We start from the raw sequence: 288,358 nt of genomic DNA, 5'->3' as shown, positions 1-288,358 counted from the left end.
TAGTTGAAAATGTAGAATATATACAAACCCATTTAGGGTTAGGGTTAGGGCATCTAACCCTTTTCTTTATAGCACTCTATAAGTGTTAGTGCTATGCATATATGATAACATGATGTTGAGGGTGATCTCTAAACACCTTCCCTTAAGATCAACATCATAAAGTAGGCCTTCCCTCAAGATGATGATTCTGGGGAATCGAAGAAGGAGAACATTACATTCTATCACACCCCTTTAATGGGAATGTCCTTCCCCTGTGTCAAACTAGGAGCTTGTTAAGGTTTCTCGAAAAGCACTTTACCGAGTGGTTTGGTAAAGATGTCTACAACATTCTCTTTGCTATCACAATGTTAGAGTGTGATGTCACCAAGTAACACTCTTTCTCTGATGAAGTGCTCTCTAACATCAATGTGCTTTGTACTGGAGTGATAGAATGGATTCTTGGCCAATGCTTGAGCTGATTGATTATCACATTATATTGATGTTGGCTTTGACTCAAGCCTGACATGCACTTGAAGTGAGTGTCCTATATTCTACTTCAGTCGTGAAGACAAAGAAATAGTTGGTTGTTTGTTTGACAACCATGATATTGCACCTTGATCAAGGAAAAATGCATATCCCTGTGTGGATCTCAATCTGCGGCATAGTCACTATCACAGTATCCATGCAACCGTGGATGACTTCCTCTGTATTCTATCCCAAACTGTCTTGTACCTCTGATGTATCTCAAGACTCTTTTGGTTGCATTCCAGTGAGACTGTTTTGGATTTGCCATAAACTATGCAAGTGAGCTTACTGCATAACAAATATCTGGCTGTGTGATAGTCAGATATATAAGAGATCCAATGAGCTGCATGTAGTACCTGTCATTGACTGTAGACTTTTCTGAATCTTGAGTAAGTTTCAAACTCTGTTCCATGGGAGTGGCTGCAACATATTTGAGCTAACTCATAAAGGTGCTGTGTGAATCTCTCCATAACTCAATTCCAAGACAATAGTGCATAAGTCCAAGATCTTTCATGTCGAACTCTGCAGATAAGTCTTGTTTTAGCTTTCTGATGAAGCTATCCTTGCTTCCGGTCACAATCAGATCATCTACGTACAAAAGTGCAATAGTAATGTCTTTCCCTTGAACTTTGTAGTAGAGAGTATGATCTACATTGGACTTCATGTATCCCAGATCAGCAAAGTACTTGTCGATTCTATTGTACCAACTTTTGGGTGCTTGCTTTAAGCCGTAGAGACTCTCGGGGGGTTCACCCTATAAAATTTTAGTGTACCACGTGCATTCAAAAGGAGGGGTATTTTAATTCAACTTTTTGGAAAAATTTAACAAGATTACAATAACAGGAGGGGTTTTTTAATTTAATTTTAGAAAAAAATCACTTAGTCCATAAGTAAAGAGGGGTGTCTTTATTGGGGGATTTTTTTAATACCCTTTGAACACACATGATACATAGGGTTTCTTATTAGTGCACCCCTCAAGATTGAGATGGTAAACCTGATTCTCCTTTCTTGGTTCAACATAACCTGCTAGTTGTTGCATGTAGACTTCCTTGTCTAGATAACCATTGAGGAGTGCATTCTTGACATCAAGCTGGTACACATTCGATTTGCTGAGTGTAGCTAGTGATATCAAGAATTGTATGGAATCCATCTTTGCTACTAGAGCATAAGTCTCATCATAGTCCTAACCATATTGTTGTGCAAATCCTTTTGCAACTAGTTTGGCTTTGTATCTTTGAATACTTCCATCTGGATTGTACTTCACTTTGTATACCCATTTGTTTGCAATGGCCTAAGGTCAGTTACGGAAGCAACTGATAGCAAATTTCTCTTGATTTGTGGAACATACAACACATTAGATAGTTTCTTAACATCTCCATTTATAGAAACAAATGAAATTGTACCTGTACCCTCAATAGGGCATCTTGCATTATTACCAACCATCACAGTGATGGGTTCCTGTAGAGGCTGCATGGAGCAATACAGACCCTTCTTGGAGGTCATGTGACAAGAGACATCACTATCCAACACCCATGAATTAGTGGTTGAAGCTTCTTGAACTAAGGAACACTCTTCCTCAATGGCCAGAAATAGATCCAACTCTACTTCCGCAGTATTAGTTGTCTTTTCCCCTTATTTGTCTTCTTTAGGGTACCATTCTTTTCATCTACTTTCTTGACCCGGCAATCTACAATCACATGGCCCTTCTTCTTGCAGTAGAAGCATTCTCCCTGAAACTTCTTCATGCTGCCCTTCTTCTTTTTATCACCACTAGTAGAGGACTCACCTTTGGTGGAGGAACCACCTTTGCCTTCCGTGGTGGCAGAGAACACAGCATCCCCATTGCCATCTCCATCTCGAGCTTTAAGCCTCAATTCCTCCTTCATAAGTAAAGCACAAAACTCCTCAAATGACAATGGTCGGGGTCTCACCTGAGTGTTAAGTGCTGTTACCGGTTCATCAAACCTTGGTGGACATATCCAGAGACACTGCCGAGCTAGCTCTTCGCTAGTGTTTTGTATCCCAACACCAGCCATCTGGTCATGCAGATTTTTGATTCGCATTATGAACGCCTCCGCTGCCTCTCCTTCATTAAACTTCTCACCTCTGCGAGCTGATTCTCTAGGTTCTAGATCCTTGTCTGATTCCGTGTCTCATACTGACTCTTCAATATGTTCCAGGCCACAATTGCCTTAGATGTATGTTGAATCAAGGTCAAAACACTATGAGTAGTACTTGTAACCAGGGCACACAGAGCATCTGCATTCCTACGTTTCCAAGCTCATAGAAGGTCAGCATTAGGAGGTATCCTACTCCCCGGATTCGCTGGGTCGGGGGTTCCTTGTGGTTTTGGGTTAGTCCCCAATATTGTCTCCAGAAGCTCATATGAATCCAGAATAGTAGTAATTTTAAACTTCCATGGAGTGTAGTTCATACCATCTAGCTTGCCTTCGGTGAAGGATAGTGGGCAAATGCTCAATGCCTAGATTTTTTTTGGTGTAGCAGCTGCTGAACTCGAGCCGCTTCAGGTTGCCATCACTCCGTATGTTGTTGAATCCCTCACCTCACTTCTATTCTTCAATCCTTAGAGCTGCTTGGCTCTGATACCATGTTAAATTACACGGCGTAGCGGAACAGAAACTAAACAAAGAATAGAGAGTACACAGCAAACTAGAGACGAACAAAATTTTCCTTCAATACTGATGTAGTACAGATAATGGCTCCATCCACCTGTGCACTCCCACAATGGAGCTTAGATGGCGATCTAGGTAGATACTAGGTGAAGAGCTACTAGTTGGAAGATCTGATCTGATATAATGGACTGGGGAGGTTGCCTCTTTATAGCTATGAGAGCAGTAGTCGGATCAACATAGTCGGTGGAGCCGACCAATCAACCTAGTCGGTGGAGCCGACCAGTCAACCTAGTCGATGGAACCGACTAGTCATCCATGGAATATTCAAGAAATATTTCCTATACTGTTGCTTTGGGGGCTCTCGCATGTGAACCCCCATCAAAGGGGCCGCTAGCCTCCCTGGGACCCCTCAGGCCCTAGCAAGAATAAGGGGCTCCCACACAATCACCTTTCTACTATCATCAACGGTCTCATTGTTAGACCTCATCTGATGTGCAAGTCAGGATGTCCCGGGCTCACACATGGCTTCTCCTTATATGGGGGCCTTACAACTTGAGCACCTTGGACCATTGGTGGTTACCAAGAGGGTGGGGCATTGAGCATATCTAACACAACCTAGCGTAGGCAGTCATATACATCATCGTCTTGCCATAACGTGTAATTAGATGGTTGCGATGGGAGAATTTCTTGGTCATTCGAGCTAAGATCATAATAATTCAATGGGGTGAGGGGGAGGAGCGGTGGCACATGCACCCAGCTTGCTAGTAGCCCAGCCTAGCATAGGCAGTCATATACATCATCGTCTAGCCATGACGTGTGATTAGATGGTTGCCATGGGAGAATTTCTTGGTCATCGAAAAATTCTAACTATCTGATATGTTCTTACAGTCTAACTCTAGCTTAATGCTAATTTGAGCATGCAAATTAGATGGTCCCTCATGCAAAGTTATTGTTATTACGGTATGATTCCAACTCAATGCTAATTTGAACCTATGAACTAGATGGCCCCTCATGAAAAGTCTTTGTTATTACAATCAACTCCCTTGAAGAAAGACAAGATCAAAACAGGACATCAGATTAGCATTGAGTCGATTCATTAGACCGTAATAAAAATAGCTCTCGGTCATAAGAATGAGAACTATTGTTATTACAGACTGCTGAACTGAGTTAATGCTAATCTGATCTTGTGAACTAGATGGTTCCCCATGCTAAGTCATTGTTATTATAGTCTGATTCTGACTCAATGCTAATTTGAGAATGTGAATTAGATGATCCCTCATGCACAATCATTGTTATTATAGTATGATTTTGACTCAATGCTAATCTAAAACTATGAATTAGATGGTCCCTCGTGCACAGTTATTGTCACTAAAACAAGCACGGTGGTTGTTTTGAATTAGTATACTATTTGGGATTTACATTTTCCCTTGTTTTGTATTACTTTGGGATTTATTGATTGGGTTAATGAAACAAGTGTGGTGGTTGTTTGGGAATTGCTAAAGGTTATATTTTGTGGGGGTTCTAGCTAATCCTAAACCAAGAAAAATGCATTTCCTTGCTAGTGCCTACCTCGTCTAGCCTTAACTATCATACAACTAACCTGTCATATACATCAAACACTTATTTCATTCATTTTGGCCTCATATGTCTACTCTTGGACTAATCCCAAAAATCCTTCCCAATTTAAAAGTTTATTTTATGAAAATATCTTTCGAGAATGAAAAGTTCACTTTTTGGCACTATCATTTCCACATGATAAATTTCATAATCTATCTCTATAATGGTGCACTACTAATGCAAAAACTTTGATTAAATCCTACTTTTGTACTTCTTGTTTTTAACAATCCTTTTCATGTTTTAAAAAATTCATGAGTTATTAATTTAAATCCGTGAAAAATCACTTTCAAAATAAATACTTATTAATATAATTTAATCCAAAAGAATGCACTTGAAATTTGATGTAGAAAACTATAGCACTCTTGAAGTCCCAAAAAATTTGAAGGTTAAAATATATAAGAGGCATGGAAGACTCTTTAAATGTGCTCCAAAAAAGTAATAGCTATGCTTGCAATTTTACAATGTCATATGTTTATGAGAAATATTGCTTTCCTTGAGTCTTTGTACAAAGAAGTCTGACATGCAGTCTTTTCAATAACTCAATTCTACCTCGACAAATGTGTTAAGTACAAATAGGTAACTAGTTTGTTTGAATGTCCAATTCATCATCACTTGTTGCTTGGATGCTTGAATGGTATTTTCATTAGCATTCTTCATTTGCGCTATCTCCTTCTACTTCCTCCTTAGAGAGCATCTTCAAAAACTCTGTAATGTGCAAAATAATGGGTAGCGATTTTTTCTTCTACATCATATCCCATGTGCTTCCTTGTTTTCTTTGTCCTTAATTTCCAAGATACGATGACTATCTCTGTGGAAAGCTCTGAAACTGCTTCATGGTTTGGAACCCATTCCTTTGTCAAACAACCAATATACAGTGTATTGTTATCATGGTTCTCCTTCCTACCCCTTGGCTCATACCATAGTGCTATAAATGTTGCAACTTTTCCCTTGTCATCCATGCTCACGTCCACCACTTTTGCAATCTAGAACTTAACATTCTCATGCTCATCATCTGATGGTCGAACTGTAACAAAACAGTGGATGTCTATGTCTACTTCTAGCATAAACTCTCTTCCTTGAACCACAATATGGACATGGGAGTAGCAAATCAAACTCATTTTTAAATACATCAAACCGATGGGTGCAAGTCATTACCAACATTTGGCCAAAATAAAGGCCGTTTTGCCTTGGCATCATCTGCTTGCATTTTCTCAAGGTCCTTTATCAATTAATAGGTGTTCTAAATTACAAAAGTAGTGTGTTCCTTCAAAAAGAGCTTCTAATCAAGAAATCTATGAAGCATTTCCTCTTTGTATGCAATAAAAGATTTTAAGCCTACTATTTTACCTTTAGATTTATTGCTGAATTCTTTTATAGGAGCCGATACTAGATGCATTTCTTTGCTCAGGATTGAAGTTAAGAGACAGTAGGTTCTTTGGGTTCCCATGCTATATCATGATGAGAATAGTGTTGCCACTGCATCATTAGTTTTACATCCTTTAAGGAAAAGTGAAAGTAGTGTGGAGCACTCTAACTAATCAGGGCATCACCACCTTTTTATATCAAAGGTAGAATAAAGCTCTTCCAATCATACATCCTTTCAACCATGGAGCATACTGTACCTCCCTTGTGGCCACCAACTTGCCTCCCACATTTTCTTATCAAGTCATCCATCATCTCCATGTCCTTGTATTTTAGCTCTCTTGAGAGTGTGCTAAAAACCTGATCGATATCCTCATATGTGTGTCCAACCAACAAAAACCCAATTTCAATCTCATTGAAGATTCGATGAGCGATTAGCATTGAGAAAAATGCAAAAAAGAATACATTCTTATTCTCTCATCCGCAATTGTCTACCTGTATTCTCAAATTTGCTGGTAGGTGACCTTTTTCTGCATGTAGAATGTGACTTGCCTTCATAACTAACATTACAACTTGATTGCTATCATGTAGATGCAAGGAATCAATTCATATGTCTGCAAAAAACTTAAATCCATGCATAGATGTGTCTTCAAAAAGTATTTTCCTTGTAGCTTAGGTGGAGTATTTATGAATCGAGGTAATGTTGTTGTGTTCTGATCCATACCATCTACAATAATGCACATGTACTCATTTGGATGAGAAATAGCTTGCTCCTTCCAAAATGCATATTTTAGTCTAAAATGCCGAACCAATCCATGATGAAATTCTCTTTTTTTTTTTGTATGATTCTCTTTGTTTTGGAGATGTTGCACTCTCAAGTGCTCACTTTAGATCATCACAATCACTAGAATTTGACATTTTTTTCCTTTTTGGGATTTTAACATGTACAAAGCTCTTCTTCCAAAGAGTACAAGTTGTGAAAAGATGTCAGAGCATGCCCTTTTTGCCTTTGTGTTTCTCCAATAGACTTAAACACTTCTTTTTTTGTCAAACCTATCAGAAGATGCATTTCAGATAGATGGGGTTGAGGTAAAGCATTTTCATGAATGTAGTCTTTTAAAATTGCTATTGCCGAGACTGTTGAGGCTCTTGTTTTGGGCCTTCCAATGTTTCCATGAATGTTAAACTTTACTCCATACTTTGCTTTGTTTGCGAAATCCCAGTATGTGCCATATGATAATCCTATGGTAATGTGATATGCATTATTACAAATACTTTTTCCATTTATACAAGACTTTATCTGTTGTTCAAAATTTGGCCTTTTCGTGTCATTTACCAAAAAGCAAGAGAGCCTCATGAGTAGGTATTCATTTATTTTGCTCCCCCTTCTTTGCCATACATGTTCTCTACATCCCTTGATGTCAAGTAAGTTAATGGAATGCATACAACTTCACTTGCAACATGTACATCACATTGCTTTAGCATAACATCTTTATTCAATACTCTTATTCTCTTTGGTTTCTTTTCTACATCTACCTGGACTCACTTTCTTTTCATGCATATGTATGTCTGTTTCTTCTGTACGTTTGTACACTTCTCCTTATCAAATTTATTTGTCACTTTATTTTCATCGAATGTTGCATCCTTCATCTTATTACAATCAAAGTCAAATACCAAATAGTCTTTGGTTGGTTTCTTCTGTACATCCAAGTTTTTGGAAATTGTACACTTCTCCTTGTTGAATTTATTTATCACCATGTTTTCATGGGATGTTGCATCGTTTATCGTATCACTGTCAAAGTCAAATACTGAATAGTCCTTTGTTGATTTCATTCTTGTCCTTGAAGTAATCTTCGGACCATTTGAGTCAATATCCATGTCGTCCATGGCTTGAACACTTTCGAACTCTTTGCACTCCTTGACAATGTGTATGAATTCATCCACTCCAGATGAGACATCACTTATGAAACCTTTTGCTTTATTGGTACCAATGAACTCATCCACTCCCGATAAGACATCACTTCTATAGTTAAGTGCATTGAAATCATCCAAGTTTGAGGAGACAACATAAATGATATATTTATATTTCTCGACGTGCGTGCATTCATCGACTCCAGATAAGACATCGCTTCTGTAGTCTTTTGCCTTCATAGTACCATAGAACTCACCGATGATATCTTTATCTTTCTCAATGTGCGTGACTTCATCAACTCCTGATAGGACATCGCTTTTGAAGTCTTTTTCCTTCAGAGTACCACTAAACTCATCCATGCCTGATAAGATGTCACTTCTATAGAGGATTGCATTGAAATCATATAATTTTGAAGAGACGACACTTTTCATGCCTTTGCCTTTCTCAATATGCAAGACCTCATACACTTCAGAGCAGGATTCGCTTCTGAATTCTTTATCTTTCTTGATATAAGATGTCACTTCTATACTTGAGTTCATTGAAATCATCCATGTCTGAAGGGACAAAGCTTAGCTTGTAGGCATATTCTTTAAGTCCTTTGAAATTGTAGTATACTCTATCTTTGTCATTGAAAACCACATGTCCCTTTTTAATCTTCAAAAATTGCATGCTCCATCTCAAATCTTTTCCTTCCTCATCATAATAGGGACCATCCAATGACGTTTTATTATCATCCATACCATCATTAGTAACTTTCACAATCCTCATCTTCACAAATGACCAATGATCCCAATGTTCAAACCCCAAAACTTGACCTTCTGCTATGTTCTTATTTGCAAATATTATCATTTGCATAATATCTTCCACACTAAAATCCAAAGAATTGCACTTTATATTCCCGATGATATGTGTTGGATAAGTCTCATCTCTATCCCATGAAATAAATGATTTATTGAAAACATTATAAGGCATAACATCTCCAAGTACTTCCATATCTCCACACTTATGCTTTAGCTCAACATGTGCACACTGAGTCTTTTATACAATAACTACAACCTTATCTTCGCCAAGTCTTCGAAAGTGAAAAAGAGAAATTGGATCACTATCATGGATTGTAGCAAATGCAATTACTTCTCTTTGGCAACATAATATCACCTCCATCCCCATAATGAAATCTATTGCCATCTCCCTGTGGAACAATTATAGAAAATATTAGTCTCTTTCAAACATTTTTCCTATTAGTTGTACTTTTTTTTTATTAACCTGTTTTATCTTACTTTTACTTTATATTATTAAATTTTGATGGTGATACAAGGATACAAGCATTTAGCTAATAGAATCTCAAATTTAAATTTGTGATTTAACGGTTTAGAATTATAAAAGATAGTATAAATAATTTAGTATTGAGTTGCATGCAATGTGGTGTGCCCATTCGATAAGTACTTGTTCAAATAACATACCTAGGAGCGTGTTTTTTGACAGATGTACATCACACTGAGGCAAAAACAATGTTTAATGTGAGAATCGACCATGCAAAGCATATTGAATGGACACAATACTTTGCACGTGCCTCAACCTAGGTGGTATATACTCGCATGCAAAGTGGTGCATCCATCCCATAAGTACTTGTTCAAATAACACACTTGGGAGTGTGTTTTTTAACAGTTGTGCATAAAACTAAGGGGAAAATGGTGTATAATGCATGATCGACCATGCATAGCATATCTGATGGCCACAACACTCTACACGAATAACACACCTAGGACTATGTCCCATACGATAAGTTCTTGTTCGAATAACACACTTAGGACTATGTTTTTTTATGGTGGTGCACAACAATAGGGAAAAAATGGTGTATAATGTGTGATTGACCATGCAAACCATATCCGATGGACACAATACTTTGCACGTGGCCACCAAGGAATAATGAGAGAGGGCTTACAAACCCCCTTACAAACCCCTTCTCTTATTCCCCGGCGACGTAGCCACCAGGGAATAAGGAGAGGGGATAACCTCCCCTTTACCGAGTGGGCAGGCGATAGCACAGGCAAGTAATAGCACAGGCATGGGTGGCGATTACACTGACAGGCGAGCGATGGCACCGATGCACGATGGCACGCGAGCGATGGCGATGGTGGGTGAATAGTGGCAATGGCAATGGTGGATAATGGGCATTGACGATGATGTTGGGCAGTGGTAGCGATGGCGATGGCAAGGGTGTTGGTTTGATTTTTGGTAATATGGCTTGATTTTTGGCAATATGGCGAATGACAAAATTTTCGAACATAAATTTTTGAGAGGAAAGCAATGTGGTGGGCGACATGAAAAATCGATACTGTAATGTCGATGAAAATTTTGATTGGCGGACATTTGGAAGGGGGATGGAGGGAGAGAAAGAGGTTGGAAAAAATTGGGATGGGAAACCAAGTAGAAGTACAATAGTTACATAGGGTTAAAGTAGGGATAAAATGGGGCCCTTTTTTGTTTGGGAGGGGGGGTTCCTTTGGCCAAAAATGTGGTGTGATTGGCCCTAGGATTTGAGGGAACTAGACTAGGGTTGGTTAGTCTAACTGGCCAATTACCCTAACTATCCAATTACTCTAACTATTAGTTAGAGTAACTAGGTCAGTTACGTTGATTGGCAGTTACCCTAACCTAACAGTAGTTAATCAACCTAACCTGGTGACAGTTATACTAACCTAATTCTCGTTAAACTAACCTAATGCTAGTTAGACCCAACTAACTCTAGTTAGTGTAACTTAGCATAACTAACTCAAGTTAGTTAAAACTAACCTAACCTAAGTCGAGCATAACTAAACTATAGTAAAGTTAACCTAACCTAGGTTAAGACTAACCTAACTAGGGTTAGTTTAGGACTTTTTGCTTTTCTTTTCTTTTTTTCTTTTTTTGAAGAGGGGGCAGTCGTCGGGAGGGTGGGGTAGAGGAGGGGCAAAGGGGATTTGAGGACTGCATAGGGGGGGAGGTTTGATAGAGGAGGAGAAGGGGGGCTACAGTGGAGGAGGAGAAGGGGAGGTAGAGGAGGCACTGGAACGAGGTTGGAGTGGTGCATGTAACTAGGCGCCAAGCGAGGTCCACCGTTGTGGGTGATTCATGCCACCGCTGCGGGCAGGCTGTGCCACTGCGGGTGATGACCATCCTATAAGCAAGTAGGGCATAAGCCTAGCCCTTAGAGTCCTTAGAGGAACTAGGCAAGGGTGGAAGGGGGAGGTGGCCGGGGTGAGAGGGGGGGAGGTGGTTGGGGTGAGAGGAGGCGGGGGGAAGGGGGGGTGGGCGGGGTTAGGGGGGTGGAGGTGGAAGGGGGGGGTGTTGGAAAGGTCACCTTCCTATATGTAAGCCCCCATATGAGGAGAACATGGGGGAGGGAGACCTAGGGCATGTGCCCAAAAGACTCATGGTGGAGAGTGGGCTACCACATGAGCAGCACCTCACAGGGAAAGGGCTAAAGGGTTTGCCACATGGGCAGCACATGGGCTACCATGTGGGCAGCCGAATAGCCTGGCAAAGGCACCTCAAGGACTATGCATACGGGCTAGAACATGCCCCTTACAGAGGTGCACAGGAGTGCAGAATGAGGTGACATGCGATGCAGCCAAGGCGTACACATGTGGGCAATACAGGGTGCCAAAAAGGGGCACAACAGAGGTGGGTATACCAGCAACAAAGTCGACCATCCTAATTGAGCTAGTTGTGGTGGTTGAATCCAGCAGGCTGGGACCCTGCATTAGAAGAAGGGCTAAAGCCCTTGGAGTGTGGGCCAAAGGCCCTAGAAAAGAGGGCCCTAAAAGGGGCTGCCTATAGCAAGTATTCCTACAGACTAGGGTCGGGCCCAAACAGACCCTAAAGTCGACCAATTTGGGTCCGCTATTTTGAGTAGGGCTTTGCCCTATAAAAGGGACCCCTAGGGGGCCTCCATAATCATCACTTGGAGCAGCAGTTGGGGAGTAGACAGCAGTAGTAGAAAGCCTACCCATGGAGCTACACATAGGAGGAGAAGGAGGCTGACATACAGACTGAGCTCAAGTTGCTACCCACCTAGGTTGGCTTCCGGACATCAAGGTGGAAGGGATCTAGATAGAGAGTCTACATATGCTAGAGGTAGCATGCAGGCTCAAAGATCTAGAAGTGTCAGGCTTGTAGTAGAAGGACCTTTTGGTATTGTATCCTGTCCTAGTTTCTGGATGGACAAAAATATAAAGTGTTGCTTCTATATTTGTCTCTGAGCATTGTCTCTTTATTGGCTTGCACATTGTGTGAGATCCTGGGCATTACTATCAGTCTTCCACTGTGTGTACCCTCTATTGTGTCATTTCTAATAGGGGGGGGGTTGGGAGGGAGGGTTGGAGAGAGAGGGAAGGGGGGGGTTGGGAGGGAGGGTTGGAGAGAGAGGGGAGGGGGGGGTTGGGAGGGAGGGTTGGAGAGAGAGGGGGGGTGGAGTGGGATTGCGGGGGGTGGTGGAGGAGGGAGGAAGGGGTGTGGGTGTGGGTGTGGGTGTGGGTGTGGATGTGGAAGGGGGTGTGTGGAGGGGGGTGGGGTGGAGGAGGGGGAGGAGAGGGGGGGAGGTGGAGGTGGAGGAGGGGGGGTTTGAAAACTTGACGAATCAAAAATTTTGATAAAAATTCACCTACAACGCTCTCCTATGTCCTTCTCAATGTAATAGAATTGTTGAGGGCAAATGGACGATGGATGGATGGCTAGGTTCTCGCTACGAATGGACGATGGGTGGATGGCTACATTCTCACTGTGAGAAGGGCTCAAAATAATTCACCGATGAGGATAGGAGTAGGGTGATGGTCGATGGAGAGGGAGGAGGGTCTTGCGTACGGCTCGGAATGGGGAAGAGGATGGATGCTAGATGTGGAAGAAGAAGAATGAGGGGGTGGAGTTAGTTTTTATAGGAATGGGTTTAGGGTTAGGGTTAAACCCTAAACTGTTCTTGGGCCATAACTTTTCATGGTTAACTCGAATCACTCTTCTATAAAAAGGTGAAATGTTCAAAATTTTGAGCTCTACGTATTGGTATCCATAGTGGCTTCTTTTTAAGAAATAAAGAAAAATTTTCTTGAGGCAATAACAAAAGGTTGATGCTTGGGGTTGATATGTTTGGCTAGAGTTGGGAAAAAATTTTACTCCCCTTGCCCTTGAGTGCTATGCTCATGAAAGTTCATGGTAGTTTGTTTTTTACACATACTTGTGTATGTTTACTCTTTACTTGAGATGCTAGTCTCCCCAGTAGTGGTGCCAAATGTTGACTCTTTCCCACTGCTTCCACAGGAAGAGTAGGGTATTCTTAGTATGCAGGGTTCCGAGGCTTTTTGTCACTTACAGATATATCAGTGTCATCGTTTATAGTATAAGTGTAGCTTAGGACCTCGGGTCATATTCTAGTGAGAGATGTAGGCTTATTTGTGGTAAGCAAACATAGTGCATGCATGTGTCAAAGGAACATGCATCCTCATGATTGGGGTAATGAAGGCTTTCTCTTTCATTAGGGGTTGAGGGTTTAGGAGGAGTTTAAGGGTAAGTTGGAGGTTTAGGGTTCAGAAGGAGGTTCCAAGGTTTAGAAGAGGCTTAGGGTTCCAGAGGAAGGATCCAAGGTTCAAGGGAGAGGACATGGCATAGAACTCGTCTCCCTCATAGATCATGGAGGTCAAGTGTTGAGGGAGCATACGAGTGGGAGATGAAGAAGGTGTAAGATCATGGGGGGGCAAGGAGAGTGAGGAGAAGGGAGGAGGAGGAGGAGGGAGGAGGAGAGGGAGGAGAAGGGAGGAGAAGGGACAAGGAGGAGGGAGGAGGAGGGAGGAGGAGAGAGGAAGTCAAGGGAGGAGAAGGAGGGAGGAGGAGAGGGAGGAGAAGGGAGGAGGAGGTAGTAGGAGGGAAGAGGAGAAGGGAGGAGGAGGGAGGAGGGAGGAGGAGAGGAAGGATTTGGGAGGAGGAGAGGGAGAGGAGGGGTTGCAAGGTTGGAGGAGAGGGGACAAGGAGTTTCAAGGTTAGGACATGCTTTTGGACATGGAGTGCAAGGAAGCATGGACACTTGGAGAAAATTGCTTGGAATACCAAAGTAGAACTCAACACAATGCCCTAAAGAGTATGGGCTTCATTCCATTATGGGATATTTATACAACTTGGAGAGCTTCTCTCTCTACATGTAGGAGTTGTAAGACATTCTCTCTCTACATGTAGAAATTGCATCTAAAAGTTGCATGTAGGAGTTGCAAGTTGCATGTAGGAGGAGTTGCATGTTGCATGTAGGAACTGCATGTAGGACTTGCATGTAGGAGTTGCATATAGGAATCACATGTAGGACTTGCATGTAGAACATGCATGTAGGAGTTGCATGTAGAACTTGCATGTAGGAATCGCATGTAGAACTTGCATGTAGAACATGCATGTAGGAATTTCATGTAGAACTTGCATGTAGAACATGCATGTTGGATTCCTAAGAGAGATTATTTCTAGCCTTATACAAGTACAAGTGGAGCTTTGCCACTACTCTACACACACATTCTATGCTACCTAAGTCCATGTTGGCACAAAGACAACAAAGCTAGAAAAGTAGGGCCAAAATCAGAGCTAAAAAGATGGACATTATATAGGAAAAAATAAGCAACTTAGAAAAGCTAGCTAGATAGGGAGACTCTTAGGGTTAGGCAAATCTTGTTTGAAAAAGGAAGGAGTTGAGGAGATAAGAACCAATTATTCTCAATGATTCTGAAATTTACTTCAAGTACTGGTGGGCAGGTAAGGTAGACATACCTACCAGAGAAATTTTCAAGCTTATAAGAAGGAAAAGGTCAAATGAAGAAATACCTTTGCTTAGAAAAGCAGATAACTCTCTATTATCTTCTTGAGAAGAGAATGTAGAGCTTATTCAAATGCACTTCAAGAATCTGCTATCCTCCTCAATAATTCCTTATAATGAGGTCAACAGAGCAAGAGAGATATGCAAACTTGCAAGAGAGAGGACCATGCACACCTTTGACAATGTCTACCATGAAAAGACCCTAACCTTAGAGGAGCTCAAGGAGGCTATTTGCAACCCTGAACCCTGCAAAGCAAAAGGGATTCAACTCTAGCATTCCTTGTGGAAGGCATTTGAGGAAATCAAATGCCATATTGTTTTCTCTAGCAAAGGGGCTTATATGGCCTTAGACTCTATATGGGTCTCTTCAACCTTTAGAAACTCTGCTCTAACTAATGAGAGCTTCCTATTGGCTTGTCACTTATTCAAGAGAGAACTTCAATGTTGGGGACAATTGTGAAATAGAGAAGAATATAGGTGGAAGCCTTGGACAGAGATAAGAAGAATTTTCTCTCAGCAACCAACACTAGGTTCTGATTATGACTAGACTAGAGGGAGACACACAGTGGAAGGGAGGAAGCTTTTTAGTCTACATTAGGGAGTTCAGTTGGGTGGAGAGCTCTTATTTTTTTCCTGTCCCTACTCCATCTAGGGATATAGATGATCTGTTTAGAGTTATGAATGCTAGATGGAACCTACACGACATTAAACTCAAATGGAAGGCCAGATTCAGCTGTAGTTGGCTGAAGAGTGTCCTTGTCAATATGTCTACTCTATTGTGGTTGATTCTTCACAAAATTGTTTGGACCAATGTCACAGCTTTAAGGATTGGTAAGGCAAATGGGAAATGCTTGAAATGGGAAATGCTTGAGACGCCCTATCTTCAATGAGGACATTTTCCATCTTTTGTGGCTTGTCCTCAAGCTAGAAGAGTCTAGAAAAGTATACAGTTAGAAACAAGTGAACGAGTCAACTGGAAAGCCATTCTCTTGGGAGATGCTACAAAAACAAAGCAAGAAACTTGGTCACTAATTAGATCCCATGCACTTTGGTCCATCTTGGTGTCTAGGAATAACTTCCAATTTAATCAAATTGGTTCTTCTGCTGACATTTGCTTTCTTTCTTGGTGGGACAATAAAAAAGGAGAATTGAAGGGTTGATTACCAAGTACAAAGTGAACTTTATACAGAGCAGCAACAAGGACTTGGATTCCCACATGCTCAGCTACCCTATGGCTAGACACAATAGAGTTTCTCAATAGGAAGCTCACTTTGATGTTGCTGGTACCAACATGAATGCTTTTGGGTTCCTCCTAAGGAAGAAGATTTGCACCCTAGCCCCTCTTTTGAGGATGAAGACCCTACTTCCCCTGAGGTCACAACTTCTGGTGACACTTCTAATGGTGACTTTGATGATGACTCTAATGGCACTTCTAATGATGACTCTGATGATAGCTCTTACTAGTGTTTATAGGTTGATTATGAATTGTTCATCACTTTCAATTTTTGCCCTTTGTGACCCCTTTAAGGCTGACCTTGTTGCTCATTGTTCTCTACTTCTCAATGATTTCCAAGAATGTACAACTTTTTGCATAAGATGGTTTTATGTAAAAAGTTATGACACTTGATGTTAATGTGGATTAATACTTCTTATTTTCTCCAAAAAAAAAAAAAGGGAAGAATCACACTATTGTTGAGTGTACAACAACGCACATGATGCAAACCAAGGACATGGAGAAATATCATAAAGAAACAATTTGCAAAGGAACTTTTTTTAGAAGCCAACCCCCTCAATTATATTTTACACGACATGATGTCACAGTAAGCATGGAATGGACATAAGCCAAATTTCTAGCATGTCACAATCATTGGATTAATTTCCTATGCTCATGTGTCGAAGGACAAGAGGGGCAAGTTTGATACCAAGAGTGAAAAGTGCATCTAGTATGTTATGCAAAAGATCACAATGAATATAATTTGTATATTGGTTTCAGTGGTATCAAAGCTTTGGTCACGCTCTTGTGGAGGAGGAAAGAAATTGAATCAAAAAAATTCTCTTCAGTTGAGTTGCTTAGGGTGGTACTTGTGGTAGAAGAAGAGGTTTCAATTCAAAAGGAGAATCAAGAAAGTTTTCACACAAAAAAAGAAGCTAAAAATAGCTCTGCCAACGACCCGGACATGCAGCAGAGATCCCGTGAAATGGGCTCCACAAGACTCTTTAATGGTTAGTAAGGGTCCGCATTATGCATGGGACCATCTTCCAAGCGTAGACAGTAGCCACTAGCTCATTGAATGTTCCACCCAGTCAGTTTCCAACCATCACACTCTCTGCTAAACAATCATCCTGAGTCACGCCACTCCTTAATTTAATTCTCTACAACTCGACCCATGTGCCCCTAGATCCCATTGACTCTAGAGTTCGGCCACCAAAGCAATCAATGCCATTGCCTCTGTAATCAGCAATCCTCTACAACTCGTGATGTGATCGCGATCCGTACGCCTCTCAAAATTCATGTGCTTCTGTGCCCTGCCCGCGCTGTTGGCTGCTGCTGCTGCACACAGCCTTAGCTCCTTGATTCTCATGAGAGCATCACGTTTGCTACAGCCAGCCCTACATAGTAGCCTCCTTTCAGAGCCACCCCTTTTGATTTTGAATCTCCAATACCTACAATATTAAAGGCACCAGTTCAATTTTCTCTTCATGACAATAGTTTGGGGGCACGAGATCACGAAGCAAATAGTTCATTCCGTCACACTGCCAAGTCAAAGATTTCTTTAACTAAACCTATAAGACTCCAAGGTCTTTATTTCCTTTTTTTCTTTTTCCTTTTTTTTTTTTTTTTAAGAGAGAGCCCAAAGGTTCATAAAGCCCCTTTAAAGGGAATTTTCTCCAAAGAGCAATATGCAAGATACGAGGCCACCCCATCTACGTACTTTTCTCAACAAAGGCAAAAAGCATAGCCGAATCTGAAAGCTCGAATCAAGAAGGGGATTTGGAACCACAAAGTCACCAAGCAATTATTTGGAGAGTGTTTGAGCACAAAGGTGACTTCAAGCGACATCATCGGTCACATATCTCCCATTCTAACCCTTTCTACATCCGATCAAAGAGTGAGATAAGTGATTTCTTTTGCTTTATATTTCATACACTTAGTAACATCCACCATCCGTTCCTTACCATACACTTGAATTACATTTTTCATCCGTTTATATTCTCATACACTTAATATTATTAATTCCCTTTGCTCCGCATTATTCATATTTATTACATTGTCATGGGGATCATCCACAACCACCCACGCTCCAAGATCAGTTAGATGCACTTCAAACATAGTTGCATATGAGTGTGAGCATAGGGAGAGATTGGAAAAGAAAGTCACTTGTAAGATTTGGAAAAGGGAAGTAAGATAAGTAGGAAATTCTCAAAATTTTGATGGAAAGAAAGATGCATGCATTGCCTTGCCTTGGATCAATCAGTTAAATGATTATTTTTCAAGGGAGAAATTCCTTGAAAAAGACAAAATTAAATATGTTGCAAATCATTTACTTTGGTGGAACGTCACTAAGCACAATAAAAGACGACCAAAATCTTGGAAGTCTTTTCAAAGTCTTATCAAAAGAGATTTCCCTCCCTCACACTCCAAAGCAAAAGCTAGGCAACAGTGGGATATTTGCAGGCAATTTTCACAAAAAAATGATCTCTACATACACTTATAGGTTTTGGCAAACCTTGATTCAATTACAATCCTTAGAGAAAGTGAATGAGCAAGATCAACGAAGAAAATATGTGGCAAGTTAAAAATCTAAAGTGAGAGTTGAGATCAATATGTTCCATCCTCATTCACTGAACTCTACTATTTCACTTGCAATAAATTATGAGAGGAATAATGGAATGCCAAAAGAAGGGAAGAGCTTGGATCAACCTGTACCCTTCCATAAGAAGAGGAGGTTTGACAAAAGCCTTTTTTCAAATCTAAATTTGGTTTTGTTCCACAGAAAACAGACTTTCCTTCAAAGCCAAATGGTGGAAATTTCCATAAGGAAATAAGGTGCTACAAGTGCAACAAGGTGGGACATATAGCAACTAAATGTCCAAAGAGAAAGAAGACTCCAACGGCAAAAGTACATATGATCGAGAACAAAGTAGCCAAGCAAGAGGGAGACATGACACCAAGCCACTTTGAAGGTGGAGATAAGTATAACTGTCATGCTCTTTTGAAAATGAAAGGTTTCATTAATGGTAAAGAAGTTATTCTATATGAGGATGGTAGTACACATGATTTCATCTTAGAAAGAGCTTTGGCAAAGCTAAACCTAGTTAAATTTGCTTTCACCAAGATGAAGGATAATTGCAATAGAGAAGTCAAGGATCTTGAGATTTTAATCAAACCTTACAAAGATAGATGAGACTTCCTAGTAGCACCCCTACAAGGAGTTGATGTCATTTTAGGAATGCCATGGACACATCAACATAATCCTAACATAGATTATGGCACATCAGATGTGGATTGAGAAGGACAAACAAGAAATATGTCTAAAGAGTTCTATGAAAACTGAAATCAGTCCTTTACTCAATCATACACAAGCCAAGAGATCAATTAGGAAACATAAGAAAAGATATTTGATTTTGGTGAATACGGTAACGACCACTCAAGCAAATACTAAGCCTATACACCAAAAATTTATTTCTCAATTTTCTGATTATTTCTTAGAGGATTTACTACCCAGATTACAATGTCCTTGACTTGAAGATAATAGGATGGAAATCCTATCAGGTAATACTCCACCATGCAAGCTCCTTCTAGAGTCAACCAACTTGAACAAAAAAAAATTCAAAAGTAAGTGGAGGAACTAATACAGAGAGGATTGATAAGACCCAATAGTTCTCCTTATGGGGCACCTGTCTTATTGGTCAAAAAGAAAAATGGAACCTATTAAATGTGCATAGACTATCGTGCACTAAACAAAATCACAGTGAAGAACAAATATCCAATCCCTACGATTGATGATCTTTTAGACGAATCAAAAGGGGGCCAAGGTCTTTAGTAAGATTAATCTTAAATCTAGTTATCATCAAGTTCGTATGGTAGAGGAGGATATATACAAGACTTCCTTTCGAACTCAAACGAGACATTATGAATTCCTAGAGTTATGCCTTTTGGGCTGACTAATGCTCCAACTACTTTCAGTAGAATGGTGAATTGAATCTTGCTTAAACACCAAGATTGTGTGGTAGTATTCTTCGATGATATTTTGGTGTTTAGCAAAGACATTAAGGAGCATAAGGAACATCTAAACTTAGTCTTTTCACTTTTAAAAGAAAATCAATTGTACATAAATCTTGAAAAGAGTAGCTTCTTCTAAGATCAAATAGACTATTTGGGTCATAGTATCTACCGATAGGATTTGAGTAGATCTAGAATGCATAGTCATATGGCCTAAACCCTGAGATTATTCTTAGGATTGTGTAGCTTCTATAGGAAATTTGTCAAGAATTTCACATTCCTTGCACATCCATTGACAGACCTTTTTTAGAAAAGCTAAGCATTTCTTATGGACCAAGCATCAAGATAAACCATTTACAGCTTTGAAAGAAGCTCTCACGCAAGCTCATGTGTTGCAACTACTAGATTTTTCTATACCATTCTTTGTAGTTGTAACCGATGCTAGTGGATATGGAATTACAGCTGTGCTTATGCAAGATGGGCATCCTATAGCATATGAGATCTGAAAATCAAAACCAACAGAATGCAATTATAGTACATATGATAAATAATTAACCATTGTTGTGCATGCCTTACAAATGTGGAAACACTATTTGATGGGAGCTGACTTTCTTATCAAAACCGATCAACAAAGTATTAAGCATTTGTTGACTCAGCCACCACTAATATCCGATAGGCACATCAAATGGGCATCATTCATACAAAGTTTTCAGCCCATGATTCAGTATCAACCTAGTAAATAGAATGTAGTTGTTGATGCTCTCAGTAGAAAGCCAAGTTAATCGCATCACTGCTGTGGAAATCCAGCCTCTTGAAGGTATGAGGAATCCTTATCAAGGGGATCCAAACTGTTCTCATATATGGAGCAAATTAAAGAATAATAATTGGAATCCTATGTTTGAATATTCATGCAATGATGGACCTCTTTTATTAAAAGAAATTATGCATCACTTGAGACTCTAAACAAATTGTTATGGAAGAAATGCACCAACCACCATATATGGGACATAGGGGAGTGACTACCACTTTACAAGTGATAGCAAGAGAATTTCATTGGCCTACTATAAGAAAAGATGTGGCTAAGTTCGTAGCCGAATGTATCACTTGCGAGAAGATCAAGAGTTATAAAGCAAAAACTCTTGGATTGCTAATGCCTTTGCCTGTTCCTACACAATCCTAGGAACAAATATCCATGGATTTTATAATGGGTTTTTTTACTACGTCAAATCAAAATGATATAGACGATAGTGGATCACCTTAGTAAGCAAGCTTATTTTATCCCATGCAAGAAGACTTTAACAACTCAACAAGCTACACATATATTCATCCAGCACATCTTTGTCCATCATGGCTTGCCAAAGATCATAGTGTCTGATCAAGATTCGAGGTTTTGCAGTAATTTTTGGACTGCATTATTTCATAATCTAGGCACTAAGTTAGATTTCTCTTCAACTTTTCATCCAAATCCAATGGATAAGCTGAAGTCACAAATAGTACTATTCTGGACATGTTAAAAGCTTATGTCTTAAGTCAACCTAAGACTTGGAACAAATATCTTCAGCTCTTACAGTTTGCCTACAGTAATAACCTCATTTCGCAACTACAAGAGCACCCTTTGAGATCATATATGGGAAAGTTTTACCTATACTTATCAACCCATAGAGTTGAAGCAGCAGATGCATCTACCCAAACCTATCAAAATATTCTCAAAGAAGTTGGAGAAGCCATTGCAATCGCTCAAGTGAAGTACACAAAACAAGCTAATAAGCAATAGAAACACATGCTTTTGAAAGAAGGTGATTATGTACTTCTATCGATTCAAAAAAGAAGATTGAAGAGCGTTGAGAAATTACCAGTAATCAAAATGTCCCTACGTTTTTATGGACCCTTCAAGGTGATTCAAAAAATCAATGATCTAGCATATAGGCTTGAATTACCAGATAATTGAAAAATACATAATGATCTTCATGTCAGCCTCTTGAAGCCATTCAAAGAACCTCACCTATATATCCTTCTTATGAAGAGGCACCATTAATTGTTGATGAAGAAGAAATATTAAAACCTGAATGCATTATTAATCATCGACAAATCTCGACCCAAAAATAAAATGTCTACCAAATATTTGCTCATTTAAGAATTGTCCGAGATACAATGCTCAATGGATGCCTAAGCAATTCTTTCAAGCTTTTCAAAACCTCACAAGTTCCTATAATCAAACACGCAACTGAGGTCCGTAGCAATCCAAGCAAGAGCGATGTTACAAAAATTATATTTCCAATATTTCTTGCTTTGAATATTAACTTATGTTAGTCAAGTGTGACTATGACAAAGTATTCCATATGAACACATTGGACACGACAAAGTCCTAGTGGATGGTATGTGTGGTTTAGTTAAGGACGCCTAACTAGCCTGTGTTTTGCCAAGCTAGATGGTCAATATTGTGGGTGATTCCATGTTAATACTAATGTCGCCAATGTTATTGGTATTGTGCGTGCTTATTGTACTTTAAGCGCGATTATGTTAAGATCAATTGATTCGATGATTCGTTCAATCGATTGTTAATAACTAGTGTAATTAACAACTTGAGTACAAGTGATGGAGCTAACAACGAGGATTGGAGTTAGTGCGAGGGTGCTGATCAAGGTGTCGCACAACACGTCTTTTATGACCATGGACCAACTATGTATTTCTTTAAAGTTTAAGTAATATATTTTGAAGAGGACAAAAATCAATTTTGGACCCAAAGAAGCTATGTAAAGCAATTGGAAGAGAGGGATAATTTTGGCTCCTTGTGCTTTAATGAAATATTATAAATACTTTAGATGAGGAAACGCGAGCCACTCATCTAAGGGAGGGGAGATTGTACCCAATCTACTTGTCATTATCATTGTGTGATTTTGTTCTTCTCCAATTGAATTGTGGAAGGTTTCCCTTTTGGTTTCAATCTTCAAAGACATTTGAATCCAACCTTAGCCAAAGAAACTGCTGAAATGGCAAATAAAGTCATAATACTAGTGACCTTAGGCCTAATCTTGACTGCGAATTACTAAACCTTGAAACAATGTCTTTTTTCCTCTCCACTTCTAGTTAACATACTATGCAGTCTACATAGACCTTCAAACAATGTCTTTTCCTCTTCACTTCCAGTTAACATACTATGCAGTCTACATAGTCGAGGCCCTAGGTGGGAATATTCCTTATTTCATCCTTCACGTGGAAGCATATATGTTAGTCAGATATGGGCTGACAATTCTCACACAAGAATAGAAGACCCTACGAGTTGGAAAATACATAATTATTAATAAATTTCAAGTGAAAACACATAAACCATTCAACATAAAAGTCAATTTGAATCAACCCCTCCAGATACATTGAACTACGCATCTCTCATTGAAGAAATTTGGACAAATAAAATGTCCACATCATCTATCGAAGTCATTATACACATCTATTTACACTACATTACAGACATCGTGTGCATCTTACATATAAATTTAGCAATTTATTCCTAATCTAGCCAGTACCATTCAGTTAAAAAGACTCACAACAGTAGGACTGACCGCCTCATTTGTCTTTTCACTTGCATCTTTGATGCTTGCAATGTCTTCATACATGCGCCTGATTTTCTCCCGACATTTATCAAGAGACTCTCTAATGATAAATGGCATCAACTCAACCATGTCCCCCATGACTAGCTTTTGTTCAAGATTGTCCACAATTTTGTGATTTATTGCAATTCTCATCTCCTTCCACACGCTGAGCCCTTCATCATCCGGGAGTGACCCCTTTTGGCTCACTCTCTTCAACAAGTCACGAGCTGTGCAACCAAAGGGCAATTCCTGCACGATCATCTGCCAAAATTGACATAAAAATGCCATCACATTGACTGTAGTTCCAATCAGAATCTTCTCAAGCTCAAAGCACTACAAATTATTGATCCTAACTCAGGCAGTCTCATCAACTAACGCAACCATCTAGCAGAGTAAGTATGTATCCACTTGTGAAACAGCACTCTCAAACCTCCAAAGCATCAAATTTCAAAGTAGTAAAGCTTACTTTTTCATCCTCCAAAATAATAACAAAAACTGGTTCATCATGTTCGAGCAGTCCACCCTGTAACGAATGAGGGCAACCCTCCGTATGCAAGGGGAAAGGACAAGGGGGTCTTAAATCTAATTCCAAAGGAGACAGCCTCAACTTTGAATCCATTGTTTCACTATGCCAAGTGAGTACCCATCTTGCCCACTCCACCCTCTGTGAGGCATACATAGAATATTTGGAATCCCCCTCTTTGTATCTCCAATGTGCCGCCATGCCAAACTCTGCACAGTGATGCATTTCCATTGTCCTTACCTGTATTTCTAATGGGAAACCATCCTCAACCATGACTGCTGTATGTAAAGATTGATACCTGAAAAGGAACATACAAAAAAACAAATGAGCCTCAAAATATGCTAAACATAAATATATGAGCCCAATAAGCTCTGCCTCTCAGCTAATCACGATTACCCATTGTGTTTAGGATGAGTAATATAATCCTTCTGCTTTCCAGGAATGCAACACCAGAGCTCATGGATAAGCTGAAGAGCAGCGAAACAACTATTCACATCCGGAACGATAAGCCTGAGTCCACGTACATCACAAATTTCTTTCAAGGATATCCCTTTCCTGGACAGTTTCAAGCACGTCAATTATGTTCAAAAGGAGAACACAAGCAAGCTTCAGGCGCATGAAGTAGCTTTACTTACCTCGTCCAGAACTAACTTTCGATTGAAGACCATTTTCAATAATGTATTCACAACACGCTTGCAAGACTTCTTATATCGTTATAATTGATAGCGGTGAAAGAAATAGTGTAATAGGAATTTGGCCACGTTGCACTTACCTTGACATCTTTGTATGAATGCCATAAAGGCTCTTTGTGCGACCACACAGATCATGGAAGGGGATTCCTGCCTTGCGCAAGGCTACATCTAGCCTCTCAATAGTGGAAATCATATCCATTTCCCTGGAGCTGTTACAGAGTTCATTTACTAGATTCTGGTGGTCTTTGGTCTTCAAATACTTGAAACAAAGGTCTTCCATCTCTGCCTTCCAATTCCAAATACCCAGCCTACTTGCAAGTGGCGCAAATATCTCCAAAGTCTCACTTGCAATTCTTTGTTGCTTAGATTCTGCCAAAGCTCCCAGTGTCCTCAAGTTATGAAGTCTGTCAGCAAGCTTGATAAAAACAACACGGGCATCTACCATGGCAAGAAACATTGTTCGCAAGCGATCAGCTTCCAGTGAGTTGTCTGCAGTGTTATTATTGCGAGCGAGCTGGCTAAGCTCACTTAATCTTGAAACCTGTAAATGCTGGAGGTTACAAATGATGCCTAAATGCTCCACATCCACAAAATACTTTCAATGGCAGACATTATAGTCCACTTAAAAACAACACTTACTCCCTCCACCAGGTTCACCACATCATCCCCGAAAGAGACTCTCAGTTGATTCTGATCCCACAACGAATCATCAAGGGTGTCATGGAGCAATCCAGCAGCGACTACAAATTTACTGGCCCCCGCTCCTGCCAGTATCAACGCAGTTTCCACACAATGAACCAGGTACGGATCTCCAGTAGCACGATACTGCAATTTCGTATCCATAGTATGAGGGCGAAAACATGGTCCGAGCAATATACTAATCAAAATAACAACGCCAAGACGGACTCAAGAAGCTTACTTGCCCGATATGTGCCCTCTCTGCCTCCCTAAAGGCCTTCACAACAAATGGGTCCTTAAAAATGTGATGTCTCGATTGTGCATTCATCAAGATCTCGTCAGACAGATACACCTTGCTATTTGATGGGTACGAGCAAGAGGACCTGTTCGGGGGTAGGCCAACATGTGGAGATGTGGCTGATGGTTTACTCACATCATCAGTATTAAAATCCTGTCTGAAAGGAGCGAACAGGTTAGAAATCTCTACAGGCGAGCTTCTAGGCTGAACGGAGCCGGAATCAGAGGAGAATGTTTCTAAACATTCACTATTTTCAGACGCGAGGGCTCCGGAAGTGAAGCTCCCCCAGCTTTGTTCGCGCCTTATCTCAAAGCCCTCAAGCCTAGAGAGAGGCCTCCTATTATCCAGTGGAAGAGAATGCCTTCTGCGAGAACTCCCCGCATTGCCCTCCCCAAAAGGAAGGCCGCAGCTGCTACTCATATCCCTTGCCATTGCCGAAATCCTACAGGAGCTAATACTGCTCCCGTGAGAAGGACCTTGAAACACAGAGACAGGGCTGCATTCTCTCACCTTCCCTGAAGCAGATGCCGGGATGGCAACAGCGCCGCACCAACTATCGGTGGAGTCTCGAACGGAGCAAAGGTCGTTATGAGAGCGGCTCTTGATCATGCCGGAAGAAAAGACCGAGACGGAGGGGGAGTCAAGAGAGTCGGAGGAGGAAGAAGGAGGGGGTTTGGAGTGGCAGGTGGTGAAGAGGGAAGAGAGGCCACCGATGACGGGTTTGGAGGAGGATCTCTGGGAAGGGGAGTCGGAGTCGAAGTGGGAGGAGGAGGAGGAGGCCTGAGCGGACCAAATAGCAGGCGGGGAGCTGGAGTAGAGCGCCATGGAACCTGCCATGGGCATCTCGCACAGACGCGAGACGAAGCTCAGAAGCCTGAGGTTTATCTCAAACACACAGACTTGAAGATGAAAAGAATACACCCAAATGGATCACTTCTTGAAGATGAACCAAGTACACCCATGGGATGTCTCTTTGCCCCTTTCACACTTTTTCACTCATAAATTGCTCTTCAAGGAGTAGGGAAGGTCCCCTTCAATCCGAGCGCTCCAGACCGGCCGGCGCTCGAGAGCCAACATCCGATCGGATTCCGACCCGTAAGGACCAACACATGGCCTCCCCCGGTCGTTAGGGGCGTAAATTGCTCTTGAAGGAGTAGGGAAGGGCCCCTTCAATACAAGCGCTCCTGATCGGCCGGCGCTCGAGAGCCAACATCCGATCGGATTCCGACCCGTAAGGACCAACACATGGCCTCCCCCGGTCGTTAGGGGCGGTGACATGTGGCATCAAAATTTTGGAGATTTTTACATTTTGGGGGCCAGTGATCCAACGGCTGAGATTTAATCTCAGTCGATGCACGTCCTTGATGGGCTTTGAAAATTAGGATTCTAGAGAACCTTCACACTCCCTCAACCCAAAGGGTCAAGAGTTCAAGTGCATCATGGCCTAGCACCATCTAACTTCTATGTGCAAACAAGCAAGCACAACCAACCGTAGCAAACGAAAGAGAGCAAAGTAGCTAGAACACCCAAAGTGAAAATGTGGCTAAGCCAAGGGGGGGAGGGGGGGGGATGAGAGAGAGAGAGAGAGAGAGAGAGAGAGAGGAAGAGAGAGGAAGAGAGAGGGGGGATGAGAGAGAGAGAGGGGGGGGGGGAGTGACACCGCACTTTTGATACAGATGGTAGAACACCTCACATTTCCGCTCCTTGCATTGTCATTATGTAAAGCCCTCTTTTTTCATGCCCCCCTAATGGCCAAAGAAGCTAGTATGTAACCCCCTCACATTGAAAAATGGAAATTTTGATTAGTACTAGTATCCACCTCGACCCGCAAATATTAAGGTAAGTTTATGTTTAACTTATGAGAAATTAAGGGGGCCCTTACAACAAATTAAGGCTTCGCTTGTGAAAATTCTTGCTTCTTCCTTCCCCAATGCCCATCTTCTCTTTCTCCTCCTTCACCACCACTGGGCATTAGCTTAATTATGTCCATTTTAAGTGTGTGAATTTTCAAAAATCTAATGCAAATAGGTTTTTTGGCATGTCAATTTATAGGTAAAAAATAAAAAATATTAGTCTTTGAATCATGGTGATATCAATTGTATTTTGAAAGCTACAGGAATATGACCCTAGCGAACTTTGAATAGAAAATCCTATTAATTAGTTCGTCGCCCTTTGGAAGTCTGGCTTGATTAACCTAACCTAAATGAAATCATTACATGAAAGGTACATCTTCTCTCATCTTGAACAAGATGAATTGCATTCATAGTCCTGCCGAACGGTGCAACAACCATCACATTGTAAATACAAACTGGAAAAAAAAGTACAAGCGTGACGTGAAGAAAGTAAGGAAGAAGTCAAGCAGTTCAGAAGGAAAAAAGACCTCTCTAGAAGTCTGTACTCTCTGTCTCCATTGACTCCGGAGAAGACTTATGTGTAAAAGTTCGTTCCATCACTCCAAGACCCAAGGTGAAATCCTCAATAGTAGTAGACAAGGTGCACACTTCGCCCATCGTATGCTCGAAAGTCATTATATAGAATGCTCCAATCCTTCAAAGTTAGTGTGCATGCATCACACCAAAACTCCAAATACCAAAGCAATGGCATTCTTTGAAACTTCCAGAGACCTTGATGACTTGCTCAACCGTGCCCTCAGAAAACCACATGCCAATAGCACCCTGCATGAGAGAGACATCAAGCTTAGAGCTACAAAAACTGCAAAGAGTAGAGACTTCCAAAGATTGCCAGGAGCATAGTAGAACAAATTGCAATGGACGGGCCATCATAGCCTCTGTGATCCTAACACTACATGCAGCATGCAAACACCACCATGAAAATGGAATCGTTGCACCACTGAAGGCACAGGTCAAGGACCTCCACATCTTGCTACTGGCATTCTTCGCATCTCTTCGCATACACGCCAACAACATTGTCCATGCCAAGCTAGAGGGGTTTTGCGATTTTGGAGGTGAGCTGGAGGTACATTCTGCGATTTCCATCTCACTCATCAATTACAGCCACAGGCTGCCCTAGGTGTCTTCTCCTCTTTCCTCTCTGGCTCTGCTATGCTCTCTCACTTCCTTTCAGCACTGTTGCTCTCCCAATTGCCCAACCTGTCAAGGTGCAAGCCAAAAAGGTGAATGGCTCCGTGGCTTGGCATCTCCAGCCGTATCTCAATAGAAGGTAAGATCTTCCTCACCATCTCTTGGGATTGTAGATATTTGAGTACTTTGGTATGGTGTAGGTGAGCGATTCCAGAGGTACCCCTTGCCGACACCTTTTCTCACTAGAACTTATGAGTTTGTGGGACTAATAGATTCTCCTTGTGAGATGCAAGTCGCCTTGAATCTATTTCTTAGGCACTAGATAAGATCCGGTTTGAGAGTGGATAAAAACAAGCTAGAGTCACAACCTTAATTGTTCATCACATCCCCTCCACATCGTCTCAGACAAATCAAATAGCACATTGTTGCTTAGGCATGACAAAATAGCTATGTTTCTATCTGTCTAGCTTTTGAACATTTCTGCTCACCACCTCTTCACGCTCTCAACTTATTAGTTGGGTATTGTTGAGATTTCTAACCAATAAAGTTGTGTAAATTAATCTAGGAACCATTGGACCGCTCATTACCAAGGAGTTCATGGATGCTCTTCTAATCAGCCAGTTTGGTGTGGGTCTCTGCTCAGCCTACTTGGTGGCCGAGAAGGTGGTTGTGACTATTGAGCTAATGATGAGCAATATGTCTGAGAAAGTTTTGAGCAATTGAAGAGAGGGGGAGTTCTCCAAGAGGCTGAGTGATGGAAGGGAGAAGGGAGAGGGAGAAAGCAATGGAAGGGAGAAGAGAGTGAGGAGATGGCGGGGAGATCCCAGAGGAGAGGAGCAAGGTTAATTGAAAGGGGGATTCTCAGTTAGGTCAAATTTTCAAGGGAGAGGGAGGACCAAATGATTGATTTTCTAATGCCACCTTATGTTAAATAATGTTCACTGAATTAATATAGGTGAACAAAATGCAATTCAGTTGAGTTGTTTCCAATGACATTTTTCTACTCAAAAATACAAAAAACTTGGCTTTCGTTTCATCCATCAGGTTTTTGGATTGCCCTCCACTCTCCTTCCCTTCTTCTTAGCCCTCCCTTCCCCTATTGATCTCGCTTGCCCTGCTAGCCTCCCTCACCCTAGATGGCCCTACCTCCTGGTTGCCTCCTTGCCTCTCGCCCTTTTTCTCCTCATCACTTCTCCTTTGATTGCACATGGGGAAAGGCTTGCTCACGATGCTCCAAAAATTCCAAGGGAGTTCCAATGATGCCAAGGTTAATCTCCATCAGAAGTACATGCGTCACTCTCGGCCATGCCATCAAGGTTTTCTATTCACGTAATTTCTTCCTATCTGACCTCCATTGCTTAGCAAAATATCCATTGTTGTCTACATAACGAAGCTTGAACCACTAGCAAAACAATTCTTAACAAGATCTTTGAAAGGAGTTTTAGATGCAACATTACATAGCCCTTCATGAATGAGTGCCTTCAGTGTCTCGATGGCCTTTGAATTGTCCAACCACTCTTTTACATGCTTTGAAGGCTAATGACCAAGAGTGGAAAAGGCTGAAGATTACTAAACTAATGCAATATGTTCCATGCAAGATTCTATATATTCCATGAAGAGAAGGTGATTAGTGGCAAGGAACATCTCTGAAAACTTGTGAACATAGGAGCTCAAGGCAATAGAAGTAAGCCCTTTGAGCATAGTTGGGAGCGTGTCAATGAGGGAGAATCAATTGAACTACACCAGTAAGACTTGTTGAGGTATTCAAATAAGTAAGGGACTTGTAGGAGGATGTCATAGGTTGTATGGATGATGATCATGGGTGAATTGGAGCAGACATGATAAAAGTCTTAGAGGAAGCAAGAGATGGAGCTCAAAGCTAAGTGAAAACTGATGCTTTTGTATTCCAAACCAAAAGTTCAAAGCTCTTATCTTTTTTAGGGAAAAACCAAATGTTAGATGAGGCGGCATGCCAAGGCTAGAGCAAGGAGCTGCAAAGGAGGAGAGCCGTAGTTTAGTTAGTTTAAGGTTATTTTAGTTGCTTTAGTTTAGATTATTAAGATAAGTGCTAAGTTTAGTTTAAGTTAGTTCAAGTTAGTTTACTCCCTTTAGTGTACTTATTAATCTAAATGCACTTAGCCTAACATAAATTAATGCTGATTAATGCAATTGTTAAAGTTGTAGATTGAATTGCATTTGTGGCTACATAGAAAATTTAAAACTTGGTGTTTGAATCATGGTTAAAGCATTAGTATTAGTGAAGTTATGCATTTTAGAATCATGTAGAATATGTCCCCCCCCTTCCTTTTGAATAAAATGAGTCCTATCACTCGAAGGGTTCATCTTCATCAAGTGGCTCCGATTGTGAGACACGTGCTCTCATTGAAGATGCCGTGCCTCTCCACTCAGCCCCCTCTCCCTTGCCTTTCCTCACCCATATATGTTTTCTACCATCACCCTTCTCCTTGCCTTCCTTCCCCTCACCTCTCCTCTGTGTCTACCAAATTGATGGTTGGGAGCACTTTAACTTCCCCATTAATCTTTCCTTATCTCACAACCCTTGCATTTGCATGGTTGGTGATGCCTTTTCTTTCCTAATATCAAACGAACCGTTTAAAGTTTGAATGTATTTGTTAATGATTTTAATTTTCCTGAATACTACAGACAAAGGCTGGTCTTAATAAGGAATGAAAAATCTGCACCCAACCCTTGGTGTTGAGATGGATCAGGCAGGCAGTGACTTGGTTATGCTAATTAGGTCATATTATGTTAGCAATGCTAGGCGAAGTTAGTATGATTTGTACTGCTAGTTAGTTTATTTTAGATTGGTTTTGGTTTCTTTGATAAAGTCTATTAAGCTGTGTGTAAACTTCACTTACCATAACATAAATCAATGTGGATTAATGTGAGTTTTGAACTTCTAGATTGAATTGTTTTTGTGGCAGGGGATTTTATGTGCTATTATGCTATTAATATAAAAAATTGGATTTGTAGTGTGCCCATTAGAGTTGTAGCTTACGAAACGAGACCCATTATTGTAAAAGCCCTTATCATCAAACGAATTATTTCTTACATATAATTTGACCTAAGGAGAAACTAAAAAAGGCATTGCCTTTGGCTATAGCAATAAGTATTCCAAGCATGCCTTGCATGCAACTCCAATTAGTTGATTCACTTGCTCTAAATGTTTAATAGTCTCGGTTCATGCGTTAGCTTGCCATGTTGCGTTTTCAGCTCCAAACTGCTCATCATTGTCAAGAAGCTTGCTTCTCTAAACCTCTTATGATTGCAATGCATTTCAATCTGTAGCAAAGCAACCCAAAACACTTCATAGTTGTGTTTGTATGTGTACATGTGTGTTTCTCAAATCATCCCATTCGATCCATGTTGCATTTGTGACTCCTTAAATAGCATCAGACCTCTCCAGTTCTTCTTACTCCAATGACTCCCTACATATCGAGATCAAGTTTTGGAACATTTTCTATTGTTATCTCAATATTTCTCAAAACTTCCTGTTTCAAATGATCCTAATCGATTCATTGAAGTACTAAGCACACCGTATCATCACTCATAGCCATTTGATTTTGAATCGGTTTAATTTGTGCTGTGGCTTATACTAGGAAGGTGAGCACAATTATCATGCTCCATATGCCTAGCCAGCAAAATCCTTACAAATTTTGGTTGTCTAGCTGTATATGGATTGCCTTGTTATAGAGTATGCAAGCTTAGTTCTAAACAAGTAGGTATCTCCACTTCACGTTAACAAGAAAAAAAGAAATGTACATGAATAAAGGCATATACATCCCAATCATCTAGCATAGGCGACCATGGTGAACTTGTATCGAGCATAATACTAGGTGATCAAAGGTGGATGTAGCAACTCCTTGAGAAACTAGTTTGAGATCAAGTATCAAGTAAACAGGTTGAAGCTGTGTGGTGACAAGTGAAAAAGCAAGGTAGCATCGTGGTTCATATGGTATTAGCACGTGACCAAGAATGCAAATGCCATGGCAATGGTGCAAAGGCAATCAACTTTAATGTTGGGTGGTGAGTATCTTAGATTGTATCTGAAGCATGTTGGCATAATTAATCCTTCACGAAAGGAGCATAGAAAGATTATCAAGGATAATTGCTACCTGCTCCATTTGTTTTACTACTTGTGGTTTAAACATGATTGAGAATCCATTCGTTGAGGTCACCTTAGTTCAAGTCATGATGAATAATAATCAATACAAGCAATCCATCTCATTTACGCACTTTGTTTTACACATTTGAAAACTCCTTGCAGGCTAAAAACTAAGCTAAAGTGATTTGCGATATGTGCAATCCATTTTTTTCTTTGATTCTACCATTGAAATTATAGGTTTGTTTGCAGTTATCCATAGTGGCAATGCACTCAAGCATTAGTGCTCTCTTGTTTTTCAATGGGAAAATTAGCTGATGTCTAAAATGAAAAGGTTGAGGGTAGCATCTTTGTAGAACATCTATCCTCCTCCTATTGAAAGGAGTTCCCCAAGTAGGACTAGTTTAGGAGAAACTTGGAATATGTAAAGGCTTACCAAGCTCTCTTTCAAAATTGTGTCCAGTGAAATTCTACATAAGTGAACAATGAGTTTCCTAGTTGAGAGAGACCTATAAATCCTAGTCATAATAAAGCAATTTCCTTAATTGACATGGAGCATATTGAAAATGCCTTTGTTGATGGAGTATATAGAATTTGTTGCCAATGATGCTTTCTTTGAGGGGAGAGGGCTTATGGTTTATGCTTCAAAATTTGTCATAGACAAAAGCTTTAAATCTTGGTTTGAGAGATATGATAGGGTGCATATAGATGAGCTATACCACTCAAATTTTGTGAGATGTTGATGTCATTGATTGGATTGGAGTCTCCAACTTGTATATTGCAATAAGAATTCTTGATGGAGGATATCTAATCTTTTCCTAAGCTTTGATCTAATATCGACTGACGTCTAGCCTTGGTTTGGTCTAAGTTTAGCCTCAAATCTAACCTCTTCGCAAGGATTGAAAGGCCAATAGACACTTTTCATGCTAATCATTTAATCTAACCTTAGTTTTGATCTTCGCAAGGATTGAAAGACCACTAGATGCTTTTCATGTTAATCATTTGTTCTTTCTTGAAACTAGAATATTGAATACAAGGACCTAAGCAAGAATTTGATCAACAAAGAATAAGACAACTTTGGCAATCTTGGCAATAATAGCTATGAGATTAGGTGCAATATAATACCAAAATCATGAGATAATTCTTGAACATGGGGCATCGTTGGATAATTTAATAAAATCAAGTATTTAGCATGTCACAAATTTTGATTTCTAGCTACTTTATAGTGTTCACAATCATGCAAGAAGCTTCTCATAGGTGCCATACAATATCAAAAGGATGAGCTAATTATTTGAACATGGGGAATTGTTGGATGATTTTATAACATCAAGTATTTAGCAGATTCCAATTTTCAATGCCATTTTATACTAATCATAAATCATATAAGAATCTTTTCTTACAACTCACTTTCTAAAGAAATCATCAATCCAATTTTGATGTCAAAGTTTCAATCAATACAACATTTTGGGTGAGTATTCTTTAACCTTGAGGAATATTGAATTTGATAGTGAGAATACTTGCTTGGTGAAATTGATAAACATGATAGACTTTGAATTGGTTGCAAGGAGAGTAGTTAATTAACATGCTTGACCAAAGTGGAAGCAAGAGGAGATCAATTGTCAATAAATTTTCATAATCATATCCAATATATCGCACCCAATTGATATTTTTGTGATTGATTATTTGCTATGGTGGAGAGTGGAGTGAATTCTAGATTCTATGAGTTTCAAGTGCATTCATTATAATTAAATCAAGATATATAGGCACCTTGAGAATGTGCTAAAAGTGTACTAGTTTGTATGTGAAATACCCATTTCTTTTTCCAAAGTCCCCAAGCTTAAGATACTATAGAATTGGGCGAGGGTGCATTCGTTGAAGACATTTTGAAAGATACTTGGGTGGATACAATACCGTATGCATTTCTAGACATGTTGGAAGAAAAAGGATCCCTCTTAAAACCCAAACTTTATAAACAAAAGTGCAGCATGATTTTTTAACAAACATGTTTGGAGTAATCTAAAGGATGATGCTAAATAAATTTAAGTAAACATCTATCTATAGTAATATTTTATTTTTCAATAAAAGTTTGTCTTTCAATTACTATCCATTAGATATCTATGTGTTGGCAAGGCTTTGATTTCATATTTCATGTTGGGGACATTTCCTTTCCACTTCTTTGTGGCGAAGTATTTTACATTTTGGATCTATTTTTGCAAACACTAAAATTTGTAAGAAATTTTTGCTTAGTGGTAAATCAAACTATGATTGAATCATATGGATCCACATCAATTTTACCCAACAAGTGCATGATTTCCAATTGCAACTTTGATGCACAAAGTTGTCTCAACTTTTTAGGCATCTTTATGAAATTGTAATAGTACATCTAAAAGACTTGATTGTTGGTTATCTACCTCTTTGTAAAATTTTACACCATAGCACATAAGCTACCTTTAAATTGATCTCATGAATTTATCAATGTACTTCTCATCCAAAGAGACTCTTTCTTGGAAGGAAGTAATTTGTCCCTAAGTAAGTAAGCATTTTTTTTGTATAATTATTGCAGGTGCTCATCAATCTAAGATTGAATGATGCTCCCCAATATATCAACAATTGGTTCTATATTGAACAAAGTATTTGTCAATAAGGGAGGCTCTTCTAATGTGAATTTAAGACTTTGAAGCATTCAAATTATATGTGCTAGTTTTTTGAAAGGTCGTTCTGGTTGTTACAGTAGCAACTCCCCTGTCATAAGCCAAGCATCACTCTCTTGCTTAAATTGATATTAGCCCATGTATAATTCTCGATAAATTTTTGGAGAGATCTCTTGCTCCTTGAGATATGTTCCAAAAAGTCACATTTTCTAGGTGACTAGCTCATTGTTTTAGCCTTTGTGTAGTACCTCCAAGAACCCTACCTCTCAAAACTACATTGCCTTCCTCCTCTGACTGCTTAGCTCAAGTCTTTGTGATTTCATATGTCTTGGATGCTTTCTTCTATCAACATTGAGAGTCTTATGGTTCTTCTTGTCCAATCGGAGACTTTAGCACTTATCTCCTTAAATTGTATGTATATATTGCTGATGATCCACATAAATTAATTTGAATCCCAATCCATCATGTTGGCTATCTCATGGTTCAAGAAATCCTATTCAAGCATTCTCTCAGTGCCATATAAATCCTTACCTTGACATTTTGTAGCATATCCAAGATTTGTATTATGCTCTCAATATCTCACTGAGGACTCTATTGCACAGTTTCAGGTCTCTTCACATAGACTTTGTATCGAGAGCAGCAAAGCAAAGGGCCTATGCAGGGAGAGGTGCATATGCACATTATGTGTGACATACAGGAGGTTTTGATGGAGGAGCACTTCATCTTCAGGTGTCCTATTTACTATGAGATCCAAGGTTGTTTCTATTGCCTGTTTAGAGATAGCTCTAGGGTTTTGTCTCGATTCCTCTCCTATCCAGACTAGAGATGGTTGACGGCTTTCATTCATGAGGTAGTCAGGCACTGTGAGAGGCTACTTTGATCATGGAGACAGAAGTAGACTTCTTCCTTGGTAGATCCTGGAAGATAGAGGGTTGACATGCAGATTACACTTGGGGATATTCCCTCTCTGGTCAGAGCCTAGAGCTCGGCTGACAGGGGACACTTTATTAGGCGTGGGGCTATGACTAAGAGACGTCACAGGGGCCACACCCATGAGTAGCCAATAGCACTCTATCGCTGATTTCATGCCTCCATTGCCTCATATGTTGATAAGGAACAAGAAGCTACAACAACTACTTGTAGTGATACATGTTAAGCCTATATGCACATCGGGGCATCTCTGTAGCGATAGAAGCTACATAGGGGGATGAAGACCAACAACAACAAATGAAAGAGCTAAAAACCTAACCTGTGCAAAGGAAATCTAACCTAGCCTAAGACAAACACACCACAACCTAACCTAAGACACACACCACAAACCTAACCTAAGACAAACACACCACAAATGAAAGAGCTAAAAACCTAACCTAAGACAAACACGCCACAAACAATGTGTAAATGCAAATGTCATAACTCTCAAGTCTGTGTGTGTGTGTGTGTGTGTGTGTGTGTGTGTATCCCACTACAACAATTCTTCTACACCACGCCTTGCACATGGGGTTATGGGCCTCTAGATGCCTCATGGTATGCAAGCTTTCATGCAAGCACTACTCACTCATGGCTATTTGATTGTGGGATCTTGCACTTAAGGATGGCTAGGTACCATGATCACACTCAAACAATCCTAGAAAAAAAGAAAGTTATGCCACTCCAATTGCATTTACCTCTAGACTATGAAAGGAGGAACCTCAACCAAACACTACAAGCATGTACAAATCCCAAAGCCTCTCACACAGAAGAAAGAGCACAATGCTAGCATGTTCCTAGAAACAAAAGAGAAGAAGAAGAACCATCTATATACACACTCATGCAAGCAGACACATCTAAGCGGACACAAGTGGATTCCAAACTAGGGCTACTGGAATGAGTACTTTCATCACCTAGCTCTCAATATATATAACAAAGAGGGTAATCTCTATGCCACATGTTGTACAATGAGAGGCCACATGGATTGCAACCAATAAGATGTGGAGATGATTGTAATGCTTCTAACCTATGGTCCAAAACATATGCTATGTGCACCCAAAAATGTAATACAATGTAGTGGAAATCTGCACACAAGCCCTAGATTTAATCAAACATGGATGGCCAATATATTAATGTTGGAAATTGGTTAATGTGCCCCCACCTTTGAAGCACATTCCATACTTGGAATATGAAGGTACATCAATGTAAGTGCAAAGACATAGGGGATAGAAAAATACAACTAAAGGGGTGAAGCCTTGCTGATGAGGATATGTCAATGAAGTGTATGATCCATGTCGATCATGACTAAGGTAAGGGAGGCTCCCCCACCTCTAAAGTACACACTACTCCCCTAGGGTCCGAAATGAAAATAGGAAAGTCAAATGGCTCCCCAAGTGAGGGTCCATAACTCTAAGAGGTCATTGTGAATATGGTCAATGAAGCACATCTCAATGTAAATGGTGTTAGTGAAGCACAAGTAGAACCTCTTGGGTACATGCATGAATCCCACAAATATATGCTAGTTGTTGATGCTCTAGCAATGGTTGGTGATAAGAGTAAGTCAAATAACACAAGGCATAGGAGTGGGGATAATGGAACTAGCATTCCCAAATGTAGCGTTGAACTATCCATGGATGCAAAGAGATTCTTCCTTAAAGGATAGACCAATAAGAGGAGAAGAGGTCTCTACAACATCATGTTAGGAAGGGGTGCTTGTAGACGAATGAAGGCTCAAAGGGTGGTCGATGATGATGATACATCTTGGGGGCCTCACTAGGTGAAACAATGAGAAGGATCCTACTGCATAACATCCCAGAAGATCCAGGTGAAAAAAGTGACAATGATCCTGCAATCAAGGCAAGAAGAGTGGTGAACCTTGGAGTGCTATCACTAGTAAAGACGGTCAAAATATGTCATCATGATGTGATGTCCATAGGTCCTAAAGTGTGTCACAGAGCTCATCACATGCATACTCAAGAAATGGTATTGAAATCTTAAATTATTGTAGCCATGAAGGAAAAGGAATATGTAGGTAATAAGGGAAGTATCATGCTATGGAGGTGGCATTGAAGGGCATACATTGATGAGGGGAGGTGGATTGTGAAGGAATAAGTCCATGAGGGGGTGCTTTGTCATGCTCAATATGCACACTGCACGTGATGAATGCAATTTCCCATAGGTACAAAGAAAATCTATTGACAAGTAAAATGCCGATGCCACACAAGGAAGTGTGAAGGACAAGAAAAGGGAAAAAAAGGGAGGAGTAGGGTGACTAAGGAAATACAAAAATACTGGATGTGAAGGATAGGGTGATGATGTGGAGGGTTTAGGTCATGGGATAAGGGGATGTGTGGTGGAGGGGGGATATTTTAAAAGGGGAAAATAAAAGTCATATGGAAGGTGAGGTAGCAGGGTACCAATGGGGAGGGGGAATGAGGGGTGTGAGATCAAAGGGATAAGGGGGTGGGAGGGGGTATGAGGTGGTGGGTAGGTAGGTGGGGGTGAGCTGGAAGGAATGAGGTAGAGGTGAGGGAGGTGAGGTGGAGAACATGATTGAGGGCCGTAGGTTAGGGGTAGCCACCATCACTCCATGTTCTCCTCTTGTGAGCAGCCATCAGTCATATCTCCCTCGTCCCTCTACTTTACTAGATCATTGCCTTGTTCTTGCTTAAGCTAAGTTCCTCCTTATGGACAACTAGTTCATCTATTTTTTTATGCATTGCTTCCTCGTATGGTTACATTTGCTGCCTCATGGGCTGCTCTTTCCCATGCTATCCCACCCATGCATCTCCCATCGCCCTGCTCTTTCAAGGAGGCAACAAGATGGAGAAACCTCTCTCTCTCTCTCTCTCTCTCTCTCTCTCTCTCTCCCTCTCTCTCTCTCTCTCCCTCTCTCTATCTCTTTGTGCTGATGGACAACGGTACTCTTGTTGCTATTCTTTTATTGACCATGCTGATGTGTAGTTTCTACATGTGCTTGCTAAACATGCCGCTCCTTTTCCTACAAATTCTTCCAATCTGCCTCAGCATTTTCTTTAGTTTCATTTTACCCATACTGCTTCCTTTTTCTTGCTTCATGTTTCTTTGTAGGTAGAATAGTTAAAAAAGTAGTCAGCAAGCACTCCAAAAATTGGAAAGTTAGAAGTCTCTAAATAATCCATTGGCCAAACAATCTAGGTGAGAGACGATACATTAAAATTAATGCAACACATGGTGCATTATTAATTCAGTGCATAGTAGGGTTAAAACATTAATTGTTGACCACATTGCATTACTAGACACACTCTGACATCATCTAACACCCATTGATAGTTTGACACCTGACAAAAATATGCTAGTTGGCATAATTAATGCAAAAAATCTTGGCCAAAATAGGGTTCAACCCTAACCCAATGCATGCCAGGATAATATCCCAATGCAGAATGCATCAGTAAGCCAACATATAGCATGCTAGTAAGCTAGTGCTCATTGCATTAATAACCCAACGCATGTCGGGTTAGGTGGTCAATGGTCAATTGAACTCTTTGATCCAAATTTGATATTAAGTGATCTTGCATGCCCTAGATCTCCACCAGCCACCAATAATCCTTGGAATAACCCTTTAAAAAATAGACATAGGCCTGGGGGTGTGCATTAAATGAACATTGGAGAAAATACTAAAGAGATCACCAAACTAAATGTCACCAACTAAGAATCCAAATCACTTCTAAGAATAGGTTAGGGCCATGGAAAATTCAACTAAGTCCCCAAAGTGCCAAAGATAGAAACCCACATCATTAATTATAACATAGCATACACTGGAATATAATGTAATGCATGCCACACTAATAACCCAATGCACACTTAGTTAATAACCTAGTGCATGCCCACTTAGCCAATGGATTGGTAGAGTGATTTATGACTAGAACTAGGGTGGCCAGTGAAGGGTCTACTTACCTTGACCCACCTACATGCAATTGAGGTCTGGGAGATCCTAGGATCTTAGATAGAGCCAAAAAATAGCACTTCCAACAACACTGTATCTTATCAAGTACCCACTTTAGCATCAACACCATCCGGGAACATAGCTCTAAGTTTATACTCCATGCTCAGTCCATCACAAGTTGACATCTCCAACTCGGAGGACTCAATGATCTTTGATGCAAAAATGGGTGACAACTCGAATTTCAGGGTCTCTATGGCCCCTAACTCCACCTCTATCAACCCTCATTCCCCCACACCTTCAACCATAGCCTCACGGCTTAGGGAGTCATTCTATGACATTATGGGGAGATTTCGTTGGTTGATCTTGACATGTTCAACCTATTCACAAGGCAAATGAGAGTGCCTAAGGAGCCACATCCCACAACATCTGCACCAAGAAGCATGTAGAGTATTCCAATTCATGCCACATCAATGAATCATGTGGGACCATATGTGCAGTTCTATGAGGGAGAGCCATCCTTCATTGGAACCTTCAAGTCCAAGATACCTAGCTATAAGCCACTGAATCTTGCGGCGCAAGGGAATGAACAAATAGACTTTGGGGGGAACACACTACCATTGACAATGGCTTCTCACCCCTTTTGTTCCCAGATTGGGTAGGTTGCCTAGTAGATACTTCCTACCCCTTGGCTGTGACCTATAGACCAATGCCCAATGTAAGTGTGTCTATGCTTAGGCCATCATCGGTGTAACTAGTGAGGCCAAGCCCACCCCAAGTGTTAGTTCCAGGGCAACGTGGGCTAGGACATAACAATGCCACATTCGCACGGCCAACTATTTTTTATAATTCACCTCTAGTGTTGCCTAACTATTTTTTATAATCCATCGCTAGTGTTGCCTAGCCATAGTACTGTGCCTACACCATCATTAAATCCTCCTATGCCACAAATGATGCTCACTAACGAGGCTATGAGGATCCTAGTGCAAGCATTACGAAGGGGGGTTGCACAACAAATCTTTGCTGAAAGGGTTACCAACCTTCAAGGAGTAGGCCGGCCACCATCTCTAAGCTTATTACAAGATTTCTTGGAGAAGGAGATATAGTGTCCCTTGTTGAGAGTTTCGAGCAAAGTTGTGAGACCCTTGGGGACATAAGTGACCTATATAAGGTCAATGCATTCAAGATGAGCCTTGAAGGCAAGGAAAGCCAGTGGTATAGGGTGTTGAAGCCTGAGGAGAAAACTAATCAAGATATGCTCAAAAAGTCATTCATAGTGGGGGTTTCCCCAAGCAGTCCCAAGTGGAGCCCTATCCAACAACTATATGAGGTCAAGGAAAAAGACATTGAATCTTTGTAGGATTATATTGAAAGAACCAAACACTTGAACTCCTACTGTGAGCCTTATGAGAGGATGAGTGATGCATAGTTATTTCCATGCTTTCCCATTAGACTATGGGATTCAAAGCTCCATGACCATCATTTTTCCATGAATCCCATGTCATTTGAGATGTGCAACAGTGCTTATTGTCCGCTTAGATGACAACATGAAAGACAAGGCCCAAGTAGAAAAGACACAGGTGGCTTCATTCGATGTGTCCCACACTAGTACTATTGTTACTACATGTGAAGACAAAAAGACAACTCCTCCCTCAAAGGGCATAAACATAGATGAGGTGGCCATCAACATCTTGAATTGGTTGAGCCCACAACTTAACGGAGGATCGACAAGGGAAGGCATCCTTACCAGTTTCCTAGATGTGACATGTGGTGTGGTATCTGCATGGGCAACCATCCCCAACTAATGAGTGCCCCTGCCTTTAGGCTGACACTCTACTATGCCCATTATGCTCGATGCAAAAACCATGAGACATCTCAGTGTTGCTACCCTATAAGATGCCTTCCAATCAACTAGTGGCTTGCTTTAAATGCCAAGGACATCACTTCCTAAGGGACTACCCTTACAAGGATGATCAACCCCCCTACCCACAAAAAAACCACCACTAATATGGGTGATCCATTGTGTTCTTGTTGTGGGGTGGGCCAGTACAAGGATTTTCCAATGTGAAGGACCTCTCGAATGGCCACAAATCATAAGACCGGCATTAATTTACTGAGTATCAAGAGGTGCCAAGTTTCTTTGTTGTCCTTGAATGTTATAGCTATGGCCTTGGCCAAAACTCTAAGTAGGGAAGTATGTAAGCAAGCCAAGAGGTATAAAATGACTAAAGATCAACCCGAAGATACAAACCATATGGGTGTTTTCAAAGTAGGAAGAGGGTTAGATAGAGTAATTATTGAAAGTGGATCCAATGAGGACACAACTACCATGTCAACTTCATCATCTTCTAGATACACACTATCAGTCCAAAAACCAACCAACCCATTGCCTAAAGGTAGAGGTAATATGAGGGATGTGCCTAGCTATAAGAAAAAATCTAGCCCCTAAGGGTCAAGGCAAATATACCAACCCCGATATCAAAAAACAACACCTCGAGGCACAACAGTGGGTGTGAGATGTCAAGGGAGATTTGAGCAATGGATCAAGACTAGCAAGGGCATAGATACAATCCATCCAGACTACCAAGACCTTAATAGAGACCCCCATATTTGAAAAAGTGTATGAGTAAGGATCAGGTGGCTCATTGGTGGGACATTCTCTCAAGGCACAAAATGTTCAAGGAGGAACCCACCTAGCATCAGGTTGTAGAAGAGGACCATATGTCCTTCTATGGCTTCAAAGAGCCAAAATTAGTAGGCCGAAAGCCAATTACCCAACCTCACAATGTGGCTGGCCTAGCTGAATTTCTATCCGTAGAAGTTAAAATGCCTATGGCAACCCTACTAAGAGGGAACCCAATCCTTTGGAGAGACATCTTTGATTAGATGAATGGATAGATGGTCACCCGCGAGGAGGTGCCCTCTGAGGTAGTAGAAGCCCTCATGAAGGAGTCAAATATGCTAAAGATACTAGTCAATAAGTTAAATGACACCAATGATGTACTCCTGATCACCTACTAGAATAAGGGTGCCATTGCAATCTTGGATGGAGGCATACAGATGAGCATAGTCATCAAACATGCTAGGGCAAATGGGGATGGTTCAAGATTGGAGAGTACCAATTTGGTGGTCAAGATGGTTGATGGACAACAACCCAATCGGTGGAGTACTAAGAGACATTAAGATCAAGACTCACCTTCCTTTTATGGTTCATTATTATGGATTTCTATGATCAACCAAATGGTTATGACATTATACTAGGAAGGCCCATTATGTGCACGGTAGAACTCATAGACCTCTAACTAAATGTATATGCACAAGGATGAGCATGTGAACCACGTGGGTCAAAGGAGTCACAATGGTTACCAGAGGTGCCATTTGCAGAGTTCTTTTGGACCCAATTTAATGGAAGAAAGACATGAGTGCGTGTGTGGGTTTGGCTAAGCATCTGAGGATGAGCCAATAATGTGTAGCTAAGTAGATTAGTAGAAAAGAACCCCAATCTAAATACTAAATAAGGACACACATGGTTGAAGTGTGTGGTGTGGAATGGGTTACCAACCTTGGAGTTGGATATATTGACTCAATAGCCTCTCTTACATTTAGCTTTTTTGAGAGCTATCCTATTTTGAGTTTCTTCATGGTTTAACATTCTCTCTCCATGAGGAGCTCACTTTATGTCATACCAAAACTCTGCTAAAATTTTCTTTAAAATCTCACAGCTCCCAAAAGCCTCCAAAACCACACTTGCTCACCATTTTCATGCATGCCCGCCATCTCCTCCCACTCTATATCTACTCACGATCTCTTCTCCATCAACGAGCTCACTAAAGTCACTTCCACTCTCCCACAATTAGTTACCCACTACTCCTCCCACACAATCTCTATTCCCTTGCCCAGACAAATGGAACAAAAGTCATCCACCTAGAAGTCTACCACATGTACCCTCCAGAAACGCGCATACAGGACACTACAAAAGTTCCAAATTTCTCGGAACATGGGGTCCAAGTCACAACATTCACTCCATTGGGACAAGAATGGTTGGAATAGTTAGTAGGGATTGTCTTGCACTCACAATTCTGACATAATCTTAAAGATTATAGATTGTATTAACATAACATGGGAGCTTACATGGCTTGTAGGACCGTGACATGGAGCCATATCTAAGAGCTATCAGATTCAGACAGTGGCAGCAAAGTTTTTGTGCCACCTCAACCTCAGACAAGCTGTGGAGTTTGTAGCCAACTACGACAAGGCAGCAAGCACCACTAGCTGGGTACTTGTAGATGACCAGATACACTACTACCACTTCATGATGGAGATGACCCACAGGGCATTCGACTTGCCTATAATCTCCCAATTGTACCAAATGCTAAGGGGCATGGAGAAGCGATTGGCAGATGTTGCCCCCTATAATAATAAAATCCATCGAAGAGGGGTACCACTCAATATAATTAAAGGTCCACAACTAGCAAAAGTAGGTTGGCGTTGCTAACAAAAATTCAATTGATAGAGCACCATCATCCTCTCCAACCACCTGCTATGATTATACAAGATAGAGCCCACTAACTAGGTAGACTTCTTTTATAGGGAGATTGTAAGCATATGCCAACATGTGGTAAAAAGATAGATAATTTGATGTTCTTGATGCCCATAATCCATCACCTTTCTAATAGCCCCATTCTGAAAGGTTATGATGATGCAAACAAAGACATCGGGCTATTATCGATACCATCTGCCCAAATGAAACTGACAAACAAAAGGAAAGAGGACAAGATCACCAAGAAAGCCCAAGAAGAAGAAACAACCAAGAAGCTCTAGGAAGAAGAGGCCACAAGAAAGCTCCAAGTAGAGCCAGAAGCCCACCAACAAAGAGAGGAGGCTGAGAAATATGCATGAGAACTCCTAAGGCAGCAAAATAGGAGAAATGAGAGAAGCTCCAAGTAGAGGAAGAATGGAAAAAGGTGGCCAAGTCACAAGAATGGAGAGAGCGGTAACATAGACTCAAGAAGCCCATTGGTCCAAACTCCAAACAATGAAATCACATATTTGACTTAGGATCCATAGGAGCCAAATTCACTGCCGCTACCTCCTCCATAACAAAGAGTAGCTAAGGAGAAAAATCCCCTCCAAGCACCCTTCATCCCAAATTTGTACCAACAAGCTTTGCAATACTGTACATCCACCTTGTACAACTCCCCTGAAGGGTACATTGACTTAATAAAAAGGGACTGCATCATTGACATAAAAGAGCTAACCTTCAATCGATCTTGGCAGTTAGTGTGGCAGCCCAAAATGTTCTACATAGGTGACATTAAGCCTTTTGCGGTTGGAGTCAGGCTGTAGCATGAAGAAATTCTCCAGGTCTCCCAACGGCTCAACCAAACATCCACAGCTCTCCAAAAGGAATGTGCAGATCAACTGATCATAGAGGCCAATGGCTATAGGCCATCGAAGTGGGGGAAAATCTTGAACAAGAGCTCTTCTAGACACAGGAAGCCCTGGCAATAGAAAGGTCAAGGACAGACGGCGGCCAACTATGATTCATTGAACAAAACAGGCAGATCTCGAGCAATAGCATCAACTCTATGTGGTTGGCTAGTAAAAAGAGCACCAAGTCCATGCATTGTAGGTGGCCCTTCAAACACAATTGGATTCTTCTCTTCCACTGTGAGACCAAGATTTTATCCATGACAGGCTACAAGAAATGTCATCCTGATGAGCTTCCATCCTCTACTTCACACCACGCACCATTATCGACACATACAATTATTCCTTTCACACACTCACGGCTGCGCTAATCCCCCACAATATATATTTTGCAAATACACTCACTTTGCACGACCTCAATGAAGCCTTCCACCACTTCACTATAGAAGCATACTCAATCCTAGGAATGGCCTACCTCCATGAAGACTTAGTTCTAGAAGAAGATATGGAAATCCCAACCGTTTGCTATCACCCAATTGTATACAATTTTATGGCATGGTGCGGAGTGCTAAGAGACTCCACAAATTATCTTATGACTACACCATTACTAGAGCTAGTCAAGCCATTACTATCTTATGGCTAAGCCATTACTAGAGCTAGTTGAGCCTAACACCCTCAAAGACCTTCCTCGCAATCCCAAAATAATTCAGCAAATTTTGGAATGGATGTAAGCATGTAGTTGCACTGAAGCCAAATTTATTTTTGATTGCTTGTATAAGGCAGCATGCGAGTGGTATCAACTGACAAGCATTAGTGTTCTTTACAATAATATCATGAATGCTCTACAAAATATGCTTCATATTGGCTGATCCAGTTTGATGACTCTCACGTAGCCTACCCCACTGAAGTCGAGGACCAAGACATAGACTTGGCTTGGAGCCTTTTTTCATCCTCCCCACCTCCAACTTCTCCCACACACCTAGACACAACACTAGGCATAGGACCAAGCTCCACCATCACAAGCACCCATGCAAGCACATGCACCATCACTCAGTATTCCACATCATAGCATGAAGCAGGGGACACGCAAGGGCAGCCTGTCAATGGAGAATGACATGAAGACATGGGTACCAAGCACTGATATAATGTTCTCCAACTCATGCTCTTTTAGACCTATATGAAACAGTTGTACAGTAGGCACATCTTTGTACAAAACATTATAGATAGATAGGGGAAGGAATAGCTAAACATATAGGGGGGGAAAAAGGTAACTACAAAAGAGCACGGGGGGAAAAACCAAAACATAGAGAGTGGGTTTAAACCATAAAAGAACAGGGCGGGGATGTGTGAAAAAAATGAAAAAATAAATGATACAAGACTGAGAGTCTTGTAGTGTAAAGACATTGACGACGGAGGAAGCTACATGTCCCAGGTTGCCTTAAAAGTGTGCCAATGGGACAACAGTCATCGTCAGTACCTTCTATACAGGCATAGGAGAAGACTGTGCGCAATCGGATAGCCGACAGCAGTGCAGTAGCAAAGGCCAAGAGCTTGGACCTTTGGAGGCAACAATATAGTGGCTTAGTTCACTGTTGATGGGTCACAGGTCATGGGTAGACCTACAAGACAATGCAGTGCAGTGTGAGGATGGGACTTTAGCGGCAGTGGAAGCCATTATGGGCAGTACTTATAGCCTATAGTCAAGGTCTTGGATTTAGAGAAAGGTAGCCTAGTTTATATATATAGGGGCAGCAAGGTTTAGTCGGGAGAGTCGGCCAATTGGGGGCTATTTAGGGAGGCAGGGCCATCTGTATCTCTGCACCAAAGTGCATGAAAATGCGGGATGGGCAGATGACTTAGTGGTTGTTAAAAAATGTAGGGATGGGGATTTTATTAAGGGTAGCTTTACTAAGTTATGCCCTCAATATTAAAATTAGAATTAGAAGCAAAAAGACCTAGGAGTGAGGAGAACTTAATTTACTAAAGTTTTATATGGTTAGGGAATTAGTTAATTGGGTAGAGATAATTTAAAAAAAAAGGATAATTAGAACATATGACTTAATAGTAATTTTATATATAAAGAAGGTAGAATAGGACATAACCAACGTAATTAAAAACAACAACGTCACATAGATAATTGTGATTAAGAGAAACAATATTCTTTATTCATAGTGGTTCATTAAGAGGGAAAACAATAAAATTAATTAAGGATAAATTATAGAAATAGAGAATAACTTGAGTAAAAAGATTTTAAAAATTAAGAGAAATAAAGAAAAATTAGGGGAGAATAGCAACACAAGGAAACAGCAGGGGGCAGGGGGTTCGTAAGAATAATTAGGGGGAATGGGAAAAATGGCAAAAGAAGAAATTTCATAGGAAGGAAAAACAAGATAAATTTGACTAGAAAAAGAATAAGATAAAATTAACTAGATAAAATTGACTTAGCAAAAGAAAAATACTTAGAAAAAAGTTAAGAAAAAATTTTGTTTAAAAAATTAGGGACTGTGTGTGTGTGTGTGTGTGTGAAGAGAGAAATGTAGGAAATATGTGTGTGTGTGTGTGTGCGTGCGCACGCGTGTGTGTGTGTGTATGTGTGTGTGTGTGTGTGTGTGTGTGTGTGTGTGAGAGAGAGAGAGAGAGAGAGAGAGAGAGAGAGAGAGAGAGAGAGAGTGTGTGTGTGTGTACCCACCCTTACCAGAGGGGACACCACAAGATGGGGCCAGGACACCCATCAAGTGGTGTCCTGCCCCACACCCAAAAGAGGAAGCCTCTTTATAATTATTTGAAAAAGGGAATATATCGCAAGTGTTTCTAAGTGGTTTATTCCAATTGTGATCATCAATTTGTTCAATGTAATTTGACATATAATGAAATTACCATAACTATCTTCAAACAATCACACACCAGGCACAAAGATTGCGTAGTTATGACAATTTCACCAAAAAGTACAACTTGAAAGGTATAAATCTTACCTCAAGCCAAGTTGTATAAGAACCTCATCCAACCTGATAAAGGTTTAGTGAGCAACATGGCACGTGGCACGTGTCAAGTGGCAACCCAGCCAAGGGTTACCAACGTGGCACATGGTTAACTCGGCCAAGGGTTAACAAGGTTTGGGTGTGTGTGTGTGTGTTTAAAATAAAAAACCTTTTAACAACACGGCACATGAAGCTCAGATAAGGGTGGATAAAAAATTATTTATTACATGGTTGTTCATACAAAGTGTAAAAAATTAAAACACCGGTGCAGTCTTGACAAGCATCTTACTTACTGAAGAGGAGAATCTGCATACCTGCCACCATCCAACAAGAAAACACGGTGAGAACCAGGTTAACTTAAGTTGGGAAGACAGGTGTCATAGACACTCCTCCCTTGTTATCTCTAAGCTTCGTGTGTCGTGTTGTTAAAAGGTTTTTTATTTTTAAACACACACACACACACAGACACACACACAGATGCATGCATGCACATGCGCATGCCCACACCCACACCCACACCCACACACACCCCCACACACACATACACATCTTTTGTGTGGTGAAATCCATGCAACTTACTATTACAATGAGTAGTTACCAAAAAGGAACATGCTAGTACATTAGAAAATGTCATTATAAGACAAGTAAGTAGAAGAACCTAACTAGCAAACACACAAACAAGATAAAATGATTGTCATAGTGAAAGTTAAGAAGAAGTAAAACTTGGAGAAGGTAGGATCACCAAAGACACTATGATTCTTGTCTTTCGACAAAGTCTTAAGTCCACAATAACGGACCCATGTAAAGAAAATATCAAAACTAGGTTCTTGTGGACAGACTCCAAGTATCTAAACAAAATTAGAATCTATGAAGGTTGAACAAACCCACTATAAAATTCAGCCATTATTCTTCTTTTGACATTCACATTTTAGGCTATATTCATGCTATTATCTTACAAACATTATGTTCTAGTGAATTCATGCAAATGTGAACATGACATTCAAATCTTTGGTCAAAGGAAAATCATTAATGCATGAAGGTCCAAGGTTACAATGATAAGATTACTTAAAATACATTTTATAGGCCTTTCAAAAATTGTAATGAACTTGGCTCAATTCCGAAAGTACATACATAACATCATATAGTTGCAATCCATACATGACAACACCTTTGGAAGGACTATTGTCATCTTTGGAAGTATGGAGAATGTCCCTGACAGATTTCTTGTACACTTGTAAAAGTTGTCATCAGTAATTACAATACATGAATCATCCATAGAAAGGGTATTTCTCCCAGAAATACCATAGGTTCTTGAAAAGCACAGGCTTTCCATCCAAAATGGTGAAATGCACGGAGTCACAATATGCCTAATCCATCCACCCTAAGATAAGAGACTCCAAGCCAAGAAAGCATAGTGTGAAACACCTTCTTAGGTTGTGCATACGGTGTGAGCTCCAAATCTACACGTCAAACCATCGAGTTTCCTAATGCAAAAAATGCTCTGACTCCTCTGGAACAAGAAATGTGACATCAAGATTTGGTCCTATGTTGAATTCTTGTACCTGCCATGTGTAGACATGCCATCGCAACCAGAATAATTTTTTTTAATGGTTGTGGATGAACCAACACACCGTTCATGTCGAGAATAAGAACGTGGTGTTTTGCATTCTTGCTCTTAGGGATGTAGTAGTAGTCAAGTGGAGGGGGAGGCAATGCATAACTACTCTTGCAATTTAAGAATGGTATGGCAATATTGCCACTATGATGAATCTGTCGGAGCTTGGCTTCATAAACCTTGTAAGCTCTCCTTTGTTGATCTGGAGAAGAACCACAAGCTTGTGCAACACTCATCTTGCACCGGAGTTTGAAAGGACCTTTTACATATGTGATTACACCAATTCATTGTCACCTAAATAAACCATGACATGATTATGTTCTTGTTCATAAAGTGATGTCTTTGTCTCTTGCTCTCCCATAAAACATTCAAAGATACAAGACTGTGTTTCACACAAATGATCCTTTGATGATACAATAATTTAAAAAGACACAAGCCTATGAAGATCAAATATTTTTCAAAGATATAAGCCTATCTTTTTAAAAGATACAACATAAAATTTTCAAAGATACAAGCCTATGATGACCAAAATTTTTAAATGTGTATGCCAATACAAGGCACTCTCTCAAGAAGTTCAAAATACATTCAAAGATACAAGACTGTGTTTCAACCAAAATATCCTTTGATGATACAATAATTTAAAAAGACACAAGCCTATGAAGATCAAATAGTTTTAAAAAATACAAGCCTATCTTTTTAAAAGATACAACATAAAATTTCAAAGATACAAGCCTATGATGATCAAATATATTTAATGTGTATGCTAGTACAAGGCACTCTCTCAAGAAGTTTAGACACTTTCAAAGATACAAGACTATGTTTCACCCAAAAGATCCTTTGATGATACAATATTTTAAAAAGACACAAGCCTACGAAGATCAAATATTTTTGAGACACAAGCCTATCTTTTTAAAAGAACAATATAAAATTTTCAAAGATACAAGCCTATGATGATCAAATATTTTTAATGTGTATGCCAGTACAAGGCAGTCTCTCAAGAAGTTTAGAGAGATAATGGAGTAGATGCAAATGAGTCACAAAGCACATACAAAGCAGACAAAGCAATCACAATGTAGAGGCATGTCACAAAGCAAGTAGAAAGAAGTGATAAAGTAGTCAAATGCAAAGCCATGTAGTAACAATGTAATCACAAAGCACTGCCAAAACACATGCAAAGCACTCCCAAAGCATTTACAAAGCACATCTAGAGAACTTTCAAAGCACAAACAAAGCAGACACAAATAGTGACAAAAGCATTTGGAATGCAGTGCCAAAGCATTGTGCATGAACTGCCAAAGCATTGACAAAGTAGTGCCAAAACATTGTGAATGTAGTACCAAAGCATTGGAAAAGTAGTGCCAAAGCATTCACAAAGATTTAACAAAGCAGTGCCAAAACACATGCAAAGCACAAGCAAAGCAGTCATTAACAAAGCAGTACCAAAGCACAAGCAAAGCAGTCACAAACAGAAAGCAGTGCCAAATTGACAAAGCAGTGCCAAAGCACATGCAAAGAACAAACACAGCAATCATAAATAGAAAGCAGTTTCAAAGCATTGAAAAATAGTGCCAAAGCACAAACAAAGTAGTGTCAAAGCATTAACAAAGTAGTCACATTCCACACACTAAGGAATCACAGAGCACATTCAAAGCAGGCACAATGCAGTGGCATGTCACAAAGCAGGTAGAAAGCAGTGATATAGCAGTCTCATGTAGAGTCAAAGCATCCATTGATTAAGCATTAACAAAGCATTGATAAAGCAATGCCAAAGCACATGCAAAGTATAAACAAAACAATCACAAATAAAAGCGGTGCTAAAGCATTGAAAAAGAAGCAATGCCAAAGCATTGACAAAATAGTCACATTCCACACACAAGGGGAGTCACAGAGCACATACAAAGCAGGCACAATGTAGTGACATGTCACAAAGTAGGTAGAAAGTAGTGCTATAGTAGTCTCATACATACTCAAAGAAGCCATTGATCATAAAGTGGTCATGCACAGTGACAAATGCAATCCAAGAGAGACATGCAAAGTTAGCTATGAAAGCTTGTTGTATAATTCTTAATAGTAGAGTAAAACAAAGAGTGAGGCATACATACCAGTCGACAACTGTGACGCCAAAAATTGATATTTTCAATTTGGCATTGGTATTGTTTTTCTCTATGTTTGATAAGAGTTTGAGTATCAAGTGATAGCCTAGCGGCTCTCACTTATTTCTATTTTCTATGATATTGTATGGGATGGAGTACCTTGGTATGGGGTGAGAGTTATTTGTGTATGGGATATTATGGAGTTTTTTAGAAAATAGGAAGAGTGAGTCATATAAAGAGGTGGGCTCATGTCCATGTGTTCCAATAATATAAGAGAGGCCACATGCCAAGCGTGTGGAAGGCATGTGGAGGAGTGTGAAGTCAAAAGGAATCCTTCTAGAACTTGTTGGAACATGAAGCCAAAGTGAGTGTTTTCTAGTGTTCTAGAGTAGTACTAGACTACTTTATATCCTAGAGTGCCATGTGTCACTATGGGACTTATCCCATATACATGTGACACCTAGAGTGTGTGTGCCTATTCTATAAAGGCATTGTACTTTCTAGTTTTGTTACATCAGTCAATATCAAGCTATCTACATGTGAGTATTTTGGTTCAATACTATTGTCTACTTCCATTTCATTTTTATTTCCATTGTCTTGCATTCTTTGCTTTCCATTCATAGAGATAGCTTGCCACATGTTCCTTCAGAACTCCTATGTGGAATAAGGAGGATGTGGACATGTGGAAAAGAGAGGGTCCCTATGGGCTCCATGTGAGGAGACTCTTGACTTTCTCAATATTTTAAGAGTCTTGAGCATCTTGTGATGGGACACATGGCAAGAGTAGCCAAAAAGGACATGGATGGTGACATACGTGCTTATGTGATTGATGCAGAAAAAGGAATCTACAGGCAGCAATTGTAAATGGGTGAAGGAGGATAATAAAATCTCTATAAAATGAGTCCTCCTCTCCCTTGTTCATCAATCTCTTACACCATTAGGCCTCATGTTGCTATAGCTCTAGTCTCCTCAAGCCTCTTCCATGAGCCTTCTCTCCCTCTTGTAGATATTCTCTTATGTAGACTCTTGAGTCCATCTCTCTCTAGTTTATTCTCTCTCTATGAGTAGTCTTGGAGATTTCGCTCCCTCTTGTATAAATGAAAACTCTTCTTCTCCCTTGTGTTTGTAGTATTGGAGTGGATTCTCACTCTATTTGTAATGAAGGTCATTTCAGGTTCTTTCTCTCTTGAGTGTCTCTTCCCTTTTCTTTCTTTCAAAGCCTTAAAAGTTCTTTCTATTCGGTTGCTCACTGTGCACACATGGTCCATCTGTTTCCCGAGCCACCATGTAAACTTCTTCCCCTCTTCTAGGCAAAATCTATGAGGGGTGGATCGTTGATGAAGTTGGAGTCTTGAGGGAGCATCCTGCTCAGGCGAAATTAGCATGGGTGGAGGACAGTTTTCATGATAGTTTGACCCCCTGTTAGTATTTCGCTCATAACTTTTTGCTTTGATAGTTAGATTTTAATGAAATTTAAATCAACGCGAAGCCCTCTTTAAGGGGCATGTTTGTATGTGATCAGATCTTGAATCAAATATTGCTGCAAAAAGTTATGATTCTCTGTGTCTGACAGTCTATTTTCATGATAGTTTTTACCCCCGTCTAGTAAACTATTCATAACTTTTTGGCGACTTCTCTGTTTCTTATAAAACATATATCAGCACGAATCTCTCTTTAAGGCGCATGTCTCTAGGTGCTTAGATCTTGAATTAGATATTGCTGCAAAATGTTATGAGTCTCTATGTCTGACAGTCTGTTTTCATGATAGTTTTTACCCCCTTCCAGTAAACTATCCATATCTCTTTAACCTCTGTCTGTTTTCAATGAAACTTATATTAGCGCGAAGCCCATATTAAGGCATATCTCTTGGTGTGCTTAAATCTTTGATATCATGTCTCTACTAAAAGTTATAGGCCTCTGTGTCTAATGACAGTTTATAGAGTGTTTTGAGCTAAGTGTAAAGGTGTCTATGAAGGAGGTGCAATTTTTCCCTGGAATCTACCCATCTGACCTAATCAGCCCCTTCAAACTCCTCGATATATATCAATTCATGTCATGTTGAGCCATAAGATCTTCTTTCAACAACATATCGCTCTTCTCTTTGGTGCAGACCGGCTCGCTGAGATTATGGCCTTTGCTGATCCTTTCCTTCTCCATATGCTTGATTACAACATCACTTGGGATGTTACCATCTTCATTCTCATCTGAGGGAGGAAAGTATGGTGTGGTATCTTGGTATAAAAGCTTCTTTCTAACGTCCCATTCTCAATGATAAATATCTTTGTTAGTTAGTTCGAAAGCAATAGGAAGTGAAGAGCTGCGTGAAGTTTATTACCCACAACTTAATGTCAGCGAGCCCGAGTGAAACAGCCCTCAGTGCAGATCTTGGTGGTAGTAGCAAATATTCAAAAAAAGATGTGACATGAAGTTGGGGGTAATAAACTTCATGCACCTCTTCACTTCTTGCCGCTTTCGAACTGATTGACAAAGATACTTATCATTGAGAATGGGACGTTAGAAAGAATCTTTTATGCTAAGATACCACACCATACTTTTCTCCCTCAGATGAGAATGAAGATGCTAACATCCCAAGTGATGTTGTAATCAAGCATATGGAGAAGGAAAGGATCAGCAGAGGCCATATTCTCAGCGAGCCAGTCTACGCCAAAGAGAAGAGCGATACGTTGTTGAAAGAAGATCTTGCAGCTCAACATGACATTAACTGATATATATCGAGGAGTTTGAAGGGGCTGATTAGGTCGGATGAGTAGATTCCGAGGAAACATTGCACCTCCTTCATAGACACCTTTACACTTAGCTAAAAACACTCTACAAACTGTCATTAGACACAGAGGCCTATAACTTTCAGTAAAGACATGATATTAGAGATTCAAGCACACTAAGAGATAGCCTTAATAAGGGCTTCGTGCTGATATAAGCTTCATTGAAAACAGACAGACGGTTGAAGAGATATGGACAGTTTACTGGAAGGGGGTAAAAACTATCATGAAACAGACTGTCAGACATAGAGACTCATAACATTTTGCAGTAGTATCTAATTCAAGATCTAAGTACCTAGAGACATGCGCCTTAAAGAGAGCTTCGCGCTGATATATGTTTCATAAGAAACAGAGAAGCGGCCAAAAAGTTATGAACAGTTTACTAGACGGGGGTAAAAACTATCATGAAAATAGACTGTCAGACACAAAGAATCATAACTTTTTGCAGCAGTATCTGATTCAAGATCTGATCATATACAAACATGCGCCTTAAAGAGAGCTTCGCGCTGATATGAATTTCATTAAAATCGGACTATCGAGCAGAAAGTTATGAGCAAAATACTAACAGGGGGTCAAACTGTCATGAAAACTGTCCTCCACCCATGCTAATTTCGCCTGAGCAGGATGCTCCCTCAAGACTCCACCTTCATCAACGATCCATCCCTCATAGATTTCGCCTAAAAAAGGAAAAGAAGTTTGCATGGTGGCTCTGGAAACAGATGGATCATGTGTGTACAGTCAACAGCCGAATAGAAAGAACTTTTAAGGCTTTGAAAGAAAGAAAAGGGAAGAGACACTCAAGAGAGAGAGAACCTGAAGTGACCTTCATTACAAATAGAGTGAGAATCCACTCCAACACTACAAACACAAGGGAGAAGAAGAGGTTTCATACATACAAGAGGAAGCGAAAGCTCCAAGACCACTCATAGAGAGAGAATAAACTAGAGAGAGATGGACTCAAGAGTCTACATAAGAGAATATCTACAAGAGGGAGAGAAGGCTCATGGAAGAGGCTTGGGGAGACGAGAGCTACAGCAATATGAGGCCTAATGGTGGAAGAGATTGATAAACAAGGGAGAGGAGGGCTCCTTTTATAGAGATTTTGTTACCCTCCTTCACCCATTTACAATTGCTGCCTGTAGATTCCTTTCCCCATCAATCACATAAGCACGTATGTCACCATCCATGTCCTTTTTGGCTACTCTTGCCATGTGTCCCATCACAAGATGCTCAAGACTCTTAAAATATTGAGAAAGTCAAGAGTCTCCTCACATGGAGCCCATAGGGACCCTCTCTTTTCCACATGTCCACATCCTCCTTATTCCACATAGGAGTTCTAGAAGGATTCCTTTTGACTTCACACTCCTCCGCATGCCTTCCACACGCTTGGCACGTGGCTTCTCTTATATTATTGGAACACATCGACATGAGCCCACCTCTTTATATGACTCACTCTTCCTATTTTCTAAAAAACTCCATAATATCCCATACACAAATAACTCTTACCCAATACCAAGGTATTTATAATTCATACCTATGGTATTTACAATGAGCCATTCCACTCATCCTCTCCAGCCCATACATTATCATAGAAAATAGAAATAAGTGAGAGCCGCTAGGCTATCACTTGATACTCAAACTCTTATCAAACATAGAGAAAAACAATACCAATGCCAAATTAAAAATATCAATTTTTAGCATACAACGACCCCAATACCATAGATTTTACTGCAGCGGGGATTTTTTCCAAGCAACTAGTTGACCTGCAGTGTGATTCTTCTAAACACAAGTTTGAAAAACAAAACCGGTGGTATGGATGTCAACACACAATCGTACACACAGTAATGAATTCTTCCATGTCAATACCAAAGCCACAGGCAGCACAACCATGCACAATAATTAGACTAGTGGATTCTTCGCCATCTTGAGTCAAAAGTGTAGGTGGAGTTGGGAAAATGGACAGCGGCTAATTGGATTGGACTCTTTCTAGCATCCTATTCACAAAATCATATTGCTATTGCATCCTCACGAATACAACAAACTTTTGACGTAGTTTTGCCTGCTGCAAATGATAATAGCGCAAAAGATTAACATATGTAACTTGAAGGATCAAGATGAAGTGAAAATAGTGTATCAAACTATTTTTTTCAAATACCAAAAAAATACTAGAGCTTTGGGACTGAAGCCAAAATATCCACTTGTACCTTTCTATAGAGTTCTGAGTCAGCTATCGAATCCACAAGGGACAATTCGATCTAGGTCGCCGCTTGCAGCTTTCTCCATAATGTCTCGATAGCTGCTGGCATGTTTTCCTAATACAACTTGTCCTTCTTAGCGTTATCTAGTACATTGATGGCCATGCTACATCTAGACTCGCCTTGTCAAGTCTCAACTTTGCAGCATGCAACATATTACGAGATTTTTCCACCTCGGACATTATATACGTTACAAACAGTGTGCCATGGGCACTTGGGAACTAGGTCATTGATGAGACTTCCCAATCTTGGGGCACTTCGCATATCTTCAACCACTACTATGGCTTCGGAGGGGTTAACAGAAAGACTCGAGTTTTTCTAAAATCGATTGATTTTACACACAAGCTTGCCCTGCTGTTCAACGGTACAGACCACACCTTCTACAAATTCAATCCAATTGACTATGTAAGCGTCCTTCTTGGGGTTGTTCCTTGCAGCCCTGCAATGCTCAAGGGCAAATCCCCTCACAAATGCAACCCCGAATTGATTATTGGGGGGTGCCTCTTGGTATACATGAAAATACAAATCATTAACATTTGAAACATGCAAGGTGTCCAATCCTTTATGTTATGTAAATACCACCTCCAAGCACTCTTGCAAATGTGCTAAGGGAGTGATTATTTAGCACATGCTTTCAAGCACAAAAACGTACCAACCAAACATGCATACACCCACATAGCAACCTAATGCTGGTCACCCTGCATATATTCCAACATTATTCTCCCTTTATGTTCAAAAATATATTTACAATTATTAAGGATATTCAAACCACCATGCATCTTTAGCAAATAGAGATGCTCCTCCATAGAGAGTAATCTTATGCTTTTACAGCCATGCTTTGAGCGCGTGAATGTTTCCATAAGAGAAGGCATGTCCTTCTTGCCAAACATCGTCAATTGTAAATAGAATTGTATGTACAACCAAAATTGATTGCACAATACTGAATTGGATATGCAGTAGCAGACAAGTAGCTAATTTCTAGTATTCCAATTTCATTTTGAGCTTCATAAGCACCCAATCTATCCGTTAAGGTGAGAAACCGTCCATCCAAATGTATAACCAAGAGAATGAACAATATGACTCGGCAAAATGATTTCCCTAGGCCAGAAAAGTTGATGCCAGTCTTTAGCATTCAAACGCAGACACTTGGATTTTGGAAAGTTTACCTACAAGCCAACAACCAATCGGCACAGTGATAAAGCACGCATAAGTTGTGGGAGATCATTCTTAATATTCTTAGGAGTGAAGAAGGAATGATCAGCATAAGCTTGTGCAACCATGGGATTTCTTTCATAAGTCTCCAAACCATGCAAGGCATCAGTAGCATAGAATGATCCATATAGATAGATAGATAGAGTGGATCTATGTGTATCCGAGTGGGTCAACGAACCGCTCCTATGTGATATGAAGGTAGTGATCCCTATAGAGGCTGAGCTACACTAGAAGCTCGCTTGGTCCCAGCCAGGTCTGGAATGTGTAGTTGTAAGAGAACCTCTTAGATGACCTAATTGACCTCGTGTGACAGGAGGGGAGAAAACGGAGCGTCCATACTGTATTAGAAGGGAGGGAGTCTACCCATGTCAAGCCCCAGTCGCTCAAACAATGTCTCTATGCGTACATACCAACATCTCTAGTCACCTCCTACTGAAATAGCCATAGGGGAGGACAATGCTAGCCATGGTAGCCTGTTGCACCAAGAAGTGTAATCCCCATACTCGCTAACTAGGTACACATACATGATGACCTGAAATGCAATATCTAGTTGTAATGGGGATGATCCAAACTCAACCTGAATGATCTGGTGAGGAACGGATGGCTTACCAAGAATCATCCATGATAGCATGAGAACCTATAGCCACTCCACACGAGCCCACTCTATATTCGACAAATTTGGTCCCCAGCAAGGGCAACCGCGCTGGGCAAACAGAGGAGTAAAAAAGCAACCCCTTGGTCCATGGATCCTAAAAGTATGAGCAAAAAACTGCCTCTCTAGTCTGGCAAATGAAGCGTATCCTCTACCCAAGCGGGCCTGCATTGTGGGTCTCATAGTAAAGATGGGTCCGAAGAAGACAACCCCAAGATACGTGTATGATGAAACTCTCTCAACAGTATGTATGAATCACAAAGAGAGAGAGAGAGAGAGAGAGAGAGAGAGAGAGAGAGAGAGAGAGAGAGAGAGAGAGAGAGAGAGAGAGAGAGAAAGAAAGTTTATTAAAGTCTTCGAAAGAATGATGGGTCTATGAGAGAGAAAGAGAGAGAGAGAGAGAGAGAGAGAGAGAGAGAGAGAGAGAGAGAGAGAGAGAGAGAGATGCATTTGTATATACATGTATGTAGCACATACAATGGTTCAAGGATATTATACATGAAGTGACATTGCAAAATTCTTAAAATCAAGACCGCTTCGAGGCTATTAAAAATAACAAGACATGGTTCCACTATGCTAAAACTGTTGGCCACTATGAAGATTGTGCACACTTTGACACTTGAGTTATTGATTAAGAAGAAAACATTTCTTATCGAAACATTCCCTTGTGATACAAGGGGTTGGTAATTTGATTTAGAAATGGTGGGAGGAAGCTCATAATCCATTGCGTATTGTGGTGTATCACCTAGATCCAAATTGATGTGACATGAAACTTCATCGTTATGGAAGACATAACATTGTGTGTATTTACAATGCACATAATGTAGACTTCTTGTATTACAATAAGTTGACAAAGTGTTGTTGCAAGGAGGATTTATTAGCAACTAATAATGTTCAATAATTGGTGGCCTAAAAATGGTGGCCAATGTATAGTGCCAATCATGAGCATTTATGGAGCAAAAGATCTAGCTCAACCGTGCTCTATCTCACATTCTCAAACATCCTTACCTAGGTAAAGAATGCTTAAGTGTCAATTTTTGTGATGTATTAAAAAATGCAATTGAGCATGCCATAAATAAGGACTGTTAGCGAAAATGCAAGTATTTAAGAATCAAGGATTATAATCATATTAACATGCAAGGGACATATATCAGTTGTGGAAGAAAAAGCACAATGTCAACCTATGAAGATAAAATGTCCTCACAATGGATGAACTATTGGAAAGGAGGGTGGTAAACAAATAGAGGCTATTGAGATAGATGGATAAGATAAGATTATATAGCATGCTAATGCAAGTTTTGCACATAAGATGGTGAACCTCTTATGCAATGGAAGTGACACACTCGATGGATAGCAATGAAAAATGGACTCAACCCCCTACTGGAGCTACTTCATACCATATATAAACTCAAAGACTGTGTATTGCTTGCACTTTGCAACATCCCTAGATAAAGATTAATTGAGCTGGTTGAAGCACTGATACAAAATAAGCACACAGGCACAAAATCCTACTAACATAAAAGCAAGAATGAAAAAATGTAGAAGAAGAGACCCACATCTAATGATTGAGCAAAAACACAAAAGGTAATGAATGATGACCTTTCAAGTCCCCACAAGCATCTTGTCCAACTTATCAAGAAAAATGCATACAAGCTACTAGTGATACACATGCAAGTGCACTCATAGCTTCTCTTTTAAGCACACCTTTTGAAATTGGTAGATGCTTTTGCCATGTGTATGCGCAACGAGATCTGTTGCTATATCCATCATGCAATGGGAACTCTTTGGCAAGACTTCTTTGTCATGCCACTTGCAATTGGAAAGTGGAATTATATTTTGTTAAATTTGTGGCCTAGTTCATTTTATTAGAAAAAAGATCACACCTTAAGAAACCTTGATAGTTAGATCTACTCACCGTTATTTCTACTTATCACTTTGCTTTATCTCATCTCTTCATTTTAAAGGGGGTGAAAAAACCCCTATGTTCTCGTTGTGATCATCAAATGTTTCACCAAGCAATCGCACGACTACAAAAATGCCATGATTGAAACATGGCTCACATTCTTGAATTGTTTGTCATAACAATCACTAGAATACCATGATCAAAGAGAACTTCCATGTCTCTTATAAAGGTTTATAAAGGTTTCTCTCTGTCTCGAGTCAAATGTCTTGTAGCTTGCTTTACTTACAATCATTGTCTTTTTCCCAACAGTTGGTTTGTCTTGTCTACTATTTTATTGTGACCTGTGGGTTGTCATTGCTATCAAAAACCCTTGCCCTAATTGTTATATCAGACAACGACAAGGTTACTTGTAAAAACAATGAAATTTGTAATCATGAAGCAAGAAAAAAGGTCGCAGGGGGGGGGGGGGGGCTGCATATGAAACGAGAGGGATTGAGAAGCTAGAAGGCACAATATTTTTAAAACAGAAAAAAGGTTAACAATATTTTGACTAGTACTTTTAAGAGTATTGAGTACTTCAAGTCAAACATGGCCCATTTTGTTAGAGTTTTACAAGACTATCAAAAAGATTCAAGGGTCTCGTAGTAGTAATGGCACATTTGTGGACGTCTTGGATTGGCTTTTAGAAGAAAAAGCTCCACACAATCCTCAAGTTCTACTGAGAGCGATAGAGCTGGTCAATTCCATTTATAACCCTTGATTGCATTCTATTATACAAGAAAAAAAAGGGGTATTTGAATATTTTACATCTACTTGGTGCCCAAGACCAATACTTCGCAAAAAATAAAAGTATCCATCACATCTTGTAAATTTCTTAATATGAATATTGGGCTACAAAGTGAGCCAAAAACTCTAGTCCATACATCAGAAAAATTATAACTTACATATCCTCACATGGTTGTAAAGAACCCCATTTTGGTCCACACTTTAGCTTTACTCGAAGAGGAACTGCACAATGAGTCCAATCAAATTGTCAAAATCTCTCTCTCTCTCTCTCTCTCTCTCTCTCTCTCTCTCTCTCTCAAAAAGTATGTATGTGGGGGGGAGGGGAGGAGGAATCTTCACCAATGAGGATCTTACACAAATGCAAACTAAGCAAAGGGAGGGAGGTATAAAGAGGCTGATGGAGGCAAGGAAGAAGAGCAAGTGGGCAGTCCATAGAGATGGTAGGGTGATCATCCAAGAGCAAAGACTCCCCCTCCCCTCTTCCAAATAAAAGGTACGCAACCTGTAAGACCGTCACTCCTCTTGTTGGTGTTGTTCTAGGAATTGCATCATTGGGCTCAAAAGATCAATAAGGAATTTTCTTTGGAGTGGTCTAGATGGTTTAGCAGACACCAAAGCTAGGGTGGCTTGGGAGACTTTGATCCTACCCACGTGGGAAGGAGGCCTCAATATAATGGATCAAGGCTTTATAGCACAGCTTTATTATGCAAAGTGAGGCCTCTCTTAAGGGTAGAAACCTTGGAAGGATATCTTCATTAGATGCATATGATCCTACTCTTCTTCAACACATGGATACCAGGTGGATCTTTACCTCAGCCCATCTTAGGGCAAGTTATCCAAATCTACGTTGATATACTTATACATTGTGCATTTCAGCCTGTCAAGGTTGCATGTCATGCGGAGTAGTATTTTTTTACTTCCAGATGGTATATGGACCCTGACCCAAGTCACATTCCCTTGGGTTCATGAAGGCTTTGGCTCTATGGAGGTGTTCCCATCCAATATTTGCAGTGGGAAGCTGGGTAGTCAAAATGGATTAATGCAAGGCACCGAGAGAAGAGCCTCCCCTTCTTTCAATCCACAATTAGTACTCCCAAGAGATTTCAGCTCAGCCTTAGAGGATGGATGGCACATGTAGTCGCTGTCTTTCTGCAGTAGAGTCTATTCAGCATTGCTTAAGTGACTGCAAACAAGTGAGGATCATTTGGAAAGAGATTGCTAGATTATTGAGCACCTTTAAGCATTCTCCTTCATGAGCTAGGGCTCAGTAGCTTGGCTCTCTCTTTCGGGGCCTCATATGTTTTATGAGAGATATGACTCTTCTTGGGCTCGTTTGGTTCGACAATATTTGGTTCAACCATGCTCTCTGGATGACATACGTGGCTCTCAGTACATACCTGTGCACTTTTTGTAGATACTTCATCGGAGATTCTGGCGATCCTATCAACATGGCATATTTGGATAGAAGTCTTTTCTTTTGGGGAGGGGTAAACATGAGCTTGCTTGCACACAATGTTATATGGAAGTCATGGCTTTGCATGAGAGAGTTATAGGCAGACTGGACACTACATAGAAGAAAGAGAGCAGTACGTGAAGCAGGGGTGCCCCCTCTCTCCCACCCTCTCAAGCCTTTATGTCGATGAGCTGGCCTCTTGTATGGACATACTAGGAGGGTGGGGATCGATTTATCATAGTCATTCATACCTAGCCTTCTATATGCTGATGATTTGTGTTGATCTCAGGCATAGCTGAGGGCCTATAGATGCATTTGACAACTTTGCTAGGATTTTTGTGACAGCCCTACCATGAAGCCCCGCCATGAAGGTCAACCTAGGTGAAACCAAGGTCATGATCTTCAATACTAACGATGCTCAACTACAAGGGGATCCCAAGTCTACCATGAAATTGAAAGCACAACACAACTAACCACATGGCATGCTTCTTTAGCAATGCTACAGAGACAATGTTTCCACACATACTTCCAACATGTTAACACGACGTCACTTCTCTCAGACTCTCTAGTCTGACCAAAACTTCATATGCAAGGGGACCTGATTCATGAGGCGACCCTGACTCATGGGACATACCATAGATCACGAGAGCAAGAGATTACATACTTCCACTTTATAGGAGGTGGTGTGATAGGGAGGCGTTGAGATCAACACCCGGAATTTCATGTACACCAAGTCAACAAGAAGCACCTAGCCCATCTGAGGTACTATCATTGCGCTATCCCAATGCTAGGGTACCCCATGACGCCCATAGGTGTATCCCACAGAGAGGAGCCAAGGACGTCAGTGGTAGATCTCAAATATGTTCTAGAGATCCTAATGGGAGCCTGGTTAGGTCCACGCAAAGCTTACACTGCTCATGGCTAACACAAAACAAGACAAGGCATGCTTGGAGTCTTCGAAACTCCCTCCAGTACGTTGCCCTTCCGTTTCTAGGTCTTTCTCATTGTCATTTCATTTTCATTTTCATTCTCATAATCATTTCCATTTTCATCATCAGTAGTTCATGGGAAGGGGTGCAAAACACCCCCGATTCTGCCCATGATGGGAGGGGTATATCTCCATGATTGAACTTAGTTCTTATAGGCTTTTTTGGCCTTCAACAAATGTTATTAAATCTCTCTCTCTCTCTCTCTCTCTCTCTCTCTCTCTCTCTCTCTCTCTTGGTGAAATCCATATTTGTTTATATAACAAGAAGTAGTTCCCAGAGGAGAGAAGATGTTAATATAGGACAAGTACAGAGAGGAATCTATCTAACGACGATGAGTACTAAGGAAATCATAAACGGATTGTCTTAGTGACATCTGAAAATAGGAAAACTTGGAAAAAGTCGAGTCCATAGACCCCAATAACGAGCCCACACCCACATACCCACACACACTTTTTTGGTGAAAATTTTAATACTTCATATTACAGTTTGGCTATCCCAAAAAACAAGAGATGCCAAATAACGTCAACAGAAAATCGCACTATATGATAAGTATACATCATGTTCTATATAATGAGTTTGCAGACAATCAAAGAGAGATTGCTGCAAAGAGTGGAAAATGTAGGATCACCAAAGACTTTGATTTCTATCCTTCCATAGAGTCCATAGTGCCCAGTAACGAACCCAAGTGAAAAACAAATCAAACTCCTGTCCGGGTGGACGAATCCCAAAAAGCCATGAAAACTTCCCAAAGGTAGCATTAGGAAAGTGAATTCTCAAACGCTGCCCCAGGAAGCTCAAGAAATCACTAGTATGGGGCCAATGCCAAAGAAGATGAGGCATAGACTCCCGCGAAGCCAAACATCTACGACAAACAGCCAGAGCGCACACACACACTTTTGTTTTGTGAAAACTTTGAATGCTTTATATTACAAGGAAGCTATCCCAAAACTGGGAAGCTGAAAAAGTACATCAAGAGAAAATCTCCATGTAGGACAAATATACATCAAGTCTATGTAGTGAGTTTGCAAACAATCGAAGAGTGATTGCTGTAAAGAACGATGAAGAAAACAAAAGGAGAAAACATAGGATCGCCAAAGACTCTGTAGTTTCTATCTTTCCAGAAAGTCCAGAGTGCCCAGTAGCGAGCCCAAGTAAAGAACAACTCAAAATCCAGACATGGAGGATATATCCCAAAAAGCCAAAAAAGCTTCCCGAAAGAAGCTTGAGGAAATCTCAATCGCAATCTTTGCCGAAGGATGCCCAAGGAATCAAACCGTCCATGCATGAATTATTCTAACCAACCTTGTAACTCAAACTTAGGAATATAACAAGGCCTGCCGCTTACGACGTGTCAGTCGCCGTGAGATCCGCTGTGCTGTGTAGTTGGAAAACGCTAACATTTACTACTTTCTTCGGGGCATGCGGAGGCAAAGACCTCACAAAAAGAAAATACTTATTTCTTATTGTCAAGCATATTGAGGCAAAGATGATACAAAAAGAACACACAATGGTTGATAAGACACTCTCACTTTTGGGCCTTGACCTTCTTTTCTAAAGTCATAAGATACTCTCATGCTCAACATGATCGCAGGCTCTTTCCAATCTATTTCTCATTTTCTCATGGAGTTATTACTGAACAATTAGGGCTTACCTTACCTCCCCTTCATTCTTAGCGATAAAGTGACTTCCAGTACTGGTGCAATAGCTATCCTTTCAATTGTGCAAACCTTTATTGGAAGACAAGATGATAAATATCTGTGGCTGCCTTGCAAAAGCTAGTGAGAGGACAATGATGCATAAGATTAACAATGTCATGTCATCCCATACGTACAAAGCCTATACTGTACGAATTGTACCAAGAAACATTCAAAGTATAATTACCGGCGGCAAAATACTTGCCACTGCCACTTCGCCTCCTAATCGTGACCCATATAATGTCTCTTACTACCTGCGGCCCCCTTTTCTATTTGTCAATCAAGGGTGAGAGGCTGAGTCAAATTAAGAGAGAAGGATGAGAGGAAAGGGGCAAAAGAAGAGGAGGAGAGGGGATATGTTGAGAGGGGAGAGGCTAAAGGAGGGGCTAAGAGACGTTAGGTTGAGAGAGGAGAGGCTGAACGCAGAGTTTAGAGGAACATTACCTGGAGAGGAAGCCGAGAGAGGGGGGTGCTATTAGCAGGCAAAGAAGGGCAGATGAGACGAGGGAGCTGTTGGCAGGTTGGGGGGATAGAGAGGTGAGGCAGGGGAGAAGGGAGTGATATGGGGGAGCAAAAGGGGCAAGCAGTGGGCAGAGAGAAGGAGGCAAGGAGTAGGGAGGAGGCAGCAGGGACCACGGGGAGGGAGGCAAAGCAGGGAGGATTGGCAGAGGATAGCAAGTAGGTGGGAGAGAACCAAGGGGAGTAGCAAGCAGGAGAGGGTAGCAAACAGGGAGAGGGAGGCAGGGCAAGGAGGACAAGGAGAGCGTAGCATGCAAGGGGGAGGGGAGAGGAGAGCAGAAGGTGAAACAGGGGAGAGCAACATCTCCCAGCAGGTGAACCATCCTTGCCTAATATATTGGTATCAGAGCTTCAGTTTTTCTTTTGAGATCTTATGAAACGAAGAAAGAAAAGGAAAGAATTCAAAACTTACAGCTTCATAGGAGAGGTGGAGTCGTTGCTCCTCCCCGCTCTAGCTGCCCTCCCTTCTCCCCTCAGCCTCCCCCTCCCCTCTCAGCCAGCCCCTCCCCTCCTCTCAACCCCTTCCATGCCCTCTCCTTCTGCCTCTCTCCCCCGCTATCTCCCCCTCCCCTCTCGGCTCTCCTCCCCGCTCCTTTCCCCCGCCTCCCGCATCCCTCTTTCCCCGTCCCCTCCTACACACCCTTCAGCCCTCTCCCTCATCCCCTTCAGCCCCCTCTCTCAACCCCCACCCCCCTTTCCCTGCTCCCTCCCCCGCCTCCCCTGTCCCCCCTTCACCCTCCTCTCCCGGCACCCTCCCCCGCCCCCTTCACCCTCCTCTCCCGACACCCTCCCCCGCCCCCTTCACCCTCCTCTTCCGACCACACCCTCACCTGCCCCTTTCACCCTCCTCCGCCGCCTCCTTCAACCTCCTCTTCCGGCCACCCTCCCCCTCCCTCGCCCCTTCAGGCTCCTCTCCCGACCACCCGCATCCGCCTCCTTCTACCTTCCCTTCCTTCCACCCTCCTGCGTCCCTCTGGGGTTCTTCTTCTTGGCATCATTTTCTTGGGCGGATAGAGTATCATTGCGTTCGAGCTGGCCTTCCCACCGTGAGACTGGCAATGGACCTTCCTTCAATCCTTGTCCACTTCGACTGACCGTCAAAACAATTACGTTTCAAAAGACGAGGTGCAGCAACTCAAAAAAGACACAAAGCAAGAGAGTTCCTCTTTACTCTTCGCTCGCATCCATGGGTCCCATCCTTCCAGGTTACAAGCCAGGGACTGGATGCTGCAGCTTTACCTAGAGACATTGCACATCACCTCACAGATGTTCGTCTGCTTGGTGGAGGGTTCTTCTAGGTGGTTTTTGATTCTTCGGATGCAACAAGTACAGTGCTCTAGGCTAGTCCCTTGACACTGAGCTCCAAGATGAATTTTTTGATGCCCTTCACGTTGGGATTTGATCCTGTGGAGGAGGATAGCCGGATTACTTCACTCTTCATCAGATTCCCCGGCCTCCCTCAAGTTTACCATCGACTCTTATCATCCATTGGAGCCGCTTTCGGGTTAGTCACCAAGATCCCCACTCTACCTGGCATGCCTTCTTCAGCAGCTGAGGCAATTAGATCAAATGGGGTGCCACGTGTTAGGGTCATTGTCTCGGACCCTAATATCACGGATGACCACATCATGCTTCAACGTCCAGATGGCTCATTCTTCAAGCAAAGAGTTAACATAGTTGGGAGATTGCCCAAGGACAAAGAAAAAACCCAAAAGGTCCACAGGTGTAGCGCCTCATCGCACCACCTCAGCGGTACATATTGCACGTCCTACCACTTCTTCTTGCACTACTAGACGTTCCACCTCTCGACCAGGACCTTCGGCTACAACCTTTCATCCTAGACCAGTGTGACCAAGACCCTTCGCACGTCCTGTTCCTGTCATCCCCCATTGGGTGCCAGTCAATTCACCTTCAGCAGGTGCGGGAGTGCTTTCCCAAGTCGATTTTCCTCCTCTTGAAGTGCAAATGAGAAGTCGGAACAATTGCAAGAAAATCAGAAGAGTTTGTGGTTTGCACAACATATAAGGATTCTCAATTGCGACGTTCAGGGCCTTTGAGGTGTATTGCATAGTTGCCGTAGGCAGCTGATTCGTAACTAACTTCATCCAAGTGTAACTGGGGGACCCATTCATATTCTTATGCTTTAGGAACACAAACTTGTTGTCAGAGATTGTGCCGAGTCGGGTAAGCTTCTTTCAGGTCATACTTTTTGGTCGCCTGCCTCAAGCACCAGGGGAGATACTTGCATTTTTGTCTCTTCTTCGGTGCTCCCCTTGGTGATTGGACATGGAGTCATAGTCCCCTCTAGAGCTTAGTGGATTATTCTTTTCATTGGAGGGTGTTAGGTTGGCCTTTTAAAGCTGTATGCCGCCAATTTCGGAGGGAATCCTGTCCTTCTATGGATGGAACTCCTTTCTTGGTCCCCCATTACAGAGTCTGGATTATTGGGGGTGATTTCAACATGGTTAAGATGCTCGCAGACAAAAGAGGAGGTAGGAAAGGTGGCATTCAAACCCTAGAGAGAGCAACCTGTGATGCCTTCCTGTTTCAATTCAGTAGTGGCAGAGATGTTTGGTATGATGACGCTTTTCACACTTAGCCACAGTCACTTCTGTTTTCTTGGTCGAACATGAGGTTGTAGATGCCTATCCATGGACGGATTGACAGATTTTATGTGGATGATTGGGCTCTAGATAGAGGTGGGACAGCATGCATTAGCACTAGGGTGTCCACTTTAGATTATTTTCCCGTTGTTTTGATGATTTCAGAGCCTTGTGTGAGAGGCCGCTCTGCCAGTATCAGGATTCCAAATGCTTTTTATGCAGAGGAGTGCCTCACGGAGGCAGTGTTCCAGATTTGGGTATCTCACATGCAGGGTGGGCAGCTATCCCCTTCATATGTAGCTGCATCCCTCTCTGATATTAGCAACTTCTATCATTCAATTGCTCGTGTTGGGAGAGGTGAGATTCTCTGGTGGGAGATTGGTATCCGCCAGCAGTAGCTAGCAACTCTTCAGAAGGAAGAGCAAAAAAGGCCTATAGATGCTTGGATTCAAGAACGCCTTGCTACAAGAAGAGCTCTTCAGCAGTCATTGTTAGATCAGAGAGCAAAGTATGCCTTTCATGCCAGAGAGTCATTTTGGACTCAAATTGGAGGTAGGGTCAACAAGAAGTTCTTCCCTAGTATTCACCCCAGACATAGTAAAGAGAGTGTTTCGTAGCTTGTTGACTCAGACGAGGTTCTACAGTCACATCCAGATGCCATCTTGCAAGTAGCTACATAATTTTATGCCTCCTTTCTCACAATAGATCCTAACACACAGGCCAGAGATGATGCTAGGGTTACTATTTGACATCACTTACCTCGGTTGGTGACAGGAGATGAAAGTTTCACTTGATGCACCCTTCACCAACATAGAGTTCAGGAATGCTCTTTCTGCTTCACAAGGGCAAGTATCCAAGCTCAGATGGACTTGCCCCTTCTTTTTTCTTTTTTTTTGGGGACCAAATTGGGGATCAGATTTCCTCAACCCTGCAGAGCATTTGGGACTCGGGTAATTTGCCAGACTCACTTACAATGGGTCTCATTCATCTTATCCCAAAAGAGGGTTGAGGGAACCTATTGTCTCAGTGGAGACCTATGGGCACTATGTACAAGATTTTGACGAAAGCAATCAGCCTACGTTTGCAGCCCTTCCTTCCAGATCTTATACATGATATACACAGACGGGCTTTGTGCATGGCAGAAGCAGCTTTGATAACATCTCATTTTTGGAGGCTTCTGACTGGGCCATCCACAATGGCCATTGGCTATCCATTCTACTCCTGGACTTTGAAAAAGCATATGATAGGGTAGATTGGGGCTTTCTAGAGGGAACCCTTGTTCGCTTTAGATTTTCAGATGCATGGATCAAGGGGTGTCCGCTCTTTATAGATCAGCCCACAGCCAGGTTCTTATTTGTGGAATTAGGGGAGACAGGTTTCAGATAACTAGATCAGTCCGGCAAGGATGCCCCTTAGCCCCCTTTCTCTTTTCATTTGTGGCTGAAGTTATGAGCATCTATATTAGAGCTCAAGCTATTACTGTTGGGTTGAGGCTTCCGTTGAGGTAGGAGGAATTGAGATCGTTTGTTCATGTTGGTGCCGATTTAGAGAGTGTATCACTCACTCAAGAGACGTATTAGGAATTTCTTGTGGAGTGTACTAGATGGCACTACAGATGCTATAGCCAGGGTAGCTTGGGAGACCCTCATTCTCCCCATAGGGGAAGCGGGTCTCAATATTATTGATCCAGACTTGAACTGTATCGCCTTGCTTTGTAAGATGGTGGTGAGAAAATTGATGCCTGGACAAGAGCCTTGGAAGGATTTTTTCTTACGCAGCATTCAATCATGTACACCTTCTCATGGGGGTGATTGGATGGACAGCTCGAGATGGATCTTTACTTCAGCCCATCTCCAATCTCCCCCTTCCCCTCTCATGGCTACCATTTTGAAATCTTGGGACAGCTTCAAAGGCACTCTTTGGAGAGTTCCATTCTCCTCTCGCGCAGAGATAGACAAGTAGCCTATCATGTGGAATGATTGTATATTGGATGAGCATGGCAGATTACTAGGAGTGTCACATTATAATCCTTGTCACATTATATGCAGTGGTCTAGATGGGAGAGGGGACCTGCCTCCACGGTGGGGGCCTAGAAAGCCTTTAAGAAGCTTCCATAGGATCAGGTACTCTTATCAGTTAGCCACCTCAAAGGGAGTGTAGTCAAGATTCAGTAGATAGATGCAGCCATACCAAGGAGAGTGGAGGATACAGATGACATGCCGATCACAGAGTCCACTTGGTTGGGTGCTTTCACAAGGACGGGTATTCCTTATAGCCTTGCGGGATGCAAGGGAGGATGCCCTTGTCTTTGAGATTCGGTGGGAGGCAAACTTCACAGGTCTTCACAGGATATTCTTTTGGGGCTTGCCTTTCAGCCGGTCAAGATTGCAGGTTAAATGCAGTGGGGGAAGGATTCACAGTGGTATCTTGATCCTGACCCCGTTCTTCTGGCACTCGGGTCTTGGAGATTCTGGTTATATGGTGGTTCCCCCATTAGGTCCTTGCAGTGGGACCTTGGGGAGTGGGAGTGGATTGATGATAAAGGGCACCGAGAGAAGAGCATCTCCTTCTCTCCTTACACAATCAGAAATGCCATGAGATTCCAACTCAGTGGTAGAAGTTGGAGGCCCTCCACAGCTCATCATTGGGATAGTTTTCAAATTTCTGCAGATGTGCAGAAAAACTTTTGGAGGAGGCTTTGGGAATCTTTTAGGCATAGAAAAATCACTCTTTCTTTTGGCTTTCTATTCACAGAGGGATTGCGGTGAACCTGTGGAGATCCAAGGTTCAGAGCTGATCCTACATGTCCTCGATGCCACACAACAGTTGAGTCAGTTCAGCATTGCCTTTGGGAGTACAAACATGCAAGCATAAATTGGAAGGGTGTTGCTAGGATACTTTGCATATTTCATAGAGTGCCCTTCTTTATGACCTAGGGATTAGTTGCATGGTTGTCTGTTACCGGTCATTAGGTGTTTTTTGAGGGACACGACTCAGATTCAGCCTTCTTCGCACGATGCCATCTTGTGCAGTCATGTTTCCTCGAGGATGTTCCTTTCACTCCTTTCAGAGCTGCCCATGCTTCTATAGACACATCTTGGGAGATTCTGGCTAGTATTTCAGCTTTGCATATTGGAGGGCCAGATGTACGGAGGCAATGGAGAGTACCCAGGTTCACCCTTCCAGGACTATGGCCAGTATATGGACTGATACTATACACACTTTGATGGCCATTTGGACGAGGATGCAGAGATCTTCGAGAGCAGCTACAGCAAGGAGGGATATCTTTTTCAGAGTTTTGAGGGGATCTCCTTTCTTCTTTGATTCTCCTTCAGGGTTGAGGTGGCATTTTCAGCCTCCATCCTGGATTTGGTTAGCTCTTTCTGAGCGGGTTTATTCTTTCATGCATGTCGTGATGTACTTCCGCGCACTTGAGCTTGCTCTTGTGGTTTTCATTCATACTTAATGAAGTAATCTTTTTTTCCTTTTTGGGGAGGGGGAGGGGGGAACGAAGAAAGAAAGAAAGTTTATTAATGTCTATGAAAGACCAAAGGGTCTATGAGACTGAAAAAAAACCTAGATACAATGAAAACTAAGGTTAGGCCACTAAATGGGCACCCTTGCCTAAGGCTGATGTCTATGTCAAGAAAGAAAGTAATGCATCACACTCTTGCTGCGAAGGAAACCCAAAACGGTACAAAAAATGCCAAGGAGAATCCCTTGGCCATCTACCACCATCCACCTAAGTGGCTAGACTTGTGTATGTTGTGTGTGGGACCAACACCATCCGGAAACTTGAGTCTTAAGAGACAAGAAAAGCTCGTCTAACAGTGGCTTGGGATCATGTGAGGATTGGCATTGAGAAATGATAGATCTGTCGAGTTGCATTCCTCCCCTGTAGTCTCCATGATGTGACCCATGGTCTAACAAGTCCTATCTTCACTTTGGAGGTCTGTCTCCAGTCAAAGAGAGAGAATATGTATGCGGTCCTCATGTGAGTGTCCACCCAAGGCAAGTCTGCCAAGTCGTGGCCTATGGCTCTTTGTTGTGTCTGGCCTGCTACTATCCTTGGCTCGAGTCACTGAGGCAAAAAATCATGATCGTGCTCTAATGGGGCTCAATAGTTCCCTCATGTGCTCTCCTCTGTGCTCATATAAGCTGGTCTCTGTCTCTGGGCCTCAAGAAGGAAAATAGCCACACGTCCCTTATCTAGATATGCCACGAACTCTTTGAGTGGGCCAAAACCAGTATTTTATTTTTTATTTTTGTCAAGAAAGAGACTTCTATTAAGTAATAGAAAAAACCCGTGAGAGCAAGCTCAAAGCGGAATACATCATGAAATCATGAGGTTAAACAAGCCCCCTCAAAGTGAGGTGGAAAACAACCAAGGCCGAGGCTGAAAGTGCCACCTCAACCCTGTAAGAGTCTCAGAGAAGAAAGGAGAATCCTTCCATTCCCTGAAGAAAGAAGCCCTCCTAGCTGAGGCTACACGGGAGTCTCCCTGCATGCTCGTCCATACGGCCATCAAGCTATGTATGGTGTCTGTCCAGATACTAGCCAGTGTGTGCGAGGGATGATGAACCTGAGTTCCCTCCAATGCCTCTGTGCATCTGGCTCTCCAGATATGCCAGGCTGCTATGCTCGCTAGAATCTCCCAAGAGGTATCCACAGAGGCATGTACAGCTAGAAAAGGAAGGTGTGGTATTACATCCAAAGAATAGGACTCAACCTGATGACGTCGAATCGAAATTGCCCAAGCGGAGTCAAGTCTCTCATAGAATACCTGAGGCCCCGTAAGAGAAATCCAAGCCACTGAGCCCCATGTCATCAAGAATGGGGAGTGGGCAAAGTGACTGAAAATCCTGGCTACCCCCATCCAAATCATCCTCGCCTGTCTGCAATCCCATAAGCAATGTTGAATAGTCTCCAAAGCAGAGAGGCAATGTGGGCAAGTAGGGTCGGCTCCAAACCTAGATCTCCAAAGGTTCTGCAATCCCACCATGGATAGAAAGCCAAAACAAAAGAGTGATCTTTCTATTCCTATGGGATTTCCAGAGTCTCTTCCAGAAGCACCTCTGCAAATCCGCAGTGATATCAAATGTCTCCCAATGAGGAACTCTAGAAGGTCTCCAACCTCTACTACTGAGCTGGAATCTCCTAGCATTACTGACCATGTAGCAAAAGAAGGGGATGCTCTTCTCTTGATGCCAAAACCAGTATTGAAAAGGTGTCATCCACGAATCTCATGTATACAGAGCATTTGAATGCATACTGATCCTTTGTCTCAATCTCCTACATATCACATAAAGTGTGGATCCATCTCTTGTGGGATGTCCTTTGGCCCCCTATCTCAATCCGTAGTTTGTGTGAAGATACTCAAAACTGACTAATCAAGATCCTCAGTGCATACAAGAGATGAATCTCGGTGTAGCCTAGTAGTTAGACAGACCCCTCCTTTGAGATCCAAATAAAAGCTGTGTTTCACTGAAAGCTTAGTAGGTGCTAGCCAAGTCCTATATCTATGGAGCTGCAAGATATACTCTCTGATGACTTGGTTCACCTCTTGACAGGAAAGTGGAATGGATGGAGCCTCAAGGCTATACTAAAATGGTGGCAATTTGTTAATGCGTAGTCCCAAGCTTGCAAACCATCTGCATGTCCAAGCACACTAACTCATCCGCCGCCTCCAATGCTATGGATGAAGACTCAAGGCTAACCATGGTAGTCTGCGTTGTCTAGATGTCGAGTATCAAAGTCCCTAACCCTATGAAGATAAGTGACCACGTAGAAGACTGCAGTAGAGGGGTAGCCCAAAACTCCGCTAGTATGATCTAATGTGGAACCAATGCCTTGCTGCGGATCATTTAAGCAAGAAGTAGAACCTGAATTCTCAAGATAAGTCTGTCTCCAGAAGGGACTATGGTACATCTCCGATGGATGGACTAGTGAGTCAAAAAGGAGACACTTGGTTCTAGGATCCTAAAAATGTGAGTGGAAGCACTAACGTTCAGGTCTGGCTAGTGCGGCATATTCCCTCCTCAAACAAGCATGCATAGCTAGTCGCATTGTGAAGATCGGACCTGCAAAGAGAAGACCCAAGCATGTGTAGGATGCAACAATCTCGTAGGGCATCCTATCGAAGGTAAACTACTTTTTGTGTGCATGTGTTGAATATCATGACCTTGGTTTTACCCCAAGTTGACATTCAAATCATGTGTATCGTAGGAAGACTAGAGTGCATCCAAAGGCCACTAGAGACCCTCAACCGAGGGAGAGTGGGACCACATCATTTGCATATAGCAGAATTGGGATCAAGGTGCAAGCTAACGGGAAACCTATACCTTCTAGAGTCGTGATGGGGCTTGAGCTCATCGATGTATAGGCTAAACAAGGTCGGTGATAATGGACAACCTTGTTTGGGATCAAGGTGCAAGCTAACGGAAAACCTATACCTCCTAGAGTCGTGATGAAGGGCTTGAGCTCGTCGATGTATAGGCTAAACAAGGTCAGTGATAATGGACAACCTTGTTTGAGAGGCGCCTATGATTCCATTTGAATGATGCAATCCATGATGAAGATGCAACAACAATAGTTAGAAACCATGATGCAGATGCAGCAAAAAAGTAAACATGCCTCTTCACTGGGATGTTACAACTCCAAAAGATGAGAGAAGAGCCAGTTTGAGCAGAGAAGACACGAGACGGAGCAGCATAGGAGAGGAGACTCCACTTTTCGGAAGGCTGTAGCTAAGAAGCTTGGGAACAGACAAGAGGATAGTAAGAAGAACTCAACCACAAAGAACAACAATAGCTATGGAGGTTTCTTGAATGCCAAGATGCGTGCCACATACAACAAAGAAAACCATTTCTATTACTAACATATGCACCGCCACAAAAAGCAAGACTGCTTGCACTTCAAGAAGTCCACTAGGAGATGGCTATACTAGTTGGCCATAGTGACCTTCTCCAACAAAGATGACGTCGATGGTCATCGCGGGGCAGCAAAAGAAGGAGGCTCATGCATCTCCCGTCATGTTCCAATTCTATGGCAAGAATGGTGATCATAAGGTCCTTATCTGGCAAATTATGGACATTCCAAGGATATCATCTCTACCAGAGCAGCCAAGCATGCTCAACTCCTACTTTCACCTGCAGATACAATTGTCTTAAATGGAGTATTCATCGGCCAATGAGTTTTTTCCCCCCATAAAAGACTTCTATTAAGTATCAAAAATCCCTAGAGCAAGTGATCAAAGCAAGAATACACCATACATAGCATGAAAAAGACCTGAGGGTCAAGTTCATCAAAAAAGATGGTAAAGATTAGGGCCTAGGCTGGAAGCGCCATCTCAAATCTTAGTAAACTTCACAAACAAGGGACAACCTCTCCACTTTCTAAAGAAGATACGTCTCTTAGCAGAGGCAGCCCTTAAAGAGCCCTTGATACTCAACCAAATGACAATCAAAGTGTGTACAATGCCTATCCAAATCCTAGCAAAGGTGTGAGATGGGAGGACTCGGGAACCATCAAGTGCATCTATGCATTGTATTTCCATATATGTCAAGCTATAATGCTTGCTATGATCTCCCAACATGTGTCCGCCAAGGCATGTGCAAGTTGTCTCAACCAAATGACGTCGAACCAAAAATCCCAAGAGGAGCTATGCAGCTCAAGACATACTTGAGGTCCGAATAGAGAGAGCCAAGCAATTGAGCCCCAAGCAATGAAGAAAAGGGAGAGAGTGAATCTACTCAAAAGTCTTGCAATCCATTTCCTGACAGTTGTGGCTTGTCTACAATTCCATAAACAATCTGAATGGACTCCTCATCGATAGAGAGGCAATACGGACAAGTAGAGGGCGCTCCACCAAACCTAAACCTCCACTCACTTTATGCAATCCCTCTATGAATAGAAAACCAAAAGAAAAGAGTAATTTTTCTACTCTTAAGAGACTTTTAGAACCTTCCCCAATAAAATTTCTGCAAATCTACAGAAATCTGAAAATCATCCTGAAGATTTCATGAAGGGCTTTCAGATTTCCACACTTGGCAACAAAACTCAGGATTCTTCTCATGCGAGAATGTGGCAAATGGCAAGGCAAAGAAGCCAAAGTCCAACGACAAAAAGATCATTCACTCAGAGAACCAGAATAATAAGACCTTGGCTATCATTGGCCTAGGGCTTGTAGACAACCTAATCCACCATGTGGATCTCGACAAGCCAGGATGTGAAGTTTAGACTAAGCTGGAATATCTTTCTGGAAATCAGATCATTAATTCAAAGTTTTTCTTAAGCAAAAACTTTTATTTGAAGATGTAGAAAGCAGAGTCACTGAGTGAACACCTGAGCAATCTAGGATCTATCCTTCAGCAACTAGTTTCCACGAAAGACACAGTTGGAGAGGATGATCGGGGGGCAGTTTTGTTATCTGAGGGCAGGCATGTTACAAAGATGGAGCTTCGCTGGAACATGAGAAGGCATTCTTCTCAAAGAATAAATCAAGGAAGAATGGCAAGGCACTAAAGTGTACCTATTGCAAGAAGCTCAGGCATATGGAGGATCGATGCTTCAAGAAAATGGCAATAACAGTCAAAGGAGCATGCTAGCCTGGTTGCATACTTATGATGACAAAGAAGCCGGACCCTCTAGTGTACCTGAAGAGAAAGCTTTCACTGCAGCTGTCTCAGGTTTCTCTCTTTCAAAAGAGATAAATGAAGAATGGCCTTTCTAGAGTCATGTGAATGTGACTAATAATTTGAGTGTGTTTTTTGTGTGCCTTGTCTCATAAAATGCTCCACTATTATCAAACCTTGCCAAGTTCTTGGGATAGATACACCAACAACTAAGAACTATCCTTATTAGTGTATCTATCCCTAGATACACCAATAATTTGAGAGTGTTTTTTGTGTGCCTTGTCTTATAAAAGGCTCCACTATATCAAACCTCGCCAAGTTCTTAGTTGTTGGTGTATCTATCCCTAGACCTGTGAGCTGGTCATGCATCTATGCTTAGACTTGAGCCTCTGGCCATGAGAGTGCTTAGTTCAACCTCTGAACCATGCTTAGACTTTAGCCTCTAGGATTGTATGGGATGCAAAGTCTGGATGTTGCCATCATTGTCACTCACCATATCTCCAAAGGAGGGTTTGTTGGAAATATAAGTCCTAGTGTGAAAGTCCTATAGTTGTGTGGGTGTGAAGTGTCCTAGGGTCCACTTATCCTTTGGGAGATTGAAGGGTCACTTAACCTTCCAGAGTAGATTAGATTTTGTATGTGGCATCACATGTGATGTCAGGAGATATTCCTCCATTGATCTCACCTATGATGTAGAGTGTGAGGCTTGCCCAACCTATGAATGAGGCACACTGTACTTGTTCATATCAAATCTATCACATCATCTTGTATCCCATCTTGTGATTCTCCTTGCATAAAAGGCAAGGAGTTTCAAAATGTGTTTCAGGGTGTCGGAAACGTTTCGGGGCGAACCTGAAACGTCTGTAAAAACGTTTCGTGCATAATTGGATATTTAAATATATTATTTTTTCCAAAAAAATTAAAATATGTTAGATTATTATCACCAGAAGTCCAATACTTGAAAAGAACTCATAAAACATAGTGCACAGGCATTTGCTATGTCACTTAGAGCTTCAAATTGTATGCTTGAAACGTATTACTAATTTCTAACTCTGAAAATTAATAACACATTTCTACATTAGAAAATTAACAACACATCATTGTAGATTCAAGCATCAACAGTCATATTTCAGAATTGAAAAAGATACATGGAATCATGAATCATGATTCATGTCCATGCTGCACCTGGGCGTGCTAAAAAAAATGTTCAGGCTGAAGGTCGATTTCAGCATAAGGGTGACGTACGGGTGGCGAAAATGAGACACGCCACCAGATTTTCCAACATTAGGGAAAATTGGGTTTTTATAACATTGGGTTTTTTTTTTTTTTTTTTTTGGGGGGGGGGGGGGGTTGCGAAATGCACGTTTCAGAACCGAAACGTTTTATACGTTTCGGGCTGTCTCAAAACGTGTTTTGGGCCTACTATATCTCCTCGGCTCTCTCTCTCTCTCCCACAGCATGTATCCTGACAATTCTAAAGATTTTCAAGTGGGATGACAGTGGGCCACTTAGGATTGCACCGACACAGTAGTAGATGTCATCTCGGAGCCCGGAAATGGCACCAATTTGATGTCTGACCCAACTATGGGACTAAAGGTTTGGATCTGACCATTCCGGTCAGAAGTTTATTTCTCGACTTCGAGGCATTTGTCCATGGCCATTGATCTCAACCATCCAATTGACTATGAAGATATGTCAAGGTGGGGAAGATTTTTCACTTTACGTCAACATTGCCATAGAACCATCAATAGCTACAAATCCAATAATAAAAAACCTTACTACAAAAATTTCAGAAATGTTTCTCACTTCCACTCGGCCGCCATCCTTAGCGCCGATTTCGGCCATAGGATCATCGAGCAGAGCTCATTTCAAGAGCCTCTCCATCCAACAAGCACCCCTACTAGTGTAGCGAAGCCATGGAAGAGGAATTGGAAAACCTCTTCAAGGAGTTTCTATGGAATAGCTTCATAAACCAAGCAATTCTCCATAAGCAGCTCTCATCCTTTTTGTCGAAAGGATAGATCAGCTAGGATGTGCATGGATTACCGCACACTCAACAAGCTCACAGTGAAGACCCATGCACCTAATCGACTACACCTTGAAATGCCTCCATGGAACCAATATGCTCTCAAAGGTCCATATCAAGAGCAGGTAAGCGGGTGCCACCATATTCAGCTCAATGAACCGGATATCCACGAGTCATGTCTTTGACCTCAGAAAGCTCAATTTGTCATCATGCCCGTTAGGTTTTGGTCACCCCTACAGACCAGCCTTCGATCAAGGAAGACCTCCTACTTCTTTGCTTGGCAACACATGGATGCCTCTTGGAGATTCCTTACCTGGAGCACATGTGGTTAGATGGAACTTGCCATTGTTGCTCATCAGGAGACGGAGACTATCTCGCACTAACTAACTATGGGGTCATCACGAAGCCCAAGGGATTTGGCAATGCCCTCCCTCATAGCTATTGAGTGGATGATGCAAATTTGATGGGTTTTCAAAATGGTCCATGGTTGCTTGGTTGACGGAAGGGTGGCACACCTCCCCGGCATGATCTCCCCAGCATAATTAGTGGATGGGTAGAATATCACAAGCCAGGACATCTAGGACTCGACACCACCCTCCAGAAGCATCCAGAGTTCTCATCAGAGCACAGCGCCTGGGAGACAAACAGCTTGCATAACTATCTAGAACATTTGGGTGGCGAGATGCAGCTTAGTAAAGTGGGGACACCGGGTTCAACTTCGTCCACTCTCATCATCATTTAGCATGATATCATGCATACCTTACGTGCCATCTAGGAGCAAGGGTCGGAGGGTTCTAGGATGATGGCCAAGACTCAGGAGCATTTCTGCATGGCTTGGCCTAAAGGCATTTTCTACATATTCAAGGATCGGGGAATTTACTGGTTGTATAGCCCCCCTCTATTGGTTGTCATCTTTTTTTTGAGATGTTGCTCCTCCCTTGCAGCCCTCCCTCCTCCTCCTCCCCTCCCTCTCCCTCCCTCACAGCCCCCTTCCCCTCCCTCCATCCCCTCCCTCCCCGCTTCCTTCTACCTCCCTCCCTAGCTAACCTCCTTTGCCCCCTCCCCCACCCTTCCCTGCTGCCCACCCCGCCCCTACTCGCCCTCTGCCCCGCCCCCCACCAGCCTTCCTTTCACCCCCCGTCCTGCCCCTTACCCCCGCCCCCTACCTTGCCCCCATTCCTCCCCTTTCTAGCCCCCCCATCCCTCCCCTTCCCATTCCATCCCCATTCCGCTCCCCTCCGTACCCTACCCCCGCCCCCACTCCGCCTCCTTCCCGCCCCCCTTCCCGCCTCTACCCCCCCTCCTTCCCTTCCCCGCCCTCCTCCAACCCCGCCTCCTATTGCCTTGTATTCGCCATCGCCCACCTTCCTCCTGCACAAGTAGAGCGGACGGAGTTTCATCGTGTTCAGGTCGGCCTTCCCATTCAGATTGACAATGGCTCAGCCTCAGTCAATCCTCGCCCACTTCCACCAACCACGAAAACCATCACGTTTTCGAAAGACGAGTTGCAGCAGCTCAGGAAAGACACCGAGCGGCGAGCAGGAGAATTCCACTTCACTCGTTGCTCGCATCCACGGGTCCCACCCCTCCAAGTACAGGCCATAGGGCCTAGATGCTTGCCGCATTACTTGGAAACCTCGCAGAGCACCTCATGGATGTTCGTCTGCTTGGTCGAGGTTTTTTCCAGGTTGTTTTTAACTCCCTGGATGTAACAGGTACAGTGCTTCAGGCTAGTCCTTTAGCATTGAGCTCCAAGAGGATCTTTTTGACACCTTTCTCATTGGGGTTTGACCCTATGGAGGAGGACAGCCAAACGACTTCACTTTTCATCAGACTCCCCAGCCTTCCTCAGGTGTACCATCGACTCCTACACTCCATTGGAGCCGCCCTTTCGGGTTGGTCACTGAGATTGCCCCTCTCCTGGGTTGTTGGCACCTGCTTCTAGGATACCCTAGGCAATGAAATCTGGGATCCTACGAGACAGGCTGCAGGATAGATGGCCTCTTTTCAGTGTCTTACAAATAGATGGCTCTTTGTATGGTTTGTGAAGTACAAACAAGAAGGCTGTTAGCTTGGATTCTACAAAAGACTCTCGTAGTTTTGTCGCTTTCAACAACCACCATGTGGACCTAGAACCCCTACATCTCATTTGAAATTCCTCCTACTAAAATACATCATACCATTTTCATAATTTTTTTAAGACGAGTAATACTTTCATAAAGTCTAAGCTTCATTTCAGAACATCAGGAAGAGGAATGCCGTAGTAAGAAAAAGAAGGCATTTAGAAGGAGAATTAGCCAGTCAAACTTTCCTTTGCAGCTGTTCTTTGGCTAGAAGTTTTGTTGGACTTTTGGAAGCAGTTCAAAGCTCTATGTGGCAGCACTGTTGCCTTCTAAGGTGGTGAGACAGGGTGCAACCCTTGGGATAATTCGATACCAAAGCTTAGTCACTCTATGATCACATGACATATAATAAAGGTTGCAATATCACACGCCGAAGATAGGCATGCTACACAAGTGTTACGCATAACTTGAGACAGGGTGAGACAGATTCTTCCATACAGGGAGAGACAGGGTGCACCCCCTGGGATAATTCGACACCAGAGCTTAGTCCCTTTTTTTAAAAAGATCGGAACATATTATAAAAGTTGCAATGTCACATGCCAAAGATAGGCATCGACACAGGTCTTACACATACCTTGAAGGGATGCAGCACTTTCCATACAAGACCTTACTTTTGCTCCAACTTCTTTGATTACAGTTCTGTCAACCTCTAAAACAAGCTCGTCATGAATCTGCAGTTTATAAACAGCCTCAGTTAGAATGACTAATATTTATCATCCCTACTCTACCTGAAAATAGAATAAGAAGAAACAACACTTAATGGATCAATGCACGATGGGAATATCTGTATACCTGTAAGAGCAAGCGATAATGTCCTGCCAAAAATGAGCAAGGTTCATGACTTGACAGATCATCTGACATTGTTTCCCCTTTCTGTCTGTCAGAAGTTGCAGCATGTAGATTTACCATTGCCATTTTTATTAAATCTGCTGCTGATCCCTGTACCAAAAATAAAGGGCTTGCACTTTATCACCATTACCACCAATAAGAGCACCAAAAAGTATGTACTGTAGGAAGATTTGAAAAGAAGAAGAAAACTGATCAAAGGCATTATTCCTTAGTTGCACAAATCTTGTGCCATATAGGCCACAGCAATCTACTAAAGTATACAAGGTCTACATGACAAAACCCGGCCAAAAGAATAATGAGATTTGGTGAGGTCTTTTGTGATTTCCAAAAATAATGCTGAAAGGATGTTGGCATGCCAGTGAAGAAACCGTGACAAGCACACAGGTAGGAATAGATGAAAGATGTCAATTGTTGCAGACTGAAATGTCAACACTGGCTTGAGCGAAAGCATACCACTGAAAATGCAGCAACTAAGTTGCAAACGCACAATGAACCCCCAAATAAAGCAAACCAATTGGGGAGGTGTAGAGGCAAGGAGGTGAGCAGGGATAACCTTCCCAGTGGCTTCTCCAAGAAGCCAAAGCTTCAGCCCCATCCTGTGGCACACTGACATAGTATACACAATCAGAATGCACCAAACACATGCACCTGATTGGCTGCCCTAGAGTGAGTGAGATGGTGAGTGAATTACAGTGTGACATGTGGCAAGGCCACCTGTGATAGACCAATAGCATGGTGCCATGTGGCAACCACCCACTTGGATGTATGTGGGGGCTTGCCACATCATGTGCCCCCTTAAAAATGTCTTAACCCCTGTCCATGACATAACGTCATGGATGTCCTACCCTAAGACCTAAGGTCTACCTCGAGGATTACCAAAAAGCGAGCGGCCCCAAATAAGCGAGCAAGATTAAATAGGTTTCAAGCGAGCGAGAACCTCATCCAGCATCTTATTTCCCCTCAATATCATTGGAACAATTGATGTGATCATAAGCAAATCAAACATATTCCAACAACGAAGGCATGCCTGAAACTCACAATTAACTTCTCTTTCATCCTCATACTATCACATTTGAGTCATTGTGGAGAGGTAGAGATACAACAATACATAAAATTTGCGATAAAAAAAGCATACACTACTCAAATTGAACATCCACACATCAATATAATGACAGATCACAAGGTAGAATATATGACTGAAAATTTGTAATGTGCTACATATACATATCATGTCTTTTATGCTTGCAGAAGATCGTCCATACATTCGATCCAAAAACATGGAAGCAAAACCAACTATGTCAAAAGAAAAAAAACACATTTTCATCATAAGGATAAATTTTGCTTAGTGAAAATACCTATGTAATCTAGACAATACTATGCTTTGAAAAACTTAGGGAGCCAAAAAATGATTTTATCCCTCCATACTTCTATCATGGCCAATGTCTGAATGATAGTTCTATCGGAACTAGGAACGAATGCATCTAAACCACTATGTTGATTGCTCATCCAATATCATGTAGACTATTATGTTAAACTCAATACATGACCATAAACTCAAGCATAAGAGGAGCATGATTCAAGTAAAATAATTGGCAAAGACACTCTGTAACTAGTATCCTGCTGCATCTAACAGAAAATATGCACCATGCGTTAACAAGCTTCTATTCCCATCCCTATAAGCGAACTCGTATCCTGTAGTATGAAAAACTTTAAGGAAAACATTGCCATTGACCACTCATCAGGCACAATCAAACAATCATCAAGGAAAGTCTAGTCAAGCAAGTTCAAGCAAAAAACCAAATATCTATCCGGATCTATGCCGTGGTGTATCCACCAACCATGAGTAGCAAAAGAACCTATAAAAAAAGCAAAATAGGGATTATGCCACTCTACCATGATCACTTCCATGCTACAAATAAGGGAATACATAGTCATTTTAGGATACTTTTAGGGTTCATTCCCAACCACTAAAAAGGGAGCCAATGCTATCTATTTGTATTCATAAAATATTTATGAACATTATCATGTTCAATATAAGGATAGGAGCCAGCTCAATGAGTAGTCTTAAACAAATATAAATACTATTCGAATTTTAACCTTATGCAAAAGCTTTTTTTTTAACACAAAGTAAAACTTGATTATACATATAGATGGAAATCAGGTCACCAATGTAAGTATGTATTTAGTAATAAGTTGAAAATATTCCCTTAGAAAAGGGTCATAGCTCAATCAACATAGTACCCATACGATATATCCAAAATTTACAAGATTTCATTCATACCATTAGAATGTTTTCATCACTTTTCATAAGTACTAACCTCAATTGGCGTTATGTATTTGGGTCAAAATAGTTTTTAGTATATGATATAATCGAGCAATATATTTATGTAATATCTAGTGATCATAGTTTCTAATATAGGATAAAATGGAGCATAGAGTAACGCTGTCATTCAAAAATGATAATATACCTTCTTTAACCATATACAAGTATCATGCATTCGTAAAAAAAGTTAGTCATAAAATGCAATATAATGTACCCATAATGGATGTACATTAAATCTTCACACGTTAAAATGTGAGAAAGGAAATAATTTAACTATGAAATCAGGGATTAATGTAGGAAATTGTCTTCTATGCACACATGTATGCTAAGGGTCCATCTAATACAATATTGAAAATTAATGTGAGTATGAGTGTATGCATCCATCGGTGATGTATATCAGTGTATGCATCCATCCGTGATGTATATTGTTGTACTAATCCATGGTGCTTTACGGCTTGTGTTGTTTGTAGCACAATTAATCACAATAATGTTGTATTTTTTAAAAGAAAAATGCCATAAAATTTTCATGCTATAAAACACACAAAAAAATTGCATTTGTAGCATTAATCCAAGCATTTCCTGCAAACAATCTCCATCCCTTCCTTTCTTGCTTACTCCTTCCGGCCACCTCCACCCTCTTGTTGCCCTTCAAGACTGCCTCTTGCCTCCTCGCCTCCTTGCTTCCTCACCTCCTCACCTCCTTGCTTCTTTGCCTTCTCACCTCCTTGCATCATGCTTGTTGCTGGCGATTCCAAGACCGTCCCTCCCCTCATTGGCCAGCTCCTCTACTCCTCACGTCATTCTTCCCCTCATTTTGGTGTCTCCAATGAATAGCTTGGGGGTCTTGTTTTTGGAGGGGAAAAGCATAAGAATGGCAACACGTTAATGTGATGTCATTTTCATGCTTCTGCCACCCAAAAACAAGACCTACAAAGCCCTTGCTTAAGCTTGAATGAGCCTCTTGATTTTAGGGGTGTAATGGTCGAAAATGATAGTGCATTAAGCCATTTTTGACCATTATACTCCCAAAATCAAGAGGAACATTCAAGCTTAAGCAAGGGCTTCGCAAGCATTGCAAGCAATCAATCAGATTAGGAATTGGCAAACTGGATTCGGGAATGGTCAGAAATACTTTGTCTTTGAATAATGCCTTATATCATGGGATGGGTTCCCATGAACCTGCCGCCTGTGATGATGAATGGTTCTGCCCTCGACTGAAGGTGATATGTGTGTAGTACTAACAGGAAAAAAATGTGGATATGATAGCCCTCATGGAATCTCTAAGGGGTCTTGATTTTGGCCATGATTTGCACATTCTAGCACTTGAGCCATACATCAATTCCCAACACTTGAGGCATATAGTGGCTTCCCCACGCAACATTGCCAACTGCAATCCAAGCATCAAACAATCTAATATTTTGTATCCAAAGACATCATGAGGGGTAGAGCCTCTTTTTGATAGCCTCGCTACCAATATGTATTGAAAAAAAAATGTTTTCAATTATTATATTCTTCCTTGCTATATGAATGCTCTTAATGCATCCAAATTGTAGAACTACTTCAATACTCTGCTTAGTTGTATTGTATAATAACCTCCATATGTATGCTCCTGAAACAACAAAAAAGAGACCTGACAGCCCAAAAAAAACACTGCATTGACGCCCTACCATTTTTCGGATACCAGGCCTCTTTTTTAATGTCTCACGAGCATAAGAACAAGCACTTGTGTTCCTTACCTTTCTTTCCAATGGGGGTCTTGATTTTGGGGGGTGTATGCCAAAAATTGATAAACAACATTATTTGATGCATATAATTTTATTAAATAGATAAAATAGACATGAAAACCACCTAAATTGGCTCTTGCCATTCGATTTAATGTATGACATGACCCCATCTGGATTTGTAAGTCCAAAGATACGAGGTCCTACTTTTAGGGCTTGAATGCCTGAAATAGGCAACGCGTCAACGCGTTGCCTATTTCATACATTTAGGCCTCAAAAGTAGGACCCCATGTAGGACCACATGAGGTCCTACTTATTTCATACATTTAGGCCTCAAAAGTAGGATCCCATGTAGGACCACATGAGGTCCTACTTTTGAGGCCTAAATGCATGAAATAGGCAGCGCGTTGACACGCTGCGTATTTCAAGAATTCAAGCCCTAAAAGTAGGACCCCGTATTACTAGACTTACAAATCCCAATGGGATCATGTCCTATATCAAATCCAACAACAAGAGCCAATTTAGATGGTTTTTATGCCTATTTTCTCCATCCGATTCAAAATTGTATGCATGAATATATACATCAATATATGCATCAATATATACATATGTATGTATGTATATATACATACATACATACACATATATATAGATGTGTGTATGTGTGTGTGTGTGTGTGTGTCCTTCAAAGGCATTTCATCTGTGGCAAATGTACTTCAAGATGATGGCACAATTTTATTCTTTTATATGGCAGCTAGCAAATACGGCTTGGGAGCTCATTATCGTCCTTTATGGCATAGGATTTCAGCAATGCTTCAACCGTACTTGCCGGTACCTCGTTTGGAACTTCAACATCGGCTTGAGGATTGGATTTTATGCTCTTCTTCCTCATACGCCCGTCCTTTGAAGCTCTCACATATCACAGTGTCATCTCTGTATAAAGTGTTATTACCTCGCCTTGGATTTCTCACAGAGCAAATATTGTTTGGCATATGGATCGCCCAATGAAGTGGTGGAGAAAAAGGCTGCGTCTCCTTTGGCATTACAAAGTCCCTCTTCGGCAACAGCTACATGAATGGAACGAAGAATAGAACATGACAATGACAGTCATCAAACTGTGCACCCCATGTGACTCAGAGGCTAAAATCTGAGCATGTTCAGAGGTTGATCCAAGCACTCTCATGGCTTGATACTCAACATGCTCAGAGGCTCACGTTATAGCATGGCTACATGACCAGCTCATAGGTCTAGGAATACGCCAACATTCTGGAACTCGGCCAGGCCTGATAACAAGACCTATCAAAGCCAATACATATGGCTCCCACAGTACATCCTCCCTTGGCTTCATAATAGGACATGTTAGGAAGCCACACACCAAAATATGAAAAGCAATACATCTTTTTAGGAGCACTATCCAAGGTAGAGGACCTTTAGACTCAATGAAAACCAAACACTTAATACTTATCATTTTAGGGGGACTACCCAAGATAAAGGACCCCAAAATACATCAAGCTGTAGGAATAATAGATCAGAAACAAAAGTCCCGATCATCAGGTACATAGACCTCTGAATAGAGAGAGAGATCTCTGATGTCGGCAATAAGAGCATGACTTGGTGTCGAAGCATCATCTTCTTCTTCGTCTTCACTTGTTACAGCCCCAACCAAGTTGACATGATCCTTGTGTTGTTGCTTGGCAAGCTTTTGAAAGTAGCAATCCTCGGTGTGATCAAGCTTCCCACAGTGATTGCATTTGAAAGGCTTGAATTTACCTTTGCCTTTACCCTTGGAGTACAATACAGTTTCTGCATACCCTCTGTCATGATCAATAAGCATAGCAACCATATCATCATAACCATTTGTGTCACACGCAATGCTGGTATGATCTCCCGGTACTTAGAATTTTCCTCAATGCTCGAGAGGAGCACAACAACTTGATCATCTTCCCCTACACGGACCGCCAGACTAGCAAGCTGAGTGACATGGGATTCCATATGATTCAAGTGAGCAAGAAGAGAGTCTTCATGCGCTTCATTTGCAGCTTGAAGAATTCATGTCTGAGGAATACCTTAGTGGTAGGGGAGCAAGCTAACACTAGGAATGGAAAGGAAGGATAACAAGCATAATGGAATGTGATGGAAAGAAAATGAAAGCAATGGACAAGTACTCACATGATACCAAAGAGCTTGATGTTGACTGATGTAATAGACAATAGACAAGTACAACACTATATAGTGTGACACTAGACTCTAGAAATCCAAAGTGTATATGGAATAACTCCCAATATGACACGTGGCATGTCTAGGACTCACTAGACTATAAAACACACCTAGAACACTCATTTTAGACTCACTTTGGCTTCATATTCCAACACACATGAGAAATAATATTGAAGATACATGAATTTTTAGACATACTATTAAAGACAAATGAACATATAATGGATGAAATCCTATTGATAATACATGAATTTTCAATAGAACTGTCATTCAAAAGATTTGATGGATTGAATGTAGCTTTAATACATTATCCCTTTTACAAGGGTGTTTGAGTTTGAGGCTTGAAACATAAGAATGAATCTGTATTGAAGCCTAGTGGTTTGTTAAGGATATGTGAAACTTATAGTAAAAGTACTTACAATGGAAGGGATTATATCGAAGATCCCATTAAGGATATGTGAACATATAGTAGAATAATTCTACATAAAAATCAGTGGATCAAACTTAATGGCTCAAAAACAAAAAAGGATGATGATGCAACCTAGAGGCTACTCTACGGCACTATGGCAGCAACCTTTGTAGTTACTATAAAAGGTAGTCTGTATGACCTAGGTTGCACCGACTTATTTCTTTCATGGATAAAAAGTGATCCTTAGGTGATGCTATAGCACTCCCTTTTCTGATCCATTATTATACCACAATTGGAGCCTTTTGACCTAATACTAGCTACCCATCAAATATTTGTTGTAGATGTTAAGGGTAATTACCAAACTACTAGTGGTAGTTTAGTCACTACCATTAGTAATTTTATTGGAGTGTTCCTTAATGGTAGTTCTCCTACTACTACATACAATATTACCAATAGTAGCCCTAATCCCAATGATAGTATACATACTATTATTACAACCGTCCAACTTAAATCATCAATTAGATCTATGAATGCATATATATAGGTCTATCTAGATCTATACCTATTTAATCCTCATCCAATACGTTTGCATTTATTTTTGTTGCTTTGCTTGCTTTGAAAGTAAAGACAATGTGATTTCATTATCGTTTGCATTCTTGTCAAACATGAGGAGCTGGAATGCTTAAGAGTTGGGAGGCACATTGTAATTTGTGTGCAGATTTGAGCCATTGAATAGCCTATTGATTCTGATTTTTTTCGTTCTTATTAAATCCTTAATTTGGTTATTTCACACCGAACATCGCCATATTAATTCAGACTCTTTTTGTTCTAGTAATGTCCTATCGATTCTGATCGTTTTTGTTCTTATTAAATCCTCGTAATAGTTCACTGTGAGCTGTAGCTGCAGCACAGTCCAGGGTTGATCATACAAGATAAATGGGTGCTCACATTTAATATATTTTTAAGAGTCAGAGGATAGTGGCTGTAGACTACAAATTAATCGCTTTGAATAAATTTGGCAAGATTCTTCTGATAGAAGGAATAATTGCTATTGCACTAACGATGAAAGAAAATTATCGAAAGGCTCAAAATTACACTAGTGCTACTAGGGTTAATAGTCGTAGACTAGTAGTAGTACTAGTGTATTTACTAAGTAGTGTGCGTGCCTCTACTCATTAAAATTCATAGTCTTCAAAAATATATAATACATAAGTCCAAAATATTCTAATTAGTTTTATCATCCTAATGTTGAAACTGACTTAAATTCATAGTCTTCAAAAAGGTATAATACATAAGTCAAAAATATTCCAATGAGTTTTATTGTCCTCATGTTGAAGCTGACTTTCTCTTCCTTCGTCTCCTATGAGCCTCAAACCTTCAATCCATTAATCTCTCAAATAGTAAGAGTGGTCATGTGTTAAGAGGTGATGATATCTAAAGTGATCTACAAATACTAAGGATGGTCTTGTATTAAGAGGTGATGATATCTCAAGTATTCTACAAATCGTAAGAATGGTTTTATATTAAGAGGTGATGATATCTCATATACCTTTGTAAGACTAGAATAAGTCCAAGTGTTCTACAAATCATAAGAAAGGTTTTATATTAAGAGGTGATGATATCTCAAGTGTTCTACAAATCGTAAGAATGGTTTTGTATTAAGAGGTAACGATATCTCAAGTGTTCTACAAATAGTAAGAATGGTTCAAGTGTTCTACAAAAGTATTAGGTACCTCTTAGTGGCTGAAGGGAAGGAGTGATGATATCTCAAGTATTCTACAAATAGTAAGAATGGTCTTGTATTAAGAGGTGATGAAATCTCAAGTGTTCTACAAATAGTAATAATGGTTTTGTATTAGGAGGTGATGATATCTCAAGTGTTCTACAAAACTATTAGGTGCCTCTTAGTGGTTGAAGGTAAGGGGTTGGAAGTACGGGCAAAATCTCTAGAAACTACAGGATGGTTGCAAGAAAAATTTTGAATGTCATAAATGACGATAACACTTTTAATAAGAAGAACCATTTTGAATGTCATAAGTGTTGATGCAATCCCATGCTATGAAGTCTACAGATAGTTTTTTTTCCCCGCATATGGGTGAAGTGATGTTTACGTTACTAAGTTCAACATATCAAGCAACGCATTTGTTTTGATTATTGAAGGAGTTGTGATAATAAGACCCATTTCAAATGCAAAAGAATTGTCATATTAGTAATGGAATCCTATGCTTTGGAGTGGAAATTAGGTTTCTTTCAAACCCACATACTATTCTTTCAAACCCACATACTATTGTTGGTATAGTAGCACATAGTAAGATAAGTTTTATTTTCAAGAATCTTCTTAAATAGTGGTTTCCAGAAAGCTATGTTGAGTACCTCGATAAGGAAATTGTGAAAAAGATCACTCGCTTTTTTGTGCCCACTCGCTTTTCCTCGTGCACATGTGAGATATGGGAGACAGTGAAGGGGACTGAGCTGAGCAGTGAGATATCATTAGTGGAGCCCCAAGACTGAAGGTTTGCACCATAGTCATGATGTGGTATCTCAAAGGTAGTACCATCCATATACAAGGTGGTACTATCAGTTTGATTCCCTCTTCAAGTTGAATTGAGCAGTCGTACTGTTAATGTGGAGAAATTTTCTTTTTCTTTCTCGTGAGCCCATTTTGCCTTGCCCTGGAGTTTCGCCTCCCTATGTTCATTTTTTTTCTTTTTCCTTCTCTTTCTTCATATCCTTGGCCATGTGTGTTATGATTGATGACATCTACAGATACTGTCGTATTACTAGTTGGGCATTGATGGTGCTACATTGGTGTACATTTAATTAGCATTGCCATGGTTATGTGATGAATTGTAATTTTCGACATTATGATGATTGGGACAGATGTCATCAAAGAAGACCACCACAAATTTACTGAGATATGGTTGCAAAACCCTTCTCATAAATCTGTAAAACTAACATGGTGGTATCCCAACTTAAGATCCAACTGGCTGAATACTTTAGCACCTTTCAGCACATCAAGTGGGTCATCCATTCATGGGATTGAGTATTGGTTCTTAATAGTCAGCTTAGTTAGAGCCTTCCAGTCAATACACATTCTGAAAGATCCATCTTTCCTTCAAACTAGACAGATAGGTGCACCAAACGGAGAACTACTTGGCCGAATCATAACCTTTTTCCAATAGTTCAGCAATTTGATGCTCCACGTCCTTTAATTCTACATGGTTCATTCAGTAGATCCCAGTTCTAGTTCAATAAAATGATCCTCCAGTCTACTAATAGGCATGAAAAAACTGAAAATATGTGTGAAAACGGTCATCATATGCCCAAAAAATGGGATGTTTTTCTTTTTCTTCAAGAGATAGAGGTTGCTTTCCATGAAGCACTGCTCCAAACTCTAGGGTTCTGAAGATTTTGAGGATGGGGACTCAAGAGGTAAGAGTAGGGATGATGCAGGAGTTGATTGTGAATCCAAAACAAATATGCACACAAAGGTGCATGCTAACACGCGCACAGATAGCCTGAAAGTATGAAACCCCCACATTGTGTGCACAGGTGGCAAACATTTGCAACTGTCATTCTCACAGCATGGTTTGGACTGGTTAGAGACACTGGTTTTTCCAAGGCCTTCTTTCTAGTTCAACTAATATCCACCAGAGTGCTATCGGCCCTTTGCAAAATCACCAAGACCCTTCAGTTCCACAAATATTCCATGAGGATCTATTACAAGATCCCGACACTGTTTTTACACAAGCCAAGAATTCACACATCCTTGTGGGCCTTTCCGTTACTCAAATGGGTTAATTTCCCTTATGTCAGCATTGCCTTTGGGCTTGCACTCACCCTAGGAAAGTCAAATACACGATTTGCAAGCTGATTTCTATTTCCATTTGTCACCGGATTACTATCACTTGGAAAGGTGTCCTATGGGGGTGACCTTACCATACAAGCGAGAGCCACATGATTGGACTTTCACTTCTCCAAGCCACCCAAGAACAACCGCTGATTCATCTAAGCCTTTTACTGACATTCTACTGACATAGGTTCCAAGTTTATCTACCATTACCCAAATGATCGGGCTTTTACTTCTCCAGCTCACAAGAAACATGCAGTTTGTCCCCTTGTTAAAGTAATACTCCCCCACCCAATTCACCATTACCTATCTATGGAGGGCCCACTAAGAAGATCTCGCAATTGCTACTTGGAGGATCTAAGGATCCCACTAATGTATGGAAATGGTGTTGATGGACCTCAAAATAAAGAGGTTCCCTCATAAAGTGGGCCAAAGGCTACCCACATTCTGCAGATCCAGTGGGATAGTTGTTCAAGTGATTTTCATGTTGCCATTCGCAATGTAGAGAGGTTTCCAACATCTGGGAATATAGCATTCATTTTCAAATTCTAGATGATGGTTTGACATGGTGTGACATGCATCAACCTTGATTTTACATGTGTTCCTTCTTTAGGTATTGCTCAATCTAGGGACCCAACTGATGAGACCTCCAACTTCGCGTATACACATGATTTTTTTTTAAAACTTTTTTCAGGTTGAGCTTGTTGTACTCCCTTTTATGTGCGATTGGTTTTGGACTACCAGATTTGGTAACCCCAACCTTTTCTAAAAAAGTGATTATTGTTTTTCTCCAGAGAAAACTGATTATTGTTTTCTACTAAGAATGTAAGCTTCATGGAAGCTCAGCGTAGCGCTTGTGTCCATTCTTTCCTACTTCCATCTACATGGACATCTGCCAATAAAAGCCTCAATTTGTATATTCTGTCGTCCCTTGCCTATTGTAAGTGGATCCCTGCATTCACACAACAATCTGGCATCTTATATTAAAATGTACGATTATGGTATTTTCCTAAGTCAGCTTCCAGCTCCCCAGTTACACATGAAAAAACTTCCTTTGGATGCAATAACTTCAAGAGAGGTTCTGGCTATATTGGCTTTGGGAAAGCGCTGAAGCTTGCTTCCATAAGCAATGGAAAGATTGCAAAACAAAGACAAGGTCAGCTAGTAATTCTCTTGTAGCCTTCAGTTCTAGGCTTTGAGTGATTTGAAGATTTCCGAATCTTTCAATCGAATTTCTCAAGCTATTTAGTCCTATGCAGGGTCTGAAAAACAGGTAGCGTAATCTGCAATAGTCCCGCAGAAAGTTGAAATAGTCAAAGCAGTGTCAAGACATCAATTCTTCCTTCGAACCAGTTGTGGTAGAGCACAATGATGTGCTGCCACTCTGCAAATTAAGCATCTATCAGAGAATTCTGCTAGATGTTTAAGGGCAAAGTTTTTGGCAAAATATAGGACCTTTCTTACAATGAGAGGGCCTTGGCCGAAGCTTTATAAAAGCAACTCTGACAAACCACTCCACCAAGCAAACTGTGACACTAATGATTTTTGAAGTCTTTATTGCAAACTTAACAGCTACAAACGTGTAGAAGGGGCTGTTGTGAAGGCAAAGAATCACGATGATGGTGCCACCTCTGATTTCTCGCTGCATGCTGATGCACTACAACTATAATCAAGTCTGAGCCTTTTCCTTACAACATTTCGTTCTTCCTAATATTTCCAACTTGCGAAGGTCCTTCTTATGTTTATTTGTGTTGCATATTTGTGTAATGTCCTGTAGACCCATTGGTTCTCTATTGCAATGTCTATTAGCTACTCTATGTGCTTTTCTAAACATCCATGAACTAAAGTTGGCAAGAATTACACATCAAACTGTTCCAATGCTTATAATGATGATGTACCTGGCAAATTGAATTCACAGCTTGCCGTTCCGCTCTTGCTTTCTCAGGAAGGCTTCCATATTTGATTTTATCCAGAAAACGTTTCCTTCCAGCTAATGTCCTAATATACCTGGAGAAACACAGACACGGGCATACATTCAACGTTCAAATCCCACAAATGCTTCCCACATTAACACTACACAAATCAAGGACTGAGAACCTTAATATTTGAGATATAATTGAGCACAAACTATACTGAAACAATTTTAAGTATTTCATTCTGCACTAAAGCTGAACATTATGAGCAAGTTTCACTATGTTCTCTCAGCTTCATCTAGAATGACAAATGAATTTTTCTTCAAGGTTACCGAGCATGCAGTAGAAAAATACCCATTTTCTCGGCAGAACTTTACTGCTTCTTTTAGCCACTTTGCAACACCAGAAAAGGAAGCCTTGAATCGAGTGTACTTCTCAGCTGCTTCTGATACACTACATTCCAGCTGCTCTGCCAGAGCATTTATGCCCATACCATAAAGAATTCCATACACAAGCCGTTTAGTGTGTTCTCTTTGCTTCTCTGTCACATCTGCCTCTGCTATCCCTGTCCATCGTGCTGTTATAATCACAAACAGGTCCCCAGTTGGTCTGCTTAGAATTTCTATCAGTGAGGCATCTCCAGAAAAGTGTGCCATGAGACGTACTTCAATCTGTGAGTAATCAGCAGATAAGAGTACCCAGTTATCCTGCAAAACAAAAAAAGCACTACAGCAAAGCTTGAGCAGATTGTAGATCATATATCTAGATGAATCCAGGAACATGCCCAAACTCATCCTCTAAAAACACAACATAGTGCAGTTTCAATCTCATGATAGTCACTCATAGGGTTGAAAACCATAAACTCCATCAAGCATAACAGGGACTAGCAACTATGACATCCCCACTGACGTCATCAGTGCCCAACAGTGGGTGTAGACCATAGTATAAACATATGCTCTCACACATACAAATCCACACACCCGCACATACTTGAGCATCCATTCAAATTTCAATACTGTATCAGGAAAAAATATTCAACTACCTGTGAAGGTATGAAAAAATTACGAGGATTGACTGTACAAGACTCAATGCCTTTCCCTGCTTCAGAGTCTTGCATGACATTGAAGCTCAGAGGATGTTCTACGCACTGCAGACACATCAAAATATAATATCTTCAGCAATGACAAATACAAGCCTTCTTGCACACAGCATTTGTTGATCACCACAGCATACCAATAACCATATTCAGCATACAAAAAGTACAAAAAGGAAACCTCAGTATACCAACCCCGTAAATTCCTTCTTCAAAAATATGAAGGTTTTTTTTTCCTTCAGGAGTCAATAATAAGATCCCATGTGCACAAACTACGACTGACCACACATGTCAAATAGTCTAGAAAGTTTTTTCCCCACATGACAAAATTAGCCCCTGTGACATTGCACATCACAACCTCTGCATCAGCGGTTGTGTAAGTCTGGACTTACATGTCTTTTTTTTTGGGCATAAAAAGAACTTGTATTAAGTATTTAAAAAAACCCAAGAACAAGTGCTCAAGGAAAGAGTACACCATACATAGCATGAGAAAAACCGTGAGGGTCAATGCCGATGCATCAAAACATCCTAGTAAAGATCCAGGGCTGAGAATGAAAGTGCCACCTCAAACCTGTAGTGAACTCTGAGAAGAAGGGACAGCCTTTTCAATCACTGAGGAAGATATGGCAGAAGTAGCCCTTGCATACTTGGCCAAATGACCATCAGATTGTGTACAATGTCTGTCCAAATACTGGCCACGGTGTAAGATGGGTGGACTTGGGAGCCATCAAGTGCCTCTGCATCGTGATCTCCATATATCCAAAGCTGAAAGGCTTCACTATGGTCTCCCATCATGTGTCCACTGAGACATGTGCAGGTATGTAGGGAAAGGACGGAACAACATCCAAAGAGCATATCACTCAACCAAATGGTGTCAAGCTGGAAAGCCCAATAGGAGTTTTTCATCTCATCAAACATATGAGGCCCAGACAGAGAAACCCAAGCCACTGAGACCCAAGTATGAAACTTAGGGAAGGGAGCCAATACACTCAAAAGTCCCGCAATCGCCTTCTAGACACCTAGCATGTCTGCAATTCATAGGCAACGTTGAATGGACTCCTTAGAAGAAAGGCAACAGGGCACGTAGGAGAACTCCCAAACCTAAATCTCCATTGATTTACTGCAATCCCTTAAACTCCTCGCAATGAGAGGCTTTGGAGGGTTTCCAGACCCTAACACTAAGATGAAACCTCCTAGCATCTAGCAGTGTAGTGGAAGAATGGGAGGGCCTTCTCATGGTTTCTTGCATCAATCCACTCCTAGTCCCCAAGATCCCACTGCAAGCCAAACCCTCCAAAATCCCGAAGGCATGTCCTCCAACGGGGGTCTAAATACTTGCTAGAAGCCAAAAACACTGCTCCATGTTCCCCAGGATCCTAACGGCTTAAAAACATGCATCCATGATGATATCCTCATCCATGGTTTTGAATAACTTACCCCCAAGATTCACATCAAAGACCAAGGTGAAACCTCAACCATATCTCAAACTCAGCTCTTTAATCAAATCACAACCACAGGTGGCTGGAAACTAGATCAACCAAGTTATGGAATGTATTCCCTAAACTTCATGGAAAGTGGATACGGTCAATCATGCATTGTCCACTTTCTATTATGTGGTTTCAACCATTGCTCCATATACACTTTGGCACTAAATATTTGCTAACTTGGATAGAGTGTATGCATGGATATAAAATTTAAGAAAGGTATTTCAACAGCATGATTACAAGTGAAAGAATATTTACTATCTTGGTGGCATGACAGTTTCACAAACCTAGAAAGCATGGGCTTTATGGAGACTTGTTACTTCAATTAATAGTCTCTGTTTGAGGGGAGGGGTTCCTATCCTTCCGGAGGTGTTACCGGAGGCCAAAGGCCACTGGTGTGAGAAGCATGAGTTGTGCAATGCTCTAATGCAATGGATCGTGCAGAGCGCACCGTGCAGTAGTGTGCAAGTGTCGTATGCTATACTGCAGTGAACGATGACGTACGAGTGCACTATGCTAAGTGACAATTACCGGTGAACTCCACAACATAAGCAAAATAAGAAAATCCTACACTGGTGAACAATCCCCATATCCGGAAGAGACAAGAGAGATGAGAAAGTGACCGAATTGGCCAATGTACATATCACTGGACGTGTCCCCAGGTCACAAGTCGCAAGTCACAAGAATACACAAGCCGCAAATCACCAGAATACACAGGTCTATCCCCATAGTAGACAAAGGGTACACACAAGTCTCTCACATTCGCTCCTTGGTGAGCTCGTAGCTCTAGCCTCTATCTCTCCTCACTCTCCTCCCTTTCGCTCCCGTGCCGAATGCCGAATGCCCCCCTTTCTCTCTCCCTTCTCCTTCATCTTCTTCGCTGAGAATCTCCCCCTTTCTTCCCATTGGTCATCCTCTTATCGCCTTAGATGTTGGGGATAGCCGTTGCGCCGCTGGCTCTCTTGATGGCTTCGACGACCTCCTGACTCCCTGACTCGCCAGCCGGATGGTATAAATTCTCCATGTGCAGGTGAGCTGGTTCACCGCACCTCTGATGGCTTCGGCGACTTTCTGACTCCCTTACTTGCCAGCCCGATGGTATAAATTCTCCATGTGCAGGTGAGCTAGTTCACCGCACTACTGCACCACTGTATCACTGAACCACTGTGTAATATAAATACTCCTGACTGCTCCATGTGCTAAGCTCACTCTCCATGTGCGCAGCTCTTGATGAGATCACTTTGGACACGGTACTCCTGGTTGACCTGTGTCGACCTGTGGTTAACAGCCTCGGACAGTACTCCTGGATGAACCCGTGTGATCGCGTGGCTAACTTGTGTTGACACATGGTCAACATGTGGTCAACAGATGTCGTCATGTGGTCAACGCCTGTCGACAGGTGGTCGTGTGATAAGGTAACAGTTTCCCCCGCCACTATCATTCACCGTCCCGGTGAATAGAAAGGTTGGACGAATCCGTCAAAGAAAAATAAAGATGAACTTTCAAACCATGGATATGGTGATGGAGTGGGAAAAGGAAAGAGTACAGACCATGTGGTTGGCCGTGGGAGTAATCCAAGATTTGTATTAAGTTGAAATGTGAAAAATAAACTGCTGTATTATAAGGGACAGCATGGAAAATTGCAGAAAAAACTGAGTACATCTTGAGGTAAGACACTGATATTTACAGTGAGGGCCAAATTGCTTGGCAAAATCTAACAGTGCAAAAAAAAACCCAAACACCAACAGCCATGTATCAACCCTTCTATGAGATTACAGAGGGTGGTAAAGCTGCAGCCTGTTCCTCTGCCTTCTCCTCTTCCGCCTTCGTATTTGGCTCTGTGGCTTTTTGCGCATCCCTTTGCTCTGGCTCAGTCATAGGTATCTGTGGATGGGGTGCTTCCTCCTCACACTCAAGCGTGTCCATCACATTTCTCAGATTTTCATACTTGTCTTTATATCAGTGGTATCGCCGGTAGTAATGATCCTTTTGCTCTTGCAAGGTGGACTGGGAAGTCTGGAGGGTGGCCAACTGCATCCGAAGAGCTGTGAATTCTTCCTCCATGGATGAACGCTTCTTTTCCAATTCAGCCACTCTGGATTCTGATTTTTCTTTGGCAATCTCGGAGGAAGACAAAGACTCTTTTAACTTGGTAATCTCCTGGTGAAATCTGGTCACCTCCGTGACATGCTGGCTGTGCAAAGTTGCCAGAGCTGCAGCATGTTGGCTGCGTAAAGATGTCATTGCTGCTTCCCATTCCTGCCTGTGATTATGGAGGCGATCCTCAAGGGCAGCCTTCTGAATATTCCAAGCGATGTCACGCTCATGTATTGCTGAGTTCTTCTCTTTCTGCCACCTTTCCTCCTGTTGTCGAAGTGTCACGCTAGTGGCGCGCTGCTGGGCTGCCTGAGCTCTCTCGAATTCTAACTTTAAATGTTGCTGTTGAGAGAGGAGCTTATGAGCATAACCTGTGGAATTGAAGACCGCTGTCCCAAGCTGCGTGAAGGTGTCATCCATGATACGCTGAGCAAGATGCAGGGACCTTTTCATCCACGCATACCTGTCGCTGTAATTCATCCTGTCCGCCAAATTAATGACATCCCCCAAATCCTCAAACATGTCAGGAAGAGCTCCCTCTTCCTCGGTTGACAGGTTTCCTGTAGGTGCCAATTTGTCCAAGTGCACAAAACATGTTGGGGCCCTGGAGATCTTCTTGTTCTGTGCGAGGCAGTCCATGGTGAAGATTTGAGTGAGATCCTCCTCTTCCCCACATACTGGTGAGCGTTTTTTGTGAAGGACAGATAGTAGTTGGCTGTAATCTTCATTCTGTTTTTCCACCAGGGAAATATTTGAAAGAGGGGGGCCCGATGAAGCAGCTATGTAAGCTGTGAACATATCATTTTCATGAAGGGGTGGGCAATCCACAGATTTGGGCAGAATCCCTCCCTCAAATACCTCCTCTGATGCTGAAGTGGCCGATGGAGCATCTCCGCGAGAGGGGCTCCCACTCCCGTCTCTAGTCCTGTCTCTGCCTGGGGAAGCTGAAATGTGAAGTACACCCTGGGATGACATCTCCTAAGAAAGCCCATGGGAGTGGGAGTCGGGTCCCAGGCTAAGATTCAGGTCCAATACCTGGTCCAAAACATGGTCAGAGGTCGCCTGAACTGTGGTGATGACTGCATCGGTGAAAGTGGTAGGGGGTGAAGACGAAACAGCTGCAGTCCTGCGTAACAATACACCTGTCGAGGAAGTCCCGGTACAACAGTCGTCGTCACGGGTACAACAGGAGGTGTACCTGGTGCAATCCCTGGAGAAGCCTGAACAAGTGTGACTCATGGAGAGGCAAGTCCTGGCACGGGCACGACTGATGGAGATACAAGACATGTCACTGGTGGTAACCCTGGGGCACCGGTAACAGAATATACTGAAGAAGCTCCGATGCAGACTTCATGAGGTGGCGCTCGCCGAGGTGTCCTCCTGAGCGAAAGAGGAGAAGAGGCAGTCCCGAGAGAAGGAACACTGGAAGTGACAGTAAACGATGTGGAAAAGGGGGTGATAGAAGCGGAGAGAGATGATGAAGGGAGGCGACCTGTGACAATGGAAGGAGGGTTGGCCTTCCACTGATGAAGTAAGAAGGTGAGGTGGGGCCCACAAGTACAGGTATATGTGCCCCGACGCTTGCGAACTGTGTTACGAAAGGCAGAGTAGAAGAGTGAGGCGAAATCATAGGGAGTGACTGAGAGAATGGAGTCTAAGGCAGAATGGATCGCCTTGGTGATGAAGAAGTGGCCTGGGGCAGAGTAGAAGTGTGTGAACAAATACCTTGCTAGAAGCGCCTCTCGGCTGTTTCCCTCGAGAACTTTCTTGCACTCATGTCCTCTGCGATGAGTTTTACAGGTAGACAAGAAGGACAGGAATGTGGGTGAGCCGGTGTGAGGTGGCAAAAAGGAAAGTGTGGGAAGACGGAGATATGTGGACATGAGACTAGGAGTGAACATGTGACGGGAATTCAAGAACCCGAATGTGTCTGTTGCAAAGTCATAAGACTGAATGAACGCAGTACACATTTGGACATTCACCGGGGGAAGTGTGACATCATCAAACTCCACGAGAGACATGCGGGCTATCTCATCAGGTGACAAGATGCTAGACAGCTTGAGTGTGGGATCGAGGAAAGGTTTGAAAACCACCCGAATGATCGAGGAGGATGAAGCTGGGGGTGGAAGATCACAAGCCGTACTTTGTGGGGCCAAATCACCGCCACCGTTACTGTGACCACTGTGCCCACTGGATGCCTTGGATGGTGTTTTGATTGTACCTGTGGGGGGAAGATAGTCCGAGCCTCCATGATCTGAATCAGAGGAACTCGAAAAGGGGGATAGCTCCTCATCCGATATGATAGTGATCCTGTCGGAGGGAGGTAAATCTGCAACTGCTCGAGGTCGTCTCGAAGTGCTTTGTGGTGTAGACCCGGCACCCAGGTCATCAATGGTGCGCTTGCCAAGTGATGCCATGGAAGATGGTCCCGATCCTGTCGTGTGGCCTGCTCGAGCCCGATGGAAGTCAACGAATAAAGTATCGCGGGGTAATCTGGGTTTGTACTTGTGGCGAGAGGCACGGGTAGGCATGAACGATGGCGTCGTATGGAGAGGAAAAGAGTACGGAGGGGGTGTCGATGTCGAGGTCTGGAGAGGCAAGGAGGAAGGAGGAGGTGTTGATGTCGAGGTTAAGCCCGGAATCTGCTACGAGAGAATACTTTAGCAGATCCACCAATGCAGGCCCATGCTTCGATGGAGAGGAAAAGAGTGAGGAAGGGGTGTCGGTGGAGAGGGAGAGTAAAAGGACGGATGTAGACTAGGGGGGAGGAGGGGGGCTGGAGCTAGGAGGGGAGAGGGGGAGATGCAGAGGGTGTAGGGAGGAGAAGGGGGGAGAGCTGCGCAGGAGAGGGGGGGGCTGTTGCGCAGGAGGGGAGGGGGCAGGTAGAGGGAGAGGAGGGAGGTGCTGCGCAGGAAGGAGGGGGAGAAGCAGGGTGGTGAGGAGAGGAAGAGAGGGGGGGGCTGTTGCGCAGGAGGGGAGAGGGCAGGTAGAGGGAGAGGAGGGAGGTGCTGCGCAGGAAGGAGGGGGAGAAGCAGGGTGGTGAGGAGAGGAAGAGAGGGGGGGGCTGTTGCGCAGGAGGGGAGAGGGCAGGTAGGGGCGGGGAGCGGGTAGTAGAGGGAGAGAAGGGGAGGAGAGGGAGCTGCGTGGAGAGGGAGCGAGCTGGTTGCCAAGGAGAGGAGAGTTGGGAGGAGGATAGTTGGCCACCCAACTAGCGCGCTTGTGAGTGTGGTATGTAAAGGGTGGAGAAACCAATGGAGGGGAGAGAAAGCCAGAAAGCAAATCCGCCAAACTTAACCTTATCCACCAAAAATAGCATATCCACTAAATTTAGCATATTCGTCAAATTTAGCTTATTGCCAAATTTAGCATATCTGCCACATTTAGCTAAGTGCCAAAAATAGGTTGGACGTGCATCAGGATGATGGAAGATGGAAGAAAAAGAGATGAGTGTGACAAAGGTGGAAAGAGAAGGTATTTGTAAGAGGGAGATAGGGGTTTGGTCATATGGTGGAAAGAGAAGGTGTGTGTAAGAGGGAGGTGGAGAGTTGGACATACGGTGGAAAGAGAAGGGTTTTGTAAGAGAGAGGTAGGAGGTGGGACATAGGGTGGAAAGAGAAGGTGTTTGTAAGAGAGAGGTAGAACTTGGACAGAGGGTGGAAAGAGAAGAGTTTTGTAAGAGAGGTAGAATTAGGACAGAGGGTGGAAAGAGAAGGTGTTTGTAAGAGAGAGGTAGAAGTTGGACATAGGGTGGAAAGAGAAGGTTTTTGTAAGAGAGAAGTAGGGAGTTGGACAGAGGGTGGAAAGAGAAGGTGTTTGTAAGAGAGAGGTAGGGAGTTGGACAGAGGGTGGAAAGAGAAGGTTTTTGTAAGAGAGAGGTAGGGAGTTGGACAGAGGTGGAAAGAGAAGGTTTTTGTAAGAGAGAGGTAGGGAGCTGGACAGAGGGTGGAAAGAGAAGGTTTTTGTAAGAGAGAGGTAGGAGTTGGAGAGAAGGTAGAAGGAGAAGGATTTTGTAAAACAGGATGAAAAGGGGAGGCCGTAGTTAGAGAGAGAAAGTAACACAGAGTGAAAAAGGGAGGCCACATTTTAAGGGTGGTCATTTAGAGAGAGATAGTGGCACGGGATGAAAAAAGGTGGTCACACTTAGAGAGAGAAAGTGGCTCGGGGTGAAAAATGGAGGGCTCACTTAGAGAAAGAAAGTGACACTTGGGTGGAAAGAGAAGGACCCATTTAGAGAGAAAAATTGGCACCAAGGGCAGAGAGGAGGAGCCATGTAGAGAGAGAAAGTGGCACTAGGGGCAGAGAGGAGGACCCTTGTAGAAAGAGAAAGTGGCCCTCACTCAGAGGGAGAAGATGTCACCAGGAAGGAGAAGGATTAGGAGGGTGTTCTCTCATTGATCATGGTACCTCTTGATGCGTGACCCATTCACCGGGGCAAGTAGAAGTCTGCCTTCTAAACTGGCCAAGTAGACTCCGCCACTTGGGATAAGCTTGGCAATGAGAAATGGACCTGTCCAACCACTCACAAACTTAGGTTTGTGTTTGAGAAACTTACTGGAATACAAGAGTACTAAATCTCCGACTTTGAAATTCCTTTTTCTGAGGTTCCGGTCATGCCAAGCTTTTTGTCGCTTCTGCCAAACTTCTTGAGCGAAAACTGCTTCACGTCGATGCTCTGCCAGTGCTTCCAAATCCCACAAGCGTTCCATTGTGCAGGCTTCAAGGTTGTCATTTTTGTCTGGAAGAATCCTGTGAGTGTCAAGATGAAATTCATAAGGCATAACGGCCTCCAGTCCATAGACAAGCTCGAAGGGTGAATACCCAGTACTCGCCTTGTAAGCCATTCGATATGCGAATAAAGCAGCTGGAAGTACGTCATCCCAATCGGCTAGAGAATTTAGGCAAAGTCGATGCACGATCTCGCACATTGTGCGATTGGAGCTCTCAGCTAGACCATTGGCACGTGGGTAATAGGGAGATGAAAATTTGTGAACTATTTGAAGCAGGTGAACTAGTGCAGCAATGGTGTCATTTAGGAAGTGAGACCCTCTATCACTTATCAACTCAACAGGACAACCAAACCGAGAGATGATCTGGTCATATAGAAATGTGGCTACTACCTGGGCTGTACAGTTCTTGACTGCCTTGGCTTCGACCCATTTGGTTCCATAGTCGGTGGCAAGCAGAGCATACTTGTTCCCTCGGCGTGTGGCAGGAGAGATGGGTCCAATGAAATCCAATCCCCAGCGATAGAAGGGAGGCACCGGAGTGAATGGTTTGAGAGGGAGGTACTCACGCCTCGTAGGCTTGGGGCCCGCTCGTTGACATGAATCACATCTGGTCACATGAACATGGCAGTCGCGGAAGAGCTTGGGCCACCAGAACCCTGCTCGCATGATCTTACGAGCAGTAGCATCTGAGGCCATATGCCCTCCACCTATGCCAGCATGTGCCTCTTTAAGAATGGATTGTGTCTCATGTGGAAGCACACACCGTCTCAAGATCTGATCCTTCCCAAGCTTGTACAATTGACCTGCAATCAACTTAAAAGGAGCAGCTTGAAGGATCCGTTTGCGTTTCTCTGTTGGAGTTAATCCTGGAGGAAAGCCACCTGTAGACAAGAGGTGTACGATGTTGGCATACCATGGTGGAAAGCAGTCCACCGCAAATAGGCATTCATCAGGTAGTTCTGTTATTCCGCATCGGGTAAGTCATCTGTGATACCACTGGCTGGTTTCCCGGAATGTAACCTAGACAAATGGTCTGCAGGTTGATGCAGTCTCCCAGCCCTCACCACAATGTCGAATTCAAATTCTTGAAAGAGAAGAATCCATCTGCTTATCCGGCCACCAAGAGTAGGCTTATTCAATAAATACTTAAGAGCTTGATGATCAGTGATGATCACAAACTTGTTGCCCAAGAGGTAGTGACGATACTTGGTCATGGCATAAACCATGCCGAGGCCCTCCCTTTCTGTGGTACTGTAATTGCGTTCTGCTCCATTGAGTTGTCGACTCGCGAAGTAGATGGGCAAATCAATCTTAGTATCCTGGTTAGGTTGAGCCAATATAGCACCTACTGCCCACCCACTAGCATCCACATGGACATGAAAAATTACATCCCAATCAGGCTGCCTGAGGATGGGGGCCTTCACGAGGCGATGCTTCAGATCATCAAAGGCTAGTTGTTGTGGGGTGGCCCAGACAAACGATCGGTCTTGATGTAGGAGTTCTGTCAGTGCAATAGCAATGTCGGCATAGAAACGTATGAACCTTCTGTAATATCCTACATGCCCTAAGAAGGACTTCACCTCTTTGGGTGTACGAGGGATGGGCAATGAGATGATCACCTCTACCTTTGCGGGATCCGTGGTCATGCCCTCAGCAGAAACAATATGACCAAGGAGAACACCTCGGAGTGCGAGAAAGAAACATTTGTCAGGGTTCAAACACAAGCGCACTTCTCTGCACTTATCAAAGACCCATCTCAACTTATGTAGATGATCATTTTGTATGGCCGGATCAAGATGGGAGGCCGATTTACCATTAAAAACAGAGAAGTCATCTAGAAATACCTCAAGAAACTTACCGATATTCTCTTGAAAGAGTTTGGTTACAAGTCGTTGAAAGGTTGCCGGGGCATTACATAGTCCAAAGGGCATCATTCGGTAGGCGTATGTTCCCCATTGAGTGACAAAGGTAGTCTTGGGCTGATCCTGTTCTTTCACTCGAACTTGGTTGTACCCGCTATATCCATCCATGAATGAGTATAAAGCATGTCCTGCCACTGTCTCCAACACTCTATCTGTGAAAGGAAGAGGGAACCTATCACGTCGTGTTGCAGCATTCAAACTCCGATAGTCAACACATATTCTAAGTTTGCCGGTCTATCTTTTGGGTACAATGACAATTCCACTGACCCAATCGGAGTAATCCACTGGGTAGATTAATCCTGCTTGCTCCATTTTCTGTATATCTGTTTGGACTGCCTTGCCGTAGTTGGGATTCATGCGGTATGGACCTTTAATCACAGGGTCTGCATCGGGATATAAGTCGATGCTATGCTCCATGAAATCAGCAGGCACCCCCTTCAGATCCTTGTAGGACCAAGCAAAGACATCCACAAATTCTTTAAAAAGGTCGGTGACTGCACCTAGAAGATAGTCATGTTCCCAGACCCAAGTGGCTAACTTCAAATGCTTGGGTTGGTCCTCACTTCCAATGTTGAGATACCGCCAGTTCCGTGCCTCATCAACAGGGGCCATGCATTGGGATGTTGAGGTACTTGGTTCACCCATTCTCAGTCCTGTATGTGCTGGAGTATCTTCAAGGGGAATGTCCCCCTCCACTTCTCTCAACCAAGATGAGGGGTAAGTAACTGGGGGGTTCTCAGGCATTGACTCAGATGTAGAATCAGTAGATGTTGCAGATGTTGTGTGCCTTCGATGCCTCGGTGACTGTTTCAGCATGCCCCGGTAAGGTAAGCCTTCCACCTCATAAGTCGTTTCCGGACGGTCTTGAATTGAGGGGTGGTTGGCTTCTGATAAGAAAAGGTCAAGCAAAGTGAGATCGGCCATGTCCTCATCTCTGTATCCGGTATGCACCCTGGGTCCGCCCAAGACCTTAAGCTGTTGGTGGTGATTCTCCTCAAGTTCAGCAATGTCTATGTCACTTTTGTCTAAATCACTATCATCATCAGTCTCGTCTTCATTAGTGTTCCTGTTTTCTCTATCACCATCATTGCACTTAGCAGCACCATGGTTGTACACCGTAGTACCATGGTTGTGCACTGTAATACCATGATTGTACTCTGAAGTACCATTGGTGGGCTGTGCCCTACTAGCCTCATCCCTAGTAGATCCTTCATTGTATCCTATAGTATTGTCAGCATCATTTTGACCAATGTCCTCCATGTCGGCCACTGGACGATCCTCAATGTTTACTACAGTACCATCATTGTCCTCAGTACGATCTGTGGTGTCCACTGTAGTACCCCTAGTGGCCATTCTCTTATACATGTGTGGACTATTGCAAAGTCCAAAGGGCATCCTTTCGTAAACTAGTTCAGCCAGACCCTGTCGTTCTGGGTGGATTTCTGATACTGCAAGTAGGTGTTCTTCTTGATCTTCTTGTTGGCATAGTTCCACCATGTTGACCGCTAATGAGCCCAGGGCTCCCATCCAATCCAAAATGACAGCCTCCTCGTCTTCTTGATCAGCCCGATCCAACAAGTAGGTAAAACTTTCAAATCCTTCTAGGGTTGTCTCCTCATTGATACCTTGGTCACCACCCCTGGGCCAGTCCCCACACGCCCAATGCTCCTCTTCGACTCCAGCTTGTTCTTCAAAATCCTCCTCTCCTAGTTCTATTGGTATGTGCCTTGCCTGCCCTGTGACCATATCTATTTCGAGGGATGTCGATCCCAGGGGCAATCGAACTTCATCAGTTGACCAATCCTGAATGGCTTTTGAAGACCGCAACCATGGCCGACCAAGAAGTAGAGGGTAAGTTTCTTCATTTTCGGTCATATCAAGGACAACAAAATTGGAGAGAAAAGTTACTCCGCCAATCTTCATGTGAACACCTTTGACTGCACCCATTGGTTTTACTCTACGTTGATCAGCCATGCATACCTGAAAGTGAACATCACTTGTCAACTTCAACCCTAGTTTTTGGAGTGTACCTTTTGGCATAATGTTCACAGCCGCCCCACCATCGAGGAAGACGTCCTTCAGCTCCACTCCATGGATCTCCACGGTGAGCTTGGGACTTTGTTCACAAGTGAGGGCAGCGTAGGCAGAGAAGTGGTCCGGTGTAGACCCATGCTGAGCCGGTAATGTCTCTGGTGGTGGCCCACTCGGAGTAGATCCCTTGTGTCGACCTCCTGGGAGGCGATTCAGAAATGTAATAGTCTGATGCTTGATTTGGGGGGACAATAGGCAAAGTTGTCGTAGAGTGAGGTTGGGTTTGAAACTCATAAGATCTTCTAACAAGGAGTAGTGGTGGATACTAGCATTAGCCTTTTGCAACTTCATCCTCCTAGCCTCTGGCCGAGGGTCGAAGCTTACACGAGGATGTGGATGTAGGTCTGAACTGTGAGTCATTGTCTCCAGTGGTTTCTCTTCCATTACTCCTTTCCCTTTTTCCTGGGCAGAACTAGATCTTGTCCCCATAGCCTCTTCTCTGTTGAGTGCTGTTGAGGACAAAGTGGGAGGACCTACTCGTGCCTCCTTATCCCGGTACTGTCCGAGGGTTGTCACTTCTGTTGCAAACCTCACAGTTTTGGACTTGCGGGATGGAAGCTGAGGTCTGCTACCTTCATCTTCAGAACTTGTTTGAAGATCTCTCGTGACACCCTTTACTACCTCCTGATACCTCAAAGGCATAGAGTGTTGGAATTATAGATATAATTCAGCAGTGACCAATGTAATATAATAAGTTAGTTAGGGGCACTTTTCCCTCATTTAGAGGTTTTTCCCCCTAACTGCAGTTAGTTCACTAACTATGGTTAGTGACTACTAAGGTTTTGTCACTATGACAAAACCTTATCAACTCTACTTTGTGTTGAACTCTTTTACACTCTATTTTGCAACTACAGCTTCTAAGCTTTCGACTCTCTCACTCTCTCAAGCTCTCACTCTCTCCATCTCCTTCATTTGGTATCAGAGCAGGTTCTAGGCCTGTGTGCCCTCTGCTCCTCCTTCATACTAGCGCCTTACCTCCAGCTCTAGCCTGCTCCAATCTGTCCGTACAGTCTGTACGACTGTACGGGAGCCTTACGCAAGTGTCGCCATCTGCTGCCACCGTACATCGCCGTACCAGCGCCGAAACTGTTCGTCATCTGCTGCCGTACTTCGCCGTACCAGCTCCGTACTTCGCCGTACCAGCTCCGTACCTGCAGTCGTACTGCGCCGTACCAGTTCCGTACGTTGCGTCATCTGCTTCCGTACAGCGCCATCTGTACCGCGCCGTACATCGCCATCCGTACATTGCAACAACATTTGTACCTGTCGTTGACGTACCAGCCGTACAGTGCCGTACAAACTGTACGGCACTTCCGTACTGTCTTCAGTACAGTACATCCGTACTGAATCTGCTTCAGTACAGCAGGTGTTCTTTGACAGGCTTCTCTTGCAGAAAAATACAGTTTGGTGCAGTTGTTTTGGAGTACATTTGGGGCATTTTTGCATATTGCAGCCATTGCAATCATTGTGCAATTTTGGAGCTACATCTGGAGAAAAATTGGAAATATAGTCTAAAATTTGGGGCTTTTGTATTAAAATTGCAGATTTGGGGCTTTTAGCATTTTTACCCCTTTCTGGCTGCAATTTCTAGCCACAAATTGGGGCTTTTGTGTTTGGAGAGCATTTTTTGGAGTATTCAGTACATACTGCCTTTCTTGGAGTGTTTGGAACACTTTTGGCAGATTTTGGAGAGTGTTTTATGCTTGGACAGATTTCTGACAGCTCAAGTGCAGAAATCTAAGTTGCATATACAGCCCGTGCTTGGGTGTGGTTTTTGGGAGTTGTGCATTTTATTCCCAGTAAGGGAATTCAGCTTTGTATCTGCTTCAATCTCTTTTTCAGATATGGCCCATCAAAATCAAAATGAGTTTCAGTTCGGTGGTCTTTCTCAGGAAGACAAATTGGATGGTACCAACTACTCCCTCTGGAGTTTCATGGTACGTAATATTCTGATTTCTCGCAATTTATGGGATTATGTCAATGGGGATGAAATCCGACCAGCAGATATTGCACCTGCTACCCCTCCTCACCAAGGAGGTGGAAGAGGTCGTGCACAAGTTGCAGCTGCAGGACAAGTTGTTGGTGCAGCTACAGTCAATACTCCTGAGCAAAAGAGATGGGATTCACGGGATGCCTTAGCCTTGTCTTGCATCTCTCTATCAGTGAAAAGATCAATCATTCCGCATATCCGATCGTGTAAGACCTCCAGGGCAGCGTGGGATATTTTGGAAAGCATGTATGCAGCACGGAATGATGCCAGGGTATCTTTTTTAAAAAGAGAGTTGAGCAATACACATATGGAGGAGGGTGACTCCATGTCAGCCCACCTCACTAAGCTACAGGATCTCAGAGAGCAGTTGTTAAACATAGATGAAATTATTCCTGATTCAGAGATGATTACAAGCACTCTGAATTCTCTTCCTGAGTCTTATCTCAGCTTTCATACTTCGCTGAATTTATCATTGAGGGGGGGTGCAAATCCTCTTTCTTTTCATGAGCTGATAGGACTCCTGCTTCAGGAAGAGCAGACCAGGAAAAATTTGGCTTCACGTGCAGGTGAACAAGCCATGCTCTCAAAATTCAAATCAAAAACAAAGGGACAGGCAAAAACAGCAGCAAATCAGCCTTCCAGTGGGTCAGGACAGCCTTCACAAAAGGCTAAAAGTGATGCAAGCAAGCCCAAAAAGAAGGGTTTTTGTCACTACTACAAAAAGCCAGGTCATCACATAGCAGAATGCAGGAAAAGGATTGCAAAGGAAAAGAAAAACAGCTCAGGAATGGCTGTTTCAGATTCAGCCCCTTGTGCATCTGACAGTGGGGATGCTGCAGCCAACTTTGTTGGTCAAGATTATGCCTTTTTATCTTGCATTTCTGATTCTAGGTTGGCTGTTCCAGATGCTCGGGATAGTACAGCTTCTTGCAGTGATGATACATATGCATTTTTGACTTGCAGTTTTGACTCTCCCTCAGATGCATCTGCTTTCAGTGTTGATGAAACACTGAATACATGGTATTTTGACAGCGGTGCATCCAAGCACATCACTTCAAGGAAGTGTCTTTTTACTTCCTTGAATCCACCCCCTGTTGGTAAGAAAGTCACTTGTGCCAACAACTCCTCATATTCAGTACGTGGCACAGGAGAAGTTGAGCTCACTGCAATTGATGGCTCAATTTTCAGACTTTCTGATGTCTTATATGTGCCTGGCATAACCAAAAATCTCCTTTCAGTGTCCACTCTTAACAGAGATGGATTTCAGGTCATCTTTGAGGATGACAAATGTGCTGTTCGGGATAGGGAAGCTAACTATGCCTTAATGTTATCTGGTACTCTGCTGCGTGGGCTTTTTCAGCTTGATATTTTTCAGAAAAGAACAGCTCATGCTTTGGCAATTTCTACCCCTACAGTTGCCATGCAAAATGCAGAATTATGGCATGCCAGATATGGCCACATGCATTACAACAGCTTAATGACACTTCAGAAATTTTCAATGGTTGATGCATTGCCACCTCTTGAGATACCTCCTCCACATGCCTGTGAAGGGTGCATTTTAGGTAAAATGCATAGATTTCCCTTCAAGAAGGATGGTTCAGTTAAAGCTGTTCGCAAATTGCAGCTTATACACAGTGATGTCTGTGGTCCCATGAGGACTCCTTCATTGGGTGGTCATCTCTACTTTGTCACATTTATTGATGACTACTCCAATTTTACTTGGGTTTATGGGCTGAAAAAGAAATCTGAAGTGTTCACAGTGTTTAAACACTTTTCAGCCATGGTTGAAAATGAAACAGGGCTCAAGATACAGACATTACGCACGGATAGAGGTGGGGAATACCTATCTGCAGAATTTGATGCTTTTCTCAAACAAAAGGGTATTGTGCATCAGCTCACAGTCAGGCTGACCCCTCAGCAAAATGGCAAAGCTGAGAGGAAAAATAGAACCCTCATGGAGATGGACAGATGTATGCTGAAAAGCAAACACATGCCTCATAAATTCTGGTTAGAGGGTTTGATGTGTGCCAATTACATTTTGAACAGGGCTCCCACTAAGGCTTTAAAAACAAAAACTCCTTTTGAGGTCTGGAATGACAGGAAGCCTTCAGTGGATCACTTCCGAGTCTTTGGATGCCTTGCCTATGCACATGTGCCAGTTGAATTTAGGCACAAATTGTCAGATAAAGCCATCAAATGCATATTTGTTGGATACAGTGCAGAAAGCAAGGGGTATCGTCTCTACAATCTTGCTACACGCAAAATCATTGTAAGTAGAGATGTGATATTTTCTGAAAATTCAGCTTACACTCAGGCTGATTTTCAAATGCCTTCACCTTCAGAAGATGTCTTTCAAGGGTTACTACCCATTGCTTTGGGTTCCCCTGCTGATTTTTCTGATCCAAATCAGAATTTACAGCAACCTTCAAATGCTTCAGTTCCGCCAAGGGATGTCATGCCTCCTCCACAGGAAGTGGAACAAGTGGTACAGCAAGAAATTGCAGACATACATGCAGCATAAACAGTCCCAAACTGGCTGTTACAGACTCTCCGGGAGAGTAAACTTGATGCTCCGTTACCTGGCAGGACTCGCAGTGCAGCAAGGCACATGGAAGGTGCTAATTCAGTGGAATCAGCATATGCAGGTACTCTCCTTGATGAAGAGGAGCCTGCCACATTTGAAGAGGCACAAGGTAATGTGCATTGGATGAATGCCATGCACGATGAGTTGCAGTCCATTGCAAAAAATCAGACTTGGGATGTTGTGGACTTGCCACAGGGTAAACATGCTATTGGCACACGATGGGTATTTAAAGTCAAACGGAAGCCAGATGGCTCCATTGATAGATATAAAGCCAGGCTGGTTGCTAAAGGCTATGCTCAGAAAAAGGGCATAGATTATGAGGAGACTTTTGCTCCTACATCCCGGATGACTACCATCCGATCAGTAATTGCAATGGCTGCACATTTTGAATGGAATGTTCATCAGTTGGACATCAAAACAGCCTTCTTAAATGGGGACTTGCTGGAAGAGGTGTATGTCAAACCACCTCCGGGTTTTGGAATTACAGCAAATGCACTTCAAGTCTGCAAGCTTAATAAAGCTTTATATGGGCTGAAACAGGCCCCTCGTGCATGGTATGCCAAGATACATGCCTTTTTGACCAGCAAGGGGCTGCACAATAGTCCTACTGAGAGCACCCTCTACATCAAGATGGATGGGGGGGAAATATTAGTCATCCTTCTTTATGTTGATGACTTACTGCTCACAAGGTCCAATGACGACAAAATTGCAGATTTCAAAACTGATTTGCAGACCCACTTTGATATGTCAGATTTGGGGCTGCTTCACTTTTATTTGGGGATCCAGTTCTCTCATGAGAGACGTGGCACTGTTATGTCTCAGTCCAAGTATGTTCAGAAACTTTTGGACAGATTTAACATGCAAGAGTGTAAGCCCATATCTACTCCTATGGAACCGGGGCTGAAACTCACAATGCATGATGCAGGAGAATCAGTTGATGCCACACTTTACAGTCAAGCTGTTGGATGCCTCATATATCTCTGCAATACCAGGCCTGATATTCAGTTTGCAGTATCTCAGGTGAGCAGGTACATGCACAGCCCCAAAACTATGCATTGGCAGGCAGTTAAGCGCATCTTCCGTTATTTGCAAGGCACCAAGTCTTTTGGCTTACTATTTCAAAGGGGGGGTGACTTGCAGATGCATGCCTACAGTGATTCAGATTGGGCTGGTGATTATGACACTAGGCAGTCCACTAGTGGCAATTGTTTCTTTTTGGGAAAATCTTGCATTTCATGGCTGAGCAAGAAACAATCTACAGTGGCTACCTCATCATGTGAAGCTGAGTACAGGGCAGCTTTCACAGCAACAGTTGAATGTGTCTGGCTGAGACGTTTATTTGCTGATCTTCATCTGTCTTTGGAGGGTCCTTCTCCAATTCTCACTGATAGTCAGAGTGCCATTGCAGTGGCAAAGAATCCAGTGTTTCATGCTCGCACGAAGCACATTGAGGTTCACTATCACTACGTCAGAGAGAAGTTGCATGCAGGAGAGATCAATATGATCTTTGTGTCCACACATGACAACGTTGCAGATATTTTCACCAAAGCACTACCACGTGAGAAGTTCGAGGCATTTCGCAGTGCCCTGAACTTATATCCGTTTGGTGATTGATCAGCCTTGTACATGACATTGGCACTGCAGGGGGGTGTTGGAATTATAGATATAATTCAGCAGTGACCAATGTAATATAATAAGTTAGTTAGGGGCACTTTTCCCTCATTTAGAGGTTTTTCCCCCTAACTGCAGTTGTTCACTAACTATGGTTAGTGACAACTAAGGTTTTGTCACTATGACAAAACCTTATCAACTCTACTTTGTGTTGAACTCTTTTACACTCTATTTTGCAACTACAGCTTCTAAGCTTTCGACTCTCTCACTCTCTCAAGCTCTCACTCTCTCCATCTCCTTCATAGAGTGATCCCCCGAGGATGAGGCACTCCCAGAGTTAGTGGTTGACCTTAATGGTTGTGGGCCCTTCGAGTTTGTTTCTGAATCACTATCAGAAGCCAGCATGGGTGGTCTATTCCTGGGCGTACTGTGTACCTTGGAGGAGGAGAATGACCTCGGTGGGGGAACACTTGTCGAACTCATTGGTGCTGAGGTCTCCGGTGCTGACTCTGAGTCACCCTTACATTTGTCACCTTTTGTATGTGACCGTGTCACAGCGCCCAACACTGCGCCAATCAAATGGGGATTGTTGCCCTCCCCCGCCACTACTACATCAACCATATTCACTTGGGATGCGGGTTCCACTCTTCTATTGGGACAATCTCTGGTGTAGTGGTCATTTGTGTTGCACTGTGTACAAGAGGGTCCCCCGAACGGCTGTGTACAATCATCTTGGTAGTGGCCGTACTCGCCACATCTGTAACACATGATGGGTCTTCTAAAGTTTGTACCCATGCCTGCACCTCCGCGTCCACCTCTGAAACCACCCCTTCGACCGCGTTGATAAGAGGGTCCATAGCCACCTCCTGACATAGGTGGTTGGTACGGGGCATAGTATGGCTGAGGATAGAAATAAGGGGAACCAATTGAATTGGGGGCAGGAGCTTGGAGCAAAGGGGGAGTCGGAAGCAATGGAGGTGGCATGACAGGAGGAGGAGGTGGCTCAGATGCTCGTGCAAGAGGGGGAGCAGGAGATACTTCTGCTGGACCAGAAGTTATGGGTACCGTTCTGTTAACTGCAGCAACCAGAGGTTCCCCCGAGGTATACTCTGGAAGAAGCTTCCTTAATCCTTTAAGGTACCTACACTCAGAGGCATCATGTCCATGGATCTCACAAAATGTACAAAATGAGGTAGAAGTAGGTACCTTTCGCTTGGAGGGGCACTCCCAGTAACCATGGTTAGAACCCTTGCATTCGGTGCACCAAAGGCCACTTCGAATTTGGGCCTCAAAGGACGATTGGCCATCCACCTTTATTCTATCTTTCAGGCCTTCTTTGATTTCTTCTAACTCCTTCTTGAGTTGCTGCCATGCAGATGATCCCTCCTCTCTTGGGAGTTGGGTGGTCGTATTCGTTGATGGGGCAAAGCTTAACTGTGACCGTTCCATCTTGACAGCTTCTTTTAGGAAGTCTTGAAGTGAGGCATGTTCAAGGAGTTTATCCACCAACCTTATAGCAATGGAAGGGGGTAATGCTTTCAAAAACCATCCCTTCATAACAGCATCATTAGATGGCACAGACATCTTTGCCGCCAAGACCCTCATCCTTGTGTACATCTCAGAGATGCTTTCTCTAGGCTTCATGGTGTCAGTGGACAACTCTTGGACAATCATGTGTTCGAATTTTTCCAACTTGAAAGTGCGTAAGAATTCCTCCCTTAGGTCTCTCCACGTCTGGAAGTGGTCCGGAGGAAATTGACTGTACCATACATCCGCTGCATCCTGCAATGACGAAGGAAAGATGTGAAGGAACGCATGCTCATTCTCCACACCTTTAGCTTTACATGCTCTGAGGAACTTCCTCACATGAGCTTCCGCATCCTCATGGAGGTGGCCTTTGAACTTTTGAGTCTTCACGTGGACCTTGTTGAGTAGCTCAAGAAGTCTAGCCCTGTCTGAGGGACTGAGAACGGCCATCCAAACCTGAGAGGTTGGAGAAGATGCAAGAGTTGGAGGGAGTCCCGATGCGGCTGTAATGAGTGTTGGTATTCCCAAGGAGGAGACCACCCCGACAACTCCTCCTGTGGAGGACCACAATGGGGAAGTCACTACTGATGTAGTCATAGAGGGAGTTTACCCAGATGGTAGCGCGTAAGTGGGGGGTCTCGGTGTTGCAGAGGGAAAGGGTGAGAACATGGAAGATGTGGGGGTGAAAGAGGATGGGAGAGCATTTGGGAAAGAGAGGGACGGAGCTGAAGTCATGGATGAGTAGGCAGAAGGGAAGGAAGGAGGTGGTGGAAAAGGCAACACCGGTGTGGATGGAAAGGGAGACGAAACCATCGTGGCAGGTAAAGGCATGGCCAGAGCAAAAGTACCCCCCAATGGAATAGATGTAGAAGAAGGATTAGCTAGGAGCCTGGAGGTCGCAGCTTGTCCACAAGAGGTTGAGGCAGGAGCAGATGGAGTCACCACTCCGGTAGAAGAGGTGGTTGATGAAGACATCGTTGCAGGAAGAGAAGAGGGGCTTCCTTGACCTTGATGAGTTCCTGAGGAGCCCTCGTCCTTAGTACCCTCTTCTTTCACTTGTTCTCCGCTTTGCACTTCTTCTTCTCCGGAGTCCGGATCTGACCACCAGGGTCCCTGTTGATCCAAGTCAATGAGAGTGTCGATGAAGTTACTTGCTCTAGCTACTGCTCCAGTGGGTTCACTTTGTGCTCGAGTTGAGGGCTTCGCAAACTTACGTCGCACGTAATGCTTCTTGTACCTAGTTTGGTCTGCCGGAAGTCTTTTCTCCACTCTCCTCAAGTACCTCCTAGTTCTCTCACTAGCTCCTTCAAAGGTTTCAGAACTACTCGGCAAAAGACCTCTCTCTAGGACCCTAGATCACGACTTCTCTCGTGCTACTCAATACCAGCAGTGTCCCACCGTGATCGCCATAAACTGTTTGAGGGGAGGGGTTTCTATCCTTCCGGAGGTGTTACCGGAGGCCAAAGGCCACTGGTGTGAGAAGCATGAGTTGTGCAATGCTCTAATGCAATGGATCGTGCAGAGCGCACCGTGCAGTAGTGTGCGAGTGTCGTATGCTATACTGCAGTGAACGACGACGTACGAGTGCACTATGCTAAGTGACAATCACCGGTGAACTCCACAACATAAGCAAAATAAGAAAATCCTACACTGGTGAACAATCCCCATATCCGGAAGAGACAAGAGAGATGAGAAAGTGACCGAATTGGCCAATGTACATATCACTGGACGTGTCCCCAGGTCACAAGTCGCAAGTCACAAGAATACACAAGCCGCAAATCACCAGAATACACAGGTCTATCCCCATAGTAGACAAAGGGTACACACAAGTCTCTCACATTCGCTCCTTGGCGAGCTCGTAGCTCTAGCCTCTATCTCTCCTCACTCTCCTCCCTTTCGCTCCCGTGCCGAATGCCGAATGCCCCCCTTTCTCTCTCCCTTCTCCTTCATCTTCATCCCCCGCCTTGGAGGGTCCCTTCTTCGCTGAGAATCTCCCCCCTTTCTTCCCATTGGTCATCCTCTTATCGCCTTAGCTGTTGGGGATAGCCGTTGCGCCGCTGGCTCTCTTGATGGCTTCGGCAACCTCCTGACTCCCTGACTCACCAGCCGGATGGTATAAATTCTCCATGTGCAGGTGAGCTGGTTCACCGCACCTCTGATGGCTTCGGCGACTTTCTGACTCCCTTACTTGCCAGCCCGATGGTATAAATTCTCCATGTGCAGGTGAGCTAGTTCACCGTACTACTGCACCACTGTATCACTGAACAACTGTGTAATATAAATACTCCTGACTGCTCCATGTGCTAAGCTCACTCTCCATGTGCGCAGCTCTTGATGAGATCACTTTGGACACGGTACTCCTGGTTGACCTGTGTCGACCTGTGGTTGACTTGTGTCGACCTGTGATTAACCTGTGTCGACCTGTGGTTAACAGCCTCGGACAGTACTCCTGGATGAACCCGTGTGATCGCGTGGCTAACTTGTGTTGACACATGGTCAACATGTGGTCAACAGATGTCGTCATGTGGTCAACGCCTGTCGAGAGGTGGTCGTGTGATAAGGTAACAGTCTCTACGGACATAGCCTGAGAAAGAATCTACATGCCATTTTCTTCATCTTTAATATCTAGATTAAACAATAGCCTAGTGGTTGCTACAACATGGAACAACACTTAGTTTTCCATTGAGAAAACAAGAAACCACATAGGTCATATACAAAAATCAAGAACATTTACCTCGGAGTGATAGGAAATACAACCCATTGCACCTCTTTACATCATCAAAAAAAATCATTGCATGGCTGAGATTAATGTGGATGTGTAAATTAATATCACACAAAATTTTAGAATGCCCATTGGATAACATATCAGCTACCCTTCTCCATGCCTTATATATAGTTATTAAAAAAGCAATACCGTCACATACAAGGCCAAATACTTTGATCAAATTTGGCAAGGAATATAAAAATAATAGTTTTTGCACATGAAGAAACAAAACTGATAGAATTACTCACGTGATGGGTCTCTGATGGGTGTCAATGACTACAGGTGGCTGGAAACTAGATCGCAGCAAAAGGAGAGAAATCGCAGCGCTTGGGACTGACTCACACTGCAGTCTCTGCTCCAATGAGATGGTGGTTGAGAAACTTTGGAACAGCAAAGGGAATTCAACGAAGAGCTGGGAGTGAAATCGCCACAGAGAGAAAAGAAAGAAAGAAAGATGTATTAACATCTTCATGAGGCCTCGCGGGCCTATGAGACAAAGTATTGTATCAAAGTGACTCATGCTCATACAAGCCGCTATGGGCTGAGGCAAAGGGCTCTCTAAGACCCTTTGAAGAGTACTATACAGAATGCAAAGGTCCGTCATTGCATCTTGTGTGGCTCTTGTGTCTCTGGTTGCATCCCTCCTCCTCATCTCGTCTTATTGGCCCTATCATTCTTCACCTAGAGCAGCCTGTCATGGCCTACCACAGAGAGGGGTCCGATTTGCTTCTGGAGGAGGAGGTTCAGCAGAGTATTACAACTATTTGGCAGCAGCCTGAGCCCCCCCCCCCCCCGCAAGGAGGGTGGGCCGTGTGGGCAGCTGAGGCGATTCAGCGGAGCAGTGAGGAGCTTCGCACCCATGCTATGCACCGCCGTCATACTCTTGAGGAGAGAGAGAGAGAAAGAAAGAAAGAAAGAAATTTTATTAAAGGTCCACGGAAGGCCATACATGGCCTATGGGACACAAAATCATCCGAAAGGAAAATACATCATCAACGATGCGCCAACTAGGTGGCCTCATCGTAATACAGCTAAGATGCCAAAAATGCCTACAAAAATCCTAGATACAAAATGAAATGAAATAGAGTAACAGAAATGCCTAGATACAAAATGTAAAATATGAAATATGAGGAACATCGTCTTCCCTAAGGGGTCTGTGATCCAAAGAAATGATGGAAGTCATGGCCATCGACCATGCCTCCTGCCATGAGTGTGAAGATCTGGGCAAGTGTCAAGTGGGCTGCTGGCGGTGCCAAGTCTCCATGGAGCAATCTCCTCCGAAAATCTGCCATGAGAGGACTTTGCGGCAGGACTTGGCCTCCATTGAGCATCTTCGAGAGCAAGATTCAGAGTCGCAATGGTTAGCAGACCGGTATGAGTGCGCTCGCTTGGAGCTTCAGGATACTAAGGTGAGACGGGCTGAGTACTCCTACCACCCCTCTAGATCTCGGTGGGTACAGCAGGGTGACAAGATGACCAGGCAGTTCTTTCAAGCCACTGGCCCTAGATCAGCTGGCGCACAATCGCAAAGATTCAGAGACTCTAGTGGGAAGATGCACTTGGATCTGCGGGAGATCTTGAAGCTGACCTCGGATTTCTATCGGCACTTGTTCCAGGCTGAGGAGGGGTCCCTGCAAGTTTTGGCAGCCCGAGATTCAGTTTGGGTTCGCGTTTAGGAGGTGGTCTCCCGGAGTGTGAGCAGCCAATTAGATGCGCCTTTATCGGATGCGGAGCTTTGGGAGGCACTTCGGGCTCTTCCATTCCAGAATTGCCCCCGGGAGGATGGGTTGTCCCCGGCTTTCTTTAGGTGCTTCTGGGAGTGCATTCACACCCCCCTTCGCTTGGCTTTTCAGGAGATCTTCGACTCGGGCTCTCTCCCTTCGTCGTTGGCTGGATATGCCTAATCCCGAAAGGGGGGGATCGCCCAGACCTAAGACAATGGAGACCGATCACTCTCCTTGACACTGCGTACAAGATCTTGGCCAAGGTCTTGAGCTTGCGGCTTCGCCCTCACCTAGTGGACATCGTCTATTGTTGGAGATTGAGAGAAGGCTATGGAGGGTGAAGCCGAGTCATCATTCTGAGGAGAAGAGACACAAAGAAGCTAGATGCTTTATTCATGTGAAAGAAGCCTTTAAGTAGGCAAAGATACAAAGCATTATTGAGCTCATGGAAGAGCATCTCTAGATCCACAAATTTCTCGATGATTCTCTCAATCAATCTAGGTGGCATTTCTGCCTACATCATTTCTTAGCTCAACAAACACACCTACTACACGGTGGTCACACACACCTATCAAGGTTTTCCTTTCCAACATATCCCCCCTCAAACCGAAGATAGGGGTAAACATCAAGTGACATACTATCCAAATAGCTTTACCCCTGACAAAATAATGAATGCTAAAAATAAAAGAGCTTCACAAAACAAAGTTGGTGTAAAAGCCCAAAAGAGTATGGATGCTCACAAAAGAGATCTCCCTCACAAACACAAAGAGAGGGGATTCTCACAAAGAGACTTTAACTCCATACAACATTCTGTCAAAAGTGAAAGGCTAACCAAACTGAAAGATAACGGAAACTCCAAAAACATAATCATGCTCCCTCCTCCATGTCTTGAGCACTTTTGTCGAGGCAAATCCCAACAAAGTCTTTAATAACCGTGTTGACTGTGTCTTTCTTCTTGGATTCATTATCCTTCTTCTTGTAGTAGAACTCTTCCTAGTTTCATGAGGCGACCCCTCCCACTAGTCATCGACCTCTTCCTTCGTCGGAGGAGGACAACGTGTGGGAGACAGTAGCCAACATTACGGCATGGAACATCTGGGTTGCTCGTTGCAGCTGGGTTATGGGCCAACACCATGTTCCACCATCAGCCACCTTGGTAGCCATCTGGCAAGGCATCATCTTCATGCTTCGCGCCATTTGGGAGCGAGGCTCTCCAGGTTCTCGAGCTACCGTCGCATGACAGGAAAATTTCTGCAAGGCTTGACTTGCACGTGTTTTCTACAACATCACCCCGAGAGGGATCAGATGGTTGTACACTCCACCACCCTAGTTGTTAGTCCTTACAGAGAATCCCTAGGCAGTGAGATGGGATCTCTGGCAGCAAGAATGTCTTTCTGACAGCCAGCATTTAATTTTTCATTGATTTTCATGGTTGGCACCTTTATGGTATTTACCAACTTGTATTATCGTTTTTTTACAAGTATCAATAGAAGTTCCTTTCTGTGGAAAAAAAAGGTAGCCACGAAGGCCGTCGCATCAGTCATCGGTGTAGCCTCGGTGCGTGGGATCCCACATACTTTAATATTGAGAGCCTTACTGGCTCTCTGCTTTGAGGCTCGACGAAAGTAGCCGAAACGGTTGCCCTTGCAGGTTCTCGTTTGGCCACGCCAACCCATCTGGAAGTCTCCGCAATTACAAATTGCATGCTCGCAACCTGTGCCTCAACAACTGCTCCTATATGACACGGCCCTGCTCCTGGGTGCAGCGGACCTGCTCCTGTGCGAAGTGTGTCAGCCCCATCTCACGCTCACAGATACTGTGTACCTCCATAAGCAAGGTCTGCCAGGCCTTTGATGGGTCAACCCATCCGTGTCCTAGCTAAGACTGAAAGGGCTTGTGTCATAAAAGTCTGGGGATGGGGTCGGAAGCTAGGTGGTGACTTGGTGAGCTGGGTAAAAAATGGAGATGACAGTGGCATGGATGAGGCAATGTTACCTTATCACACGACCACCTGTCGACAGGCGTTGACCACATGACGACATCTGTTGACCACATGTTGACCATGTGTCAACACAAGTTAGCCACGCGTCACACGGGTTCATCCAGGAGTACTGTCCGAGGCTGTTAACCACAGGTCGACACAGGTCAACCACTGGTCGACACAGGACAACCAGGAGTACCGTGTCCAAAGTGATCTCATTAAGAGCTGCGCACATGGAGAGTGAGCTTAGCACATGGAGCAGTCAGGAGTATTTATATTACACAGTGGTTCAGTGATACAGTGGTGCAGTGGTGCGGTGAACCAGCTCACCTGCACATGGAGAATTTACACCATCGGGCTGGCGAGTCAGGGAGTCAGAAAGTCGCCGAAGCCATCAAGAGGTGCGGTGAACCAGCTCACCTGCACATGGAGAATTTACACCATCGGGCTGGCGAGTCAGGGAGTCAGGAAGTCGCCGAAGCCATCAAGAGAGCCAGCGGTGCAACGGCTATCCTCAACAGCTAAGGAGATAAGAGGATGACCAATGGGAAGAAAGAGGGGAGATTCTCAGCGAAGAAGGGACCCTCCGAGGCGGGGGATGAGGATGAAGGAGAAGGGAGAGAGAAAAGGGAGGGATTCGGCATTCGGCAGGGGAGCGAAAGAGAGGAGAGTGAGGAGAGATAGAGGCTAGAGCTACGAGCTCGCCAACAAGGAGAGAATGTGGAGAGACTTGTGTGTACCCTTTGTCTACTATGGGGATAGACCTGTGTATTCTGGTGATTTGCGACTTGTGTATTCTTGTGACTTGCGACTTGTGACCTGGGGACACGTCCAGTGATATGTACATTGGCCAACTCGGTCACTTTCTCATCTCTCTTGTCTCTTCCCGATATGGGGATTGTTCACCAGTGTAGGATTTCCTTATTTTGCTTATGTTGTGGAGTTCACCGGTGATTGTCATTTAGCATAGTGCACTCGTACGTCGTCGTTCACTGCAGTATAGCATACGACACTCGCACACTACTGCACGGTGCGCATTGCACGATCCATTGCATTAGAGCATTGCAAAACTCATGCTTCTCATGCCAGTGGCCTTTGGCGTCCGGTAACACCTCCGGAAGGATAGGAACCCATCCCCTCAAACAGTTTATGGCGATCACGGTGGGACACTGCTGGTATTGAGTAGCACGAGAGAAGTCGTGATCTAGGGTCCTAAAGAGAGGTCTTATGCCGAGTAGTTCTGAAACCTTTGAAGGAGCTAGTGAGAGAACTAGGAGGTACTTGAGGAGAGTGGAGAAAAGACTTCCGGCAGACCAAACTAGGTACAAGAAGCATTACGTGCGACGTAAGTTTGCGAAGCCCTCAACTCGAGCACAAAGTGAGCCCATTGGAGCAATAGCCAGAGCAAGTAGCTTCATCGACACTCTCATTGACTTGGATCAACAGGGACCCTGGTGGTCAGATCCAGACTCCGGAGAAGAAGAAGTGCAAAGCGGAGAACAGGTGAAAGAAGAGGGTACTAAGGACGAGGGCTCCTCAGGGACTCATCAAGGTCAAGGAAGCCCCTCTTCTCTTCCTGCAACGATGTCTTCATCAACCACCTCTTCTACCGGAGTGGTGACTCCATCTGCTCCTGCCTCAACCTCTTGTGGACAAGCTGCGACCTCATCTGTTATCCATAGCTCCGGGCTCCTAGCTAATCCTTCTTCTACATCTATTCCATTGGGGGGTACTTTTGCTCCGGCCATACCTTTACCTGCCACGATGGTTTCATCTCCCTTTCCATCCACACCGGTGTTGCCTTTTCCACCACCTCCTTCCTTCCCTTCTGCCTACTCATCCATGACTTCAGCTCCGTCCCTCTCTTTCCCAAATGCTCTCCCATCCTCTTTCACCCCCACATCTTCCATGTTCTCACCCTTTCCCTCTGCAACACCGAGACCCCCCACTTACGCGCTACCATCTGGGTAAACTCCCTCTATGACTACATCAGTAGTGACTTCCCCATTGTGGTCCTCCACAGGAGGAGTTGTCGGGGTGGTCTCCTCCTTGGGAACACCAACACTCATTACAGCCGCATCGGGACTCCCTCCAACTCTTGCATCTTCTCCAACCTCTCAGGTTTGGATGGCCGTTCTCAGTCCCTCAGACAGGGCTAGACTTCTTGAGCTACTCAACAAGGTCCACGTGAAGACTCAAAAGTTCAAAGGCCACCTCCATGAGGATGCGGAAGCTCATGTGAGGAAGTTCCTCACAGCATGTAAAGCTAAAGGTGTGGAGAATGAGCATGCGTTCCTTCACATCTTTCCTTCGTCATTGCAGGATGCAGCGGATGTATGGTACAGTCAATTTCCTCCGGACCACTTCCAGACGTGGACAGACCTAAGGGAGGAATTCTTACGCACTTTCAAGTTGGAAAAATTCGAACACATGATTGTCCAAGAGTTGTCCACTGACACCATGAAGCCTGGAGAAAGCATCTCTGAGATGTACACAAGGATGAGCGTCTTGGCGGCAAAGATGTCTGTGCCACCTAATGATGCTGTTATGAAGGGATGGTTTTTGAAAGCATTACCCCCTTCCATTGCTATAAGGTTGGTTGATAAACTCCCTAAACATGCCTCACTTCAAGACTTCCTAAATGAAGCTGTCAAGATGGAACGGTCACAGTTAAGCTTTGCCTCATCAACGAATACGACCACCCAACTCCCAAGAGAGGAGGGATCATCCGCATGGCAGCAACTCAAGAAGGAGTTAGAAGAAATCAAAGAAGGCCTGAAAGATAGAATAAAGGTGGATGGCCAATCGTCCTTTGAGGCCCAAATTCGAAGTGGCCTTTGGTGCACCGAATGCAAGGGTTCTAACCATGGTTACTGGGAGTGCCCCTCCAAGCGAAAGGTACCTACTTCTACCTCATTTTGTACATTTTGTGAGATCCATGGACATGATGCCTCTGAGTGTAGGTACCTTAAAGGATTAAGGAAGCTTCTTCCGGAGTATACCTCGGGGGAACCTCGGGTTGCTGCAGTCAACAAAACGGTACCCATAACTTCTGGTCCAGCAGAAGTATCTCCTGCTCCCCCTCTTGCACGAGCATCTGAGCCACCTCCTCCTCCTGTCATGCCACCTCCATTGCTTCCGACTCCCCCTTTGCTCCAAGCTCCTGCCCCCAATTCAATTGGTTCCCCTTATTTCTATCCTCAGCCATACTATGCCCCGTACCAACCACCTATGTCAGGAGGTGGTTATGGACCCTCTTATCAACGCGGTCGAAGGGGTGGTTTCAGAGGTGGACGCGGAGGTGCAGGCAGGGGTACAAACTTTAGAAGACCCATCATGTGTTACAGATGTGGCGAGTACGGCCACTACCAAGATGATTGTACACAGCCGTTCGAGGGACCCTCTTGTACACAGTGCAACACAAATGACCACTACACCAGAGATTGTCCCAATAGAAGAGTGGAACCCGCATCCCAAGTGAATATGGTTGATGTAGTAGTGGCGGGGGAGGACAACAATCCCCATTTGATTGGCGCAGTGTTGGGCGCTGTGACACGGTCACATACAAAAGGTGACAAATGTAAGGGTGACTCAGAGTCAGCACCGGAGACCTCAGCACCTATGAGTTCGACAAGTGTTCTCCCACCGAGGTCATTCTCCTCCTCCAAGGTACACAGTACGCCCAGGAATAGACCACCCATGCTGGCTTCTGATAGTGATTCAGAAACAAACTCGAAGGGCCCACGACCATTAAGGTCAACCACTAACTCTGGGAGTGCCTCATCCTCGGGGGATCACTCTATGCCTTTGAGGTATCAGGAGGTAGTAAAGGGTGTCACGAGAGATCTTCAAACAAGTTCTGAAGATGAAGGTAGCACACCTCAGCTTCCATCCCGCAAGTCCAGAACTGTGAGGTTTGCAACAGAAGTGACAACCCTCGGACAGTACCGGGATAAGGAGGCACGAGTAGGTCCTCCCACTTTGTCCTCAACAGCACTCAACAGAGAAGAGGCTATGGGGACAAGATCTAGTTCTGCCCAGGAAAAAGGGAAAGGAGTAATGGAAGAGAAACCACTGGAGACAATGACTCACAGTTCGGACCTACATCCACATCCTCGTGTAAGCTTCGACCCTCGGCCAGAGGCTAGGAGGATGAAGTTACAAAAGGCTAATGCTAGTGTCCACCACTACTCCTTGTTTGAAGATCTTATGAGTTTCAAACCCAACCTCACTCTACGACAACTTTGCCTATTATCCCCCCAAATCAAGCATCAGACTATCACATTCCTGAATCGCCTCCCAGGGGGTCGACACAAGGGATCTACTCCGAGTGGGCCACCACCAGAGACATTACCGGCTCAGCATGGGTCTACACCGGACCACTTCTCTGCCTACGCTGCCCTCACTTGTGAACAAAGTCCCAAGCTCACCGTGGAGATCCATGGAGTGGAGCTGAAGGACGTCTTCCTCGATGGTGGGGCGGCTGTGAACATTATGCCAAAAGGTACACTCCAGAAACTAGGGTTGAAGTTGACAAGTGATGTTCACTTTCAGGTACGCATGGCTGATCAACGTAGAGTAAAACCAATGGGTGCAGTCAAAGGTGTTCACATGAAGATTGGCGGAGTAACTTTTCTCTCCAATTTTGTTGTCCTTGATATGACCGAAAATGAACAAACTTACCCTCTACTTCTTGGTCGGCCATGGTTGCGGTCTTCAAAAGCCATTCAGGATTGGTCAACTGATGAAGTTCGATTGCCCCTGGGATCGACATCCCTCGAAATAGATATGGTCACAGGGCAGGCAAGGCACATACCAATAGAACTAGGAGAGGAGGATTTTGAAGAACAAGCTGGAGTCGAAGAGGAGCATTGGGCCTGTGGGGACTGGCCCAAGGGTGGTGACCAAGGTATCAATGAGGAGACAACCCTAGAAGGATTTGAAAGTTTGACCTACTTGTTGGATCGGGCTGATCAAGAAGACGAGGAGGCTGTCATTTTGGATTGGATGGGAGCCCTGGGCTCATTAGCGGTCAACATGGTGGAACTATGCCAACAAGAAGATCAAGAAGAACACCTACTTGCAGTATCAGAAATCCACCCAGAACGACAGGGTCTGGCTGAACTAGTTTACGAAAGGATGCCCTTTGGACTTTGCAATAGTCCACACATGTATAAGAGAATGGCCACTAGGGGTACTACAGTGGACACCACAGATCGTACTGAGGACAATGATGGTACTGTAGTAAACATTGAGGATCGTCCAGTGGCTGACATGGAGGACATTGGTCAAAATGATGCTGACAATACTATAGGATACAATGAAGGATCTACTAGGGATGAGGCTAGTAGGGCACAGCCCACCAATGGTACTTCAGAGTACAATCATGGTATTACAGTGCACAACCATGGTCAACAACCATGGTACTACGGTGTACAACCATGGTGCTGCTAAGTGCAATGATGGTGATAGAGAAAACAGGAACACTAATGAAGACGAGACTGATGATGATAGTGATTTAGACAAAAGTGACATAGACATTGCTGAACTTGAGGAGAATCACCACCAACAGCTTAAGGTCTTGGGCGGACCCAGGATGCATACCGGATATAGCGATGAGGACATGGCCGATCTCACTTTGCTTGACCTTTTCTTATCAGAAGCCGACCACCCCTCAATTCAAGACCGTCCGGAAACCACTTATGAGGTGGAAGGCTTACCTTACCGGGGCATGCTGAAACAGTCACCGAGGCATCGAAGGCACACAGCATCTGCAACATCTACTGATTCTACATCTCAGTCAATGCCTGAGAACCCCCCAGTTACTTACCCCTCATCTTGGTTGAGAGAAGTGGAGGGGGACTTTCCCCTTGAAGATACTCCAGCACATACAGGACTGAGAATGGGTGAACCAAATACCTCAACATCCCAATGCATTGCCCCTGTTGATGAGGCACGGAACTGGCGGTATCTCAACATTGGAAGTGAGGACCAACCCAGGCATTTGAAGTTAGCCGCTTGGGTCTGGGAACATGACTATCTTCTAGCTGCAGTCACCGACCTTTTTAAAGAATTTGTGGATGTCTTTGCTTGGTCTTACAAGGATCTGAAGGGGGTGCCCGCTGATTTCATGGAGCATAGCATCGACTTATATCCCGATGCAGAGCCTGTGATTAAAGGTCCATACCGCATGAATCCCAACTACGGCAAGGCAGTCCAAACAGATATACAGAAAATGGAGCAAGCAGGATTAATCTACCCAGTGGATTACTCCGATTGGTTCAGTGGAATTGTCATTGTACCCAAAAGAGAGACCGGCAAACTTAGAATATGTGTTGACTATCGAAGTTTGAATGCTGCAACACGACGTGATAGGTTCCCCCTTCCCTTCACAGATAGAGTGTTGGAGACAATGGCAGGACATGCTTTATACTCATTCATGGATGGATATAGCGGGTACAACCAAGTCCGAGTGAAAGAACAGGATCAGCCCAAGACTACCTTTGTCACTCAATGGGGAACATGCGCCTACCGAATGATGCCCTTTGGACTATGTAATGCCCCGGCAACCTTTCAACGACTTGTAACCAAACTCTTTCTCTTGAGGTATTTCTACATGACTTCTCTGTTTTTAATGGTAAATCGGCCTCCCATCTTGATCCGGCCATACAAAATGATCATCTACATAAGTTGAGATGGGTCTTTGATAAGTGCAGAGAAGTGCGCTTGTGTTTGAACCCTGACAAATGTTTCTTTCTCGCACTCCGAGGTGTTCTCCTTGGTCATATTGTTTCTGCTGAGGGCATGACCACGGATCCCGCAAAGGTAGAGGTGATCATCTCATTGCCCATCCCTCGTACACCCAAAGAGGTGAAGTCCTTCTTAGGGCATGTAGGATATTACCGAAGGTTCATACGTTTCTATGCCGACATTGCTATTGCACTGACAGAACTCCTACATCAAGACCGATCATTTGTCTGGGCCACCCCACACAACAACTAGCCTTTGATGATCTGAAGCATCGCCTCGTGAAGGCCCCCATCCTCAGGCAGCCTGATTGGGATGTAATTTTTCATGTCCATGTGGATGCTAGTGGGTGGGCAGTACGTGCTATACTGGCCCAACCTAACCAGGATACTAAGATTGATTTGCCCATCTACTTCGCGAGTCGACAACTCAATGGAGCAGAACGCAATTACAGTACCACAGAAAGGGAGGGTCTCGGCATGGTTTATGCCATGACCAAGTATTGTCACTACCTCTTGGGCAACAAGTTTGTGATCATCACTGATCATCAAGCTCTTAAGTATTTATTGAATAAGCCTACTCTTGGTGGCCGGATAAGCAGATGGATTCTTCTCTTTCAAGAATTTGAATTCGACATTGTGGTGAGGGCTGGGAGATTGCATCAACCTGCAGACCACTTGTCTAGGTTACATTCCGCGGAACCAGCCAATGGTATCACTGATGACTTACCCGATGCGGGCTTGTTCGGAATAACAGAACTACCTGATGAATGCCTATTTGCGGTGGACTGCTTCCCACCATGGTATGCCAACATCGTACACCTCTTGTCTACAGGTGGCTTTCCTCCAGGATTAACTCCAACAGAGAAACGCAAACGGATCCTTCAAGCTGCTCCTTTTAAGTTGATTGCAGGTCAATTGTACAAGCTTGGGAAGGATCAGATCTTGAGACGGTGTGTGCTTCCACATGAGACACAATCCATTCTTAAAGAGGCACATGCTGGCATAGGTGGAGGGCATATGGCCTCAGATGCTACTGCTCGTAAGATCATGCGAGCAGGGTTCTGGTGGCCCAAGCTCTTCCGCGACTGCCATGTTCATGTGACCAGATGTGATTCATGTCAACGAGCGGGCCCCAAGCCTACGAGGCGTGAGTACCTCCCTCTCAAACCATTCACTCCGGTGCCTCCCTTCTATCGCTGGGGATTGGATTTCATTGGACCCATCTCTCCTGCCACACGCCGAGGGAACAAGTATGCTCTGCTTGCCACCGACTATGGAACCAAATGGGTCGAAGCCAAGGCAGTCAAGAACTGTACAGCCCAGGTAGTAGCCACATTTCTATATGACCAGATCATCTCTCGGTTTGGTTGTCCTAGTGAGTTGATAAGTGATAGAGGGTCTCACTTCCTAAATGACACCATTGCTGCACTAGTTCACCTGCTTCAAATAGTTCACAAATTTTCATCTCCCTATTACCCACGTGCCAATGGTCTAGCTGAGAGCTCAAATCGCACAATGTGCGAGATCGTGCATCGACTTTGCCTAAATTCTCTAGCCGATTGGGACGACATACTTCCAGCTGCTTTATTCGCCTATCGAACGGCTTACAAGGCGAGTACTGGGTATTCACCCTTCGAGCTGGTCTATGGACTGGAGGCCGTTATGCCTTATGAATTTCATCTTGACACTCATAGGATTCTTCCAGACAAAAATGACAACCTTGAAGCCTGCACAATGGAACGCTTGTGGGATTTGGAAGCCCTGGCAGAGCATCGACGTGAAGCAGTTTTCGCTCAAGAAGTTTGGCAGAAGCGACAAAAAGCTTGGCATGACCGGAACCTCAGAAAAAGGAATTTCAAAGTCGGAGATTTAGTACTCTTGTATTCCAGTAAGTTTCTCAAACACAAACCTAAGTTTGTGAGTGGTTGGACAGGTCCATTTCTCATTGCCAAGCTTATCCCAAGTGGCGGAGTCTACTTGGCCACTTTAGAAGGCAGACTTCTACCTGCCCCGGTGAATGGGTCACGCATCAAGAGGTATCATGATCAATGAGAAAACACCCTCCTAATCCTTCTCCTTCCTGGTGACATCTTCTCCCTCTGAGTGAGGGCCACTTTCTCTTTCTACAAGGGTCCTCCTCTCTGCCCCTAGTGCCGCTTTCTCTCTCTACATGGCTCCTCCTCTCTGCCCTTGGTGCCAATTTTTCTCTCTAAATGGGTCCTTCTCTTTCCACCCAGGTGTCACTTTCTCTCTCTAAGTGAGCCCTCCATTTTCACCCCGAGCCACTTTCTCTCTCTAAGTGTGACCACCTTTTTTCATCCCGTGCCACTATCTCTCTCTAAATGACCACCCTTAAAATGCGGCCTCCCTTTTTCACTCTATGTTACTTTCTCTCTCTAACTACGGCCTCCCCTTTTCATCATGTTTTACAAACTCCTTCTCCTTCTACCTTCTCTCCAACTCCTACCTCTCTCTTACAAACACCTTCTCTTTCCACCCTCTGTCCAACTCCCTACCTCTCTCTTACAAACACCTTCTCTTTCCACCCTCTGTCCAACTCCCTACCTCTCTCTTACAAAAACCTTCTCTTTCCACCCTATGTCCAACTTCTACCTCTCTCTTACAAACACCTTCTCTTTCCACCCTATGTCCAACTCCCTACCTCTCTCTTACAAAAACCTTCTCTTTCCACCCTATGTCCAACTTCTACCTCTCTCTTACAAACACCTTCTCTTTCCACCCTCTGTCCAACTCCCTACCTCTCTCTTACAAACACCTTCTCTTTCCACCCTATGTCCAACTTCTACCTCTCTCTTACAAAAACCTTCTCTTTCCACCCTATGTTCAACTCCCTACCTCTCTCTTACAAAAACCTTCTCTTTCCACCCTATGTCCAACTTCTACCTCTCTCTTACAAACACCTTCTCTTTCCACCCTCTGTCCAAACTCCCTACCTCTCTCTTACAAAAACCTTGTCTTTCCACCCTATGTCCAACTTCTACCTCTCTCTTACAAACACCTTCTCTTTCCACCCTCTGTCCAACCCCCTACCTCTCTCTTACAAAACCCTTCTCTTTCCACCCTATGTCCAACTCTCCACCTCTCTCTTACAAACACCTTCTCTTTCCACCCTATGACCAAACCCCTACCTCCCTCTTACAAATACCTTCTCTTTCCACCTTTGTCACACTCATCTCCTTTTCTTCCATCTTCCATCTTCCTATGCACGTCCAACCTATTTTTGGCACTTAGCTAAATGTGGCAGATATGCTAAATTTGGCAATAAGCTAAATTTGACGAATATGCTAAATTTAGTGGATATGCTATTTTTGGTGGATAAGGCTAAGTTTGGCGGATTTGTTTTCTGGCTTTCTCTCCCCTCCATTGGTTTCTCCACGCTTTACATACCACCCTCACAAGCGCGCTAGTTGGGTGGCCAACTATCCTCCTCCCAACTCTCCTCTCCTTGGCAACCAGCTCGCTCCCTCTCCACGCAGCTCCCTCTCTTCCCCTTCTCTCCCTCTACTACCCGCCACCCCGCCCCTACCTGCCCTCTCCCCTCCTGCGAAACAGCCCCCCCCTCTTCCTCTCCTCACCACCCCTCCTCTCCCCTCCTGCGAAACAGCTCCCCCTCTCTTCCTCCCCTCACCACCCCTGCTCTCCCCTCCTGCGAAACAGCTCCCCCTCTCTTCCTCCCCTCACCACCCCTGCTCTCCCCTCCTGCGAAACCGCTCCCCCTCTCTTCTTCTCCTCACCACCGCTTCTCTCCCCTCCTGCGACACAGCCCCCCTCTCTTCCTCTCCTCACCACCCCTCCCCTCCCCTCCTGCGCAACAGCCCCCCCCCTCTCTTCCTCTCCTCACCACCCCTCCTCTCCCCTCCTGCGAAACAGCTCCCCCTCTCTTCCTCTCCTCACCACCCCTCCTCTCCCCTCCTGCGAAACAGCCCCCCCTCTCTTCCTCTCCTCACCACCCCTCCTCTCCCCTCCTGCAAAACAGCTCCCCCTCTCTTCCTCCCCTCACCACCCCTGCTCTCCCCTCCTGCGAAACAGCTCCCCCTCTCTTCCTCTCCTCACCACCCCTCCTCTCCCCTCCTGCGAAACAGCCCCCCCCTCTTTTCCTCTCCTCACCACCCTGCTTCTCCCCCTCCTTCCTGCGCAGCACCTCCCTCCTCTCCCTCTACCTGCCCCCCCCCCTCCTGCGCAACAGCCCCCCCTCTCTTTCTATCCTCACCACCCTGCTTCTCCCCCTCCTTCCTGCGCAGCACCTCCCTCCTCTCCCTCTACCTGCCCCCTCCCCTCCTGCGCAACAGCCCCCCCTCTCTTTCTATCCTCACCACCCTGCTTCTCCCCCTCCTTCCTGCGCAGCACCTCCCTCCTCTCCCTCTACCTGCCCTTCCCCCCTTCTCCTGCGCACAGCCTACGTCCCCCTCTCCTGCGCAGCTCTCCCCCCTTCTCCTCCCTACACCCTCTGCATCTCCCCTTCTCCCCTCCTAGCTCCAGCCCCCCTCCTCCCCCCTTGTCTACATCCATCCTTTTACTCTCCCTCTCCACCGACACCCCTTCCTCACTCTTTTCCTCTCCATCCAAGCCTGGGCCTGCACTGGTGGCTCTGCTAAAGTATTCTCTCGTAGCAGATTCCGGGCTTAACCTCGACCTCAACACCTCCTCCTTCCTCCTTGCCTCTCCAGACCTCGACATCCACACCCCCTCCGTACTCTTTTACACCTCCTCCTTCCTTGCCTCTCCAGACCTCGACATCGACACCCCCTCTGTACTCTTTTCCTCTTCATACGACGCCACCGTTCATGCCTATCCGTGCCTCTCGCCACAAGTTCAAACCCAGATTACCCCCCGATACTTTATTCGTTGGCTTCCATCGGGCTCGAGCAGGCCACATGACAGGATCGGGCCCATCTTCCATGGCATCACTCGGCAAGTGCACCACTGATGACCTGGGTGCCGGGTCTACACCACAAAGCACTTCGAAACGACCTCGAGCAGTTGCAGATTCACCTCCCTCCGATAGGATCACTATCATATCGGATGAGGAGCTATCCCCCTTTTCGAGTTCCTCTGATTCAGATCATGGAGGCTCTAACTATCTGCCCCCCACAGGTACAATCAAAACACCATCCAAGGCATCCAGTGGGCACAGTGGTCACAGTAACGGTGACGGTGATTTGGCCCCACAAAGTACGGCTTGTGATCTTCCACCCCCAGCTTCATCCTCCTCGATCATTCGGGTGGTTTTCAAAACTTTCCTTGATCCCACACTCAAGCTGTCTAGCATCTTGTCACCTGATGAGATAGCCCGCATGTCTCTCGTGGAGTTTGATGATGTCACACTTCCCCCGGTGGATGTCCAAATGTGTACTGCGTTCATTCAGTCTTATGACTTTGCAACAGACACATTCGGATTCTTGAATTCCCGTCACATGTTCACTCCTAGTCTCGTATCCACATATCTCCGTCTTCCCACACTTCCCTTTTTGCCACCTCACACCGGCTCACCCACATTCCTGTCCTTCTTGTCTACCTGTAAAACTCATCGCATAGGACATGAGTGCAAGAAAGTTCTCGAGGGTAACAGCCGAGAGGCGCTTCTAGCGAGGTATTTGTTCACACACTTCTACTCTGCCCCAGGTCACTTCTTCATCACCAAGGCGATCCATTCTGCCTTAGACTCCATTCTCTCGGTCACTCCCTATGATTTCGCCTCACTCTTCTACTCTGCCTTTCGTAACACAGTTCGCAAGCGTCGGGGCACATATACCTGTACTTGTGGGCCCCACCTCACCTTCTTACTTCATCAGTGGAAGGCCAACCCTCCTTCCATTGTCACAAGTCGCCTCCCTTCATCATCTCTCTCCCCTTCTATCACCCCCTTTTCCACATCGTTTACTGTCACTTCTAGTGTTCCTTCTCCCGGGACTGCCTCTTCTCCTCTTTCGCTCAAGACGACACCTCGGCGAGCGCCACCTCATGAAGTCTGCACCGGAGCTTCTTCAGTATATTCTGTTACCGGTGCCCCAGGGTTACCACCAGTGACATGTCTTGTATCTCCATCAATCGTGCCCGTGCCAGGACTTGCCTCTCCATCAGTCACACTTGTCCAGGCTTCTCCAGGGATTGCACCAGGTACACCTCCTGTTGTACCCGTGACGACGACTGTTGTACCCGGGACTTCCTCGACATGTGTATTGTTACGCAGGACTGCAGCTGTTTCGTCTTCACCCCCTACCACTTTCACCGATGCAGTCATCACCACAGTTCAGGCGACCTCTGACCATGTTTTGGACCAGGTATTGGACCTGAATCTTAGCCTGGGACCCGACTCCCACTCCCATGGGCTTTCTCAGGAGATGTCATCCCAGGGTGTACTTCACATTTCAGCCTCCCCAGGCCGAGACAGGACTAGAGACGGGAGTGGGAGCCCCTCTCGCGGAGATGCTCCATCGGCCACTTCAGCATCAGAGGAGGTATTTGAGGGAGGGATTCTGCCCAAATCTGTGGATTGCCCACCCCTTCATGAAAACTATATGTTCACAGCTTACATAGCTGCTTCATCGGGCCCCCCTCTTTCAAATATTTCCCTGGTGGAAAAACAGAATGAAGATTACAGCCAACTACTATCTGTCCTTCACAAAAAACGCTCACCAGTATGTGGGGAAGAGGAGGATCTCACTCAAATCTTCACCATTCCCTTGCAGGACTGCCTCGCACAGAACAAGATCTCCAGGGCCCCAACATGTTTTGTGCACTTGGACAAATTGGCACCTACAGGAAACCTGTCAACCGAGGAAGAGGGAGCTCTTCCTGACATGTTTGAGGAATTGGGGGACGTCATTAATTTGGCGGACAGGATGAATTACAGCGACATGTATGCGTGGATGAAAAGATCCCTGCATCTTGCTCAGCGTATCATGGATGACACCTTCACGCAGCTTGGGACAGCGGTCTTCTTATGATGTGGTAGTTCTAGTTAGTATGTGACTTTTTTTTTCCCATTAAAGAGACTTCTATCGAGTATGAAAAAAACCCACGTGAGCAAGCTTGATGCGGAAATACATCATGGTGGGCATGAGAAAAAAACACTATGGAACAGTAAGCAAAAACTCAAAAAGAGCTGGAGAGAAACCAAGGTTGAGGCTGAAAATGCCACCTCAACCCTAATGTAGTCTCTGAGAAGAAGGGGGAGCCCCTCCATTCTGTAAGGAATATAACCCTCCTGGCAGATGCTGCCCGGGAGGACCCCTGCATGCTCGCCCAACTGGCCATTGGAGTGTGAATGGTATCAGCCCAAATATTGGCCAAGGTATCAAAAGGGTGGACATGTGATCCATCGAATAGAAAGCTTTGGATCGAGCTTTTCTTTCACTTTTATCTTTCTGAGTCTGGATTTCTCAAGCTTGAGTAATACCCAATCCCTTTCTTGAAGATTCATCTTCCTTCTGTGCTTATCTGCTGCTCTTTTGTGCTTTTCTCTCGATCTTTCTATGGCTGCCCGAACCTGAGAGAAAGCTGTCTCAAGGTCTCTAGCATACTGGTCAGCCACAAACTTTCATCCTTGGTTCTGAGAATGAGTGGTAGGTGCCTGAAGATCTATGACATAAACAACTTTGCCATGTGGTCTGCTCTGATGGCCTTCTTGACCAGGAATAAAGTGAGCTTGCTTACTGCATCTGTCAATAGTAGTCCGAATCCCATCATTTCCATTTCTTTGATCTTGGTCGATCAAAGATAAATTCCATGGCTATGCTTTCCCGTGGAGCTTGAGGCACTAGAAGTGGCATCAATAGCCCTTGGTAAATGAGATTCCTCCATTACTTTCATCCACATGTCAAGGAGTCACACACAAATGATCGTCCTTCATGAGATACTCATCCTTGAGAGAATATTGGCTGATTGACTAGCCTTGTTGGATATTCTCCATGATCTTTCCAACGTCTGGGTCTTGTAAATAGTGCTCTTTCATCTCTTCAAGGTCTCTATGATGGGGCTATATTTGACTTGGGCCTTCTGGAAAGGGCATCCGCCACTCTATTATGGGCTCCTAGGGTATGGACAATCTAAAAATGGAAAATGGAAAGAAAGTTTGCCCATCTCAAATGCTTTTCCAAGAGCTTGGTTTCGGTCAAGTAGTACTTGAGGCTTTGGTGGTCTGTCTTGACCGTAAATCAGCCCCCAAAAGAATAGTATTTCTAGATAGTAAGACCATGAATTACTACCAGCATTTCTTTCTCATATATGTCTCTTGGTATCTCTCAATCTCCTACTTTCATAGACAACCACAGGTCCACTTTAATGAAGAGCAGCTCCAACACACTCTCCAAAAGCGTCGCCGTCCACATCAAAGGGCTTGTATAAAACAAGAACAATGAGAATAGGCTATGTGGTTAACTTCTCCTTGAGAGTGTTAAAGGCTGTTCTTTGTCCCTCTCCCCATCTGAAAACTGCAAATGTCTAGGTCAAAATCATGTAACGAGGCTACAATATCAGCAAAGTGTCTGATGAACCTTCTGTAGTAGGAACGAAGCCTAAAAAGCTGTGCACTTCATGGACCGATCTCAAACTCAGGACATTCCTGAATGGCATTGATCTTTGCAGCATCCATCCGTATGCCATCCTTAGAAATGACGTGACCAAGAGAAAGAAATTCACTCTTATTTTCACTGATAAATAGCTTATTGGCAGTGGGACCCTAGAGAGTGGGAGTGGATTGACGCAAAGAGAAGAGCATCCCCTTCTTTCGTTACACGGTCAGTAATGCCAAGAGATTCCAGCTCACGAGTAGAGGTTGGAGACCTTCCAGAATTCCTCATTGGGAGGCATTTGATATCACTGCAGATTTGTAGAGGTGCTTCTGGAAGAGACTCTGGAAATCCCACAGGAATAGAAAGATCACTCTTTTCTTTTGGCTTTCCATCCATGGTGGGATTGCAGTGAACCTTTGGAGATCCAGCTTTGGAGCCGACCCTACTTGCCCTCGTTGCCTCTCTGCTTTGGAGACGATTCAGCATTGTTTATGGGATTACAGATAGACGAGGATGATTTGGATGGAGGTAGCCAGGATTTTCAGTCACTTTGCCCACTCCCCATTCTTTATGACATGGGGCTCAGTGGCTTGGCTTTCTCTTACAGGGCCTTAGGTATTTTATGTGAGACTTGACTCCTCTCGGGCCATTTCGACTCGACATCATCAAGTTGAGTCCTGCTCTTTGGATGTGATAGCACAACTTCCTTTTGCAGCTGTACATGCCTCTATGGATACCTCTTGGGAGATTCTAGCGAGCATAGCAGCCTGGCATATCTAGAGAGCCAGATGCACAGAGGCATTGGAGGGAACTCAGGTTCATCCCTCGCACACATTGGATAGTATCTGGACAGACATCTGGACAGACACCATACATACCTTGATGGCCGTATGGACGAGTATGCATGCAGCCTCAGCTAGGAGGGCTTCTTTATTCAGGGAATGGAAGGATTCTCCTTTCTTCTTTGAGACTCTTATAGGGTTGAGCTGGCACTTTCAGTCTCAGCCTTGGTTGTTTTCCACCTCATTTTGAGGGGGTTTATTTATCCTCATGATTTCATGATATATTCCGCTTTGAGCTTGCTCTCGCGGGTTTTTTCTCTTACTGAATAGAAGTCTCTTTCTTGGAAAAAAAAAATAGCTTATTGTATCTAAGTTCTTGAAACATAGTGGTTAGATGTCTTTCATGTTCCTCTTCTGACTTTGAGAACACAAGAATGTCATCAAAAAAAGTAGGAGTAAAGTGTCTACGAGGTCGAAAACTATAAGCGACCCAAAGAGGCCACGTGTCAACACAAGGAGCACTCAGTTCAAAGGGTCCCACACCTCTATCTCATAGCAGTGCAACTTGCAAGGCTCCTCAACACCCTAAAAGGAGCCGGCAGGATGAGGAGAAAGGGCTCCATCAACTCAATATATCCAACAATAATCTATTTACAACTTTGCATATGGGAATATTGTCCCCAAACTCCATGTATCACAAGCACATACAAGGGGCCTCTTATTGATGGTCCAAGTAGTGGGAAAGCCTTCACAAAACACCTCACTAAAGAGCTTCACTAGGACCTGAACTAGTATTGTCCAACCATAATCCTAGAGTTGCGCTTGAAGACCTTTATAATCCTTGTCTCTGCCATTCTGTAATTCTTATTGATAGCCTCTTTCAAGCATGTTTTGGTAAAAAGTGTGGACCTAGTAGGGTGGGGGATGTTAATTAGGTCGGGTATATGCTGGCTGGGGACGTCATAGAGGTATCACCGTAGGCCTTCCAATGAATAAAAGCATTTGAAGAATGCTCCATTGCAGCGAATAAAAGCAGTCCTTGCAAATGGCAGGTTTGCAATACTTAGTCCTGCCTGCCGTCCCCAGCCCCGCCCCCCCCCCACCAGGGCACACACACTTTTTTTTTTTTTTTTTGGTAAATCCATGATCATATTATCAGCAAAATTTACATGAGGGTCTCAAAAAAGCAGAGAGCCTCAACAGGAAATCAAAAGCAAAGAAAAACTATTTCCAGGCATGACTGAGGAAGATCTCCTTGATAGCAAGCATCATAGATAGATTGCCGTAGGGAGAGTCTGAAATATTCTTACCAGGGCACACACACACACACACACATACAACCCAAAAAAAAAAAGGGAGACTAAGGCACTGCATTTACAAGTCTGGTCTATAATTGAACTACTATAAGTATTCCAATATTACTTTCCACTGCTACTATCAATCCCATTAAAATAAAGGAGGCCAAGCACATGATAGCATCCTCAGTACAGAAATGGACACACAACACTGTCCACAGGTTTAAATGGAAGACTTGTACACTATCTATGATTAAGGTTACATAGAAAAAATAATATTGCTTAAGATATTGTGTTTTGCAAAAACCGAAATGCCCCGTTAAGAACAATCTGTTTTATCTGAGATGGATATTCGCTTGTGTGCATCCTTGTGTGCATAAGGTTCACTGGGGTCAAAATAGCCATAAATTAACTTGAAAGCAATTCCTAAGACTCACATAAAACAGTCATACCTGCAGGTTTGGTTCCTCCATAGCCAGTCTGCCAGTTGCAGTTGATCTCTGCAGCCAGTGACCCTTGACATGGTAGGTGATAGATTTGCTAGCACAAAACTGAGCACCCCCAACTACCATAGGCTTGGCCTTGGAAAGTATTGAACCAAGGGTGCTGTGGAGTACTTTGGAAAGTGTTCTATGCTCCTTGATCACTTCAATGATGGGATGGCAATTCCTAAAAAACAAACCAACAAATTAATCTACAAAAGAATGCTACATATCATACATAATACAAATTGTACATGTGCCCTTCATCAACGACCCATATTTAAAGCATAAGGCATACAGAAAAGATATCAAATTCAGATATAAATGGGTTCAGCTCAGTAAATGGCATCAAGAATGGACATGAAGCTACCTTAAAGCATCCAGTGCCTGTTTGTCAGTACTAGGGTGTTGTTTCCCTTTATTACCAGCAGGAACAGGAAGTTTTAAATGTGTGTACAACACAGTTGCGATCTCTGCAGGAACAGAAAGAGAGAATAGAACCCCAGCAAGTTCATGTGCTTTGCTCTCAAGTTCCTTCACCTTCATCTCCAACCGTTGACGGGCATTTTTACAAGCCTCCATGTCCACTCTTATACCACAAGCTTCCATATCTGCCAGTACCGAAACCTGCCATGGTGCAAATACAGGTCTGTCCACATGTGAAATTCTTTTCTACAAGCTGAAAATGCTACTGATTTACTGCAAAAGTATGTTCTGACATTCAAACTCCTAATCCATACAGTATGAGGAAAAGCCAATGTTAACCCATATTGTTTGGAAAAGATCCAAGCTGCAGTACAGGTCATTTAGTTTATTCAATGCTTCAGGAAATTCCCACATGTTCATGCTTCAATATCCTATCAAAGAACTTAGATGTTAGCAGTACATCAGAATATCCCCAAACATATCATATCTGACATCTTAAAAATGTCCAATGACATGCCTTTACTACTGAATTTGTATGTTGACATTGCCACATGATTGCGATTAAAAATTTCCCCTTTTCTATAACACTCAAATGACTTCTTAAATAACTATTCTGTTTTTTTTTCAATGAAAAGAGTTCTATTATGTATGATAACAGCCCCAAGAGCGATGCTCATGGCAAAAGTACATCATGCATAGCATGAAAAACAAAAGACCCCAAGTGATTAAATAACCTCTTCATCAAGAAAAGCTAGTAAGGCACCAAGGTTGAGGCTGAAAGTGCCATCTCAAATAGCATGAACAACTGAGTGGGTAAATATCCTGCTCATCAAGAAGAGCTAGTAAAGCATCAAGGTTGAGGCTGAAAATGCCATCTCAAACGTGTGCCAGACTCTAAGAAAAAAGGGGAGCCACTCCACTCCCAGAGCAAAATAATCCTCCTGGCAAAAGCCTCCCAGGAAGACCCCTGCATGCTCAACCAAATGGCCATGATAGTGTGTACAGTGTCTATCCAAATAATGGCCAAAGTGTGAGAAGGGTGGACCTAGGAGCTATCAAGTGCCTCTATGCATCTACATCTCCATTTGTGCCACGCTGAAATGCTTACTAAATTCTCCCGAGAAGTATCCACCGAGGCATGACATGTGGTCTGTAATAAAAATGGGAGACATCACTGAGAGAGCATGACTGTCACCAAATAGAAAGAGCCCAAAGAGGAGCCATGCCTCTCATAAAATATTTGAGGCCCCAAAAAGAGAGAGCCAAGCCACAAAGCCCTAGATTGGTGGGGGGGTTGGAAAAGGGGGGAGGGACGGGAGGGGGCGTACTCAAAAGTCTAGCAATCCCTTCGAGTCTTTGCCTATCTGCAATCCCATAAACAATGTTGAATGGACTCCTCAGCAAAAAAGGCAGCGAGGGCAAGAAAGGGCTGATCCAAACCTGGACAAAAAAAAGTAGTGATTTTTCTATTCCTAAGGGTCTTCCAGAGTCATCCCCCAAAAGATTTCCGCAAGTCTATAGAATCTACAAATTTTCCAAATGAGGAGCTCTCGTGGGCTTCCAGATCGAGCTGAAACCTCTTCTCATTGCTAACCGTACTCAAAAGTATAGCAATCCCTTCCAGTCTTTGCCTATCTGGAATCCTAGAAACGATGTTAAATGGACTCCCCACCAAAAGAGGCAGCGAGGGCAAGTAGGGGCTGATCCAAAAAAAAAGTAGTGTTTTTTCTATTCCTAAGGGTCTTCCAAAGTCATCCTCAAAAAGATTTCTGCAAGTCTATAGAATCTGCAAATTTTCCAAATGAGGAGCTCTCGTGGGCTTCTAGATCCTAAAGCTGAGCTGAAACCTCTTCTCATTGCTAACCGAGGAGTGAAAGAAAGGCAGGCTCTTCACATGGTTCCCTGCATCAATCCACTCCCAATCCCCAAAGTCCTGCTGTAAATACTTTATGGAAATACCTCCATGAAGCCAAATCCTCCATAACCCAGGGGAATGAGATTTAGGCTTGAGTCTAGATGCCAACCTGAAGTCAGAAAACACTGCTTCACAGGAACCAAAATTTTGACATGCTCAAAATCAACGTCCACAAGGATATCCTCATCCCTGGACCTATATAATCGGCCCCCAGATTGAACATCAAGACCCATTGGTATCCCCATGTGAGCCTCCTGAAAGCCCTAGGATCTAGAGTGGGACACCTTACCTCGTACAAGCCCAAAGCCAAATAGATCGATGCCAAGGCCTGCCATTTATGAAAACCTAATCCAAGGGTAAGGCTGCATCAATTTGTTCAATTCTTCTTTCATTTCCTCTGAAGTGACTTACCAATTGAAGTTGCGATCATCCGGAAGCTTTTTAAATTCCTTCCAAGGGCTCACAAAGGAAGCAGGTCCTCTATCCCATTTGGACCACTACATGTAACTAGAAGTACCAAGAAGTCTGCCATGATTATCACGCACAATGTCATTCCACATGGCAAGCTTCCCATCACTTTATTTCATAGAATGGGAGGGATTCTCCAAAGATTAATCCTTCAGGATGGCAGCCATTAGAGGGAAGAAATGAACCCTAAGATGCACCGTGGTAAAGATCCACATCGTACTACCCATCCAATCACCACCCAAAGTGCCACAACAGGACAATATACAATGAATCACGAAAACTTTCCAAGGCTCCTGTTCTGGAAAAAGAACCCTGACCACAAACTTGCAGAGCAAGGGCCTGCATTGCAAATCTTGAGCAATCACATGTGGGGAGAATCAAAGTCTCCGACGAAATTCCTTATCGGCCTTTTCAGCTCAATAACATGATCCCTAGAGTGGCACCAACAAGAACAAATACACCAACTTGTGGCCAGGAATATCTGGTTAATAACTACCACTCCGGATTCAAGATCAAGGCTAGCTGAACTCCAAAGGAGGAGATTCTTGATACTCTCCAACATAGGAGCAAATTGCTGTGAAAGAGAGATACGCATGCTAACCTCGTAGCCCTTGTTTTTTTTTCTTCTTGCAAAAAGACATTGGGCAACTAAATTTCTTTGGGATAAGATGGGTAAGACCCATCGTAATTGAATCAAGCATAGCACCAGAGTCCCAAACGCCCTGCAGGGCTGAAGTAACGTGGTCGCAAATCATGTCCCAATGAAGAAGGATGTCAATCTAACTAAGCTCAGACAATTGCCCTTATGAAGGGCTAAAAGTGCAGTCTTAAACTCCAAATTGGTCAAAGGTACATCAAGTAAGACTCTCATATCTGGTTTCACTAATGCTGGAATAGCTTGTCAAACTCTATGTCTAGCATTGTGTGTTAAGGATCTGAAAAAAGAAGGGAGACATCAAAATCACAAGCAATACGTAAAACAGCATCAAGATCTGCTTGTAAAACCCTTTCATAGTCAAGTAGCTAAGAAACCATGTCTACCATGTCTTGGGCCAAGAGTAGTAGAGAATGAAGATGCAAGACAGGGAATGGAAAGGAAAGTAGAAAAGCATGACTAGGCAAACATAAAGAAATGAATGAATGCTGAAACAGACCTAAGCTAATTCAATTATCTCGATTATCACGGGCGATGGCATATCGTTATTCCTCCCTCCCTTGCTCTCATGGATCGCAAGTTTTTCAACAGATACGTATTTTCTTTTCCTCATGCCTATCCACAAGACCCACAACTCCCTAGATGGTTCCCTTTTGCCACATGTCATCATTTTTATTACATATTTAGGTGCACCTAGGCCTTAGCACTCAGAACCACCTAGTCAATGCCATTTCACCCTCACCTAGGACCTTGGCAGTTACTTCTCTTGACCATTTTATTTACGCACATTAAATATTACAGAAGTCGGTCATCTAAGAGAAAATGCCCACCGATCTTTCCAAGGTCATGTTATCTCGGCTAGAGCATAACATTCCTTCCCTCTTCAAGCATCAGCATCCTCGATGATGAAATCTGGGAACACTCTCCGTAACTGGTATACGGATTCCCAGGTAGCTTCTGATAGAGGCTGACCATGCCATGCAACCAACACCGTGGGTATCTTCCGATTTCGTATTTGCATTGTTCCTCGGTCCAGGATTCTTGTTGGTTGGCGTCTTGCATTATCCTTTATCTCCTGAAACAAAACCACACCTTCGATTAGTGAGTCACCAATATGCAAAAATTTCTTTAAACGAGAAACATGAAACACTAGGTGCACCTTACACCCCGGTGGTAATTCTAATTTATTGGCTACCTTGCCTATTCTTTTTAGAATTAACCACGGCCCACAGTATCGAGGTGATAACTTAGCACACTCTCCTGAAGTCAACGACTTCGAGTGCGAAGAAACTCTGAGAAAAACTTTTTCTCCTTCCTTAAATACTCTTATAGACCGGTTTTCATCCGCATACACCTTGGCTCTATCCATAGCTTGGCGGATATTAGCTCTCGCAAGTGCTAGCATCTTCCGCATCTGAACCACAAAGTTCGCGGCACTAGGCACTTTCTGAGGTACTCCAACTATAGTTGCATTTGCTAGTCTGTAACCATAGTTCAGCTCAAACGGACTGAACCCAGTAGAGGAATGTTTTCTATCATTGTAGGCAAACTCCAACAATGGCAACCACTTGTCCCATGTATGTTGCCTCAATGAGACATATGCCCTCAGCATATCCTCTAAAGTCTGGTTGACTCTCTCCGTCTGACCATCCGTCTCAAGATGATCCCCACTACTCATTCCGAACTCAGTCCTTAGTGTCTCAAATACCGATGTCCAAAAATGATCGATAAATCTGACATCTCTGTCTGACACTATGGCTCTAGGCAATCCATGCAGACGAAATATATGTCTAATGAACAAATCCGCAACTTGCGGGGCACTAACAGACTCTCTAGTCGGAATGAAGTGAGCCATCTTGGTTAGACGATCAACCACCACAAGGATAGAATCATACCCTCCTTGTGTCGTAGGCAGCCCTACAATAAAGTCCATGGAAATGCTCTCCCACTTACTTAGTGCTACTTCCAAGGGCTGTAAAAGTCCGGGTGGCTTTACCCGCTCGGCCTTACTTACCTGACACAAGAAACACCGTGTCACATATTCATGAATATGCTTTTTCATCTTTGGCCAAAAGAAATCTCGCTTCACGAGATCATGTCTTCTCGACCCTTGGATGTCCCGCACATGGGCTATCATGGCACTGTCGAATGACTCTCTGCCTGAGATCATTCTGACTAGGTACTATAACCTTGCCATTTCTAACTAGCATACCATCCCTTATGGTATATCTTTCATATGTTTGGCCTTTTTTGGATGCCAGGTCATCCTTTTCATTTTCCCCGGGTTTTAACACATGAGCCTTAGGCCATAAGCTCTGGACAAACTCGTCCACTTTTTGAGTTTCTCTAATCTCGGTCATTAGAGCACTCTCTAATACCGTGAAACTCAGGTTGTGCATAATGCAAGACAACGCATCAGCAACCTTGTTATCTTTTCCTCTTCGGTACCGAATCGTTAAATTAAACTCCTGCATCAGCTCTGCCCACCTAGCTTGGCGGCCCCTCAAGTCAGGCTGTTTAGAAAAATGTTTCAGAGTATCATGATCCACATCCACATAAAACTCTGAACCATACAAATAATGCCTCCATGTTTTCAAAGCATGAATAACAGCATACAACTCTAATTCATGAGTTGGCCAATTCCTTTGAGAGGGAGAAAGCTTCTTGCTTTCAAAGGCTACTACCCTTCCCTCTTGAAGGAGAACTGCTCCTACCGCAATGCCACTTGCATCGGTTTCTAGGAACAACGGTTTCTAGGGATCAACTATTTTTAACACCGGTCCTGAGACCATAGCTTGTTTTATGGTGTTAAAACTTTCTTGTTGATTCTGTCCCCAAATAAAAGGTACTTTATCTGAGGTCAGATCAGTCAATGGTGATACTATTTTGGAATATCCTTTGATATGCCTTCTATAAAACTGGACAAATCCCAAGAATGATCGCAACACGCGGTCAGACTCTGAGGGATTGGCCAAGTTAGTATCGCAGCCACTTTCTTCGGATCCATTTCTACCCCCTGTGGAGTAATTATGAACCCTTAATATTCAAGCCTAACCATACACATTATAGTTTTCTTTTTATTTACATAAAGACTTGCTTTCCTCAAAGTACTGAACACTGCTCTTAAGTGTTCACGATGCTCAGTAATACTTTTACTGAATATCAGGATATCGTCAATAAAATGTACTACAAACTTTCCGATATACGGACGTAGTAAATCGTTCATAAGCATGATGAATGTCGCTGGAGCATTGGTAGGTCCAAAGGGCATTACCAAAAACTCATAATGACCAAACCTGCTTCTGAAAGCGGTTTTATGCACATCCTTAGCTCTAATCTGGATCTGATGGTAGCCACACTTAAGATCTATCTTGCTAAAAATCACAGCTCCATGCAATGCATCTAGCAAATCATCAATCCGAGCCGTCGGATACCTGTGCTTAACAGTGATATTATTCAATGCTCTGTAATCTATACAGAGGCGAAACGTATCATCCTTTTTCTTCTTTAATATCACTGGCGAAGCAAAAGGTGAGAAACTTGGTTGAATCTGCCCCAACTTGAGGTATTCTTCCAGTTGCCTACGCACCTCCGCCTCTTCAGTAAAACGCATTCTATAGGGAGGTCTATTTACAGGTTCTGCCCCCGGGATCAGTTCAATCTTATGCTGAACTTTCCGCTCTGGAGGTAACCCATAAGGTAGTTCATTCCTAAAACATTCAAAGAACTTCTCTGATATTTCTTTAGCCAACTCGGCCATCTTCCCATCTTGGGTAGCCTCAGTGCTAGTCAATGCATCATCAATCGACTCTACCGATGCTATACACAGACACAGAAACTCTTTCGGAGTCCTCCGAATTTCCATGGCTGAAATCAGTGGTCCTCGAGGTAAATCCTTTTCACCTCGCAAAACATATTCTACCCCGTTCATCTTGAACTGGTAAATATGCTTCTTCCAATCAATGGCTGGATTTTTTCGAAAATGCCAAGCCATGCCTAGGGCTATATCTGCATGAGCAAGTCTGGTCAGTTCAAAGTCCAGCTTCTCAACATAGTCCTGAATTCGAAGTTCCAACTGGGTAACCCTTTGGTCCCATACTTCAGTTGAACTTCCGTCCGCCATCCTCACCGTATAAGCATAGTCAAACGGACTGGTTTTCAACTTGAGCCTCTTAATAAGCTTCGAGTTGATTACATTGTGTGTTGACGCTGAGTCAAACAACACAATCACATCATGACTGGCTACTTGCCCTTTCATTTTAATCAACTCAGCTCATCAAAAACCGTATACCCCGTTGCTGCGGGCTTGGAAAGGATGTTATCAGATGCACCGCTTACTAACTTAGTAACAGACACACTTAACAACACAGGTACTAACCTTTGAGAAGGTCCTGCCAATTGCATCTGCATATGTTCCGCATTGAGACTCTCCCGCATTTCTGCGTCGCATTCAGATATTATCATATTGGCCGTGCCACGGTCTTTATTCAGTGGACAATCTTTCCACTGATGTCGTTGAAGGCAGCCGAAGCACAATCCTTCTTTTCTAGCTTTCTCTTTTTGTTCAGGGGTCAACGAGGACTTTGACCAAGCCCGGGCTGCCATTGGAGTTATTTTCCTTTTCACCCCAACGGTGGTACTTATTTTTGCTGGTCCCTCAACCGGCTTCACCTGCTTGGTTTGGCCACTTGGCTGCGAGACACTTGCCTTTAAAGTCCATTTCCTTTGAAATCCCCCTTTTCTCGGGTACTCATACTGAGTCCCTGCCTGCACAAATCCACTAGATCTGCCTCTGGCATCCTCATAGTTCAGGGCTATTGCAATAGATTCATCTAATATAGTCACATATTTAGCCCGAACTTCTATTTTAATTTTGTCGTTCAGTCCATAGATATAGTCTTTTAACTAAACCGACAGCACATTAAATATTACAAAAGTCGGTCATCTAAGAGAAAATGCCCACCGATCTTTCCGAGGTCATGCTATCTCGGCTAGAGCATAACAAATGCTAGAAAGAAATGTACAACCAAAGAAAAGTACTTACATGACCAAGAAAGGATTCAGGCTTGATTATGTGACATGAGAAAGTACAATGTCTTTATAGGATAGGCACACTCACACTCTTAGTATCAAGTGTATATGGGATAAGTCCCATAGTGACACGTGGCACTAAAGGATATAAAGTAGTATAGTACTGCTCTAGAACTCAATAGAAACACACTAAAAGTCACTCAAATTGACTCCATTTCCTAACACCACCCCATGGAGAAAAGGTGAGGGACTATAGGTATGGAACCAAAGTCATGATAATGACGGTCATCAAAACTGTGCATGCCGGTCTAGAACTATACATGGCTTCCACACAATCTCAGAGGCAAGTGAGCATGACTTAGAGGCTAGTGATAACATTAAAAAAAACTCATCTAGCATGGCTCAGAGGCTCATCATGCATGGATGCATGATCAACTCAAAGGTCTAGGAGACCAATGCACCAACAACTAGACCTATCAAAGCCAGAACATATGGCTCCCACAGTACATCCCCTCCTGGCTCCAAAGACTAATGAGGAAAATGGAGCCACACACCAAAATAGAAAAGAAATACATCATTTTAGGAGAACTATCCAAGGCAGAGTACCTTTATTGACTCAACACACATTATTCATTTTTGGGAAACACCCCTAGGGCAAAGTACCCACACACATCATGCTCAGAAAGCAAATGAATCATCATCTCCATCATCCTCTAGATGTTGGAGACAGACATGTCAGATTTGAGCACTTAGAGCATGATCCTATGTCGGATGGTCATCTTCGTCTGCTGCATCACTAGTGGCAAACGCCACCCAACTGGCATGATCCTTCGATTGTTGTTGGGCAAGCTTCTAGAAGCACCTGTCCTCCGTATGACCAAGCTTGTTGCAATATGTGCACTTGAACGGTTTGAATGTCTTTTCTCGTGTTGGTGGAGGCGATGGCCTAGGTCTCCATTTGCTAGTGGAGGCAAGATCCTGTGTAGTATCCGATGAGTATGATGGAGATTCTTTGTTGCGGCGATCCTTTTCAAGAAGAAGAGACAATATATCTTCGAAGGTAGTCAATGCAATTCGAAGTACTTCAAGGGCATTCTCAAAGCAAGAGATCCCTTCCATACTCGCCATGAGGATAGCCATTTTGTCCTCGTCATCCGGGGGACACTTCAAGTTGGAGAGTTGTTGAACTAAAGATTGAATTTTTGCTATATGTGCACTCAAGGTATTGCACTCTTCCATTTTCAACTTATAAAATTGCATTTTCAAAAAAACCTTGGAGTTGGTGATTTTGTTTACCAAATATATTCTCGAGGCGTGCCCAAATCTCCTTGGCCGTTGGCTTGAAGTCGATGTGATGAATCAAAGAATCATCTAGGCAAAGCCCGATGATTGCGATGGCTCTCGAGTTGTGTTGCGTCCAAATCTTGCGTGTTGGAGACTCCGTTGATGTAGCAGTATCTTCATCATCTTCAATGTCATCCTAAACATTCTCCTTCATGAGAAGGATTTGGCCCTTCATTTGCCATGTGGGGAATCCTTCCCCCGTGAACTTGTCCACTAGCAAGGAACTTGCAAATAGTGAGCCCATTATGAATATGCAAGCTTGTGAATGGTGGGTAGCTCTATAGGACAGCTAGAAGAGCTCGAATGTTTGCTGCTATAGAACGGGCGACGTGCAGCTGATAGTAGACGAATGTTTGCTATAGAACGGGTGACGGGCAGCTGACAGTAGACGGAGTTGCTGCTGGTGTAATGGCAGGCAGAGAGGCGGCAGAATGGCGGGCAGATCAGACGGCAGAATGGTGGGCAGAACAGAGAAAATTGAACGGGCTGAGCAGTGTGAAATGAAGCAGGCTGAGCAGTGTGGAATGGCGGGCAGAGAAGCTGCAGGATGGTGGGCAGAACAGAGGGGAATGAAACAAGCTGAGCAGAGGCAATGGAGCAGACTGAGTAGAGACAATGGAGCAGCACGAGCTTCAGTCATCACGAACTAAACAGTCACCTTCTTTGCTTGATGAAGCCATTGTTGGTGAGGCTCGGGTGGAGAAGGACTTGAGCTCAAAGTGGAATAGAGAAAGCAGCCCTCCAAGGGGAATGAGGGAGAGAGGCTTCAATGTCCTCAACCTCTTACCTCGGTCCTCAACCTCTTGGAAGTTAGCCTAATTCTGATACCATATGAAGATGCAAGACATGGAATGGAAAGGAAAGTAGAAAAGCATGACTAGGCAAACATAAAGAAATGAATGAATGCTAGAAAGAAATGTACAACCAAAGAAAAGTACTTACATGACCAAGAAAGGATTGAGGCTTGATTATGTGACATGAGAAAGTACAATGCCTTTATAGGATAGGCACACTCACACTCTCAGTGTCAAGTGTATATGGGATAAGTCCCATAGTGACACGTGGCACTATAGGATATAAAGTAGTATAGTACTACTCTAGAATTCAATAGAAACACACTAAAAGTCACTCAAATTGACTCCATTTCCTAACAGAGAAGAGGTGTTTATTGAATTTGCCTTCCATCTCAATCCAAAAGAGCTCCCGTGCTTGAAAGGTATACTCTACTCTCTAATCCAAAAGAACCTACTGATGAGCCCTTGCAGTGCAAGGCGCTCCTAAACCCAAACATCTGCAAGCGTCTTCCACTCTTCCCTCTATAGGGTTGATATCTGTTGTCAAAGGCCAACCGGCTTTGTGAAAATCTCATGTCTCTTGGTACTAGCAATAGAGTGATAAAAATCACTAATACCAAAGAGGGGTGCTCCACAAGTGAAGAGAAGAAACCGCACCCTGCATACGAGAGACCCTCTATAACACTGCCTCTATAAGGCCCTCCTCTACATACAAAGCAACTGAAATCCTGATACTGGCAAAATGGGCTCTCAAAGAAACCATCGAACCTAATGGGAAGATCTTGTGTCCAAGCATCAACATAGAATCTATCCACACATGCATGGATGGGCATCTAATGTCTCCTATTCAACCACGAAAATAGGGGGGAGGCAAAGTGTGGAAAAGCATCATTTGTCCAAGAATCTGTATTGCTGAATGGAAGAGCGTTCCAAGCTACCCTCTCAAGAGAGTAGATGCTAAGTTCCGTTCCCCTTTTTCTGTCTGAAGGCGACTCCGCCATGTTCAATTGGGGCCCAGGAAAGCAATTCCTTCTACCAAAGGACACATTCCCCTCTATTATTAGGGATGTAAAGGTTGAGAAGGCCTACGTCCAATAATAAGAAGTCAAATCCATTGTGCTCTAGAGGATGTGAAGATGCCATGTCCAATCAAAAGGGGGAGAAATGAATCTGAAACTGAATGCAAGTTCCACCCAAGAAGGAAACCAAAAAGTGTGAGTGGAAACCAATTTGCCTAACTTCACACAATCTTTACTATCCAACTTGTATTCTTGGATAAAGAGGATATAATGGAGACCCCTGGTGACACCTGAATGGATAAAGAGGATATAATTAGGACCCCTAGTGACACCTGAATGTGGAGCTGATTACGAATCAGCTCCCTTTGGCTGCGATGAGGAACATCGCCAAGGCATCTTCGATCATCTTCAGCATGAGGGTTTCACCATCACAAGAAAACCGGTTGAGATAGTATGATCCTATGTATATTTCACATCCCTATACCATGAATTGAAGCACAAGCATGCCTGACTAGAAGACATGCATCATTGTCGAGACTAGAGAGACAGTGCTTCCAAGCTTGAGCATGTGAATATGAAGTCAACCAACTCTATATGCATGTCCTTCTTGGGCAATACACCTTAGAGAGGAACTATGGAATGGCTTTGAGAGATTTTAGGTCATAATACTCTCTCGCATTATTCATAGGGAGAGATGAGTCAGACAATATAGCATGACAGAAATGGGCGAACAAAGACTACATTGGAGATCTCTATCATCGTCTATGCAACTTGCATCTAAGGGGGACCAGCACGGTTTGTATCCATGGGTCACCAAATGCTTCCAATCGCAGGACATCTCAACTATCCCTACATCAATACTTAGACGACGCTTTGTGTGTAACACACCAAGAGGTCCATCAGATCCGAGATGACAAATGGCAGGTTTACATTCACAAGACGTGGGTATCCCCCTGCAGCCACATGTGACCGAAATGGCCTACTGGGAGTACTTCCTGTTCTAAGTGAGAATGCCTACGTTGACACCGAAGAGCTTCACCTTCACTCCATTCTTCTACTCCAAGCATTGGGATTTCAGCATTCCTCACCTCTGGTAACTTTAGGTTCTTCATAGAAAGTATATCTATAACAAGATGTACTTTTTGTCAAAGTCAAGATTGTCATTTCTCTATTAATGAAACATACTAACATCATCACTGTTATCTTCACATTCCATCAGAACTATGTCATTCATTCCTATTGCATCTGAGCGAATACATATGCATGACTTATCGTGCAATTCACATTACAATGTATGCATAGACAACTTAATTCAAAGTGTTTTCATTAGGACAGTCTCCTGTAGTTTGGTTGTTGGAAAAAACCGGACTGAGCACAACGATAAGTCATAGCTCAGATTAGAGATCAAACAGTCTATGGAGCTTATAAGACAGATGCTTGAGAGATTTTCAGGCAATTGGGATACAGTAGGAAGATGATTTCTTACGTTGTAGGGCCAGGCCAGTCTTGTCCTTATTTTAGTGTATGGTATGAGGTTGCATTGTGTAGTTCTTTAGGATAGGGACTTGCCGATGTTAGCCCTTCTACCTGATAGATGTTTTTAATTCAGGTCTTACCTAAAGATAGCACCTAGCTTTTCTTGGCTTTCCTACCTACTGTCGACTTTACTTTTTCTAAGGTGTGATATATATATGGCCTTCATGAAAATTTGTAATGCGATTAAGATATATATTCCAAACTGCCATCATAATCAAAAGATGAACTGTCCAAAAAGCCTTAAATTTCTCTTACCAAAGGCATCTCCTGCTTCAAAAGTGGTTGCTCCAGACCTTCAGATGTTATCAGCTTCCAGATTACTGAATGAAGTGCTCTAATCTGAGCAGCACGTCGACAGCACCCATTGTGAGCAACCCTTCCCATTTGGTTTATCCATCTGCCCTCTCTATTTGATCTGGCTGCTATAACACCTGGGAGCCTCTTCTTAACCTCCTGGAAGATCACACAGTTACCAAAATCTTAAAGCACTTCAGTCCACGGATTTGATTGATGCCCCATACCACGACCCAGTAACATCAAGTTCATTGTTCTCTGTTATCATGGTCAGTTTGTAAAATCAAATGCATCAAAAAAAACTGAAAATAGATACAAGTGAATAATTGATGTTCAGGACTACCTGCTCCAGGCTGAGGTTATGCACACTCTCTTCATCTGGCCAAAGGAGCCAAGCTGCGAGACAAATGTCAACAGGGGGGTGCATCAATGCAATTCCAGGAAGACGAATTAACTGGCTGTTAGTATTGTGCATATTAAACATGCCCGCAGTGACCTCCTCAAGTTGGCTTGGTGCAGCCAAATGAGCCGATGGGTACTTGAATGCGTTGATTTGGTTTTGCCAATTCCAGGTCACTTTCAGTACACCCTTTTTACAAAACATCATTCCTACCTTCATCCACCTTTGTTTTGCTGCATTACAAACCATTTCATCCTGCCTCTGTATAGCCTTTTCATTTCCATGATTCTCTTCAATGACATTACATCTTGAAGAGGCATCTTTTGATTCTATATGGAAGCTAACATAATAAATTGGAGAACCTACCCAACAAATAGCTAAGCCTCTGATATCAAATTCAGGACAGCCGGTCTCCCTACCAGAGGCAATAAAGTGCAAATCAAAGAAAAATTCTCTTTCTTCCTGCCACAGACATAAAAATTCATCAAAGCCACCACTTAACTTATCTACATCTACAGGACCCTTGCTCAATCTGTCGCCATCACTAATCAAAAACATTCCCTGTAGCTCAGACATTTTAAGTTCTGAGAGAACAGGTCTGTCATTCACAGCACAATCACCAATTTCAAGAAAGGTTTCCCCAGCAGGAACTGAGGGCTTTGAAGGTTTTTCTGTGTCTTTTTTTTTTGGTGTTCTGGCATGATTATTGGGCGGTACAACATCCTCAGAACCAGCTAGGACTCGATCAGCCTTTCCAGGGATCACACCTACGTCCATTTGCTTCTGAATCAAATCGTCACCAAGTGTCAGTGGCTGTGATAGTGAAGCTGGAACCTCTACACCGAGAGCCCGAAGCGCAGAAAACGCAGCAACTCGGGCTGCTTCTGCTTGTTCAAGAACAATTTTTCTTGCTCCATTTTTTATCTTTCTTGCCATTGCCATTTGTATTCGACTGTACATGGCAGATTTTGAGACATCTGGTAAAGAATACAGACACAATATCAAGTCGCTTTCTGGCACTTCAAATATTTGACATGAAAAATGACCATGACAATTGGAAGAGTTCAGTATAAAAGCTTTAGCTTACAGAGATATATACAGAAAGCATACATAGAGAGACCATGACAAGAAGCAAATTCCATTTATAAACAATGTGGCTGAGTTCTCACTTGGATACATAGAGAATGCTTCAGGAATTCATGCATCTTTTCAAAAACTTAGCTCACATGTTGCTAATAAAGCTCGTTTGAAAACTTATAGTCCATACCCTTCCTTGCCAAAAACACCAAAACAAGATAATTAAATCTTTAAATTACTACACTTAGAGAACCATCCTTGAAATGCATACTCTCCCTGCTTGACCCCCCCCACCCCCCCTTCTCCCCCAAGCCTCATTTCTCCCTCAGCTTACCTCTAGCCTTCCTTGTCCTCCTCATCACTCCTTCAAGTTGCCCCTACGCTTCCTTGACACACTGAGTACTCACATCATACATTGCTTTACATCCCAAACATGACTCGGAGGCTCAGGTCTCAACATGGATGCATGAACAACTCAAAGGTCTAGAAGACCAATGCACCAACATCCTAATGCACCAACATCCTGGAACTCATATGCCAGGCCTGATAACTAGACCCTATCCATGCCAATACATGGCTCCCACAGTACATCCCCCTCTTGACTCTAGGGACTAACTAGGAACATGGAGTCACACACCAAACATATAAGAGAAAATACATCATTTTAGGAGGACTATCCAAGGCAGAGGACCTTTATTAACTCTTCAAACATTCTTTTTAGAGGGACTACTTAAGGCAGAGAACCTTTAACTCAAACATATAAAAAAATATAAAAGATTTCATTCCTTTTATGCATAGCAAGGGTAGAGAACCCATGAGCCCACAATAGCTACCGCACAAGAGTGTGCACATCCCAATGCGAAGAGGTATGTCGGTGAAGAACCAAGCAAGGATGCCCTCGAATGATGTGTCGATGAAGGCCATAGGAGCAACTACCAAGGGTAATCACATCATGACTCTCAATGTGCCGATCGGAGAGTCACCGAATGCAAAGAAGAGGCTCAAATTCAAGCAATTATGCCCAAAGAAGGCAAAATGCCTAAATGAGTGTACAAAATTAGAATGAGGCTACATGAATTTGAAGAAAGCACTAAATGTTACATGCCTAGAGGCTTCAATCTTGAGCAAGGAAGTAAAATCACTTGACTAGAGCTAGATCTTGTAGACAATATGTCGCTCAGACAAAAATACAGGCAGCAACCAATCTGCACAATTTATATCGCTGCTATCACTTAATCATGCCATTCTTGTAGATGTCTTAGTTTTGATTAAAAAAACTGCAGTAAATGCTTAGGAAACAAGATCCACTACTGCCCAACAAAGCTCGGATTGATCAAGACACTGTAGATTGAAGGAGGCGAAGCTTCATCGTAGCATCAAAATGTCTATCTACATTGAGCACATTCCACCCCACCTATAGCACTTTCCACGAGATCCACTTTGATCACAAACGAGACCTCGCTTCTACAGCCCGACTTTCCACTATGCTTGATGACCTTGATGATATATCATTACCAGAGAATAGAGCCGCCCTTATCACCCATTCCCTACATGATGCCACTCCCTAATCTTTCCCTCACACCACCAGATCTACCTGCCCACCTCCGATTGGATTGGTCCCCTGCAATAGCTGGTACAATGATGAGTGTAAGGCCACTCCGATGTCGTCTCAGACTTGGAACCAAGCAACATCTTCCGACTAGGACAAAGACCAAACAAGAGTTTCACTGTCTAGTTTGTTGTTCCTGCAGAGAGGGACTTCCAAGTTCTGCTTCTTGCTCGGAATAATCCATAGCAAGCAGAGGATCCACACATATAGGACTTGGTTAGCAACTACTGAGTTGTTGATTAAACTCAGCTTCTATAGATATCATTGCTTATGGATCTTAATGAAGGGGTTACCACACCGTCGGCTGCCTGCAAGCTCAGACAGGATGGCTAGAGAGCACCCCACATGAGACACAAACCTGCACTTTATGAGATGTTCACGAAACTAAGACTGAGGGTTTTTTTACATCCAAATGCGTTGTGTACTATGAGATCTAGAGATGGCATCACTGTCTTTCAGAGCAGCAGTTTTGGCCCACTCAGAGAGTTTCTGGCACACCTTGATCAGCAACATCTGGCTGTTTTCCTCCTCAAGTCCCAAAGACAAAGAGATCAGCTCATACAATGCAGAGGAGAGCATAGGATGGACTGTTAGAGTCTACTAGAAAACACAGCCAGGGGAAGCAAGGGACTAGACATAACAGAGATCCAAAGTGCATGACTCGACACACTCGACCTCGGGTGGACAATCAAAATGAGGACCACAGATACCTCCTCTCTACTTTTTGATGCAAGAAGGCAGACCATGTGAGTGGCAGTGGCACTTTTCTGAAGACAAGCTTCCTCTCAGAGGGTACAGAGGAGGGAGGGACCCGGACTGTCGAGTATGCTGATGAACAGCAGTGCTCCATCACTGATTTTCTTCCTCGACGACACCAGTCCTCACCAGATCCAAAGCCAGTGTCCAGACGAGTTCATCTTGTCTATCCTCAAGTGACAGATGGATGCTGTCCCACAGACAACATAAACAAGTACAATCACCCAGATTGATAGCTAATTTGGCGACCCACAGCCAAGGGCATCTCATCATTGCAATGCAATGTGTTTATTTTATTGTTTTAGACACCAGGTATCGGTGTCCGTCTTTAGTGGTTCCACCCCTTGGCTTTCATTGTATCTGGAATCTTTTCTGTCTCATAAACCCTTCAGCCTTTCGTAGACATTAATAAACCTTCTTCCTTCCTTTCTATCTCTCCACCAGCGTGCCCAACTCGTCTGCTCCATCAACGCCCTGCCGCTCCATTAACGTCTAGCTTTGCAGCTCCATCATTTTCCATTTTCATTTGAATTAGCAGCTTGGCCATTGGCCCAATCAATGAAGAGCAGAAGGCGGATTTACCAGTGTACTTCGCAAGCAGACAATTGAACAGAACTAGAGTACCATCGGGATGGGAGGGTCTAGCGATTGTCTATGCCGTACCAACGTTATCTATGGTGCAGTCAGATATTGTCATCATTGATCATTAAGCTCTTTGGTATCTGTTGAATAAACTAACTCTCAATTTTCCAATATCAACCCGCTCACTTACAATCTAGATTGTGTGTCGCAAATAACACTATAGGCATGCAAGAGATACAGGGGAAAGATGACAGACAGAAAGAAAGAAAGTTTATTAAAAGCCCTTGAAAGACTTAAGGGTCAATGAGATTGAAAGAACTTGAAACAATGAGCTGAAAGAGTGGAACCTCTAAGTGGGTATCAACAAACCACGATGAATACAAAACAGCCATAATCATAAAGATACCAATATACAAAGAGAAATCTCCAAGCTCTTGGAAAAGATGTCATCTGCAAGCTGGCTGGGATGTCAAGCCTAAGGGGGGTTGATGATGTATGAGGTTGTGGTGGCATAAAGCCTGTGATAGAACGTTGACAGCTCTGTCGGTCTGTCCAATCCGCTATGGTCTCCTAGCTATGGCCCTTTATCGAAGAAGTACCACTGTCTCTCCCGCCAGCTGTGCCTCTAATCTGGTGAGCATGGAAGGAAGATCCCCTAGTCTGATCTATGCCTTGATCTACTGAGCATGGGAAGAAGGTTCCCTAATCTGATCTATGCCTCAACCCGCTAGCGAGTTTGATGTCTCTCTCACTCTGATCCTCGGATTTGCCACTTGAGTCTTGCTGGTTTGTGCTATATCGCAGGGAAAACCCATAATGATCATGCTCTGATCCTCGGATTTGCCACCCGAGTCTTGGTAGTCTGTGCTATATAGTAGGAAACTCTCAATGATCACGCTCTAATTGAAGTCTAGCTGTACACCCTGATCTAGCCCATGTGTCATGAGCAAATGCTCCCTGTATCAAACGGCCTCATGGATGAAAGTCGCCATGCATCTCTAATCTAGGTAGGACAAGACACTAGATGAAGAGACAGTAATACCGACCTTGAATCTCATAGAATAAAGGACATCTGAAAGTGAAGTCTTCCAAGACTTGATCTCCTACTGATCACGTAAATTGCAGATGCGATCTCCTACCGATCACATAAATTGCAGATGCGACTTGCTCTGCATATGCCCTCAGTGAGTCCACTCTCAAATCGAAGTCGGTGCGATCAGACACGCAACTACCCGATCGATATCCCCAAGGAGTAGAGAACATGGATCCATGTGTATCCTAGTGGATCAATGAAGCCCTCTACTGAAATCCACGAGCAGTGGTCTCTGTATAAGCTGAGCTCCAAAGGAGGCTCACTAGGTGCCAACTAGGTCCGGGGTAGCTGCAAGAGATCCTTCCAGATAACCTGGTTCACCTCGTGACATGTGAGCGGGACAGAGGGGGCCGTCATGATGTATTGAAAGGGCAATAATCTATCGATGTGGAGCCCCATACTCTCAAACCATTTACATGTACCTGCATACCAACACCTTTGGTCACCCTCAACTACAAAAGCTATGGACGAAAATAGGGCTAACCACAGTAGCCTACGTCCCCATGTAGCACAAGAGCCGTGCATGCGTTCCCCTGTAGCACAAGAGCCATGCCTGCGTACCCCTGTAGTATAAGAGCCATACCCCCTTAGGCAGAGACAGTGGAACAGATGGTGTGTGGAAAATGTGTAGGGCAGCTTCATGGAGAGAGCAAGTGATCACGGCAGCTCGATCCTCTAGGAATCGTTGTAGTCGATGTATGTGAGTAAGTAATAAGGTGGAGAGGCATGCAGAGTACTATGGTAAAAGGTTGTGATCATGTATCATCATAAGTAGTGTGTGTGGGTGGTGCCATGGGTGGTGCCATGGTGTGCATCGTAAGCCCACCAAAATATCTTGGATGCATTGTGGGGTGTGGAATGACTTGCTGTCCCTGATTTGCATGCTGAAAACCATTTCCTTGGCCATGTAAATCAACACTAGGACTATGAATGAACTGTTGCAATGGAGCACCCTGTCCATCTGGCTTAGCTATGGCTGTCAAATCAACGGCAAGGTCCATAAGGCTGCCTATCAGCATTCTGATCATCATCAAGAGAAACTCCCTCAAACAAAGATTGTCCATCTTGAGAGGACTCCTGTCTACTATCCCAATCCTCGTCACTGTGTGACATACTTGCTGAATTCTCCTTGCTGCAGTTCATTACAGCAAGCAATACTTGCAATCAGAGACCACCACAAGCTCACCTCCTTAAAGAAGATGGTGATGTCTCCTCACCAAAGCAACCCCGGACTCACCCCCTTGAGAAATTTGGTGATGTCCCAGCGACAGAACCATGAAACCGGCCTTCAATAAATTAAAGGGCAGTAAAACTAACAAGTAGCCAGATAACCCTGTTATATTAACAATTCAGCAAAAGTATTACCAACAGATTGGGAGCTAGAGTGCCCTTGCACCAAGACAAAGACACAGATTGGCCCCAAACCTTGGTGCCCCTTTCGGTATTTCTTTAATTAAGTGAGAGGCCCTGAATTCCAAGCTACATAAAGGATACATTCTTTCGTGCATCTAGGGCATTCCACTTCCCACTAGGCATCCACATACCCTGCATAGCCTTTGCTGTTCATTGCTCTCACTAAACCTGGCAAAAGGCATCTATCTCTTTTCCAGATCGATTGCACTCAGCTTGGAACTGTTACTAGCAGCCCACTCAGCTCCCCACAGCTGTCACTAGTGCCCAATTAGTCATCCATCTACTCAAAGAATAAAAGGAAAGCATACAAGAGCTTTCCCTACTGTCCATGAGGATGCGTCAATTTTACGAGCAAAAACCTATGAGCAGGTTTATACGAGCGTGTGTTTCAAGAGATTTTAAAAATAGTATTTCTTTAGGAAACATGGTTTTTACACTTTTATTTTCATTAGAACTAGATCCCTTTATCATAAAATTATACAGACTAGTCACTCATTCATTTTTACATAACATAAATCTTCTTATTCATAGACATCCCTTTGTACCGTTGTTATTACCTTAAAAAAGTATTGAAAAATAATTCATTTAAGAAACGTCCCTCATAATCACTCTCAATATAATAATATTATACATAAATAATTACTTATTAAACATATCATATGGCAATATCTTTCAAGAGTTTTTATAGTATTAATAACAAGATATTTATGGACATGTTTCTACAAAAATTTAAATTACTGTAAGTAAGTATTAACTTGGGCTCATATATCACTCTCATAAAATACATGTAATATTTAATACTATATATGCAAGGTTTTCCTAAATATAACCCCATAGATGTGCTCAAATGGGGTTTTCCGATCAATTTGAGTGGCTGAATGACTATATTTGGACATTGGATGTGAAAGTTATGTCACTTTTAAAAGTGTTGTCCAAGGTAGTTTCGCCAGCGAAACTACCTTGAAAGACCTTGTTCAAAGGGGTTTCGCTGGCGAAACTACCTTGATGGCTTGCTTCAATGAGTTTTCTTTGGAGAAACCCTTTCATGAAGATAGGTTGAGAGAGGTTTTTCAATGTCACCCCCTATTAAGTAAAAAGTTGTAAGAAGGATCATAAGGGAATTTTCATAGAGAAGTCTACTCTACATGTGGGTTTCTTCAAAAGCCATCCCATTATGTTCTCACCATTCCCAAAGATTCACATAAATATTCGTGTATAAAATAGGCATTCCTATAATACTTTTCATATTTCTAAGTGAAACTATGTTTTCTTCTGATCCATTTTTGTCATATTTTTGCATAGTTGGAAGCTTTTTTTTTCCTTCGCTCGGACGCTCGGACGATTTCGCTCGGAAAATGCTCGTCCCCTGTCCATGACTGTCATGACCAATAGTCTTTCACCCTATTGACAGCATACATCCTGAGACATCAACTTGTTTCCCATAAGAGAACTGGCATTGCAGCACAGCAAGCACTATGGCAGTCACACCTGTACCATCCCTCTCGAAGTTCCAAGGATACTTCCCATTCCAAGCATGGATTCCCGACCCCAGCTTACTCAACAACGAGATTGTACTCAAGATGTGCCATCTGCCTAGCAACCACTGCCTGCGTGTGACCCATCTCTTAAGGAAACCAAAGCATAATCTCTACTAAAAGTGACCTTCATCAAGCATAGTTAAAGAGCATCCATTTCAGGTCCAAAACTCTTGCACTCAACTTAAGCATGTTCCTAAAACAAAAAATACTTGGTCACACAGAGTCCTTTAGCTGCCTTGAGTGCCCTCTTAACCATTCACCTGCTCATGACAAGGATAAAGCAAGGATACACAACTAGCATCCATTGGCAAGGCTCCACACTCTGGTAGGCATCAATGCCCCATGCTTACACTTTGTTATGCATTGCTCTCACCAAGCTTAACACTAAGCATTTAATTCTGATCCAACAAATGGCAAGTAGCCCAAAACCGTTTCTAGTTGCCTTACTAGGCCACACAGTCCCACGTAATTATTACCAAGGCTCACATGGCCATTTATCTACTCCGAGCAAAGAAATGAAGCATATAAATACAGCCAACATCAAAGGAATTGCCCTTCATTACCCAGCCAATTCCAAGGCAATAGAATCAGCTCATAGACTAGCTAGAGCACCTAGGCAAAGAACCACCACTTCCATGCTGCCACGTAAGGAGTAGCCCATACTCTCTAATACGTACAGACCCGTTCAGCCAACTCCTAAGCTGCCCGTACTATAAGAAAATAATACAACGTCTGTGCTCAACAGATAACAGGATCTCGTAAGCAAGAGAGAAAACAAGATAGTATGGAGAATCAAAAATTTGATTACTGTAGAACTGATACAATAGATGGCGCTGCCTCCCAGCCGTGTGCTCCTGTGAAAGAAGCTTCGATGGCATGCTGGAAACAGTAGAAGACGAAGGCTGAATGCTAAGGAATCAAGGTTGCTATAGCCAGTGATGAAATGGGCTTCACGGGCTTGCTCTTATATAGCCACCAGTCGTAGTCGGTTAGGCTCAATTGGGTGGCTGACCCAGTCCACCCAAAACGGTCGACTGGGGGTCGGTCTCGAAATAGGCCATCGACCATACGATAGAACCGGTGCGCAAAACAAAGCAACTAACCTACGGTTTTCCGTTCAGCCCACAGCCATCCGGGATCATCTGAGGCTCCAAACGGGCCCCGCAACCCGAGAGTGGGCTGCCCCGAGAAATGCTCCGTCTACCCTCAGTGCGGTCAGTCACAAGGGATGTCTTCCCGCACTTGCATGTAGCCTAGTTGGCGGTGTGCCAACTCTATCTGAAGCCGTCCAACCATCAGGCCACACATGGCCCCCATCTGGTGTCCAAACCAGGACCTACCGGATAACCGAGCTACTCAAATGCCTTCTCCTCATATGGGGGCTTACAAGTAGAGTTAGCTGGTTCCCGCGTAGTTACACGAGAGTGGAGCATTGATATCTAACACCCCCCCTCAATGTCCACCCGCAAGTGAACTTACTTTTTCGGCCCAATGCTAAGTCGATGAAGATGCCTCTCCAGCAGATCTCTTCCAAGAGCCTTCGTGAAGATGTCCGCAGCATTCTCTGTAGTCGGACAGTACACCAACTCGACCTCTCCATCCATGATCAGCTCGCGTACAAAGTGATATTGAATCTCAATGTGTTTTGTGTAAGCGTGGAACACCGGGTTCTTTGCAATCGCCATGCAACTCTGATTGTCACATGATAACTGCGTAGGCTTGTTCTGCAGGCTTGTTCTGCACTGCACCCATGTCCCCTAAAATCCTCCTCAACCACACTGCCTCGCAAGAAGCAAAGCATGCAGATTTGTACTCGGCCTCGGTAGAAGAAAGAGCAACTGTGGGTTGCTTCTTGCTGACCCATGACACAACTCCAGATCCAAGTGAGAAACAGTACCCTGTCACTGATCTCCTGTTGTCCACGTCTCCTGCCCAATCCGAGTCACAGAATCCGGTTAAGATGTTGCCCTTGGTATAGGTGATGCCATAATCAAGTGTGCCTTTGATGTATTTCAGCACCCGCATCCCTGCCCTCCAATGCTTCTCCCGGGGCTTATTGGAAAACCTGCTTAGTACACCAGTCGCAAAGCTGATGTCCAGCCGTGTGTTGCACAGATAGATCAAGCTGCCCACAAGCCTTCTGTACTTCGCTTCGTCCACCAGTGGTGATCGATCCTCGTTTGAGAGCTTCATGTCAACCTCCATAGAGGTACCACCTGTTTTGCACTCAGCCATGCCAAATGCTTTCAGTTTCTCTCCAGCATATTTCAGTTGTGAAATGAAGATCTGTTTCGGCTCCTGCCAAACTTCAATCCCCAAACAGAAATGCATCAGTCCGAGGTCTGTCATTTCAAACTCTCTTCCTAGCAAATGCTTCGTTTGCGAGATCTTCTCTTCATGGTTCCCTGTTATGACAAGGTCGTCCACATAAAGGACCACGATCATACACCTGCCTCCTTCTCTGAAGATATACAAATTTGCATCTGATGGGCTCCTCCTGAACCCGTTTTGCAGAAAGTAGGCATCAATTCGCTGGTACCACGCTCGTGGGGCCTGTTTCAGCCCGTAAAGTGCCTTCTTTAGTTTGCAAACTTTACCTTCTGAATCGGGGATCTCAAAACCTGGTGGTTCACATGTACGGAGGCAGTGACTGTAAAGCACTGATTATCTAACTTCTACAGCAGATCACGGGAGCAGCACCATGAATAACCTCCCAGCCAAATCTTGCTGACACTGACTAGCAGACAGAGATCTTCTTTACCAAAATCGACGTGAATAATCCTCTTCTCTTCTCTCACTAGCCTCAGCAAGCCCAAATTCCCTAGATAGATCTAGATGCCACATGTCATCCATATAGGGCCTTCCTGATGCAACATTTCACCCCTCTCTTGGGATGCATTAAATTCCTTGCCCCTAGGCACAATCTTTGCACTAGGCCCTTGGCCTTAGATCTACCTAGTCTGGTGCTATCAGCCCTCACCTAGGACCTTGACATTAAATCCCTCCCGATCATTTACATGAAGCGCAAACACATATATTACAGAGATAGATCCATTAAAAAAAATGTCGACTGATTCTTCCGAGGTCATGCTACCTCGGCTAGAGCGTAACATTTCTTCCCTCTTCAGACATCAGCGTCCTCGATGATAAAATCTGAGAACACTCTCCGCAACTGATATACGGATTCCCAGGTAGCTTCAGATAAAGGCTGACCATGCCATGCAACCAACACCGTGGGTATCTTCCGATTTCGTATTTGCATTGTTCCTCCGTCCAGGATTCTTGTTGGTTTGCGCCTTGCAATATCCTTTATCTCCTTAAACAAAACCACACCTTCGATTAGTGAGTCACCTGTATGTAAAAATTTCTTTAAGCACGAAACATGAAAAACCGGGTGCACCTTACACCCTTGTGGCAATTCCAATTTATAGGCTACACTGCCTATTCTCTTTAGAATCAACCACGGCCCACAGTATCGAGGTGATAACTTAGCACACTCTCCTGAAGTCAACGACTTCGAGTGCGAAGGAACTCTGAGAAAAACTTTTTCTCCTTCCTTAAATACCCTTATAGACCGGTTTTCATCCGCATACACCTTGGCTCTATCCATAGCTTGGCGGATATTAGCTCTCACAAGTGCTAGCATCTCCCGCATCTGAACTACAAAGTTCGCGGCACTAGGCACTTTCTGAGGTACTCCAACTATAGTTGGATTGGCGGGTCTATAACCATAGTTCAGCTCAAACGGACTGAACCCGGTAGCGGAATGTTTTCTATCATTGTAGGCAAACTCCAACAATGGCAACCACTTGTCCCACGTATGTTGCCTCAATGACACATATGCCCTCAGCATATCCTCTAAAGTATGGTTGACTCTCTCCATCTGACCATCCGTCTCAGGATGATCCCCACTACTCATTCCCAACTCAGTCCTCAGTGCCTCAAATACCACCGTCCAAAAATGACCCGTAAATCTGACATCTCGGTCTGACACTATGGATCTAGGCAATCCATGCAGACGAAATATATGTCTAATAAATAAATCCGCCACTTGCGGGGCACTAACAGACTCTCTAGTCGGAATGAAATGAGCCATCTTGGTTAGACGATCAACCACCACAAGGATAGAATCATACCCTCCTTGCGTTGCAGGCAGTCCTACAATAAAGTCCATGGAAATGCTCTCCCACTTACTTAGTGGTATTTCCAAGGGCTGTAAAAGTCCGGGTGGCTTCACCCGCTCGGCCTTACTTACCTGACACGAGAAACACCGTGTCACATATTCATGAATATGCTTTTTCATCTTTGGCCAAAAGAAATCTCGCTTCACGAGATCATATGTCTTCTCAACTCCTGGATGTCCCGCACACGGGCTATCATGGCATTGTCGAATGACTCTCTGCCTGAGATCATTCTGACTAGGTACTACAACCTTGCCATTTCTAACTAGCATACCATCCCTTATGGCATATCTTGCATAAGTTTGGCCTTTTCTGGATGCCAGGTCATCCTTTTCATTTTCCCCGGGTTTTAACACATGAGCCTTAGGCCACAAGCTCTGGACAAACTCGTCCACTTTTTGAGTTTCTCTTATCTCGGTCATTAGAGCACTCTCTAATACCGTGAAACTCAGGTTGTGCATAATGCGAGACAACCCATCAGCAACCTTATTGTCTTTTCCTCTTCGGTACCGAATTGTTAGATTAAACTCCTGCATGAGCTCTTCGGATACCCATACTGGGTTCCGACCTGTGCAAACCCACTTGGCTTGCTGCCCTTGGCATCCTCATAGTTCAGGGCTATAGCTATTGCATCATCCAGCGTGTTCGCGTACTTAGCCCGAACTTCCATTTTTATTCGATCATTCAATCCAAATATGAAATCTTTCACTTGGATTGACTGAGGCAGGGGTTCGTCAACCTTCATTACACTCTCTCAAAACTTATCAGTGTATTCTGCCACTGATAAATTTCTCTGACGAAGGTTCCTATATTGATCCCAAGCTCGGGATGCTTCGTCAGGAGGTAAGAAGTGTTTCCTGAACTCTCTTTTAAACCCTTCCCAGGTAGTGGATGCTATACCATCTTTTTGTTGTTTAATCCACCACCGATCCGCTGCCTCACTAAACATGTGGGTGGCCTCACGGATCTTCTTGATGTCATTTCTGATTTCACAAATGGCAAACGCCTCGTCCCATTTGTGTAACCAGGTCTCAATGACATCGGAGCTACGATCGTTCATCCGACCAGAATACTTTTCCGGTCTGTAATTTGCAATATTTGGCACTTTAGCCTTCCTAGGCTCGACCGTATGGACACTAGACTCCAGTTCCATTGGAGCCTTTCCCTTCTCTTCTCGAGAAGGTCTGGCAGACATACTTTGTATCGCTCTCCTAAGTTCGGATTGCCCTGCATTGGCCTGTAATTGCTGCGCTAACAACTGTTGCAAGGCATCCTCCAGCAATGCAATCCTGCTAGATAAAGTGTGAGCTACTGGGCGCGATCCCTGCTGGGTCGGCCGGACTCCTGATTCACCAGGGTCCCTCGTGGAAGCCCCTTCTTCTGCTTCCATTCCGTTCTATGAGTGGTTTGTTTTGTTTTGATTTGGGGTTTTTTTTTTTTTTTAAAATAATACCACCACTAGCCAACTGTATTTACAAGTTGACACAATTCAGTGTACCAACCATCTGACACAATTCCCTATACTAGGGAATTCCTACAATTCGACATGCACACTAACTGGGCATTTTTTTTTTTCCATGAAAAAGACTTCTATTAAGTAAGAACAAAAACCCGCGAGAGCAAGCTCAAAGCGGAATACATCATGAAATCATGAGGATAATAAAAAACCCCTCAGAGTGAGGTGGAAAGAAACCAAGGCTGAGGCTGAAAGTGCCATCTCAACCCTGTAGTAGATTCAGAGAAGAAAGGAGAATCCTTCCATTCCCTGAAGAAAGAAGCCCTCCTAGCTGAGGCTACACGGGAGTCCCCCTGCATACCCGTCCATACGGCCATCAGAGTGTGTACGATGTCTGTCCAGATACTAGCCAATGTGTGCGAGGGATGAACCTGAGTGCTCTCCATAGCCTCTGTGCATCTGGCTCTCCAGATATGCCAGGCTGCTATGCTCGCTATAATCTCCCAAGAAGTATCCACAGAGGCATGTACAGCTGTGAAAGGATGGTGTGGAACCACATCCAACGAGCAGAACTCAACCCGATGACGTCGATGGCCCGAGAGGAGTCAAGTCCCTCATAGAAAACCTGAGGTCCTGTAAGAGAAAGCCAAGCCACCGAGCCCCAAGTCATAAAGAGTGGGGAGTGGGCAAAGTGACTGAAGATCCTGGCTATCCCCATCCAAATCAATCTCGCCTGTCTGCAATCCCATAAGCAGTGCTGAATAGACTCCGAAGCAGAAAGGCAACGAGGGCAAGTAGGGTCGGCTCCGAATCTGGACCTCCAAAGGTTCACTACAATCCCTCCATGAATAGAAAGCCAAAAGAAGATAGTGATCTTTCTATTCCTGTGGGATTTCCAGAGCCTCCTCCAGAAGTACCTCTGCTGATCCGCAGTAATACCAAAAGTCTCCCAATGAGGAACTCTGGAGGGTCTCCAGCCTCTACTACTGAGCTGAAATCTCCTGGCATTACTGACCGTGTAACGAAAGAAGGGGATGGTCTTCTCTCGATGCCCCGCGTCAATCCACTCCCACTCTCCGGGGTACCACTGTAAATACCTGATGGGAACTCCTCCATAGAGCCAAAGTCTCCAAGACCCGGTGGAGAGTAACTGGGGGTCAAGGTCTAAGAACCACTCTGAATCTGATCCCTGCATCAAAAGGCCTACGACCCTGATAGGCTGAAAAGCAGACTCAAGCAAGATATCATCTGTAGATCTGAGCAATCTGCCACCATCCTGGACACTGAAAACCAAAGCATCCTCCTGTGCATCTCGGAAGGCTAAGACCTGAAGTGGAACCCCGCCTCTCGAGAAAGTACCTGCCCAAGTGGAGGAAGTGAGAGGCATATCATCTGTGTCTATCCAAGCCTCTGGAAGGGCTGTCTCAATCTCTGCAAGATCCTCCCTGCACTCCCTCTGAGATGTCCTGTCAACCTTGACTTGGTTTCCTCTGGAAGCCTACGGAAAGCTTTCCAAGATCCCAAAGAAGAAGCAGGTCCCCTCTCCCACCTGGCCCACTGCATGTAGAGTGAGGCACCCAGTGGTCTGCCACGATCATCTAAAATACTGTCGTTCCACATGATGGGCTGCCTATCAATCTCTTCCCGGGAGGAAGGAGGAATCCTCCGAAGAGAGCTTCTGAAACTAGCCCAAGCTTTCAGAATGGCAACCATGAGAGGGGATGAAGGTGATCTGAGGTGTGCTGAGGTGAAGATCCATCTAACACTGCTCATCCATTCTCCTCCTGAGGAAGGTGTGCACCTCTGTATGCTGCTGATAAGAAAGTCCTTCCACGGTTCCTGTCCTGGCATAAGTCCTCGCACCACTATCTTGCAAAGTAAGGCTCTGCACTGTAAATCTGGATCAATAATATTGAGACCCCCATCCTGTGTAGGGAGGATGAGGGTCTCCCAAGCCACTCTAGCTAAGGCATCTGCTGTGCCATCAAGCCCACTCCAGAGAAAGTTCCTGATCGGTCTTCTGAGCTGAATGATGCAGTCCCTAGAACGGCACCAACATGAACAAATAAACCAGGCAGTGGCCAAGAGGACCTGGTTGACCACCACAACTCTAGAGGCAAGATCCAGCTTGGCTGAGCTCCAAAAGAGAAGCTTCCTTCTGATGCTCTCCAACACGGGAGCAAACTGCTGCGTGGTAGAAATACCCAAGCCGACCTGGCAGCCCAAATACCTGATAGGCACACCCCTCTGAACCCAAGTGAACCCTATGTCAAGCCCCCAAACTGGAGTGTCCTCATCACTGATCCAAAAGCCATTGGATTTATGCCAATTTATCTGCGCCCCTGCCGCCAAGCAAAATAAATCCAATGCTGTCCTGAAAGAAGTCAATGTCTGTGGAGAGGCATCCAAATAAATCGCTGTGTCATCAGCCAACTCACTGTCAAGCAGCTCCTCTTCTCTTCTGATGGGAAGTCTCAGCCCAAAGATGTCAGCTTGAGATCTAACATAGATGCTCATAGCTTCGGCCACGAATAAAAAAAGGAAAGGAGCAAGGGGGCATCCTTGACGGACTGATCTCGAAATCTGAAATCTCTCACCCCTTACCCCACCAATAAGTACCTGGCTATGGGCTGATCTGTACAAAGAGGAAACACCTCTGATCCAAACATCAGTGAATCCAAAGCGTAGAAGGGTGCCCTCCAAAAAACTCCAATCTACTCTGTCATAAGCTTTTTCAAAATCCAACAGTAGAATGGCAAGATTCTGGCCACTCTGCATGGCCCACTCTGAAGCTTCCCAGAAAGAAAAAATGTTATCAAAAATACTTCTGCCATGCACAAATCCCGTCTGAGTGTCATGAATAAGATCAGGGAGAAGTGGCTGCAATCGGAGGCTGATAGCCTTGGCCAGAATCTTGTAACAAGTCCCCAGAAGTGTGATAGGCCTCCACTGGGACAATAAATTTCTGCTACCTCCTTTTGGGATAAGGTGGATGAGGCCCTCTGTAAGCGATTCAGGCATCTCGCCAGAGTCCCAAATGGCCTGCATGGCTGAAGTAATATAGTCTCCAATCATATCCCAAAATGCAATGAAAAAAGACGGGGTGAGGCCATCTAAACCTGGGCACTTGCCCTTGTGAAGGGCTGAAAGTGCAGTCCTGAACTCTGTGTTGGTGAAAGGTGCGTCAAGTAGAACATGCATATCCGGATTCACCAACACTGGGATACTCTGCCAAATAGCCTGTCTAGCATCCTCTATATCGTGTGTCTCAGGATCAGCAGTAAGGAGGGTGGCATAGAAATCTGAAGCTATGCGTAAGACGTCATCTGGCTCTGTCTGTAAAACCCCATGTGAGTCAATAAGCTGAGATACACTCTCTCTACTATGTCTAGGGCCAAGAGTAGAGAAAAAGTGTTTATTGACTCTACCACCCATCTGAATCCAGAAGGACTCCCGTGCATGAAAGGCATACTCTGCTCTCTGATCAAGCCTCTGATCAAGCAATAACTGCAGATGAGCCCTCGCTGTAGCAAGGCGCTCCTGAATCCAAGCATCTGAAGGCCGTTTCTGCTCTTCCCTCTGCAAAGCTGCTAACTGCTGGCGAACACCAATCTCACGTCTGAGAATATCTCGTCTCCTGGTAGAAGCAACTGAGCAGTAAAAGTCGCTAATACCAGAGAGGGCAGCGGCTAAATGTGAAGGATGTGGCTGCCCACCCTGGACATGAGCAAACCATATCCGTAGGGCTGCCTCTGTAAGGTCCTCCTCTGTGTAAAAGGCATGTGTAAAAGGCATCTGGAATCCTAATGTTGGCAGATCGGCCTCTCAAGTGAGGCTCTGAGATAGCCAGAACAACAGGGAAATGGTCTGAGGTGGAAACCCCCGCAGCAATGCATACCGATCCACCTTTGTCTAGTGCCCAGTCATCTACATAAAATCTGTCAATGCGTGCATGAATAGGCATCTGTTGCCTCCTGTTCGACCAAGAGAACAGGAGGGACTGTGGCTGAATAAGAAAGGCATCATCACACCAAGTATCTCTGCCACAGAAATGGAAAAGGAAGGCATCCCAAGCTGCTCTCTCCAAAGAGTGAAGTCCGCCTTCTCTACCCCCTTTTTTGTCTGAAGGTAACTCGACCATGTTAAAGTCACCTCCAATCACCCAAGAATCCACAATGGGGGCCCAGGAGAGCAAAGTCTTCCACATAAGGACACGTTCCCCTCTAATGTTGGAGGCATATAGGTTAAGGAAGCCAACCTTACGCCCTCCAATCAAAAGAATAATCCACTGAGCTCTAGAGGGGATAATGACTCCGTGCCCAACAACTAAGGGGAGAACCGACTGCGAAACTGAAATAGAAGTGCCTCCCCTAGTGCCCAATGCAGGCGACCAAAAAGTATGTCTTGAAAGCAACTTGCCTGACTTGGCACAATCTCTATAATCCAGCTTGTGCTCTTGAATAAATAATATATCAATGGGACCCCCAGTAACACCTGGATGAAGCTGATCCCGGATCAGCTGTCTACGGTGGCGATGTGGGACGCCACCTAGGCCCTGTATGTTCCAACTGATAATCCTCATCGACGGGAGGATGTAGAGTGGAACACCTTACCCGACCTAGTGGCGGAAACAAACCCCTCAACAGGGGAAGACCTCCTGCTCGAGGAAGGAGGGAAGGAACCCAGTGGAGGAAAGTCAATAGGGGAAAGAATCCTGGCACCTGAAGAAGAAGCCCTATCAATAGGAAACCCAACCACTGGCTCCCCAAAAGTAGCGGGCACAAACTCCTCCTCTGGGAAATCTGAACTCTCTGCCAAGGCTGAAAACGAGTTCCTGTGGAGCAATCCAGACACCGGAGTACGAAGGATCCCTTGTGAGGGAAGAGGATCAACAGTGTAAGCTATCCCCTTCCCCCTATCCAAGGGAGGGAGTGAGGAATGCTCTCTACCCGGTGTCTGCCCAGCCGCGGAGATCTCTCCGTCCTCAAGAGGAACATCTGGCAGTGCTGGATCTAAGGAAGAAGCTGCATCTGGGGAGGAGGTCGAAGCAGCTTCAGCGTCTCGGACTGTGCAAGGTGAGACAGGAAGGACAGCTCGAGGTGAAGCAGAGTCTACTAAGGTACCCTCGTGAACTGAAGGAGGGACCTGCACACATATTGGAACCCACTGTAAAGCGTCGCGTGTGCCTGAGGGAGGTGGGGGTCGAGGAGCAGGTGAAGGACCTGTACCACCCCCCTGACGAGGCCTTGACGAGGCCGAGGAAAAGGTACTGGACCTGTACCACCACCTGACTGAGCAGGACCGCCACGTGAAGAACAAGGAGCAGGAGCTGGACCTGTACCACCCCTCTGTCGAGGTCGAGGGGCAAGTGCCGGGTCTAATCCCCCCCCTGTCCCCCCTGTCGATGCCCTGAGGCGGTAGCTGTACCAGAGGGCTTCTTAGGCCTTTTCTTCTTCCTGGGACAATCCCTGGCAAAGTGTCCCGAGGTCCTGCAAATCCTGCACTGGTCCTGCCTGCCTGAAATCTCCACTCTCTGGCGAAAAAAGGAACCATCCGGGCGCTGGATCATGACGTGGTCCATCTTGAGGTTAGGATCCTTGCAAAGGACCCTAACTCTAGGAACCCCATCAGCCTTGGTTGCCTCTGCTGTAGTCAATGGCAACCCAGGGAGGGGTGGGATCTCAACAACTGCGCCAAAATGCTCCCCAATAACAGAAAGAAGTCGATGGCAAACCTGGGGAAGCCTGGGGAACCTGATGAAGAGCGAGAAGATTTTCTTATCTGCCTCTACTGGGTCGAAACCAAGGTGAAAGGCTTCAAAGAAGATCTTCCTGTGTCCCAGGTGTAAAAACTCGGCCTTGAGCACAGTGCTCGCAGCCTCTGGAGTGTCAAAAACAACCTGGAAAAAACCTCGTCCCAGAAGGCGAACATCTAATAATCGAGGAGTGAGGTCTGGGGGGAGAGCCGCAAGCATCCAGTCTCTGGCTTGGGATCTGGAAGGGTGAGACCCGAAGATGCGTGCTAGCAATGTGGTAGAGCACTCAATCTCTACATCCTTCTTGAGCTGCTGCAACTCGTCTTTAGAGAAAGTGATAGTTTTCGTGGCCGGTGGAGATGGAGTAGGATTGGCTGACAGGGTATCCATCGCCAATCAAGGTGAGGAGGCCGACTCGAACAGAATAAAAGCTCCTTCCGTTCCAAAAAAGCTGCGGGGGGCAAGGGAGGGGAAAGGAGGCAAGGAGGAAGCAGGGGGGAAGGGGAGGGAAGGAGGAGAGGGGCTGGGGCTGAGAGGGGAGAGGGGCAAGCTGAGAGGGAGGGAGGGGGAAAGGAGAGGAGAAGAAAGGGAGGAGTGAGAGGAAGAGAGGGGGCGGGAGAGCAAGCAGGGAGGGGGCGGGACAGCAGGGGGGAGGCGAGGGGCAAGCAAGGGAGGGGGCGGGACAGGGGGAAGGGGCGGAACAGCAAGGGGAAGGGGGAGGAGGCAGGGAGAGGGGGCGGAGCAGCAGGGGGGATGGGGCGAAGGTAGGGGGGAGGGGGCGGAGCAGCAGGGGGGAGGGGGCGGAGGCAGGGAGAGGGGACGGAGCAGCAGGGGGGAGGGGACGGAGGCAGGGAGAGGGGGCGGGACAGCAGGGGGGAGGGGGCGGAAGCAGGGAGAGGGGGCGGAAGGGCAGGGGGAGGGAGCGAGGGACAGGCAGGGGGAGGGGGCGGAGCAGCAGGGGGGGAGGGGGGGGAGCAGCAGGGAGGGGCGAGGGACAGGCTGAGGGGGGAGAGAGACGGGGGCTGAGGGAGGGGGAGCAGCAGGGGAACGGGGAGGAGCAGCAGCTCCGGCTAACTAACTGGGCATTTGACACAAGCATATAACCAAATACCACTTTCCCTATACTAGGGAAATTTCTGCAAGTTAACTCAGACTGAAGTACACAGGCATCTGCACAGGCATAATCTGTCCCTATAGCATCGTAAACTGTAAGCTCTTATGCAAGCGGAGCATCAACAAACTAAATCAAGAAAGGAAAACACAGAATTGACAGAAGTCACAGAAAGCCCCCTGGTCTATGAACTCGCTCCCTAGTTTGATCCCCTGGATATTCACGAATACAGATGTCCACGAAGCCTGCAGGCCCTGTGCCTTTAAGCTTCAACCACTTCGCTAGTCTGTCAACCAGCCTTTCCTGCGCTCTGCAACAACCTTGCGTAGGCCAATTCGTAAGCCAGCGCCGATCGAACCCACAACAGTCACTTCGTTTGTCGCGTGAAGGTCACGAAACCTTCGTCTGTTTCCCCGTTGGGCGTCACACGCAGCAAGTTGCACAGCAAGTTCGTTTCCTCGACTTCACTTTTGCGTTGCAGGCCTCCCCGTTCTTGAGTGACTGCCCGTGCGTCAGTCAACGGCTTACCTAAGATGAATGAAGCTGGTGGCCAAAGAGTCCATAGTCGAACACTCTGTCGGTGCGTCGCCCATGCACAGAGCTCGCTGGTCTATTCCATGACCACGTCGTATATCACGCCCACACATTTGCTGTCACACCTGCGCTCCAGCAACGGCTCGGATTGATCATGCGATACACGGATTAGATCATCCTTGCGAGAACCTTGCACTCCATCGCTTCATCACTTCACGTTCCATCACCAGTAGCCTTCGCAGGTTTCGTCATAGATCATGAATCCCCTTTCATCCTCTAGCCTTGCTCTGATACCAAATGTAAAGCACTGATTATCTAACTTCTACTGCAGATCACGGAAGCAGCACCATGAATAACCTCCCAGCCAAATCTTGCTGACACTGACTAGCAGACAGAGATCTTCGTTACCAAAATCGACGTGAATAATCCTCTTCTCTTCTCTCACTAGCCTCAGCAAGCCCCAATTCCCTAGATAGATCTAGATGCCACATGTCATCCATATAGGGCCTTCCTGATGCAACATTTCACCCCTCTCTTGGGATGCATTAAATTCCTTGCCCCTAGGCACAATCTTTGCACTAGGCCCTTGGCCTTAGATCTACCTAGTCTGGTGCTATCAGCCCTCACCTAGGACCTTGACATTAAATCCCTCCCGATCATTTACATGAAGCGCAAACACATATATTACAGAGATAGATCCATTAAGGGAAATGTCGACTGATTCTTCCGAGTTCATGCTACCTCGGCTAGAGCGTAACAGTGACGAGCACCTCCCAAGCGTCGGATGGGATTGCATGCACCTAGAGAGATGGAAATGGGGCTGGTATGAAGGGGGGATGAGAGACAGGGGGCAGCTGGAAATTACACACTCCTACAAGCAATAGCCATCTTGGCCAACAACAAGGTGAGGAGTAAATTCTCACAGAAAGCAACATAGATAGGAGGCAAACACCACAATTGTAATATCGGCATTGTATGTTCAAAATTGCTCTAAAACGAGGGATCATATACAGAGACAAGTCTTGCAACTATGGCAAAACATCCTCAAAATGGCTCATAAAATGCATTTGAATAGGCAAGAGGATATTATATTTCCTAGCTCATAATAGCTTCAGTTTATTTATAAAAGAAACTCATTTTTAAGTGTCTTAGTATAATCTACAATTTTATCCTTGTCAAGCAAATTATTCATTTCAGTCTAATACAGATGATAACAACATTCCATAGTTTCCAACAAGCAGTAGATACGATTCTGACTATCTTGTAACCGCCAGAATAAACACTGTTCCTACACACCTTGAGATGCCCAAGATGAAGACTCAAACAGGGCTGTTGCCAACTCAGATATAGTGGCTTCAGCAACAGCCTGTGGGCTTCTTAGACCTGCCTTATACAGTGCTCTTGCCCTTGAAGCCTGCACAACACTCTAATATAGTTAACACTTGCTATTTCAAAACTATCAGCGCAACAACAACTAAATATCGTTCTACCAACACAATAACATTTGGAAAATAGAAACAGGACGTTTACCTTTACAAATGGAATCTCTGTAAGCTCTACGATTTCTGCTCTCACACCAAAGGACACACGACTCTGGAACTTAGAGACCAAACCCTCAAGATCATGCCAGCCAAGCCTCTCACAGAAAGCTGCTACCATGGATGCGAATCTCCCAGAACTCTCCTGCAGTGCTTGTACCATGCCCCTTGCCACATTATAAGATTCACAAACCTCCATCAAAGGTGTCTCCTGCACAGATATAGGCACCCATGTAGGCTGGAGGAAATATGGAAACTATTACATTTTAATGACAGAAAGGAATATCAGGTGGTAGGGCCAACATGGGCAGGTTACAAGCCTGAGGAAGTGCATCATCATCACGACTAGAAGCATGCCAATCATATCATATCCTCTCTCTCTCTCTCTCTCTCTCTCTCTCTCTCTCTCTCACACACAAACATACAGATGGTTCGAGAGACTGGGTTTCCATATAGACAGGCTGCCACCCTTCCAGTATAGCATTGATACTCCGTTTGTCCCGTTCCGGGGCAACGAGTTCAATCCAATCATCCGAGAGGATCTTCTGCAGTTACACACATTCAGGACCTCGTTGGCACAAACAGAGCCTCCTATGAAGCTCAGCTTCTATGGGGACCACTGCTTACGCATCTCCAAGGAGGGTTACATTATCCCGCCAAGATCCACCTGGCACATCGCTTAGGACTGCCATTGGGCAGTTTCATGTGTCATCGCACCAATCCCGTATCGAGAGTGGACGACCAGAGGGGATACCCAGAGAGAATCGTATCTGCACACTATGAGCGGCATGAGGTCGAGTCAGAGGAGCACTTTGCCTTCTATTGCCCAACCTACTACAAGATCCATGGACGATACCACTGCCTTCTCAGAGACAGCTTCGAGGGCCTTTCCAAACTTCTCTCATAACCAGACCAGAGGTGCCTCATACCAATGTAAATCTGCTCCCAAAATAAACCTTTGTAATTCGGCGTCATGAATTCTTCTTCTTGCTGAGAACTCTCTCTCTCTCTCTCTCAGCCCCTCCGCCTCCCTAGCCCCTCCCCCTCCCTCAGCCCTCTCTGCTGTCACACCAGCCCCCCCGCAACCTCCCCTGCTATCACACCAACCCCCCCGCTGTCGCATCTCCTCTGCTGCCCGTCATCTCCCCTGCTGTCGCTGCTGCCGCACCTGCTGTTCATGTAGGCAGGACTCTAGGCCTACCGCAAGCCTCTAGGCTTGGCCATACAGCAGCTGGGCTGCTGCCTTAGGCCACGAGCAGCTGTGCCAGCTGTCCCAGCAGTGGCGAGCAGCTGCGCCTGCTCCTCAGCTGCCCTCAAGCCTGCTGCTAGCCTTGGGCTAGTGCTGGGTATCCCTGCAGCCCATTGGCCCTACTCGACACTCCAACAGGCCCTCATGGCCTAGCTCCAAAGCTCCGCATCAGCTACACGCGACCTGCAACACACCAAGATCAAGAAAGGCCCGCAATCAAGGGGAAAAGGGGAGGGATCCTGTGCAAGAATGTAAGATCAATATTTCTCTACAAGGGTTTTTCTTCAAATCTACTTTGCACTATACCTACACGAGGGTGTGTGGAGGACATTTGGGAAAAACAAGCCTTGGAATCAGCTCTGACAGCCGTCTCGAATGGGACAGCCCACAAAGGTACCACTGAAGTGCTCACATGCCTCAACAAAATATGTCTCGTGCTAATTGAAAAAATAGACAGCCTAGAGGCCACAAATGTGGCCTTATTGGCTGAAAAATCCCATGTTGACAAGACCCTTGCTGAGTTTAAAAAGCAGGGAGGGAAAATACAAGAAGAATGGAGGAAAGAAATGGCCAAGAAAGAGGACTGGGGAGAAGAAAAAACAGAATGGATTAATGAGAAGGTAAAGCTCCAAGACAAGATGCATTCACTGGGTGTTGAACTACAGCAAATGAAGGATATGCAAATGCCTTCAGAGGGGAGTTGTAAAGCCATGGAAATACTGAGAACAGAGAATGCAGCTCTCAAAAAAGAGATGCTGGCCATGCAGGCCACAATGATTGGGAAACATGCTGAGATCACACAACAACTCAATAAAGGGAAAGAAGAAAGGCTTGAATGGACAGCAGTGGTTAAAAAGGGATCAGTTGCAACCAAGAAGGAGTTTATCTCAAATACTCTAGAGAAGAGAAAAGGAGATCCAGCAAGGTCTTGAATGTGCTTGTAAGGGGCTTGATGGTGGGAGATACCCCGATGGCAGATGCCCAAGTTTTGTTCCCTAAAATGGGTGTTAATCTCACATGCGAGACAGCCTAGAGAGTAGGTAAAGCTGAAACACTAATGAGACCCTTAGTACTGAAATTCCAGAATGCCATGGATAGGTCCACCATTATGAACATGACAGCAGCATTGAAAGGGACCAGGATATATTTGGATGATGATCTAACCCTCCTACAGCAGGGGCACAGAAGGGAGGGAATGGTACGGGTAATGGCAGCAAGGGAGGCAGGAAAATGGGCTGTATATAGAGATGGTAAAGTCATTATCCGTGAGAGACCAGCCAGGGAAGAGAAGGAAGATGGGGAGTTATGATGGTGTCAGACCAATGGGATGAATGCACATAATGAACTCAAGATGGTAGTGTGGAACTGTAATGGCACACTTTGGTCTCACCCAGGAGGATTCTCGGAGACATACACTGGGAGAGACATGATCTTTTACACCGAGACACATGAGAGTCCAGAGAGAGGACTACCCACTGTGGCAAGATATACATGGGAGTCAGCCCACCGGAAGGAAATGAGGGGAGACAGTGGAGTGCGTGGCTCCGGAGGAGTGGCCATCCTCTTCAAATCACATTTGAGACCTTTCATTTCAATGGTTCGGAGAGAGGAACATGCGCGACATATGTGGGTCCGTGTCCAGATACCTGATGCCCGACCAATCTACATGACAGTGTGCTACTTTCCCCCAAATACATCACCTTATGCACACGCAGTCACTACGAAGGGACACAGCCCATATGAGACGATACATGATGATCTCATTGAGTTCTCCAAACTAGGAGACAGCCTCCTTCTTGGTGACTTCAATGCACGCACAGGTGACAAGCAAGTGGGCCTACTTGACTTTACACCAGATGCATCACACGTGATGGGATACAGCCGGCATCTACTTGATCTGGGGGCTGTCCATGACCTAATCATATATAATGGCCTATAGAGATGGACATTATCGGTGGGTTCACTTGTTTCCTGCATGGCGGAGGTACTAGTACAGTGGATTACATATTCGGTCCCCTATCCTTCACCTCGCAGGTACACGACTTCGTTGTGCCTCCTCCCCCGCTAGGTGCTGACCACTCATACATATCCTTCAGTATCTCCACCACTACGCTAGTCACATGGAAAGCCCCCCCTTACTCCCACTTGTGTACGGATCCACTTTGACCGGACCCTTGACCCCGTTTACGTGAGCCTTTTTTTTTTTCAAAAAAGAGACTTCTATTAAGTAAGAAAGAAACTCGCTAGAGCAAGCTCTGAGCGGAAATACAACATCATGAAATCATGAGGATAAATAAAACCCCCTCAAAGTGAGGTGGAAAACAACCAAGGCTGAGGCTAAAAGTGCCACCTCAACCCTGTAGGAGTCTCAGAGAAGAAAGGAGAATCCTTGACCCCGTTTACGTGAGCCATTTGGCACAAGAGCTTCCAGGTTTACTACTTGGGGACAAGGTAGACCTCACACATGCATCAGACACCCTTGCCATAGTGGTCACAGACGCAGCTATCAGATCTTTCCCTACAACTCGGCCTGGGCGCGTTTCAATGGGAGAGATGCCTCAGAATCCCTGGTATGATGATGAGCGCAAAGAGATGAGAGCTCACCTCACACGTGAGCAAGCCCTTAGCCACTTGACACCACCTGAGGCATAGAGGATCTCACGACGGCTGACACGCCGCAAGCGGTGGGCTTTCCTCACCCATAGGATGGACGAGGTGATTAGTTCGTTCAAAGGAGGGGATCCTACTATTGGATGGGGGTTCCTATCGGAGAGGAAGTTGCCTATCCCCATCACAGACCTGGGTGTTTGGCACACATACGCATGCTCTCTCTATGATGTTCCGATGCAGGCACCACATGATATGTCCACTATGCCCACACCCGCCACTTGTCACTTGTTCACTACACAGAATATGCAGGCGGCACTTCGTCGGCTACATAACCGGAGAGCACACGATCATGAGGGGCTACGGACGAAGCATTTCGCACACGGGCACGAGGTTTTGGCCTCGATCCTAGCACAGATGTTCAACCATGCCATATGCGACGGCTTTCCACCCTCTTGGAGCACTACCACCATCGTCCCAATACACAAGGCAGGTGACCCCATGGACACTGGGAATTATCGCACTCTCATGATTGGCCACACTCTGGCCAAGATCTATGGATCTGTAATAGAGAGAGAGATCAGCAGTCACATAGAGGCACATGGGCAACGTGCCCTAGGACAGGCAGGATTTCGGAGACAGCATTCCACCCTAGACCACATCTTCACACTGAGGGCTATCATTGAGGAGGCGAGGTCGAGGCGTCAGAAAGTCTATGCATGTTTTGTAGACTTTCGGAAGGCTTTCGATACTATCCCACGATCCCGCAGGATCAGGAGACTCCAAGAGATGCATCCCATAGGTTTTGATTTGGGGGGTGATGAGCCTATATGAGTCTGTCAAGGGACGAGTTCACGCCCCAGGAGGCCTATCAAACTGGGTGGAGAGCACGATTGGGGTGAAACAGGGATGCCCCCTCTCACTAACTCTCTTCAGCCTCCACATTGATGAGACCACATCCTTCATAGACCGCCCGGGAGGCGAGGGGTCACTGCTGGCTGATTTGTTGGTACCAATACTACTATAAGCGGATGACGTAGTCCTCTTGTCGTCCTCAGCAGAGGGATTACAGAGACATCTAGAGGCCCTCGAGGAGTTCTGCACACAGAGAGATCTGACATTTAACCTTGGGAAGACCAAGGTTCTGATCTTCAACACCTCATACCCAGTGCTCTATCGACATAGCTTCACTTACCGAGGTCAGCCAGTAGAGATTGTGCAGTCCTACACATACTTGGGTGCAGTTTTCACTCGGCTCATGATGATCCATGCAGCTCGAGCATGCCTCACACGAGATATGGTGCTCTAGCCCGGCTAGAGCGACAGTGTTTCCAGGCGCACTTCCAGGACCCACCGACGAAGTGCTAGCTTTTCGACACCCTAGTGAGACCGACTGCCATGGATGCAACACCGTTCTGGGGGTGTGACATTTCATCAGCAGAGTGGAAGAGATTTGAGCAGCTACAGATAATCATGGGATCCATGATGATTCGTAGTAAGCCCTCAATCCCGCATCAAATAGTACGGGCAGAGTTTGCTATTACCCCTCTTCAGATCGATGCCACCTTTCAGATAGTGACCTTCCTCCATAGAGTCTAGGACCTACCTCGTAAGAGGCTACCGAGACTGGCATTGGAATCCTCTATCCGACTAGCAAAGAGTGGGTTTGATACAGCATGGTATGCACGGATCTCTGCTTGGTTCGCCAGTCATGGCATTCAGATGGACAAGCTCCCCCCTTTTCAGTACAGCATGGATGCACCCCCCGAGCTAATTCCACGAGATGAGATTAACCGCATCATACAGTTAGACCTCCTCCAGCTTCACACACTTTGGACTTTGGGGGGGGGGGGGGGGGGACCAGGAATTCCCCACCAAGACCCAGCTCTACTTTGACCATTTCTTGAGAGCATCGAGGATGGCCTCAATTTAAGACCACAATATCTTGACAGAGGAGTCTCACATGCACTGAGGATTGCCATTGGACAGATGCGAATCTCCTCCCATCAGCTGAGGATTGAAGCAGGGAGAGCTGCAGGCATACCCAAAGAGCAACGGACTTGTATGCTATGCATGATGGGTTAGGTCGAGACCGAGGAGCACTTTCTTTGTATGTGTCTCGCCTACTACGTGATCCGAGGACACTACCATTGCCTTTTTATGGAGGGACACACGTTTGGCCTACTCTCACGACTGATCCACTTCCAGGATCAGGTCTGTATTCGGCTCTACCTGATGGAGATGCGAAGACACAGAGAGACACTACTGCGATGGATCAGAGAGCAGCAAGATGCGACCACCACGTCACAGGACACTGAGGTGGACCGAGCGCAGAGGCAGGTCACCGACTTCTATGCACTTGAGTCAACTCCAGGGCACTCACGAGTAGAGGAGGAGGAGCTAGCTGACATGAGAGATAGATGGGTCAGTAGAGGGAGTCGACACGACACCACTACTAGACAAGGGGGTCTCACATGCGACAGGAGACCAGAGCACACACAATTGAGGTTCGACCTATCTCAGCTCTTCTCAGAGGCTCTTCTCAGAGGCGACCGACAGAGACGTGGCATTACACTTGACATAGCCCATCGGATCCAGAGATCGAGGAGACAACGCCCCCCACCACAGCGCCAGACAGCTCGATAGATGCGGATACGTGAGCTCTTTGTGTCACACCAAAGAGATATCACGGAGCCTGGATACATGGAGCCAGATCATGTTCTTGGAGCATTATCCCTGAGCGCCTGACATGCCTCACTCATGTTACACACTGTTTGGCTTTTCTATCCTCACTTAATATGATGTACTACATTAGTATTTCAGTTTATGTGTTTTCTAGTACACAGCGAGGGCCTTAGCGAGCCCTTCGCTCCAACCCACTGTGGGCTTGTATGAGTTTACTTTGTTTCCGCACTTTTGTCCCATAGGCCCGCGAGGCCTCCCACGGACGTTAATACATCTCTCTCTCTCTCTCTCTCTCTCTCTCTCTCTCTCTCTCTCTCTCTCTCAATTTATACAGGAAGGGAGATAACAACGCAGAAGTACATATGTACACCTATAGCAGTGCATAAACGGAGGGCTTTAGCCTCACTTCGCACCCGATCACACCAGCTGCAAATAGAAACAGGGGGATGGAAAAAGATGCCAAGGGAGAGTAGAATATGCCAACTATGTGATCAAGGTATGGTTGAAACAGAAGAACACATGGTAATGATATGCCCTCACTATGCACACATTAGGGAAGAGTTCAATCACCTCCTTGAGGGACATAACAAACTGGCTGATTTGCTGCATAAAGGGTCACCTTCAGCTTTAGGAACATTTGTGTATAAGCTCTTCAAGCATAGGAATCCACCTGAATCCTAGAAGGTGGTTTCTTTTTCCACCCTCCCATCTTCGGGAGGAGCTTTCATGTACTTGTGATATTGTATTGCTCAGGTCCCATAGGCCGGTTTTGGTCTTCAGAGGACGATAATATATTCTTCTTCTTCTTCTTCTTCTCTCTCTCTCTCTCTCACACACAAAAGCACACTAGGGCCCAGGACAATTGTCGGGCTGGACCCCCCCAAAGGTCTTTATTCATTTAAAGAACTCTGAGTACAAATTACAATTCAGCTCACAGGCTGCTTAGTAGAAAAACATACGTGAAATCCCCAAAGAATTCAGCGTGACGAGCTCCTTTGACGATGATCGTTCAAATTACCTCGACGAGGCCTCCAAGAGGTGGTCCAACATAGAGAGTGTCTCATCACATCACAGAGACACGGGCAAGAGGCCTTATCCGACCCATCTCAGAGTGTGATCACAGAGTTCCTCCAGCCAGAGCATGCTGCCCCCCTGATCACAGATAACAGGAGAGGCAAAGACCTCGAGACCGAGGCGCGGCACATTCGACAGAGGCTCCAGACATGGGGTTCGGCAAACAATGGTTACTGTGGCGCTAGTCATGCATAGAGCAGCTTCCAGGAGGGCACGACAGACTACTACTCCAGATGGTAGATAGCGATCTATCACGACTACTACTACTCTAGACAGTAGATAGCGATCTATCACGAGCTTATTGCCTACACTGACTAGTCCGTCAGCGGGCGTACCTTGACATTTCATGCCTTGTGTGTGCTGCATTGTATTATATCAGATTAGATTGAATCTGTTCTGCGGATGATGATGCCAGTGAGGACGATGACTATGGTGACACTGATGATTATAACATTGACTATGTCCTACACAGTTTTCCAGCATAGGTTAGGATGCTTGCTTAGTAGCTCCACCCTTTTGTTCGTTGTATTAGGTTTTCTATCAATCTCATAGACCCATCGGTCTTTAGTAGACTTTAATAAACTTTCTTTTTTTCTTTTCTCATTATATACAATGGCTTTCAGCGATGGCCTTTGTCTGGAGGGCTTACACATTTCCCACATGGAGGGGGTAGTAGTAGCATCGTACACTACCTATTAGGCTCCCCGACTTTTGTGACACGGCTGCAGAACTTCATCATTCCTCCCCTCCCTCTTGGTGCTGACCACTCACACCTGTCATTTAGTATATTGACAACATTGCCAGCCATGGTACGATATCCACCTGCCCCCACCCACGTCCGGCTTCATTTCAATCATGCCCTTGATGCAATAAACATTAGTCACCTATCCCATGGGCTAGCGACTCTCGTGAGAGATGATGTAGATCTCGCTCTTGCCTCAGACACACTAGTATCAATGATTCATGCTTCCGTCACAAAATTATTTCCTACAACCAGATCTACAGCTCGCCCCTCAGCTGGAAAGATGCCACGGAACCCCTGGTTTGATGAGGAGTGCCGAGAGATTAGATCCTACCTCATACGAGAGTAGGCTTTGGGACACTTGACGAGATCTCAAGAACAGCAGATTTCATGACGTCTAACACGACATAAGAGGCGGGTTTTCCTCTCACATAGGATGGACGAGGTGATCCTATCTTTTTGTGGAGGTGATCCCACTTTTGCATGGGACTCTTGTCCGAGGGGAAGCCACCTATACCCATCATAGATCCAAATGTATGCCACACCTATGCGACATCCCACGACGTCCCGGCTCAGGAACCACCCGATATGTCCGCTCTCCCCCGACCCAGCACCTGCATGTTATTCACTCCACAAAATGTGAGGGCTGCATTACACCGACGGGAGAGCACAGGATCAAGAGGGGCTATGGATCAATTACTTTGCACATGGACAAGAGCTCTTCACCCCGATCTTAGCACAAATGTTCAATCATGTTGTGTGTCATGGCTTTCCCCCTACTCCGAGTACCAACACCATTGTGCCGATACACAAAGCAGGAGATCCCATGGATACAGGGAATTATCTTAGCAAAGATGTTCAATCATACTGTGTCATGGCTTCCCCCCTACTTGGAGTACCACCATCATTGTGCTGATACACAAAGCAAGAGATTCCACAAATACTCGGAATTACCGCACTCTCATGATTGGTCACACACTGCCCAAGATTCACACATCGGTACTAGCGCGAGAGATCAGCTCCTACACATACGCACACGGACAAAGAGCACTGGGACAGGCTTGCTTCAAGAGACAACATTCCACTCTGGATTATATCTTCACTCTACGGGCAATCATTGAGGAGGTGAGATCGAGATCCTAGAAAGTCTATGGTTGCTTTGTAGACTTTTAGGCGCCTTTGACACACTCACATGATCTCTCATGATCCGACGACTACAGGAGATGCACATTCCAGATGTCATGATTTGGGGGGTGATGAGTCTTTATAAGTCAGCCAGAGGGAGAGAACGTGCCCTTGGAGGCCTGTCAAGTTGGTCGAGAGCACGATAGGGGTGAAGCAGCAATGCCCCCTCTCACCAACACTATTCGAGCTATATATTGATGAGATCACGACATTCATCGACCACCTGGAATGTGAGGGATCGCAGCTGGCTGATTTGATAATACAAATACTATTGTATGTAGAAGATATAGTCCTTCTATCCTCCTCAACAGCACGCTTACAGAGACACGTAGATGCCCTAGAGGTGTTTTGCAAAGAGAGATACTTGACAGCTAACCTTGGCAAGACCAAGGTTATGATTTTTAACACCTCCCGGCCTGGACTTCATCTACATAGCTTCACCTACCAAGGAGAGTCAGTGGAGATCGGACAGTCCTACAGCTACTTAGGGGCAATCTTTGCAGGCCCCAGTCTTCATGATGATCTATGCAGCCAGGGCACCTCTTACACAAGGGCAGGGAGCTCTAGCTCGATTGGAGCAACAATTTTTCACGCATATTTTCAGGACTGCCAGACAAAGGGATGGCTGTTTGACAAGTTGGTGGGCCGACAACCATGTACGCAACACCCTTTTGGGAGTGTGACCTAACAACGGCTGAGTGGCGACGCTTCGAAAGATTGCAGTTGACTAAGGGATCCAGGATGATTCGGAGCAAGCCTTCAACCCCCCACTAGATCACACAGGCAAAGTTTGCCATGACACCGCTCGAGATCGATGCCATCTTCCAAACGCTTACTTATCTTCATAGAGTCTGGACATTACCTAGAGGGAGGCTACCGAGGGTGGCACCGCTGGCATGGCCCGATATGCATGCAGTTCTAGATGGTTTGTTAGATAGGGTATGTAATTGGTCGTCTCCCCCCCCCCCTGCCCCCCTTCTTTTCAGGACATCTTGGATGCCCCCGATCCCTTGGTCCCATGGGACGAGATCAATCATATTATACAATTGGACCTACCCTAGTTTCCCACCAAGACTCATATCTACCGCGACCATTTCTTGAGAGTGTCGGAGGATGGAGTGACCATCAAACCCCAGTATCTAGAGAACATGCAAGTCTCACATGCACTCCAGATAGCCAGTGGACAGATGCGAATCTCGTCTCATCATCTAAATATTGAGATAGGGAGAGACACAAGTACACCCAGGGAAAAGCGGATCTACAAAGTATGCACTTTGAGAGAGATAGAGACGGAGGAGCATTTCCTATGTCACTGTCTAGTTTACTATGAGGTCCGAGGACATTATCACTGCCTTTTCCAAGAGGGGCATGGCTTCAGACCCCTCTCCCAACGAATTCACTTACAAGACCAAGTCTACGTAGGCCTCTAATTGATGGAGATTAGATGACAGAGAGATCCTTCTACAACAGATCACAAAGCAGGAGAGGGGAGTACATTGAACTCAGCCACACGTCATAGATTTCTACACATTGAGTCTATTCCTCGTCATGTCAGGGTAGAGGAGGAGATCACAATGCAGTGACCGACCAGAGCACACAAGATGGAGGTCTCTCCCAGCATAGCTGTAGCAGTGGAGATCGTCAAACCAGAGGCAATATGGCCCATCGGATACAGTGATCACAAAGACCATGTCCCCCCACCACAAGGTGAGATGACCACACAGACAAAGATACGAGATATTTTCGTGGCTCACAAGAGAGCCACCACGGCACCTGGCTATATCTGCTGTCTCTGACTTCAAGATTGAGTCTAGCTATTAGTCCCTAGTTTTCAGACTTTGATCTTGCTTTTTGTACTCTTGAGTTCAGTTTAGTTTAGTATAGCACAGAGCAGAGGGCCTTAGCAAGCCCTTTGCCTCAACCCACAGCAGCTTGTATGAGCATGTGTCACTCTAAACTTGTACTTTATTTCATATGCCTGTGAGACCTACTGAAGCTCTCTCTCTCTCTCTCTCTCTCTCTCTCTCTCTCTCTCTCTCTCTCTCTCTCTCTCTCTCTCTCTCCTAGTTGGGGACTTCACCGCAAGGACAAGGGCCCGCCAGGTACCACTCCTCGACTTCAAGGATGATTCCATTCTACTGTCAGATATTGACCTTGAGGATGCAGGTATACTACAGGTTTCGACTGACAGACGAGGTCCGGTAAAATCTTATGGGCAGGCCCTATTGGACCTCAGCAGGATGCATGATCTCATTATTTATAATGGTCTTGATAGATGGCCCGCCTCAGGTGGTCTCACATGCTTTCCACATGGGGGAGGTTCTAGCGTTGTTAATTACATCATGGGATCCCCTACCTTCACATATCGCATCACTGATTTCACTGTAGCACCTCTTCTCCGGAGGAGCTGATCATACCTACCTATTCTTTTGCATTTCCACCCCTCGACGCACAACATCCTCCACCCCACGATCACTCACCTATTTAATCAGGCTGTCTGTACATACTCCTCGCTTATATGACTTCATAACCCTTTTAGAGGTCTGAGCTGCCCTGATCACCCGCTCACTACACGAAGCTGCCCTCCACGCTTTCCCTCACACCACTCGCTCCACCCGCCCACCACCACTTGGGACCATACCCTGCAATAGTTGGTACGATTATGAGTGTAAGGCTTTACGCCATCATCTCAGATTTGCAACCAAAAACAATCTTTCGAACGAACCACAGATGCTCCTCTGCGAGTATCGTCGACTAGTACGTAGGAAGAAACTAGATTTCGTTCCCCGAAACGAGGAGGAACTACTTAACATTTTGTTTAGTAACAACTCTAAGGACTTTTGGCAGAGATTTCTTGAGGGACGGCAATCCCCCTCACCACTCACTCACACTCAGGTCTTGTATATGACATCCCTGATCAGCCAGGTCCCTAACACCTCACATTTGCCACGCCCCACTTCCTGTACCCTCTTCACTAAGGGGGGAGTGAAGGATGTTGTGATGAAACTTCATAATGGCCGAGCGAAGGATCATGAGGACTATGCACTGAGTTCATTGCATATGGGATTAACCTCCTAGCCCCGATCTTAGCTAAGCTTTTTCATGATGCTGTCTGTTTGGGGTTTCCACACATCTGGACGATTAACACTATGTCACTTATACACAAGGCAAGGGATCCCATCAGCCTGGAGAATTACAGGACCATTATGATTGGACATGTCATGTCCAAGATTTATGCATCAGTGCTTGATTTCGAGATCAGCCAATTTGCGGAGTGTGGCGGACTTAGAGCAGCAGGACAGGCTAGGTTCCGGCGTGATCATGGAATTATGGACCACATTCTCACGCTCAGATGCATCATCGAGGAGGCGAGGGCACGGAAGCAGAGGGTTTACTGTTGCTCTGTGGATTTCCACAAAGCATTTGATACGGTTTCGAGAGCCTGCCTCATCCGGCGCCAATAGGACTTGGGTTATGACCAAGAGATCATTTGGGTTGTCATGGCGCTTTACGAGAGTCTCAAGTAGAGTCCGGGCAGTATCTGGGTGGACAAACGAGATCATGAGCACTATTGGGATCAAACAACGGTGTCCTTTATCACCTATCCTGTTTGGCCTCGCTCGAGACAGAGCTCGAGACAATGATGCAGACACTTGGGGGGAGGAATGTTCTCTTGCTGGCACGTTGATTCGGATATTGCTGTACGCACATGATGTGACTCTTTTGTCTTCCTCAACAGAGGGGCTCCACAGACACTTGATGCACTACAGTCCTTTTGTGAGTCCCATGACTTGAAGATCAACCTGGGTAAAACCAAGGTTATGACCTTCAACACATCTCGAGCCGTCATGAGTCAGGAGCAGTTTACCTTTGATGGATCACCTGTTGAGATAGTTTCATCATACACGTATCTTGGGGTTGTCTTCTCCAGACCCATCTTCACTATGAGACCCGCGATGCATGCCCGTTTGAGCAAAGGATACGCTTCATTAGCAAACTAGAGAGGCAGTGCTTCCGCTCGAACTTTCAGGATCCAAGGACCAAGGGGTTGCTTTTTGACTCCTTGGTCTGCCCAACAAGGATGTATGGCAGCCCATGCTGGGGGCCAGACTTGTCGAATACTCGTGTGGAGCGACTTACAGGTTCTCATGCTATCACAGATGATCCGCGGTATGCCATCCATTCCGCACCAAATCATTCAGGCTGAGTTTGGGTCATCCCCATTACAGCTAGATGCTGCATTTTAGGTCATCACGTATCTGTATGAGTGGGCCTCATGGGTGAATAGATCTCCAGAGGAGGATGCGAAGTAAGTATCCAACATATCATTCTAAGTAAGTGGAGGACAATCAGCTTGAAAAGGTATCTTACCCCCATCAAAAATAACCTCACCAGGTCAAGTTTCCAGTAGGTCCTGTTCAGCAACCTCCATACTCGGTTCAAGGGTCAGTCGTCGAGACACCCGGGGTGGTGTCTTCGCATCACCAGTGGCTCCCAAAGTAAGATTCAAGTTCAATAACCTGTGTCGCTCTGATGCCTCTCCACCACGAGATCCCAAGGCAGAGGTCCCTGCTGCCATAACTTATGTCGATGGATCCCCCTGAGTTGTGGGGCCAATGTCCGTATCTTTGCACCCTACTGACCCTGATGAGATGATCGGAGGGGGAATGGTCATGACTGCAGGGGAGGTAAGTGGTAATGTCATGCCATGGTGGGTGAGACCTGAGGAGGGCAGGGGAGTGACTGGAAGAACATCATCAGGGAAATTAAAATGTGCCTCGAAGGGGATGGATGGAGAGGTTACAATTAAAGGAACTAGGCCTACTAACAATAGGCTTGACCTAGGATTACTACTTATGTTTGAATAGATGGGAGTACTTGCAATTAGATTAAATAGTCGTTAAGGCTAGGGTGACCTCAAGTGCCTAACATCTAGTTAACCTATCTAGGATTCAAAGTAACCTAAGATTCCTTCACTCAAGGTTGACTCATTGTTGTTAGGAAATTGGTTGATCGTGATGAAGCGACACATGATATGGTGATGTCACGTGCAAGTCAATCCATACCTTAGTGAAGAAATGATTTTTGAGCATCTTGTGTAAGTTTGTAAGGGTCTTATGTCATGAAGGAAAAAAGAGGGAAAAAAGAGGGAAAATAGCTATCCCATTATGCTCTGCATTTTGCACCATGGGAAATAGAGGAGAAATACAGGGGAAATTAGGGGGCTATGGGAAATAGCACTCCATGATCGAGAACTAATGGTGCTATTTCCCACACCCTTGAGAACCATTGATGTGACACTTCTTTACTATGAATGTGACATTTTTTAATAGCACTATCACATTTTCCCTTGGATTCTTATGTCATGCACCAAGAAAAACCATTCAAAACATGCCTGAGTGACAGGGGTGAAGAGGGATTAAGGAGAAGTGTGTGCTAGAGAAGGCAAGGGCTGTTTCCGTCTTGCCAGAGAAGGAGAGACTCAGTTTTTATTGATCTCCCACCAAAGAGCGCAACTGGGCAGAGAGTAGAAGCTTGACAGGGTTAGGAAAGGGAATACATTGTTTTTTTTTTTTTTGAATAAATAAAAATTCAACTAATAGGAATGGAAATCCTTATCCAAAGAGAGAGAGTCAATGTGGATGATACTTCTTTACCCGTGAGTCATTTACAAGTGCTGATAACTTCTTGCCCTCCAAGGTGGCCAAATAAACCCCTCCACTGGGAATAATCCTTGTGATAAAGAAGGGCCCTGTCCAGCCACTGACAAATTTGGGTTTATGCTTCAGAACTTACTAAGCTGCCAACTTGGAATTCCCTCTTCCTGAGATTTCTGTCATGACTCATGCCATGCTTTCTGCCTTCTTTGCCAGACTTCCTGAGCAAGGATCGCTTCACGACGATGTTCATCCAAGGCTTCAAGATCCCATAATCTCTCAAGTGTGCATGCCTCCAAGTTATCATCCATCTCTCATAGGGCATACCAAGCCGTAAACTAGTTGGAATGGTGAATATCCAGTGCTAGCCTTGTATGCTGTTCTGTAAGCAAAAAGAGCGGCTGGTAGTAGAATATCCCAATCTGCCTAGGAATGAAGGCATAACCGAGCCACAATATGAGACATAGTCCGATTAGAGCTCTCGGCCAAACTATTTGCAGTTGGGTGATGAGGTCAGTAATGACATCATTGAGAAAATGGGTACCTCTATCACTCATCAATTCCACAGAACATCCAAACCTAGAAATGATTTGATCATACAAGAATGAGGCCACAATTTGAGCAGTGCAGGTCTTCGCGGCCTTAGCCTCTACCCATTTAGTGCCATAATCAGTAGCAATCAGAGCATACTTGTTCACTCTTCGAGTTGCAGGAGAGATGGGTCCAACAAAATCCAATCCCCATCTATAGAAGGGTGGTACAGGGCTGGATGGCTAAAGGGGAAGGTACTCCCGTCGGTATAGGCTTCAGCCCCCCTCTTTGACATGAGTCGCAGCGGCGCACATAAGCATAGCAGTCTTAGAATAGCTTTGGCCACCACAACCTAGAGCGCATTATCTTTCTAGCAGTGGCCTCTGGTGCCATATGACCTCCCCCCATCCCTGAGTGAGCCTCCTGAAGGATGGCTTGTGTTTCATGAGGGAGCACGCATCTCCTTAAAATGTGGTCCTTCCCCAACTTGTACACCTGACCCGCGATCAGTTTGAAAGGAGCAGCCTGAACAATCTACCTCCGCTTTTGTGCTGGAGTTAACCCTTTGGGGAACTCCCCTGTAGACAACAAGTATACAATGTTTGCATACCATGGGGGAAAGCAGTCCACAGCAAACAGGCAGTCATCTTTTGGTACTGTGGCACCGACACGGAAGAGGCCCGCATCTGAAAGGTCATCATCAACTCCTATGGCTGCTTGACCTGAAGAGATCATTGACAAGTGTTGTCCTGGCACTTGGGTCTTGGAGACTCTGGTTATGTGGTGGTTCTCCCATCAGGTTCTTGCAGTGGGACACAGGGGAGTGGGAATGGATTGATAAAGGGCACTGAGAGAAGAGCATCTCCTTCTTTCATTACACAATTAGAAATGCAAGGAGATTTCACCTTAGCAGTAGAGGTTAGAGGCCCTCCAGCTCTCCTCATTGGGATAGTTTTCATATTTCTGCAGAGGTGCAGAAAAACTTATGGAGGAGGCTGTGGAAATCCCTCAGAAATAGAAAGATCACTCTCTTCTTTTGGCTTTCTATTCATGGGAGATTGCAGTGAACCTGTGGAGATCCAGGTTCGGGGCTGACCCTACTTGTCCTCGATGCCACGCAGCAGACGAGTCAGTTCAGCATTGCCTTTGGGAGTGCGGACAGGCGAGGACGATTTGGAAAGGTGTTGACATGATTCTTTGCATATTTCATAGAGTATGGGTCACTGGTTGAAATTGTTTCGTCATATACAGGTTGTGCTTGAATCCGGACAAATGTTTCTTCCTCGCCTTGCGAGGGGTTTTCCTTGGCCACATTGTCTCGGCTGAGGGAATGACCACGGACCCAGCAAAGGTGGAAGTGATATGGACCTTGCCTATTCCTCGCACACCCAGAGAAGTCAAGTCTTTTTTGGGACATGTGGGTTATTATAGAAGATTCATCAGGTCCTATGCCGACATAGCGGTGGCGTTGACGGAACTCCTTCAGCAGGAGCAGTCCTTCAACTGGTCGGCACCTCAACAACTGGCGTTTGACAACCTCAAGGATCGTCTAGTAAAGGCACCCATCTTGCGGCAACCTCAATGGGATGTCATTTTTCATGTGCATGTAGATGCAAGTGGGCTGGCGATTGGGGCGATATTGGCCCAACCAGATGAAGAGCACAAAGTCAACCTACCTGTGTACTTCGCAAGCAGACAACTCAACGGAGTAGAAAGAAACTATAGCACCACTGAATGCGAGGGCTTTTGCATGGTCTATGCCATGACAAAGTATCGGCACTATCTCTTGGGGAGTAAGTTTATCATCATTACTGATCATCAAGCTCTCAAATACTTACTGAACAAACCAACGCTTGGGGGGAGAGTGAGCAGGTGGATTCTTCTATTTCAAGAGTTTGACTTTGACATCCTAGTGAGAGCCTGAGGATCTGAGAAGTCTGCCTCCCGACTGAACATCAAAGACAAGGGTCTCCTCATGTGCATCCCGCAAGGCAATGACCTAAAAAGGAACACCCGTCCCCGAAAAGGCTCCCAACCAAGTGGACTCTGTGATCGGTAAGTCATTTGTATCTATCCACTCCGCTAGTATGGCTGTCTCTATCTGCTGCATCCTAACCGCACTCCCTCTGAGGTGGCTGGCTGATAAGAGTCTCTGATATTCTGAAAGCTGTCTAAAAGCCTTCCAGGCACTTACAGAGAAAGCAAGTCCCCTCTCCCATCTAGACCACTGCAAATAATGTGACACGCTCAGTGATCTACCATGCTCATCCAATATGGATTCATTCCACATAACTGGTTGCCTGTCTATTTCTTTGCGAGAGGAGGGTGTAACTCTCCGAAGAGTGTCTCTGAAGCTGCCCCAAGCTTTCAGAATGGAAGCCATGAGAGGAGAAGAGGGAGACCTAAGATGGGCTGAAGTAAAAATCCATCTGGAGCTGTCCATCCAATCTCCCCCGTGAGAAGGTGTACAAAACTGAATAGTGCGTAGAAAAAAGTCCTTCCAAGGCTCCTGTCCAAGCATCAAACCTCTCACTACAAATTTGCAGAGCAAGGCCATACACTGCAAATTCGGATCAATAAGATTGAGACCACCTTCTCCATTGGGAAGAATGAGGGTCTCCCAAGCCACCCTGGCTACAACACCCGAGGTGCCCTTTCATACTTTGTCCATAAAGTTTCATAACGGATTGCCAACGCAGAGACCATCTCACCCTTTCCTTGATAAAACCGGTCCAACTGCAACATCAAAGCATTTGGCGACTCCACTGCCCTAAATCTCTGCTTCATTGCAGTCACCACTTGGTCCCAGTCCCCCTTGGTAGAGTCCGGCAAGGCCTCATGCCAACTCAAGGCTACACCTTCAAGAAAATCAGGCAAAATCTCTGCCCGATCCTTCATGGACCATCCAAAAAGCCGGCATCCTCGAACAAAATCCCGAAGATAAGACTCCGGGTCTTACCCTTGGGTCCCTCGAAACACTGGAATCTTCATCATGATGAAACACAAAAAGGAAACACCAAGATCCAAATAATATCCCAAACAAGATCCCACAGAGCCTCAGTATACCAAGACCAACTTATTATGCATAACCACTTGTGAAAACCCTCTACAATGTGATCCTCAACAAAATCTTCAAAAATAAGTGACCAACCAGCACCATGAAAACATTGCGTATACATGCATTCAAGAATCACCTAGGAGGGAAGGAAGAGCTCCCTTTGTGGCTTGGAAAATAGATAAACCATGTATGCGCCATAAGCGGCCGAATAGACAACACTTTTGAGCACTTTGGAAGAGAAAGCAATGGAAAAATGAAAGAGAGACTCAAGAGACAGGACCTAAAGTAACCTTCATTACCGATAGAGTGAGACTCCACTCCAATGCAACTCAAAATACTACAAACACAAGGGAGAAGAAGAGGTTTCATACGTACAAGAGGGAGTGGAAACTCCAAGACTACTCATAGAGTGAGAATGAACTAGAGAGAGATGGACTCAAGAGTCTACATAAGAGAATATCTACAAGAGGGAGAGAAGGTTTATGGAAGAGGCTTGAGGAGACTAGAGCTACAGCAACATGAGACCTAATGGTGGAAGAGATGATCAACAAGGGAGAGGAGGGCTCCTTTTATAGAGATTTTGTCACCCTCCTTCACCCATTTACAATTGCTGCCTGTAGATTCCTTTCCCCATCAATCACATAAGCTGGTATGTCACCATCAATGTCCTTTTTGGCTACTCTTGCCATGTGTCCCATCAAAAGATGCTCAAGACTCTTAAAATATTGAGAAATTCAAGAGTCTCCCCACATGGAGCCCATAGGGACCGTCTCTTTTCCATATGTCCATATCCTCCTTATTCCACATAGGAATTCTAAAAAGATTCCTCTTGACTCCACACTCCTCCACATGCCTTCCACACGCTTGGCATGTGGCCTCTCTTATATTATTGGAACACATGGACATGAGCCTACCTCTTTATATGACTCACTCTTCCTATTTTCTAAAAACCCCATAATATCCCATACACAAATAACTCTCACTCCATACCAAGGTATTTATCATTCATACACATGGTATTTACAATGATCCATTCCACTCATCCTCTCAATCCCATACAATATCTTAGAAAATAGAAATAAGTGAGAGCCACTAGGCTATCACTTGATACTCAAACTCTTATCAAAAATAGAGAAAAACAATATCAATGCCAAATAAAAAATATCAATTTTTGGTGTCACAGTGCCATCTAATCCACTCCAAAGAAAGTTCCTGACTCATGAGCTGAGATATACAACCACTAGATCTGCACCAACAAGAGCAAACGAACCAGGCAGCAATCCATAATACGTGGTTCAATACCTGGTTCACAACACTACTCTGGATGCAAGGTGAAGTCTGGTGGAACTCCGAAAAATGAGTTTCCTCCTGATGCTCTCCAACACGGGAGCAAAATACTATGCTGGAGAGATGCCCACCCCAACCTGGCATCCTAAGTACTTGATGGAAACACCCCTTTGAATCCAAGTGAATCCTATGTCAATCCCCAAGTCTGGAGTGTCCTCATCACTAGTCCAAAAGCCATTGGATTTGTTCCAATTAATATGGACCCCTGCTGCAGTGCAAAACAAATTCAAGGCTGTTCTGAAAGAGGTGAGTGTATGTGGTGAGGCATCCAAAAAAACAGCCGTATCATCTGTCAACTCACTATCCAAAAGCTCATCCTCATGCCTCAACGGAAGACTCAGCCCTATAATATCAGCTTGAGCTCTAAGGTAGTAGCTCATAGCTTCATCCACAAATAAAGAGAGAAAGAGGGCTAAAGGGCATCCCTGACGGACCGATCTGGTAATCTGAAATATGTCTCCCCTGACTCCACTAATGAGAACCTAGCTATGGGCTGATCTATAGAGAGCTGACTCCCCTCTGATGGGTAAAATTTTTAGGCAAGTGTCCACAGTTTAGGCGAGCGGACCCAAGCGACCGGATACTGTTTAGGCGAGCGGTCACACTCTATGCAAACGCAAGTAGTGAAGGCTTCTCCCTACCATGGGGGCCTTACTCTCCATGCAACAAGCTATATAATCTCCACCTCCTACCATGTATGTGTGCTCCTTTCTCTCCTAGGTGGGCTTGAATGAGCTATGGAGTTTGTGAACCCAACCCCACACAATCAACAAGCTTTTGGAACGTGTCTTTTGGACAAGACATAGTTGCATAACTATGTTGCCTCCACCCAAGTGATGATCCTTGCCTCCAAATGTACTCTTGATCCACCAAACTACATGAAGTCTAGCAAGAAGGGAGCATAGAGGAAGGAAACTACTTTCAGGCGGAGAGGTCTTCCGTGGTGAGCTCTTCCTTAAAGGAGCTGCATACCTGGCTTTAGCCAGTTTTTGCTCTTTTACGTTGGTCAAGGGCGTGAGCACATGGTCGACCCCCCTCCCCTTTTTTTGGTACTCCCTTGCTCCCCTTTCTTTTTTGGCGGCCTGACCAGCTCCGCAAATTATTTTTTTTAATTGCAAAAAAAAAAAGATCTCAGGACTGAGCCATTTGCGCCGGGTGCAAATGGCCTTGCCTTCAGCCAAACCTTGCCTTCAGCACCCGATCTCCACCGCAGCAACAAACCCAAGAATTTTTCCCCTTGGAGATGATCCCTCAGTCAACCGTCACTACCAGCAACAGCTACTACTCCTGTTAATGCTGCTATTGCTTGTCATCTATGTCTACCTGTCCTCTAGGAGGACTCCACAATGTGATTCGACGCTCCCCGCTCTGTAAATCCTGACGCAACATGCAAGCTCTTCGTCCGCTCGTCGACGCTGTGCACGAATGTCGCGACCCATCCTCTCATAAATGAGCTCCATCATCGCAACTGCTGCGCCCTGGTCAATCCTGAGGCCGGAATGACATGGAATCCATGGGGTGTCGTCGATTCGTGGGCTTCAATTTTTGCATCTACAGGGTTACGGTTGGTGGTGTTGTGCGTCCAGAAGGGGAGTGTTGCTCGTCGTCACCTGCTGATGATGGACAGCTTGGTGATGACTCTGATGAGCTGCCGAATTTCTCGAGCGACTGCCACTTCCAACCATGGAATCGGCCCAATAGGGCGCATTAAGGCAGAGAAGGAGACGGATTTATGCGAAACAAGTGACATCACATACCTGTTTGTTGCCGAAATTCTACAGTTGAGATGATTGCATCTACAACGAGATTTCAAGGCCTTCTCAATTCCTGCATAGTAGTGGGAGGCGAGCTGGGCAGAGCTGATGGAGGCGAGGGGCTTGAGGTGATGGAGGGGGGAGCTTGAGCCGGCGAGCTCCAAGTTCTGTGTGTCAAGAAGAAGATGGTGATGAAGATGAAGATGAAGAAGATGGTCACTGTGAAGTTTTCATATATTGTGTGTATAAATGATAACATTGAACCCTATACTTAGAGATCTAATACAAAAAAAGAACTCAGACTACTCTGTTCCGCTCGCCTAAACTACAATCACTTGCCTAGGTCCGCTCGCCTAAACTGTGGCCGCTCACCTAAATTTCTTATTCCCCTCTGATCCATGCATCTATGAATCCAAAGCGAGAGAGGGTACCCTCTAGAAAACCCCAGTCCAAAAACTCCAGTCCAAGAGTAGAATGGCAAGCCTTCCTTCCAGAAAAGGCCACGGTCCCCTCTTGAATTGGGGGCATAAAGGTTTAAGAAACCAACCTTATGCCCACCAATCAAAAGAATGACCCCACTGAGCTCTAATCACCAAGGGTAGCATAAAAGAAGAAACACAAATACAAGTACCTCCCCTAGTGCCCAAGGCGGATGACCAAAAAGTATGCCTTGAAAGAAGCTTACCCGACTTGGCACAATCCCTGACATCCCATCATGAGGACATCAATGGGGCCCCCAGTAACACCTGGATGAAGTTGGTTACGAATCAGCTGCCTACGACGACGGTGAGGTACACCTCCAAGGCCCTGAACGTTCAAACTGACAATCCTCATCGACGAGAGGAAGAGGCAAGATAAAAAACTCTACCCGACCTGGTAGCGGAGATATTCCTCTCCTGGGAAAAGCTCCTCCTATCAAGAGGAGGGAAGTCAACTGGGGAAAGTACTCCCACACCTATAGAGGGGGAAGCTCTATCCATGGTGCTCTGAATGAAGTGCTCCCCAAGGGTAGAGGATACAAACTCCTCTAAATCAAACTCTGCCATGTCTACCAGAACTAAAAAGAACTAAAACAGAGGCAACATAGTCCCATTCCATTAGTTTAATCATCTTATTCAGCAGTCGTCGTTCTTTCAATGTACCTGTATAAGTCTCGCCAATATAAGAGACACGTAAAAGCGCCTACAAATTCGAAGAGTTTTCTCTGATGATGTTTTTGATGCATTACATCCTCCACTACTATGCACGAGAGGTGAAATAGAGCCACCCTTTCTTTTTGGACTCTTCCCATATCTGCGACCAGGAACCTCCGCAATAGGAGCTCCATGTGCCATGCGCATTAAGAACGGCTCCATCACACCAACTCTATTTCCAACTGCCTGAAATTCAAGATCATTTAAACACTGTAATTAATAGATATGCAAGTAAAAAGGACAAATCAACAAAGGTTGAATTTAGAACTTTGATTTATCTTAGCATTCCTTCAAAGCCATATTTCCACAAGACAATAGCGCATATATTAAAACTACAACAGGTGCTTGCAAGGATCACCAAGGAGAATATGTTTCAAATTCAAGAGAGCAGGCCGTCGCCACCACTCAAACACACGCATCCCTAGACTACTTGCAATTAATGAAGAGGTGGCTGATATCTTCAGTCATCTAATCCCATATTACACCAATTAGGAATTTTATTGGCCCTACCTCCCTTCCATACTGCCTTATGCAGCATAAGTTGTATTAAAACATTGGTTTTCTCTTTAAATTCCAGTTCCTAGGTCTTTTGGAATCTATGCTTCCAAGTTGTGACAATGTTGTGAGATCTCCATCTTGAATTGAGAGTACAATGCAACCCCATAGGTTGACCCCATCCATAGTCAGACTGACAGCTATTTATGGGGCTACTTTGTAAGCACAGAATAACCAAAAGTGGGCTAGGACAAAACAATTACAAGTAATGCATGTATCATTCTCATTACATTAGATCATCCAAGCACCATGTAAGAGCACCACCACCGTAGTTGGATAAGCCATTGCATACATTGGCACTATTCTCCTTAAGCTTCCCCAAGATGGGAATTATCGTTGTTGGCATGTTTGAGTCATAGGATGGCTTGCAGGATCATGTGATGCACAATTACCTACAACTACATCCTCATGCCACGACCTTGCAATTATTAACTAGATCAAACTATTTACAGCTACGTACCTGTTGGATCTGGATGAGTACCTCTTATGCTTTGGAAAGCAGTCTTTGTGGAACTAATGCTTTGTGCTTTCCACAAAGCATCAATTCCACAAAGACCACTTCCTTCAATTCAAAAAAGTTGGCTATATCCAAGACTTACATACCTTGAGATCCACCTGCCACATGCTTGAGGATTTCCCTTGGCCAGCACAAAGGTTCGTGACATAGATCAAGATATGACAAGGGATATACCCTCGCAATGAAAGCATGTTATAATTATGGACTCTAGGAGGTCTACATCCAAGGCCGTCGGTCCGTCAACTCCAGCGCCTACTATGAGAATAAAGCTAAGTTGCATGGAACTCTTAACCACGTCCAAACACTGAGCGTCTTTTTTTTTTTTTTAATGGTGTTTCAAAACTTGAGAGCATCCAAGAAACTCCCATCTTTGTATGAACACACAATATCATGAACATTAATGGCCATTTGCAGTTTGGCAATAGACTTAATCTGTTGAAGAGTGGAAGCATCAATGCATGCATGTGCAATGACACCATTTATTCATCGATCTTTACTCATCAGTGGTGCTAAAGGATTATATATTGACAAACAAGTTTCCCAACCCCTATTGGACAAAGTATTCTATATAGACTTTATGTGCTGCAATGAAAATTATAGATCTGCTGTACATAAAACACATGTTGAATGCCCACTTTGAATCCCTGTTCTCTCTTTTTTTGCAAAAAAGTGAACGTCTATTAAGTATGGCCAAAGTACATGGAAACACTAAAATTCCTGTGAAAGAACTTTGCTAAATCAAATGGAAAAGATCTAAGCTCTTAAGTTCGGAGAGTGGAATGCCATGAAGGCCTTACGATGGTGTAAAAATAAGCCATGGTCCCAGTCTCAGAGTCCCAAGTGGTCATAAAGGTGTGTATAATATCTTCCCAGATCACTGAGAGTGACTGAGAGGCATAGGTCTAGGTTGTCATTGAGAGTGACTCAGAGGCACAGGTCTAGGCATAGAGGGGGCATGACATCTGTGTAAGGAAACAAGCACTATATCTAGAGTGATAAGCTGAGGGGCTCCCTTGAGATTGAGAGTGGCCCTATTCAAATCTGCTCCCTCATAGAAGATCTTTGGAACGGACTAAGTAAGCTAGTCCACCTACAGACTCCCAAACTATAAGGAATCTCAGGCATTTGGTGTCTACTCCAAGGGTCTGTGCAAGAGTCCACCATCCTAGAAGAGCTAGAAAACATGAAAATCTCTCTCTTCCAGTAAAACCTTCAAAGTCCTCTCCAAAAGAAGGTTTGCATTGGCAAATTGATGTCAGAGGACTCCCAATGTGCTCTCTGGGTGGGAATCCCGCATAAGCTCTAGAGTTGGCCTCAACTGACATTCCTAACTTTCTAGTTGAAAATCAAAGTGTCATGTAAGGAGCTACTGCATCAATCCACTGTCCAAGGTCCCAAGGCACGTGATGAAGTGGACATCTACATAGAGCCCGAGGCTCTAAGGATCACCCATGACAAGCAACAGGTGCACACCTATCTAGCATCAACCATCGCTTAAGCCAACCCTTTGAAGAATAACATCCTCAATTGGCTCCTGCTCTAGCACTCTAACGAGTCTCCAACCCTCTACAACCTCATCAAAGAGTTGTCTCTCCTCCCGAACTCCAAAACTCCAGAATGCAAATGACATGTAGGGAAACAATGTTCTTGTTCTCACACCTAGCTAGTGAACCTATGGGCCCTCTATCTGACTTGCTCCTTGTAGCCAGTCAAGGGGTATGCTAAGGTCAATCTAAAGGGTCCGTTATGAGTGCCTCGTAAGCGTTGATGGATAATGTGATGCTCCGGCAAGGGCATCGATTCTCCAAGCGTGCACCATGGAGGTGGGTCCCCTCTCCCATTAGAACCATTGCATGTATCTCAAGTAGCCTAGCAGACATCCTAAGTCATCAATGAAAATATAGTTCCACATGATCGGTTGTGTATCCCTCTCACCCTAGTTCTGAGGAGAAACATATGAGGGATGCTTTGAGCTTTGAGCTTTGAAGATCACTACAAAGAGGGAGACAAAGGAAGTCAGATGTGGGCATTTGTGAATATCCATCCCCTACTCAGCATCCAATCTATGCCTCTGTATGGAGTGCACATCTGAATCTGTTGCATGTACATTTTGTTTCATAGGCCATTTCAACAAGACTTTTCAGGGAACAATCTCATAGTGCATACTAAGACACAGCAAAGCCCAGAAAGGGGACTACCCAAAGCACATGGGTACACATCATAGTTAGGGGAATCAGAAACGGAAATGGAAACAAGGACCAAGGAAACAGAAACGTTTCAAGATTTTTCGGGAGGACCGAAACGGGAAAATACCACGTCAGCAAGGGGCTTTTATAATTTAGAAAAGGAGGCACCAATGACCATTCAGATTCCAAAGGGAGAGGGCTGAAGTTGGAGTGGAGAGGGCTGAAGGAGTGAAGATGAAGCTGGGCGATCAAAAACGGTGAGGATAAATGGCACGGATTTGCGAAACGCAGAGTTTTCTGTGTGTGCGCTGAACAAGGGGAACGATGCGTTTCCCCAAGGTGGGGAAACATTTCCCCATGCCATTTCCCCGTAGGGAAGCATGTCACGGCAATTTTGATCATGGACACCCTTGAAACAGTGTTCCCCTCAAAACTCATCTAGGAAACTTGTTTCCCCATAACTATGATACACATGGCAATCCACATACTAGTCAAAGAGCCACACAGACACAGTAGTTTCAGGGTCAAGAGGATTGGAATTTTCTTCCAATCCCATCTATAGCACATATCACAATCAAATTGATGTCAGGGTCAAGAGGAGTGGAATTCTCTTCCAATCCCATCTAGAGCATATATCACAATCACTAGCACAGTTGAGCATGCTCACTACATGAGGATCCAAATCGCGCAATCCCACACCAGACACATGTACATCATGCTACTTCCCTGCAGGGACATTTAGTTATGCTAGGATTGCCTCGAGGAGATTTACTCATTAGGGACTTCAATGCCAAGACTAGGGACACACAAGCAAAGACTTTGGATTTCCGAGGGAAGCCTTAGCACTCCCAGATCTTTAGCTTGGAGAGTTCAGCCACAAGACCGCATCTTCCATCACCCAATACGATAGATATTTGCTGGATCATGAGCTGCTCATCTACATTGGATTACAGAGGTCCATGTCTACGGAGATATACATGATGCCACATGTAGATAGTCACAATGTGGTAGATTGCGTCATGTAATCTCTTGCTTTCATACCACAGATTTTTGATATCATAGTACATCCCCTTATGCCAAGAGGAGACCACTCACACTTATCTTTCAATCTAACCCGCCCCCAGCCCATACAAGCCACCCATAGGCCCATACTACCAATACGACTTTGGTCACCATCATCCAATAGACCACGTCTATGGTTAGTTCGCTAGATCTCACATGACTTTCTCGTACTTTTGTTTTTGCTCCCATAGGCCGTATTTGACCTGGAGCGGCGGACATTAATACTATAATCGTCATCATCATCTCTACGGTGATCCTTGCTCAAGACCAGCTCCCTCTCTCTCAGCCCACTCAACTCCACTGAATCTCAACTTTCTGGGATAGGCCCATGCCGAGCTTAAAAGGCGGCAACATAGGGCAAGCCTTGCAAGGGCTTGGCCATCCAAAGGTTAAGGCTTTGAAGCAGCTTTCACCCGCAACTAGTTAGCAACCAATAAGTTCAAGCATTAGATCATCTAGCACATCATAGGGGTACATAGTTTTTCTATCCCAAGGGAATTACAGCAAGAGCCTAAACAACTATGCATGAAGCTTTTGGAGATGGAAGCACAAGTGAGCTATTTAGAGAGTACAGGAAATGCACTACCTTCCCTCCACATGACTATTCATGTTGTCAATCAAAGGGTTATAACACAGATGGAGACGCATAGAAGCAATGGTAGGCTAGGTTGACATTCAAATTCGTGAAACATGAGGCCCAACAAGAGAATACACGAGATGTTATAACTGTTGCATTATTAGCTAAGTCTTGTAAGGATGGAGGTGCTTATACATGTGACTTTATTCAAAAATCAGCCGGCATGTTTTGACAAGGAGGCAATCTCATACACAAAAGATGGGTTACATTCAAAAGAAGGATGATAAGATGGAGGTTCCCAGCAGCCACACAAACTTGAAGATACAAAGATCTCGACAAAAGAGGAGCTCATTTCAACCCAATTGAAACAAAGAACTGCAGTGGGTGAAGTCAAGAAATCAGAAAACAGGGTAAGTGGGCTGTCACCTGACGTCCTCAAGTAATCGCATGGCATAGGATGTAATACATTGATATCAGGATGAGAAATGATAGTAGGGAACTCTGTGGACTTTATTTTTATTTTGATGTATTTGGTAAGAGGTCTGATTAATAGTTCCAATCTCTTGTGGGTTTTTAAACATGAGTTGGATCATCGATTACCTGACAAGCATGATGCTGCTCTCTTTGTATCTAAGGTCACTAGACACCAATCCGGACTCATGAGACCTCCAACAATACATGGATCCCCAAAGCAGCAGATCACAAAATTCCTTCTTCACAGTAGTTATGGCACCACCTCCAGTGAGTGATGCGGATACCTAGCTGTGACATGAAGTTGGGGGTAATAAACTTCACGCACCTCTTCATTCTCTAGAGAGGTTAGATCAGCAAAAGATTGGACACATATCTAGACAGTAGTGGCACTTTATGAGAGTCTCTCTAGGCCCATAGAGCAACAAGATGGACTCAATTTATTAGTAAGCACCCTAGGGGTCAAAGACGGTTGAACTTTGTTACCAATAAACAAAGTGTATAGCACCAAGGCAGACTAGGAAAATTAGTTGCACCATAGGGGTCAAACAAGATTTCCCTTTGTTACCAACATATGATGGATTATAGAGATGGATGCTAAAACCTTGGCAATGTTTTCCACTTCCTAGCTTGTCCAAGGGGGGATCAAGGGGTTTTGGCGTGCACAAATCATAGGAGGGTTCACCAAACTCAGGATTTGAATGAGCCCCCTCTTACAATTCTTACAGAGTGTCAAATATATGCTGATGATTTGGCATAATCATAAAGGAAGCCTTCATTGAGAGAACCAACAATAACTCAAATGGTGATCTCCTCGGGTCAACTTAGAACAAATCAAGGCATAGATCGAGAATCAAGACAAGATGTGTGACTCCCAAGAGGTCAAGACCCAGGACCGTTGGATCATCAAATGCAGCCCCTATTGTGAGATCCAATATTTGTTCCACTGCCCTTTTCTGTGAAGGCTTTAGCAGTCGCATTTCATCACATAACAATCTAGAGATGCTTGGCACTTAATATTTCGGAGATGAGACATAGATACCAGCTATCAAAGAGCCCGTGGTATTGTTTTATCAAGAGAAGCTGAGGATGGGGGGAGAGGGTGATGACAATAGGGATAGCACAAGGCTTGACCATCGAGCAGATTCCATGGACCGGCAAACCAGACAAGCATACTACCTTATCTACTAACACCATAGCAAAGATCTCCGATATATTGACAAGTCGATTGAAAAGAGGGGTCCATATCAATGCATCTAGGAGACTAGTGACAACAAGACGCCCACGATCTTCTCACAGACAAAGACTAAATGCCAACAACAATAGGTTACAAACATAGTCCGAAGACATAAAGAGGCCATAGCTCCCCCACTTACTTTGGCGCCTTTACGTTCTATAATCCTTGCCGTACACCGTGAGATGCCCCCAAAGGTACATCCTCTTGATACATCTATCTCCAACATATCAACTAATGAGGACACACCTTCGCCTTTTTTAGTTAGATTGCATTCCACATCAACCACCTTGTACTTTACTTCTTCTTTTTTTTGTGGGAAGAAATCTTTTATTGCTGTAAAATAATTACATTCATAGTTACTTCGAAAGTGGAGTAACTACTACTCAACTGAAAATCTCAGTAAAAGCTGTATATACATCCTGATCAATCAAACGAGCCTGAGCGCAATCATAGAATCATTGCTACAGAGATCGTTTGAAAAAAACAAAAGATGAAAATAGGGGATCACCAAAGACTCTATGATTTACGTCCATCCATAAAGTCCACAGTGCCCAGTAGCATACCCATACATGGATGAAAACCAAACAACCAGAAAAACCTGCCAAAAGTAACAGTAGGAAATCTCGCTCGAAGCCTCTGTCGGATGAGAGCGATGAAATCACAAGTGTGTGGACAGTGCCAGAAGATGTGAAGCACAAATTCAGCATAGTGTAGGCATCTGTGGCAAACAGCAATATGTCTATGTGCGAGTAACTGGCCAGATGGAAAAATGCCAAGTAGGACTCGCCAAAGAAAAAGCTGTTGCCGAAGAGGGACTTTATAATGCCAAAGGAGACGCACTCGCTTTCTCCACCACTTTAGTGGGCGATCCATATGCCAAACAGTATTTGCTCTATCAGAAATCCAAGGCGGAAATAATGACACTTAATACAGAGATGACACTGTGATATGTGAGAGCTTCAAAGGATGGGCTGAAGAGGAAGAAGAATGTAAAATCCAATCCTCAAGCCTATTTTGAAGTTCCAAACGAGGTACTGGCAAGAACGGTTGAAGCATTGCTGAAATCCTATGCCATAAAGGACGATAATGAGCTCCCAAACCGTATTTGCTAGCAGCCATAGAAAAGGATAAAAGAGTGCCATCATCTTGAAGTACATCCGCCACAAAAAAAATGCCTTTGAAAGAGAGAAAATAAGAATGTCTGGGTTCGTGTATGGCCAAAGAAGGGTGGAATACTTTAGACCAATAAATGTTGTCAGCCCTCAAAGAATTTCACGACAAAGAATCCCGACCATTCCATTCCAAGTGTAATAAAATATGTTTCCAATCAAGAAGCAGACGAGAGACAAAAGGGCAGCCTCTAATCTTGCCTTGAATATAGCCAAATAGGAAATCCCACTAAGTAGGCTGCCAATGCCCAAAAGCAGAAGTATGAATATGTAATAAAAGAAAGCGGATCATGAAAGCCCAAGGCTGATCTCCTTGCATAAACTGCAACATCATTTTCCCTCTGTGAGCAAGTAGATGCATTTGAATATTGAGAATGTTCAGACCCCCGTGCATCTTTGGAGAACATCTCACTGGGATGTAGCCAGGAGACCGCAACGGAACATGTGTTGATAGTCGCCAGTGACCTATCACAGGCTATATGCCACCATAACAGCTTCGTACATCGACGCACCCCTCCCAGAGTTGATGCTCCTACTTGTTGCCACTCCGACAGCGCTAGACCTCTCACTGTGTACTGATGTTGTCATGATTTAGGACTTTGGGTTTCCTTTTATGCTCACCATGGATGTTGATGCCCGCTTAGTAGCTCCATCCTCGGCTCATTGTATCAGTTTCTATATTAGTCTCATAGACCCTTTTGGCCTTCCAAAGACTTTTGATAAAAGTTATTTGTCTTCCGAAGACTTTTGATAAAAGTTATTTGTCTTCCGAAGACTTTTGATAAAAGTTCTTTCTTTCTTAAGAGTGAGTGTCGAGAATGGATCTAATGACACTATGTTTATGATAACTTGGAACATAGCCTTAATGACTTGGAAACTATGCTCCATAGAAAGGCCTTAGTTTTTCCCATTTACAATACTATCTCTAGTATGTTCCTCTAGTGAAAGCCTACACTCTCTACAAGATCACTCAGCTAGATACTTCCAACAAGTTAACTTACTTCAGAACTTCGTGAGAGAGGATCTTGGACCTGAAATTAAATGGACTTGTGTTATGCTCTAGTCGAGATAGCATGACCTCGGATAGATCGGTGGGCATTTTCTCTTAGATGACCAACTTTTGTAATAATTAATGTGCATAATTAAATGGTCAAGAGAAGTAACTGCCAAGGTCCTAGGTGAGGGCGTAATGGCATTGACTAGATAGTTCTAATAGGGCTTGGGCCTAGGTGCATCTAAATGTGAAAATTGCCAAGGGGCAATTTGTTTTAAAGGAACTCCAAGAGAGGGGTGAAAAAGGATGCATCTAAGTAAGGGCCTAAAATGTAAACATGTGGCCAGGAACTATCTAGGGAGATGTGGGTCTCAAGGATAAGTATGAGGGAAATAACGTAGATATGTGTGTGGAAAAATACGTATCAAGTCCTTGAGAATTGGTTGGGAGGTATAAGAAAATTGCCATCGCCCGTGAGCTTGAAGAGTTAGTGCGCAGGTTCAATATTAGTCAGGAACTGTAGAGAAAGGAAAGGGAGAAATTTGGTAACACTTGCTATCGAATTTCGAGGATATCCAGGGGGCGTTTCTTTCCTTTTATTACATATATTTCAAGTTTTCAGTCTGCAGTAGTCGTCTGGTACAGAAAGGGATTTGAAGTGCCGTACTTTTGGAGTTTCCGCGAAAAAGAAAAAAAATAAAAATGGAAGTTCGGGCTAAATATGTGACTACACTAGATGAATCTATAGCAGTAGCCCTGAACTATGAGGATGCCAGAGGCAGGTCTGGTGGATTTGTGCAGGCAGGGACTCAGTATGAGCACCCGAGGAAAGGGGGATTTCAGAGGAAATGGGTTTCAAAGACAAGTGTCTCACAGCCAAGAGGCCAAACCAAGCAGGTGAAGCCGGTTGAGGGACCAACAAAAACAAGTACCACCGTTGGGGTGAAAAGGAAAATAACTCCAATGGCAGCCTGGGCTTGGTCAAAGTCCTCATTGACCCCTGAACAAAAAGAGAAAGCTAGGAAAGAAGGATTGTGCTTCGGCTGCCTTCAGCGACATCAGTGGAAGGATTGTCCACTGAACAAAGATCGTCGCACGGCTAATATGATAATATCTGAATGCGACGTAGAAATGCAGGAGAGTCCCAGTGCGGAACATATGCAGATGCAACTGGCGGGACCTTCTCAGAGGTTAGTACCTTGTTTGTTATGTGTATCTGTTGCTAAGTTCGTGACGAGTGCACCTGATAACATCCTATCTAAGCCCGCAGCAACGGGGTATACAGCCTTCAACGATACGGAGTTGATCAAAATGAAAGGGCAAGTGGCCAATCATGATGTCATTGTGTTGTTTGACTCAGCGTCAACTCACAATGTGATTAACTCCAAGCTCGTGAAGAGGCTGAAATTAAAGACAAGTCCATCTGACTATGCGTACACAGTCAGGATGGCAGACGGAAGTTCAACTGAAGTATGGGACCAAAGGGTTACCCAGTTGGAGCTTCGGATTCAGGACTATGCTGAGAAGCTTGATTTTGAAATGACCAAGCTTGCTCATGCAGATATAGCCCTGGGAATGGCGTGGCATTCTAGGAAGAATCCAGCCATTGATTGGAAAAAGCACGTATATCAATTCAAGATGAATGATGTGCTTTATGTCTTGCGAGGTGAAAAAGATATACCTCAGGGACCGTTGGTTTCCGTGATGGAAATCAGGAAGGCTCAAGTAGAGTTTTTGTACCTTTGCACCGCATCGGTAGAGTCGGTGAATGATTCTTCGACTAGCACTGATGTTACGCAAAGTGATGAGATGGCCAAGTTGGCTAATCTTATAACAGAGGAGTTCTCTGAATGTTTTAGGGATGAACTGCCTTATGGGTTACCTCCAGAGCGGAAAGTTCAGCATAAGATTGAACTGATCCCGGGGGCAGAACCTGTAAATAGACCTCCCTATAAAATGAGTTTTACTGAAGAAGCAGAGGTGCGTAGGCAACTGGAAGAATACCTTAAGTTGGGGCAGATTCAACCAAGTTTCTCACCTTATTTTTGTAAACAACCTGACTTGAGGGGCCGCCAAGCTAGGTGGGCAGAGCTCATGCAGGAGTTTAATCTAACGATTCGGTACCGAAGAGGAAAAGATAATAAGGTGGCTGATGCGTTGTCTCGCATTATGCACAACCTGAGTTTCACGGTATTAGAGAGTGCTCTAATGACCGAGATAAGAGAAACTCAAAAAGTGGACGAGTTTGTCCAGAGCTTATGGCCTAAAGCTCATGTGTTAAAACCCGGGGAAAATGAAAAGGATGACCTGGCATCCAGAAAAGACCAAACTTATGCAAGATATACCATAAGGGATGGTATGCTAGTTAGAAATTGCAAGGTTGTAGTACCTGGTCAGAATGATCTCAGGCAGAGAGTCATTCGACAGTGCCATGATAGCCCGTGTGCGGGACATCCAGGAGTCGAGAAGACATATGATCTCGTGAAGCGAGATTTCTTTTGGCCAAAGATGAAAAAGCATATTCATGAATATGTGACACGGTGTTTCTCGTGTCAGGTAAGTAAGGCCGAGCGGGTAAAGCCACCCGGACTTTTACAGCCCTTGGAAATACCACTAAGTAAGTGGGAGAGCATTTCCATGGATTTTATTGTAGGGCTACCTGCAACACAAGGAGGGTATAATTCTATCCTTGTGGTGGTTGATCGTCTAACCAAGATGGCTCACTTCATTCTGACTAGAGAGTCTATTAGTGCCCCGCAAGTAGCGGAATTGTTTATTAGACATATATTTCGTCTGCATGGATTGCCTAGATCCATAGTGTCAGACAGAGATGTCAGGTTTACCGGTCACTTTTGGACAGCGGTATTTGAGACACTAAGGACTGAGTTGGGAATGAGTAGTGGGGATCATCCTGAGACGGATGGTCAGACGGAGAGAGTCAACCAGACTTTAGAGGATATGCTGAGAGCATATGTGTCATTGAGGCAACATACATGGGACAAGTGGTTGCCATTGTTGGAGTTTGCCTACAATGATAGAAAACATTCATCTACTGGGTTCAGTCCGTTTGAACTGAACTATGGTTATAGACCAGCTAATCCAACTATAGTTGGAGTACCTCAGAAAGTGCCTAGTGCCGCGAACTTTGTAGTTCAGATGCGGGAGATGCTAGCACTTGCGAGAGCTAACATCCGCCAGGCTATGGATAGAGACAAGGTGTATGCGGATGAAAATCGGTCTATAAGAGTATTTGAAGAAGGAGAAAAAGTTTTTCTCAGAATTCCTTCGCACTCGAAGTCGTTGACTTCAGGAGAGTGTCCTAAGTTATCACCTCGATACTGTGGGCCGTGGTTAATTCTAAAGAGAATAGGCAGTGTAGCCTATAAATTAGAATTGCCACCGGGGTGTAAGGTGCACCCGGTTTTTCATGTTTCGCGCTTAAAGAAATTTTTGCATACAGGTGACTCACTAATCGAAGGTGTGGTTTTGTTTCAGGAGATAGAGGATATTGCAAGGCACAAACCAACAAAGATCCTGGACCGAGGAACAATGCAAATACGAAATCGGAAGATACCCACGGTGTTGGTTGCATGGCATGGTCAGCCTCTATCGGAAGCTACCTGGGAATCCGTATACCAGTTACGGAGAGCATTCCCAGATTTCATCATCGAGGACGCTGATGCTTGAAGAGGGAAGGAATGTTATGCTCTAGTAGAGATAGCATGACCTCGGATAGATCGGTGGGCATTTTCTCTTAGATGACCAACTTTTGTAATAATTAATGTGCGTAATTAAATGGTCAAGAGAAGTAACTGCCAAGGTCCTAGGTGAGGGCGTAATGGCATTGACTAGATAGTTCTAATAGGGCTTGGGCCTAGGTGCATCTAAATGTGAAAATTGCCAAGGGGCAATTTGTTTTAAAGGAACTCCAAGAGAGGGGTGAAAAAGGATGCATCTAAGTAAGGGCCTAAAATGTAAACATGTGGCCAGGAACTATCTAGGGAGATGTGGGTCTCAAGGATAAGTATGAGGGAAATAACGTAGATATGTGTGTGGAAAAATACGTATCAAGTCCTTGAGAATTGGCTGGGAGGTATAAGAAAATTGCCATCGCCCGTGAGCTTGAAGAGTTAGTGCGCAGGTTCAATATTAGTCAGGAACTGTAGAGAAAGGAAAGGGAGAAATTTGGTAACAACTTGTACTTTAAACCTTGTGCTTATATATTTGCGATACAATAGGTCATGTCAAAGAAATCAACCATTCTAATGCAACATGCAAATGTTTTGCTTTATAGTTTTTCCATCCTATGAACCTTTAAAAAATTACGACTTTGAGCACAATTTTTCCTTCTCTCTTATTAATTGAAGTATTGCAAGGAGCATGCATAGCACAATTACAATTCAAACACCAACATCAATGCAATTTTGTCAATCACTGCTAATAAAATCATACAAGTTTACTTTCTAGAAATGGAAACAAATCCAGTTCTTTCACACATAAAGCAAGGCATAATGCGAATCACATACATAGAAAATCGTATGGATGCTTTATACATGAAAGAAGTTTGTTTCTACAACCAAGTATAATGGTAATATGCACTACGGTCTTACAGAGTGAATTGTGTAGGTGAACATCTCCAACGTCGACCTTAACCTCGATTGACAAGCAGCTCAATCATTGTCAATTTTGCAAGAACTCAAGAAAAAAGAGTATATGCTCATTCACCTGATCCAATTGTGAAAGCTCAACAAATTTTTTGTAGTAAAGGCTCCAATCCGGCTCAAGCTCAACATATATGGGTGTGACCTGATACACAAGGTGAAGGTCTGACGCTAAAACAAAACCCTCTCTAGCTTTCGCAAGGTCTTCAAAAACTACCTGCATGGGAAATCACAACAATAAACAGCCAAACATGAAGAAATAATAGTTAGATATTTCCAACTCGCTAAAACAACAGAAAAATTTGGAATACAAGTAAATATCATTCCAACATCCATTATTATTAAGCTTTGGATGCAGAGAGAGAGTGAGAGAGAGAGAATGAATGAATGAATCGAGAAAATAAAAGTGTACAAAGCTATAACACAAAGAAGAAATCGAGCATGAGGTCAACCAATTTGTTGTTCTTTTGATAGTTTTTATTTGCGGAACAGATGATTAATATAACCAAGGTCTAATTAGCAAGCCAAAATGTTACACAAGCTCTCATCCTACCATTGGCTTGGAGTCCAAGTCGTATTAACCTTCAAATCAAAGCTCCGAAGAGTAAACTATGATTAATCAACTTTTTGATCAATCAAGGCAATCAAATCCTACTGCACATTGTAAAAGGACGTGCACAAGGCTAAGAACCATGACAATCAATATATGTAAGTATTGCCTATATGATGTCGGCGGTCGAACCAAAAATACTCAATAAAAGGATGATGATCAAGCATCTTCTTTTCACTTTTCATTTTCATATAGCTTTGTTAACTTCAAAACCTTGCACTCTTTGAATAAGATATGTGCATACCATGTTGAGCGTTAGAATAAGCAAGCTGAAATTTGGTGTATCCTTGTGATTGAGGGCTCGTTTAAGCCCAAATACAAGCCCTGCTTAATCCTATGGTGGGGTCAAAATGGAGGAGATGGACCCAGATTGTACATCATGTCACTCTTGATGGGAAGCTTGGCTGAAGTATGCAATTCCAATAGCCTATAAGGTAGCCTCCCTATTTTTTGTCTTTGGGGTCTACACCATGGCCTTAAGGTGCATACACGTAAGAAAAGGCTATACATAGCAATGTACATGTTTTTAGTTTCTTCCAAGCAATATATTGCCCAATAGGAGGACATTATTGTAGCCCAACAATAGCACAAGAGGGCAAGCTGACTTTTAACTAGCTATGTAATGGCGACCAATCACCCTCTTAGCCACCGCCTACAAGACCTTAGGTAAGGTCTTCCATTTGTGTCTACAACCTCTACTCCCCAATACCATCCATGACACTCACAGAGATTTCCTTCAAGAGCGAAGCATCGTGGATATATCTTCACTTTTTGAAAGTGCCTATTGATTAGCCTTGACAAGAATCTTAGCCTCTCACAAACCTCCTCCTAACTTTGGAGAAGGCCTACGACCAGGTGGATCAAAATTTCTAAAAGGTATTATGAAGATGCTAGGATTGTCAATCGGATGGATCAGAGGCATCAATGCATTGTATGGTGTAAATTCAATCCAATTGCTAAACATGAGAGGCTTTTTCAAGACATGGTAAGTCCATCACAAATGCGCCCATCCTCTTGCTTTTTTTAGCAGAGGCCCTAGGCTACTTTTAAAAATCTCAACCAGCAACCCTGGTTGGGATCCACCTTTCCATTGGACAAGAGAACAAGATCTAGGACACACACTTTGCAAATGGTATGGCCTTGTTTGTGGAGGGCTCATCAATTAGTCTAGAGAAGCTCAAATTCCTCTCACACCGCTATTGCTTGGCCACACTGCCAATATCAATTTGCAAAAGTCTAATGGCTTTGATACACAAACAAAGAGCTCCCTCGCTTTAGGACGGGCCCTAGGGTTTTAGTGTCATCAACTCTTGAAATAAATTTTAGAAAAATGTTACTATAGATTTGGCAAGCTCTTTGTGGACAGAGAGATTTGGTGGTGAACCATGTTAACAGGGGGAATGCTTCCCTGTTAAAAGCGTATAGAAAGGTGATGAGGAAGGGAGAGGGGGGGGAGAGAGAGAGAGAGTCATGAAACTAGGGGAGCCAATCCACGCATCAACTCACACATGAATGACTCTCAATCCTCAATCCATCCATCAATAATCCCCAATGGGTAAACATACAAAGAAATAGGAGGAGACTCTCCAACGTCTATCTCCTTCCATCTCTCTGGAGGAAGACATTTATAAAGTATATATAATTTATGAAAAACTACAATTTCTACCCACGTTTCTAGGCGAAACGCTTGTCAAAGTCTAGAAACGTTTCTTGTGACACCGATCTAGAGAGAACCTCTGCAACAATTCACTCGATCGCCATTAGCCAAGTGTTCAACAAGTCAAGCCTCCAGATATGCTCCAGTGTCTCCAAAGAAGTAGACGATGTTGTGCGTGTCTGAAGTAACAAAGCGGCTCATACTTCCACACATCATTGTGCTATCACCTATTAAAGACGCCTTAGTTGACAAAATCCCACCAATTGGAAGAAATACCGTTGTGCAGCATCTTAGCAAAAGCCTCAATATAGTTGCCGTCAACAACAGACAACGAAGCCGCATGAGGAGTGGAAAATTGCAATCCTAGAATTCACACAGACGATTGACATGCGCTCTCAACTGCAAAGATAACTTCCACCTCCCCCCCTCTCTACCTTTCATCTTTGCCTGTTCTGCTCTCTAGCTCGTTGGCATGCCACTTGTTTGCAAGATCGTGTGCCCGATCCGTTTTCCTCTTCCCATCCGCTAATTAGTGCTCTGTTGCATCACTTATTCAACATTTTCTTCAACACCGCCTGCAAATGCTGTGTGTTTGCCATTCCTTGATTTGATCGGCCTTTCAAACGCAAGGCAGCAGCAAACACGAATTGATTAAGCAAAAAGGCGGTGCAAATTGAGAGCAACATTGCTTCGTAGGCAGCTCTAGGTCATTCCTCGGGCAAAAGCAAGGGCGGGCAGCTTGCGATCGTGCAGAGTTGTAGATGACGATTTGTGTTTTCTAAGGTTTTTACAAAGGTAAATTTTAATATTCAATGCCCATGAATGAGATACAATGGCTCAAGACTCAAGTCAATCATCAATTCAAAAGACAGGGCTTAGCAAGGGAGGGTAGAGTAGAGAGTGTAGGGAGTGATTTGCAAGCAAAACATGGAGCAGGAGCAACAAATCAGCGGCCAAAACGATGCAAAACAGAGTGTCAAAAATCAAGTACGGGCTTTTTTGTACCATGGCGGTTTTCCCAAGAAACCCACGTTTCGGGCATTTTGTCAAACGTTTCTGGGTGAAATGTTTCGTCGCATTTCGGTGCCTCGAAACACGTTTTTTTGTTACACTAGTCTAGATCGAATGTTGCTCTACACGCAACATAGTCACCAATCTGATTCTTCACAAGGCAATGGAGACTTTGTTACCACGACAGCAAGACCATGCAGATTGCCATCGCTAGCCCTGACTTCATCTACGGCATTGGAGGCAGAGGGGGGTCAAAGGAGCTGGTATGCTCGGACACGCAAATGGTTCGCAGGCTTGGGCCTACAGATGGACAGATTGCCACCATTTCAGTATAGCCTAGGTCATCAAAGAGCAGCTCTTGTACCTCTACACATTCAGGACCAGGTTAGCACCTATTGAGCTCTCAATGAAACTCATCTGCTATAGAGATCACTGCTTATGGATCTCAGATGAGGGATTCATCGAACCGCCAGGCTACACCTAGATCCATCTCCCACATGCATTGAGGATCTCCATAGGCTCAGTTCTGAGTATCGTTACATAGGCTACAAGTTGAGACAGGACGACCAGAGGACCCACGCAAGAGACGGATTTGCTCTTTATGTGATATGCAGGAGACCGAGACAAAGGATCACTATGCTTTCAAATGTCCTCTATACTATGAGATACGTGGAGGCACCCCTATCTTTTCAGAACCGGTGTTGGCCCACTAAGAGAGTTCCTAGCACATCCAAAGGAGTGGCCGGTGGCTATTTTCCTTTTTGAGGCCCAGAGACACACAAATCAACTCATACTAGCACAGAGGAGAGCACATGAAGAACCATTTGAGCTCAATAAAAGCATGATCATGGATTTTTTCTCCAATGACACGAGCCAAGGACAGCAAGGGATCAAATGCAAGAGAAAGCCAAAGGACACAACTGGACAAATCCGACCCCAAGTGGACACTCACATGAGGGCTGTAGACATATCCTCTCCCTTCGGCGTGGGGAGATAGACCGCTAGAGTGACGATAGCACTTGTCAGACAATGGGCCACAACACGAAGACTAGAGAGGAGGAGAAATAGACCCAGACACGCCAAGCGATGGCAATGTTCTATCACCGACTTTCTCTCTCGGCACTAGCCCTCGCTAGATCCTGAGCCACTGTCAGATGAGCTCCTCTTCTCACTCCTCAGCCGTCCAATGGTGTTGATCCCACAGACAACATACACAGGTCTAGTCAGTCAAGAATGGGTGACCACTAGATAGACGGCCTGGGATCCTTGGAATCCTTAAGCAACAGGACGCCGAGACCATGGCTCAGCTCTCGTATCGGGTTAATGCACGGGTACGTCCTTTTATTTTCTTCAATTGCACTCCTTAGGCCATAAATCACATCAAGCATATGACACTGGTGGCGAAAGGCATATGGGAGCATTTGGCATTACTCTACAATCATGTTTCCCCAATGAAGAGGGTATCTCTTGAGGTACAAATGAGAGTGTTCAATCTGTTTTGTCTGCTACAATGCGGGAACACATCAACAAGTTTCAAGCACTACAAAGCAAGGTCCTTCAAGCCAGGAAGGAGATTTCATCTGAAGACACGAGCATTATGCTACTATCTCATCTTTCCTCCCAGTATTTTGCTTTTTATTCTTCCTTGATCACGAGTGGGAGGTGGAACACTCCCTCGTAGCAAGAACGTGTGCCAATGGCGCTTGGCACTTTCAGAATCCTCCACAAGGGGGAGATGCAGAAGAATTGGCTGCCCCGAAAACAAAGGCTGAAGCAAAGGGAAGTGGAACTCTTCTACCTCCTCGGAGAAGAAATCTCATGCAAAGAAGGAAACATTGAAGGCGGAAAGTATATGCAATGGCCAAAAAGGTCACTAAAGTACCCCCAGTGATCACAAGGGAAGGGTACCAATTCCCCGAATGCAACTATCACTATAGTCTTTGTACAGCTGGAGATTTTGGATTCTTTGACTTCTTCCATAGGACAGGGGTTTGTCCTCAAGGTTGATGATTCCAAAGAGTGGGTCCCTCTCAACACATATCTCCATCATACCATGGTAGTAAGGAAAAGTTTCTGGAAGCTTCACCCTTACAAGTTAACTCTGCCTCGATGTCTTGCATCATGCAAGATAAGGAGCCAATCTCAGTTCAAGAAGACTCTCTTAGGGGGAATGGAAGAAAGCCATGGAGGTTGATCTAGAATCTATTGAGAAGAACGGGACATGGGAGCTGATTCCTCGCCTTTGCGACGGGCAGTTATCGGTGTCAAGTGGATCTACTAAACCAAGTATACGCCAGACGGAGCTTTGCACAAGCATAAAGCCAAACTTGTGGCTAAAGGATACCAAAAACACCCCAGGATTGACTATGAAGATAGCTTTGCTCCCACTGCATGGATGGCCACAATCAGGACAATGTTGGCAGTTGCTTCTCACTAGCAGTAGCGCATCTTTCAGATGGATGTGAAAACAGCCTTTCTCAATGGAGATCTGAAGGACGAGGTTTATGTAGAGCAACCACCCGTCTTGAACATAGCTACAAATTTTATGCCTCCCTTCTCAGGGCAGATCTTAGTGCACAAGCTATAGATGATGTGTCACGATCTGTGACGTATTCCTTTCTCTTTCTAGACTTATGGATGGTTTAATGAATGGACACTTGTGGAAGGGTATGACCTTTCGACGGGACACTTACTAAGAGGCACAACTCTTGCCCTTTCGACGGGACACTTCCTAATGAGGCATAACCCTTCACAAGAGACATTCTAATGAAGAGACATTCCTATTGTAATGTACCCTCTCATCAAGGGTCACACCCTTCACAAGGGGTACACACCTCTTCATGCACATGTCCTTTGGAGTACACACCTTTTCATGTGTGACTCTTCACTCTCTATATAAGAGAGGCCAAATTGTATGGATGACAATCACATCCACCCTACAGACATTCAAGCAATATAATTATTCCTTGTTCTCTGCTATCTCAGTCTCTTTTCTGTTCCTTAGCACAGTTCTAAATATAGTAAATCTAGGATTTCTTACAGTGGTATCAGACCAAAATTCGCTCCTGCCTGTAGGAAATGCCCCCCACCTTCTAGCGCTGATCTGATACATTTTTGCCGCTAGAAGGACATCCGTGCACATTGTGCATGGAAGAGATGGAGAGGATGAGCGTAAAATTTTATAACGCCTACCCGGCCTAAAGTCATCCTGGCCTCTCCATCTCCCTCACATCACAAGTTGATGTGAATGGACACGGCCAAAATCGTGTCCTTTCAGGTGCTTGGGCTGTCCCAAAACCAAGGGACGCACCTTTTCCACCATGGGACACACCTTTTGGTGACGAGTCTCGACTCCTCACTCATGGGACATACCCCATCGTGGGCAAATGGACATACCTATTCATGCAGGGTCGCATCCCTTTTAACAATAGGGACATATCCCCTCATGAACAGGTGCACCTATTCCAAGGGTCACACCCCTTTGAATAGGCACACCTCCTAGGCCCCAAGTACCTACAAAAGGGTACCTAGAGGGGTAAAAAGGGACAAAAATTAAACCCATCCCCTACCCCTAGGTTTACCCTAGCTACCCTAGGGTTAAACTAAACCCCCAAATTAATTTTTGGGCAATTAACTCATTGGGCAGCCCCCAACGAAAAGAGGCGAACCTCTTCATTGCACCGTACGGATCTCGAGCAAATCCCTGCGCAGCCAGCCGTACAGCCTGCGCAGCCAGCCGTACAGCCCTGCGCCATCTTTTCCGTACCCCCCCTGCGCAGTCATTCCGTACAACCCTGCACGTACTTTCGCTGCCCTGCCGTACAGCCTGCGCAAGCCTGCCGTACAGCCGTACAGCCGCACAGCCTGCGCTGCCAGTCCCTGTTTCGCCAATCACGCTGCCAGCCTGTTTACTGCCAGCCCTTGCCTCGCCATTTTCGCTGACAGTCCCCTTGCCATTGCAGCCCTGGATACCTGCCTTTTCCTGACAGCCTGCTGCCCTCTCCTTGTTTCGCCATTTTCGCCCTGCCAATTCAGCACCAGTTGCCACTATTCGCGCGATGAAGACAGCCCGTTGACAGCCCGGACCCGACAAGCCTCGTTCTCTCCTCGCAAAACACTGCAACATGGACCTCCGGACAACGATTTGCAGCCTTCTTCTACGCAATAACTTGGCAGATTAAAGTATTGCCAGGTGGAGTCTTTCCAATCTGCTTTTTAAGGATTCTCTTTAACAAATTACAGCAAATGAAAGAATCCACATTAAAGCATGGAAACCCCTGGTAATTCACCCGGCCTTTCAAGGACACCACAGGCATCTGCTACTACACAATATCGTGTTCAAATTGCACAGCCAGCCCATTTTGGAGCCTTTGCATCTTGGGTCTTCTGTGTCACGTGCCCTCCGAGTGACTTGGATCACATCCTTTACCTTCTGCGTGAGGCACCTCAGTTACATTATTTCCTCAGCACAGTACAGGTTGTGTTCCACGAGACACGAAGATATCCGGAACACGATATTCCTCAGGAGTTTGCTGTTCATTTTTGGTTTTACCCTTCACCTTCGGCATCTCCAGGGTACTCTCCACCTCCTTCAGCTCCCAGATATCCTCCTCTACAGGTTGTACCTTCTCCAAGTCAGTCTTTACATTTTAAAGGCACTCCCTCTCCTGGATATCCTCCTCTTCCGACAGCAGCTCCTTACCCTTTTTCAGATCCGTGGACTCTACTACCTACCCCTGTCCTATCACGAGCAGTAACACCATTTTCAGAATCTCCAGTGTTACCTCAGACAGGACCTCCCTTACCAGATTTCCACGGGTGGTTCCATCCTGCCTCGCCTGCCCCCTCCAATATGAGCAACCTCAGGAAGCAGCCCGAATCCTCTTTCAGGAATGGTACAAACTAGAGCGCAAGTTCGCGCTTTTCTCACAGGGTTTCCGACATGTCGCACCGCTCGCGTGAAGCCTCTCCAGAGATTAAAGAATCAAGTCCCAAAAAGACCCCTGAAGGCAACGTCCAAAGTGAATCTCTATTACAACTTCAAATATCTCAGCTTCAGGACAGCATCTCCGACCTGGTTCAAAAAGTTCAACAACTCCAAGATTCTCGAAGTCCAGCACATACAGAGGATGACGTGACGCAACCCGACGACGATGCGGACTCTTTCCCACCAGAGGTAGAAAACACTGAATTACGTGCTCTCTACCGATTACTTCAAGCTTCCAAAGCTAAAAGACTTGACGTCAAACTTCCGGAAGCCTACACTGGTCAACGTAATCGCCGAACAGTTGACCAATGGCTCGCTAAAATGCGCATGTATTTTGACACTGTTGACCTCACGGAAGGCAAAAAGATCGCCTTGGCAGCCTCCCTCCTGAAGGATACAGCATTTCTATGGTGGCAAAGACGCTTAAAGGACGGAAAAAGTGTGTTAACATGGGAACGTTTTGAACACGTGCTCCGTAAGCAGTTTGTACCTGCCAATGCGGACTTCCAAGCACGTTCAAAACTCCGACAGTTGGAGCAAACGGGTTCCCTGTCTTCCTACATCTCTCAGCTCACCACATTGGTGCTGGAGATTGATGGTTTAACTGAGGATGATCGCCTTCATGCTTTCATCTCAGGCCTAAATCCCTCGTTACGCATTGATGTTCTTAAAGCAAACATCACCACCACAGATGGCGCTATTGCTTACGCAGAGCGCATTACAGATTTCCTAAACACAAGGAAGCAGAGTGCTAATCGCACACAGAACTCTCCTATGGCCAAAGGTGCTCGCCCTCAAGATAACACCAGGTTTCGAAAAAACTTCGGTAATCAAGGTCAGCGACAGTCTCAAGATCCCCAGAAGCCTCAGAAATCATTTGCTGGATTCCAACAAAAGCACTCCTCCAAGGATCGCGCTTCTTCTTCTTCACAACGTCATTACCGACATCCCCAACATAAAGGTGCGGCCACTGACAAGAAGAACAGCTCCAGCACACAAAATTCCAATATGGAACCTAGCACTTCCCAAAGAGAAGATGCTACCCCAGCACAAGACAAGAAAGGCAAAGCTGTTCGAATGGCGAATACCATCCACCTGAGCCTTGCCAGCAACCCCGAACCTTCCCTGGCCACTCAAGTACTTTGTGTTCAAGGATCGATTCGTGGAACAACGGTCACCATCCTCATCGACAGTGGCTGTTCTCATAATTTCCTAGCCAGTTCTGTGGTCGATAAACTTCGGTTGACCACCGGTCCTAGCCTCATGGACTATCAGATTGAACTCGCAAATGGAACAACTTTCTTGTGCAACACCAAGATCAAAAACTTGTCTTTTCGCATCCAACATTATACGGACAAGTTGAACTTCGACATAATGCCTCTTTCTCGGTACGATGTCATACTTGGACAACAGCGGCTATACGATTATGATCCATCAATCAGCTTTCGCAGCCATACTATCCAGTTTGTCCACCAGGGAAAACTTATTGAGCTAACTGGTTCTAGGGACTCTCCTTCAACCCCAGTTGCCTCTGCCCTACAAGTAAAGAAGTGGGTTCGTAAACGCCAAGTAAAGACTTCACTTCTGTTGGTTACGGCAGTAGAGGAGACACCAACAAAGGATCCTCCTGAATACCTCAACCAACCTTTTTTCCAGCCTTACCTGGATCTTTTTCCACAGGAATTGCCAAAGCAGTTACCACCTCGACGACCAGTGGATCACCCAATCGAACTTATTCCCGGCAGTAATCCACCGTCGAAACCTCCTTATCGGGTTTCTCACACTCAAAATGAAGAAATCCAAAGACAGGTCACCGAGCTACTCGACAAAGGTCACATTCGGCCCAGTCGCAGTCCTTTCGGATCTCCTGTACTACTTGTGGAAAGAAAGAACAAGTCTATGCGCCTCTGCATCGACTACCGAGCCCTCAACAAGCTCACTATCAAAAACAAGTATCCATTGCCTCGCATCGATGACCTCTTCGATCAACTTCTACACGCAACACAATTCTCAAAGATTGATCTTCGTTCAAGTTATCATCAAATTCGCATACGAGAAGGTGATGAATACAAGACAGCTTTTCAAACAAAGTATGGACACTATGAATGTTTGGTCATGCCTTTAGGATTAAACAATGCCCCGGCCACATTCATGACATTAATGAACGACATCTTCAGGCCTTTCCTCGATAAGTTCATCATCGTTTACCTCGATGACATCCTCGTTTTCAACAGATCCCTACATGAGCACAAACAACATCTTCACCAAGTTTTTGAAGTTCTCCGTGCAAATTCTCTCTACATCAACATTGAGAAGAGTGAGTTCTTCAAGACCCAACTCGAATATTTGGGACATGTTATTTCCGCTCAAGGCATCTCTGTGGATCCCAAGAAGGTCGAGGTAATCCGAAACTGGCCTACTCCTAAGAATGTTCATGATGTCCGCTCTTTTCTCGGATTAGCAAACTTTTACCATACAAAGGTCTATCAGTTCTCCGAAATCGCAGCTCCTATGTCCGAATTATTGAAAAGCACAGCAGTTTTTCAATGGCTTCCCGAAACAGAGTATAGTTTCCAACAACTCAAGCAAGCACTCACTACCACACCAGTTATGGCTATTGCTGACCCAAATCTTCCGTTTGAGGTCATGACCGACGCTTCCGACATCGCTACAGGAGCAGTCTTGATGCAAGAAGGCAGAGTTATTGCTTTTGACAGCCATAAACATTCTGATATCCGAACCCGATATCCGGTTTATGATAAGGAGTTTCTTGCTGTTGTACATGCTTATCGCTCTTGGAAACATTATCTCATGGGTGCCGACTCTGTGGTCAAGACAGACCATCACTCTCTCAAGTATATCTTTACTCAGCCAGTCATGAACGCTCGACAAGCACGCTGGGTTGAGTTTCTGGCCAACTTTCACATGACCATTGAGTAAATACCAGGACTACGCAATGTAGTTGCAGATGCTCTCAGCAGGTTACCTCTAGCATCAGCCATGGTAATCTCTACATTATCTGTGGATGTTCCGAATTCATTCAAAGGAAAGTATTTCAATGATAAAGACTTCGGCACAGCAGTACAGGTTCTTTCCAAAGATCAACCTTCGACTTCCGAACAGAAGATTTTCTCATCCTATTCTTATACGGACGACCTTCTGTATTATCAAGATCGCGTCTATGTACCACATGACAAGGATGTTCGACGTCTTTTGTTAAAAGAGCATCATGTAGTTCCTTATGCTGCCCATCCAGGCATCAATAAGACTTATCGGTTACTCAGTGCAACATACTACTGGCCTCAGATGAAAAGAGATGTCATCAACATGGTTACATCTTGCTTATCATGTCAACAAATGAAAGCAAGTCGACGACTTCCAACAGGACTTCTTCAGCCTCTTCCAGTTCCAACTTAAAGGTGGGAAAGTATTTCCATGGATTTCATTACAACACTACCACGATCCTCCAGAGGTAACACTCAGATTATGGTAATTGTTGATCGCTTGTCCAAATTGGCACACTTTGTTGCTTGCAAAAGCAGTGCACAGGCCCCGGACATAGCCAAACTCTTTATACAACACATCTTCCAACACCATGGATTACCCAAGAATATCATATCCGACAGAGATCCTAAGTTTACCAGTCACTTTTGGATTTCACTGTTCGAATCTTTGGGTACAACTCTATTGTTCAGTTCAGCTTACCACCCAGAATCAGATGGCCAGACTGAAAGAGTCAACCAAGTTCTGGAAGAAATGCTTCGACATTATGTTCAGTCACGCCTCGCAGCCTGGAAAGAGTATCTACCACTCCTTGAGTTTGCTTATAATAACTCTTTCCATAGTGCCCATCAGCATGACTCCATTCCAAGCAGCTTATGGACACACTCCGATTGTACCAACAAATTTTGTACTTCAACATCGAGTGGCCCTAGCTGATCAACTGGTTCAAGAAATGCAAGACATTCTACTGCAAGTCAGGGATCATATGCGAAAAGCGCAAGAGAGGTATCAACGGTCTGCCAACAAACATAGACGTCACCTGGAATTTAACACTGGTGACATGGTGCTATTATTTGTAGCCCCACATCACTATAAGACGGTTAAGTCTGTGTTTCCTAAGTTGCGACCCAGATACTATGGACCTTTCCGGATCGTCAAGAAAAATTCACCTTTAAGTTACAAATTGGAATTACCACCATCATGGGGTAAAATCCATCCAACATTTCATATTTCTTGGCTAAAGACGTACATTCCAAGCGATGAAGCAGTTCCTCCTGCAGGTGATTATGTCCCAGAAATCGAAGACGATTATGTTCTCCTTATTCCTGAGCGTATTCTGGACCATCGACAGCGAGAGACTCGACATCGACTTATCACGGAATTCCTTGTTCTTTGGCGAGATCTGGACAACTCCGACGCTACTTGGCAGTCTGATGAAGACTTACAGCAGTACCCTGATCTTTTACAGCAGTATTTCAGCATTTACAGTGATATTTTCTACATCAGTTCATTATCTCCACCAGGGTCTTCTTTTGAGTGGGAGGGGATGTCACGATCTGTGACGTATTCCTTTCTCTTTCTAGACTTATGGATGGTTTAATGAATGGACACTTGTGGAAGGGTATGACCTTTCGACGGGACACTTACTAAGAGGCACAACTCTTGCCCTTTCGACGGGACACTTCCTAATGAGGCATAACCCTTCACAAGAGACATTCTAATGAAGAGACATTCCTATTGTAATGTACCCTCTCATCAAGGGTCACACCCTTCACAAGGGGTACACACCTCTTCATGCACATGTCCTTTGGAGTACACACCTTTTCATGTGTGACTCTTCACTCTCTATATAAGAGAGGCCAAATTGTATGGATGACAATCACATCCACCCTACAGACATTCAAGCAATATAATTATTCCTTGTTCTCTGCTATCTCAGTCTCTTTTCTGTTCCTTAGCACAGTTCTAAATATAGTAAATCTAGGATTTCTTACATGATGCCAGATATGCTATATGGCAATGTATTCCTGTGTTGGTGCAACCAAATATGCGAGCCTCACTTCATGCACCTTTCACTAACACAGAATTCAGGACTGCGCTTCTTGCCCTCCATAAGGGTAAGTGTCCAGGCTCAAACGGCGGCGTCGCTCTTCATCACGTTTTGGGATATGATTGGGAATCGTGTTACTTCGGCCCTACAAGGCGTTTGGGACTCGGGTGAGATGCTTGAATCACTTACAAAGGGTCTCATCCATCTCATCCCAAAAGGAGGTTGGAGAAATTTGGTATCCCAATGTAGACCTATCACTCTGTCAAAGGGAAGAGCTCCTTATCCAAAGGCTCCTAGTAAAGGATGAGCCGATAGTATTGAGTGTGATGAAACCCCGTGCTATCCTCGCACGTGAGAAAGAGTTCACAAGCTCACCCTATCACAAGCATCACCTGTCTCAATCTTGATCCCCATGTCCATGGAGCAACAATAGAGACGGCCATCAAATAGCAAATCTACAGGGCCACAAAGATTTGCGAAATCACTAGCAACAATTGGTTCATACTTCTAGAATTGATCAATAGGGTGCAATGAGATTTTAATCAGACAAAGAGTAAATAGATAGGAAGCCTCAAGATTCAATGGGATACCTAATACAAAATGTAGCGAATCTCAATAGCCAAAGTTGGCAAAACTTGGCTGCTATTGGTCGAGCACTTTATACAAAATACTGGCTAAAGCCATCAATTTATGTTTGCATCCCTTTCTTCTAGACCTCATTCATGATACGCAAACCAGCTTTGTGCATGGCAAAAGCATTTTTTACAATAATTTTAGGATGCTTCCAAGTGGGCTATGCAGAGCGACCAGAGACTTGCCATTCTACTCCTAGACTTTGAGAAAGCATATGATAGGGTGGATTGGGATTTTCTTGAAGGCACCCTTCACCGTTTTGGATTTACAGATGCTTGGATCAAAGGGGTTTCCTCCTTGTATAGATCAGGCCACAGCTAGGTACTTGCTGCCATCTATGGTTTTGGCTACGTAGCTATATCCCGGGACTTAAATGTTAGGATGTGTGCCCTTGTTTGTTACGTTGGAGCTTATACTTGCAACTTGCTCATCGAGAGCGGTTCGGACACCGAAGTACTAAGGGAACATTTACCTTCTCAAGTCAGCCTGATGATGGTTGTCTGTGCATAGTTGGAGTGTGTGGATGTGTGTTTTCCTTGCCAACTGAAATGCTTGCTCTAGTCTCTCTTCCTCCATCACATTTCATTGTCTGTGAGTTTGCATGGCTGGGTGGTATGATAAAAGAAATCCCTTTTTTTGTCTTTGTATGGGCAATATAATTTTGTAACGGTTCTAACATCGTTCCATACCACACATATGAATCTGTATGCTTCAAACATCTTGAACTGCTTTGTCAAGTCGTGAATAAAGGTGGAGAGAAAGTCTACGTAAGTCAAGTAGACAACCCATGCTTGCTACCTCCTTTGAAAGCATCTAATCTAGACTCCCTTCTGCTGAGTCTCTTTTTTCTCCAAGAAAAGGACTTCTATTGAGTATGAAAGACCCTCCCTAAGAAAACTCAAGGGAGACAAAACATCATGCAATACATGAAATACACCCTAAATGGGCCAAAAATAAACTCCTAAATGGAGCAATAAAACAACCAAGGTTGAGGCTGAAAACGACATCTCAACCCTCTCCATTCCCTGAGAAATATTGGCCAAGGTGTGAGAGGGATGAACCTAGGAATCCGTCCAAGGTCTCTACACATCTAGACCTTTAAATATGCCAAGCTGAAATGCTCGCCAGAATCTCCCAAGATGTATCAATTAATGCATGTGGAGATCTGTGTAGAAGTATTGAAACATCATCCAAGAAACATGACTCTACTACTTGTCTCGTTGAATCCTTAGAGCCCAAGAGAAGTCATGTCTCTCGTATAGAACCTGAGGCCTGGAAAGGGAAAGCCAAGCCATTTTTTCCCAAATCATATAGAAAGGGGAGTGTGTAAAGGTTCTCAATAGCTTAGCAATCCCTTTCCAAATAATCCACGCCTGTCTGCAGTCCCAAAGACAATGTTAGATGCACTCCTCACCAAAAAGGCATCAAGTACAAGTAGGATCTGCGTCAAACCTCGACCTCCACTGATTAACTGCAATCCCTCCATGTATAGAAAGTCAAAAGAAAAGAGTGACCATTTTATTCTTGAGGGGTTTCCAGAGTCGATTCCAAAATAATTTCTACATGTTAGCAGAAATTTGAAAATTCTCCCAATGAGGCGTTCTTGTAGGCCTCCAACCTCTCAAGTTGAACTGAAATTTCCTGGCATTACTCATTGTGCATTGAAAGAAGGGGAGGCTCTTCTCTCAATGTCCTACATCAATCCATGCCTAGTCCTAGAGATCCCACTGCAAATTTTTAATTGGGACCCTTCCAAAACCCAAAGTCTCCAAGAGCCCAAGAGAATGTGATCTGGGTTTGGGCCTAGATACCATCCTGAATTCAAGAAACTATGCTCCACATAGCCTACAACCTGAGAGGCTGCAAAGGAAAATGCATAAGGATGATCTTGACAACCTACCCCCAAAATGAACATCAAAGAGCAAGGCATCCCTATCTAAACGTGAAAGTCCTATGACCTAAAGAGGTATTCCTGATCTCATAAAGGCTCCTAGCCAAATATCAGAAGAATGGTATATGTCACTTGGGAGTACCCAATCCATATGTATAGCAGCATCTATCTGTTGAATCCTCCCTACAATTCCTCTGAGGTGGCGAACTAATTGGGATTGTTGATCATATGGGAGCCTTTTGAAATCCTTCCAAGAGCCCACCGAGGAAGCAAGACCTCCCTCCCATCTAGACCACTGCATATAAGGAGAAAACCCAAGGGTCTGCCATGCTCATCCCTTCTTCTGAGTATGGACATCCCTACCAATGTTCCCTTCATGATATACACTCCCCTCTATTGATATTGGACCACAATGACAATAGAGGCTTTCGGATCCTCTATCATAGGTGCAATTATGGCCATTGCTTCTAGAGAAATCCCCATTTGTTTTTGTGGACAATTCGTCTTGATGTACCCTATATCATGGCATTGAAGCAACGTCCTCTTTCCATATCTCATCTAGGCGACAGGCCTCTTCATGCGTATCTCCCCTCATTTGTCCTACCCTTTCTGTTCTGTTATAGGCCATTGTTAGTAACAGCCCTCTTTGTTAACATCAAGGAATCCAACCTTTTCTTTGTGGTTCCGAGACCTTTAGTCAATAGACTCAAAATTCAAGTGGAAAGTCAGAGAGTCTTTTCATGTTCTTCGTGTGAATATTAGCCTTCAGATTACTTTTGTAAAATCCAGTTTTGCGATAGTCAGGGCTGAATGTTTATGTATCAAGTAGCATAACTTTGTTATGTGAAAAACTGGTTTATAAAAAGAGGCTTCCAATGATGAATGATCATAACATTAAAGGCATGGAAGTATGTAAATCATGTTCTAAAGATTTCAATGTGTGTCCAATCAACTTCTGCTACTTCTGTCCCTCTGCAAAGTCAACGCCCATTCTTTTCACAAGAGTGCTATTAGTGTAGGTGATGGGTAGATTACTAAAGATGTGTATGACACACTCCTTCAAAGGCTAGTAGTGAACGAGTCATGAGGAATGCACTTGATCAAATTCCATAGTATGGTCCATGTTTTTTGCTAGAAATTGGAATAATATAAATTTCAGGGATCAATGTTCACATGTAGTACTCTTTAAAAAAAGGCTACAAAGAGTAAAAGATGAAATTAATATTCAATACATACCAATCTAAGCACTCTAGATCTTCGCTAAATCCTCGAGTTATTAAACATACTATTATTCTTGGACTTCAATCATATCATATATGCAAATCCTCTAGTTCTTTGCTAAATCCTCGAGTTATTAAACATAATATAATTCTTTAACTTCAATCATATTCTAGTTCTTCCCTAAATCCTCAAGTTATTAAACATAATATAATTATTTGACTTCAATCGTATCATATATCCAAATGTGCACATACAGCATATGAAATACTCTTACAACTATGCTGCTTTGAGCATCTTCATACCAGTGATTCTTCAGGGCTTAGGCAGCTTCCAAATGCTGCTTTCCCTAGAGGAGTACTGCTGTATAGTTCCATATTTTGATCCCACTCCAAAAACTTGCGATGGCAAAGCCAGCGCAATGAGTCTTGTGCAGACTTAACCACCTCTTCAAATGATTGAGTGGAGCTCAATAGGGTGCACTGGACATAACGCTTCACATCATTGGCAGTTTGAACTATTCCTCCAGCCACAACCTCCAAAATAGCACGAGTCATACCGTTTTTATCCTTTGCAAGACAGGATTGCAATGGTTGGCATTCGGCATTTAACAACAAAGACATGCGTTTCAACTCTTCAGGCTTGCAAATCAATATCTGCAGAATCAAAGACAAAAGCCCTTGAGTTTAAATGAACAGTCAGCAATAGGTGTAAACAAACAATATATCCATCAAAATGACAAAATTGGTACCATGATCTCCTTTGCAAAATAGGAACCCCAAAATAAAAACATCAGAATAATAATGAGTTTACTCACTTTATTCATCTTGAATTCATTTCAGCTTTTTTTAAGCAAACAACTAATCTTGTTAGGTGATAAATTGATTGTGGCACTAGCTTATTCATAAGAAAATACATAAATCATCAAAGCACTATCATTCTCCTCCCGATAAATAATCATAAAGCATTAAAGCATGTACAAATGGCATGTCTTTGTCCTTCACTCTATAAAAGCACAAGGGTCTGTATTTGAGTCCATAGAATAAATAATACATCGGTATCAAAGATAATGAATACACGAACAGGTGCTTATCATTTGTAAGGGTTTGCTACCCTTAGATATTGAAAACAAGGGGGACTTAAATAAAACAAGATTTCTCTACAAATTCGTACTTCCCTGACTATGTACTTTGGGTCTATGGGAGGGGAGCTAGACACATGGTAGTCAAGCATCTAACAAGAGTAAATCATGTGTATGGGAATCCACATTAGCATCAGAGACAGCTTCTAAAAGAAACCCAGAAAAATAAAGGTCCTTCCAAGTGAAGTGTATAGAATTCCTTTCTGCTTAGGCCTATGAAAGAAAATGATTAGTCAAGCATCTAACAAGAGTAATTGGTGTGTATGGGAATCTTACATTAGCATCAGAGCTAGCTTCTAGAGAAACCCAGTGAAGACAAAGTTTCCTTTCACAAATGAAAGAAACCAATTTTTCTTCGCAGTAAATTTGTTTGTTCTTGGGCATTGCATAAGAATTCTACACGCTATGCATAACCAGAAGTTGTGCCGAGGAGAAAATCACTAGAAAGAAACCAGTAGGTGATGTGTTCAAGCACTGGATGGGGTCTAAACCTAATTGTGATGTGAGGACGTCCCTATAGAACAAAAGCAACTCGCAGATTAGTCACCTGCTTAGAGCTGCAATTTCATCATGGAGCCAAATTGCCAATTTGGAAAATGCAATTTGTGCGTAACAACTCCAGGCACAGGTTCCAAGGTTTAAGTCGCACTTCATGTATAGTCCAATATAATTATTTGCCAATGATTGGAATGAACCCCAAGATGGACCAATAACTTTTTATTTGCCCATGACCCATGTGAGACTGATCAGTGTGAGTGCAGAAGTAGCTTACACTCTCCCCTTTTGTGTCAATGCCTGCACGTCCAGCTCGTCCAGCCATCTGCCTATACCTCGTGCTATCAAGAAAGTCGCGTCCAATCCGAGGCTGCCTAAATACAACCCTTCTAGCAGGCAGATTAACACCAGCAGCCAAAGTTGATGTGGCTGCAAGAACACGTACAATTCCACACCTATAGCATAATTCCACCATCTCTCTCTCTTCAACCTGTCAAGGTTAAGCAATCACGACAGCTTACGACTAAATCTAACAGAAGGCTCTTCTCAGCACATGCTGTACCATTTTGGCTCCTAGATATATGAAATATTCTTGGTGTCAATTCTCAGAAAAATAGCTAGGAACAGCTAGTTACTATACCGTGAGGCCTGCATGATGATAAGCAACACCCTTAGGAAAAGTTTCAGCCAGAACAGGATCCAAACCCGCTGGGCATTTCTGAAGTTCCTCCAAAGCAACTTTTGCACTCTCTGGCCCAGATATATTATTATGCGATATAATGGAGAAAGCTGGAAGAAATTTTGCAACATGTTTCGCAGATGTTTCACATGCTTTGCGACTGGAACAAAACAGAAGCACAGAATGTCCTTCCTGTACCACCTGCAAACATCAATTGAGGATTTTGTAAAAAGGTTGAATCTTCACAAGCCATTGCACTCTTCCACATTGTAGAATCCACCAATGTCAATTGACAAAGCAAGCTTTCACCTCATGACACAATTCCACAATGTGGTCAGGATCTTTCCCTGCCAAGTTAGCACCTTTCCGAATCAACCGTACAACCTCCATGTTCTTATTATATATTTTATTGCCAACTTTGATAAACTCAACAAGTGGAACAGGTCTGAATTCAGTTTCATAAAGAGCCGCCTGCATCAACATACCAAATTATCATACCTCCAGCAGTACGTTTCAACTGTTTATAGATTATGTACAAAGTTCACCTAAACACTCAAACCAAGCTGCGATAGAGTGCATGCACTTCAATAAAATCAGAAGTTTTCCTGAAAATCGTGTAAGTCCAAACAACATCTCATCTACTTCTGACCAGGAATATTAAGTACTAACAAAATGGAGGCTTTGAAAGTGACCTGCAACCAGTCAGCTACCGCTGTAGCATTTGGCATTGTGGCACTCATGCCAATAATCTGCAAGCCGCCGGAACCTTGATCACTTGCTCCATCGGCAATTCTGAGTTTGTCTTCAGCGGATTTGTTTATACTCTCAGAACCATCCTTTCCCTCTCCAGCTGCATACCTTAGCTTTGTCAGCATCAGCTCCAACAAATAACCTCTATCCCTGTCACCAACCTGTCTTGGACAGAAACATTTATCAATGACCTATGAATGTTATCGAGTAATATTTGCTTGCAAGAGCGAAAAAAATACTGATGGGAAAAATCACGTAGGAAATATGGCTCAGAGCAAGGAAAAGCTATGACTTGATACATTTTGGCTGCATACTACAGAAATATTTTTTTTTAATTTCTTGAAGCAAGCATCTGCTTGTGGTTGTATCAAAGACTGAATGCTACTTCTAAGCCAAAGTATTAGAGCCACCCTACCTACTGCAACTACAAATAACCCACCATATGAAGCTCGTCAATAACAATCACTGATAACTCTGGCAGACGTCCTTCCTCCAGCAACTTGTTAACTAGAAAATTTGCCTTTTCTATTGTGCAAACTGCTACAGATGTATCCCTTGGGAGGGAGGCACTCCCATGAGTTCCAAAGAAACTGCAGACCTTTTTTCCAAGTGGTTCCAAAAGTGATTCCAAATGATCTGCCTGCACCATAAATTTCTTGCGTAACAAACCACACAAAAGCAGGGCTTGGGAATTCCAATACAAACCGAAAAAACTATTTAGAATTTCAGCGGTGATCTTCAAAGAATAAATGCCTCTATGTGATGCATGAAAGATTCCCCGTCTAATAAGTAGAAGCTAGTGGCAAACACACACATATCTTCGAAAAGAGTAAATGCATGCCATATTATCATATTTAAAAATGTCTCCAGATACACTGATAGCTGAATCTCTGTTTTGAGTATGTGATAAGATGGTGCAAAATAAATACATAACAAAGACACACTGACAACGTATTAGTAAATTGAACTGCTGTGTGCTCAGGATCTACATGTACAGTAACATTATTTATCTACCACTATCTACCTACATTTACAATAACATCTGTCATACCTTTTCGGAGCAAATCGACACATATGGTAGAACAAGGAGAGCCTTCTTCCCTGTTAATAGAACCTGCCTGAGCATTAAAATCTCTGCGACAAGGCTCTTACCAGCACTACACCCAAGTAAATAAAACGGTCAGAACTGTATACATCCATCAACACTACAATCCAATGCCAGATAATCCCAACTCCTTTCCATCCCAAATCAAGAATAAGCCAAATCATACAGAGATTAGGTATTATAAAAGCACAACAATCAAGGACTACCAAAGGATGGATAATAGGCAGGCACTGCTCCTATAGAACTCCTAGAATACGTATACGCGCACAAACATCCACGCACAAATGGGATGCGTGCGCGCACGCACGTGCACACTTTTTTCTTGTAAGAAACAATATTTCATTAAGAAGAATGTACATTCATAAATGGAACAGCTACAGCTCATAAACTAAAAGCAATGATAAAACACTTCTAACTGGGCCAGAGGAAGGTCTCCAAGAGAATATGCATCTTGGAGAGACACATGCAAGGATGAACAAAAGAAATGATAAATATCCACACCAGAGTGCCCGTACGGTCGAATGTTATGGGCATGATATAACAACCACAGCGCCCGATAGCAGCCAGGCAGCAAGCAGCCCGGTTTCTTCCGTGTAGGGCTTGGAGGCTTGCTTCCGTGTAGGGCCCGGAGGCAGCAAGCAGTCCGGTTTCTTCCGTGTAGGGCCCGGAGGCTTGCTGCAGGCACTCACTGAGAGAGACCCAGAGATGGACGGGAGTTTGGATGGGATTCATTGGCAGATGATCAAAGTTGCGGGCTGGTTAGGGAAGGAGTGGTACATTGATCCCCCCAGTATTCTAGAGCAGGATGCCCCCAGATAGCGCCTTTGGCTTTGGGAAGGTAGGCCCCTAAGGGAGGTTCAGTAGGATCTCGGAGAGTGGTTTTGGCCTTCCAGGGTCGGCTTGTAGAAGGTTCAGTGGGATCCGGGAGAGTGGTTTTGGCCTTCCAAGGTCGGCTTGCAGAGCAAGTGGACAAGGTGCCCTTCTTTTCCTATACCACACGGAGTAGCAGGAGGCGCTGCAGGAGGCTTCAGATGGACTCTTCGACATGGGCCCCTTCGAGGGAGACATTGGGTGGCCCAGCGGGTGCCCCAGGAGGTCCGTTCCAGGTTTAAGACACGCCTATGGTCCTGTTTGCAGCCAAGGAAGATCTCCTTATTCTTCTGGCTAGCCGCCCACAAAGGCTTGCCCATAGGCCCGTGGTTGGAGCACATGCGGGTGGAGGGACAGTGTCATTGCTGCTCTGCTGGAGTTCTCGAAACGATCCCTCATTGCCTTTGGAGCTGTCGTAACGCGGCGAGGATCTGGATGGGAGCCCTCAGGATTTTGACTTGCATGCAGGGACAAGAAAACTGAGTGATCCAAATCTGCCCTAATATGCAATGGTGGCATACTAGTATCTCGTAGTATATGGGGCATCTAAATGCAAAGTGCTTCTCTGACTTAACCTCTTGCATGTCGCATAAGGTACAAATGCACCCCTTACATGGAATGCCCTCTACTCATTTTATCTCAATACCTAGAGAGAAGTAGAAGTAGAAGTAGAATTTTATTATCGTCCTCGGGGGGCCAAAAAATGACCCATGGGACCTAATCCTTAGTACAAAAATCTCCTCCGCTATGGAGGGGTCAAGAATTTTCAAGTTCTTGACGGTACAAAAAAAGACGAGTGACAAAAGATCCCAATGCTGCCGAAGAGGCAGTGGAGAGAACTAACGAGATCTGAGTGGTGTCTCTGCCAGTATCTACTGATAGTCGTCTTTGATGTGTGCATATCGGGGGCAGTGTAGGGCTATATGTGCCTCTGTCTCTACTGTCTGCGAATCACAGAATCTGCAAACTCTGACATATCGTGGCAGATTTAGCCAAGCTCCTATCTCTATTGCCAAGGTATGTGACCGTGTGCGGAATCTGGCAATATTCCTGCGATAGAGAAGAGGTATGGGAGTACTGATGTATGGTTGAGCAAGGGCATCTAGTGTTGCCCCCCCATACTTCTACTCCATATAACATTGTTTGAACCACATATGCATCAAACAACATATTCCGAATCTTCTAGTTCCAGGTGTCAGTGTGCCTACAGTCGTTTTCAAATTGATAGTACTTCCCCCAACCTGTATCCAGCCTTCTTTGTGCACATTGCCACCATCTGTGATCGGCTGGTATGTCAATTCCCAAATATGTAAGGTATCGACATATTCAATGGGCTGCCCCTCAAAGCTGATAACCGGGGGATGTTTAGGTCGGGTGGTGCATACTGCCATCATTTTGGTTTTGGCAGTGTTAACTTGCAATCCACTTTCCGTGCAAAAGACCTGTAGTACCTCTAATAGTTGATGCATGGAGTCAGGGTCATTAGCGAAAAGAATCTGCATATAGGAACAATAGTATTGTCCATAGCCCAAGCTTGGGCCCTTGTATCCCTTCTTCTGCTGCAAATTCATTAATCAGTTCTTCTAGCTTGTCAATGCATATTCCAAACAGTGTGGGTGAAAGAGGGCAACCTTGTTTCACCCCCATATTACTTTGGAAGGCGATTGACAGTCCATGTTCTTGCCTGAGTCTGCATGATACCTTCTCGTATATGCGAGAGATGCCTACCCTTAGTGCCAGAGGGACTCCGAGGTCTTGCATTCTTTTCCATAGTCCACCGCTCGAGACTGTATCAAATGCCTTCTTGAAATCTACAAAGCAACACAGAAGAGTTTCTCCTTTGAGCCTGCTCTCATCCATGAGTACTCTTAATGTGACCAGGTAATCTGCAGTTCTATGTTCTTTACGGAAGCATGCTTGGCCAATGGCCCTCTTCTTGGCCTCTTCAGCCCAATTGCTGATCTTTGCCTCAAGCACTGTGCTAAAAAGTTTAGCTAGTGTGGAATTGACCATTATAGTCCTGTAATTGGTGACTGAATTTTTGTCTCCTCCTTTGAATAGAAGCTGAACCCAATTCTCTTGCCAATCTGGAGGGAAGCCATGATGTAAAGCATTTGTCAGTATGTGGGATAGCCATTTTCGTGCCCTGTCTTCTGTCCATTTGAAGAGTTCAGCACACATGTGCATGTGGTCAGAGGCCTTGCCATTTGCCATCTTTTTCAACCCTGCTTCAACATCCTCAAAAGTGAAAGGGCTGGCTGAAGCATGACATTGTTTCATTTCCCATTTCTGTGGCATTGGCATGATTATAGAGCTTGGTGACATACTCCAGCATTTCCTCATCAGAGATATTGCTCATGACCTTTTTCTTCTGGCCCTTAACCTATTTCCACCCCTTTCTGGGATTCTTGATGAATGTAAGCAAATCAGATTTTTCCCTTTCTAAAATGTAATTTCTTTTCTTCTTCCTCATGAGGGCATTGTATTGCTTTTCCTTCTGTCTGTAGAGGTTAATATCAGAAATATGTTTCAGCTCACTGCGTAGTTGCTTGCATTCATCATCATACCATTTCTTGTGGGGCAGCCCTTTATGTCTCTTCTTTCTGTCCTTGTGTTGCAGTGTCACAGCTTTTCTGAGGGCTTTCCATGTGGGTGTGATTGCCATTGCATTCAGTTTTGCATCTAGCGTGATGGCATAGTCTTTCTGCTTGTCTTGATCTATACGGAAGCCTCTTGAAGTGGCTGCAAATTTCTGCACTTCTCTTTCAGTTGGAATACCAAGACTCAACCATAGTGGGAGATGGTCTAACTCAAGGTACTTCTCTCCTATCCTGAAAGTTTCTATATCATGTAGAGCATTGATATGGGCCAGGACATAATCAAGGACACTATGTCCCCCGCTTGCAGAGAAGCATGTCATCTTGTTGGTCCTTGGAAAGCGTTGCATCCCATACAAAATTGGCATATGCAGCCCATTCATCATACACCTAAGCGCTCTTCCTTGCGCATTTACAGTATCATCTTCTGATGTCCTGTGCCACAAGGCATCTATTTCAATTGCAGCTTCTTTATCCAATTCATCGTGCATAATAGGTTGGAATTGCGAATGTCCAATTCTAGCATTGAGGTCTCCCATGACTATTACCTTGCCAATGTCTTTCGATTCTGCAATGTCTAGGCATAGTGATTCAAATGCATCACTTGAATCTATTCCATTCCGAGCATAGAAAAGGGACTCATGGTGAGGTATATAACATCCTGCCAAGAAGAGAGGGTAGTCACCAAATTCCAGTTTCAGCCATATAAACCGCTTGTGCTTACTTGGTGGTCTGTGACAACATCAGTTGGATTTGAGCTGCTCCTCTCCCCGTGAACTGCTGCCCCCCCCCCTTTCCTTCTCTCAGCCAGCCCCCTCTCCCTCTCTCTCCCTCCCCCTCACCCTTGCTGCCCGCCCTCTCCCTCCCCTTGCTTCTCCTCCTCTCCCTCCCCTTCGCCAGCCCCCTCTCCCTCCTCACTCCCTTCCTCCTCCCCGCTCTCCCTCTCCCCCCCTACCAGCCCACCCGCCCCCTCCCTCTCCCTCCTCGCCCTCCCTCTCCCCACCCGCTGCCCTCCCTCCCCCACCCCCTCCCCCTCCCCCACCCCCTCTCCCCCACCGGCTGCCCCCCCGCCCCCTCCCTCCCCCACCCCCTTTCTCCCTCACCCTCCCTCTCCCGCTGCCCCCCCGCCCCCTCCTCCTCCCCAACCCCTTCCCTCCCCTTCCCCCTCCCCCGCCCTCCCTCTCCCCCCCCCGCTGCCCCCCCAGCCCCCTTCTCCTCCCCCGCCCCCCCCTTTCCCCCCTGCCCCCTCTTTCCCCCTTCTCCTCCCTCCCCTCTCCCGCGCCCTCCCTCCCCCGCCCCTTCTCCCACCCTTCCTCTAACCCCCCCGCCCCCTCCCTTCCTAACCTGGCCCCTCCCTTCCTCTCCCCCACCCACCTTCTCCCTCCCCGCCTTCAGCCCCCTTCCTCCCTCCTAACCCGCCCACTCCGTCCCTCCTAACCCCCCCCCTCTTTTCCTCTTCGTCACCTACCCTCTCCTTCCCCGTCAGCCCTCTCCCTTCTATCCTATCTCAGCTCCCCTCTGCTTCTCCTCTCCGTCCCTTCCCCTCTCTCCTACCCTCTCCTTTTCTCCTCCTTACTACACCTGTTTCAGGGCGTCCTGGGCAGTAGTTTCACGGACAGATCTTTAACAGTGTTGAAATCGACCTTTTCACTTCGATTGGCGAATGGATCCCCATTCAGCCGTCCACTTCCACCGGCCGCGAGAACCGTCATTTTTTCAAAAGACGAGTTGTAGCAGCTCAAGAAAGATGTGGACTTAGAGGGCTCCACATCACTTTTCACCCGCATCTTTGGGTCACATCCTTCCATATCACAGGCTAGAGACTGGATGTTGGCAGCGTTACCGGGAGATCTCGCCCCACACCTCAGGGATATTCAACTTCTGGGAGGTGGATTCTTCCAAGTGATTTTCGACTCGCACGAGTCCACAGCCCTTGTTCTCAAAGCTAATTCCCTGGCTTTGGGTTCGAGGAGGATTTTTCTTTTGCCCTACACCTTGGGCTTTGATCCAGTCGAGGAGGATAGTCAGGTCACATCACTATTCATCAGGTTTCCTGGTCTTCCTCAGGTTTACCATCGACTTCTTGCTACTACCGGAGCCACTTTTGGAGTGGTCACTGAGATTCCCCCCCTTCCTGGCATGCCTTCTTCCTCGGCAGAGGCAGTCAAAGCGGACGGGGTGCCTCAAGTTAGGGTCATTGTCTCTGACCCTAACATCTCAAATGACCACATCATGATTCAGCGTCCAGATGGCTCTCTCTTTCGACAAAGAATCGAGATTGCAAGTAGACAGGATCAGTGCAAGATTTGCACGACCCTTGGGCACTTTGCTAGAGATTGCCCAAGGAAGAGAAAAAGACCCAAGAGGTCTTCTAGTGCGGCTCCTTCACATACTACCCCGTCTGCACCTCCCCTGCGGCCTGTACCATGCACTCCAGGACTACCAGGAGCAACAGGGCGCCCTGCTTCGCGCACCCCAAGACCACCAGGGGCAACAGGGCACCCAAAGCCTACAACACTCCCAGTACCACGTTGGAGAGTGGTCAGAGTGGCTCCTTTACCTCGGGAGGAGACCCTTGATCCGGTTCAGACAGAGGCCATCCAGACTCCAGAGGTGGATGCTGTTGCAGCCCCAGATACTATAGTTTCACATCAGGAGGGGACTTCAGATGCACCAGCCCCAGTCATTTTCATTTCTGATCACGAGGGGGCTACCGATACTTCTCCCCCTCAGACTATTCATTCCACAGCTGAGGGAGTGTTTGCACAGATGAGGACTACAGATCCTTCTTCAACCCAGCCACAGGCCTCCTCAACTCCCAGCTCCAGATCTGCTGATAGAGGCCTGGCAGGTCCTTCTCCTCCTTCCTCCACGAGTGCAAGTCTTCTTCGCACTCCTCGGCCAGACTTGCTTCTCAAGAACTCTTTTTCGAGAATGGCTAATTCGGCGACTTTCATGGATGATGAGGAGTTTATGCCCACCACCTTAGGGGTCCCGGTCATTGGGATTCCTTTCGACAGGGCCTCCCCCTCAGCAGGTGTAGGGATCCTTTCACCTGTTGAGTTTCATGCCCTCAGCAGGAGTGTTTCGGACTAGGGGAATTTGGTCTCCTCTACTAGGTCGGGTGAGCCTTTCCATCCAGCATCCTCCTGTCGATGAGGATAGTCAGCTGGAACATACAGGGCCTAGGCAGAGTTCCACACCGTCGCCGTAGGTAGCTGATCTGGAATCAGCTTCATCCAGGTGTCACTGGAGGTGCTATTGATATCCTTTTTATCCAAGAACACAAGTTGGATGCCAGTGATTGCCCTAAGTCTGGCAAACTGCTTTCTAGTCATACTTTTTAGTCGCCTGCCTTGGGCACTAGGGGGGGCACTTCTATTTCAGTTTCGCAGTCAGTTCTCCCCTTGGTTGTTGGACACGGAGTCATTATTCCCTCTAGAGGTCACTGGATTATTCTCTTGATTGGAGGGTGTAAGGTTGGTTTCCTTAACCTATATGCCTCCAACATTAGAGGGGAACGTGTCTTTATGTGGAAGGATTTGCTCTCCTGGGCCCCCATTGCGGATTCATGGGTGATTGGAGATGACTTTAACATGGTTGAGTTACGTCAGACAAAAAAGGGGGTAGAGAAGGAGGACTTCACTGTTTGGAGAGAGCAGCTTGGGATGCCTTCCTTTTTCACTACTGTGGCAGAGATACTTGGTTGGACGATGCCTTTCTTATTCAGCCACAGTCCCTCTTGTTCTCTTGGTCAAACAGGAGGCAGCAGATGCCTATTCATGCACGTATTGACAGATTCTATGTAGATGATTGGGCACTTGACAGAGGTGGATCGGTATGCATTGCTGCTAAGATTTTCACTTTAGACCACTTTCCTGTTGTGCTAGCTATCTCAGAGCCTCACTTGAGAGGCCGATCTGCCAGCATCAGGATTCCACATGCCTTGTACACAGAGGAGGATCTTATAGAGGCAGCCCTACAGATATGGGTTTCTCATGTCCAAGGTGGCCCGCCATTGCCATCACAGGTAGCTACTACCCTTTCTGGTATTAGCAACTTCTACCTCTCAGTTGCTCGTACCAGGAGACGAGATATTCTCAAACATGAGATTGGTGTTCGCCGGCAGTTGGCAGCTTTGTAGAGGAAAGAGTAGAAACGGCCTTCAGATGCTTGGATTCAGGAGCACCTTGCTGCAACAAGGGCTCATCAGACGGTATTGCTTGATCAGAGAAAGAAAGAAAGAAAGAAAGTTTATTAAAGTCTTCGGAAGACCGATGGGTCTATGAGACTGTGAAAATCCTAATACAACGAGCTGTGGTAGTGGAGCTACTAAACGAGCGTCCATACCAATGCAAAATGCAAAATGCAAAAAAGGCAAAAATGCAGAATGGCAGTACTAAGTCCTAAGTACAACATAGTCATGTCGATGGTCGACTATATATCAATCTCAGCATCATCATCAATATCATCATCATCCCCAACAACAGCAAGATATCAGGATGGATGAGGCAGTGGAGACATGAAGTCGGCAATAGAGTGATATCGGCCACTCAGAGGTGCGGTCCTGGCACGTCTCCTGGTCGTAGCTCTGCGTCTAACCAGGGCTACTGTGACCCCCGTCGGTCGGGCTCCGACTCTAAACAAGGAGGGGATGTCTCCAAGTGTGATCTGTGTGTCGACCCTCTGTCTGAGCTGTCGGGTCACGGGCTCCGGGTCACGGTCATGTCGAGGCCTCGTCTCGTTGGGGTCCATGTGATCTAGCTGAAAGAACTCCGTGATAGAGCTCTGAGAGGGATCAACCGAGGAAGAAGTATGCTCCTGTCTCCATGCTCGGAGTATCCTCTCGCGGTGTCTAAGTGCCTCATGAATGAAACCTGCCAAACACCGCTAGTCTAGGTAGGAGAGGAAATGGGCTAAAATCCCATAACTATCTCTGAAGAGTCAATGGAAACGTCCTCGGATCTCATAGTACATAGGACACCTGAAGATGAAATGCTCCTCTGTCTCAACCTCCTATATGTCACATAGTGTGCATATGCGCCACTCCCTGGGAAGTCGCTCTGCTCTGCCGCTCTCGATGCGAAGTCTGTGTGAAGAGACCCAGAACTGCCCAAGAGAGATCCTCATCGAGTGGGGTAGGTGAATCTATGTGTATCCTGGTGGGTCAATGAAACCCTCCGCTGTGATATGTAAGAAGTGATCTCTGTAGAAGCTAAGCTTCACTGGGAGTTCACACGGTTCCAACCAGGTCCGAAAAGTGTGTAGCTGTAGTAGATCCTCACGGATAACCTGGTTGACCTCGTGTGATAAGAGGGGAGAGAACGGAGCATCCATGCTATACTGGAAGGGAGGTAGTCTATCCATGTGGAGCCCCAGTCACTCAAACCATCTCTCTGTACGTGCATACCAGCACCTCTGATCTCCTCCTGCTGCAAGTGCCATAGAAGAGGATAGAGCTATCCATGGTAGCCTGCTACGCCCCGACGTATAATCTCCATATTCCCTAACTCGATACAGATATGTGATGACCTGAAATGCAGCATCTAGCTGTAAAGGGGGTGACCCAAACTCAACCTGAATGATCTGGTGAGGAACGGATGACTTACCACGAATCATCCGTGATAGCATGAGAACCTGTAGCCACTCCACACGGGCCCACTCTGTATCCGACAAGTCTGGCCCCCAACAAGGGCTGCCGTACATCCTCGTTGGGCGAGCCAAGGAGTCAAAAAGCAACCCCTTGGTGCGTGGATCTTGAAAGTGTGAGCGGAAGCACTGCCTCTCTAGCCTGGCCAATGAGGCATACCCTCTACTCAAGCGTGCCTGCATCGCGGGTCTCATAGTGAAGCTCGGTCCGGAGAAGATAACCCCAAGATAAGTGTATGATGAAACTATCTCAATAGATGACCCCACAACTGCTCCTGACGCATGATGGCTCGACATGTATTGAAGATCATGACCTTGGTTTTACGCAGGTTGACCTTCAAATCATGAGACTCACAAAAGGACTGTAGTGCTTCTAGGTGTCTCTGAAGCCCCTCTGCTGAGGTGTGAGGTGATATGGCAGGAAGCATCGCTATCAAAGTAGCCGTCTCATTCACGCTGAAAATGTGTGACTTCAAGAAACATCATAGCTGCAAGTAAAGAAGGCACAATCATGCTTAACAAAATCAGCAAAAGTATCATCGAAACTTGCATGATGAGGTGAGCCTGAACCAGCCATACTGGACGACTCCTCTTTTGCAAGCCTCTTGGAGCATTCACTGATGTGATGACTAGGCTTTTTGCAATAATGGCACTTGTGGTTCTTGAAAGGGTTTGATGCATCCTTTTTTATCTCTGCATATGCATGTTTAGAACCACTGCTATCACTGGCTTAGGGACAGGTTTGAGAGCCCCCGATCAGCAAGCATGCAACTGCAGCATCTTCGAGATCCACAAGGCATCATGCACACTGACCCGCAAGAGATTTTAGACCTGACCATAGGTTTTTACAAGTAGCTCTTTCAGACAAAGAGGATGACTTGATGGTCTTGTGGCCTAGGGGGATCACCTTTCGACGGTAGTCTTGCAAGATTTGTGCACCAGTCTAGAGGAGCCTGGCAGTCCCTCCTGATAGCCTGGCTCCTCTTCCTTAGGAGGACAGCGTATGGGAGGTAATAGCCACTATCACTGCGTGGAACATTTGGGTTGCTCGCTACAGTCTGGTGATGGGTGAGCATCCGGTTCCACCCTCGGCTACCTTGGTCACCATCTGGCAAGATATCATTTACACCCTCCGCTCCACTTGGGAGCGTGGGACCCCAGGCTCTACGGCGACTTCGCGAGGCGTGCTCGATTTTGCAAGGCTTGGCCTGCAGGAGTTTTTTACATTTTCACTCCGCGAGGGATTCGCTGGTTGTATAGTCCCCCCACTTGGCTGTTAGCCCTAGTACCACAGATCCTCTAGGCAGTGAGCTGGGTTTCTCTAAAACAGGCCAGTTTTTCTTTCAACCTTTTCCCGGTTTTTCCCATACTCAGCACCTTCGGGGCTGCTGTCTTGTATGAAGTCTTTCAAGCTTTAATAGAGGGTTCCTTTCTTTGCCCCCCAAAAAAAAAAAAACCTTGGTAAATGTTTTGAAATAGCATCAAGATCCAAATGTATAAATTAGAAAACATACCTAGTGGAAGCACAATATACTAGATTTTTGCCTTGCAACACACCATTGAGTTGTAAGCACTCCACCTACAACAATGTGTTTGGTAAGAACACTGATTATGTAGAATTAGAAGAGTTTAAATTGAAAAAAAAAATTAAAGGATCATAAGCAAAGAATAAATGTGGAAGTAATGTGAACAATTTATTATGCTGACAAAGTTCTCAATATTTTTGGGAGAGAGAGAGAGACACACACACACACACTTTTTTTTTGGGTGAAATCCATGTATGCTTGTATTGCAAGAAACAGTCCCAAAAGAAGGGGCAGTCAGTTACAAGCATCAAAAGATGTCGTTATACGACAAGAAGGCAAGATAATCCAGATCCCGTGCATGTAGGCAATAAGATTGCCATAAAGATACACGCCACAACTGATATTTAGCAAGAGAGACATCACCAAAGACCCAATGGTTGCAATCTTTCCATAGGTTCCATAGAGTCCAATATCGAACCCAGTAGAAAAGATCATAACCCTACCTGACTGGGTGAAAACCAAACAACCAGGATTGCTTGCCAAAAGTAGCACTAGGGAAACGAGCCTAAAGCCGTTGTTCTAGCAAAATCAAGAAATCACGAGACTCCGGGCAATGCCAGAACAGATGGGGCATAGACTCGCGTGAGGACAGACATCATCTACAAGTGGCAAGAGCAATGTGATGACGAGCTAAGATCTGTCCGAAAGAAAGAACACCAATCAAAGCTCGCCATAGAAAGAACTTTTGGCGAAGAGGGAGTTTTTTTTTTCATGAAAAAGACTTCTATTAAGTATGAATAATAACCACGTGAGCAAGCTCAAAGCTGAAATACATCATGATGCGCATGAGGAAACCCCCCTAAAATAGGGAACTGAAAACTCAAAATGAGCTAGAAAGAAACCAAGGTAGAGGCTGAAATTGCCACCTCAACCCTGCTGTAGTCTCTAAGAAAAAGGGGAAACCCCTCCATTCCCTAAGGAATATAACCCTCCTAGCTGGGGTTGCCTGGGAAGAACCCCGCATGCTCGCCCAACTGGCCATCAATGTGTGAACGGTGTCAGCCCCAATATTGGCCAAGGTGTGCGAAGGAGATCTGTCTAAGGCCTCTGTGCATCTGGCCCTCCAAGTCTCTCAAGCAATGATGCTAGCCAGTATCTCCCAAGCGCTATCTCCATCAACATGTGATGGTCTATAGCGGCAGATAGGCACATCCTCCAAAGAGCAAGTCTCAACTAGGTGACGTCGAATCGATATGGCCCAAGAAGCATCCTTCCACTCATAGAAAATCTAACAGGGAGAGCCAAGCAGATGATCCCCACGTCATGAAGAAACGAGAAGGAGAAAAAGTACTGAGGACCTTGGCAATTTCCATCCAAATGGCTCTCGCATGCCTGCAGTCCCATAGACAATGATGAATTGACTCATCAACAAACGAGCACCTAGGACAAGTGGGGTCTACCCCAAATCTAGACCTCCACCTGTTCACTGCAATCCCTCCATGAATAAAAAGCCAAAAAATTAGAGGTGACCTTTCTATTTCTTTGTGATGTAAAAAGCCTCCACCAGAAGACCCTCTGCAAATCAACGGAAACCTGATAACTCTCCCAATGAGGGGCCCTGGAAGGTCTCCAGCCTCTACAGTTGGTCTAGAACTTCCTAGCGTTACTGACCATGTAACCAAAAACAGGAAGGCTCTTCTCTTGGTTCCCTACAAAAATCCATTCCCACTCTCTGGGGTCCCACTGGCAAAGAGGGATGCACCTCTCACTGGTGACGCAAAAGATTGCAGCATGTCTAGTCTTCAAAACTCCCTCTTCGCAACTGCCCCTTCAAAACTCGCAAAGAGGGAGTTTTGAAGACCAGACATGCTGCAATCTTTTGAGTCACCACCGAGAGGTGCGTGCCATAGATCAGATACGATTGGCATGAAGAGAAACTCAACAAGACTTTATATAAAGATGCACCTGTGATGTCAGCTAGTGGTAGCGCATGACAAACATGATCGTCTAATTGAAGAAACCAGTCTTTGAGGCAATCAACAATCTCAAGACGAGGTATTGGATGAAAATCTAGGAGCACTATGATACTAGATGCCACAAGGGCCAGTAGTGCTGTCCCAAACCATACTCTCTGACCGCTCCCCCCCCCCCTCCACCACCACCACCCAACCCCCCAACCCCCTCCACCCCCTAGCCTGTATGAATTAGGCATCATTAATGCCAAGAAGAATTCCAAGACCGGAAAAGAGATGACCATACCAACAGCATCAAGCACATCATTCACATGTGTGGGTGATAACCCCTATTCTGGGGTAGTGCTTCTTGTGAAATATACCCTTCAGCCACTGCTGGCTCTTAATGACTGGAATGGTTGATGGTTGATTGTACAATGCCTTTTACATGGAGAGATTCTTGAATTTGCTTTGGTTTATGCTCCTCAATCGTCCAGCATAGAACTTTGATTTGGCAAGAAATGCAGCACAATCCTTGGAGGTAAAATGCCTTTCTTTGTGGAGATTTTAATAATGCACTGCAGCCAGGAGATAATACATCTGGTAATGTGCATATGCTTGCCTCTGAGAGATTGCAATGGATTACTTGATCTCTAGAAAAAGACATGACTTTCATACCTGGCTATACTTTTCAGCATAATGCACAGTCCAATTATCGTGCTTGCTAAAGATCGATGGTGTCTGTTTAATGCACAGTAGTATGGAGCTTTTACTTGCAAGATGTGGGCTGATTATGCATTCCCGCATTCCGAGCATGCTCCTCTCTAGTTGCAGCTGTTTTTTTATCACTTTCAACAGGACAGATTGCCTCACAAAAGGCTTCTTTTGATAAACAACAGCTATTCACAGCATGAGGCATACAAAAATATGATCATGGATGCAATTGCTCCCCTTTGGACACAATGTCACATTGATGCTGATTATGCTTGGACAGCATTTGTGACTCGAATGCAGCATGTTATTCGGGATTATGGAAGGAAATATATGCATAATCTCCAGGAGGAGGCTGCCAAAGCTAAAACCACCTGTCAAGAATTGACAGAAATCAGTCATTTTGGAGATTTATCTCAAGCTGAGGCTGCTTGCCTATGTCAGGATACTCACTTTATTCGATGCAATGATCGCAGAAAATTAGAAAAATGGGAAATCAGGGCCAGGTTGAGAGCTTTCACTGTCTAAGGCTGCTCTTCCAAAGAGTTTTTTAAGAGCTTACATTATAAGAGGCAAACTGCTAGTATTTGCCGAGTTAAAAATCTGGATGGAACTTGGACTAATTCCAAAGCATTTTTGCTACACATTTTGGGCAGGCTGATTTTGAAGGAACATGTAGCAAGCTATCTCTACGAACGGAAAGGAAAGATTGCAAGCATAATAGAAATGAACTCAAATGGAAATAGGCAATAGCAATAAACCAAAATACTCACATGTAGATAGCTTGATGTTGACTGATATGAAAAGACTCAAGACAAGTACAACACTATATAGTGTGAGCCTCTAGACTCTAGAAAGTCACAATGCATATGGGATAATCTTCCATATGACACGTGGCACTGTCTAGGACTCACTAGACTATAAAATAAGTCTTAGGGACCTAAGACACACAAATACACTCACTTTGACTTCATATTCTAACATCCCCCCATGAAGGAAAGGTGAGGGACTACTGGAATGAAGCTAAGAACAGAACATGACAATGATGGAGTCTACTGCTCTATGCACCCCAAGTAGCTCAGAGGCTCAAATGAATAATGGCTACTTGACCCAACAAATCCGTCTTGGGAAAATGCATCAACATTCTGGAACTCGGCCAGGCCTGATAGAGAGACTCATCAAAACCAATAAAAAGGCTTCCACAATACATCCCCTCCTGGCTTCATAGAAGGACTTGCTAGGAAGCCACACACCACTCATAAAGGAAATAAAACATCATTTGAGGAGGACTTTCCAGGCTGAGAACCTTAATTGACTCAAGGATACAAGACTCATTATTACAAGCATTTTTGGGGGACTACCCAGGGCAGAGTACCCAAGCACACATAGAATAGATCAGAAACAAAAGTCCCAATCATCAGGTACATAGACTGGTAGTAAAAGCATGAGCCGGTGTCAAAGCATCATCTTCTTCTTCGTCTTCACTTGTTGCAGCCCCAACCAAGTTGGAATGATCCTTGTGTTATTGCTTGGCAACCTTCTGGAAGCAGCGATCCTCGGTGTGACCAAGCTTCCCATAGTGATTGCATTTGAAAGGCTTGAATTTGCCTTTGCCCTTGGATTATAGTACAGTGGAGTCCGGAGGGTCTGCATACCGTCTTTCATGATCAATGAGCATAGCAACCATATCATGATAACCCATTTGTATCACACGCAATGCTGGTATGATCTCCCGGTACTTGGAAATTTCCTCAATGCTCGAGGAGCACAGCAACTTGATCATCTTCCCCTACAGGGGCCTTCAGACTAGCAAGCTGAGTGACAAGGGATTCCATATGATTCAAGTGAGCAAGAAGAGAGTCTTCATGCTTCATTTGCAGCTTGAAGAATTCCTGTCTGAGGAATACCTTTGAACTGATGATTTTAAGTCATGAGCAGTGAAGTCAAAATCAAAATGATGAATAACTTCATCACCCAACCCCAAACCAATGAGAGAAAGAGCTTTGTCATTTAGATTCTCCCAGTGTGCAATTTTCTTTTCATCTGATTGTGGCTTTTTCTCCTTGCCACTAACAACATGCCACACTTCATCTTTCATAAGTACAAGATGCATCTTTGTTTGCCATGTAGGGAAGTTCTTACCACAAAACTTCTCGAACGAAATGGTAGTTGATTTGGAAGACTCCGTGGCTGGAAAAGAGTAGAAATGCAAGTGTAACTATGGAAATATCACCTTGATAAGTTCTTCATGAGCTGGAGCAGGTCTGGAACTTCTTCATGGCAGACAAAAGTAGAAGGACAAAAACTGTAAAATCAGCAGAGCAGCTCCAAGAGAATGACGGGCAGAATACAAGCACCAACTTGCGGGCAGCAGCTCCAAGAGAATGTTGGGCAGAAGGAGCAAATGGCGGGCATGTCACATCAGTACGAGCAGGCTGAAACTGTCCCTACTATACGGAACAGTCCGTACAACATGTACGAACTGTACTGCATGCTGTACGGCCTGTTGTACGGCCCTGGTGCAGTACAGATCAGTACGTACGGCCTGTACGGCTTGTTTGCAGCGGGCTGGAGCAGTTGGAGGCAAGGCTACGATGGCAATGCATTTTGGGTTGAAGAAGGGGTAGTTGCTGGTGAGGTAAATCAGCTCCAAGTCAACTCCTCCCATTGAGGAGGCTTGGGTAGGAGGAGAAGAGAGCTCAAGGAAGGAGAGAAGAGGGCAGCCTTCCAAGGAGGATGAGGTAGAGTAGCTTCATTGGCCTCCCTCACCTCAACCTCTTGAAAGGGAAAGGGAAAGAGAAAGCAGAGCTAGGAACATAGCTCTGATACCACATGAAGGAACATATAGCAAGCTATCTCTAGGAACGGAAAGGAAAGATTGCAAGCATAATAGAAATGAGCTCAAATGGAAATAATAGCAATGAACCAAAATACTCACATGTAGATAGCTTGATGTTGGCTGATATGAAAAAACTCAAGACAAGTACAGCACTATATAGTGTGAGCCTCTAGACTCTAGAAAGTCACAATGCATATGGGATAATCTTCCATATGACACGTGGCACTGCTGTCTAGGACTCACTAGACTATAAAATAAGTCCTAGGGACCTAGGACACACAAATACACCCACTTTAACTTCATATTCTAACAGATTTTCCATCACATGCTATCATGTTAGCCCATCATGAGCTTCTTCAACATTTCACTCCTATTGTCTCTCCACAACAAGCATTGCGGCTAGAGGTTCCTTTCAAGGAGAAAGAAATAAATAAAGTTAGTAGTCTACGGAAGACATGGGTCTATGAGCCTCGTAGAAAACCTGATACAACGAGTAGAAAGGGTGGAGCTACCAAACAAGCATCATCACCCATGCTGAATGCTAGCTCCTAAGTAGTACATAGTCATATCATCACTAAAATGATATCATCATCACAATCCTCGTCATCATGTCGATCAATCCACGTCACTAGGCCATGCCGGCTCTAGCCAGTACAATGCGGCCTCACAAGGTGTAAATGTAAAGGGGAGCTCGGAAGGGGGCGAGGTCCTGCTGGTGTGTAGCCAATGATGGAGCACTGGAGAGAGAATTGAAAGATGCCATTAGAGCATGTGGGAAATGGAAGAGTCCGGGGTGGGATGGTTTGATAGTAGGATTTTTTCTGCAGTATTGGGATGCCCTTTCACTTGCATTGCTTTAATGGCTAACCATGCATGGGAAACCCAACAGATGCCAGCAAGTTGGAAACAAGGGTTGGTTAAGCTTTTCGCCAAAAAACATTCATGTGAGTCATTAGCTGATTGGCGACCCATTGAAACTCACAATAAGAGAGGGACAGCATACAAAAAGTACACACAAGATGAGACACGAGCTGTTGTGTTTTTGTTCCCACTTGCTTCCTACCATCCCAACACGTTAAAAAGCAATCCGGGAGACATTCGGAGCTGCAAAAGTGAAGAATTCTAAAAAACGCAGCTGAGTAACAGAAGGCATTATGAAGGACCTACCGCGTCGGCAATGGAAGAAGGCTGGTATGAAGACAAGTATAACTTCAGTTTCGGCATTACTCTAGTATAGATGCTAAGTGGGTGGCAGACAATATTTATGTGGGTATCCTCATCTCATTCAGCTCTGAGTAAGTTTTGGCAAAAGAGTACCTCCGATTAGTTTGTTGAGGGTTTGAGAACAACTGTTTCAACAATACAGGAAATGTCAAGCCTTCATTGGTCACATGCTTACTCGTCTTTTGTGAGCTCTTTTAAACAAATCCACACTCCGACCAGCCAAGGTATAAGCCTAGGAGGCCTAGGATATATCATTGTTTAGACTCCTTTTAATTGATTGTAAGGGGGCAAGTTTTTCAAAGGACTCTTAAGTTCAACTACATCTAATCTAAAAGCAAGGTTGTTAGCCTAATTAATCCATAATTGCACTGTAGTTAATCTAGATCAGTAGAATGAAGTTTAATTGTTTTATTGATCATTTCCTGGCTTCATGTTGGAGCACCTACACTGTTATATTACTGTTGAACTCCATTTGCGAGAAGTAGACAATCCAGTTATCATGGAGTTTAATTACTTTATTGATCATTTTCTGACTTCCTGTTGGAGCACCTACAGTGATATATTATTGTTGAACTCCATTTTCGAGAAGAAGTCAATGCAATTATCATGCAGCAGCAATGTAGTAGTAAAACTAGAAGCTATCACAACACGAGTGCAACTTGCTCTCCATCGCTACCTGCTCCCCTCACCCTCCCCCTCCCTCTGCTCAGCCTCTCTCCCTCCCCCTTCTAGCCTGCTGCAACTCGCAGCTCTAACCCCCTCTCAGATCATCTCTCTGTTCCCTCCCTCACCCACTCCAGTCGAGCTGCTCTACAGCGCGTTTTTTACCCCAGGTACAAGCTCTTATTCACAATTCAGTTCCAGACTACAGCTACTTCAAATCGTGATCCAGGTTCAAGCTATCTCAAATCGCAAATCTCTTCCAGGTTTTTTGCTGATCCAAAACATGATTCAGATCCAGGTTCTTCAATCTTGCTGCTCCAAAATGTGATTCCGCTCCAGGTACTGTGTTGTCTCAAATCTCAAATCTTCTCTAACATTGCTTCCCCCATCTGCTCGAAATCGTCTATTGATCTAGGACATCAAAGCGGCCCTTCAATTCGCATTTATCTGTTGTACTCCCGCCTAGGATTAGATAGAACCTGCTTCTTTCTTCGTTCCTAGAAGAGATTCATTCCTGCAACCTTCTGTAGCTCCAAAGCCCTCTCTCAGCTTCTCCTCTCAACCACTCTCCTCCCAGCCCCTTGCTCTCCCCCTCTCAACCCATAACATCTCCCCCTCGCAGGCTTTAACTTCTCCTCTCACTCAGCCCTCCACACTCTCTCTCTCTCTCTCTGCAGCAGTCCACCGATTGAAGAACGGGAGAGCTAAGGATCATGATGGGTTGCAAGCGGAGTATGTAATCCATGGGATTGATGCCTTAGATTTTGTTCTTTCCCATCTCTTCAATGAGTCTGTTTGTACAGGCCTACCACAGTCCTGGTTAGGCAATACCATAGTACCTATCCACAAGTCGGGGGACCCTATGGAGCCGTCGAATTACAGGACCATCATGATCGGCCACGTTATGGCCAAGATCTTTGCATCAGTTTTGGAAAGCCGTATAAATGACCATGCCGAGACGACAGGACTCAGAGCCAGAGGGCAGGCTGGATTCCGTAGGGATCATTCGACACTTGACCACATCCTCACACTTAGGGCACTGGTGGAGGAGGCGAAGTCACGAAGGCAACGGCTTTATTGTTGCTTCGTGGACTTCAGGAAGGCATTTGACACAGTTCCGCGATTCAGATTGTTTCAGAGGATTCGCCAGATGGGCTTTAGTGGAGAGATACAGTGGGCTATCATGGCTTTGTATGAGAGGGTTACTGGTCGGGCTCGGACACGTGAGGGGCTCTCAGAGGAGGTATGCAGCACGATTGGGGTGAAGCAGGGCTGCCCGCTCTCTCCCACTCTCTTTGGATTATACATTGATGAGCTAGAGATGTTTGTACAGATGACAGGTGGTGTGGGCTCTACTCTCTCAGGATCCTCCATTCCTATCCTCCTATATGCGGACGATGTGGTTCTCATTTCCTCTACTGCTCAGGGCCTTCAGGCACATATTGAGGCACTCCACAGGTTTTGCCATGACAGGGGGTTGACCGTAAACCTTGGCAAGACCAAGGTTATGGTTTTCAACACCTCTGATCGTATTTACAGCATGGATGAGTTTCACTTCACTTATGACGGACAGCCCATTGAGCTTGTTAGAGAGTACACTTATTTGGGGGCAGTTTTCAGGGGACCGGTCTTCACCATGACATATGCAGCACGAGATAGGATTAGTAAAGGGTATGCTTCGTTGGCTCATCTTGAGCGTCAGTGTTTTCAGTCCCACTTTCAGCATCCCGATACGAAATCCTTGCTTTTTGATACATTGGTGAGACCAGCTGCGATGTATGCAGCTCCTTTCTGGGCAGGAGACCTCGGCGCTGCAGATTGGAGACGAGTAGAGAGGTTACAGATCATCATGTTCTCTCGGCTCATTAGGGCCAAGGCTACAGTTCCGCACGAGATCATACTAGCAGAGTTTGGAGCTACTCCCCTTGCATTGGATGCAGCGTTTCAGTCGGTCATGTATCTGCACAGGGTCAGGGAGTTTGGAGACTCAGCAGCAGGCAGAGCTCGGTTGCCATGGCTAGCACTTGCATCTTCTATGGAGTTGGCACGATCAGGGACCCGATACTGCTGGTACTTCAGACTCACTAGGTGGCTCACATCCCTTGGACTAGACATGGATAGACTGCCTCCGTTCCGATACAGCATAGATGCCCCTCATCTTGAGTTGACTCGCCACGAGCTTAGCCAGGTCACGAGAGCAGACTTGCTGCAGCTTCATACGTATCGCACTTGGGTTTATCCCACGCAGCTTCCGGTGAAGATGGCCACATATCGTGACCACTTCCTTCGGATCTCAGAGGATGGATTTGTCATCCCACCAGGCTATACAGGTACCCACATGTCCCACTCACTGAGGATTGCCCTCGGCCAGCTTAGAGTCTCTTCGCATCAGCTCGAGATAGAGGCTGGTAGGATGCGACGCATGGAGGATGGACGGCGACCAGGCCGAGAGACCAGGATCTGCCCTTGTTGCACCATGGGAGAGGTGGAGTCAGAGGAGCACTTCATTTGCAGATGCCCGCTATATTATGAGATCAGAGGTAGATTCCACTGTCTCTTCACGGATGGCTTTGGACCTCTCTCACGAGTGATGGATTACGAGGATCAGCATTGCCTAGCCCTTTATGTCAGGGAGGCCACTATGCTTCGGCGAGACTACCTCAGAGAGCACAGACCGGAGCGTGATAGAGCCCAGCCTCATAGAGCTCAGACACACGCCATACCAGAGGACAGAGACCAGGAGGAGCACGAGGACGGCAGAGCCCACACAGATCACGTGCCTCCACCATGTGGATGTACATATGAGATGGTTTGTAGACGCCGCAGGATCTTGTTACATAGGGGACGTACTCGCCGCTTCATCTCCAGACGATCCAGGATGATGGCAACATTTCGGAGGAGACTTACTCATGGAGATCTCGCCCCACCAGCCGCTCACCTCACCTTTGCCCAGATTTGTACTCTCATAGCAGGAGGCAGAGTCGATGGACAGGATTTCCAGTATTATTTTGGTTCTCAAACTCATTGACACCTGGACTTGTATCTTTGCATTGGCATATTGTGCTCATCCCCCCCATTTTGCATCCGGGGGCGGTTTCCGTGCATCTAGTTTACTCTGTATTTAGGCTCAGACTTGACATTATGTGCTTTCACTAGCATTATATTGCGTAGCACTTAGATGATATTCGACGATGCCTCTTCTTTGGGGCACGTTGATTTTGTGCTATCTTGTATGCAGAGTTCTTGATGTCGCATGGGCCCATTTTGGCCTCTAGTGGACAATAATACACTTTCTTTCTTTCTTTCTTTCTCTCTCTCTCTCTCTCTCTCATACATATGTAGAAAGGAGACGTATGTATGAGGCCCGAATCAAAAAAAAAGAGCAAGGAGCTGAACAGGCCCTCTAGGAACACGCGGCCTATGGAACCCAAAAGAAGTTGAAGATCATGTTTTGGAATTGTAGAGGTTTCCCTTGGCATAAAGGGGCTGGATTGAATGAAGTTATGCATGATGCAGACATTATTTTTCTCGCAGAGACTTGGGAAAGGGACATATGCAGAATTCCTAAAATTAATGGATACGTGGTGCACTCCATCTGGCAAAAGCAAGTTGGCCTACGAGGGCAAGGAGGGGTAGCATGCATATACAAGGAGCATATACAAGACATGATTTCCATAGCCAAAGATGACATCCACAAACGCTTCATATGGATCATGGTAAAAGGAATGCACTCACCACTTTACATTGCAGGGTGCTACATTCCTCATAGAGAATCTCCCTTCTACCAAAGACATGAGGTTGACCCAACCCAGCCACTTGGAGACCTGTGCTTGGATATAGCTATGTTCAACAAAAAAGGAAATGTTTTGCTCATTGGTGATTTCAATGCACGGATAGGAGATCTACAGTTTCACTATCCCACTCAGCAAGAATACATCAAGGAACATGAGATAGACATTGACCCCATTTGGTGTAGATGCTCGAAGGATAAGGAAGTGAATGCACATGGTAGGGCATTGGAGCAATTGATGAATGGAAATTGGAATGCACATGTTGGTGGTGAATGGCACAGCCCTTTTCCCAAAATCAAATACCCCTACTTGTTTCCCTGCCAGTGGAGGGGCTAGTGTGATCGACTATGCATTGATTGGTTTGGAAGCTTGCCATCTCATTCACAATTTCTCACTTGGCTCAAAGTCCCCTGATTCAGATCACACACCACTATATGTGGAGCTTAATATATTACTTGCCAAGGCAACTTTAGAAGAGCGCAAAACAGTTGAAGGCAACTATCATATAAATGAGGCAAAGAAGGTGGAGTACGCTGAAACTCTAGAGACGTGTCTGCTGGGAAAACAGAAAATTGGGTGGACAGAATTGAAAAATGCTATTCTCACTACAGCCAAGTCAGTTTTGGGGTACAAAAAGAGCAATAAAGAATGCAAGAAAGGGCTACCATACAATGTTTGGTTTGATGCTGAGTGCAAGGCAGCTAGGAATGCACTAAAGGGGATCCCAATGGGGGATGAGAAAAGAGCAGCTGAGAAACAGCTCCATGCACTTACACGTAAAAAAAGACGTGCACATATTGTGAACAAGGAATGGACTGATGCAATTGATTTTATCAAGCATCCTAGAAGAGCATGGAAAGGAATTAAACAAAGGTCAAATGACATTATGGGAGATTTTACAGAAACACAGATGCTGGAATATGCTCAACAGCTCTACACACATCCCAAGGCTCGGCCCATGGTGAGCATACCTCTCAGCAGTAATACTCAGGGTCTTTTCTCATTGAAAGATGTACAAGATGGCCTCAAGAAAATGGTAAATGGAAAGGCAGCAGACACTCTACACCTAGTGGCTGAACTCATTAAGTGGACCAATGAGCACACGCAAAGGCACATAGCAATGGCACTAAATCAGGCTTTGATGCATGGTTTCCCAACAGAATGGCAAGAGAATTGGATCAAACCAATCTACAAAGGGGGTGACCGCAATCAATTAACAAATTACAGAACAATTATGGTATGTTCCACTCTAGCCAAACTATATAGCACAATAGTAGAGGCAAAATTGAGTGCTTGGGCAGAGAAAGAAAATAAAAGAGCAATGGGACAAGCTGGTTTCAGACCAAAACACTGTACAGTGGATTACCTAGTCACTCTTCGAGTTTTGATGGAGGAAAGCCGCCTCAAGGGGAAGCCACTCTTCTGTTGTTTCATTGACTTTAAGAAGGCATTTGATACAGTGCCTAGGGATGTGCTATGGGAGAGAATGGAATGCATAGGGGTGCCCGAGGAAATAAGGTTTGCTGTCTTTAGACTTTATGAGAAAGTAAAATGTCAACTAAAATGTAAGGATGGGATGTCACAAGAGTTCTATAGTAATATGGGGGTAAAACAAGGATGTCCGCTCTCACCCACTTTGTTCGGCCTATGCATTGATAGACTTGAGGAGTTGGTGAACGAAGAAGCATGTAAAGATGAGTTATACAGCCCTCATCTAGCAGGTCTCGTGATTTGGTTGCTTCTTTACGCAGATGATGTGGTTGTTTTCACTGATAATGAAAGTAAGATGCAAAAAATGATGGATATCTTCAGCATATTTTGTGCAGAGAGTGGGATGGCTATTAATGTCAACAAAACTAAACTCATGATAGTCAAGACTATACAGCCAAGCAGCCCCCTCCAAATCTTATATAAAGGACAACCCATTGAGACAGTGCACTCATTCAAATACTTGGGTATTGAAATCCCCGCCAATAATAGATGGAACAGCTGTGTGCAACGGAGACTTGATGCAGGATGGGCAAAATACTTCCAATTTGAAAATGAGTGCAACAATAGCAATACGAGAAGGTGGCAAGTACGAAATATGATCTTTGGGGCATATGTGATACAGACAGTACTCTACGGAGTAGAGGTATGGGGTGGGAGTATATCTCCATCAACGTGGAATGAGATAGAGAAAATGCAAAAGTCTTTCATTAGGAGGCACCTGGGCATCAAGGCTACTACACCATACTCTTTGTTACTCCTAGAGACAGGATGTATACCCATAGAGCTACATGCTCTGAAGAGAGTACTCAGATACATCACAAAGGTCAAGTGCATGGATAATGAAAGGCTACCAAAGAGAGCATGGAATGAAAGTCAGAAGCTTCAAAAGACAAACAAGGGCAAGATTTTGACATCCGGATGGGCACAGGACCTAAAAAAATGGTTCAAGAAGTGGGAAGTAGAAGAGTATTTAAACTACTCTTCAGAGGAGATTGATGAAGAGGCTTTTCATTATGACCTGCTGAATGCACTACACTGGAAATGGCAAACAGCAGAAAACAAAGATAAATTTGAGTACTATCGCACATATATCAACCCCGAATATTGGTCAATTTATACAGGAAGGGAGACAACAACGCAGAAGTACATATGTACACCTATAGCAGTGCATAAACGGAGGGCTTTAGCCTCACTTCGCACCCGATCACACCAGCTGCAAATAGAAACAGGGGGATGGAAAAAGATGCCAAGGAAGAGTAGAATATGCCAACTATGTGATCAAGGTATGGTTGAAACAGAAGAACACATGGTAATGATATGCCCTCACTATGCACACATTAGGGAAGAGTTCAATCACCTCCTTGAGGGACATAACAAACTGGCTGATTTGCTGCATAAAGGGTCACCTTCAGCTTTAGGAACATTTGTGTATAAGCTCTTCAAGCATAGGAATCCACCTGAATCCTAGAAGGTGGTTTCTTTTTCCACCCTCCCATCTTCGGGAGGAGCTTTCATGTACTTGTGATATTGTATTGCTCAGGTCCCATAGGCCGGTTTTGGTCTTCAGAGGACGATAATATATTCTTCTTCTTCTTCTTCTTCTTCTCTCTCTTGGTGGCTCACATCTCTTGGACTAGACATGGATAAACTGCCTCCCTTCCGATACAGCATGGATGCCCCTCATCTCGAGTTGACTCGCCACGAGCTTAGCTAGGTCACGAGAGCAAACTTGCTGCAGCTTCATACGTATCGCACTTGGATTTATCCCACGCAGCTTCCGACGAAGATGGCCACATATCGTGACCACCTCCTTCGGATCTCAGAGGATGGGTTTGTCATTCCACCAGGCTATACAGGTATCCACATGTCCCACTCACCGAGGATTGCCCTTGGCCAGCTTAGAGTCTCTTCGCATCAGCTCGAGATAGAGGCTGGTAGGATGCGACGCATGGAGGATGGACGGTGACCAGGCCGAGAGACCAGGATCTGCCCTTGTTGCACCATGGGAGAGGTGGAGTCAGAGGAGCACTTCATTTGTAGATGCCCGCTATATTATGAGCTCAGAGGTAGATTCCACTGTCTCTTCACGGATGGCTTTGGACCTCTCTCACGAGTGATGGACTACGAGGATCAGCATTGCCTAGCTCTTTATGTCAGGGAGGCCACTATGCTTCGACGAGACTACCTCAGAGACCATCAGCACAGACCGGAGCGTGATAGAGCCCAGCCTGATAGAGCTCAAGCACACGCTATACCAGAGGACAGAGACCAGGAGGAGCATGAGGAGGTCAGAGCTCACACAGGACACATGCCTCCACCCTGTGGATGTACATATGAGATGGTTTGTAGACGCCGCAGGATCTTGTTACATAGGGGACGTACTCGCCACTTCATCTCCAGACGATCCAAGATGATGGCAGCTTTTCAGAGGAGACTTACTCATGGAGATCTCGCCCCACCAGCCGCTCACCTCACCTTTGCTCAGATTTGTACTCTCATAGCAGGAGGCAGAGTCGATGGACAGGATTTCCAGTATTATTTTGGTTCTCAGACTCCGTGACACCTGGACTTGTATCTTTGCATTGGCATATTGTACTCATCCCCCCATTTTGCACCCAGGGGCGGTTTTCTTGCATCTAGTTTACTTTGTATTTAGGCTCAGATTTGACATTATGTACTTTCACTTGCATTGTATTGCGTAGCACTTAGATGATATTCGACGATGCCTCTTCTTTTTGGCACGTTGATTTTGTGCTATCTTGTATGCAGAGTTCTTGAGGTCCCATGGGCCCATTTTGGCCTTTAGTGGACAATAATACACACTTTCTCTCTCTCTCTCTCTCTCTCTCTCTCTCTCTCTCTCTCTCTCTACAAGCGACAGACAGTTTTTTCAAGTGTTTGAATCGGCCTCATTGCCCATCCAAGCATTCCTCAACCACTTCCACCGGCTATGAGAACCATCACTTTTTCAAAAGACGAGCTGCTGCAACTCAAAAAGGATGTGGAGTTGGAAAGCTCCAGTACTCTCTTTGCACGCATCCATGGGTCCCACCCTTCCAGATCACAAGCTAGGGATTGGATGTTTGCTGCTCTTCATGTAGACCTCATTCCCCGCCTTTCAATATTTGACTATCGGGATTTGCATGCTCAATCATGCGTTATACAACGTTTTCCTCCTAGTGTTATTCACAACGTCAATAAAAGTGCTCCAAGGTGTGTTATCCAAACACGTACTTATGGTATGGGCATGCCACTTTGCATGCACATCAATATCACATGAATAGAGACCTGTGCAAAGTATTGAGGCCATCGGATATGATATGCATGGTCAACCAAGCATGAACCTCCGCTTTTGCCTTAATGTCATGCACAAGCGTCAAAAAACATTGTCCTAGGTCTGTTATTCCAACAAGTACTTATCGGATTGGCGTGCCACATTGAAAAAAAATAAGTATTACCTAGGTTGAGGTTTGTGCAAAGTATTGCACCCATCGGATATGCTTTGCATGCTCAATCACACATTATATACTATTTTTCCCCTAGTGTTATGCACAACCATCAAAAAATGTGCTCCTATGTGTGTTATCTCAACAAGTACTTATGGGATGGGTGCACCACTTTGCATTTGGCCCATGGGAGCATTCTCCATACCACATTAGAAAAAAAGGGAGCTCATTTTGGGGCCTTTTAGAAGAGAGAGAAAATAGGCTCTCAACCAATCAGGTGTGGGCCAACGTAACATTGAAAATTTAACAAAAGAAGATGAAAATAAGAAAAAGAAATAGTACTATATGTTCGTAGAAGCATGTCACATTAATGAGGTGATCTAATTTGAATCTTTAAAAAATTTATTTTTTGTGCAGAATTTGGTGATTTTGTCGGGGAGAAAGGTACCAAATCGCGTTTATCAGCAAATCTCATTTTTCGGCCTTTTTTGGCCGTTTTCGAGCCTCCGGATGTCCGATTCCAGCGTTTCCAGTGCCGTTCTTGGGGTTTTGGGCCGTTTCGGACGCGTTTGCGATGTCACCAGCAACATGGAATGAACAAAAAAGAAGTTGCCATGTATGAAAGCGGAGACCTAGCAACCTCATCCAGTAGGCCCTAATGTTTGTGAATAAGATAATTATATTTGATAATTTAGATAATTGCTTGAAATTCTTTGGAGAGGTTGGATTCATTAAAGGGAGAACTAAGTGGTATGAATTTTTTAATTTTATTTTTTTAAAGGGAGAACTAGGTGGTATTGAATTTAAGATGAAGGATCTAGGACAAATCCACTACTTCTAGGGATGGGAATCTTATCAGATGACCATATTATGCTCCAGTGCCAAGATGGTTCACTTTTTCAACAGAGTTGAGATCGCAAGCAAACAGGATCACCGTCAGATATGGAGGGCCTTTAGGCACTTTGCTAGAGATTGCCCAAAGAAGAAGAAAAAGCCCAAGAAATCTTCTAGTGCAGCTGCTCCTCATCCTCGACAGAGAACTCTCATGGCACCTCTTACACGTCTAGCACTAGTTGCTCATGTTGGAGAAGTTACCTCTGCATCTGTAAGCCCCCATGTGAGGAGAGCATGGGGTGGGGGAGGTGGACTTGGGTATGTTGGGGCTGCCATATGGGCAGCACATTGGCTGCTGCCAAAGAAAATCAAAGACATGAGGCTGCCACATGGGCAGCACATAGGTTATCATGTGGGCAGCACAATCAACATATGCACCTAGCTGCTTGAGATTGTATGGTAGCAGCACAACATGGAACCCTGCCAAGATCAAATGCGTGGCATGTGGTACCATCTGGAGGGTGTTCAGGACAAGTACGGCCTGGAATATGGAATGGGTTAGAATTTATGACCGCACCTGTAGACTTCACCTGAGCGCGTTTTTTAGGCAGAGCCCAGTTCGGAGAGACAAGATGTGATCCCCGTTACCACCCCAGCAATTGAACTTTTGCACCGAGTGCTCGATCGACACCGATTCCCTATCAATTACAGGGCCCTGCGACACATCGACCCAACCGACCCTAATCCCCCTCCAACCCTACCGTAACCTCTCCACGGTGCGATACTCGAACCGGTCACTCCAAAAATGTTCGCACCTGTAGAGATTTTGACCTTTTTGTCCAAGACCGAGCAGCTCATTAGCATGATATGCATAAGGCCTAGCAGTGCCTTATTGCAGCTCGGATCCGTGCCTTGCCGCATCCCACTATGCCAACCCTTCCGAACTACTACGCGGAACTACTTAGGGAGGTAGAGAAATTACTTGACAGCCACATCACGGAGGCAGCTGCCGTGCGCAATAATATTCGAGACCTATGCAAGGACCCGCAGACCAAATGGCAGAAGGGAGTCACACCCGCAAAATGTTATGTGACTCGTTTTGACAATGCCTTCGACATCACCAACCCGGCCAAGGACCCACTCGCCGAGGTTTGGTTGGTCAATTGGCTGACAGAGCAAGAGAGGTCGATTGGCTGACAGAGCCCGAGAGGCCTCCCATTGACATACGCTCAATGTATCCCTAGCCTCCTCTGAACAGAGACCGAGGTTGAATCCTTTTGATCCCTCGCCTCCTAAGCCATCTTCCTCTCGAGCTCCTCTGAACGATGCCCCTGGCCCATCCTTTGCTGCTCCGGCAGGCAGCCAGCCTAAAGACCCTTTTCAAGAGCACGAAGGTGGCAGTCCGCAGCAGACCAAGAGCTCAACTCAAGCTCTAGGGAAGCACGCAAGCTGAGTGTTCTAGAAGTGCCACAGAGGTAGAACGGTGTATTTTGTAAGTACAGGTGTCCACTCTTTGGTGGGACACTAGATCTCTCTCACGAGCATTGTATATTTACTTGCTTGCATATGTATGTTGAGCACACTAAGGAAAGAAGTTTTGGATTCCACATCTAACTCCACTGTGTGTGTTCCTAGGCTACACAATATGTATATCCAGCTGCATATATCCTCTATTGTGGTTACTTCTAATAGTGCAACCCCCACTTGCTGCTCCAGCCGCTCGTCTCACACCGGCAGCCCCGCGTTGGATGGCAATTAAGAGTTGTTCCTCCTCCACCCCAAATCAGGAGGGCACTTCTCATGCTTGGGACCCCGCATACTTGTGACATGCCAGTTTTGGTCATGGCTAGTGAGTCTCACGAGCTTGCTGAGAGCACTGCCAAAGATGACCCAGCCCCAATCTTGGATGAGGCCATTGATGCAGTTCCTTCATCTCCTCTCCCAGACCCTCATCCTTCGTCCAAGCAGCCCCCTTCCTCTTCAATTCCTCATTCTCCCTTCATTGATCGAGGGAAGGACATGGCCCCTACATCTTCTTCACCTGTACGGGCAGGGATTCTAAGCACTCCGGCAGCTTTATTGTGAGTTTGTACCTCTACTTGGGAGATGCGGTTCTTGAGATCCCTATTGATAGGTGTCTCCTCCCACATGTGTGGGGGCTCTTTCCTTTGTGGATTTCCCTCTTCTCCATTTACTCCAAGCTCAAAAGGGAGCTGTTTCCGCGACTAGGTAGGGTAAGGTGTCCACCCTAACTTCTCTCGCTGATGAGGATTGTTAGCTGGAACATGCAGTCTTGGTGGTGTGCCTCATCGTCGCCATAGGCAACTGATTCATAATCAGCTTCATTCCAAGGTGTTATTGGGGGATGGACTCATTGACATTCTTTTTATCCAAGAACACAAACTGGATGCTAGGGATTGTGCAAAGTCGGGTAAATTGGTATCTGGTCTTACCATTTGGTCTTTGACTTTGAGCACTAGGGGAGGAATGTGCATTTCAGTTTCAGAGCAGTCCCTTGACAATATGAAGACCTGATCCTTCCTGCTTTGAGCCTGGTCCATGCTAGCCCTTGACTTGCCAGGCATTGCATCTACTCTCCTTAATTCTACTAGCTCCACTGTCTACTCCTAGCTATTCTGATAAATGAAACAGCATCATAATGCTACTGCAAAGCGAGGTTGCTGGGCAAGAACTGAAAATACATTCAGAGACTTTGTTACAAGCATATTAACCAACAGCTCTGAGGAAGAAACCTGGAGAAAGCTTGAAATGCGGTCCTTGAGTGATTTTCAACAATGCGCACAGCGGCTATAAGATTACACTTGGAAGGCAATGGCATCACCATTGATTTCCTTTACATAGATAAAGGCCTGAACTTTGGATTGTCCTACATTGATGACCTAATGTCTAAATATCAGGTTTCACACTTTCGGCGAGTGTCCATTTTCATCTTAAACCTACACGCTTCTTCTCTCCAGGGACTGATGTGATTCAGAGAAATTGTCAAAAAATGTCAGATTGTAATGTCGCCTCTATATGAGAAAATATGAAAAGCAAAAAACATACCCCTTTTTATGTCTTCATATATAGTTCAAAATGCCTTGATACATACACAATAAAAAAGCAGAACAAAGAGCCTACAGATTCAAAGAAACAGAAATTGTATTACCTGCCAGGGATAAAGTTTCTTCAACCCCTTTTTTGTATAAACTGAACAAACTTGAGTTGGAAGCCAGTCACTGAATTCAAGCTTGGTTGCCTCAACAGTGCCCTTGTTTGATAATGAACAGATGTGACCAATTTTGTCCACCACTCTGCCAATTTCAACTATGCTACCTTCCTCACTTTTTTTAAGGCTAGCAGTCTCCTTTGAAATTACATTAGCAACAGAAGTTTCAGCATTCTCCACTATACTGGGAATCTCTAAGCCTACAAGAGGTTCCTTTGACATACTAACAGAGTTAGCCCCGATTCCATTTGCTTCTATTGGAAGAGCCTTCGAATCAGCACCATCCTCTACAGCTTTGCCTCTTGTTGACTGAGAGAGATTTGTTGAACTAACAACATTGATATCAACATGTCCTGTAACAGGCTGTTCTATAGTAGGCATTTGCATTTCGTTGGGTGACCTTTCATGTGATGTACATTGGGGACTGCATGAAGAGGTCAAACCCACTTTACAATCAGCAAGTTGAACGAGCTTCTCAACTGGCATATGAGATGAATCCTCACATATTACAGCTACCTCTTGTTTCCTCCCAAAAGAAAAGTCATTGTCATGATTGGAATTGTCAGACGAATGCTCCTGACCTGAAAAATCAAACCGACGAACAGGCAATGGAGAGCTTGCCAATTCAGAAACCTTGCGCTCATCTGTGACAACAGAACAGGCTCCCCCATAAGTGCTCCTTGTCAAAAAAGGTGCCAATGAATCAATTTGGTAACTGCTAGCAATCCCAGGCTTTGGTTCTGGCTTATTGAGCTCTTGTTTCAAGGAATCCAGGACCTCTATTTGCATTGAATCCCCTGGATTCCTGTGCTTTATTTTGTCCTTGATAACTCTCTCCCTTTGTTGGCAGTCCCTTGCACAGAAATCCTCACAGCTAGTATCAAAACCAACTGTAGAATTCAAGTTATGACGTGTCTCAGCATGGGTATGTCCAATCACGTGGGCAGGTTTGACTTGTGCAAAATCATCGTCTTTGTTTAAGATCAATCCATCGGCCCAGTTGATGGCCTCATCCCAAAATTCATCACCAGGAGAGAACAGGGAATTCCCGCAAACCCATCCCAAAGCCCCCTTACGTCTGCTGTTGCTGCGTGTCTGCGGAGTACCGGTGGACTTCCTCTTCTCACCACTCAAATGTCGACAGCTAGATTGGTTTGATACTTCAGGTGAATTAAAATTGCCAGGTAGAGTAGTTTTTTCATGCAGATCATGGGATCCAACTGTGACTTGCTTGAACTCTGCACTTGCCAGGAGCTCTGGTACACTTAGCTTGTCATGATTTACATCTAACTCTCTGTTACTTTCTCTGCATAATTGCTGACCACAAGAGGTTGGAGACTGCTTCAACTCGATATCAGTGCCAGCTCCTGCCTTCTTTCCACCTTCGTGATTTGGTATTTCATGACAGCAATGTTGTTCATGTGTATTACAAACACAATGAGGCGTGACAGTTTCTAAATTTTCAGTGATATGTACTGGTAATGTCCCTCGACTCTCAAATTGGCCTCTAAAACCATTGCTGTTTTCATCCTGAACATGTACGCCATCCAAGGATGGAGTGGGGATTGAAGTCTTTGTTGTAACAATACCACTGCCAGAATCATGACAGGGGATCAATTTCATCAATATCAACATCAAGAACTTGAACAGCATCACATTACACCAAGACGGCCAAAGGACACCACTTAACATCATGTGTAAAAAGACAATAACTGCCCCAACGAATGAAATACCTGCAACAAATGGAAAGAAAGTCATTTGCAAACTGTGTGAGTTCCTGTCGGTGCTTACTTTCATTGGCCCTGCAAGCAAGTCCCACTCCAGATTCCTCGACTTTAATTTCTTTCCTGTCAGAAGCGTTTGACCTGTCGATGTCTTGTTTGTAGTTACCTGTGAAATCTCCATTTAAGGACTTTGTAGCTAAGCTCTGATCCTCATGCTGTTCAGTTGACAAAATTGGTAAATGGGAAGCCTGAGAAGTCCTTTTGGAGCAAAGGCGCAGAGGAGAAAATGCTATCCGTTGTTTCTGATCTTCTACTGAATGAGAACCACTCACTCCAGGCTTTCTCGTGCATATCCTAGGGGCTTCCCTGCTTTTTGAAGAAAGCTCATTTGGAACTTGAAGTTCGACCAGCTGCTGTGCTAGAAGTGGAACCCTGCTTTGAGAGTTCGTCACATGAATGTCTAAAGTGCCCTTTTGATTGGGAGAGGTATTACATATTAAGTCAATTCCTGGTCGGACAAGAACATCTGGTTTGCATGGCAAGGACTCACCCGACTTATATCTCCTCTTCTTTGCAGGGAAGAACTGTACAAATTTAAAATATAAGTCTGAGACTTTAAAATGTGCAAGTATTTTCTGCTCGTGCACAAAAATAAGCAAACTCACACTATGCATGCCCCACGTGGGTTGAATACTTTAGCCAATGTGAAATGTTGGTTTGCAGTTCAACCGTGCAATGCAGCAGTCGATAATAAATGGATCACACCAAAACACCTTTTTTGAGATTTGTTAGGGACTTCAAAATTACATTTGGTGGTGAGCGATCAGCCCATCTAAAGGAAAACTAGACTTAATCGATCCTAGTCAATTAAACCGCCTCAGAAGCTATCTTGAAGGGTTTCAAAATCTACGCCAATATCATGAAATCCTTCTTCATACTTGGAGTCATCTTCTAGGAAGTGCAAATTTGTTCGCTTTGAATACAAATTTACAAAAACATTTCTAGACAAACATAAGTATGATATTCACTATTCCTATCCAACGCAACTCCTTCCTAGGATCCATCTTCCATCTTCTATAATTTGCAGCACACTTTCTAACAAGATTTATCCCTTACCACAAAGGCCAACTTCATGTGACGTAAATCCCTAGTAATTCTGGCTACTGGGCAATGCATCAACAGATGTCGAATATCCTCTCCTTTCATGCACACTACATTTTTCAAAACTTCTCCTCTCAGCCTATTTGCAGCAGTTAATGTCCCAGGAACGATCTCAAAAATGCAACTTTCATGATTGAGCCAACGTTGGAATTCACGACTGCTGCTGCATCTAAAACTACCAAGACACTACTGAATCAAAGCAATTTCATCCTCCAACCAGAACGTTTGAGAGCAATGAATGAGGCCCAGGTAAATAGGAATAAAGCATTCCGCATCAGGCTGAACTCACAAATCGTTCATTGATGGATTGTATTCGTTTCTGGGGAAATCGGAACATTCAAGACACTCTCCTACAGGTAATGCATTGCTTACAAACGTGTCTAATGAACAGAATATGACTCTTACTTGATAATTATTTGGCACAATGTAAATTACGTTTTTTTACATAACGATTCCCTGGACATTGAGGCCACCGTAGCAAATTTTCAATTCCTTCTTCTTTGATCACAAAGAGTCGTCCTTCGAATTTTTCCCTCTTCGCTCTTGTAATAGGAACGCTTACCTCGTCTACCCTGCTCCTGCGGGCTCGCTCCATGAGCGCTTTCGTCGCATGCAATTCAAACCCAAACAAGAGGTCAGAGTGTTGAATTGTGTGTTCAAAGATTGGCGGGCACGCAAGTTTAAATCAAGTTCGCTAAGCCAAACTTAATTACTGTTAATCACAAACTAATCAAGTTCACTAAGCCAAACTTTATTAAGCCAAACTTTTTTTTTCATAAAAAATTTAAAGTGCCGACTATATTAAAAGGGGTGAGTTAGTCCCCAAAAAAAAATCCATGCAAAAATTGGTCAAAAGGATGGAAAACCACCTAGGACCCACGCAGATTTGCAAAGAACAAGCTACGCAAGACTTAACCAAAGCAGACCACCTAACTCTAGCAACCATTCCCCAGTAACATTGCCCTTGTGGACAATCATCAAAACACCAAACATCCCGACCACTGCAGCAATGATAGAAGTAACAACTTTGCCAACCACTCTCAGACAAAGCGATCTAGTTTCTATTATACCAGATTGGCAAACTTAATTACTATTAATGAAGATCTTCATCGTTCACTAAGCTAAATTTAATTACTATTAATCAAGGTTTTTCACGTTTGTGTTTTTTGTGTTATCAAAACTTTAGACTTAACCTAGCTTATAATAGCTTAAAGAAAATGAGAGCTTTGCCTAGCATCACTATCCACCGAGCATGAAGTGGGTATCCACAAATGGGAAAAACTAGTGGTGGGACAGTTGTGACTATCCGCCTTTTTATATAGTTGCAAAAAGTAATGCTATCGAATACCAAAGAATAGGGATGGAGAGGTGGACGGCAAATCATGCTACTTTTTAATCAACTTGGATAGACATTAACGTAGATGTAATTGTAGTTTTTAATCAGCTTTGCTTCTTGTAGGTCGGTGTACTAGTGATATCAAAGGGAAAATGATAAGGAAAATGAACAAATAATGATAACATGGTGGTAAACCAAGGCAATGCAAGAGAAAATACAAACCAATGAAAGAAGCAAAAGCTCCAAAAGCATGCAATCATGGGGAGAACCAAATGTGTGGGACAAGAAGATATTAAAAATCAAAATCAAAAAATCACTAGAAAAGTATGGCTAGTAATGTGGCAACAAAAGGAAGAAAAGAAATGGTCAAAAAGTACGACCAGTAATGTGGCAATAAAAGGAAGAAAATAATTGAAAAGTATGACTAGTAACATGGCGAGAAAAGTATGACCAGTAACATGGCAACAAAAGGACGAAAAATATACCCAGGTATGTACGATGAGGCTCTAGCTTATTCACATGCTAAATAATTCATGATAAGCGATGGTATCAAATTGACTATACAAGAATATCAAAGTGAACATAATTCACTAGATTTGACGATGCCCATCCTCCAAACAATGTTAAACTTGTGGGGCCATAGGTACTATGTTTGAGAGATACGATGTTGTTATCTACTTGGTTAACCACATTACTCTAGTTATACTAGCAGAAACACGGTACTATTGTTCCATTCAATGAATTAATATAAAATTTTTGGAGTTTCTAATATTCAATTAGTGGTAAAGATATTGAGATAGCACTTTAAGCCAAAGATGAGTTGAAGTTGCTCTATATACAACATCTTCCACATAGTTTGGCAAATAGGGTGTAGCCTAATACCTATAAACATTTTAGATTCATTATTCTTTACGGAAAAAAGACTACCACCTTAACCTTCGCTGTGATGTTGTGGCCTCTTAAGTGCTAGCAGGGCCAGATTTTGTGTCTTCCTTCATGGTCTCCATTATGCTAGCTACCACTATTAGTGATGTTAGTTGCTTCATCTTAGCAAATCCTTGTGGGGATTTGATAAGCAATTTGTCAAGCATATTCATGATCACATGCATCTATGCTTGTTTGATTGATTCATTGCCTCTTGTTGGCATCTATACTGGCTCATTCCCTTCATCACCTCTTGTGGGCATGTAGAGATGTGCTTCCACCTGGCATACTTTTTGCTTTTTCCTTGTGACTTCTCCCCTTGATCATGGATATCAGTAGTCATGAGGAACTTGGCCCAGTTCACCTTCACTCCTATTGATGCCCTGATTTGAACAAATGTGAAGAGGAAGAGGAGAAGAGTGGAGATGAGGAGAGATGGCACATCTAGAGAGCACATCACAAATGACAGTTGTACACTAGATTAGTTGAAAATAAGGAACATATACAAATCGCTTTGGCGTTAGGGTTTTCCTTTTGAGAGCTCTTTTGTGTTAGTGCTATTCAAGAAACATGATGTTGAGATGAATCCTCAACATCTTCCCTCAAGATCAATATCATGAAGTAGGCCTTCCCTCAAGATGATGATGAAGGCATTCCGTTCCATCACACACCCTTAATGGCAAAATCCTTTCTCTGAGTCAAATCAAGAGCTTGCCGGGTTTCTCATCTACTTTGGTAAACCTTTGTTGTCACAATGTTCCAATGTGATTTCATCAAGTAGCACTCTTTCTCGGATTATAGTATATGGTTGTTGCTCTATGTCAGATAAATAGTTTTTTTTTTACAATAGCCTTCTGAGCCATATAGCCTCAAATGCACTTGTTGTGAGAGCTCTATATTATGCTTCTATTCAAAACAAATAAATTATTGGTTATTTAATGGACATCCATAATATCAGACCTTGATCAATAAAAATGAATTGTGCTTGTGAATGTATTGCATAACAAATATCTAGCCTTGTGATAGTCAAATGTATGAGAGATCTAATGAGGTAACGGCGATAAAACTTATCAATGGTCATTGACTATGGGCTTCTCTGGATATTTTGTAAATTTCAAAATCTGCTCCATGGGAGTGGCTGCAACCTTGTAATCTGCTATACAAAACTTCTTTAGGAGACATTGGCAAGAAGTAATATGATCAAGGATGCCAATCCAGCACCAATCAAGGAAATCTTCATGGGAAAGGAAATCATTATGGAAGACAGCAAAGTCGTAGTCACTATGCCAATCAATCTGACATATTTATGTCAAAAGGAGGGAATGCAAATTGATAATGCAATATCTACACTATGAATAACACAACAAATCTTATTTGAGGGAAATCCATACTCTATGGATAAAAGATCAGTCAACAATGTACTTTTCTCTATGAACCTAGCAAGAACCTTTTGGCAATTGGACAAAACACATAACATAAGTATTGAGACTTATTTGATGGAGAAAATGTACAATCTAAGACAAATCCAAAGCAGTTTAGCTAATTGGAAAATTGGTCATAGAAGGACCCTATTCAAAATGCTAGCTTTAGTACCAAGAGCTTACATGCCATGTCATCTAAATATCAACTGATGCTACATTTTGCAATATGGCACAAGAGGTATTGACATTCAATTTAGAGGTTGAATGTAGTTGAAAATTCAGAATATCATAATTAGCATACTGAAACTCAATTTCTTGGCAAAGCTTGCGAAGCACGGTGCTTCAACAAACAATCAAGATTCGATTTTGGAAGAACCATCTCCAGGGCAAGAGGTACTATTGATTTGATTCATATAGAGGTTTGGCATTATGCACAAACCCACAACATAAATGGTTTAGTATACTACTTGCCTTTCCTCACTGATAGGGGGGGGGGAACCACTCATCGTATGTAAATATAGCACATGGGTACAATGGGGTTTTAAATAGCAAAAACTCACAATTTTTTACCAAAAAATACTCATTGAAGGGTTTTTTTAATAGGATAATTGGGAGAGTCATAAGTTTCTATAGAATCATAAGTGTTCAAAAGTTCACAAGTTGTTACATAAATATATTCATTGAAGGGGTTTTTCAATTAGGGTATTGGGAAAAACCATAAGTTTGTATGAAAAAAGAGGTTATTTTAAACACTATGATTTAGAGATAAGGGGTTCTAATAATACCCCTTGAATGCATGTGATATATGAGGTTTTCAAGCAGTGAGCGTCGAAGTGACTTTCACTGATAGCTATAGCAGATATTGTTGAGTATAATTTCTTAAAGAGAAACTGTACATTTTTTATAGGTTTAAGAGTTCAAAGTCATGGAAGAGAACCAGAAAAGTAAAAATATCAAAGTTCTTTTTTTTTGGGGGGGGGGGGGGGCAAAAAAAGTATATGTATATTATATCATTAGATCAAATGGTCAAGTATTACATTCTTATTCCATCATTACAAATTTTCCAACCCTAGCAGGGATAGTAGCAAAACATTCTTCTAAATAAAGATGGACACAAAAAATTTGTGCAAAGTCTTCTAAAAGAAATAAAATCCTTTTGACCTAGACCTACTAGGTAACCTTGAGTAAACAATAGAAGCTATAGCAAATTGAATTATTTTACTAAATTTCCTCTTTGACCTAGAAAAGAACAATAGACCTTGGAGTTTGAAGAACCTCCTCCATCACCTTACAAGTGTCAAAGAGCTAGTCATGAGCAAAATTTTATTTTTGAAGCTAAGCAAGGGAATCATTGTAATTGAAAATTTGTTGATCAATGAACGTTTGCACCTATTGCAGGTCCATTACAGGAACCAAATTAAATGACCAAGGAGATTTTAAAAATGACATTTAATTAGAAATAATAGAAAGAAATCTTGCATAAAAAATACTTTTTTTGTTTTGCAAGTCATGCACTCCTAGGGAGAGATGTCCAAAGCATGAGGGAGAAGTCCCTTTTCCTATTGTGTTTAGAAAAACAAAAGCACATAGCTTCACTATGAAGTGTAGAATGACAAAATGGAAAGGGCAAGATGGATGGAATAAAATATTATTGAACTTTAAAAAGCTACAAATGTGTTGTCCTACCTAAACTATATGATGGCTGGTGCTTCCCATGTCGTGTGTCAACATTGGACCTATTTCTTGAGGGTTGGTACAATGCATGTCGTGTGTCAACCTTTGACCTTCCTGGTCCCTCTCACTTGGAGGCTGGTCACCATCATGATCTGGAGAATTGAGCTCCACCATGTTCATAAATAAGGAGCCCAAGGCACCCATCCAATCTAAGATGACAGCTTCACCCTCATCTTGGTTAGCATGATCCAACAAGTAGGTCAAGCTTTCAAAACCCTCCACCATTTGTGCTTCCTCTCCTCCATCTTGTTCATCTGCAATGGGCCAGTCCCCATGAGCCCAATGCTCCTCTTCCATTCCAGCTTGCTCTTCAAAATCCTCTTCACCTAATTTGATGGGTCGGTGCAGTGCTTTTCCTGTGACCATATCTGTGAACAAGGAGATATAAATTCATATGTCTTCTGATACCTCCAATTTAAAAGGATAAAAGGACTACGCTCTAGAGACATGAAGTGATGTCCAATTGATGAAACTATCACTCTAAAAGGATAGTAGGCCTATGGAAAGATCTATATACATCAAGTGAGGTTATCCAATTGACAAAACTATCACTCTAACAAGATACTATCCTATTTCTACAATTCTCGCTTCTCTGTCTTTATTGTTGCATTCACTGTTAGCTCATATACATTTTGTTGTAGTCCTGGCTTTCCTTCCTTTTGTTCTTCCTATTCATTGATTGGTCCTCTTTTCCTTTTTTTCTCCCAATTTATTGAGTGCTCCTCTTTCCTACTCCCTTGCTTCATCCTTTATTGTGGAATAGTGGGCATCTTCAGGTTGAAGAATCGTCATAGCAACCATTCATCCAGTATCTATCATTGATGACTTCCTATCTCATCTTTAAGTTAAAGAATTTTCTTAGTAGCGATTCATCTAGTGTCTAGCATTGAAGACTGATCGCCTATCTCATCTTCATGATGGTCTCCCTAGCTCTCATTCTATGTGGTCTACTCTGAATGGGCAAGAAGATCTAGTAACCTGTTTGTTTTAGATGTAATTCTTGAGATGTCTGCAATTTTTGTTGTATCTTGCTATAATATTATCTTCTCTCTACTGATTTTTGTCATCCTTATATGTGTCTTTCTATGCTATACCAACTTTTAGTGCTTGGGTCAACCTGCTCTTTTGTCTCTATCCTATTTCTAAATTTGCTTCCAAGACTATTTCATTTTCCATTGATCCTTTAGCTACATTAGCTCCCTTAGACCCCCTAAAGCTTCACTACATCTTCTTTGTTTGTTGATTCATCCTAGAGATGGCACTAATTATGAAAGTTGTTGTGCTAACAAACACACGTGTTCATGAAATTAAATAGATTTATACCCCCTTTTTACCTTCAAAATTTCCAATTGCTCTGCTACTCATGACTAATTTTCTCCTATTGAACTTTGCTCCTTTTGGATCCTTTATGGCTTTCACTACAAAATTCCTTGGCAATGTACTATCAAGTCATTTCACTTGCACCTTCTTTAGTAAAAACTTAAAGAAAGGCATTGTAGATTAATGCAATAGGTGTGAGATAAAGTACCCTTGATCACCCTTGAATGCATGTAGCTCTAATTAGAAGTTGGAGTGGCTAGATAAAGTTGTTGAAGTAGCCTCTATCTATAATTGTATTGATAAATTATGATGCTTGTATCATCCCTCCATATATCTATCCAAAGGAAATCATAGAGTCTTCCCATGTCCTTTATGTCAAACCTCAAGGTGAGTTGATCTTTTGCTTTTGCAATGAAATGTCCATTGGGACCGATGATGATCAAGTCATCAATGTTAAAAACTAATAGAAGGATGTCTTCTATAGTCTTTTTGATGTAGATGGATGGATCTAAATCCAATGGTCAAAGTCTTTTTAATGTAGACGGATGGATCTAAATCCAATGGTCAAAGTCCTATGCGAGGAAATGATGGAGAATCCTTGCATTCCATGAAAGGGTTGGCTATTTCAAACCATAAAGTGATTTTTGCAACTTGCAGCCCACTAACAACATACCTTAGAGGTTTTGAAAGTAAATTTCATGATCTAGAAAACCATTGAGGAAGGAATTCTCATATCCGTCTAGTAGATGCGCCAATCAAAGTGTTAAGTAAGAGATATGGCTATCCTAAGATGGTCATGTCTATGATTAGTGCAAAAGTCTCATCATAGTCTATGCATATGGGGCATATCAAAGGGCAACCAATTGGCTTTGCATCAAGACTAGTTATTGAGAAAACATTATACTCTTCCTCCATTGTGTGTTGCCACTCTAGAATTTGCAATCCTTCTTCAAATGAGTTCCATTCTTGCAATTCCATCACTTTGGCCATGAATGCAAAGTTGCTTTTAAAGATCCACCTTTTAGGTGCATTTTGACCATGAATAGATCTTCTAATATATGAAGTCAAACTCTCTGAGAGATAAGTAATGAACATGGTAGTGGCTGTGCCCATTGTTCCAAATACCTTTTCTTTGCCTTCACTCTGAATGGTCATTGTAGACTGTGCACTATCTGATTGTGCAGGCAAATAATCCTTTTATCATTGGAACTGATGGATGAGTCAATGCAAAAACTATAGTAAAATTATGAAAATACAATGAATCCTCATCAATGATAACATCTCTAGATATGATTAGTCTCTATCTGGGTCATATAACATGTATGCCTTTGATTCTTCTACATATCGCATAAAGATGCACTTGATTTACTTGACATTGAGCTTGTTCCTTAGTGCATCTAGAACATTTTAATTCATGTGATTGGCAAAAGGCCTTATCCAAATAAATGCCTATTCTTGTGTCATGTTCTTCAAGAGAGATGTGGGACTTTTGTTCATCAGATAAACTACAATGTCAAATGAAACCACTCGATATTGACTTGGGACTTTCTTCTCATAAAAAATACATCTTGTTGACTCTAGAATGACTTTATTTTTCTACTTGGAGACTCCATCTTGCTCAAGAGTGTAACAACAAACGAGATATCATTTAGTCCCATAGTTCTTGCAAAAGAGATCAAACTATGTGTGTTTAATACTCCCCTCCATTATCACAACAAAGGACCTTGATGTGCTTTCTCATCTACTTTCACCATGGATTTGAAGACTTTGAGTGTGTCAAACTTCTAATTTAAAAATTACATCTAAGTCTTCCTAGAGCAGCCATGAATAAATGCAATAAAGCATAATGCTTTTTTTATGGATTGTTTGGAAGCATAACCCCATATGTCAAAGTGTATGTTTTTAAAAGCATTTGTACTTTGAGATCAAGATGTTAGAAATGGTTATCTGTGTTTCTTTCCCATGAAAGAAGATTCACAAATATCTTCTAAAAGTATACATGTGGAAGTTCTTATACCATATTTGTCCCTATACCATATATGTCTTTTTTGAGGATACTAGAATTTTGAACTCAAGGTGTCCATGTCCATGCCTCTTATGCCATAGTGTATGCAGGTAAGCATCCCAACTTTGATGATGAGTTGCTATAGCTCTTTTGATAAAAATTGATGAGGGTAGTTTGAACATACAACCAATCTTGGCATCTTGAGCAATGATGGAATTGAGATTCTCAAATTCCATGAACCGGCATCCATATTTATATATACAACCCCCACATTAATTTTTGTTATTTGTCCAATAGAAAGGAGATTTTGTGCCATTGGATGCATCTTATTTGCTCTCTATAGTGCCTAGATCATTGTGCAAAAGTATGTTTTCAATCTTTTTTCTATCTTGTGAGTGTGTCATCACCCATCACAATCTCCTTTTTAAGGATTGCTATTGGAGAGAAGTTATGATAAGCGTTCCCTCTCTAGTTTCATGTAGTTGCTTGCATCACAGAAAAACCACCATGTGTCTTTATCTTTATGACTAGGAGTATACAGCTTCCTTAAAAGAGAATTCTGAGACATTAGGACCTTGTGCTCATAGTAATCTTGAGAGTTATCCTCAGCATAGGAGTAGTGTGAAAATTGTCTATGCTAATGACCTTAACACTAATGAGGGTTTCTAGATCTTTTGGTGTCTAACCACTCACTAGCTCTCTTTGCTTCTTCTTTCATGCTATTTTCTAACAACTACTATAGCATCAAACTAGGTAACTGCAAGCAACTATTACTGCATCTTGGGAACATGATGTGGATGCTGATGTCCTAACAACAATGGAGAATGTTAGAAGGGTTTCCCTTCCCTTGATTTTTGGATTGACCAATGTTCAATCTTTGCCTATGCAAAATCCTCATCCTCTAGTTGAAAAAGGCATGGTTATACATGAGTTAAAATGAAGGTAGTGAATCTCTTGTGACCATTGTAGTCACAAACTGATCATAATAGTTTCCTACTCCATTGAAAACAATCTAGACTACCATTTCTAACTTGCTCTTGACCTATTGAAGTCAATTTTACACCAAAGTACTTTGATATAACCAAGTAGTTTGTCCTCTCTTAGTTTGTAGCTTTGAGGTAGTGTTGAGCTAGCTCTCTAGTAGAATGATCACTAGAGAGTGATCCTATACTATTTTTTGCATTGAAACGTCCCTCATGAGCCTTCCATGCTTTCATGATAGATGTTTTATCTCTGAAAATTGGTTCATATTTAAGATTGAAATTGATGATATTCAAAGCTAGCCATGTCTTCTCATCCCAATGTGATTATTGATTTGCTAGATCTCGAAGTTGGTTAGGAATGAGTGGAGTTGTTGAAGTCAATGGCAAGGATTTGGTCTCTTCTTTGCCTTGATGATGATTCCAAAAAATTCATGAGCTAGAAAATATCCACCATCTTGAATTTCCAATTCTCCAAGATTATTATCATATAGATTATATAATACATTGAAAAAAACATGCTAAACATAGCCACAAGGCTTTTTTAAGCAAGTAGGAACCGATGCTAAAATAGTCAACTAGTGACTTTACAATAGAGGCATGTGAGTGCAATCGTCAATATCAATGATGTAATTGCCAAGCGAGTCACAAACTCTGATACTACTCAGTGCCAAGGTATTGATAGAGAATCAGATGTGTGAGTGTGAGTACTATGATTGATACTTGAGCCATAGGATATCTCCAGTTGCAAGTTGTATAACTTGTGAAACACACATAACCAACTAAGGAAGGGAAGGAGAGTGCCAATCTGATACACATGGGTAGGGAAGGGAATATACACATAGGGAGGGAATGGTGAAAGTCATGGAGGGAGATTGAGACAAAAAGAGAGATTGCATGTGGGAAGGAGAAGAGTCTTGATAGCTTAATTGGAAAGAAACGTGTCATTATCAAGAGAGAGATATAAAGAATGGAAAGTTGTATGTAGTGCGAGTCCCCCTCTTTGCTCACATAATCAATGATCCAATTGCCAAGTGAGTTGCACACTATGACACTACCTAGTGCCAAGATGTTGATATGGAATCAAATGTGCGAGTGTGAGTGCTATAAGTGTTTCTTCAGCTACACCATATCTCCACTTTCAAGTTGTATAAGCTTCAAAAAGGAATAACAAATTCAGGAAGGGAAGAAGAGGGTCAATCGGAGGATGAGAGGTGGTGGGAGAGAAACACATGGGGAGGGAAGGGAAATATACACATGGGGAGGGAATGGTGAAAGTCATGGAGGGAGATGGAGGAAAAAGGAGAGATTGCATGAGGGAAGGAGAAGAGTATTCATAGCTTAATTAGAGAGAATCATATACAAGAGAGAGATGTAAACAATGGAAGTTGTATGTAGTGGGACATCCCTCTTTACTCACATACCCTCCTCATATAGTCAATTTCACTGTCATTAATTGACAACCCTTAGCCCCATTTTCCACATAAATCTAGGTACTAACTCCTAATTCAAGAGTAAAAGACTCACCTCCTTGGACTCTTCTACTATTATGAATGCACATAGGTACCTATTGTCAAGCACTGCTTTGACTGCCAAAGCCTAAACTCCCAAGTCAAGATCCGAGCCACAATTTCCATATAAATCAAGATGCTAGCTCCTGAGTCAAGAGTGGATGACTCAACTTCTTAACTCAACTAGGGTAAATCCTAAAAAGCATTTTCATCACTTGTCTTACTAGCCACCTACAATTGACCATCATTGCTACTAGTCAAACCTATGCCTTGCTAGCCATCCTACAATTGACTATCATGGCTACTAGTCAAACTTGAGGCAGTTGAGAAAGCGAGCGGTGAAAAGCGAGCGAGGTGAAAGAAGCAAGTGGCGAAAAGCAAGCGAAACCCCATTATTTCTCCATTGATTCCATCTCAAAAAAATAACTTCCAAATAAAGGGCATCATTGCTTCCATAACTCGCCACTTTATCGAGGCGTATCACCCAATCCAAACTTGCCAAAGCATCCCCTACCTCTTCCAAAACCCAACCTCTCCCCTTATCGCCCAAAGAATCCCCTACCCTTTCCCTCATCCCTTCAAAAGTTGCCCTTCTTCTCTCCACAAATGCCCCTACCTTTTCCACTCTATAGTAGGAGTCACAATACTCCATGTATGAATTGCCCGACCACCCCCGAGCTTTTCTCACTTTCACTCTCACTCGCACCAAGGTGTTGCAATGAATCTCACTCTCACTCAAGATGCTACAATCATAGATGGAAGAAGAATCTCACTCTCTCTCAATCTCGGAGCTTCTAAAATATGCTGCCTTGCTCCTTCTGCGTATTTTGAGGTTTCAACTTAATAGATCATCGAAGTAGATCTCGACCTCTTGAATTCTCTTTGTAGCAATAGTCTGCACAGGAGACTCCACAGTGGTTGTAATAATAAAGGAGAAGTAGAGGGACCTTCTAACCAAGCACGCTGTTATGAGCAGTGCCATGCCACACCCCATCCATAGGACATAGCAGGCTGAGAACAACTTTGACAAAAAATTCAAACCTCTCCAACACTCCCTGTAGTGCTTGTGGCAAAGACAATCCGATTGTGGTCCTTATCATTGGCATGTACAGATTCCAAGAGTTGGCCGTGGGCTGAATTTTCAACCTCTAGAATAGAGGTTTACTCTCTATGTAGAACAAGGGTGGCATATGGCTCACCCATCTGCAAAACACAAGTAAGGAAGTCCGCATCTACAAAAAAAATAGAATATGTCAAAATCATATGTCACTCATGTAAATTCAATGAGAGCAACCTGTATGGACACAACCCACCATGATATCCATGCCATCATGTTGCTGGAATCCATAAGAAAAAATTTTCCAGCAAGAATACCCAACACGTGACCTCCAAGCCCTAGACGTGAATGTTTTTTTCCATCCACGTAATGCAAGGACGTGCGTCAATAGATGGAATTTTGATATTACATTCACATGACATGCAAAAAAAAAAGAAGAACGTGCATATGAAATCATGCAACAAGACAAAAATCAAAGGACTGGCACTTTTGTTGCTCACTTGCTAATTAACATATAAGGGCCAGCCACCCATCATCTCCCAGTGTGGCTATAGCCATGGCTATACCATATCTTAGCCGTAACCCTATTCCATGGTGAGATCCCCAATTCCCCCTCCAACTCAAATCTAGTTGGCAAGTCAAGAAACATGAATTGGGCTGCCCACTTGACATTCTTTCCTAGTCTCATGTAGGGCCTATCTTTCCTTGCCACCTTTAAGAAAAACTCATGTGCTTGTGTATAAGCATCATTTTTCTTTGATGCAATGAAGTCCATGCCCATGGAGACATAGTCTCCAATCACGCAAGCACATAGCAAGGTTTCCCCATAGCTAAGAATTTTAGCCATGGGAGAAGGAGGACAGTAAGCAAGTGTAATTTGCTCTTTAGTAGCAAAATCCCCATCTCTACATTTTCAATCAACAAGGAACAACAAATCAATTTAGTCCACCCCACTGTTGGACTAAGATGGCTTGAAAATGAAAAATTGAAAATATGCAGGAGTGCTCACCATGATCTGTATCTTAGGTATCCTCGTCCTTTTCCATTTGGGGATCTTTCTCATCCTTCTTGTTTTCTTTTGGTGGCGAAGTCAAGTCAATAACTGCATAGATTCATCCAACAAAAACAAAGTAAGAGTCAAGCAATTCAAACTTTCCTATTGAAGCCTACCTAGCTTTCTTTTTTATAGTACCTGAGGTTTCATCGTTCTATTTTATAGTAACTTTTTGTGAATGCTTTTTGGAGTGTCTTTCTCCACTATTCTTTTGGTTGCATGTTGCAAGTACTCATCCCTCTCCTTGGTGAGCACCTTCCCCTCATTGAAGTCAAACCACCATAGGCAATGTGCAATCTCCCACTAGCCAATTTGACTTGCTGAAAACAATGATTGCATCCTAGAAGCCCCGTCCCAATTGTATGGTGACAAGAAACATCCAATTCATGAACAACGTGTTGCTCTTTGTTTGGACATTGTTCACGTTTTAGAGGTGCCTAGATGCAAGACTAGCGTTGAGAGTTTGGGTGATCAATCGCTACCTCCAGCTTTTTTAACCTTGAAGTTACCCCAAGACTTGAGATACATCAACACGAATACTGGCTTGGACATGCTCCAAAATGGGGCTTTTAAAAATAAAGAAACTTGAATTGCATCACCGGAGATTAGTTTTGATGGGTATGATTATTCTAGTTTTGCCACCAGGCAAAGCCCTAATATAACTTCCTTGGAGAGAAGACATCTGTCTCTGAGTCTTCAAATTGCAAGATCTCCCAAACTTAAGCAAGTTAAATCAATGTTGGGTTGGAATCCTTACGACGAAAATACTATCATGAAGAATCCTTACGATGAAAATACTATCACGAAGAATTATATCCTGTTGGATTTAATGTACACAGATTGGAGTCAGGGTGCATGTAAGTGGCAGGGTTGCTAATTCCTTGCCAACCCTTACATTATTGAGGCATCTCAGGCAGCTTGCCTTCTCCAACTAGATGCGATAGATACCTCCAAAACAAAAAATATATATGTCAACTCCTATGACATGTAATCATGTCCAAGATTGTTTAAATTACCATTCCATATTACCTAAAAACCACATGTTGAGATGCATGGTCGAGCTCAATTGCCTTCCTGTGCTCCACTCCTTCCCCTCTTTTTTTGCCCCTCAGCTCCCCCCTGCTAGCCCTTGACTTGAGGATAGTGAACATATGCTTTTGACCCTCCAATTTTATGTCCTCCACATATTGTGCAACGTATAGTCTGCAGGAAATTGCAAAGGATTGTCCATTGCACAAAGGGCAGACATGTCTTCTAAAACTAGCAAGGAAGAAACTTTCACCTTCTCAAGGAAGCTTCATTCAACAACCACCTATAAGGCAAAGAACTGAATCAACATCTTTCCCAACTACAAACTTGAAAGTAGACTTAAAATAGCGAGTGATAATGAAACACGCACACTCTATACTCATTGTCTCTAGATGGCATATGGTAGGTCTCTCTCGTATGCCTATTTGCATCTAGTTGAGTGAGGAGCATGAGCCTATTCTCAATCCGCAATCCTGCGTTGGCCAGATTTTTCAACTTGCTCAAGGTTACATTGGAGTCATGCCCATCATAGTGCAAGGAGATAACCTTGGACTTCTATACATCCCCATTCTTGGGATCCAAAATATTGAGAACCTTAAAAACAAGTGCAAAGGAAAAGTAAGTATAGTACACAACAAATCTAGGCAAGAAAGGACTACATGAAAGTAAACATAATCTCACAATTCCCATTTTATCAGCATATTTCTTGTGTTTTATGGTTCTCTACTTATGCTATGCATCCTTCCTCATCTCTTCCGGCATTTTCTTGGCTATAGCTTCTAGGGTCTGCACAAGGTTGGCAGTGTACTTTTTGAAAATCCAATGGAGAGAAACTCAATTCGAGAAGCCCAAGTAAAAATCCATGTTGCAAACCAACATAAAGCACCGTAACAAAACCTCACCCACCTAAAATACTAGCCATGTAAGAACTCCCCTACTCAAGGGGTACCATTGATTTTTCAATTTAGAGTCTCTTTTGTTCGTGATTTCTCAATCACTTGATAGTGTGTTGTGCCCAAAGAACTCATGAAGCTATGTATGTCACACTCACACATGTTGTTTGTGTTGATGAGTGTGTCTTGTAGACTTGGCTTGATAATCACATGCTCATTCATTCTACAAAATCCCAAATGAATTAGCATATCTCACCAACATTTTCCACGTCTACAAATACCAAAAAAGAAACTATGGATAGTGTAAACAAACAAACTTACAAGTTCATCCTCTACAAGCCTGCAAGCAATGTGATTTTAGAAGTTCGTTGAGGGTCTATCACTATGCACATAACCCAAATGTGCCTTGAATTGGTCTCCATGTATGCCTCCAAAATAAGCTGCATCCATGCAATGGTATGATGGTTGCCCTCCCAGACATAGAACATTCTCTTGGACATGAGCTTGCACTCCTTTTTCGTAGCAACCTCCTTTTTAAACTCACTATCCACCTCTTTCCACAAGGGACTCTATGAATATTTTATCTCATTTGAGACCATTGTCTCATCCCCATTTGATTTGTCCAAGGACACAATAAAAGACCCTTTTTTGGGCATGTAACCCTCATATTGGAATGCACTCTTCAGCTAGCAACATCCATCCTGAGACCTCTCACATGGGCATACAAAATCAAGCTACACAACAAAATTCATGGACATTCATTTGAACTCAATATCTTGCACTTATTGATCATGTCACCCCCCTTCTCCATCTCTAACTCCATCTCTGCCAGGCACCTCCTCATCCTCCTCCCTATGTGAAGGCTCTCCCCCTATCTCATTCGGTTATTTTATTTTCTCTCTAGTCACCCTTTGTGTGGAGATAGGTTATGGATTTTCTCTCTAACCCAATTTCAAAACCCTTTTCCTACCCATGATAATACAAACTTAACAATAGCCTTGTAACAAATAAAAACACATCAATAAATTCAAGGTATGTCCTAATAAAATTTTAAATTGTCATGTTTGCAATGCTTAAAATTATTCAAGAACTATTGAAAAAACCAAAAACTCACACTTTAAAGAAGGGAAACCACCTATCACATAAATGCATACATAGTTCGATTGTAATTTTAAGCGAATCAAGATTTGTCTTTATAAGGAAGATAAAGGAGATATTTTGCAAATGTATCCAACCTTATTCTACATGAGCAACCATAGCAACCACGTAATTTAAAACAAAAAACCATAGTCCTGGGTTCTCATTTTAATCTATACACAAGCATTTGTAGCAAAGTACATTTAGTTAACAGTAAACAGACACATGTACTCTCATTTTGCGAAACCAAAAACTATATTATTTATCTAATCCAATCAAATTAGAGCACTCATTCAAGGATATTACTCAAACTATTAAAAAATTCAAAAAATAATATGAAAAGAATTGCATCTCCAATCACTTTATTCCCCAGTCTTTGCCAACAATCACATCCCCAATCAGTTTATTCCAAATATCCCTAATCACTTGCATTCAATATGATTCTTTGGAGATATTGTATGTTTGATTATTTGCTTTTCCCTTCTCTACTTTATACTCCTTCAATCTATAAAGTCTTCTTTCTTCTTTTGCTTGTCTCACACCACTCTTCTATTATATCTCTCGTAGTTCCCTTCTGGCCTATTGATCTCCTACTTATCCGCTCCTTCCTTGTTACTCCTCCCATCATTCCTCTATCTCCTACTCCTTCCTCTGCTACTCCTCCCATTGTTCCTCTATCTCCTACTCCTTCCTCTGCTACTCCTCCCATTGTTCCTCTATCTCCTTCCAATGCTACTCCTTCCTTTGCTGCTCCTCCAATCATTCCTCTGCTACTCCTTCCTCTACTACTCCTCCCATCATTCCTCTATATCGTACTCCTTCCTCTACTACTCCTCCTGTCGTTCCCCTATCTCCTTCCTCTACTTCTCCTCCTATCGTTTCTCTACCATTCCTTCCTCTGCTACTCCTCTCGGCATTCTTCTATCTCCTACTCTTTCCTTTGCTACTCCTCCCATTGTTCCTCTATCTCTGTCCTTTGCTACTTCTCCCACCATTCCTCTATCTCCTAGTCGTTCCCCTGGTACTCCTCTTGTCATTCCTCTATATCCTTCTTCTGCTACTCCTTCCTCTGCTACTCCTCTCATCGTTCCTCTATCTCCTACTTTCTTTTCCCTCATACTACGTCCACACTCCCGTTGGCTCCTACACAATTGATTCTCACACTTTTTTGCTACCCCTCCCCTCATTCTCTTATATTCTATACTCCATTACTCTCAATGGTTCCTAGCAAAGATGCTCCGAAAGCATACTTGGAGGAGCTATACCTATAGTATTATAATATAAAGGATGGGATGGTAGATGTCCCAAGGCTCATCTGTGCCCCTCCACATACGGCACGGACATGGATCTAGAAGACTAAGACAAGACAAATAGTGAAATCTTGGAGGATTCCATTGAGTGCATGCAGCTATCCATCCAAGACGAAGGTCACATGCCCAAGGAAGCACTTTGGAGTAGGGAGGAAAAGAGAAATGAAGGACAAGAAGAAGAACAAGGATGACAAAGGAGATGGTATCACTTCATCGAAGACCAAACGATGAGAAGACCAGTCTACACGTTAACCCTCTCTTGGATATTTGTAGTATCTAGTATATGAGAGTTATTCCTTTATTGGATATTTGTCCTTTTTGGATTGTAAGAAGTGATTATGTTGTATATTTTTAAAATGCAAGTTTATTGCATAATATATGAGACATATGGAGCATGGACAAAAAAGCACCTTCCTTGTTCCAATGCGTTCTTGCAAGAATATATAAACACTGCACACTATCTTCTCTAACAACACATACTTATCCCAAAATGCATCTACACACCATCAAAACACTTAGTAGAAGTGCCCAAAGTGCCAGGATTAGGGGGTCCTGCCTGGGCACTCTCTTGCAGTTGAACACACAATTTTTGGCAATTTCTAGCCCTCAATTAAGGATTTCATTCAAACAGAGGTAAGCAGCCCTAAGGTGACCTTGACTTGGTCCTTCTGACCCCAAAATTTTTGTCAAATTTGACCTTGAATTGCAAGATGGGTGCTCAAGTAGGACCCCCCAAATCTTGACACTTTGGGCACTTCCACTAAGTGTTTTAAGACTTTAGTCACTTCCACTAAGCATTTCAAATGCTTAGTGGAAGTGCCCAAGGTGCTAGGATTTGGGGGTCCCTGCCTAGGCACCCATCCTATAGTTGGATACACACTTTTTGGCACTTTTGAGCCCTTAATTTAGGATTTCATTCAAACAAAATTTAGCTACCCTAATGTGACCCTGACCCAATCCTTCTAACCCCCAAAAATTTGACAAAAGTCTCAGTTCAACTGTAGGATGCATGCCCAAGCAGGACCCCCCAAATCCTGGCACTTTGGGCACTTCCACTAAGTGTTTTAATCCATATTGCACTTGGACTCACATTTTGGCACTTTTGGGCCCTCAATTTAGGATTTCTTTCAAATAGAGGTCAGCTTCCATAAGGTGACCCTGACCCAGTCCTTCTAACCCCCAAAAATTTAACAAAAGTCTCAGTTCATTTGTAGGATGGGTGCCCAAGCAGGAACTTCAAATCCTAGCACTTTGGGCAATTCCATTAAGCATTTTAAAACACTTAGTGGAGGTGCCCAGAGTGCTAGGATTTAGGGGGTCCTACTTGGGCAAACATCTTGCACTTGGACACACACTTTTGGACCCTCAATTCAGAGTTTCTTTCAAACGGAGGTTAGCTACCCTAAGGTTACTGTGACCTGGTCCTTCTAACCCCAAAGCATTTGACAAAAGTGTGTGTCCAAGTGCAGGATGCGTGTTTAGGTAGGAACCCCAAAATCTTGGCACTTTGAGCACTTCCACTAAGCATTTTAAAATGTGAGTGTCTAAGTGTAGGATGCGTGTCCAAGTAGGACCCCCCAAATCCTGGCACTTTTAAAATGCTTAGTGGAAGTGCCCAAAGTGCTAGGATTTGGGGGGTCCTGATTGGGCACCCA

At 44.0% G+C, this 288,358-nt stretch overlaps 2 protein-coding genes across 4 annotated transcripts; both read right to left on the bottom strand.

Moving 5' to 3' along the window:
- Positions 1-23,415: 23,415 nt before the first annotated feature.
- LOC147901705 (putative GTP diphosphokinase RSH2, chloroplastic) lies at positions 23,416-26,807 on the bottom strand. Of its 3 annotated transcripts, XM_087374661.1 has the most exons (7): positions 26,364-26,484; positions 25,797-26,010; positions 25,517-25,702; positions 24,958-25,418; positions 24,582-24,740; positions 24,129-24,483; positions 23,419-23,923 (listed from the first exon to the last, which is right to left on the bottom strand). In XM_087374661.1, exons 2-7 carry the CDS (start codon positions 25,881-25,883, stop codon positions 23,600-23,602), a joined length of 1,572 nt encoding a protein of 523 aa, XP_087230787.1. In that variant the 5' UTR covers positions 25,884-26,010; positions 26,364-26,484; the 3' UTR covers positions 23,419-23,599. The 3 variants fall into 3 exon arrangements, with proteins under 3 accessions (XP_087230786.1, XP_087230785.1, XP_087230787.1); XM_087374660.1 differs by having other exon boundaries at positions 23,416-23,911; positions 25,797-26,807; XM_087374659.1 differs by having other exon boundaries at positions 23,417-23,923; positions 25,797-26,805.
- Positions 26,808-62,273: 35,466 nt separating this feature from the next.
- On the bottom strand, positions 62,274-269,627 carry LOC147901704 (MUS308 and mammalian DNA polymerase-like protein). The gene is made up of 25 exons (XM_087374355.1): positions 269,555-269,627; positions 267,841-268,415; positions 266,048-267,698; positions 245,916-245,980; positions 235,232-235,337; positions 234,620-234,820; positions 234,123-234,341; positions 233,740-233,901; positions 233,392-233,631; positions 233,029-233,241; positions 231,421-231,771; positions 214,120-214,272; positions 200,576-200,812; positions 177,537-177,755; positions 177,303-177,420; positions 154,845-155,878; positions 154,463-154,660; positions 141,390-141,646; positions 140,990-141,206; positions 96,625-96,729; positions 95,937-96,289; positions 95,568-95,676; positions 83,093-83,239; positions 82,875-82,971; positions 62,274-62,482 (listed from the first exon to the last, which is right to left on the bottom strand). The coding sequence occupies exons 1-25, from the start codon at positions 269,585-269,587 to the stop codon at positions 62,415-62,417; spliced, it is 7,128 nt and encodes a 2,375-aa protein (XP_087230481.1). The 5' UTR covers positions 269,588-269,627; the 3' UTR covers positions 62,274-62,414.
- Between the last annotated feature and the right edge of the window lie 18,731 nt (positions 269,628-288,358).

The sequence above is a fragment of the Dipteris shenzhenensis genome, chromosome 5 (genome assembly GCF_047967505.1).
Source record: "Dipteris shenzhenensis isolate YYH24624 ecotype China chromosome 5, Dip_SZ_1.0, whole genome shotgun sequence".
Taxonomy (NCBI): domain Eukaryota; kingdom Viridiplantae; phylum Streptophyta; class Polypodiopsida; order Gleicheniales; family Dipteridaceae; genus Dipteris; species Dipteris shenzhenensis.
This window is presented reverse-complemented; position numbering and strand designations above follow the sequence as displayed.

Coding starts and splice junctions, on each gene's coding strand:
- LOC147901705 (XM_087374659.1), bottom strand. CDS start 26,696: ATGCCCATGGCAGGTTCCATGGCGCTCTACTCCAGCTCCCCGCCTGCT. Junction 25,419..25,516: donor TGGTGAACCTGGTGGAGGGA/GTAAGTGTTGTT, acceptor CAGCATTTACAG/GTTTCAAGATTAAGTGAGCT. Junction 24,484..24,581: donor ACTCATCCTAAACACAATGG/GTAATCGTGATT, acceptor GTTCCTTTTCAG/GTATCAATCTTTACATACAG.
- LOC147901704 (XM_087374355.1), bottom strand. CDS start 269,587: ATGGAGCGAGCCCGCAGGAGCAGGGTAGACGAG. Junction 233,902..234,122: donor CGGTAGCTGACTGGTTGCAG/GTCACTTTCAAA, acceptor ATGTTGATGCAG/GCGGCTCTTTATGAAACTGA. Junction 155,879..177,302: donor TTCATCTTGGGCATCTCAAG/GTGTGTAGGAAC, acceptor ATTCTTTACCAG/ATGTCTCAAAATCTGCCATG.